Consider the following 209,098-nt stretch of genomic DNA (forward strand, 5'->3'; position numbering starts at 1 on the left):
GGAATAACATGAATCTGTTACTAAAAAGTGAAAATAGGCATATGGGAAAACACAACTTTCCCATTGCTTCTATGAGCCATGTGGCATGCCTGCTGGGTGGCTTGACAGAAATCCAGAGATGTTTCTGATGCTTAGACATATCTTTTGTGAAAAGCATGCTTAAAAAAAGTACTGCAGGACTAGTGATTTGGAGATTTTCCCCAAGTGCTCAATTTCTGATAGACATTACATGACAAACAACTTCTCTGTTAACCTTTCTGCAGATAACCCATTCAGTTGTTTTGTTCATTCCAAGAAGTATTAGCTGATTTAATATATCACCTTTCTTATTTGAACTTACTTCAAAGCCCTGTGTGTCAGCAGATCTAGCAGTTGCATCGGCTGAAACATGCTTAGCGTTTACTTGAAGTACTAAATTGTGCTTCAGCCCTAATAGCATGTTAATATGAGCCCAAATTAGGCACGCTTAACCTGTAACTGCATTGAAACAAGGGCCTTTGTATCACGTGAGTAAGCTAAACATCCTGAACCTGGTACCTCACAGATTCATGGCACTGTACAAGTTAGGAACCAGCTTTTGCAGAGCTCCATCCTTCGTTAGAATATGAGTCAGTAAGATGGAAAAGCTCTCTTCTTGCCATCAATGAACAGCTGAAGATACTCCAGAAGCTCATGCCCATAAATACATCAAAGAAACTAAAGATGCTCTGCCAGTGTGATTGCAGAGCCCCAAATCGCAGCATCGTCCAAGCAGGTTAGAGATGACACAGCACAAGTTCAGAGTGGTACAAGATTGTCAGCAGCCTAAGGGCCTATAAAGACTTAGCAGGATTTAAAGGAGAGAAAAACAATGGGGAGATTTGTCCTCTTCCTTTGCTAAAAGCAAGAAGCTTGAGCATCAAAAGAAGCTAATCTCTGTGGAGGTCAAAGGATCCCAAAGCTTCCTTGCCAGCAGATAGAGTAAAGCCAGCAACAGAAGACAGAGTGAGGGGAAAGGAGGAGATCATCCTGATTTAGAGAGGTGATTGCTTCCTTTTTGACCAATTTCTGTATGCCTGCTGGCTTCTCCTTTCCCCAGAGTGAAATTCAGGCAGAAAAAGAGAGAGACTCAGTGCTTTCCTCTCTTCTTCCTCAATATTAAAAAGGAGTAAGCCCTGACAGCATTTTCTTCTCTTCATCTAAGAATCCAGCACAAACTAAATGAGCAGTAGGTTCCCTCCGTACGCAACTCGGCAGGTCCTGTGTGGGGAGGGTGCTAATGAGGAGGGGAGCACACCGCAGCGTTCTGCACAACCCGCACGTGCGGTGGCCTCCTAGGGAATGCTAATTGTCATGCAGCCAGCCAGTCTCCTCTACCCACCCCCAACACAAAAGATGATGCAATGCCACTGCCACTGCCACACAAGGTCAGCATCCATGTGACATACTACCAAAAAGAGCTTGTTGCTGCTTTTCACAATCAGCTGCAATGGAGCATAGGACATTAGCCCTTCATCTACTGAGAAGCATTATTGTATAAAGCTAGCAGATATTTCTGCCTCTCGCAGAATGAAAATCATGGGAAACGTAACGTCCCCTGGGCGTTCAGAATAGAAATGTAGTTTCCAGATAACGTGACCGGTGCTAGAGCTTAATAACTGAACAAATATCCTTCTATCTTTAGGTTTCTAAGTCATATCCAGCCTGGAATGAGAGCAGCTGTAAATTATTACCATGTATGATTGTGCCATGGGCTATCCCTTATGAACAGTTAGTCTCAAAGCATTTCTGTTTGTCAACATTACCCAGGATAATAGTCACTGGTGACTTTCCCAAGCTGAAAAAGGAAAAGAGCTCATAGGGTTTAGAATCACGTATATTTTTACAACACAAAAGATACAGTTAGATCCTTCCTTCCAAACAACAAGCCTAATGCTCTCTTCAGAGATAAATCCACTAATGCAAGGGTTTCATTCTCTGTCAGTTTTGTACAGCAACTGTCATCCTCTCCCAGTTATGTGGAAAATGAATAAAGCCCAAACAGTCTTTCATGCTCTATTCAGTGGTATTTTGGAATTTCCTTCTCCCTTCCAGTGCCAGATCCAAGTCACAAACTGCACAGTGATAAAAGGTCACTGACTACCTGCCCCAGTCTGCACTACCGACCACACGTTGTTCATATGATGAATAATGTAATGAAGAGTACTCTGCTTTAGCACATCTGACCTCGCCAAGCAGAGGCAGCCTTCAGAAGCACACAGCACGTCCACAGAGTGATGTGGAATGCCCATGAAAAGACATGTTCTCCAAGAATACGAGGGGAAGTTTGTAAAAGTTCACAGAGCATGTAGCATTGCCAATTTCTACAGTGGCTTCTGGATGGAGCTGTCAGCAGCCTTTCATCACCATAGGTGTCCTTCGGTTCAGGTTCTCTGTACACAGCTACACCCCTACTTTCAGGCAGGCCATTATTTTGAAACCACAGACTCTTGCAGCTTAAAGAGTCTTTGCTTCTTTGAATAATATTTTTTTCTTTTGCTGTGCTGCCATCCAAAAACAAATTTTTCCACACACAAAAGCTTGATCTCTAGGGACAACATGAATTCAGTGTTCCAAATAGTAAGCTCCCTAAATTAAAGACTTTGTTTTTAGCTTTAAAAATAACTGCAAAGTTCATCTTTCTAAGCTCTGCATTCAACGTTGGGAAGCATACTGAAAGAGGATCAATGCCTTCTTTTTCCTACTCATACAAGTCTTACTACAAATACCTAACCAGACAGAATTTCTATAAGGTGACGTACTGGTGTAGGTTGGCATCAAAAAGTTGACTCAAGCACAGTTTTTCAGGAGGATAAAAATTCAGTCACTTAGAAAGCTGGATGTTTTTTCCACTTAGTACCACAAAAATGCTGGTCTGTCCTGCATTAGCTTTGAGATATTAGAGGCAGAATCTTCAGTAAAATGTGCTTTGGTAGCAAATACAAGGCAAAAATTGGTCTCCTCAAATTTGACTTTGAATGATGAGGTTCTCACTAGATTAGAGATCCGTATCAACCGGACCCTTTTCTATATCCAGTCAACCCAGGACATCTGCACTCAAACTTCAAGATTGACAAAGATGCCAGCAATGTCAAAGTCTCTGATGCATACCTCTAATTCTGAGTAACTGAACTCTCATGTTCTTATTCTATTAGACTAACCAGAGTATTAGTTCATTTTAAGTACCACGATGCTTTGTTTAAGATAACAGGCGGTAGAGTCTCATTCAAATTACTGTTCTGGTTTGAATACCTGTTAAAACTATTCAATTTGTTTTACAAACTCATCACAGTGGATCTTCTTACAAACTTTTAAATTATTTTAATGGTTTCTGTACAGTTATGTCAGCTTATGAAGTGTTAATCAGTAGCCATTATCCATTTTATGTATTTGTGACACAGCCTAATAAAGCAAATGTGGAGTCCAATGCCATTTCATCCTTTAACATTTATTGGCATGTTTGCATTGATTTTGTTAAAAATTCTCAATTAAAGCAACATAATGTGACATTTCCAATATGATTCAAAAGCAACATTTTCACATTTCCAATATGGTGAAGAACTTCTATGAAAGGCCTTGATGAAAGATTAAGACCAACTCCAAAGTGACACTGGAGATCAGCTCTCAAACAGATAAATCAAGACATGTTTTACTAGCTGCTGTGTGATATGAAGTATTTGATGTACTTTATAAATACGTTGCAGCTGGATGTTCCATTTCCCAGGAAGACTGAAATTACATTTTTGTAACTCTCTGTAAGTTTTGTGCCTTTGCTGATGGGTAGAAGTATAAGCTGTGCTCTTTCTTCAGTGTAAGCAGTGTATAGAAAAAGGCTATTTAAGTGTCTGCGGATGGCTGTTTAATACTTCAGATGTGCTGTCAAGCCTAGACCGTGAAGATGATTACCCATAACACTTTGAATAATGATTGATCTTAAAAGTTTTCCTTTTGCTATGTTACGATGCAGTGGATGCACCACTTCTTGCTCCAGTTATTTTGAGATGGCTGCTATTTCATTGGCTTCAGTGTGGCAGCGGGAACATGACTTTTTATAGACTACCTTAATGCTAGCAAACATGGCTTAGGGAGCAAAACAGAAAAGTTGTTGAACTTCAATGCTTTTACATTTGACAATAAAAAAGGTGATCTGAAAAACTTTTACAAAGCTAGCATTCTACTCTGAGAGCAGACCTGATTTCCCAGTGTTTTCCATCACTTTCACACTGGCATAGATCTGATTTCAAATTAGTTACAGAGATTTGTAAGTGATGGAATGCTCTGGGGAAATCAGGACCAGTGCTTTTAGCAATGATAAGCTAAATTTAAGAGAAGATTAAATTATTTTGCAGCGAGGTAAGAAAACCAGTGAGGAAAAAAAAAATCCATGGATGGGAAAAAAAAAAGGGAGAAAATACTGTCTATCACAAAGGCACAAGTAAATTTAGTTAAAAAATCAACTGTTTCATGGCGTGTGGGAGTCTTCTCCAGATTCCAAAGAACTGCCAATTCCTATTTCCTCCCTTCAGTGCTGTACATACTCAATATACCAAATAACTATTGGTCTGATTTTGCAACATGTGTTGTCTCTGGCCAGTGGCATCAGAGATGATGCCGGAAATATTCTGAGAGATCCTTTGCTCAAGAATTTACTTCCTTAAATATCTGAGCCTGATTCTTCACAGCTGTGCCAAGTGGCTTAAAACTCCCTAAGGTTGCAGTGAGCACTTTCCTTACACTTACACCACTAGTGTTGTGGGGTTCCCGTGGCCCCAGAAACTTGCTGTGCCCAGCCACCATTTCCTCCGCCCTCACCCCAGTTTTATAATCCAACCTGGAGGACGCCCTGGGCTTTGAATCGCAATGCAGCCACCATGACAACCTCTGGTTTTTACCTGCTTTCTGAAATCACCAGGGAAAGTACGAACTACGAGACAGTGGGGAGTAAGGATCTTGGCTTCCCGTTCGTAACAGCAAATGGAGGAATTTTGCTTCAGCCCACGGTTTGGGTGATTTTCCTCTGCTTATTTCCAGCCCATTTTGAACCCCTTAAGGCTGCTAAAACGGGACCCCTACTTTCTTTCAACTCCTGAAGCCCCTTGAGTAACCTGACTGCCAGCAAAATATTTTACTTTTATTGACTTCTTTGTACTGTACTTGAGAGCTTTGAAGCAGAAAGGTGCTGTTTCAACTGTCTCTGAGAACAGCCTTGGTAAAATTAGCTGACTGACTTACACTGTAAAATAATGTTACCTTCAGGGCCATCACATACGCTGAGAAAACTTGAGGGACCAGCTCTCCTGATAAAATAGATTCCTATTTCAAAGCAAAATATTGATATTCAAATAGCTACATTGAGAAGGCACCACACACATTAGAGATGTGCTCTTTTTTTCTGGCCACCTTTCAGAATGAGAAAGTAAGTGTGTGTTATAACAGCTGACAATTCAAAGCTTGAACATTGGAAAGCAAAGCCTTGTTTACAGAGCTCTTCCTGGATGTCTTAATAAAAATACTTGAAGCTTTCACTTTATATGCACCACGTGGATTCGAGTACAGCGATAAGGCAGAGTGCATTGAAAGCTGAGAACGCAATAGAAACTGAAATCTGCTAATCTTATATTTTAGTAGAAAATAAAAAGTCACACGTAAACAGGCTCTTAGTTTTCAAGGACTGAAGTAGAGACAGACGCGAAAGTATTGAAACTTTGCACGGCTCTGAACTTTTATCTCTGTAATTTACATAAAGAAGTACATAAAGCATTTAACTAAAATCTACAAAGTTTAAGCAAACATAAGAATCAGAAGAGTAAAAGCAGGACGGTCCATGAAACAGCACTCTACAGACATTCATCCACATGATACAGGTTGCAATCGGTGACCTTCATTAACATCATTGTTGATAAGAATCCTTTAACATATTTTTCTTCTTAAGTAGTATTTTTACACATTTAAAAGCCTATCAGATCAGTCTGGTGTCAGATCTATTATAACATCAGAATTCTAATATGAATAAATTATCCAGATATGCCTTTACTGAATACTCTCTTAAAAAGAAAAAAAAAAAGCAATAAACAACTAGATGCAAACCCAGCCAAGGTGACAACAAATGACTTGAAAATCAAGGTTGAAAAATTTAAATACAGTTAGTACAGAGAAAGCCAATGTGTAAAAATACATGTAAAAGTTCTCTTATTTAGACTAATCTTGATCTTAATTCACCTTGTTTGCTTTCTTATCTTAAAGGTCAGTGTTGTTTTTTTCCAGTGCTAGGATGCATTCATTGGGTAAAATATGCGAAACCTGAATATATAAATATTTTTTTGACTACAGGGTTTCAGGGCTTTCGATTACCTTATTATCTGCAGTGGTTGGAACTTGCTTTTTTTTTTTTTTCCAAAATAATTATGATCAACTTGTTTGCCTTACATCTGTAGGGAAATCCTACATACTCAGTAAAGAATTTATGCTGCAGCATCAGCAGATACTTAAAATTTCAAGGCAAATGTACAGTGCATCACTCAACCAACTTTGTCAACTGTGGACAAATTTGATTCGTGTGTTGTAATAAGTAGCATGTAATTTATGACTGCATAGACTGGAAATCCGTTCCTTTGTGAGCTTACAAATGCTAGTTGCAATTGAAAATATCTATTTTTGTGAGTTACAGTGGTACATAAAGTTAACATTGGCAAACTTCATATTTACTTTTATTTATATTCTAACATAGGCACCAAGAAATTAGTTTGGAGGTTTTAGGGTGATTCACTGCTGGGTAATTATTCATAATTCATAATACTGCCAAATAACAGAATAGTACTTGGGCATGAGATAGATACACTAGCAGTTCTCTCATGGACAGCTTATACTTTCTCTAGCTGTCCCACTCTGGTGTTATCAGTATGGGAAATATCTACCGTTAGTGAAATTTAAAGACTCAGTTTGCTTTCATAGAGGTTTATGCACATACCAGAGCTTCATCAGAGCACCGTACACCTAAGTGCAGCATCCTTTCTGCATGACTCCCAGAACAAAGCATGCATTTCCATGACAAAGGTGAATCCAGCATCAGAAACACTAGGAAACATAGTCCACTCCAAACACATTCACTAAATCTTATTTAAATATAGCAAAAGAAGCAAAACTGTTCTTTCTAAAGCTGTAGACAGCGTGGATTCTCTGGAAAACTTGTTATACCTATTTGACCTGTTTGGTGCTAGGATAACAGCACTGTCCAACTACAACCCAAATGTTTGCTCCTAAGGAACTCTGATAATACAATGTACCACAAGTCTGCTAGCCTGTAATCTAAAAAATTAAATCACCCCCACATCTGTCAGTTAACTAGTCTCCCAATGAAACAAATGCCAGCAACACATTGCTAGATAGTTTTATTCTTCAGCAAAACAAAAAGGGTGGTTCTATTGAATAGACTCTCTGTTCTCATATTAGCAAGTACCAACAAATGCTCTATTACCTGCTAACATACATTTCATTCAAATGCACTTGAATATTTACTCGTATCATCATTCTTTTAAACACAAGCAATATTATTTATCTCAATTCAACTTTGGATGCAATATAAAGCAGATTTTCCAGTTGTGAAGAAAACTGGAATTGAGTGCATGCTACATGTGGTCTAACCAGCATTTACCCACAAAAACAATTCTTCATTTTAGAAATTTTCTTCTAAACAGAGCTAATCCAATGAGCAACAAAGATGCAAATACATGTAATGTGAAAAAATATTACTCCAATTACAGCAGTAAAACACATACCAGTCTTAAAACACTTTGAGAAATAAAACATCGTATTTCTGAGCGGCAAACACAGAGGTATGTTAAGTGAATAATAAAAACACACTTGTGCGTACTAATTGGATAATGACATATCTTGCTTTGACTGTCAGTTACCACTGTGCCTTTAAAAGTTCCTTTTGTTAAGCATGTAATTTCACTGTTAAAAATGAATAAAAACCTATGCAACTGCCTCAAGACAGCCTTAGATATGGTACAGATCTAACTTCAATGTTACTTGGAAAATAATCCCCATTGTAAGTCTTTGCACTTTACATTCCCATTTATATCTGCCTAGGGTATGTTCTGGTTTGGATTTTTTAAAACTTTTCTGAAGCCTTGGGAAAGTTTCTAAGGAGAACAGTACATCTAGTATTAATTCATCCCTTATTTCAGTTAAAAAGAGTGGGGTTTGCAGAGCCTGGATTACAAATCCTTTCACTGTAAGAAAGCCCTGTGCAAAGCTGCTTCTGATTTGCCACCAGGACACGGTCTGTCCTCTAGTCCTCCCTGCACCTGAAATCCACAAGTAATGGCACAGGTTTGACCTGCTATCACATCTCACGCTGCATCTCCCCAAGCACTCTGACGAGTGGCTTTAGTATTAGTACTGCCACCCAGGCAGGGAGACTGGTCAAAATTAAACTAAATCCTGAAGCAATCTCTCACCTCGGTGTTGGTGAGACTGATCAAGTCTGCATCTTACAAGTAAACAGACCCCAAATCAGCGTTTTTGTACGCCCGTGTCTGCATGCAATTTTTTTTATCACCACTCAGAGCTCAAGACTATCAAAGCTATCAACAATTTAAAAGCATACACTGGTGGAGAGGAGGGGAGGGAGGTAATTTCAGGTACTCAGACTGAAGTTTACCCTCCACTCCCTGCGAGCTGAGGCAAAGAAAAAGAGTCACTGCAGGCAGGACGTGCTCCCAGACTTTTCTGCCAGCCTCTTGCCTTTGCTGACACAACCTATCTGGGGAGCATCCTCCACCCATACTGAGACCTTTAGCATCGAGTCACAAAGCACAGATGTGGCAATAAGGTACGCCCCAAAACACCAACAAGCACCAGCGCCGGATCAAACCTCCAAAGGATCGCCCGGCTAGTTAGAAAAAAACACCAAACCCTGAGGCAACATTTCCAAGAGCACCTTGCAGTGCACATGGAAACCCTCGCTCCTTGCCCCTCACGTCCTCCTCCAGCCCCTGCTCAGCTCCAAAGTGACTGAGCCCACACCGTCCTCCCCGGGGGCTGGGAGCCTGTTTCCCCACCGGCGCTTGGAAAATCCCCAGCCAAGTTCGCCCACCACGCTCTCCGCAGCCCCGCTGCACGCCTTTAACCTTACCCCAAAGAGAGGGCAGGCAGCCTACCTCCCCGTGCTCGGCAGTCCGGTTGCGTGCAGGGCGCAGAGTGATGGAGAGCGGGGAACTCTTCAGTGATAATCAGCGCTGAGAGGCTGCTCCTGTGAATAGTGTACATCCTGTAGCAGCAGGCTCTGTTTCTAGCAGCTGGCAGCAGCCTTCGCAGGAGCAGTGATGAGCACAGCTTGAGATCTTCCACAATTAACCAAATATTGTATAGCAGCAACAAATCAACAACTAAAACCCGGCTCGCAAATAAAAGCAAAGTACAATTTCAGATGGGAGCTGAAAGCTTAAGTCACCGAATGCTACATTTCTTCTTCAAGATTATTCCAGCAAGCTCCTTCTGCTATTTTTACTGTACCATAATGCACTAGGTCTGGCTTTTACCCTATTGAAAGAACATGAATATATTATTATCCACACAAAAGAGCAGGTTATTGTTTATGAATTACCAGCCTTCCCAGCAACAAAGGCTATTTTCATAAGAAAACTCAATTTCATTTTAGCTCCAATTTGATTACCAGCTGAAGAAAAGCAGCCCTGCGCCTAAACCTCAAAGGATTTTTATTCATACCATTGAATGGGCTTTATTGCTTCCTTTTCAAAACTGATGTAGAAAGCTTTTAGAGTAAAACATTGACAAAAAATTATTGCGCTGCTATTTTGTGCAATAACAGAGCTGAAGAGGGGCAATGATTTCTCAGTCATCCTTCACTGTACTTCAGAACAGTAAAGGCTGGAATTAATGACAGACCATAGAGAGGAGCTAAGCCAAGGTCTCACAATGCATGTCAAATCTAAATGATCACTATACATTGAAAAGACCCAAAAAAGCCTGCAGCTGATTGATTCATGGCTTTCACAAGAAAGACAGGCTTGAAGAGTTTATTGCACCACAATTTACTCTGAATTATCATAAAAATGAATGTAGAGGCTGAATGTCACCCCGGCACACTCCAAAAACACACATCCAGGGACAAAGTTCACCCAGGAATTATAGCAGTGCTGTTCATGCTACTATAGTTAAGGGTCTGTCACTTTTCTCCTATTATAGGGGGTTTTAGCTCAGCTGTAAAGCTGTGCTCCAGAATAAAACTTGGCACAAAGGTCTCATTTTGAGGGAATATAATTTTTTTTTAAACAAATGTAAAAGGGGAAAAAAAAATCCCCTTCCTGGCTGTTTTTAAGTTAAACATTTCTAAAAGCTGCTTGCTAATTTCTGAGGCTTTTTAACAACTGTATAACTCAAGATTGGGTTTAGGATTTGAGTATATTTTTTCTTTAAGAAATAAAAATTAAGCTGTCAGACCATGAAGGGCACAAACTGGTTTTGCTGTATCGGACAAAAAGATTTTTAAATTATTGATTTTTTAAAAATGGTTTATAGAACATGTACGATAGAAAAGTGGAATTGAACTGTTAGTACATGGACTTTGCCAAAGACACCTGGATGCTGCATTATGAAAGCAGCCTCTGTACCGCAATGATTTGAATTGGCTCAGTCACTAAATTGAGAAGTCTTCAAAAAAAATCACATACAGCAGATCAGAATGACTCAAATACAGCACACTTAAGACTACTGAGACAATTCGGAGACAATTTCTCTCTCTTTACACAGCTACAGTAAAAATTCAATTAGTTCATGTTCATCTTTCAGTGGTTTGACATCAACTTTTGAAAAGCAAAAGAGGAAAATAAACCACAGTTGCTACCGTAAGTCCCATTTGGGGTCCTTTAACACAAAAACTTTGAAACCTGAATTAGTTTTACAAATAAACCAACAATTCTCAGCTCATGCTGTATTCCTACCTTTTAATTCATTGTGCATTTCTTAACATTACCTGGCCTGAGCAGGCATTCACATTTAAGGTATTCCTCTCAATCTCATATAGATTTCAGGGGGAAAAAGGCTGTATTTTGGTGCTGGTCACTCATAACTATAGTGAAGCCCAAACCTGGAATTGCAGAATAATCTGAACTTTCTTTTCTGGTTCTCTTGCTGGATGGACACAGCTCACATCGAAGATCTGAAAGAGTTCAGCTCTTGCTAAAGGCAGATGCTACTCCTTGGGTTCATATCTAGGTCCAAATCCATCAAAGGTCAAAGGGTTTGGTTCTTGATGCTCACTTCAGTGAGTCAGAGTTTCTGTACTGGGATGATCAGACTGCAAAAGTCCTTTGTGAAATGCAACTAAGAAAAAAAAGGAAAGAATCTGTTCTTGTAAATTTTGGTAAGGAGTGCTTTCACTGGAAAATATCTAGAGAGCTTATAAAAGCAAAAGCAGTCTGAAAACCCCTGCTTCAGCATCAGAGAGAGAAAAAACCAGTGTGTACATCAAAAGAACTGTATTTTGAGTATAAAAAAGTTGCAGTTTGGTTTTGTCAGATCTATTTCTCAGAGTCAGGTAGCTACCTACAAAATTCAGTGTACCCACAGACCATTGTCAACTCACAGAAGCTGAATACAAAGATGTATTTTAAAATTCCAGTATATGGCTATACTTGCTACACAGTCTCATCCTACTCACACCTTCAAGTTTTCTCATTATTTCATTTTAGTTTTTACTGTGTTTGAAACATCTCTGAAGAGTTGGTGGCAATGGCTATGCATTCCCTTAAGACACAACCAAATGCTGGCAAACCGATGTGGGAAACACAGGGAAAATTTGTGTCTGGACCAAGAAAAAAAAAAAGAAGAAGAAAGAAAGAAAGACAGACAGACAGACATGAACAATTACTCAAATAGTATTCAAATTCAAAAAGTTCTAATTCCATAGTGTTTCAATACCCATAAAAAATTGAGAAAGTTGTATGCTTGTGTAGGTATGCCTGAGTAGAGAAAAGGCAGCTACAACCATTTAACATTCTGAAAAATAGTAGTATGTAGGGAAGTCTGCTGTAACTAGTGAAAAGTATTTGTTCAGATACAGCAATTCCAGCTCATGTTCACGAGGCTTATTGGTACATCAAGGCATTAAGAGCATCTGTACAACACCACTACCCAGGGACACAATTTTTACAACAAATTCGTATATTCTTGGCACCATTTCTGTGTGAAAAACTACTGAAAATCAGAAAAGTACTTAGCACCAAAAGAGATCTCATACCATTGCATAAAGTATTTAAATGTGTGTATGTGTGCACATGCAGACTATTAAAGCGGTCTCCATATATATCCACGCACAAAATCTAGCTGGTTTTGCAGTACGCTCGTAATTTGTTTGTGTGTATCTATTATATGCAGTCACGCACACGTGCACATTTTTGTTTACAGCAGATGCTTTCTGAAAATATCTTTTGTCTCTAATCCCACATTTTTTAAACATAGAAGATCTGACAGACTGGGGAAATCTTACAAATAGAGAGTATTTTAATATGTTACCATACTAGGCTGAGTTGACGCAGTGTTTGGACCCTGCTGGTAATGGCTGCGCCCTGCCCCTTCTCCCACTTGTTAACATTTACTATCGTAGTTCGGGACAGGTAGTATTCGGGGCAGGTGTGAGAAGCGCCTTCACACAAGGCACCGTGCAAACCAGCAGCAAACAGCCTGCTGCTGCACATTGTAAAGCTGCAGAGATGTGGCAAGGTTTGACACAGCGCTAAACCGGCGGACAGCTTACTTGTGCGAAAGAGCGAGTGGAGGTGGAAACCCATGATGGATTTCAGTCCTTCAACATGCACAAGAACCTGACATTGTAAAGCAGGGAGATGTCCCTGAGTGCAATAATCATGGATGTGCATTAAGTGCTCTGTCAGGACAATACTAAGTAGGGAAATAGCCCCAGGACTTGTCCACATTGTTTCATTAGAGCATTGCACAGGGAAAGCCAGAGAAGCTACCAAGCCATCAGATGTGGCTTCAAACAAGAGATGTTTAAAGCAAATGGACTTGCTTCTACCATGTCTTCCTCATTAATCTTTCCATAAGATCGATAAAGGGTCATCCCTCATCCTTCATCCTTTGACAAAATATGATCGGCATGCCCTTAAGAACACAAGAAAGCAATACCAACAGAGAGTTTCTAGCAGACACTGCCCTGCCCTAGGCCACTTCCTCCTCCCATTTCATTTTTCCACAAGCCTTTGTCACAGACCCTTCCAGTGTTTCCCTCTTCATCAGGTCTAACTTCAGTAGCACCCTTAAACCATCTCCCGTCACACCCTCCCCTCCAAGCAAAGGCTGTGTTTGACTCTCCCTGCAGGTCCTGACCTTCCTTTTCCCTTCACCAGCTCTCACTTAAGAGGCCGTGATGACAGTGGAGTGACCTAACACAGGAGAAAGGGGGAATAAGCATCTCTGGGTGTGAAAGCTGCCCTTACCTCAAAAAAAAAAAAGCTAAAGTGCCTGACCTGTCAGATCTTGACTGGTAAAATCACTGTTTGGCCAATACGGAAAAACTGTGTCCTTTTTCAAAAGGAGGTTAATTAATGTATTGACTGTTTATTACTACCATCTTTTTTGTGTGTGTGTGTGTGCACTCCCTAAGAAAGGCCTTAGACTTACCCCCAACCTGAATCAAACATCCTCTCTTATTTTTTTCTTCCTCCCACAGCTGAGCCTTCCAGCAACCTTTCAGCCAGCATGGCTGCTCCCTTGCTCATCAGTTTGGGAATCTCAGACAGAGACCGGAGACCTCTACCCAGTCTAAGTTCATGAAGAAGAGAGAAGAAGCAGTAGAAGTTGGTACAGACTGGCTAAAAGCACTAGCATTGTGCACGTGAAGGGGTAAATAAGTATTCATCAGCACTTTTTTTTTTTTTTTTTTTTTTTGACATGGGAACAGGAGGAGACAAGGCTATATCATTAGTCAGTGTTACTGGCCGCGGTCTCCCAGGACCTTAATCACATTCACCTTTTTGTAAGTATTCCCAGACACTCTGATTTTCAGGTGGAAATTGGATCACAGTTTGTTATAGGCAGAAAGTAACCAGCTTCAAATTAGAGTGGAACAGGGAAGCGTACATAACCCATTATGTGTTTTCATTAACATAGAGATGGTCAGATCATGTGAACCTAAAACCTCGTTTAAGTCTTTATAAGGATACAGGCAATTGTCTGCTCCTTGGTAGAAGTCCTCTCTCCCTAACCAGAAAAGTATTTACTTTAGAAAAGTAAATACTATTTATTAGATGTGCTGTTTAAAATCAGAAAGCAAAACTCTTTCTGAGAGTTAGCTGGCAGAAAAACCCACGCAAAGTAATGTAAAAAGAATGTAAAGAAAGACTAGCTGTCAGTGGGAGGAGTATTCGAAGACAGCAAGGAAAAAAAGGAAGCTCGGTTCAAAGGAAGGTTGTGATAAATGACTGCCTGAAGTAGATTCAAATGGAAGACAACGACTTAGAGACACCAAAAGAGACTAATACAGAGGACAACATACCTAAGCTGAACAGTAGCTAGGTAATTAAGAATAGTTTCAAAAAGCAGCAGCTGTTTTGGGTCAGTCCTTCATTTCTGACAGAAAAGGATGCCCAAATAAAATAATCCTCCATAACTAGTCTTATTTGTGACACAAGGCAGTAGCTACATCTTGCTTATCTGGTTCTTCCCCTCACTGTGTATTAACACACTGAGAGCAGGTATGTTTTTGAAAAAAAATGTGCTCGTGATGGTACTGGCCCACTCTTTTATCTTTCTTTGTAGTATCTCAGAAAGAACAGATCCAGGAATACCTTTTCTACTGATATTTCAAAATAAAAGACAGTTCTTGAAACGTCATGGATATTGTTTGAGACAGGATGCGGGGAGATCTAGTGCAGTGTCACTGGAAGGAATAACTTCGTTTGCAGTGGAGAGGTCTTTTTCTGAAAATGAACAAGGAGAATTAAAAAGAAATGGAAAAGGGAACTGATAGCAAAGGTTGAGGAAAACACAAAGGGTCTATTGGACAGCACTTCTATTCTTCTCTGTATGGTGCATTAAGTGCATTATAGTAAAAATGAAGGAGATTTCTTTCCTTCTCTTTAAAGTCCAACATTATTGAACTTGAAACCTGTAACTGTGAGCAAAGCTGTGGTTTTTCTTTAATACAATTCTGCTATTGATTTCTTCATGCACTTCATTGGAATGATTCTGACAGTTTAAAAAAAATACATTACCTTGATGAAAGATACAATTTTTCTCATGGAGAAAGGCACTTGAGTAGGTATGTGTGATGTACCAGGCATGTGAATCTTAAATGATGCTCTGAAGTAAAAAAAAAAAAAAAAGAAAAGATAAGAAATTTTAAAGAAAGGTGATCCAATTCTCCTTAGTGATTTAGACTCTGCACAAACAAATCCCACACTGTATCAGAGAGGTTCATCTTTTGCAAGCACAATCACCTCTTTGTCCTTTCTACCACTTTTCACTATCCTAAATCCCCTTCTGTTCTATAGACCTCTCTTCTATTGCTTTTCTCTCTCTCCCTTCACTTGGCATTTGTTCATTGCAACATTGCATTAGCTTCCTCTTTATGTAACTCATATAGTTTTATCTTTGCCAATGGAGAAAGGTGTATTTTTAACATGTCTTAATATCCTAGCACAGAAAAGACCAGCTGCTCTTTTACCACCCCATAACCATTATGGAAAACAGTCTTCTATTTCCCATTTGCACATATGCTCCCTTTAGGTACCCTACACCTTTAGCACACATTAACAAGGCTCCTTTTCTTGCAGACAGGAACTACGTGAAACCCACAGACTTGAAGGGCAAAAATAATCATCTAGTCCAACCTTGTGCATTATGCACACTGTAAGATTTTCCCGGTATGTGTTATTTCAAGCGCAAAAGCCTTTCTTGAACTGAACATATGCCTGAATTCATCTTGAGTTGAAGTTTGTGCATTGCTGCCCTTGATAAATTATACCAAAGGTTAATTTTCTATATTGTTAGAGCTTCATTCATTGCGCCCTTATTTTTAGTCTGAATTTGTCTTTCAGCCATTGTGGAGAGACTCTGTTGAAGCCTTCACAGCAAGAATGTGCCCTGCTTTTGATCTTATTCTGGGGACAAATTCATCTGAACTAGCAGTGCTGCCATCACTCTTTTTTTTTTTTTCTTTCCATACTATGCACATCCCCAGCATACTTGAATCAATGACTTGTCGTCCCAGCGTGCTGCCAGATGGCCAGATGTAGGTCTCAAGTAGTCTGGCAGAAGCGTGGTGTGATATCAGCAAGACCCAACTTTGAGAAGACATAACTGCAATTTTCACTTTTGCAAAGTTACCTCCGTGAAGACGGCACAGGAAAGGATTCCCCAAGCAACCTTGGCGAGCCCATGAATCCTCTTCTGTGGAGCAATATAAGAACTCTTACATGTCCAAATTCCAGAAACACTAAACTGACTGTGATGTTCCTAAGAAGAACAAAGTTTTAATATTTTCCTAAGAATATTAAATGAAGTTAACAATTTCCATATCTATTCTCAGGAAAAGCAGCTGTTTGGATGAACAGCACTCTGCTGGGGGCCTGGAGCAAAAGTTTTCATTTCCATTCTGAGATATTCACATACTCTGTGTCAATACTTTTTGTAATTATATTACTAGTAAAAATGTCTTTGACCTGTCCAACTCTGCATAGACAGCATAATATGGTACCTGTAGTACCTAGAGTCTATGCAATGGTCACAGGCAGAGAAACTGGAACATGGCAGCTGCAGAACAGACCAGCTAGACAACTACATAGCTTTGAAGTTGCAACTTCCCTTCCTGCAATGCAGAAAGTTTTAATTAACAAAAAGGCCTTCCCATTTTTTTCTGCTGCACATAAAAGTTTTATATTTTAGGGTATGTGACAAAAGCTCCCATGAAGGAGAACAGAGAGCAATAGCAGGCAGGGATCCCAAGTTAAGCAACTCCCAGGGTTGTGCCAGCAGAGCCACCAGCCCTGGTGTCCAGGCATGGGGTCCACCACAATGAATCATCAGGAGGAGCTCTCCACATCACCTTTCCGAATAAGGGAAGTTGCTTCCCAGGGTTGGGACACATTATGAGATGCAGGGAAAGAGCAGTTTGGGATTATCCAGGGATTACTATGGGATGCTTAGGGTAGGAACCAAAGGTAGAGAAGGGAGGCATCTAAGTGATTTGGGGAGGAACAACATGGGAAAACAGAGGGATAAACAGGTAAAAAGAGCTGGATGCCTGTGTCATGGTTTAACCCCAGCCGGGAACTAAGCCCCACACAGCCACTCGTTCACTCCCCCCTGGCGGGATGGGGGCAAGAATCACAGGGGTGAAAGTGAGAAAACTCGTGGGTTGAGATAAAGACAGTTCAATAGGTAAAGCAAAAGCCATGTGTACAAGCAAAGCAAGACAAGGAATTCATTCCCCACTTCCCATGGGCAGGCAGGGGTTCAGCCATCTCCAGGAAAGCAGGTCTCCATCACACATAACCGTTACTTGGGAAGACAATGCCATCACTCTGAACGTCCCCCACTTCCTTCTTCTTCCCCCAGCTGTATATGCTGAGCATGACATCATAAGGTATGGAATATCCCTTTGGTCAGTTGGGGTCAGCTGTCCGAGCCGTGTCCCCTCCCAGCTCCTTGTGCACCCCCAGCCCCCTCGCTGGTGGGGTGGTGTGAGGAGTAGAAAAGGCCTTGGCTCTGTGTAAGCACTGCTCAGTGGTAACTAAAACATCTCTGTTTTGTCAGCACTGGTTTCAGCACAAATCCAAACCATGGCCCCATATGAGCTACTGTGAAAAAATTTAACTCTATCCCAGCCAAAACCAGCAGACATGTGAATAGGGAGCTGGTTGATACACTTGTCTGCACTTTGCCTGATCAGTGCAGTCTGTTCTATTCCCTAATTGAATTCCTTTCTCCTTTCCTGGGTGCACGCGTGTGTTATGGGATCTGAGTGTGGCAACCAGAGCGGGACCTCAGGTCACAGGGGCCCATGTGTTCGTGGTGGCAGCAGCTGCAGCAAGTGTGGGTGTGCTGGTGAGTGTGTGAGTACTAGCAAAGATACCTGCAAGTAGGTGAAGTGGTCTGGGAGCCAGGCGTGTGTGTCTGTCTGTTTGTCTGTCTCTAAGGATGAGACCATGGAGGAGCGGGTTATTGGTGGGACCAGGGTAGTCCCACCAGGTGCCAGAGAGACAGTGGGGTTTGGGGCTCTCTAGGAGCAAGACCCATGTGTGTGTTTGTCTCCAAGGGTGAGACCATGGCTGGTGGCTGTTGGGGGAACCAGAGGAGTCCCAGCCAGCTTGGGTGTGTGTGTGGGATGAGTGAGATGGTCTGTGCCAGCAACTACTGAGGGGCTGCAGCCTCGGGGGGGTCATATGTCCAGGTGCCAGGAACTGGGGATACTGGGGTCCAGGGGCCAGCTATGGGGCAGATGGAGTGTCTGAGCCCAGCTCCTGGAGGGATCCATCTTGTACATATGTATAGGTATACTCTCACTAGTGACCCCCATCCCACTCAGCTGGAGAGGGGAGTGGGATGAGGCTCTTGGTGCTGCCCGTGTTCATGCAAGTGCTCTCTGTGTCTGTCTGTGATCTGTGTGGCCAGCCATGTATATATAGATGTGGTGTATGTGTGTGCTTGCGTGTGTGTGCCTACTGGGAGTACATTTCCAGCCTCACTACTGGCTGGACCTGGGAGCATGGAGCTGCAGCATCCTTACCTCTCTCTGTTGGATCTGACATGATATATTTTCCTCTAAGAGTATAGAGTATAAAACCATTCTGGATTTTTCCCTCATACAAATGTAAATTACGTATCAGGGTAGCACTGTCCCCCAAATTCAGATGTCTCAGAAGGGAAGGGAAAATTGAAGATACAGACTTTGTCAGCAGGTTAGACCAGAGTGTGGCAATCACAGAGGGAACTACTCAGACTGTAGTGGTCAAAGTTCAGCAGACTTTTAGTCCGTTATTCTGCTATCTCATCCATTTCTGTGTAAATAGTTAGGAGCAAGAAAAAAAAAAGAAGCAAGATCTTCATGGAACGTGCATGTCCTGGTTTTCAGCTGGGATAGAGTTAATTTTCACAAGAAGCTGGGAGGGGACACAGCCAGGACAGCTGCCCCAAACTAGCCAAAGGGGTATTCCATACCATGACATCATGCCCAGTATGTGAGGGAGGAGCTGGCTGGGGAGGAGGGGTCACTCCTGGGGGATGGGATGGGCATCGGGTTCCAGGCAGTGAGCAAATTGCATTGTGTATCACCTGCTTTGTATATTCTTTTGTAAGTATTACTGTTGTAATTTTCCTCTTCCTTTGCTGTCCCAGTAAACTGTCCATATCCCAACCTACAAGTTTTGCCTTTTTCTTCCAATTCTCCTCCCCATCCCACCTGGGGAGAGAGGAGTGAGCAAGTGGCCACGTGATCATAGAATCATAGAATTTTTAAGATTGGAAAAAACCTCTAGGATCATCAAGTCCAACCATCAGCCCAACACCCCCATGTCTACTAGACCATGTCCCGAAGTGCCATGTCTACACGCTTTTTGAGCACCACCAGGGATGGTGACTCTATCACCTCTCTGGGGAGCCTGTTTCAATGCCTGACCACCTTTTCAGTGAAGAAGTTTTTCCTAATATCCAACCTAAACCACCCCTGGAGCAATTTGAGACCGTTTCCTCTTGTCCTATCACTTGTTGCTTGGGAGAAGAGACTGACCCCTACCTCACCACAACCCCCTTTGAGGTAGTTGTAGAGAGCGAGAAGGTCTCCCCTCAGCCTCCTCTTCTCCAGGCTAAACAACCCCAGTTCCCTCAGCCACTCCTCGCAAGACTTGTGCTCTAGACCCTTCCCCAGCTTCATTGCCTTCTCTGGACACGCTCCAGCACCTCAATGTCCTTCTTGTAGTGAGGGGCCCAAAACTGAACACAGCACTCGAAGTGTGGCCTCACTAGTGCTGAGTACAGGGGGACAATCATGTCCCTGATCCTGCTGGCCACACTATTCCTGACACAAGCCAGGATGCTGTTGGCTTTCTTGGCCACTTGGGCACACTGCTGGCTCATATTCAGCTGGCTGTCTACCAGCACCCCCAGGTCCTTTTCCTCCAGGCAGCTTTCCAGCCACTCTTCCCCAAGCCTGTAGCGTTGCCTGGGGTTGTTGTGACCCAAGTGCAGGACTCGGCACTTGGCCTTGTTAAACCTCATACAGTTGGCCTCGGCCCATCAATCCAGCTGGTCCAGATCCCTCTGCAGAGCCTTCCTGCCCTCAAGCAGATCGACACTCCCTCCCAACTTAGTGTCATCCGCAAACTTACTGAGGGCACACTCGATCCCCTTGTCCAGATCATTAATAAAGATATTAAACAAGACCGGCCCCAAGACTAAGCCCTGGGGAACACCGCTTGTGACCAGTCACCAACTGGATTTAACTCTGTTCACCACAATTCTCTGGGCTCAGACTTCCAGTCAATCTTTTACCCAGCAAAGAATGTACCCATCTAAGCCATGAGCCACCAGCTTCTCTAGGAGAATGCTCTGGGAGACCATGTCAAAGACTTTACTGAAGTCCAGGTAGATAACATCCACAGCCTTTCCTTCATCCACTAGGTGGGTCACCAGGTCATAGAAGGAGATCAGGTTGGTCAGGCAGGACCTGCCTGTCATGAACCCATGTTAGCTGGGCCTGATCCCCTGGCTGTCTTGCACACACTTGGTGAGCACACCCAAGATGAACTGTTCCATAACCTTCCCTGGCACCAAGGTCAGGCTGACAGGCCTGTAGTTCCCTGGATCCTCTTTTGGGCCCTTATTGTAGATTGACATCACATTGGCAAGCCTCCAGTCATCTGGGACCTCCCCCGTTAACCATGACTGTGATGCTCAGCTGCCAGCTGGGGCTGAACCATGACAGTGCAGCACAGTATGTGGGTGACTTCCAAAGCAAGAAACCAAGGACTGTGCACACAAGATATCCCTCTCAAAGGCTCTTCTTTTAGGTTGTAAGTTCCATGAGACTTCCTGACTCACCTGTATATCTTGTTCAAGAATCAACAGTGTGAATGGAAATATCACAATCATTTCAAAATGGCTCAACCTACCTCATCTTTCTTTCAGTCAGCCAAGCTGAAGCTACAATCAGATGCCCAATGTACCATTACATATTTTTCTGCCACATACACTCACTTCATAAGTCCATGCAGGCAAAAAAAAAAAAACCAACCCAACCATAGGTCTCCCAAATTAACTTTATGTGCTTTTGTCCAATTATGAAAATCAGAGCTCCCCAAAATGCCTAGTGTAATGCAACATGCTGGAGCTTTGTGTGCTGGCTGACTCCCAAAAATGTTATTTTTTTATTGCAGAGAGGCCTGTAGAATGACCCTTTCTGGCCTACACAGACACTCACACCAACACCAATGGCTGAAACAGCTCTTGGCCTGGTTCCATGCCTTGACTCTGCTTGCAGGAAAACATCATGCCAGAAGTGCTTCTGCTTTACTAAGTTGCCAGGCAAGGAACACAGAGCCGCAGACAGAACAGACCAAGCTGTGAAATACAAACTGCCTTCAGCGTACAACTCACAAGTCTGGGAGGTCCTGGCTCTATCTACATGAAATGGAAGATACTCTGTGCAGAAAGGTAACATGGAAGAACATGAAGGATGGAAAAGCGCAAGACAACAGGAAGAGGTGCTTCAGTCTTGGCTACACATGAATACAGAATCACTGGCAACAAACATGTAACCAGAATAAGACCACTAGCTAGTTACAACCTGATTTTGAATTGCCAGGTTCTTCCAAGTGGATTTACTTAAACTCTGTGCAAGAGGAAGAAATTGCTTAATTCTGCATAGAAACCCTATATTAAAGCTCTTGCTAAGAAATAAGAGGTGCAGCTTAAAGGCTTTCCTCATCCTTGAAGGAGTTCAGTCTCCTTGGAAGCACACTCCAGTGGAAGTTCCCATTGAAAAGTTCAGGAAAGCTCACTGTGCTTCAAGAAACACAAATCAAAACCCCAGAATTTTTCCCTTCTCTGCCATTCTCATTACACCAATAAACACAAACCCACTACCTGAAGCATTCCAAATACTAGATTTTTATGCACATGCTCTTAAAATCAAGAATAATTTTTATTTTTTCCAACTTAAGTCACAAAACTTTTAAATTCTGAGTATGAGTACCATTGTGGCTGAAGAAGTATGTTTTTGCTCTTTCTGTGATGAACCACTTTGGAAAAACAAACTCAGAACTGTCTTACTGTGCCCTTTAAAACTATTCTGATAAATCGGTCTTGCAACATAATGCTTACAAAAATCTTGACAGAGATACAGCATGCTGAGATTACCCAGTGTTACTGTAGTGTTATTTCAGTGATGGTCTTTAGTCCTAAGGAGACAAAAGGAAGATAAAACTCCAAAACTGATCAGGGCAAAAGCCCGTTCAGAATAATATCCTGTTTCTGATGTTACCCAGTAGCTGAAAAGATTTGTCCCCAGTATATATACTCCCAGTCTCATTGAGGAGCACAGGAATTTCCCAAGGCAAGGGTCACAGTTAAATAACTACTTTCAATAACCCAGCAAGAGACCTACCCTTGAACCTCTCTACATCTTTTAAAATAAATTTGTATTTTTTATTTTACTGCAACCTGTGACAATGTGTTTCATGATTTAATTATACACCATCTTTGTTTTCAGGACATGATATTGATTTAGCTCTGTGCTCCATAGCCCTTCTTTTGTGAAAAATAGTGAATAATAATTGCCTTGTCATGTTTCTGGATCATCTGTAATTTTAAAGTCTTCCATTCCACGATGCAGATGTCTATCTCTAAACACATTATACGTGAAACCTAGAAGACTAGTTGGACTTTGACATCAAATCTAAGCTTACTAAAATCAAAGAGGATGAATCTATCTTTTACTATCCTGAAAAAAAAATTGTCTGAATTTGGCTACTGGTACTATTTCAACACTCCATTAATTTTCATAATTTTGTTGAATTGCATGCAACCAATGAATCCCCTTAGGTTTTCGAGAGCACTGGAAATTAACACAGGATGTGATACTTACAAGCTACTATGCATGCATTGTATTTACCACATGACTACCATACTTTATGTACAAATTTATGCAGTCAGTACAGAAACATGAACTTTCTTTCATACCCATAGTACGAGAAAGTACTATAGAAAAAAACCAAACACACACACACATAAATGTAACCTACTCTGCATTACAGAAACCTCATTGTTAGCTTACAATGTAAGATATCCTTGATGGAAATTCAAATTAAAGATTAAATTTCCCTTGTCATCCATTTGGAAATATATAAAATACCCTGTTAGACCAAGAGCTGATGAGCACTACTGTGGCTGATTAAATAAGAGGAATGCATAAGCTTCGTGTCATCTTTACTCAGTCTAAGCATTCCTACAGTCGGCAACAATTCATAAATAGGCTTCACCGCAGAATGGAGGCATGAGAGGCATGGGTGTTTGGTGGGAGAGAAGATCATTGCAGGCATCTTGCTGCTTCACAAGGATGCCCAGCACAGGGTACCCGGCCCCTGAAGGGCCAGCCAGAATGCCTTGTTTGGAACTGCAGTTCCCTTCGGAGGACACGGGCTGAGCTGGGAGCCTCCACACAGAGAACTAAAGGGCTCCAAAACAGCCCCTCGACGCAGAGGGTTCCTTGCTGTGGGTTTTCACACAAGGCCGAGTTATCCCAATGTGCATTGCAGAGGCTTGTTCCTTGAACATTGGGTCCTTCAAGGGCACGTACAGTAGCTGATAGACCTTCAGCAATATTAGGCACCAGCTAATCACTTACCTGCTCAAACTGGGGAACTTCACAAGGAACTTGGGATTCAAGCTCGGAGGCACCAGAAAATACTCTGGGTTGAGCGGGCAACTAGGAAGAGGTAGCTTGGGATGCAACATTAGACTTCAATGCCTTAAATCTGCCTGCATTTTAGTTTATATGTCCCTACGTGCTCTATTGAATCCTGCCCTTAGTTACATGGGTACTTCAAAAAATACTGTTTATTGTTTGAGTGTATTTGCTCCACAGAAGCAAAAGATCATCACCGCCAATCTATAAGGAGTAAGGAGACATTCTGCTGGGTGCAGAAACCCAAACTGATTAAACTTATTCATGAAAACAGATCTGTAATAGAAAGATTAAGATTGATATGAATTGAGAGTGAATGGGCATGCCTGGGTGTGGAAGCACCAGAAGGAAAAGCAGAAGTAGGGCTGTAAGAATGGCAGGTGTTGACAGCACCCAGGTAAGCAGATCAGCACCTGGACACACAGCTTCCCAGGACACCCAGATGGAAAAAGCACCCAGACTTAAACAAAGGACAGTCTGGATTATGAGATGATGACAGAAAGATAATGGACAGGGCTGGAGACACACAAAGATAAGGAGCTAAAAGGGAATAAAACCTAATGACTTGCACAAGTGGGTCAGGATGTCTCAAAAGACCACAACCACTGTCAGGTCCTAAAAGGCACATTTTGGTGACCTCAACTTGTTGATCATGTGCTGAAGAAACCAGGAGATACAGGGAGGGGGAGGTAACTGGCACCCCTCATCATCTGCACTAGCCAGACCCTTTGGACATGCAGCTCACTACTTGTGAATAAGGAAGCATGAGTAGAATTAGACTTTTTTTAATATATTAAAAAAAAAAAAAAAAGTCTCATGTTGAGCTGTCTGCAATATCTCCTGGACTCTGGAGACACCAGCACAACCTTTGGGTTGGACTCCAGCTCCTCTCTCCCATGGAGGCTCTGAAAGTACTGAAGGTCCTTTAATCTCCTTGCCTCTGTATTTCAGCCCACATCCTTCCTAGGTAAATGTTGAAATGAGGGAAGAAACTATTCACAAAGCCAGCCTGTCTCATGAGAAGCAGATACCTCACGGAGGCACAAATCACAGAAATTATTCTTGACTGACAAATGTGCAGCTATCAAGTCTCCCGTTTTGGAGATCGATTGCTGGGAATCTGGTAGTTATTCAGAGTATTCACAGTAGATCTGCCAGCTGCTGTTAATGAATTTAGGGGGACCGTATGCTTTATACTTGGGAGGATACAAAATTATTCTTGGTCATCAAGGTTTGACTCCCTGCGAGGTTAAACTCGGTCACTGTCACTCTAATGGAAACGAAGCACTGGGATCGTTGGTAGCGACTGCCATTGGTCTCTAGCTGTTTACAAGCATTACATTCACAATTTGTCCTCCGCAATTCCCCATGAGCAAGTTAAGTGCATTTGTGCACCTAGGCTCTATTTCAGCTGAGAAGTGCTACATGCACAGGCTAATGGGAAAATAGTCCCCGAGCCTTCAAGTATATTACCTGTGGTAAATTAATCATTTAATATAGGTATACATTTATGTAATATTTGCCTAAGAGTTGCTCTGAAATTCTCTTTGAATAATACACAATTAGATTTAAATGTTTTCCTCAGTTTTCCTTTCATAAGCATATTTTCCAAATTTTCTCCAATAATTCATTCCATAGCTGCATTTCATCTGGTTTGTAAAATTTTACTAACTCACAAAGATATAATTTGCATAGAAATGAAATACAGACAAAAATGCTGAAGAAAAGAGAAGGAGATTTAAACTAAGTATAGCGTCACAAACAATTTCTTTCATAGGTGCTTTCAAGTGCAGTTGGAAACAGTCATTTAAAAGAATACTATCAAAGAACATGCTGTACCAAGAAACGGTATATTATAAACCCAATTCAAACAGCCACATCTAAATTCCACATTCATATGGATTGAATGATTGACTGATTATTACTGGCATTTATTTCACAGAAAGAGGGCAGCTTAATAAAAGTGTATTATTCAGTCAATGGTGTGCTATGATGGATAAAGAGGTGAAAATCACAAACATTTAAATCCAACAAAAGGAAGAAGCCAAGGAAAGTAGTGAAAAAGAGGGAAGAGAATTCATTGCTAAGTGATCATCTTTTAGGCTAGCCTATTGACAGTCTACTCTAGCAACCGGTCTCAGAAAACAGAATCACAGCTTGACTTTACAGTCCAAACTAGGAAGAAAAGCTACAATTAATTTCTAGTCAATAATAATGTATCATACCAGTCCTTGACCAATCAAAGGGTAGAAGTATCTTTTTTTTTTTTTCCTAAAAACTGTACTTCAAGGCTTAAAAAGAAGCATGTGGAAAATTGCACTTGGGACAGAATTTACAAATGACTCTTGGGAAGAAGGAGCAACTCCTCATTCTTTTTATTTCTGCCTATTGTATATCTGCTCCCATTGGTCTTTATTTTACCGGTAAGAGAGGTCTTTGTTGATTAAACGCTGCATGGGCTTCCTAAAAGCAAATGAAGTTAGAACAAATGTTGGTCTTGCATTTCAGGGAGCTGCTGTGGGGTCCCTCCTTTCCCATGAGCTCATTTGCAATCCAGGTGCTGAAATTCAAGTCCCTACAAAGACCCGTCACCCCTCTTCTGCTTCTACCTGTCCTCCTGCCTGTGTCCCTGGGAGGCCCAGAACTGAAGCACACCAGACAATGAGGGGACAAGATTGGCAAATAACTCCCCTCTCAGCCACTCTGTACAACTCTGTCTCTTATACACGCAAACAATACTATTTCACACCAACCAAAACCATATTCTGCAATGGCATTTCAGGGGTTTCTTCCTAGGGGCGTGCTATTCTGAAATATTTGCACATTTTGGATCTCTCCTAGTCTAAAAAAAAAAAAAAAAAAAAAAAAAAAAGATTTACCAGAAGTCAGCCACAGGAATAGAAAGGAGAAAGCAGCTTGCTGACTTTAAACTACATGCTAGCAAAAGCTTAGCATGAGGAAATACAAGATTTGCCCACAAGTATGCAGTGCTCCATCACACATCGAGGAAGAAACCTAGATCAATTGCTGAGAAACATCTTTGTGTAGAGTTCATTACACACTGATTTAGTTCAACCTGCCCTTAAAACACAAAGGAAACAACTTCCATCTAGAACAAAAATACATTGAATATTTATTTTGAACTGAATTAATTTTTATTTTCAACCTAGGGTTTCCAGATATAAAGAAATCTTCTTTCACACACAAGGCAGTTTCTGAACAGCAACCACTGATCTCTTCCCAGACCTCAAATTATACCCAAACCATGCTGACAGATCAGAATAATTGAATAACCTGCAAAATGCAGTTCACATAAGTCCAGGAGTTTGCACAGTTCTCAGAATTTGTCTTAAGGAAGGATGGAGAAGATTTACTCTACTTTCTGCTTGCTACTGCAGTGCTTTCTTACACAACGTTCACACAAAGGAAGTTTAGAGAGCCGGTTACCTGAACAATGCTTTATAAATCCTTCCTAAAAATGGCATCTTCTTGGTATAACATTCAGTTTCCACTCAGGAGGCTTGTTTTAATGTCCAAACAAAAAGACATGCTAGAATTACATAAGTGACAAAAAAACAGTATTCACTTTTATATTTCCAGTTTCCTCAGTCCTTAGTTTTGAAAAATATACCACCATAATAAATGCTTGTATTAAAAACAAACAAACAAACAAACAAACACCAACCACCTTACAGGACATTTCTCATGGTGAAAAAATGGAGCTGGGAGAGGTGAGGATGGCAGAAACTGATACAATTGACAAACTCCATTGTTCAGGTTTGGGGTCTTAACACTAACAGCCCCCACTAGCAAAGAAGTCCTGAAATGCATCGCCTGCTATATGAATCTTTGAAACAGTCCATTCTTTCAACGTTTTCTGGATACAGGACAAGTATTTGGAGTTAAAAATTTCCATTATGCTTTTTTTTTCTTTGCACTAAAAGAAACGGTTGGACCAGGTGATCTTTCAAGGTCCCTTCCAAGCTGGGCTATTCTACGATTCTATTAAGTGGTCATTGTATACTGATTTCTTTTGCTTAATGGGTGTTGATTTGGAAATCGTTGCCCTCTGCAAGTATCCTTTTGGGTGAAAATGAAAATTTGGTACCCATGTGTCCTCACTGAAATAGCAGTTGTATGTCTCATCCACCTATTCTCTCTGCAGAGGAGTAGTGTTCAAACTAGGTGTATTCTTCTGATTACGCTATCAGTCATGTCCATGATAATCTTTTCCATTTTCTTTTCATGACAGCAAGTGGCCCAAAGAACAGAAAAAGAATGAAGACCAAATGCCAGGGGAGTTCTTACTAACCATAGCTAATATGTACGTAAACAAGGACACATTATTTCAGTCTCTTGCATGTTTTCTGTAAAGAATCTGATGCTTTTATTATACTGATAACACACCTCACTCCTATATCTTATGGTCATATTGTGAAGCTGGATACCCCCAAAATACCAGTGAAAAATATTGATCATAATCTCTGCTCTTCATTCAGGAAGAAAGTAAGCTCTTGGATGAACTTGAAACAAGACCAGAGAAAGTGAGATCTGAGCAGAAGCTGGCCCATGCAACCTTATCAGGAGAATGATGCGGCAACTGCTCTAGATAGAGCATTGATTGACAAAGCTGCATCTCGGAAAAAAAGCAGGGCGCTCATAAGGAAAGGGATAACGAGAATACAAAGTATTTCAAACACTGAAGTCCTGGTAGACAGATCCTTTCAAAGCAGGCTTAGATAGCCTTCACACAGTAAGTTGCCTGGACGTACTCCATAACTGAGCAAAGAGACTGACATTCAATTCATATGTTCATTGGATATAAACACAGTTACATCAAAGAAATACCTTGCTTCATCATCAGTTTTGCTCCTAACAGAAGAAATTTGCTGAAGTCTGAAAACAGGGCTGGGCAAGGACTCTGCACAGGGTCCAAAAGAAATTTTATTACATACTGCATTTTCCTATCTACCTTCATTGCCCCTTGTAGCTCACCACATTTATTCATACAACAGACTCCTTTTGCAAGTAAAGCTACAGTAACTGTCCTATTGTTGCAAGACTGAAAGAAATCATAAGCCAGTTTGTTTCCACAGACCCAGAAGTACAGCAGCTTCTTGGTCAATTAGATCCATAGAGATCTTGAGAGACAAGGCACAGTCAAGCACTCACTGAATGGATTTTTGCTTAATAGAATGGTTTTAAACCATGTGTAGCTTAAAATTATTCGGAGTTTCTAAAAGTAGCATGCAATGTTCACGTTCTTCTCACGTGTTTCTTCCTTTATAACATAACACTTCGGCTTCACCCTATTCAATAGTATGTGAGCAAAAACAAAGAAATGAAGAAATCTGGCAGCTTCTGAATGATAAGTCCCTATCAATGAACATAGATCTTCAGATAACATCATAAGAAATTTAATTTTATTTTCTCACAATGACCCACTGCAAGAGTCATTTAACATCACATTTAATATAATGTCAAAACTACTCAGCTCTAGAAATTAAAAGCCACATTAGAAATAGGTACTGCAGGAATCATCAGCCAGCAATATTTTAGAAAAAAGTAGGAAATATTAGATGTACCTGAAGCTTTCACATGCCAGCTGCCAACACAGACTCCTTCAGGAAACAGGTAGTGACAAACCTGTGATACCGAATCTGGGGAACACCCACAAGAACAACTCTTAGCAGCAAGGGAAAAACTAGTCACTCTCAACTTCTGACCTAACACTACAGGACGGAGTGGAAGAAGGTAGTTTCTGCTCGTGGGCAACATTACTGGCCACTACCATCATCCTGTGCAGAGATAAGCAAGCAGCACACTGCTAGCAGGGAAAGCAAGAGCACTTTTCTTTGAGCTAGTTTTCTTTGTTGGGCTTTTGGAACAAATGGGCAGGAAAGAGGGTGAAATAACTCCCTCTCAATTTGCATTGCAACACACCCCATGGAAGTGAGAAATGTTATTGAAAAAAAATGTAGGGAGAAATGGGAGCATATGCACATGGAAAGCAAGAATAGTTCTGGAGATTATGGATCTGGGAAAGGGATCAAAAGGAGATCTTTTGGACCCACTGAACAAGGAAATGTGTGGGAGAATGAGAAGATGAGAACAGGAGAGCCTGGAGAGGGATGGTGGAAAGACTAATACAAGGAGAGATTAAAGATGTCACAGAAGAGAGTAGACAGAAGAGCACATGCTGCCCCTGCCCAAAGCTGAGGAATCTCACCATATCTTTGCTGTCAGCATGCACCTAAAACCCTACTGCAATCCCCAAGCCCTGACCCGGTTCATTTAGAGAGCTATAGTCTGCTACTGTTGCATAATACTTGATTCGTTCAATGAAAGAAGTTTGCATGGCAGATGTAATTCTTCCTGCTGATGATCTCTTAGTGTCACATGGCACATTTCTGGAAGGCTTTTTTGGGGTAGCTAGTTTTGGCTTTTTTTTAAGAGTCCCAGAAATCCCCGTCTCTCAGATATATGCATATAGAATTAAAGTATGTGATTAGCTGTAAAGTTGCACACGTTATACTATGGGGGTGTTGAATTTGCCTGCAGCACCTTTGTAACGCTTTGCAAGTAAGCGCTATGGTCCTTCCTTCCTTCCATCATCATGATCTAAGTACCGTAGGACCCAGGCGTATGTTGTACCTGCTCCATTGTACTCCATTTTGCATTTCCACGTACAGCATCCTGATATCTTCACCATATCACACTCTCATGCCAGCCAGCTACTTCTGGACTGCCTGCTGCCCTACTACAAGTTCAAAGCATATGTTTCATCTATAAGAAGCATCTAAGCAGCTAATCCTTTAGGATCATCTTGTTTAAGACATTGAGACATTTAATAAAGACAAACAAAGCTTTCTAGAAGAGGAAGAACAACAGATCGAGAGTAGGCACAGTTTTAACACAATTATTTTAGCTAAAGTGGAGACTGTGTGCTTGTGCATACAGAGGCAAGGCCTGTTGCTTATGGTCTAGGAATGGTTGAGGAGTATTCAGCAGACTTCTGCATCTTGTCTTCTTCTGAGTTGTCCCAGTTCTTCTACTGAGGTTTTGACAACATTGCAAGTAATGAATGTTGGACTTAGCAGGTCTTTAAGATCTGTTCCTCTCTGAATAAAGACAGATCCTGAGAAATGGTGAGCAGCCTTCTCTGCCCACCCAAACCATCAGGAATAAATGGAGCAAAATCTGTTTCCAGACATGAGACCAATGCGTCCTGCTAATGACAAAGCAAGAAGCAACAGCTAGAGCTTCCTGAGAGAACAGTTATTTCAGTACAGTAAATGGTCCAATTTTAAACATGAGAACCCCTGCATAACTAAGGGTCTCTTCACTCTCCACCCCTCCCCCTTTCCAGACAGCCAAGTTTGGCATGTTCCACACTGGGGGTTTCTCTCTGCCATCCATTCTATAACACTCCACACCTGGGCTGCCCCTTAATTGATAATGTAATTATCAGCATAGTCATATTACTTCACACTAAGCATTTTCAACCATTTATCACAATGTTGATCTTTATTTTAAATATAAATCAGGCAATCATTTATGTCTTTTATGTTCTTTGTATTTATTCAAGAATATTTAACTGTAGACAAAAGGTGACTTATTCATTATTCATCCTGAACAAGGCAAGTATGGCAATTTGAAAAGCCTGACATTTGAGCTTTTTGCCAACACTAGCAAAATTATATCCTTCCCATTGTAAATCAATGAAGTAGAATCATTGTGCACAAAAGAATTAAATTGCCTTGTCACTTTAATAAGGCCACCTTATATACAACCTTCAACCAATGCCATTGTGCAGAAAAAGGGTGCATCCTTTGCCTCAGCTGCCTCAGATCTCAGTAGGCTTTCCAATTAAATGAACATCCTCTTAGTCTTTCACTCCACTCCACTCTTTCTCTTTTTTTGAGAGGCGATGTCAGAATGTCATAGGCATAACTTGCTATCAGTGGCATGCACACATCAATGCGAATTAACTTCCTCCAACTCGTGCTTTCTTTTGGCAGCCTTTTTAACTTGTTTGTCAATTCCAAAATGATGGAACTCCAAGAAAGGGGATTTTTTTTAATTGTTTACTGGGCTTGGATAAAAGCTGCAAATAGCTGTCTGCAAAACAAGAAAACTATACAAATGTGAGAATCCTTTGCCGGCAATGTAGATAATGTGAAATGGCAAAGAAACAACGTGTCCAATCAAGCAGAACACAAGTGGCGTACGCCAGAAAGAGAGCAACTTTGTGTGTTCTCACTTCACAGGCTGGGACCCTATTATTACAATCAGACCTGATTTTTCCCATCTAACATCCCTTGGATGCATTTTACCCTGGGAGTAGAAACCTTTAACCAGCTATTTCCAGGCTTTTAAATGACTATCCAGAACAGCTATTTGATAATTCAACAGCAGACGGCTGTCTGTAATAGTCATACGCCTGCCCCTTCCTTGCAGTCGTAGCCTGCAGAGGTTGAAAGAGCAACTTCAGCCTGGATCTTGCTCCAAATCAGAGAAATGAAAACAATGAAACAAAGCTGTGCATGCCAGCAGCCGAAACGGAGCAACATGAGCAAATCTTGATATTTCAAAACATATTCAAAAGTCTGCAGCTTTGCAATTGTTTTGGAGTCTCAATATTTTGTCCTGTTTTGATAGTTAACTGAAAGGTGTGTGGTAAAGAAAAAAACCATGTAAGTATAGAAACAGCGACAATATTCTTGATGTTTTTAACATTTCGAGTTTAGTCAGAAAATGTTAATAACAAATGACCTGAAGGGTATTTTAAGGAGACCAAGCAATTTTCTGTAATGTGGTTACCATAGTGATTGGCCCTCTAAAAAGACCGGGGGGGGGGGGGTGGGAAATGTACATCCGTAATCAACCAGCTACTGCAATAACAAATGGTCTGATAAAGCACACTTTGAGTTTAATTCCAAGCCGGAAAGATACAGGCTTTTGAAATATAAAAGAAACTATTTATGGGTGGAAAATAGGTCCTCTAGTAACTATTAGAGAACATTTGTGATGACTCAGAAGGGATTTTCCTTGAAAAATACATTAGTGCACAATAGATAATTTTTTTTCTTAGAAACTCCTTCATCTTCTGTACTGCACTGAGTCATTCAGAAAAAGAGCTCAGCAAGCACCTGGGGATGGCAAATAGGAACCTCTGCCTCCCCCGCTCACTGTCTCTTGCCTTTCCTGGAGCATAACTGGAAAATAAGCAGTTAAAAGAAGTGCTATGGTTTTAAACATTTCCGCAACTAGACTGACAAACTGACCCCTTAATGTTTCAGCCTACTGCCTAGGTAAGTTTGGTGATCACCACAGAGTATTTAAGGACAGGAACTTCAAATCATCCATTACAGAACATATAATTTGACATGTAAACCCAAAATTAGTTTTAAAACTTCAACTACCTTCCTAATTCTCTTCATAGCTGCTTAACTGTGGGCAAACACCAGGGACATCCCATTTTCCATGATAAAGTTTCCTGGAAGCCTGACATGACAAGCCTGCCCTTACTCAGAGAAGCCCTTACCATGGCAAGATGCTGCAGCCTGAAACCATGTAATGCCCAGATATCCCTCCCTTCATAACCTTCAAGGCTTGGGACGTCTCTAACAAACACACAGCAGTGACAAATATTAAGTAACTTTTTGCTTTGTTTTAAAGCATCTTTAACCAAATTATAAAAGCAAGAGAGTGACACTATTCTAATTGTTAGCAATGCAGCACAGAAAATAAACACAGCATAGCAGCTCACCCTCATGGACAGGCGTTGGGCCAGTTCTCAGCTGGGACCATTCTATGATTCTATGTCCCACAGCGAAACAATAGAGTGAAGGCTTACCTTGGTAAGTCAATTCAGCTCTTCCCTGCGTTCAGTTGTAGGCATTTCTTGGGCTAGTCTTTGGTCTGGATCTCCTCCTGACACCATTGGATGATCCATTCTAGTTTCCTAAAAGAAAAATTCTGCTTCCTGTGCTGGGGACCATACACCTGCAAGTTAGAGTTGGGTCTTGCAGTATCTCACCCGTCAGCTTCTAGCAGCACCTTTTCAGCACCTTCCCAGGAATCGAGGTGAGACTGACCAGCCTACATTTCCCTGGGTCCTCCTTCTTGCCCTTCTTGAAGATAGGAGTGACATTTGCTTTCCTCCAGTCCTCAGGCACCTGTCCCAGTCAGCATGATCATTCAAAGGTAATCAAGAGTGGCCTTGCAATGACATCTGCTGGCTCCCTCAGCACTCATGGGTGCATACCATCAGGCCCCATGGACTTGTATGTCCAGTTTGCCTGATCTTCTTTCATCAAAGGTAAATCTTTCTTGCTCCAGACTTTCCCACTAGTCTCTGGGTCCGCAGATTTCTGAAGGATGATCTTACTATTAAAAACTGAGGTGAAGTATACATTCAGTACCAGTGGGATGGACCGTTCCTGATCTTGGAGGAGACAATCCTTCAATATCAACCAACTCTCTTGAACCTCTTTTATCTCCAGGGCCATCTCCCATGAGATTATTCTAAGCAGATCCCTGAAAAGGCCAAATTCTGCTCTCCTGAAATCTGGGGTTGACTAGTTTTTTGACCTGCTCCCTCTTCTAAGGATGCTGAAGTGCAATTCTTCCAGTTTTCCGACAAAGCTTCAACTTCTCCTTCTTCCTGATCAGGCAGTGTATAGCAGACACCCACTGCAACATCATCCACACTGGTTTGCCCACTAACCCTGACTCATTAAACTCTGAGCTGGCTCACCACCCTTTCCTAGGCAGAGCTCCATCAGTCCCACTGTTCTCTCTCATAAATTGTAACTCCCTCTCCTTGTCTTCCTAGCCTGTCCCCTCTAAAGAGCTTCTATCCATCCATTGCGGCACTCCAGGATCTCTGATCCCCACATGATAGTAGCCCTGCAAGCGCATGCAAACTTCTGAACCCTTCTTGTTTGTTCTCGTGCTGCATGCATGAGCGTGCAGACACTTCAGAGAAGCACCCAAGTGTGCTGATGGCCCAGAAAAGATGAGAGCTTTCCTCACCATGCTGTCCTGTAGACACTTCCTTATTTATGTGCATACACTTAGGACGAGGCTCTTTCAGTCCTGTTTTGTTGTTTACAAGGCCTCTTGTCCATATCACCCTGCACCCTTTTCTTGCCAACCCAGTTCACTTCTTCACCTGAATGTGTTCATCACTTCCCTCTCCTGTCATTTCTACTTTAAAGCTCTTCACATCAGGTTAGCTAGCCTGTTGGCTGAGATGCTTTTGACCTCCTTGATCAAGTGGATCCTCTCTCTTCATAGCAGTCCTTGATCCTCAAAGAGGTCCCATTGTCATAAAACCCAAATCTCTGTTGCAGGTACCAGATGAAGAACTGGAAGATTCAGAAATTGCTAGATCTGAGCTGGTTCCTGCTTTTAAGAAAACAGGGACCATGAAGGTCCAACAAGGCCCTAATCTTTCCTACAGACATGTTATTAGAAAAGCTCCTCCTTTGGTGGATTCTCTCTATATTAGGGAAAATAAATACGTGCTCTTTCTTTCCATACTACTGCTGATTCCACCCTTACCATCTTCAAGTGATCTGTTTATGTTTATGTGTCTAGATAACAAATGACATCATCCAGATGTGATGTGACTCTACAGATAAGCATTCTGGACAGACAGATAATAGACAACATTTAGTTTAATAACATAAGAAATTGAAAAACCCTCTCTGATTTCTAGTGATAATAAGTAAATATTTGTGACTTTGGACAGATTAAGAAAAGTCTCTCTATTGGGGTATCATCACCTCTTTAAGGAACATGAGTTTCCTAAATAAATAAAACAAAGAAACCCTGGAATTCACCAGGCAGGTGAGCAGTGTGATTGAATACAAGTAAGTGTTTTAACAGCAATCACATTATTTTCTTTTCCAGCTATCATTTAACTGACTTTAAAAACAACTATTTATTTGGATAAATGTTCAAAGTCTCTATATATTATTTAAGCAGGCATTAATGACCAGTTTATAATGAGAGTGAATCATGCTGCCAATGTTGCCATATTAGTTTGATGTTGATCTGGTACTGCTCTAAGGTTGTCTAAATAATTTGATTATTTCAATATCAAAATATGTTTGGTGAAAGCATATCATTGGAATGATTGCTAAGGTCTGCCTCTATGAAATGAGTATCGATTATGGATTTATGTTCAACCACAAAACAAGTCGCAGTAATTTTTTTTAATTCACGAAGATTTTTTTTAACCAAAAAACCATGGTTTTCATTTTCCATGGGTGCTCTTCACACACAGACATAGCAAGCAACACATTCTAGGTATCTTTGGGCAGAAACTAAAAGAAGGAAGACCTTAAAAAGTAAAACTTCTGTCAGGAAGAACAAAGTTGAATTAAATCAGTGCAGGTGAGGTAACTTCTTTAGACTCCTGCTGGAGGGCCAAGAAACCCTTTCTAGAAATGCTGGACTTTAAAACATTTACATCATCTTACCTTGCAGCCATTCTGTAATGACACTATCCAACCCTCAATTCTCCCAGTTACTGTAGAAGCATTAACAGCTTGCAACATCCAAGAAGAGTTTAGTTTTAGGTCAATATCAACCATCACTTGCCATTCCACCTTCAGAGTCTCCATCACTACTGCAGGCCAGCTGGGATCAGACAGCACAGTCCTGAGGTCAGGCTCACACCCTCAGCCATTCAGAACATATTAGCTTCTACTAGCTTTGCTCTAACTGCAGCCACCTTGGAGGGAAATAGTTTGGGGAAGATTCAATTCAAGACCGAAACGGGTAAATTCAAGTGTCCATGTGTGCTGCGCCTCTAAGATCGCATTGCAGCCAGGTGAGATCTAGTCAATACAGTCCTAACTATTTGCCCTAAAGTAGTTGCCAAAGTATGGGTAACTGATTGAGGCCAAAAGTGGATCTTAGGCAGCATCAAACTGACCAAACATGGGTGTCTACTTGTGGCAGAATAGTGGAAGCGATGGTCCTGAGTCACTTGCAAACGCAACGGGCTGTGACCCAGCAAGACTGGCTAAATTGGCACATCTGCCACTCTTATGACTTCACAGCAACCGGATCAGGGATGTGTCTGGAGGTACTTGTTAGGGGATACAAAGAGTTCGAGTAAGTTGTTCACCCACAGAAATGTAGTGCCATTTGAGAGGTCTGAGGCATCTGCACAGAGCAGGTGGATAGGACATGCCCTGCAGGAGACTCATTTCCTTCTGCCTTATTCTGAACTGGAGGTCAATAGGGATGTGGGGGAAATTGAGTTAAGCCTTGTGTTAGTTATACCCCAGTGACTAGATTGTGACCTTAGATAATGAGCTGAAATGGAGAAATTTGTTGGAACATGGAGCAAGCCTTGCCTTTGAGCTCAGGACGTACAGCTTGCAGAGAACCATAATGCCACAGGAGCAAAGAAGGGATGGGTGACAGGCTAATATTAAAGATGGAAGATAGACAAATTCAAGCTTTCTAAAGCAAGAAAATTGTATTGTTTGCAATGTGGTAAGGCCAGAATCTTAGGAAGCAAAGCTTAAAGCTATCCTCCAGATTTATCATTTCAACTCATGCACGGTCAGTCTCCAAAAGCATAGAAATACCTGATGTCCTAGGTGAGGGGAGTGTAGATCCCTTTGGACCACAGACTGGGATTTCTGAACCTCACTCATGACTTTTTTTTCCCCCTTAATGTCAGCACAAATATTTATAAAGATCAGAAGAAAAAGAGCATCCTGGGTTAGACTGCAAGGATGAACAGGAATATTAGGGAGACAGAGTGAGGTCAATTCCAGCTTTATAGCAACAGAGAATCAGCAGATTTACAGACAAGGGATTGGCTTAAGGAGGGAAGTCTGGAGTCACAGATGATAAAAGTTATCACTGTTGGCAGTAAATATGACATGCAAGGCAAGGACAGTACTGAAGCCCCAGAAACAGCACAATTTACTTTTCTAGGAGGAGTTTGGTCTTTGAAATAGGCTCTTAAACCTAATCTCTCTTTAACAGCCTTGTCAGAGATGAAGAGGCATCTCACATGAAAAGTGATTTATAAATCAGAAATGTGAAAAGTCAATTTCTGCAGTGGGTCATAGAATGAAAAAGAAAAAACAAACAAACAACCCACAGGAGAAAGATACACCTTTAACTGCTACTATTTAAAGGGTATAATGTGTACAATAAATAGCAATATTGAAAAAGAGAGTATGAACAGAAAGGAAAATAAAAGCAGGACTGTTATAACATTAGTTTACAGGATTTTAATTTAGCCTGTGTCTGTCAAACAAGGACAAAAAAAAATTTCTATTTGTCTCCAATGCCCACCTCCCCAAAAAAAGATAGGTTGAGAGCCTCATGGTTTTTTTGCTAAGGTTAGTGTAATTAATTGTTAATTGGGAAAACAGACAAAAAGAAATTCCTGAAATAAGTCAGTAGTTTTATTTGTTCATCTCTTTAAGGAAAATGAGGAGGCAAGAAGAACCTTCAGGAGTGTATTGGGTTTGCATGGCAAGGTTTTGGTAGCGGCAGGGCTACAGGGGTGGCTTCTGTAAGACGCTGCTAGAAGCTTCCCCCATGTCTGACAGAGCCAATGCCAGCCGGCTCCAAGACAGACCTGCCGCTGGCCAAGGCCAAGCCCATCAGTGACAGTGGTAGCACCTCTGGGGTAACAGAATTAAGAAGCATAAAAAGTTGCTGAGCAGCAGCAATTGTAGCTAGAGAGAGGAGTGAGAAGATGTGAGAGGAACAACTCTGCAGACACCCAGGTCAGTGCAGGAGGAGGGGCAGGAGGTGCTCCAGGCGCCGGAGCAGAGATCCCCCTGCAGCCCATGGTGAAGACCATGGTGAGGCAGGCTGTCCCCCTGCAGCCCATGGAGGAAGGATGAGGGGGTGTAGAGATTCCACCTGCAGCCTGTGGAGGACCCCACACTGGAGCAGGTGGAGGCACCTGAAGGAGGCTGTGGCCTGTGGGAAGCCCACGCTGGAGCAGGCTCCTGGCAGGACCTGTGGACCCGTGGAGAGAGGAGCCCAGGCTAGAGCAGGTTTGCTGACAGGACTTGTGACCCCGTGGGGGACTCACGCTGGAGCAGTCTGCTCCTGAATGTCTGCACCCCATGGAAGGGACCCACGCTGGAGCAGTTCGTGAAGGACTGCAGCCTGTGGGAAGGACTCACATTGGAGAAGTTCATGGAGGACTTCCCCCATGCTGGAGCAGGGGCAGAGTGTGAGGAGTCCTCCCCCTGAGGAGGAAGGAGCGGCAGAGACAACGTGTGATGAACTGACCGTAACCCCCATTCCCCATCCCCCTGTGCCGCTGAGGGGGAGGAGGGAGAGAAATCAGGAGTGAAGTGAAGCCCGGGAAGAAGGGAGGGGTGAGGGAGGTGTTTTTAAGATTTGGTTTTATTTCTCATTATCCTACTCTGATTTGTTTGGCAATAAATTAAATTAATTTTCCCAAGTTGGGTCTGTTTCACCCATGACAGTAATTGGTGAGTGATCTCTCCTGTCCTTATCTTGACCCACGAGCCTTTCATTATAGTTTCTCTCCCCTGTTTAATTGAGGAGGGGAGCGACACAGCAGCTTGGGGGGGGGGCACCTGGCCTCAAGCCAGGGTCAACCCACCACAAGGAGATGAGAAGAAAGAGTGCCAAAGCAGGAGGCATCGTGGGAGAAGGCACCAACAAAATTCACCATACTCCAGAACCACAAAATCCCACTTCAGAATAAGAGTGCCTGGCTGAGCATTTAAAAAGTGAACTTGGAAGAACAGGAAAGGAGACTGAAGTACCTCTACCTGTGGTACTTTTCACCTTACAAAGCCTGGAATATATTCAATATCGTAAGATCCCCATCATGATCAACAGAAAAGAGACTAAGCAGGCTTGAACAACAGCTGTTCTCCAAAAAAAGAGACACCATATGGAAATCATGTGTCTGACCTGAAGGCATTAAAGATACCATCAAGTGTGGGTTGTCCCCTCTTGACATTCCATCAAGGTAAGATTTGTGGGGAAAGATAATTTATTTTGTAACACCATCTGATGGATTTGGAAAAGAGGGAGAAGAGCTTTTATGCACATAAACCCTTCTTCAGATCTGAAGCAGCAGCAGACTTCAGGCTAAAGACAGAATGAGCACAACACCTGTGAGTTTAAATTAAATATGTTAATTAAATAGTTAGAAGCAGTTGGTACCTGTGAAGCAGAGGAAGGCTGTTAGCAAAAGTGGAAGACGAAGGCAAAGAGGGAAAAAGAGGTAAACAATATTTATGGAAGGTAGAGACCATAACAGCAGTACAGTGCATCAAAAATTACAGTGTGGAGAAGCCCCGTATTGTTGCCAATATTAGGTTTAAGTTGTGTAACAGGAAGAATAACTTCAGTCACAGCTGAGTCACAACCAAACAGCAGGACACCCAGTCTTTCCGCAGCCCTACAGCTCACACCCCCACGCAGTTCTAAGACCAACAGAAGATGTTATCACCAAGTTCACAACTTCTTGCCTCATCCAGGAATTCTCAAAAATCTTTGCTGAAATAAATATCCATCTCACTCTGTATTTTCATAAATTTAAAAACAAAAAAACAAACCACCAGATTCTCTGCACTTATGAGTACTAAAGGTCCATAAAGGAGATATGTATTATCACAGGTCCAAAATCACTAACACAATTCCCTCAGAAATCCCAGAGAACTTTATTTGATAGAGTCACTTTAAAGTGGTGACCAATACCTTATAGACAAATGCCTTTTATGAATGAATAAGGAAAACTAGAATATTTTTAGTAGATTTTCTTGGTGTTAGGAATATTTTTGGAACTATTCAGATGGCAGTCAGAATAAGATTCCAAATGTTGGTGTATAGTTTTGTGCTATGTGGAGATGCAGGATTTAATCATCAGTGGAATTCTTAATTTCTTTTTTTTTGTTCTTCCTACATCATGTTTTGACCTTCTGTAAAAAAAGAGCACTGTTAAAGGAGTAAAAGCCTCCTCACTGACCTTTACTTCTGATACTTTAGTGTGTAAATAGACCAAAGTAGGCTAGGATGGCTGTTTTCAGGCAAGACATGGGCTGAAGACTGAGTGCACCCAGCCCTCCACCAGCTACAAATAAAGGCCAAAGCTAGACAGAGAAATTGTCTCCACATCCACATGGTAGGTGATGGTAGGGCAGCAGCTATACCTTCTACCATGAACGCCTGTCATCAAGAGCTGGGAACTCTGTGCCCGCCTCCTGTGGTCTTGCAAGGACGTATTGAACTGCCCTTGCTCTACATAACTTTGAAATCTAACTCATAGCTTATATAAACATGAACAAGTTTAGCCTATTTATAATATTATAAATTGCATGAAGAGCACAAGGCAAGCCACAGCATTGCTACATTACCAGGGAGCAAGAGGTAGAAAGAGAAAGAGAAGAAATTCCCTAAGAAAGAGAAGACTAGGGGGATTCAGTTTGAGGTTCAATCACTTGAATCTAGGTGCTGACATGAGCTGGGTGCCATTACAGCCAACGGAGAGATAGGGCTGGGTTCAGTTGCTTAAACGTGGGTATCTAGTATCATTTGAGATGAGTTGGGTTTTCTGACTGGCCTCCAGCAGGGCAGAGATTTCCCGTTGGTCCTATAAGACATCTGCATGAGGCTGACAGATGTTTTAATATCCTAGGGCACCAGATTTGGCAAGGTACACTTATATTTAGGTAACTGGATTGAGTTCTACTTGATCAGCAGAGTGACGGGAGCCCAGAGCAAGGTTCAGCTCACCCCCCAAAGCAGACATCAAATGGCTGGTTGGCTCTCTAGGCTCTGCCAACTGTACTGACCTGCTAGAAGGAGAGACTGGACACCTAGCAAACACAAAGTTGCTACTTATAAACGGCTTAATCGTAGCTGAACTGCACAGTCAGGGCAGGATCCAGCTGTGTAAGCAGCTCAGGCCCAACCAAAAGGGCACAAATAATTTTTCTCGAACCCTCTCTTCAGTGGGATAAAGTTATGTTATCCTTTTTCCACGGCTGAAAGGAGTTAGTCACATCAAATTACCATCCAAGCTTATAGGACAGGATACTCAAAACAGCTTTGTTGTGGCTCACCACGCAGGTAGTTCTCATCCCCCGCCTGCATTCTGTATTCCCTGGGCAGGCAGCACAGGCATTTCTGGAGATAGACTAAAAAAAAATAAATAAAAAGAAGTTCAATATCTGTGAAAGCCCCTATAAACTTGAAATCAAGTTATATATGGTATTAATTCAATTTTGCCGAAGTCAATAGAATTACATTTTCTTTATAGAGTAAAAGCACTCACCTGCTGTACATAAATACAATGAAGAAGACCAGGACAAGCATTATCAAGCTGGCGAGCACTTTCACGTAGGCTGAAAAACAATTGCACTTTGTCATCTACAACTCCTCAACATTATTTCTTCCTCCTTTTTAAAATAATGATGGCAGCAGCCTGCGGATTACATGCAGGAGTGGCACAGACAGCACACATTTAGGGACATGATTAATATTAGGTATCAGAAGAACAGCTTGTCTCTTAGCTGAGAATTCCTTTTAAGTTTTCCTTACATGAAGACTCTGGTCTCCACCTTTGACTTGCAGCTGGGGAATTATCTTAAGCAGAAAATTATACACAGAAACAAACATGCAAAGAAATCACGCTTTCGGTTCTTACAAGATTTTTCATTTTTCCTGCAATCTGAAAGATAATTCTAGCTTTCAAAAAATCATACTTTTTAACCTTGCTCATTGAGGAAAAAAATCACGAAAAGTTTATGCTAGAAGGTAGGATGCCAAATAGAAAAGCTCCCAAATGTATAATTAGAAATAGTAATAATATTGTTATCTTAACCGCCATGATATTTTAAAAAAACCCTAATGATTTTTAAAAGGCTGGAGGCTGACTGCTGGAACACTGGCAAGGTCACAAAGGCACTTAAAAATACATTTCATTTATCACAAAGGAATTAAGTACCTGAATATCTTTGTACCTGCATTTAAATAAAAGATGAAGCATTTCAATGTTTTACGTCTACTTACACAGCCAAGACCAAGAGTCATGGGGTCCCCATCCCTGCTTTACAGACTCACTTGCATCAGGACGAGGAAGGTTTGAACCCTGCATGGCCGCCGGCCGGCAAATTCCCTAGTTGCTGGGTTATCACACAGTAAGGGAGGAAAGGACCACTGCATCCTCCCTGCGCAGCCAGCAACCTGCACTGCTCTACAAACCCACCCTGAAACCCTGTGATGTTTTATTACGGGGTCATTTGAATCAAGCGTTACAAAAATGTCGTGTATTTTTCCCTCTTTTGGCCAAAACTATTCACCCAGTTCAATTGGGATGTGAAACTCTGAGCAGCCTCAATGAAGCAGCACTTTTTGGCAAATAGATTTGTATGAAAAACAATACCCTTTTCTCTGCACAATATTTCTTTCAGCAAAGCCTCATACTGAGTCCGAGTTAAAGGTGCGCTATGCCAGAAGAAGCAATACCACACACCATCTTCTCTGCGCTCAGCATGAGCTTGCTACATCAACAGTAAATAGAAATAAATGGGGAAATGTAAAGAAGTAAATTTTACACAACATGAAATAACCCAGTTCTCAGAAAAGGATGCTGAAGCACATGCATATGTATATGTGTGTTTCACACTTGCTTCACAGAGAAAAAGGAATTAAGCGGAGAAAAAATAAAATATGGAGGCAGGATGGGGCCAGGAAGCTTATAATGCTGTAACCTGAAGATGAAAACATGACTGTGCAGTTCACTTTGTCTGCTGTTCCTTGACTATCCTAAACTGTATGTCAGAAACCTTTTTCTCCACTCTGGAATTAAAATCTGCCAAGTTCCTCACTTGCATGGCTCTTCAGGATAAAGAGTTACAGATCAGTAACTTTCCCCATTTTTTAGTTTCATTTTATCCTGTTACTTACTCCCACACAGATACTGTCTTAATTTCAGTATAATTTTTTAAAAAACCTTTCCTGTCTATGGCATTACACCTTTTTTTTTTTTTCCCCTCATTATTATTTGCCCAACCTTCTCACCCTGATCTGGTTTAACTTTCTCCTGTTTGATCAGTCCAGGTAGCCTTTTTATATGAAAACCAGATGTTTTCAATCACAAGATTTTTAAGAGAACAGTGTTTCAAGTATCACAGAATTGCATAAATACAAATCTAACTTGTATGTGCACAACCCATATAGAAAAAGGTGAAGGAAAATTGCCCATCTCACTTCTCTCTGAAGGAGCTCTTTGGCAGATTTCTCTCTCCCTCATGGCGAAAACATGCCTGCCTTACATTTTTACAGACTACTTCCATAATTTTTCAAAGTATATTTATTTCTGAGCCTTTATTCACAAAGATCTTGTTCTCTTCTCTAATATGTCTCCTCCTTGTCCTGGGGCTCTGTGAGAGGAAGCTGAAACCAACCCTCTGAAATGCAAGTACAAGTCAACTTGTGAGCATGAGGTTACGTTTTGGACAGAACTGAAACACTAGTCAGTCTTCAGCTGTCTCCAAATATGCTGATTTCTCGAAGATTAACATACATAGCCTGTCCTGACCATTTTTATAATGAACATTTCAATAAATTTTCATTGGAATCTGGGTATTATTCCTGCAAATTCTCCTCCCCCATTAACGGCATGGTTGAAGGAAGCTCTCTTGGTTCATTTAGTATCGACAATGTGATGCCAGTCACCAGAGGAGGACGCAGGGACATAAGGGCATCGATCAACTCGAAATGAGAACAGAAAGGCTGTGGCAGGCTCCCACGGGCACAGGCCCATCTCTTCCTGCCTGAGACATGAGAACCACAAGCACAGTCCACAAAAAAGACATTAACTCCAAAATTAGAAGCAAAGTCTGAGATCTGAACAATGTTACCTTATTTTTTTAAATATTCATTTGGCATAGGTTTCAGATAACTATCTTGCCCATAGAAGGAGCCATCTAAGGTTACATACACCTTTCCTGGCACATTTTGGTAATGTATTTCATAAACATTAAATTCACAAACTACAAAATAGACCAAAAAAAAAAAGGGGGAGGGGGGAAGGCAGTGAATTTAACATTAGCTTTTCATTTAATTTCACTGAAAGTAGTTGCATTATCTTCATAATCACTGAAAGTGAAATCTGTAATGCATATCTAGAATAAATTAAAGTTTGAAGCAAACAAAATGAAGGTAGAATTGACTATTCATAGCAACACAGTCTTCAAGTCATAATACACTTCAGTGGAAGACTCTTGCTGATATGAGTCTGAATAGTCCAGCAGAACACAAGACAGACTGAATACAATAGAAATTTTGAGATTCTATTTGTAACATATAATTATTCCATATTTTACTGTATTATAAGTTTAAATTATCCACATGAGAGGATTTTAGGATTTCGAGTCTGTGTAATAGAATGGAAATTTTTACTCCCATTTTGACAGGAAGGAAGATAATTAATATGTACTACAGAAGAAGATTAAAGAAAAGTACCAATTCTGTGACTGACCATTTTCAATATATTTACAAGTAGTTCAACATTTTCATCAAGAAAGCTTTTTATAATATAAAGTGGAAATGGGATTTCAAAATGATTACAACTAGGAAAAAAACCAACAAAAAACAAAGAAACCAGCACCTTCTTCTCAGCAGAAGGTGACAGCTGCACCTTTGAAGGTGTCTGTGGTCCAGAACCTGCATACCTGCCTCCTCTTAACCACTGAGAAGAAAGGGAAATCCCATTCCCCATTTCAGCAATCTGCGGTACAGCAATTCTCAAAGACAGCTGCAGCAAAACTCTGTCAATTGTTTCCATCAGCCCTGTGTCATACAGGATTTAAAAACCAATACATATATATATATTACAGAAGTACAGGCATTGTAGTGCACTACCATCTCAGAGTACTTTTATGCTGGAGAACATAATGTGATTGTGGTACAGGAGCACATACCCTGATGCTCAGCGTGAAACACACGAAGACAGTACCATGTCGTTATCTGAGCTAAGACCCATGCCAGCTACACTGCAGCCTTGGAGACCTGCCCAGCCTACCTTTAATCCAGCTGTTTTCAGTAAAGTTCCTTCAGCAACATCAGCAGTTCAAGCCCACTGGGTTCTCTGGCTAGTTTTCCATCCTTGAGGGTTTTCAAGACCCAATTGGACAAAGCCCTGAGCAACTGGGTCTGAACTCAGAGCTGACCCTGCTCTGAGCAGGAGGCTAGACTAGAGACCTCCTGAGGTCCCTTCCAGCCCAAATGGTTTTATTCATGTACCTAGCCCATATCAAAGCCCATACTGCTATAGCTAATCCTACCATCAGTGCTCAGGCAGACATGATGAGGTAGTCAAGTTCAGGCTTGTTCCTCTGTGCTACCGTCACATCACTAATTCCAATATAGGCCTATAAGCTCTGAAATTCAGTAACTATGGTAAGCCTGAGCAAAGGCCCACTTAACATCTCTTTAAAAAAAAAAAAAAAAAGAAAGCACCTGGCAACCCGATCTAAGTGCGAAATGTATTTGGGATGGTTTTAAAGGCAAATCTATGCAAGAAAGTTAAGTAAAAGAAGACGAAGTTAGGGATTAGAAGACCAGCCTGCTTGACATCAGTCTTTCTTGTGGCCAGTGGGGAAATTTTCTGAAGGTACAACAGGATTCATATCCTTAAACCTCCTTGAATAGAAACAGGACCCCTGGCCTGGAAGGACTTTTTTATTCTTTTTAATAGGAGTTCAGTTTTTCTGCCCCTCACTGCTTGGAATAAAACTTCCCAGTAGTTTCCAGCACCATTGTTATGCTGCAGCTACCCTTGATTGATGCTAAGCGTAGGAAGCGATTAGGGTCCCCTTTGGGGGAAAACAACAGCTATGGGGACAGAAGCCATCACACAAAACCAGAGACCTGCCAAATGCTGAGGAACAGCGAAAGAATTTTCCACTGAAAATTGACTATGAACATGCAGAAGGCTGGATCTGGCAAGATATGGTGTCTGCAAGCCTGTGAAGTATCTGGAGGCTGTGCTGGTTTTGGCTGGAATCGAGTTAATTTTCTTCATTGTAGCTTGTATGGTGCTATGTTGGATTTGTGCTGAAACCAGCGCTGATAACACAGGGATGTTTTTGTTGCTGCTGAGCAGTGCTTACACAGAGCCAAGGCCTTTTCTGCTCCTCACACCACCCCACCAGCGAGGAGGCTGGGGATGCACAAGGAGTTGGGAGGGGACACGGCTGGGACAGCTGACCCCAACTGACCAGAGGGATATTCCACACCATATGATGTCATGCTCAGCATATAAGGGGCTGGAGGAAGAAGAATGAAGGGAGGGGACATTCAGAGTGATGGCATTTGTCTTCCCAAGTAACAGTTACGTGTGATGGAGCCCTGCTTTCCTGGAGATGGCTGAATCCCTGCCTGCTCATGGGGAATGAATTCCTTGTCTTGCTTTGCTTGTGTGTGCGGCTTTTGCTTTACCTATTAAGCTGCCTTTACCTCAACCCACGAGTTTTCTCACCTTCACTCCTGTGATTCTTGCCCCAATCGCACCAGGCGGGGAAGGGGGAATGAGCAAGCGGGTGGGTGGTGCTGAGCTGCCTGCCAGGGTTAACCCATGAGAAGGCAGATAGAGGGAAATGAAGAAAATGCCAGAGCAACAGGAAGAGGTCCTGAAAGGATTATTTGGAAGGATTTTAGGCACAATCCTGTTTAAAACTTTCTTCTCCTTGATCGCTGCTGTGTTTAGTGAGTATGTAACTAGCACGGGATCCAAAGAGCCCACAGGATCCCACGTCTCACAGTAACTACGTAAGTACCATATAGATGTACACATCTGCCAACGCACCGGACCCAGGATTCACCTAGATATACCAAAATGAACATCTGCCCTGCTCTCCCCTGAACTATATCCCCCTCCTCACATTGCTGCCCTGAATCCTACCATGAACTGCAGAGCTGAAACACCCATCCCGGCATCAAGACCCGGGATGCTCAGCCTGGTACGGACAAATAGTAAAAAAGTCCTTCCCCCCTGAGTTGTCCCACATAGTTTACTGGGGGGGGGGGGGGGGGGGGATAAATACAGAAGAGGATGGCAGAGCAAAAACCTACGCCCCAAGAGGCGGGGGGGGCGGGGGGGCCGCTGCCCGCACTGCCCTGCCCGGCCAGGCTCGGCGGCGGCGGTCCCGGAGGCGGCTGCCAGCAGGAGGAGCCCCGCCACCGCTGATGGCGGCCCTGCGGCTCCCCGGCACGTCCTCCGTCAGAAGAAGGGAAGGGGGGAGAAAGAAAAACCAGCACGTCAAAGTCCCACAGCACACCGCAGGCTTTACTCTCCTTTCAAGGAGGGGTAAAAAAAATCCATAGGAAACCGCAGTAAAAAGCAGAGCGCACAGTTTCCTCAGCCAAGCGTGTTAAAGATGCTCTGTTGTAACACGGCAAGCGGGATTTTACCAGATTTGGGGGAAGAAGATGGATGGGAAGGAGCCTCCCTGGAGTTTGGAGTTTCTTAATGCCTTCTGCATTTAATTTGAAGGCACTGGTATGGATTTCCCAGAAGCAATGCTGCTCTGCCACTCCTGACTGATGCTTTGATTGCTCTGAGTATCTACTTCCCTCACCTCAAGTACAGAAAACCCTGCTAACGGCAGCTTGTTCTCCAGTCCTTGGGGACTCACGTTAAAGTTCCTAAGACGTTTATTTTACTTTTACTCTGTAAGCTGTCCTTAATTTACAGGGCTTCTTCTCTTCCCGCCACTGCTCCCATGCGTTCTGTAGTGAAATGAAGTAATTCCTACACTGGTTAGGGAACATCCACGCTTGGAGTCGCCTCTTAACTGCGAGCGTTCGCAGAGCCATAGGTAAATTGCTCTTTAGAGGAAGCAGGTATCCAAGAACAAATTCAGGTCTGTTTAGAGAGTTCATCCAGGCTCAGTGCTCTCAGGTGTCAGTACAAAACCCATGTTTCACTCTCTGCTTCGGACACAAATGACAGAATGTTGGGATAAATATAAATGAGAGAAGAGGGGCTAGCAGACCTCCAGCTCCCCCAGTCTGTACTCCTACATCATGGCTGTGCACAGCTTTTATTAGGATTGTGCTTGTTTCAGACATAATATAATATTTATGACAAGCTTTTCTGGATATAGTTTTCTTTTTCTACAAATTTGCCTATACTGAAAAATGCCTTAGATAGGATTATTCATCAAACCACACAATCTCCTCAAAATACAAAGTCTCGTATCATGAACAAACACAAATTAGAGTTTGGTGAGGTGTTCTGTAAGCCTTATTTGTTCATCACATTTCAAAATCTAATAAATTGCACCAGAATTCAGAAGCACTAAGCTTTTGACAGAACTCTTTCTTAAATTTATATTTTTCTGACAAGTACAGGACTGAACTGTACCATTGCACTTCTGTGTCTTGTTTACTGCTTTACCACAGTTTAAAGTAGCAGCATGACTCATTTACAATATGTACAATTTTGCGGTGAAGCGCTACAATATTGACTGTTTACATTTCAGAATTATCTCTCATCAAATGTGCTTTTTTCCAGCCCTGAAGACAGGTTGTGTCTTCCCCTGTGGCCTCACATAATGGAAGTACATCATTTAATCTTCATACTCTAAGTATGTAAATCCAGAGTAAATATTTTCATCTAAAGCAGTTTGCTTTCTATACCGCAACTTATGAAATAACAATTTGCCCCATCTATCATTATTTCAAAGGTGAATGTTCTGAAACAGCTTACTTTGAGCCATCTTCCAAAGCCTGGCAGGAAATAAATTTCATGGGGTTGTTGGGCATTGCGTTCCAGGTACGCTTTACGACATTCCCCTCAGCCTTACTACCCCAGTTTTGGCAGAGGAGAGGCAAATACTTTCCTGTCCAACACTCTCAGCTACAGCAAACTGCTAGGTTCAGCGTACCAACGTGTGACCCTTAAGTATTCCCCTTCTGCAGTTTTCACCTGTACAGGTAGCATTTCCAGAGACCAATCCCTCATAAAACAGGGGCTGAGGAAGAGATCTGTCATCCAGGAGGGGTTTTTTTGTTTGTTTCATATAACTTTTCATTTCTGTCTCAGCTTAATATAGACAGTCATGTTGGTTTCATATCCATTTAGTCAAATTAATTTAAAATATTTTTCTTTAAACAACCTGAGGAATGGCGCTTGCAGAGCCATTGAACTGAAAAAAAGAGATTGCCCAGGACCACATCAGCCAGCACAAAACCCATGAGCTCTGTGCAGTCAAGAACTAGTAATCAAAGGGAGAAAGGGTTTGAGAACCTCAACAGACCCTGAGCCACGAGCAGGAGGGACAAAGTGCCACAAAGACAAGAGGATGCATGTCTGTGACGAGTTCACAGGGTTGGGTTTTGGTGAGCAAGCTCAGTTTTGCTCTAGTCACCTTTGCTCAAGTTGCAGAGAATTATCTGCAAGTCAGTGGGTTTCCCTTAATTGATACTCCTCAACTTTCTCATATATATTTTCTTCCTCAAATATCCATGGCACTACTTCACACTGAAGAGGAGGACAAAAGTCCAGCAACGCCATTCTAAAATTGTTGGGTAGATGTTCTAAAAATAGAGCTTGGCAACTAAACAAGCAAAGTGTTACTGGCTTTATAAAGGGGTTTTTAGCAAAACTGTGAGCACCCACGTGATGTTATGGCTGCCCATCAGCACAACCTTCAGCAGCTGGCAGGCTTCAGCCGTGCTGGGCAGCAGCCGCAGCCACACAGGCACCCATGTCCCGACTGCCTCATAAAATTGCAATGACTGATACAGCCCAGCTCCGTCAGCTTATTTTCACTTGTTTCGAGAGCGTCAAGCAATTACATGTTTCATTACAAGTCTGTGCACACCATTTTTACTTCAGTTTCCTGAGGTACCTACAAAAACTCCAAAATCATTCGGCCAGCTCCTTTGCTTCCCATGCCCCCTCCCAATCTGAACAATTTTTGAACCTCCCGGTGGACTTCAACCACATTTGACAAAGGGACAGAATTCTCGAATTTCCTGTAAACCAATGCTCATTAGACCCAAAAAGCTCTGTAAATGATTCTTCTTAAATCAAGACACAAACAGATTCTAGCTCATTAAGGCCGATCACGGAGCACTTCCAAATGCTGCAAGACACAGTCAAGGCGAGAGGCAGAACAGCCTCACATCAGCACATTTTTGCCTAGGAATCAAGTAATAGTTCACCAAGTAGTTTAATATATTACAACGTGCACGGCCGCTGCCTGCAAAACGCATGAATGCACAGAGTAAAGTACTTCACAGCTTTCTAACCTCACTGGGAAATCTTCTCCGTGGACAGCTCGGAGATCTCGCCTGAACACCGACGGTGAGTTTACGGTCAATGACACTGCGTGACTTAGAGGGGAAGGCCAAGCCCTTGGCTGGAAGGAAGCTGTGAAGAAGCACGCTAAAAGAAAAGGCTTCTTCCTGGCACACATCTGCTGTCTTTCTGTTGGCAATGCTATGAAGAGGAGTTTCTGGAAAACCATGGGTTCAGCTGGAAACGAAGGGGGAAAAGGCAAAGGGGATTCTAACGCAGTTGCAAAAACCAAAGCGTTCAGTGCAGCTCGGGTCAGCAGCTTCCAGCTTAGGGGCAGCAGCTTTTCCAGCTGCTCAGGACATGCCTCCTGGCATCCTTCCCCTGAGGTGTGGGCCAATGCTCAGTGAGGTCACATAGTAGTCGGCATCGCGTCACAGTTGCCAGCAGATGGATGCGGGAGGCATAAGGTAGAAGAGAAACCGAGTAGAAAACAGCAGAATGAGGAGATCGTGCTCTGTGGACAAAGAGCCACCCCAAAATGTCCACCTCTGTTAGGACAATGCCTGTGGGTTGCACAGTGTTTTCAGTCCTGTTTATCCGTTTTCTTCAAATAAAACCTGTCGTTCTAACCTCTTCCAGTAGTCAAGGTTTTGAGCAACACCAAGCTACAACTCATTTGTTGCTTCCCACTCAAGTTTTCACACTCTTGTTCTCCACAGTGTGCATAGCACACAGGACGTGCTGCCTTGCTGAAGGATCACATCAGTACACTTCCCCTATCAGGATAATGAGAAAAGGGTGTTTTCACTGTGTTTTTCTCACCTCATCACTCAACCCCATGTCATAGCTCCCGGTTTCCTGTCGTGCCTGCACTGACAGTGAGTTTTGACAGTGCACCTTTGCACGAGGCCACCTAATTTATGTGCATGCAAACCAGCTGATGGCCATCCTTTTGATTTGGAGTGCGGCACAAGGGATTACTGTTGCTACAGGGTGGTCGAACTGGCCTCTGCCAGGAAGAATCCTCCTGGCGCACATCACAAAGGGCTGCGGAGATGAATCCAGCCTTACAGACATGTATAATGATTTAGGTAGAAATTACTTTTCCTCCTGCCATACACCAGTGCTTCTCACTTTACACAAATGCATCTGAGCTCTTTATGTGCAGCTTTGTAGAAGGCATAACTGTTCATGTTAACCATTCCGTGGTGCATGCTGATAAAATCTGACACTCTTGACGAGCAGGAAGCCCTTCAGAATAGCCAGAGTGTGCTTTTTCTTTTAATCGAAAGCTTCCCTACTAATGTGAAATGCATTGAAATGTTAATTCAATTTGCTTCCTAATAAAGCCCAGTTAATCTGAATTGTTTTAAAGGCACTTCTAAAAGAATTCTAATAAACCATAAACTGACAGAAGCAAAACTACCTGGAATACAAATTTTTATATTGTGAGTTTTCATTGTCTTCAGAATAACAGGTATATACCAAGAAGATAAACTATTTCAAGGGACTAGACTGAATTTCCACTACAAATTGTGTGCTTCCTCGGTCCTTTCAGAACAGCTTTTCCTATTTTACAACCTGAAGCAGGCAAATTATGCAGTGTTGATTTGTGCAGCTATCCATAGCAGATATCAAGTATGCTGTACTCGTAAATGTGATCATATTTAAATGTGTTTTACAGCCCAAAATCTAGGCCTGGGAATATTTCTATGCAACAAGCCCTCAGAACGGAAGTTCTCCATTCAACCAGAAACCAAGTCTGTTAAATGAGAATAATTCAAGATTCTGAATCCATTTCCTGATTACTTTCCCAAAACAATAACATGTAAATCTGGTCCTTATAGTCACCTGTCTTTTTCTTCTTTTCCATGACTAGGAAAAATTACTCTTGGCAACTCAAGATGTGTTGTCTATGTGTGCACACCCAACCACTCAAAACTGAAGAATGTTCTTCCCTTGTAACATCTGTAGACAAAACTCACCTCTAACTCTCCCTCTGATTCAGCAGATGAGATGCAAGATGAGACACGTTCTTTGGGTCCCCGTTGTCTGTGAATTGCCATCTCTGAGAAGCAAGATTCCTGCACAGAGTTTGATGGAGTAAAGGAGAGTGAGACATGGCAGCCCATGTCAGAGAATTCTACGTTTGGACAATACCCATTTGGTTTTCTTTCTTACAAGAGCACATCCTACCCTGTAATCCAAGTGCCAGCATTCACTGCAGCAGTAGGATGATGCGCAGCAGGCACATCTCCTCCATGACTACCTCACCTTCCAGGTGCCCTTGTACAATAGGTATGAGGCTCTGCAAGTAGAAGCAAACAATGATGAGGATGATGGTCCATATTGGTTGGAGGTGTCATCAAGGTTAAGTTGGCCTACGCCCTGTGTCAAAACCACCTCTATTAAGAAATAAAGACAGATTATTGTTATAGGAGACTCTCTTCTGATGGGAACAGAAGGCCCAATAACCTGACCAGACCCACATCTTAGGGAAATCTGCTGCCTTCCTGGGGCCTGGGTTAAAGATATTATGAGAAAACTTCCTACCCTGGTATGGTCCTCAGATTATTATCCATTACTGCTTTTTCATATAGGCAGCAATGAAGTTGCAAAAAGAAGTCCAAGGGCAATCAAAAAAAGACTTCAGGGCTTTGGGATGACTGGTTAAGGGATCAGTAGCACAAATAGTGTTTTCCTCTGTACTTCCAGTTGCAGGGAATGATGTTGGAAGAAACAGGAAGACCCAACTTATCAACACCTGGCTCTGTGACTGGTGTAACTGGCAGAATTTTGGGGGTTTTTGATCGTAGGTTGGTCTACATGACACCAGGCCTACTGACAACATGGGGTACACCTTTCCCAAAGGGAGAAAAGGATCTTTGCACAAGAGTTAGCAGGAGTCATTGAAAGAGCTTTAAACTAGATTTGAATGGGGAAAGGGATAAAACCAGGCTTGCTAGTGATAAGCCATGGAACAGCATGCCAGTGTTTGAGGGACAGTCTGCTAGAGAGGTCCTTCGCTCTGCTCCATGATGAGCTGAGTGCACTGGAGTACATTTGAAATGTTTCTATACTAATGCACACAGCACCTTAGCCATCTCAGTGGGGATACTGGATGGAGATGATGTAATTGCAGCCACAGAAACATGGTGGGATGACTCACAACTGGAGTGGTGCAATGGATGGCTATAAACCCTTCAGAAGGGATAGGCAAGGAAGGAGAGGCAGTGGGGTGGCCCTGTATGTTAGGGAGTGGTTTGACTGTCTAGAGCCTGACAATGGTGATGAAAGGGTCAGGTGTTTATGAGCAAGAATCAGGGGAAGGCCAACAAGGCAGATATCATGGTTGGAATCTGTTATAGACCACCCAACCAGGATGAAGAAGCAGATGAAATATTCTATAAGCTGCTAGTAGAAAGTCTCATGATCACTAGCCTTTGTTCTCATGGGGGACTTCAATTTACCAGTTGTCTGCTGGAAATACAGAACAGCAGAGAGGAAGCAGTCTAAGGGGTTCCTGGAGTGTGTGGAAAATAACTTCCTGACACAGCTGGTGAGTGAGCCAACTAGGGAAGGCAACCGCTGGACCTGTTGCTTGTGAGTAGAGAAGGACTTGTGGGTGATGTGACGGTGTGAGGCCATCTTGGGCATAGTGATCATGGAATGAGAGTTTTTGATTCTTGGAGAAGTAAGAAGAGGGGTCAGCAGAACTGCTACCTTGGACTTCCAGAGGGCAGACTTCAGCCTGTTTAGGAGACTGGTGTACAGAGTCCCTTGGGAGGCAGTCCTGAAGGGCAAAGGAGTCCAGGAAGGCTAGACACTCTTCAAGAAGGAAATCTTAAAGTTGCAGAAGCAAGCTGTCCCCAGGTACTGAAAGACGAGCCTGTGGGAAGAAGGTTGGCCTGGCTGAACAGAGAGTTTTGGCTGGAACTCAGGAAAAAAAGGAGAGTTTATGTCCTTTGGAAGAAGAGGCAGGCAACTCAGGGGGACTACAAAGATGTCATTAGGCTACACAGGAAGAAAATTAGAAGGGCCAAAGCCCAGCTAGGACTTAATTTGGTTACTGCTGTTAAAGGCAATAAAAAATGTTTCTATACATACATTAAAAAAACAAAAGGAGGGCTAAGGAGAATCTCCATCCTTTATTGGGTGTGGGGGGGGAGGGGAGGGAGAAGGAAAAGGCTGAGGTACTTAATACCTTCTTTGCCTCAGTCTTTAGCAGTAAGACCAGTTGTTCTCCACATACCCAGCCCCCTGAGGTGGAAGACAGGGACAGGGAGCAGAATGAAGCCCCCATAATCTGAGGGGAAATGATTAGCAACCTGTTACACCACTTTAGACACACACAAGTCTATGGGGCCAGATGGTATCCACCCAGGGGTGCTGGGGAGCTGGCGGAAGTGTTTACCAAGCCTCTTTCCATCATTTATCACCAGTCCTGGCTAACCAGGGAGGTCCCAGTTGACTGGAGTTTAGCAAATGTGACACCCACCTACAAGAAGGGCCGGAAGGAGGATCTGGGGAACAACAGGCCTGTCAGTCTGACCTCAGTGCCGGGGAAGGTCATGGAACAGATCATATTGAGTGCCATCACGTGGCACGTACATGACAACCAGCTGATCAGGACCAGTCAGAATGGGCTTATGACAGGCAGGTCCTGCTTGACTAACCTGATCTCCTTCTATGACAAGGTGACCCGCTCAGTGGATGAAGGAAAGGCTGTGGATGTTGTCTACTTCAGTAAAGTCTTTGACACAGCTTCCCACAGCATTCTCCTGGAGAAGCTGGCTGCTCATGGCTTGGATGGGCGTGTGCTTTGCTGGGTAAAAACCTGGCCGGGTGGCCGGGCCCAGGGAGTTGTGGTGAATGGAATTAAATCCAATTGGTGGCTGGTGACAAGTGGTGGTCAGTGTAGGGCTGGGCAGGGACAGGCCACTTTCCTGAACCTGTATTTCAAATACTTAGCTTCAAGTCCAAGGTAGTCGCCATGCTCCCCCTCTGCCACTAAGAAAGAGTGCATTGCTCTCTCCCCTTCGCAGCACAGGTAAACCAGTCCTGTATCTTAAATTCCCGGCAGAAAACTCACTTGGCAAAGTAGATAGCAATGAGAGAGTGTGGCGGATGGATCATGCGTTGCACCGGCCCAGTGTTTTCTCAGCTGTCACAATGGAGACTTCTTGTGGGAACTGGTAAGACTAGTCCTGTAGCAGTGGATGTTTCTCAGTTCCTCTGAAATTCTGCTTGCCTTAGAGTGAGGTCTGAGGTTAAACGAGCTAGTGATCACAGCCAAACTCCTTGCTTAGTTTCGCTTCTCAATAAACCTGATCCCATGTTACCTCCACATTGCACTGGGCTGAAAGAGCCCTTGTGATGCTGAATGTACGGACGCTATAAGTCACGCATGCCGCAGGGAAATGCTAAAAACCCCATACAAATCCCATACACATGGCTGGGTCAAATGCTTCACAAACACTTTCAACTGTGACGGTCCACTTTTGTTCTGTGGGACAAAAGGTTAATAGACCGTATTTCCTGGAGCTTGAAAAGCAGCTCCAAAATATACAAAAAGCTAAGTCCAGTTGGTTATAAAAGCATACAAAAGTACAAATATTAACAAATTCAGGGAAGCTGTGAATAGTTTCTGACAAAGCAGAAGCTAACACAGTCCCCTGCTGGAAAAATACTGCAAAAACATGCTATTTCTGTATTGCTCATCTATGTCTACAGCACACACAGAGCTGTCATAGGCTGCTTGACAGGCAAGAGATGTCTAACGAAACCTGAGCAATACACCGGTCAAAAAAAAAAATTGTTTAGGGAATCTCACCAGGCCTACACATAACATCAGATTGGACATTAGGAAAAGATTCTTCATCAAGAGGGTGGTCAGTCACTGGAAGGGGCTCCCCAGGGCAGCGGTCATGGCACCAAGCCTGTCAGAGTTCAAGGAGCATCTGGATGACACTCTTACTCATATGGTTTAGTTTCAGGTAGTCCTGCGAAAAGCAGGGAGTTGGACTTGATGATCCTTATGGGTCCTTCCAACGTGAGATACTCTATGATAACCTGGGTGTCACACATGGCAACACCGCCTTCCTGGGACTGGTGTGTATCAGTAGGTAAAAGCTTTCTCCTTCTATCAGCCTCCATTGCCTTTTGGATGTCAGGCTAAAACCATCCTCATGATGATGTTCTTAGGGTAAAAGCACAGCATTGAGCTCTGCCACGCATAGAGGAGATCCTGCACACGTTCAACAGAGGAAGGGAACAATATCAGTGAGAACGTTCAGGAACTAATGGGAGCATCCAAGCAAATTTTTTGACTGCTAAGATTGCACTATGCAAATAGCAACAGATGTAACTGTTCACAGGAACTCAGTGACCTGTAGCTCTCACTTCCTTCTAACAAGAACAACTAGATTTGGGCCTGAATCGTTGCTTGAGGGCAGCCACTCAAATTAATAAAAAGCTCAGGTTAATTTAGTTCCAAATCCAGGCACAGCTCCCCTTCCAAGGTGATATTTGATTCACATGAAATAAAGAGAAAGCTCAACTGCAGAGCACACAAGGTGAAATATGGCAACCCTACGCCTCTTTTCCAGATCATGAAGCATACCTTGCAGAGCAAATTAATCTCAAATTTCATCTCAGCATTTCTCCAACATGCAAATTCTGCATTTCTGGGATCCTTCAACATCAGCACTGTGGGACTTGTGGTGTACATACAGATACATACACACTTCACCCACTGCTCCCCTGGCTATTTTAGGCCTCTCACTCCCATAATCAATAGTTGCTACGTGCTCCCTCCCGCCCTGTTATCCGTTACCTTATCGTAGCAAGCAAAAGTGCCCGCTGCAATTAGCTTCTACTAGGTGTAGCAGCTCCAACAGTGTATAAATTAGATAGCCCTTGGACAAGCAGCAGTAGTTCAGAGGCATAACCCTACATGGGAAATGTGGTGGCCACAAGCATGCGTAGTGAAAAGCATCTCAAGATCTATTTAGACCATTTCCTCAGAAATTCATCCAACTATAAGGAGAAATAACAATTTGTGCTGTGCTGGTAGCAGGATACAAATCCTATCTTTTATCTGCTGCTTCTACCAACCCAGCCTGTAACATCAGCAGCACTACCTGAAGGCAGAGTGGCCAACGTGGCCAATTCATTTCCCACTCCTTCCCAGTTGAAATGTAGCGCTCTCCTGACACCATCCACATCTCAGAACCATCAATCCTCCTCTTTGCGCCCCCCAGATGCTGAAGACATTGATTGCCAATGTGTTTTCCTCTAGTTGTCAAAGCACACCACACCCTTGGAAAACATTGCCAGTGCTTGTGGGTGGGCAAGTGACAACTACTTGGCAGTAATTATACAACAGAAAGTAGCTGGTGGAGTATTAACAGTAAAAATGGTTTTCATAAGCAATAATGAAATAAACATGGGTTTCACCTGCTGGACACAACCTGTACTGTGATCTGAAGAAATTCTGAAGGTGATTGAACAAACTCAGATGGTCAGTTAAGGAAAGAGCAAGAAATTAGAAACGAGTCATCTGACAAGATGAAGGAGAAAACGCTTTTTTTGTTCCCATCGAACTAACAGCTCCACTCACATCTGCCATGGTGGGCATCTACCTTCCTAACCTTTCTCACTCCTGCCTTGTGTCCCAACATTGCAGGTGGAGCTGCCAATCTCAGGCAAACAGCATTATTTAAGGTAATGCTTAATGCTTTAATGGTTATTTAAAGTTTCAGCGTATTATATACAGGACCCAGGGAGCTTTCCTGAACCCAAACCTACTCGCTCCTGAGTGTTAATAAATGCACTGGGTTTATGTGCCCAGGCGCTAGCAGCAGGGATTGTAGGGTGGCCAAGAAGGTGGCGCCTGAGCAAAAGCATATTTAAGAGTGCAACAGTGAGAAAAATCCCTGAGAAACACCACCATGAAGATCTGGGTCAGAGGAGGGGGATGAGGTGCTCCAGCAGGCTCCCCTGCAGCCTATGGAGGAGATGACATGGCAGCAGGTTGCTCCCCTGCAACCTGTAGAGGACCCCACCAGAGCAGATACCCACACGTGGAGGGTCCCGTGGAAGAGCAGGTGCCCTGAAGGAAGCTGCAGCCCATGGAAAGCCCACACTGGAGCAGGCTTATGGCAGGAACTACGGCCTATGGGGGACCCACGGTGGAGCAAGTTTATTCTGCAGGACAGCAGCCCATGGAGAGGACCCAAACCAGAGCAGGAAAAAGAGGAGGAAGGAGCAACAGTGAGGAATTGTTATGGACAGACCACAACCCCCTGTTCCACATCCCCCTGCGCTGCTTGGGGCGGGGTGAGGTAGGGGATTCAGGAATGACGGAGTGAAATTAAGCCTGGAGAAGGATGTGAGGAGAAGGTGGTTTTGGTTTTGTCTTTGGTCCTCACTCTGCAACTCTTTTTAATAGGCAAGAAATTGTTTTTCCCCAAGTCATCTGTTTTGCTTGTGACAAAAATAATTTCCCTGTTTTTATCCCATCCCATGAGCTTTTCCATCTTATTCTCTCCCCTCCTCATGTTGAGGAGGAGTAAGAGAGCAGCCAGCCAAGGTCAAGCTGCCACAACAAAACACACCCAGAAAGAAAATCCCCAAAACACTTCTGAATATCTAAAGTAAATGAGGATTTCAAGTTGCGGGGAAAACCTGTCTTTACAATGATGAGCCAAGAGAAAATTTGCAAAATATGAATTACTTCTGACTAAAAGTTATGTCCTCTGTTCTTTTTAAGTATACAAAACCATATGTATTATTTCAGATATCTAAGCTCAGTTATTAATCCCATCAAATGCCTCGTCCAAAGACTGAAGCCATCTTTTCAAACAAATGACTCGCGACACTTTCCATTACCCATCCCATCGTCCTGCATAAAGCAATACCGATAAAATGTTCCTATCATAAAAACCACACTCCCCATTTCATGTGGCACCAGCCAAGTAAAGTCTATGATACTCACTTATGACAAATTTAACACCTATTCAGATAAGTCATGCATGTAGGCAAGTATTTATTTATGCAGTGATTTGATTTTCTAAAGTTTCTTGCTTTCTGCCATTATCTTCTGTCTTTGATCTCCTGCATCTCTTGCGTTACCCTAGCAGGTCAGGTTGCCAAAGTGAAAGTTCCTCAGTGCCAGACAGTTAAGATCCTCCTCCTCGCCCCTCTAAACAACCCTGGCTTTGTTCTATTTTCCAGGCATCAATTTTCTATTATAAAAGACTACGAAAAGGCCCTTTCAATACAGTATACCAACTATTAAATAGGTTCCTTATACGAAAGGAACAGAAAAAAAAATTAAAGCAATTTTCCTTCTTCATCTCCTAGCCCACGTATTAGATGAAATGTAACACTTCATAGGGTAGGGGGAAAATCATGGTTTAATTACAGCAATGTAGCATAAACACTTTAGTAGTCGATACCAGGATATTATTGTGACATCTAAACTAAACTTGAGTTCTCCACAGATGCTGTAAACAGACACTCTAAATTCCCTAAATGATTGGCATTAAGAAGGTTTATACAAAGGTGGTCAGTTGTTTAATCTTTAAGATGTCATGACATGGTGAGACAAACACGCGTACATCAGTAAGTACAGAGAAATGTTATGCTACATTTTGGACAGTTCAGAACTGAAAGTGCTTCACATCTATAGGATAAGAAATGGCTTCATCTCCTCATCCCTAAACGATGAGAGCAAAGAAATAACCCTTTAATAGGTTAAATAAACAGTGCCCCATTTATCCATGCTTATATAAAGTTTCGAACAATTCAGAAGGTCCGTGGTGAAATTTACAATCTATATACAGTATAACAAATTGTCAAAGAAAAAAGTTCAGCTATTCCTTGGTTCCCAAAAGCCTGAAGCTCGCTCTCTGCACTAGAGACAAAAGCTACCTACAATATTAGGTGGGTTGTGTTTTTTGTTTGGTTTGGTTTTTTTAAATTCATCATCCCAGTCCACCTTGAATAAAAATCAGTCCCTAAGTCCTGGTCATATTTAACAACTGCTTAATCCCAGTGTTTAAGGCATGTTCATTAGATGTCAGTATAGGGGTAACTGTCAGAAATTATAATAACCACAGGTACTAAGCATCAGCAAATTTACAAAGCAATGCCACTCTTCACAATATAATGTAAAACAAATTGTTATGATGGAAGTTGTTCCTGAGTTAAAATTTGCTAAATACAGCTAAGATTCATGTTTTCCTTTTATACTTCTTCCTCTGGAGTGTCCTTTCACATATGGTTAATTGAAAATTAAAATTCAGTCTGAAAATAGCCTGAATGTCAGAAAGTAAAAAATGTTAGCATAAGTCTAATTATGTTGGTATTCCCAAATCTAATTTTAGCCAAGATGTTATGAATTTGCAGGGTTTAGTATCACTTAGCTTTTAGCAAGAGTATCTTCTAAATATGAAGATAATTATAAATGTCAGTCCACATTTTTGTGCAACTGTTAAATTTTGGGATCAAAAATTATCACAAATTTAAAGTTCTGGGAATATATGTAACTCTGATATTGTAGACTTTTTCAGGTTTTTTAATCCAGTCTGCTCCTCTAGAATTAAAGGAAGACATTTTTAAATTGTAGGAACACAAACTAAATACCTACAAATATACTCAACTTTTTTAAAATCTGACAACTAATTGTCTATTCAGATTCTTAAGTATCCATTCCCACAGAATTGTTCCTCAAGTATGTAATCACTGACATTCTTTCCTATTTAAAAATCTGTTCTTGGCTGAGAAAAGTGGATAGCTTTAAAAATAGATTTTTCATTAGATGCAAAATGTGCATGGTAATTCCTACCACCCTAATCATCCTGGCTCCAACTCATTAAAGTTCATATAAACATTTGCTCAAGTCCGAGCATTAAATTTAACAGGAGTTAAAGGACACTAGAAAATCAGGACGACAAAAGGTGTGACTTGGGTCTGTGCTATACCTGCACTTCTGACTGTCAACTGAAGAAAAACCCCTCAGAAAATTGCACTGTCTGGAGCTGGATCCAAAGTTTGCTGAAATCAATGAAACACAATGAGCTTTAATGGGATTAGTATTTTAAGTGCTCCAACTGAAGCTCACAGTTTGCAATGACATAGCATCTCCTATTTTAAATACAGGAGAGGATTGCAGCAATTGCACCTATCAGACTAGGGAATAAATCTTCGTTTATGTAATTTCAAATCTGTCAGCAGTGCAAATTATGAATTACAGTATGATTAAAAAAAATTTTCATTTCCAGATTTGTTTCCATTTAAATCCTAGTAGGACAGAAATCAGCAACATGCTGAGAAAACAGGGTGGAAAAGGAATGACTCTGCTTCCATGGTCTGGGAATTCCAAACAGACAGTCTGACACAGTGGTATAAAAACAAAGCTCCAAATGAAGTTTGGCCTAGCCCATGTGTCTTATGCACAAAGGTTAGCTAAAATGTAATTGTTGTGACCATAAAATATAAATAGCAACAATTTATTCACAAAATTCTGGATTAGATTATTTTTTTTTTGCTTTAACTGTATGATCTATTAAATTATCAGCCAGCTGTATGTTTAAGCACAACAATAGAAAATGTAGTACATAAACACCTAAAAATCACAGTCATAAAAAGCAGGCAAGTACATCAGTCTTTTGGTGGCTAAAGCACAACAGATTAGTCTGCCAAACAAGTGTACGTGACTGTAAATCATGGGCATTCGTTTTGTTAAAAACCGTTTCTACTGTCAATAAACAATTTTCTGTATTTTAATACTGTTCTTAAAGAATTGTAAACTGTTTAAAAATGTATGCACAGACATAAATAACAGTAAAGGATTTAAATACAGTGGTCAATAGGAAAAATAGGTTTTTAACTCTGCATGTGTGATGAGTGGGTAATTTGGAAGAAATCCATAATTATCCATAAAGAACTCTGACCTTTCTTAGGTAAGACAGTACTGCCGTCATTTCTAACACTTGTGACCATCATAATAACAAGAGGAAAAAATAACATATCAGCCCTGATACATCAATCACATATGCATTCAAAATTACAGATATTTACAAGAAAAATATATATTTAATTAAAAAGCCACTGAAAAACATGGACTTTTAGTCAGGTGCTGCACTTTCTGCAAAATGAGGTAATTTAGATGCAAACAAATTAAGTTTAGTAAAGTTCAGGATCCACGGTCTCCACACTTAAAGTACAGATTGCTTCAGTAAATGGCTTGACTGTTTCTATATGTTCAGAGCAAGAAATCACTAGATCCAGTTAAATCCTGTTTTGTAGTGCTCCTGATGCAACACTGACTAATGTCAGAAGGCTTCCCAGCTCAGTTTTACAACTGGTCTTTCAATAGAAAGAAAAAGGGGGGAGAAAAAAAAAAGAAAAAAATTAGTTATAAGTTGGTTTCATCCCAAGATGGATCATTCATGTTCTTTAGAACTTTTCTAACAAGCTTCTCCAAGTCCTTGCGAGCTCTTTGTTCTTCTTCTAATGATTTCTTCATCTTTTTGTTATCCTGTTTAATAGAGACAGAAACATTACTAGTTTGGTTTTGGTTTGGTTTGGTTTTTTTAACGGATCTCTTCTGACCACACATACACTATCAATTACAAATTCTGAAGGCTCTCCTCAGTAAGGCTGCTATTAGCTGTTCAAAAGCACAGACTTCTATTAAAATTTCACAAGTTACCCACAGTTAACTTCACACGATGCAACACAAACCACCAAATGGAAATGGAACTATTTCCTATTTATACTTAGGGGTTCTTTTATAATGCAAGTGCTAGTAACAGATGGCCAGTAATCTTGAATTTTCCTGCTCAAATCTGATCAATGAGGAGTAGAATATATTTGTTGTTAATGGAAAAGGGAAATGGAGCAGTAAGTAGAATAAATATGCCCTCTAAGAGCCTCCTGTGATTATAACTAGTTTCACAATCTCAGAAAAGCTTCTTAAAACTTAATGCAAATTAACTTGCTTCGTTAGGAAAGTAAATAGTTGAAAGGAGTATCTTGAAAACCATTATGTTCTCTGCAAAGTGTTTTGTGACTAAGTTTTAAACCACACAGATTACTACCAACAGTCTAAGAGGAGTCTGAATTTCAAGGACCACCACCGCTCTGCATGCATATTAACAAGTGAGTCAGTTCTCAATATTTAGCGTCATCAGGTAATACTGAAATACCATGAAAAACAGGACCATAAGGATGTCACTGACCAAACCACAGTGATGCTTACATTGCTTAATCCTGTACGGGCCAAAGTGATGCTGACAACAGTGGGGAAGCAACCGGAAGATAAGGCAACATTATATTAAGGCCCCAAGACAACAGGTTTACAGGTGTTTAACAAACACAGGTCTGCAATCCAGGGGTCCCACTGGACTCCCATCGGCTGTCATTTACAGACATTTCTAGAAACAGGGCAGGATCAACAGCTGCTACCTCCTTAACTCCATTCCTTCTTCAAGTGTGTTGAGAAACTCAGGCCAGGTTGGACGGGGCTTTGGGCAAGCTGGTCTAGTGGAGGGTGTCCCTGCCCATGGCAGGGGGGTTGGAACTAGATGGTCTTTGAGGTCCCTTGCTACCCAAACCATTCTGTGATTCCATGAAATTTCATTATTTTCTTGTAAGTACAGACTTAATTTCTTTTCCTTTACACTTATTTATTTACTGCCAATTGAGGACTGTACAATTCAAGTGTAGCGCCTGTGGAGCAACGGCTATGAATAACCTATGGAAGCTGCTACAGCTCCGAGGGATCCCAATTTGCCTGGTACCACTCACCAACAGGCAGCCTGCTGTCTACACCAACCAGCGCACTATGTACTCCTAGAGAGCCGTTGTCACTTGGGACCAGCTCAGAGATTGTTTCTGCCCCTTCTCCAGTTGGCAACATCACAGCAGCAGACCAATAAATAAATGTTTCTAACCCGAGATTCCTGATATACAAGAAAAGGAACTCAGGCTTTAGTAGGTCTTGGCCTTGGAAGATGCAAGATTCTGAAAAGATCATCTCTTTGGAAAGCATCAGAAGAGAGCTGTTCCTTGAAGCTCAGGAGAAGGTGACCTTTTGTTTAGGGTCACGGGAACATTAGTGGGTTATTATTGGTGCTTGTATTAAGTGAATTGTATTTTTAAAAGTAACACTGTCAAATTTGCATCAAGTCTGGGATACACATGCTTTATATGTTGAAAACAGCAAAAAATTAAGTATTAAGATGCCAACTGTCCTATTTCAAGGAACATGCACCACATCCTTAAAAATACTGGGCATGCTTACAGATGGGCAAAGAATTTGAATTCATGTTTACAGCCCAAAACCTACAGTAATTTGAATACAAACCTATTTTACATTAACACAGGAGATTTTAACTGACTTTGAGTCATAGATCTGTTAAGGTCAGTTAGCAAATTCACACATTGGAAAGTGAGGATAATTCAATGCTTTTTTCGTCTACGTATTAAGCAATGACTACAGACAGCAGCATTAACATGGTTTAAACAGGCTGTGTCCTGACAAGAAAAAGACATTTTTAAACAACTAATTTTGGATACTTAAAACATTGGCTGCTACTTCCATACCAGCAACTCAGGTGAGATCTTGCACAATTCCCCCACGTGACAAAGCAGCACCCCAAGCTAAGCTGAAGCTCTCGTTAAAAAAGGCCACATGACAGACGCCAAAAAGGACTCTCGTCTCTGGAAATGAGAGGCTTTAAGAACTAACCTGTAAGAGGCATTCAGGCTACTGAAAGACTGTTTTAATAAAGGCCTAAATAGATCCAGACTAATTTGTACTACTAAAATAATACATTCCAAGAGCAAATACTATTTCACAGTCTCTATAAGGTTATTTTGCTGGCAATACAGAACTGAATTTGCTTAACGCTTTCACCATTTCAGAAATCGTAACATACAAAAATAAATGAAACATAGCTTAGTAAGTCACCTCAGAGACAGGATATTTAATGCTCTTCTCAAATGTGAGTGCTCCAAGGACAGATGACAAGCAAAATAGATGGTGCTTTTTGTCAAATTGGTATGTTCTACTTTTAAAAGTGAATCTCAGGCTTTTAACTCTAGTCCAAAATTTAAGTTCATTCCTGTTAAAGTGCATCAACTTCCAAGCTGTATTGATTTTTATAATAAGCCTTCCATCTTTCCATTCTCCATGTTGCTATAAATGTAGTAAGTTACCAACCTGTCTTAACTCCTGTACTTCATCCTTTAATGCATATACTGTGTCAACAAGGCTTCTAAAATGAAAAAAGATCAGCTGTTACAACGGTTTTCAGAAATATATGTCTAAATCTATATTAGACAAACTGTTAAATGAAATGCATTGAAAAAACCAAACCCCACGGCTAACAGCTGATTTCAAACTTGTGTTAAAAAAATTGTCTCTTATCGTGAGTTATATTCAGTAAGGGAAGGACCTGTTACCAGCTTCTGTGACAGGATACCTTTCAAGCACGTATGGACCTATACTGGTTTCTATATCACAGCTTTCTGTAACTGTATTTCATTTCCAACATACACCTTACCAGAAAACCAGAATGATGGCACAGACTAACTAGAAAGATGATACCAATTCAATACTGAAATCCTACAGCACTTGGAGAAACTATTTATAAATGAAACCTATCGGTTCTCGGCATGGAAGGAAGCAGTTGCATGGCATATGCAAAGAGACCAGACTACAAGCATTTAAATGAAGGTCAACAGCACTTAAAGGACTGGCAGCATACTCCAAACAGCTCTGTTCCCTACTACAAATATACCATAGACATGACTATAATGGGAGACAAGAGGAGGAAGAAGAGCGCAAAGTTTACTGTTTTAATCCATCATTCATTAAATGTTCTCTTACTTCTCTTCTATAACAGTCTGACCATTACTTTTAGTTTCTTCTACAATAATTTTTTCTTCTTCTGGAAGCAGGACTTGAGGAGCTGATTCTTTACGGGAACCTGTTGTAAAAAATAAATTACATAATGAGCAACTCACACATATTGCTGGGGCATTTTAAAGATTATTATTTCAGTCATTGCATGATACACCTGCATGACCAAGGCATATCACTTTCCATTTCCCCCTTCCCTCCACACACACAAGCTACTGACACATTTTTCACATTTGAAACCACAGCCTTACAACAGAAAAAATTGTCTGACATTCCTATCCTGCTGCTGATGTAAATCTTGCGTCATCAATGGGGATGCTACACTGTTCAACAAACAGTGCACTGACCAACAATCAGTAAAAGCTATACAAATTCACCATAGCTAACTCAGAAAAAAAATAAGACATGTTTAAGTAACAGCGATTTAAGCCTCAAGGACAGATTCTGATCTCACGCTGATACAAATCCAAGAAATAATTCCAATCTAAACCAATTACTCTATCAGTAAGGAGTAGAATAGTGGTACCAAATGATAGAGTGATGGAAGAAAAAAAGAGTTAAAACCCCTTTCCCCTGAAACACTATAAACACCACAATTTTGTGTGTGCGCGCACACATATACATACACTTACAAATAGCCTCTTAGTCCTATAATAAATTCCTACCAAATGAAATACATACTTTATATTTAATGTTTTTAAAAGCACTTAATAGTTTGACAAGAAAAACTTAAAAACATTGCAACATCTTCAAAACATTTTCCACAATCATTACAGTTTATAACATCAAGATAATACACATAGATTCTAAAAAAGTAGCTCTGAAAAGAAAAATCTACAGCTCAGATGTGCATCCATTCATACATAAAGTATGTATTCTAGAAATGTTATTTAATTAGGCTGCAACAAATTACAAGCTTTTTCTTTTTAAAGAACGGATGTAAATAAATGGCTGTCTGTTTGTTCAGAATTCAAACACAGTAGATAAGGCATTAAAGTTCTTGCATATTTTAACCAAGATATCAATTTTAACAAAAAAGTTACATTTTCCTACCAATTCATTGTAATGAACTTTCATTAACCAGGTACGTCTTAATTCTAGTACGGTTTGAACTGATAACCAAGTACTACAGGGCGCATGCCTGTCAGGAGAAATTAGTTAGCTCTTGCTGAACAGCTGCTTTGTGGCACAGTGCTTTTCTTTTATGGTTCATGATAAAACGCGTCCATTTAACACACAAAAACATGAAAGAAATCAAACTCATCAAAAAATACTAACTTCCCAGACGGCTGCAGTTTTGAGTTCTGAACAATGAGCCTGTAGGGATCATAGTTTAGCAGCAGTACGTGTTATTTAAACTATTTTAGTAAACAAACATCCTTTAATGAAGAAAATAGTCTCCTTAAGCTGACAGGAAAGATCTAATGTATCAGTACGCGATGGTCAAAATTTTATGGAATAAAAATAACTGCAGATTTGAGAACAGAATCTCATCCTTGAAAGCTGTAAGTTCTTCATCTTACAGAGTGAAGAAATCTTTAAGGGTTAATACCCATCCACTCCCACTTATTTTCCAGGGAAGGAACAACCTATAAACCAAGCACATCCAAACTCTGTATGGAGCTCAAGGGCATTTCCCTGTTTGCGCTGTCAATCTCTAATTGTAAAAAGTCGTCATCTTGTTCATTTCAGTTAATTGGTTACTGCTCTGCTTCATTAGCCCAGGAGGTAACACAGAACATTGAGCTAAATGTTATTTTAGGAATTAGTTGGCGGCAGCTGCTACCAGCTCACTACATTTTGGGTCTCTGTACCAATGTGGAGCACCTCAGCTCAGTGCATGCGAGGGAGACATGGACTAAAGGGAGAGAACTCCGACGTGTTTCTCGTCCCTTCAAGCAAATGGAGCTGCACATTATCTCTGTATACAGCTGCATATAATTGTCTTTGCCTGGTCAGAGTAACACAGGTCCTTGCAAAGCAGAAATAGCATGGAGCAGACAGCTTTAAGAAAAATAAAATGTCCCAGCTGTACAGTTATATACACACACGCATGTAAAACAGATGTCTACATCAGCATATCTTGATGTACGTACAGCACAGCACAGTAAACAATGCTACTGAGACACAGAATGAAGTTTCATTAAAAACAAAATGTTCACCAACATTACACACACAAGGAGACCACACAGTACACATACACACACACACAATGCCAAACTGTTGCTGTGAACACTGACCTTCCTGTGCCACAAAACATTAACTACCACGGAATTTGGGACATCACAAGTTTCACTCTTGCCTTCATTGCTCTAATACCCTCCATCATGCAACTATTATATTTGTATCTCAGAACCCTCACTGCTCTTGTGGTTTGTACTTATGCAAAAACAAAACAAAAACCCACAAAAAGCTAAACCAAAACAAAAAACCCCACCATCCCAAACCCCAACATTTTCTCCTTTACCTTGGTGTGCTTTTTGTGAGTTTTGGTGAGTTTGTCTGCTTGTTGCAGATGTTTTATTTCCTAAACCCCACAAGCACTTGCTAAGTATCAAAGGTACAAACACACAGCAATCCATCCTGCTCAAAGGACCCTGACATCAAATAAGCACTGCATAAGGAACATCAGACTTGATGTGTCAAGTTCTAAAGGCAAAACAAAGCTACTTCACTGTCTTGCTCTTCTGCACCACCTCTGCCAGAATTTTTTTTTTTTTTTTTTTTTTTAAGGACACACTTTCTGGCAATTATACATCTAGAAGGAACTTCAGGCAGAGTCACCTCATTACTGGCACTCAGCAATATTCCCTAAATCGCACCTTGTGCCTCCACCAAGTTCTTTATGTCTGTTCTCTATGTGACCATTTCTCTCCAGAAAATTTTACAAGCTACAGCTTTAGGACATGAAGAGAAGGTTGTGTTATAGCAGAGTGAGCATTTCACACAGAGTTGTACTAAAAGGACAGTATAGGACATTCCTGCAACTTAGATATTCCTAAGCACCTCTGAGACATATTCCACATTTTCATGAATTAGGGCAGAAGAACCAAAAGTTACTTCAGTCTGCCATGCCTCAATCCTAAGCATGCAAGTTTCATGCTGAATTTTATTACGAGACACTACTCAGTATTGTTCCAAGTCAAACAGGCCAAAATACAATGTTTAAATTGACCCCCAGCAACTCCGGCCCTAAATCACCTTGAGAAAATACAACCAAAAAGATGGAAGCCACACCCCCACATACACCACCTCTCCCTCTTTACAAAACAGGGTTAATTTTCTTTTTCTTTTGGAGGGGTATTAGGAGAAGTAAGGTGGATGGAGAAGAAAGGATGTTTGGCAAACCCAGACAATTACTTCAAGATTAGTAAGCAAATGTTAAGGCTGAGTAAGTTGCCATAACTTTTCCATGGGGGAACTCCTAAATCCAGGATGCTGGAAGAATGACCCAGTGTTTAGAAGTTTGTTTGTTGTATATTTACGGCCAAACAACTGGCCACTGTGATCAAGATTCAACTACATTTCCATCAATTAAATTCCATCAAGAAAAAAAGGTATCTATTTCTCACTCTAGGGCTGGGAGATACTAACATTGAATAAAGAATTACAATGCTTTTTGCCAATACCATACCCTAAATTACAGGTTACGCAAATTTAGCCTCCAGAGTAAAGCAAATAACAGTATGGCCCACCTGGCATTCAGACCAGGGCTAGAGACCTCAACAATACCCTCTACGTAACGTGGTGCAATGCCCGAGATACGAGAACAGGCCTGCGGAGAACAGCCCCCTGCTTTTAGTTTTCAGTGTCTGATCCCCTCTCCAGCCTCATCAATCAGCCAAACCAGAAAGCAGCTCTGAGCATTTCTGGAAAAAAAAGGTAAGCTGAAACCTGTTTGGATATTATGTGGCTGAAAGATGTCATGACAGAAGTTCACTTTATACCTGGCTGAAACCAGCTGAACATCACTCCTAGCCCTGGAGAAGGGCCTTAACACCAAAACGGGAAGAAACTAGAGCGTGGATTGAATGCAACAGAGGTTCTCAGTGATGTCAGTTTGTTAAACATAACTGCACAACCCCAACCTTTTATTCATTCTCCTCCAAAGAGAGTGTGACATGTTAAAAAAGACTTGATATGGTACCATGCCGGTTCCTGACAGAGGCCAGGCTTCAGAAGGAGCTGTACTGGTAATCAGTCTGATCCTTCGCTCTGAATCATTTAACAGACATATGTGAAAAGAGTCCAGAAGTTTTGCACAGATCTTAACACATCAGGCAGGAGGGAACGAAGAGAAGGAAGGGGATGAAATTTAGATACCTTTTCACTTTAACCAGATATTAAGTCTCTGCCTATGTTCAAAGACCTTGTCTGTCCAGGAACCGTTTAAGCGAACAGTAAAATGGAGGTGGATATTCACATCACCTACTTAAAGTGGCTAACCTTACGGCCTCAATTGAAAGCCAGCTCTCCCCAGTCAATCAAGAAGAGGGTTCCTTCCTCCAGCTAGCCATTTGGAGGCGAAGGCTCAACCTAGGTACTCTACAAAGAGTCGAGTGCCTTCTTCCAGCGACTATAAGGATCCCAATTAAAGCTATGGAAGTTAAACCTGTGGTGATGGTGGTTAATTTTAAAAAATGCACAGCATAATTTGAGGCTATAAGCAATGATTCTGTTGCACAGCTTTTAAGTATTGGTATTTTCTTCATTTCTGCATACCTTTATTGCGATTAGGAAAGGTAGAGAAGGGAACAAGGCACAATAAAGGTCAATAATCAGAAACAGTACTTGTAAATATACAATTCTGGTTTTCACCAACTTTACTAGGCTCTCTCTCCATAAGCTAAGAAGCTCTTTGAAATCATTTGGTTGAGTTTCAAAGACTGACTCGCCACTGAAAAACAAGTATGTGCGTATGCAACTGTTTAGATCTACCACTAGCCGTCAGTATGCACAGATGTGTACATTTCCTGGAAAAGCAAATGTTAGACAAAAAACAGGAATTACATGTCATTTAAAACATTCAGTGTTTCATTGCATTAATTAAATATAAGATGTTAAAGTGGATGAGCAGACACGCCAAATTCACCTTCTCTTTCTCAATGAATTTTTGATGAAGTCTTAACATGAAGAATCCTAAAAGAGGTCCTCCCAGATTCTGCATGTGTTGAGATTAAAGCATTGAAAAAAATAATAATTAAAAAAATCCTTCATGCTACAGATCTGCCAAAGTCAAAAGGGAGCCCTTTAGTATCTTCTACAGATAACAAATCAGAATCCAAACATCAGGCCAAACTTCAGTTCACTGTATTAAAGACATTCTTTTTTGCAAATTCTTGGGAGTAACAAAAAAAGTTTTGGCTTTTTTTTTAAAAAAACTAACAGTGATACACAAATAGGAAAAAAAAAAAACCACAACCCACGACTCAGATGGACAGATCTATGCAGTATACAATAGAATGTTTTGACGACTACAATGAAAATAATTAAAGCAGACCGGAACACATACAACTCCATGTGTCATATAAGAACAGAATGAAGAATCTGACAGACAGATACACTATCAGAAATTGGATGTTTCTAAGACAAAATTTGGAAAGAGCTATCCTGCTAAACTTCCTATATTTCACTAACCAACACAAAAACATCCAACCAGAGGGCTCTAGGGCTAAAACTAGAGCTGATGCAGTCATAGCAAAAAACATGTGATGACCCTTTTGATAAAGTAGGTGATTATTTTGTTTGTTCTGATGAAAACATTTTGTATGTATATCAGGTTATCATTTTATTTAAATTCACAAAAATATGAGCATCTTTTAAGTAGAAACACTTAAGATAACTTTTTTTAAAGAGAAAAATGTTGTAATATTAAATCTTGAAATACTTAAGGTTATAGAAACAAGTATGATATTCATAAACAGGATCCACAGAAGTGGGCTTTAGATTGTTCCAATAATTCAGCCCATGCTTTTACTGAGAATACACTAATTCAAAAAATGAAAAAGAAAATAAAATCAATTAAGGGGAGAGGGAGGCAACAGAAAATCACTCTGTAGATGGCAACATCTCTGAATAGTTATTTAAAAAAAAAAATAAAAGAGGATACAGAAGGATACATACTTCACATCACATTGAATTTCCTGCAGTTGTCAACTACATTTAACAAAGAGTACACACTTCTGTCAAAAAAGCTCTTTCACTTCAGCATTTGATTCCTCCGGGAAGAAGGGAGGGAGAGAAAGGAGGCATGGGGAGAAGAGGAAGTTAAGTGTTAAGTTACAAGTTATGCTGTCCTTTCCCCCTGTGTAATAATTAAATATTAAAGTCACAGTCTAGCAAATGCAAAATTTATTTCAACTGTACATAACAGATGTCCTTTTTATATAAAACAAAACACTGAATTGATATATGCAACCACAAACAATATGCATACTGTACAGTACAATGCAACATTCAGATATACATCCATTTTGTATTTTCAAAAGGCAGTAACCTACTAAAGATGGCTTCTCCCATTCACAAATGAAGTGCACAATATATATTTTTTTTTTTTTCTATGTTTTACGTCACTATATATACACATTACCGTGTTTTGGCAAGATTATGCAAAACACCCAATTCATATTGGTTGGTTTCAATTTATGGCAAATACTAATTTATGGAAACACTGCGTAAGCCATGTGAAGAGGGGCTGACAATGGCTTGGACCTACCTTCTAATTCAGATTCTCCATCCTTCCAGTGTATTTGTAACTGTACACATATATTTTACAGAATTGCATAAACATAAGGTACTATTATTACCATGACTAAAGTTCCACAAAAATAGAAACACTGAACCTTTGGACTGAATACCACCATTTCCACATTTGGTTTTTTTTTGGTTTTTTGTTTTTTTTTTTTTTTAAAAAGCATGTTGCATTAATACTCCTGATCATTTCACGATAGCTTATGGCCTGTAACACTGAAGACACAGAATGATTTTAAATGCAAGGTGATGTTAATATGAGAGATCCTAATTATGATAATAGTCAATGACTTAAATGCTACAATAATTAATGGTGGTAAACTGTCAAAGCTTTGGTGCATAGGAAGTCAATAAAATCTTCGGATCTGGATAACAAAACATTCTGTGTGATAAGGAAAGTTCAAGTGCAACAACTGTATTTCAAACTCATATTTACACTATGTAACATGAAACAGACAGAAAGGAATTATCGTTTATCCAGTGCAGAAAACATTATTCAACTAGAACACCACAGCTTAAGAAACAGGAAAAAAAAAACAATCCATACTTTCCATATACGTTAAAAAAACAAAAACTGACTGAAAGGAAGAGGGGAGTGAAGTGGGTTACAAATGTGCTGTGGAATGGTATGGAGCACACGTACTTAACTTGTTTCTCTAAGCAACACTCCTCCACTTTGAAAAAAGTTCAACATACGCAAGGTTCCAGTCATTACGTTAATATAGGACTAGTAGTAAAACGTACCCCTGAAACCCCTCCTCGGTAAGCACTGCTGCTTTTGTTAGTCACATTTTTGAATGCCAACAACAGTCAGAAAGGATAAAGTAGGTGAACAAAGACGACTGATTGCAAATCTGCAGATGTGAACTGCTTTGAAATAGCTTCTCCATGCTGACCACCTTCTGGAATCATGCACGTCTAGCAATTACTAACTTTCTGATCATGTAACCTGCAGAAAGGCATTGATTATCTTTCAAACAGTCTGATCAAGTTTGCCAGGCGGCAGTTAGTACATCATGAATATTCTGAACTTGTTCATAGAGTAATATCTGAGCACTGGATAACATGCTTAGTTGAAAAGGGGTAAGGGAATTGCATCTGGGGGCCCTGGTGAAAATAAGAACTGTTTCTGTCCTTTTATCACATGCTTTTCCCTAATGCTAACAGAGACTTAGTAAACATGTCATTTTTGTTCTGATGACAATTACATTATCCACAAGACAGACCACACGCACTTCACCCCAGCAGTGCCCCAGGTGCAGGTTCGAGACCTTCAGCTGTGCACAGTGCGTCACAGTTCTCTGAAAAGCCCACACGACTGTAAATGAAGAGCTGCTGCTGAAAACAAACCTGCTCGTGAGAGAAGTTACAAGACACAATAAAATCCGTCACGGACATGCTCCAAACAGTACAACCCAAAAGCCAAGCATTCTATTATTCAGAACTTCAAACAAGGCAATGTGATCGCAGTTGTACCTAGAGTTTCAGATGCTGAACACTCCAGCCTCCATCAGGGGAACCATTTTCATCTCATCTTTTCAAGAGGAATGGTCAATTGAGAGTTGACAGCTGTGTATTTTAACAGGCAAGTAAACATCTAGACCCTGCTTTCTGCCACGCTACTGCATACAGTAAAGTGACAGTATAACCATAGGTAACATGAGATTATCAAAACACTGCATGTAATGAGCATGGACTGCTGGGTTTTCATGACAACTGCCAGACTCGGGGTGGGGAGAGCAGTGCAGTCCTCTGAATAAACGTCTAAGCAATGAGGAAAAGACAGCAGTATAAAACCAGAAATTTTTATGGATTAGAAAATGCTCTTCCAAATAAATGGGCCAGATAAGTGAATATCTGAACGATTTTACAGCTCTTGTACTGCTTATTTTTAAGCTGCATTTTTCTTACTCTACCAGCTTTGTATTTTGTTAGGAATATGTAGAAAATCCAACAGCTACTGCTAAGGTATTTCCATATTGCTGGCACTTGGCTCACAAACCAGTATGGTTTCAGTACAAAATACAAAAAGTGCTGTATCCAAAATAAAAAAAAAAAAGAAAAGAAGAAAGGACCTGTTGCTAGACTGACCAAGTCAAAAGAAAAAAAAAAAAAAGACCATTCAGAGCTACAAATTAACATCTGTCAGTTAAAAAAAACCCTCAAGAAATATCATCCTTAACAGGATATACACTTTTTAGAATGACTTATTTGTACGTGTATTGAATTGGCAATAGAGCCTTCCACCAGGTATAACTGAAGTTTCAGAAGCTCCCTCAGAAGTTGTTAAAATATCACATTAAAGAGACAAGGAACAGCAAGAAAACATCTAAGAAAAGCAGGCTGTGATACAACAAGCATTTGTTAAGAAAAAGCTCAGAAGTGCATTAGTTCTGGTGAGAGATATATGAGCAACAGCTCTTACGAGATGTAGACCCCATTCTGTAACTATGGGCTGTCCATATACTGTCATAGTCAGAGTCTTCTGAGAGGTCTGAAGGCTCCAAACGAGAAAGACTACTGCGACGACCCAAGGAGTCTAGACTTGATTGGTCATCATCAGCCAAGACGTGATTATGCATCAGGTCAGTGCCTTGCCATGCTAAGGATGTATAGGTGAAATGAAATGGTGGATGTGGATAGGCAGAGGTGGGATGAGGAGGAGAACGTAAGGAATAGCCACAACCAAACACATGAAATAAAAGCAAAAAGGTGATGGGAAGAGAAGGAAAAGAGAAAATATTGTTAAAAAGGCACCAAAGTTTTTTTCTTTTTCTTTTTAAATTTGTTTGGGGTTTAGGTATAAGTTACACTCAGCATGTAAGAACGTTTGAACTGTTACAATACAATTTTTGAAGTGGTTTTTAAGCTTCTAGGCAGCCTCAGTTGACAATTTTGAGTAACCAAAATCTTGTTTGAAAGTAGATTTTTTGGAAGAGGAAGTTAAGTTCTTTTCAGGTATGGAGTCAGTTCTGGTCTGGGGGGATTTGACTGGGGACAGAGCAATAAACACAGTAAGCCAGCATGATCCAGCACTGATGTGAAAAGCAACAGCTCCTTCCCCACCAAACATCGGTACCTCCACATCCTTTCCCTCCCTTGCAACAACACAGTCATTTCTATGGCTGCTTGGAGAACCAGGTCAGGGAACAGTTTCAGATGAAAACTAACCCTACAAAAGATTATTTTTCAAGCAGGTAATTTCCCCACCAGCTCACAACACAGCCACAGAAGTGCTTGTGTCACCACTGAAAGAGGAAAATGCAGGGGAAAAAGCAAAGATTCTCATGCAGAGCAGGGCTGCTGACTTTCTGAATCAGCTGCAACATCTTGCACCCACTCAAGGGGACTGTCAAACTACAGCTTTTCTGTGCCTGTACCCCTTGTTATTTGTTTAACCATGTAGAGAATTAACTCACAGGAGAACAGGGCCAGCAACAGAGTCTGGTCCATTCCAACTCCTTACACACCTCTATCTGAATCTATCTTCCCAACTAAATACTTTAAGATGTCTAGGGTAGTTGGTCAAACATAGCTAAGGACATTTTTTTTTTTTTTTTTGGAAGGTCTGGCAATATGCAAGGATTGAAACCATGTAAGTGGCCATGCTATGAGCCACCATACACATGATCTTGCAAGAGATTTTAAGCCTTCATTTGGAGCAGAAATGCAAAATAAACTCAGTATATAAGAAACAAGAGAAAGTGAAACTCTCTTCTTCTATTTGATGTCTCCCCAAATTAAACCCTACATCTTCCCCACCCAAACAACTGAAAAAAGTTGCTTTGCTGCCTCTAATGCCACACCGCCAGTTTCCACTGGAGCCACTGACGTTGCCAAAAGCAGCACCCCTCGGGCTTTGGATTAAGGTGCAGGTAGGAAAATTGCCAAATGAGTGCTGAGAGGGACAGGCAGAATATTAATACGGAGGTAAGAAAGAAATACATAAAAAAAGGGCGTACTTCACAGATGACAGGGAACTCTTTCATTCTGTTCTTCTACACTGACTACTATTCCCACAGAGGCAATTCCACCATGTTTGGTTTTTTTCCCTATTTCCAAATTCAGTCTACAAATGGATCTTCTGAAACCTGGTCTTTGACAACAACACTATTCTTTCCAAACAAAGCAGCCATATGCTTAATCAATTAAAAAATTAAAATATTTCTTGCTGCAATTAAGAGCAAATAAAAGCTGCTGACTTCTGATGTATGCAATGACACCCACAGCACTATGTATATTTCTTAAATATACATAGAAAGGAAAAAAACAGGCAAAAAAGCAACAAAAAATCATATCCATTTTATATCTGCACACACACACACTACTGTGCAAGTGCAAATGTTTCCCCAACCATTTCTTGTCACATTACCCTTGGAAATAATCAAAAGATCACAGTCGACACGTTTAAGCAGCAACCATCTCATTTAATTTTGTTTGGAACAACAGTATATCTTCAGAATTTTGAACACATTCATTTCCTTTTATCCAATTAAACACACTACTGTAATGACTGTAGGGCTATAGATTAGTATTAATAAAAAATTGTGTAATAGTAGCTAATTTTATCACCTTGGAGACCTACAGTTCCTTCAAGACAGAAAAATTAAAATGAAGGTTTTTGCTGTTATTGCAAAAGTTTCCACAGTCTAAAGACAAAGGCCATATTCCCATCTTATAGCACATATGAATACAAAAGTAGCTGGATTTTTTTCAGGGTGGTAATAGTAAGTGAACACATATTAGGAAAAGCTAAGTTTGCAACTGCATTTTGAGACTTCTCAACTATCAGCATAAAGTGCTTTTGCTTGGAAGCAAAACAGGCACAGAGCGCTGTGGGTAGTAGTAACAGTGATTAATACTGCAAATTTAAACAGCTTTAATGGATGAGGACTAAGTTATAACATCCACTCTTCTAGCTCCTGACAACAGCAAAACCAGCCAAGTACTTCAGGATCATTATACTGTGTTCCAAGGATCCCTGAATTCAATTGGTATTGAACAGTGCAAAAACTGTGCAAATCAGAACAAACGCAACAGCATTTTCTCCTTCCTTGTGTAAATGGAACACATGCTGGTGGACTCCCCTGCTCTGCGCAACGTTTTACTTACAATACAGAGGAACTCCACATGGCAACCTTGATTTGGATTAAATGAAGTAGGACCCCAGAGGCACGTTACAGGTTTTCAATAAGCTAGGTATTGATCTGAGAAACTAAAAATGGCTTTAAGCAACACACAGATCTGAGAACAATTTCTTCAGAAATTATGAGATGGGATAAAAATTTGTAATTAATACTAAAAACAACTAGTGGTAATAAAAGAAAAGAATTCTTTATAGGTCTAGGTTACTTTTCCATAGTGGAAGTCTTTGTTGAACATAGAAGAAGAAAAAATACACTCCTCCAAAATTGTGACTACTTTTTAATTTCTCCTCACTACTTACCAGCTTCTTGAAATTTATCAAAAAGCATATTGATCAACTGTCATATTCAGTTCAGACACCTCTCATTCACTGGTGATGGTTTTGTGCAATTTTAATCCATGAAAACTTTTGGGTTTCCGTTTTGGGTTTTTTGGGGTTTTTTGGTTTTTTTTAATACTCAAAGAATTATAGTCTCTAACCATGGTCCTTGGCATCCAATACTTAAACACTCAGCACTGATATTAACCCAGAAATAGGTTGTTATCATTTCTTCCAGGTCCAGCTTGCTATTTGCAAAGCCTGAGAACGTATAGCTCTTTTTTTTTTTTTTTTTTTTTTTTTGCAAGCTATCTAATTTGTGTTTCAGTTAGCCATTTCAGTACTTTCTAACTTACTTGAATTTAGTGTTTGACGTGTTTTGGCACTTGTGCAATATGCTTCAATGACTTTAAGAATTTGAGCATCTTCTTCTAAAGCAGCTGTACCTAGAATCAATGGGAAAAACAGAATTTTAAACATGGTTATGTTTCATAAAGCCTTTGTAAATTACTACATTTTAGTTGAGTCCAAAGTTCAGCCTAATCAACCCTTTAAAATGATCTTAACCATCCCATTTTAAAAATTAAACTTTGGTGAGCAAAATTTAATAGTTTAAAAAGACAAAATACTATCTTGAAATGCTTGGCAAAAAAAAAACCCCGAACTGGTCAGAGTAACTACCCACACATTCAAAAAATTTTCTGAGCATGTGAACTTGCACAGAACATGTTCTGAACTGTGATCACTCTGGCTCTAAACCAAACAGCCATTAAACTGAAAAACACTGTATACTCTGGTTATTATATACATGTTATTTCACTATTTAATCAAAGAAATCAAGGAAAATAATATTAATTCACAGAAAAGAGATCTTGAAAACTTTTGGATTTTGTATATATATCAGATTTACCCCTTTCAACAGCACACTACTGAAAATTGAACTCAGAATTAACAGCATAATAAATAAGTTAGTACAATTTCAGTCCAGTGTGCAGCAGCAGAGATGTTACTATCACATAAGTATATCTGTGAAAAGTGGAGTAATTAAACTTCTCAGACTTTAAAGTAGAAACAGCACTACAGAAAAAAATCCAACTATTCAAGCTTAAAATGGCAAAATTTTCCTAAAGGTAGAGCTCCACAGCAAACCTTCTCCTTGGGGAATTCAGTAAAAAATGCCGTCACACTGTTCACTTGCAACGGAGTGAAATTCCAATCAAACTGAAATCTAGAGGGACCTCTACCATGAGTTTAGATGGAACCAGGAGTCTATGTGTAGGGCAAGATGTTGTTTTAGAAGCATTTTTCCTGTTTTCCTCCTTGAAGAAAAAATTAGGCTTGAAGATTTTCTGCTGTGTGAATCTGAACTGCCTTCAGCATCAGAATGTAGCTGTATTCTCTGTCAGCCAATGCAACTTGTTAGTTTTTTGTGATTTGTTATCACCAGAACAAAGCCAATTGTCCAAACATTTGTCAGGATCAGCTGACAAGCTAACTGTTGAAGAAATTATCTTGGCCTGATATAGTTTCTGCACAGTTTAAGAGACACAGGTACTCCAAAGTACAGGTTCTTTCTCTTTCAAGGCAGGAAAAATAATTGGATTTTGTTGTGGTTAGAATGTAGCACCATATAACTGTAGCAGGACAAATATTTCACTTCTGAAATTAGTATTGTGAAGGCACTCAGTTGAAATACCTTATTTTGGTTTGTATGTTATAATGCTAATTTGACACAGCAGTTCTTAAAACATAGCCCATAAATCCCTGGGATTCCAGGGAAGATAAGTAATAAAACCCAAACCTATCTTTCAATAAGCTTTTAAGTTTGACAGAAGCTCCTCACTGGAAAACTTTTACAGCTCCACAAGCTGGAAAAGGTTGAAGGAGCACTAACATATAACAGAAGCTTCTAATTACTGACACAAGGGGGGGTGGGGTGGGGAGAAAAGAGATGAATAACAGAAATATTTACTGATTCTTGAAGTAACACTGACTTAAACCCACCAAAAATCCCCTTATTGGAAACTCTCAGACTTCAGCAGTCTAAAGCTCTGCAATTTATTCAGACACAGACACTAGCAAATGACCTTATTTCCAGGAGATCTAGATCTTAGATAGAGTGATCATGGAAGTGACTAGTCTTCAAACCAGCAGCAACACCCAGCTTTCCAACACCCAGCTCAGCAGAAGTTCCTACCAGGATCAGTTTAAGAACATAGCTATTAAGTATTCTGCAAGAGTGGGACAGCATCTTCAAATTGTTTATGAAATTAAAATACAGGTTTACCTTACTGAACTTTACATGGCTCTACAGTCAACCTCACTTCCCTCTGTAGCAAACAGATAGAAATAGGCACTTCACAAGCATACATCCACTGCAGTCAATTGTAAAACTCTAGAAAGCAACTAATCCCATTGTGACATAAGCACTTAAGATGACTAAAACAAACCATCCTCTAGCGATACCTACCCCCTCTCCCCTGACAGGAGAGAGGGAACCAGATGACTTGCTTAGGGAACCAGATGACTTGCTTACCCTGTACATTTAATTTTCACAGAATTTAAACTGATGTTAATTCCAGCCTTTGTATTATGCAGACATTTGTTTAAGTCTCTCTTACTTTTTCTCAGTGCAAACTCTTCATCTGACGGTTTCCGTTCTGGCTTGCGTTTGGGAAGCAGCTTTTTCATGGTTTTAGGGCTTTTACTGAGATCCTGTGTGGAGAAAATAAGAAGAGTAGAGCTTCTCTACAGTATTTCAAAAGTTTAACTTTTAAGATGCATACAGGAGTTACTAACTAAAATTCAGTTTACTAATATTTTTTGGCACATCTGATTTACCTGAACTGGATGATTCCTCTCTGCCCTTCCTCCAACTATACACAAAGTCATGTATTTCATCTGTTCTAGTAACAGAAATATACACAAAAGCTGCTGCAAAAGCATGCAGGCTGTTTGGGAGACAGAGCGAAGGGAAGAGGCAGGCATACATTAACACAGGTTTGGTTCTTCCCCCTAACTTTTGAAGGGACAACCCATTTCACTTGTATACTTAGAAGCACGTAAAAAAGGACCTAACAAGGAAGCTTGGCAGATAGTACACTCTTTAAAGCCAGAATTCGTGAATGTTTAGGTCTGTTCTTACAAAGCTTTACAGCAAAAAAAAAAATAAAAAATACAGCAACAAATAGCATTTCTGCTCAAAACTTAGTCATGCTAATTTATAGGAACAATGCTAGGTTACAGGAACAAAAAGGAACATACTGGTCTACCCCCTTACCTTAAGGATACAAGACATCCTCTATAAAATACAGAACAAGAAAGTAAAAACGTGAATGAGCAGGACAGACCAAAGAAAATGAAGATAGGTTTTGAACATCATTGTATGCTAAAAACTGTAAAGATGATTGAAATTTTACCACACTGGAGAATTCAGTGCCCTACACATGAAAACATGAAAGGAATTTAACTTAAATTACAAAGTGAGCATATAGTACAGCCAAACAGAAAAATCTCTTGTAGCAGCTAAGCCTAAATACTAACCTTCCAATTGCAGATCACCTATCGCTTTTTCCCTGTTGTTTAGGGGATTTACAAAAGAACAGAAAAGAAAAAAGTCACACACAGAGAGCTACGACAAAAAAACCCAACAGCCAGGGCACACCAGGCCACAGTGTTTAGGCTACAGTTTCTAAGAAATTGCAGATTTACATGTCTGCAAAATAAAATTGTTCTGTCAACATCTCATGCTTGCAGAATAAGACATTCTTAGGCACAACTGCATGATTCCTTCTGGGCCCTGTTGCTTCATACTGAACTATTATCATGAGAACGCATGACAAAGATACTGAAACAGGAGATACGACCAAGCCACAGAGCATCCAATATTCTCCTTCTCACCTACATGCAGACTTCCAACACACATCTAATTTTCCTACTATTTACAAAATCACGCAAAATGTAGTGGCAGGACCAAATTAATCTACCATCACCATCTTTTTGTGGTTAAAACCACCACATTTTATTTCTCTTGGAACAGATTCCTGTTTCATACCAGGTGCTAATTAAAATATACAACAGCATCTTAAAATCTAAGCTTTTTTTTTTTTTGCTAGTAGTAACATTAACCATCAGATTCTTTTGAGTACAAAAACATTACCTATATTTTGACAGTTACCATTCTTTTTTTCCCCTGTAAATATGCTATTGTTATCTAGTAACAGTGGTAAGTACTGAGGAACCAAGAGTCAATTATGCCACCAAAGCTGTTCAGAATGATTTGATACAGCATTCTGAAGCACCACAGGATCACTTATCCTAGATATTTTGCAGTGTGCTTAACACATAACTTATTTTGCAATAAGCCTGAATGATCAACATAACAAAGGAATTGCTAGTTTAAAAAAAAAATATTAAAAAGTCTTATTTATTAACTGGATAAGGAGTGGAAATAAGCAGAAGCACTTGGGGAGGCAGGGGAAGCTTCTCCTAACAAGCCTTATTATTTCCTCAGCTGCAAGACTAAATCCCTGTATGAAACACTGGCTGCTAAATCATCTTTATACAAAAACATTCACAAAACTGTAAAATGGTAGTCTGTAAAAAAAAGTTAAACTTCCCATTATAGGCCTGCTACTCAGTCATATTTCTTGGCTGTTGTATCTCACCTCTTTATAACAAAGAGCTGCTGAAGGCCGTAATGGAGGCGCGGGCCGCAAGCAGCTCAGACTCCAAGGCTTGGGGGTTTTCGGAGGTTCCAGAGGTCCCCAGTTTATTGTGGTATGTGGAGTCCCATGATGCGACGGATGAGGGAGAGTGTGGTATGCAGGAGTCAGTGGTATTGGCTTGCTGTCTGAATGCTTGCTGGAGGGTGTTACGGGATGGGAAGGAAGCTGTCAAAGACACAAAGGTGATGGGAAGGGAAAGAAAACATATTATCATAATAAAGACATAATATCAAAGATTGGTGACAATCTCATTCACTTTCTAGAGTTTCTGTTTATTACAGCTGTCCTTTGAAAATTTTGACACTAAATTATTATTGGGGGGGGGGGGGGGGGGGGGGGGGAAGGATCTTAAAGAAATTTGTCTACCGTAGACAGCACGCACTAAAGAAAGAACAAGTATGAGCAGCCCTACTCCCACTTCTCTCAACCACTACGGACAGAGCTAAATTTAGATCCATTCATATCCAACAAACCCAAAAGAAGGTACTTAAGGAAGTTGTTTCTCCACAGCCTGTCCAATACATCACCAATTAAAACCTACTGTTCTAAGGATACTTAAAAGATGGTGATATATTACTTGGTCAAAATAGAAGAAGTAACAATAATGAATTTTCTTTTACTCTGCTAAACTATTACACCAAAATGTAAGCATTTTATTCTTTATTGACACAATTAAAAACAGAATGACCTTTTGACCCATTAAACTACAGTCATAATGTTCAGTTCTTGGTACTAATGGCTAAAAAATGCTTTACATAGTGGTTTATTGGCCATATAACCTAATTCTGCATACACTGCTCATTCACTTCAATCCAGAAGCTATTTCTTACTGTGTGAGATGGCACAGAGTGAGGTTTAACAGTGGGATTCCCAACAGTTGTGACTTTGGTTTGCTTCTGCAGGTGATCCACCCATTCATGCAAATCTTGCTGGTTGTTACAAGACACTAGTATCCTTTCAATCATATTTCCTAGTTGACAGAAAACAGAAGATGTAGGATACCACAGAAAAACTACTTAGTCAATCTGACATGATTGTATCTGACATGACACTCATTTCCTAAAACATTATATCCCTTAAGTACTAAGCAAAATATTTAACCTGTATTTTCAGTACAACAGCATCTCACTTTTCCAGGTTGTAATAGACATTTCCTCCATGTATTTGTTCTTGTGCCAAGCACAGGAGTTCTACTTTTTTCCCCACCTCTAATAATTAAACACAATGACCAGAAACAGATGTAGGAGTCAGGCTCATGTAGTAGCCTTACACTACTCCATCTTCCCAAGGAAAGCCAGCGTATGGCCTAAAATATCATTCTTGAGTCTGTAAGCTACAATATAGAAAAAATTATAAAATACAGTTCACTGATCTTCTTCTCTCAGAAAAAGGTATAAAGTTGGTCTGAATCTAATATCAAAGCTCAGGCAAAAGTCACTTGGGAAAGCAATCTTAACTAAAGATTACTTTAATTTCTGCAGTTAACTCCATTTTAACCCATCATATTCCTCATCTGAGGTCAGCCTCATAGCTACTCAGAAGAACATGCACCATCAACAGCTTCTTCCCTCTGCCTCATAGCACTGACGTGTAATGCCACCTGCCACTTGAGAGGGTCAAAATTACTTTACATTTACTGAAATGCTTAGAGGCAGAATTGATCCAGGAAATGAATGAAGATGTGAAGCTCCATCACGTGGACCCTGCTCCCACTGCCCTTTCAATCCCCCAAGGAAGTAAGGTACATGCTGAAACGAATGACTTAACAGACAGAAGTTACCCAAAGTAAGCACAATGGCAGCCACTGTTAGCAGAGACACAAAAGATTTCTCAGCAAAGAGGTGGACCATTGCTAGAAGAAAGTTCTTGCTTAAAGCTCTTCCAGAATCTCTGGAAATCATTTTCTCCCAGTGAGTAGCACACTTTGAACTGCTTCATTATAAGGGACCTTCTCCAAGGCTACTGTCTCCATTCATTAAAATACAGAAATTTGGGGATGAATCCCACACAGAGACAGCTTGTTAACTGCTAAAGACAAGCAGCAAAAAACAGCTTTCAAGTGAGGTTATGAGTAGCTGCCTTACAAAATTTGTATGATCACAAGATGACTGAGTCTGGAAGGGACCTCTGTAGGTCATCCAGCCCCTCCTCAAGCACAGACACCTAGAGCTGGTTGCCCAGGACTGTGGCCAGAGAGTTTTTGAGTATCTCCAAGGTTGGAGATCTCTCCAGGCAACCTGTGCCAGTGCTTGGTCACTTTCACAATGGAAAAGCTTTTCCCTCTGTTCAGACAGAACGTTTGATGTTCTAAATAGGATATCCTGGAGTAAGCAGTAAATAAAAATATTTAAGGTCAATACCTGATATTTCAAATGCATTTTTATGGTTTTCACTGTCTTCTAGCTTTGTGATAGTCATTCCTGTCATTGGCAGTTTTCCCTAAAAAAAAAAAAAACCAAACAAAAACCAAAACCCAATATAGTAACACTGAAGTTAAATCCAAAACACACAAACACATTACCGAGGAAAGAACACCATAGAATCACAGAATGGTTTGGGTTGGAAGGGACCTCAAAGATCATCTAGTTCCAACCCCCCTGCTGTTGGCGGGGACACCCTCCACTAGACCAGGTTGCCCAAAGCCCCATCCAACCTGGCCTTGAACACTTCCAGGGAGGGGGCATCCACAGCTTCTCTGGGCAACCTGTGCCAGTGCCTCATCACCCTCACAGTGAAGAATTTCTTCCTAACATCTAATTTCAATCTACCCTCCTTTAGCTTAAACCCATTACCCCTTGTCCTGTCACTACATGCCCCTGTAAACAGTCCCTCCCCAGCTTTCTTGTAGGCCCTTCAGGTACTAGAAGCTTAAAGCTCTGAACAAAGACATACACAGTAAGTTTGCAAACATACACACACTGATGGGTTTTAAACATTTAAAACATCCATGCAAACACCTGATAATGGCAGTTTTTAACATGCCCAACTTCTGCAAATGACACCTGTGACTACGATGAGCCTATCCGATACCTATGCAGGCTATGAAATCCATACAAATGTAATAGTGGTCATTCATCATAGCCTCAAGTTCTTGGAACCAAGACCTTCAGGTTCATCTGTGTTACGTGATTAGAGGCACTAGTGACTCATCTTTAAGCACATTTGTTTGCAAACTGATTACCTCTCAAAATAAGGTTTGTGGTACAAGTAGATTTAGAAAGGAAAATTTCACTAAACAAATGCATCAAGTATTTAATAAAGATTTATGTCTCAACCCCACTAATAAATTCACTCAGAAATATCTGGGGAAAGAAAAACAAAAGCAGTAAAAACACCTTTAAGTTTGTAAAGTTCAGAACATCATATTAATTTTGCAGAAGATAACTCTCATTTTAAAACCAGTCAAGCTGGGGAAAAACAAGGTCAGTTTAGGGTAACTTTCTGACCCTTTAGAAACCACAGAAGAATAAATAAGACTGAATATTGTCAGAGTGAAAGAGTTTACCAAAATCCAACTTTTATAATAAAGTTCTTTAAGACAGATCCTGTATTCTCCTGCACAGAAAATACTATTCAGCACATGCTGGCAAAAGTGCAAATACCATCTACTGTGGAATTTGGCTCCAATGGAGGGGAGGAAAAAAAACCCCCCCAAACTTTTTTTGTTTCTTTTTTCTTTCCTAATGACTGCAGAATGGACAAAGGTTTCTTAGAAGCTTGGAAACTAAAAATCACTTGATATTCTGTATGCACAGAGCACGCCTCAAACCCCAAGATGCCAAAGAGGAAAGGAAGAGTTTTATTGCAACAGCTTCCCCACTGAAGGAAACATGGTGATGTCATGCACTACTATGCAGCCTAAAACCGTTTTTTCTGTTTGCTGGTTCACAAATAACACAGCCTACAGCCACAGTGAAAAAGAGGGGCAAGAACTGCTGACACAGGTGAAAAGGGAATATGGGGACACACCAAGCAAAAGACTGGTGACAGAGGACAAGGATCACCTGAGCCGCATGGAGAGAAAAAGTACAAAGTCAGCAAATAACAGAGAAAAAAATGGAACGGAACTCATGAATCATTTATATTCCCTTTCTTCCAACAAAATTGTGAAGCCATCGTGCAAAATATGGCTGTGGCCCTTGTGACTTCAGTTTACCACTGCTAAAAGTTTTCCCAATTAGCTCATGCGGCAGGTATCAGCGCTATCAACCAGAACATCTGAAGCTGCTGATAACTGGAACATTCAGAAAATACAGAAAGGATGTAGTTTGAGATGCTGCCTCCAGTGGCATCATTTCCCTGGGAATGACTGAGGGCTGGACAGCAAACATTAAGAAAGGGCTGTGGCCGTACTGAGCAGAACCTGAAGACAAATGCACAGAAAAATTGCTCTTATTTACTGAACAATGCTGTGCACCTGGGGGACAAAGTCAGAGACAGGAAAAAGAACTAAGTGATGAGTAGGAGAGCAAAATTAAGCCTGACAGATTCTCATTGTTTAATTTCGTATTGTTTGTCAACACACTAAATTTCCAGTCAGTTGCCTCTGAAAACAGTACACAACAATCTCCCTTCGTTGAGAATTAGGGATGTGCCACTTGAGGTACAGCGCTCATCTGCCTTTTCTAATACCTTTTTTCCATCTATGCTGTGATAAAGCACTAGCCAAAAATTCTGAAGGGCAGCACAATGCTAAGAGAAACTTGATTGTGCATTTGAACCACCTAATGCAACACAGTCTCAGACAAATCCAGCTACTACCATGGCAGGTAAGATACGAATCCAAACATGAATTTTGGAATTCAATTGCTCTTAAAGTCACACAGTCTGTGACTGGATGTAGCTGATCCTGTCGAAACCCCAAATGACTACCCTTCAACATTCCTCCACAACAGACAAAGCACTGCTCAAGAGAAAGGAACAAACCGCTTGAGAGCCTGATTTACAGAAGTACCTAGAGCAGGACAAATCTCTGACTCCTCCTAGAATTTCTGGTGTTTTACCGTGTTGTCTAGAAACTACATAACAATAGTTGAAAAACATTTGTGAAGATTTCAGAAACTCACTGACTGTGCATTTGCTTTAAGTTCACCTCTAAGGGGTCTTTGAAACTCCACACCCCGAATGCAGGTGCTTCTGTGAAACGTGACCTAGAGCTACAAGGGAGCCAACCCAATCGGCAGTCATCCTTCTGCACTCATCCCCCTGCACTCATCCAGAGCTGCTATTGCTGCAGTGGGGAAACAGGCAAGAAGTATTCAGCTGGGAGACTTGCTAGAGAGCACAAAGCCATGTCTACCAGCAGTGAGTAGTGGATTTGTGAAGTGAAACACCTGGTGCTAAGGACCTGAACACCACATTGTATGCATTTCAGGTGGTGTTACACCAGGCTAGCTCTAGGCTGTGACCATGGATTGAATGCCAGTCCATGTACTTCATCTGCTCCAGTACTTGTAGCAGGTCGAGTGCACTTTCGGAGCACACATTCCAGTTCAGCTTCATCCAGAGGGAGTCCAGTCTGCAAGCCCTGAGACTACTTCTGCACTGTGACTCAAAGATCAGTAAAAAGAGAAAACTGGAAACATTTATTTCAAAAGCACTCTGCTGATTCAAAGATAAAACACTAATGTAGACATGTCTAAAGAAACAGATGGTAGCACAGCCTAACTCACACCAATGCAAGCTTTAAGAGTGCTGTGTAATTTTGGTAAGGCTCAAGCAGCAGGCAGAGGAGCACTAACAAACCTGCCTGCAGAACAGCATTGTCTTCCTATGTAGATTTGAAAGGCTATCAATACTTCCTCTCGTTAGCTACTACTAACAAGGTGCAAAAACCTTGCTGATAGTCACAGCTACAAAAAAAAAAAAAAAAAAAAATCACACCCAGGCTTCTAGCCCAGAATTTTATGAAACAGATGACCAGTTCTTATTGCAGAAATTACCCCTTTATCTTTATAATGCAGAAGTTTAATAATCCTTCCAAATTTTCTATGAAATACCATTTAGAAGAAAGCTACCCCCCAAAATATTTACACACATAAGTACATGTCTTACTGTACCTGATAGATAAACCCACTCATTCTCGGGCTGGCAGACAACATTAGCAAAATGTTAGGGAAGAGAAGAAGGTATCTTTCATTCTTTTCCTTATCAAAAAAAAAAAAAAAAGAAAAAGTGAACACAACATCACAAGCCTCCTGCCCCCGCTTTTTTTGTTTTATATTGCTAAAAATTGCCATCAATGTTACAGCTCCGCAGTTACTCCACAAATATTTGCTCCTGCCAAAATTAACTCTCCACAGAATTAAAAAAAAAAAGTCAGAATGATATTCTATTTGAAAAGTGCTAGTAACACATGCTTATTCCTCTTCCTGGAGAGTACAGCCTAATATTTTAAAACAGGAATTTTACAGTCTGGTTGAAATACTCATCTTGTTTAATATGATAACAACTGTTTTGCTGATTTCAGCAAAACCAAAATTACATAGTGGATATATTTCTTAATTTAGATGGATGCTGTTACAGTAACATCAAGACCGTAGTCTCTCAAATTGGAGAGATCCGATTTTTGCATGATGTTGGCTTATGCCCCAAAGTAGAAGAAGATGATAAAAGAAAAGTAATAATGCTTATATTAGCAACAAAAATACTCATTACTTTGTTCTGATTTTAATTTGTTGGTTTCACTTATGCAGTTGTCCTTTGTTTTTTGTTTTGAGAGTATTTTTATGGAAGGAGGAGAAGGTTTACTCATAATCTACTGCTATAGACAAACAATGAAAGAGAGACGCATTAAGATATAATGTTTTAATTTTAATGACAAAACAAATCCATTGACAAAAGCCACCATCTCAGTTTCAAGCATCTCTGCCAAAACAATCCAAGTTTTATCAAGTTTAATGTTTCTATCAGTTTTTCAGTAAACTTTTACAAGTGTCAGTATCATTTAAAAAAAAACCACACACACCCCCCAAACTAAAACCAAAGCCAATTGTTTTTGCACAAATGAAGCTGTTCTATATCTAGTCAAAAAGCTGCAATGATCTGCAGAAACTTCTAAAAGTCCATTCCATTTGACATTTTAGCTCATGATGAGAGGGGGGGTAGGGTGGTGGTTTGTGGTGTTTTTAAGACGACAAGAAGAGACATCACTGCAGAAGATGCACTATCAGCTCTACTGAATCTTATTTATTTTAAACACCTAACAAAATATCTGAGAGAAAAATACTGGGTGACAAATTTTGAAATACTCAGTTACATAGACACTTTTCTCGTTCTTCATATTTATGGACAACTTTGTTCTAAGGGAGGAAACCGACTGAATGAGGTTGCATTTCAAAAGCCTCCACCAAGTTCAAAGCTTCATGGATTATACAGGGGAACAACTTAAAGAAAAAATATGCCATTGATCTGTGTAACATTTCCTTTCTGTTAGCACTTGCTTTTAAGATTATTTTAACACTATTTCTGGTAGGACAACCTTTTCTTTGTTTGTTTAAAAAAAAAAAAAATAAAATAACCCAGACTTGCAGTGTCGCCTTTGACTTTCTGGTCTCTCTTCTTATTTTATTTCTCCAAAACCACTTGGTTCTCAAGCTTGTATTTCAAAATTTACTGTGTGAGCAAAGTGCCCAAAACAGCAAGGAAAAAGTGTGCCTCAGACACCTTAGAATACAAACTTGAAAGTTTTTGTTATTTAAAACACATTGTAATAACTGCTATGCAAAATGATCCTTTAACATAACTACACATGGAAAATCCTGTTTATGCACTTTGAAAATAGTCCTGCAAAATCATCTCACAATGTTTATAACTGCTACACTCAGTTACGTTTTAGTAAATTTTACTGATGAGACCATCCACCTTCAAGGAAATTGATTTCATATTTTGTAATAAAAGCCTTGTATCAGCAGATAAAGGTTTTAGTCTAGATTAGTATCTCTGAAGCACTCTTGTTTATTTCTGCTGCATAATGATTATAATTAATTTTATTCAAAATGGAAAGAAAGACTGACAGTAAAGATGAGAAGAACGTTACCTCACTTCCAGCACACTGAATCATGACCTGGGACATGTAAATCACATTGCCAAGTGTTTTAATATCCTCTCCCTCCCAACAACGGATAGCTTCGGTCAGTATTTGTAGTTCAAGTTCTTTCCGTTTCCGTACTTCTTGACATTGTGCCTAATAAAGATAGGGAAAAACACCATCTCTATCAACTCTATCAATTTGGAGCAGGTAGAAATATCAGTACAGTTGTATTTACTGTTGCGCTTATAGTACACAGAAGACAGCGCCTAACTTGAAGGGTTTTCATTTAGATGACTATTACCAATATTTCTTACAAAACTAGTTTTTCTAACTTCAATATTATTACTTTTCCTTTTAATACACTGACTTCAATTACCATTTCAAATTCAGAGTCACAGCTCTGTTTCTCAAATTTCTCCTTCCTTTACATTTTCAATTTTTGTACTTCCAACCAAAAATGACAAGGCTCAGCAAAAAACACAGCTGTCATGAATACACATGACTATACAACAAAGCATCTTACTTTAGTAAAAAGAGCCACACCAATTCTGCAAACCCTGAGTGTGTATAACCTTGTGCTCCTACTTTTATTCAACATCTCCAACCTGCTCTACTATCTATATTCCCATTAATTTGTATTCTTCTCGACGAGATTGTTTCCTCTCGTTTGTAAAGCACCCAACAGAATGGGATCCCCAAACCTCTTCTGAACACAGATAGCACTAAATTTCTGCTTTAAAAAAGAAAAAATAGAAAGTACCGGGTTACCACCAGCACACACTCCTAACAGGAAACAGAAAACATTGTTTATTCTGACTGAGACTGCATTGAATACATGCTTATTGCAGTTGACTTTTTTTTATTTTTAAGAGACAATAACAGACATCATCTGTTCAAATTAGGCTTCCTACTCCAATTATTACTAGAAGTTTTGTATTTTCTGATATTCTTTAGCACTGTCCCCTTTATCCTCTCTCCCTCAACTTCACCACTATTCCCCTAGAAGGAACATACTTAAGAAAGACCTCAGAAGATATACTCAATTGTTGTAAAGAAGTCCTTCTTCAGGATACTAGTTATGCTAGCACTAGTAGGAAGGGAGATGAAGCATGAGTGAGAGGGCAGACCAAGAGGTGCAGAATGCTTGCGTGGCCCTTACTTCAAGTCTATTTGCTGTAACTCCGCAGTAAATTACCATCCTTAGCTCTGCCTGCAAACAGCATCAATTTCCAGACTTTCAAAAATTTATTGTACAAACATTTACAAAAAGAGATATACTTTTTAAAGCAGTAGAGGGGGATGAAATTAGAAAATATTCTACTTAAAATATATCATGTCTTTTTTATCACTCTTACAGAAAGATTTTTGAAGGCAGTCATGGATTTCTGAATATCTGGACGATCCGGATGATAATCCTAAAAATAATGGAGAAAACATATAATAAAAACTTTAGTTCTAGTAAAATTAATAAAATTCTTTTAGAGGCTTAACTAAACCCAAACAAACAGTTCCGTAAAATAGAAGTTGTAGACCTATCTGCTCTCTTTTCACAGCCTTATTCTTATATCAAACACTGGTGGCTTATAGTAAAAATGAAGAATCACTTACAACATTCCTACTATGCTTAAAATAGAGCCAAGGAAGTTCTACAGGACCTAGTGGACATGAGATTTTGAAATCCTAATAGGAAAGTGTTTATTCTAAACAGTTTTATTTGGCATGTTAGCTTTGTCACAAATGAGATTCCTTACAGACTAGTATGTTCCTTTGTCACTGACTGACAAACCAAATTGTGTGACAAGACCCATACGCTTTCTATTTCTCTCCCTCCTTCACAGTCCAAAAATCTAACCTATAAAATGCAAAAGCAGAAACCAGTAGCTCCTCAAACACCTTCCCATATCAGAAAGATCATTTTTGGACAGTGTTCAGTAGAAGTCAAAGGGACTATTTTGGTGACATGTTCAACACACTGAGGGGTCCTAAGATGAGAAGCAGCACTCCTTCTACAAGAAAAAGTAGCCTCAAGTAGTATGCAGGAGACACATTCAATGTCAAGTCAACCAAAGACCCTGCAAGACTGTTCTAAGAGTGAAAATTAGCTTCTCTGGCTAGTTCTGCTTCAAGTGTTTAGCTTTTACAGGAAGTTTTACTGCACTAAGTTTTAAACCATTGCAGCCCATATTTTAGAAGGCTGACGGAAGAGCAAATAAATGTAATTTTGGGTCCCATCATGTTTGACATGTACCTTTAAAATAATTGTTGTCAAATCATCATTAAGCTGGAACATAAATGCTGATAAGATATACCTCCATGTGCCTTTCAAGTTCTTTGAGTAAGGTGGGGTATTTATCCAGACGCATAAAAGGTTTGCTGAGGCCTGTGGTCAGTACAAGGATCCCAGGGCTGTTGGCACCTTTCATCTCCATGAATTCTCCTAGTTCCTCACTGTGTACACAAGATATTTAAGAAAATTAAGATCAAATTACTAAGACAATTAAAATTACACTGGTGTCTTCACTTCGTTCTTTCATCTGCAATGAATTCTGCCAATAAAACAAGAGGCCAAATAAATCAAAAAGTAATTCAAGTACAACTTAAGTGCTGCAATCAGTTTCTGCATTAAATAAAACACAGATGACATTTGCAGATTTGGGGTCCATCCACGGAACAGCAGACATAGGCTCAAAGCCATCAAGCTAGACAACTGATGCTCAAAGACAGCTCCTAAATGCTAGCCCATCTGAGCGAGGATTACAGAATAAAGCCATTGGCACCCTATGTTATTACTCAGCTCTTCATTCTAGTAAAATGGCATCTGACCTTAGAGGTGGTTTACACAGGTAATACACAAGCATAAATGAATCAATGGCTTCATATTTAATCAAGTACCAATATTTTTAAGGTGTCAGGCACTAATGGGAAGACACAAAATGTTTCAGAACCCTTTTTCCTCTTGCACTTACGTGTTTAATAACCTCATCTCACACATCCAAGGTGTTATTGCAAAATGATCAACTAGCCAACAGCCATACAAATGGTAGCTCATAGTAGAAAAAATTACCGTGTGATCTAGTCTCAAACAAGTAGGGTTTCACTGAGGGTGTACTTACGCAACACACTTGTTTTGACAGCAAAGCTGCTATAAGAAATCCATGCTCTCCAAATATCATGAACTGCTGATTCCCCCATCCAGATGGTTTTTCATACTTCAATCATTTCCAAGAACTGGCCCAGCCCCTCAACTTTTTACATTAATTCAGTTAAAAAAGCAGTGTGTCCTGGGAATTTCAGCTCACTTTGCTATCAAGGAAACTTAAAATAGCTACATCTTCTGCTTCCTTATAAAGCAGAGGTTTCAGAGGACTATGGTAGAGGACAAGCTTTTCTATAGTTAAATGGCCAGGAACAAAATTAGCCCTCTCTGTGGGGAAAGAAAGGTACAGCAGCACCTGGGCTCATTTCGAAGCTTCAGAAAACACAAGTTGCAGAAGAACATGGAATTCTGAAGACAACATCTAAATAAAGGAAATTCAGAAAGCCACTTATTAAAAAGAGAACATCATCTTCCATTCAAGCTGTGTCATTCTGGACATGTCCAGATGGGGTTGCTCACATTTTGAGCCCTTGTTATAGTAAATTAACCAGTTCTCAAAAAAAAAACCCAAAAAAACCCCACAAACAAAAAAACAAAAAAAAAACCCACAAGAGAAAACACTATTCTTACGTGGCAGTTGTATAAATTCTAGTCTAAAATATCCTCAAAGTCCTTACTTTCTACTGATTAACAGCAGTATGCCCCCAGTAAGTCAGAATCATTACTTAAATATTTTTTCCCTTCCTGGGTTATTGGTATAGTCTCATTTTTTCAAAGGAAGCCTTAGCTAGCTACCAGATTCAGTATCTTTAGAAAGTGTTAAATAGTGTTAAAACATCAAACAACAATAAAAGATGAACACTTGTATATTAAGCCCACATTAACAAGAACGGATGGGCAAGGATCTCCAAACCTAAGGCACAGTGTTTCCACGCAGAAGTGGAAGCAAATCTTGATCTGCTCAATTTCCCTAGGAGAAACACCCACTGATAGGACACTGACATAATATACATGCTCAATTATATCTGAGTCACGCTATATAAAAGCATTACTTTCATTAAGACAAAACAGACCTCCCTGTCTACACCCCCCAGCCCCAAGACACACACACACTCCTTCCCATTTCAGAGCAAGTGACACTTGGCTTATTAATGTCATTTGTCCAAAGAGATGAAGAGAGCAGAACAAGAACATGAACCAAGGCCTTCCCATCCCATCTAAGTGCTTTACCCATCATCCCACCCAGATCTCTCTCCCCTGGCTGCTACAGCTTCCCCAAGTTCACAGAAGAGATGGTACTTTTTCATACAGTTTACTCCAATGTTTACTTGTCTTCACATTAGTTAATTGGTATTTACATACACTATATTGCTTAAATACATCCAGCACTGTTTCCGAATCACCAGGTCCAACCTAACCTTACACCACCTCTTTTAGAGCACTTCACCCCCATTCTAACCAGGCCCAGGCACCCCTGGGTGCCCATCCCTGCACCATTGCTGCTGTGCTCAACTGCAGAAAGTGGGAGAGGGGATTTCCCAGCACCTGCTTTGCATTTTAAAGATGCAAAGGGAACAGCTGGGCACCCTTGAGAATGCCCACAGCTCCACCAGGCAGACCTTGCTATATCCCTCTCAAGCAACATGTATCAGCAACTCCAGGCCTCCTAAAATCAGCTTGAGACATTATCAGGTTTTAGCCAAAATTAAAAATTTCCTCAGCTAAAGGGAAGCAGCTGGTTCCAGCAAGGTGGTGGGGTGGACAAACAAGGGTATAGCACCCAGTTTACACAAAGCACTTTACCAACGCTCACCTGTGAAAGCCTATCTGTCAAGGCACTCAGTGATTTTAAATTTCAATTCATTGTTTATATGACACTGATCATGTGTATGCTACTGCTTATTTTTGTTTCAACCACCAATTCTCTTTGTATGCACTCCCACCCATGTTAGCATCAAAGTGAGAGTACCTCTGGTACTTGCTACTACCTTCAAAGTAAACATTTAAACTCATTCTTTGCATTTTGTTTGCTTCAGCCAGATGCATGGCCCCTGCTGCCTAACTTTATCAACTATTCCCTTCACACATTTTATCTGCTCTTCTTCCCCATTTCAGGCAGCACAATCCATATGTACACCTACGCAGATTCTCTTTTCTCCCTACATACCAGTACACTCTCCAGTACGCACCAGTTGCAAATACCACAGGGCGTTTAATTTAACATTGTTCTGAACAGCGCTGATTTTAGCCTTTAGATTGCAAAGACACAAAAATCCTCATTCCTAATTACTTCAGCCATCTGCATGCTGCTGGGTGCAGACAAATGCATTGTATAAATGGTATTTGCTGAGCTATCCATTAACACAATGCTTCCCCCCCCTTTTCTTTTTTCTTTTTTATTTCATGCCTCTACTGTAGGGGGAACATTGGTTACCATTTCACCCACATTCACATTTCTAATTTTCATTATCACTGTTCCATTTCTTCCTGACTTTGGCATTACGAAACAGATGTGTCAGAAAAAGGGAAAAAATCCACTGCAGCCTGAATTAAAATCGACTAATTGGAAACCTGAAATAAAAACCTGGTATTATCTTGTTGTCACTGTCTACTCTGCTATTGCTTTAACTAAACACACCGTGGTTACACAATGTTGCAGCCGTTTCCAAGCCATTCACTGCTCTTCACACAAGATTGTTTATCACCTCCTTTTTACTTAATCACTGTATAGGGACCTACAGAGCAAGTTTGAACCTCAGCTCACTTGAAATGTACCCAAAGTCCTGAAAAACACGCTTAGCAATGGCATCATCAGGAAGCCTTTCACACCGAGCAATGTTAATAGGTGTAATTAAAACCGAATGACGTAATTTTCCTCCCAATATTCCCAAGAGGACAATGTTTTCTTTCATACACCTCCGTGCTTCCCACTGACAAGTTTTGACATGCCAGCTTGCTCAAACTCTAGTGTGAACACACAAACACTCTTTTAATACAATAGTACCCCAAATTTTGTCTGAGCAGTTCCATCATGCAGACCTCCTTGGCAGTCTACTCACACTAAACCAACCACTGCAGCTTCGTGGACATAAAATATCTGGCAAAATGGACGTCACTTTAGCTTAAAGAGAGCGTCCTTCATTTATTCACAAAGGACAAATACAATGCAGAACATAATGGAAAGGTTTACTTTCAACAGAAGATGGGTGGGTTAAAATACTGTTTGAATATGACAACAGTTCATAATTTTTTTTTTTAAATTACTAGCAGCTTAAAAGTCAGTGCTGTTAGCCTAAGAGCACAGCTGCTTTGCCAGAAACAATGGCTCTTTCATGTCACAATTACAATTGATGCCTGCAAGTACCACACTCTCCTAGGCAGTATACACTGAATAAAACTCTGGCCCAAAGCTAAGCAGTACATTTTAAAAAAGGTATCATTCCTGAACAGGAAAAACTTTTGAACAGTGAAATCATCAACTTAGTCACAACTGCCTAAGTAGCTTTTCAGAAAGAGGCAGCTGAGATCTGAATTCACTACTTGGTGTCATTTTATAGACTAAAATGCAGAGAAGCATACAAAAGTGCTGTGCTTTGTTTATCCTGAACTCTCAAGCTGAAGAGTTCTCCCCTCTCCAGACTAGAGTTAGTTCACAGCTTGAGATATTTTAAAGGTCACCACGAAAAGTGTCTTTAAGCACTATGAATATATTTAAATCTTTTCTTTTAGTGCAGCTGCCTCCAAAGCTGCAAATCAGACTAGGGAGAGGGAAGAAAACAAGTTTAGATGTGCCTAGAGTAACAGAAGGCAAAAAGAAGAAAAAAAAAAGCCATTTAAACTCGAGGAAAGCACACCCAGGAAACTAAACCATACAAACTTAAAATCACAACTTACACTTCTGAAGTGGGTCTCTGTTTGTAATAGAAGGAGCACGAGCTATCACTGCTGAGGGGTCTGAGGACTGCACACAGGCACCGCATTTTGAGAGCGTTGTGGCACAACTTGGCTCAGCAACCCCTCAACCGCAGCTTTTAATTTCCTAGTGCTGAACTTCCCAGTCCAGCTCCTCTCCCGGGGACTGTTGCTTGCCGTATGACATCAGCCTGCACACTTGCAGGCTCAGGGATGCACCAAAGTGGGGGAGGCACAAAGAGTTTTCTGACTCAAGCTGATCTGTATTCCATGCTCCAATTACTCAGAGTAATTGTGATGTTTCAGCTCCACAAATTTCATCCAGACTGCTAGGTCTGTGATGCAAGTGTAGAGTATGCTTGGGACATGTTATCTAAGAGAACAGAAGAATCTAGCAAAATTAGTATTTGAACAAAGATTTGTGAATAGCTTTCTTCCAGCTGAGAACTGGTTTGACACTTGCCACTTTGCAAAATTAAAAAAAAGCAGGCGTATATTACTAATTTTTGGCTGTCTTTTCATCAATTTAGATTTTCTTTTAGAAACATTTTTCCCCATTTTGTTTTAAAATAAACAAGGTGTTGTTTAAACAAAGTAAAAAAAGCTGAAGAACCTCTCCCCCCAATAATTACATACTTAATGCTGATTACTTTGGGTCTGTACTCTCCATATTTCTTCAGAAGAGCTTTATGTCCACGGATCAGTGGAGCCTGTTAAAACTTTTTTTTTCATTATGTTGTCCACCCTTCAGTGAGTTCTATACTTAAATATCTTTCTTCTTGCCATTTTGGATGCAGTCCACACAGTCCCAGTCTTAGCTTCTGCCTCCTCTTTTTCTTTGCTGGAGGGTTTTTTTTTTTCCCCTTGCATTAAACTTTGTGGCTTATGATCTTCCCCAGGTAGGTAACATCTCATGTTCCTGGGACTCCTTACTCCACTGCAATTATCCATTTCTGTACTTTGTATCCAAATGTTTGGGTTTGGTTTTTTTTAATTTATTTGAGGGAAATTCATTCTTTCATGCCTTAGGTTGCTCATCCTGTTTCTTCTCTTACTGGAAGGCAAACACATGTCTATGATCAAAAGCACACACAGCAATCAATGATACTTTGACTAAACACTAAGCCCTGGAGGCAGTTCTGCTCTCACCAGCTACCAAAATTCTCTCCAAAAGTAACACCTACACTTGGACTTGAACTGGGTTTCTCAAGAAAAACTAAGGGATATTAGAAACTGAAACCTCATACAATGCAGCCAAAGAGTTATGACTGTTACGGAATAAAGTAAATAAAATAGGGATTGCATACAGTGGCGCTATAGCCACAACGAGAGAAGGGAACAAGCTAAGAAGCAGTGGTGGAAACGTGCAAAACGCTAATCTCCGCAAGAGCCACTACTCTGCTGTACCTGATGAGCTCCACCTCTTCAGCTCTAACCAGTGCCTTAAGACACAACAATGGACCTAAGGAAAAATGACTGAATTCTTAAAAATTCTGGATTTGTGTGTTGGTTTTGCGTGGCAAGGTTTTGGTAGCGGGGGGGGGCTACAGGGGTGGCTTCTGTGAGAAGCTGCTAGAAGCTTCCCCTGTGTCTGACAGAGCCAATGCCAGCCGGCTCCAAGACGGACCCGCCACTGGCCAAGGCCGAGCCAATCAGCGCCTCTGTGATAACATATTTAAGAAAGAGAAAAACAGTTAGAGAGCGCTTTTGCAGCCAGAGAGAGGAGTGAGAAGATGTAAGAACATCTACAGACACCAAGGTCAGTGAAGAAGGAGGGGGAGGAGGTGCTCCAGGCACCGGAGCAAGATTCCCCTGCAGCCCGTGGTGAAGACCATGGTGAAGCAGGCTGTCCCCCTGCAGCCCATGGAGGGAGGATGAGGGGGTGTAGAGATTCCACCTGCAGCCCGTGGAGGACCCCACGCCGGAGCAGGTGGAGACACCTGAAGGAGGCTGTGACCCCGTGGGAAGCCTGCGCTGGAGCAAGCTCCTGGCAGGACCTGTGGCCCCGTGGAGAGAGGAGCCCACGCCAGAGCAGGTTTGCTGACAGGACTTGTGACCCCGTGGGGGACCCACGCTGGAGCAGTTTGCTCCTGAAGGTCTGCACCCCGTGAAGGACTGTCTCCCGTGAGAGGGACCCCACGCTGGAGCGGGGGAACAATGAGTCCTCCCCCTGAGGATGAAGAAGCGGCAGAAACAACGTGTGATGAACTGACCGTAACCCCCACTCCCCGTCCCCCTGTGCCGCTGGGGGGGGCGGAGGTTGAAGCCGGGAGTGAAGTTGAGCCCGGGAAGATGGGAGGGGTGGGGGGAGGTGTTTTTAAGATTTGATTTTATTTCTCATTCCTCTACTCTGTTTTGCTTAGTAATAAATAAGATGAATTCCCTCTCTAAGTTCGGTCTGTTTTGCTCGTGATGATAATTAGAGAATGATCTCTCCCTGTCCTTATCTCGACCCGTAAGTTTTTTTTTTTTTCATTGTACCTTTTCTCCCCTGTCTAATGAAAGAGGGGAGTGATAGAGCTGCTCTGGTGGGCACCTGGCCCTCAGCCAGGGTCAACCCACCACAATTTGTTACACAGAAAGAATTTTAATTTTGGAAAGAATATGCAATGGCTCTGAAACAACTCCTGAGAGAAAAAGTACCTACCAAATTTCAAGATTGTAGGAAATTGGAAAAATTGAGTACCAATTCTTATCACCTGGATAAAACTTACAGTGCCACAACTGGAATCAAGACGACAATCTGTTCCCAAACTTAACAGAAAGATTTTGTTGTTGTTATTATTATTGTGATTATCAGAGGCAAATACAACCTCAGAAATATGCAGCTCTGGAACCTGAATTCCTGTATGGGCTATATTAGGTTTATTCCCATTTCTGCATATTCACATAGGCTCAGGTCTCCAATGATATTCATTTCAATAGTTTGACTATTAATAATTAACTTAAAGAAATGAAAGATATTTGCAGCTTTGAAGATCTGAACATGAAAAATCTCTTATCCATTAATATAATTAACCCCCTTCACCCCGACTGTGTACTTATATAAACGTGCTCTCTCTCTTATTTTGTACTAATTGAATATATGCCCCCATGTTGCTGCTACATATGACCAAGAAGCAAATGACAAAGAAGAGAAGGAGGAAACACAGGCTAGCATTCATACTGAATGGCATTTAAGAAAGAAAGGAAAAAAAAAAAAAGAAGAAAAACAAAAGATAGTCACATTCCAATTGAATGTCCCTTTTAAATCTCCAGCCCCATCCCAAGTACTGCTATTTAGAATCGACTTCACAAAAATGCTATTCAAAAAAAGAACCCTTTGACTAGAAGTCCAAAATAATTCTGAGTAAGTTAATTATGGTCAGGTTTTATCTGTGCATATGCATACATACACACATAGTCTTTAGCAGATGTCAATGACATTTGACATATTACAACACTACTCCAGGAGCACATTTGATACTTCAGAAAATGACATATAAAAACCTCATACATGTAATATTCCAAACCAGATGATTGCTTACAGTTTTGATGTTACAGTGATCCAGTCGGTTAAAGAAACAATACAGTTAATGCTTCAAAATGATAGCCAATTTCCTTTAAGTTGTTTTTAGTCAGCGACAGTAAAAACACAACAATAAAACCAGTATCTTTTATAAAATTAAAAACCAAAATAGAGGTAAAGTTTCTGAAGTGTCACCTAGAGCAATTATCTAGGAAATTTTTTTGTTTCTTTTTTGTTGGTATGGTTCCCAACAAAAGCAAGTGAACTTACTAAACTGCAACTAATGCTGTGATGTTAAGAGTCTGACTTAAAATGATCTGCTAGGTTTCTTGTAGAAAGGCTTTCAGAAGCACAGTTAATGCATGTATGTTCAGTTTATGAAGTGCGCAGAATTCATGGCGAGAAATAATCTGCTGTAGACAGTAAGAATTTATGTTCCAAATCAAACCGTTCCAGACTGTTCTTTTTCCCTCTAAAATGCTACTGAATAGCACAGCTGTTACAAACATGACATTCAAATTCAAGAATTCAGCAAACATCTATTTCTCTGCCATATTTTTGCTGGTATTAAAGCACATGTAATGCTTTTGGACCCTCTGCTAAAACTGTAATGCAAAACCAGCCAACAAATCATCACTGTTTCTTAAAAGTCTTAAGTCTCAGTCTTTGACATCTCTGAAAAATTCCAGCTCATTATTAATCTGGTATTCACTGCAGTGTAGTTGTTTCATTATTATTACAATCATGACTACCCTCAAACCTCACAATAATTTTTTAACATTAAGGTTTACTAGGGATGCTTTTACATAATAAAAACATCTAAACTAAATAAACAAGGAGATAGTTCTGAGTATTTTCCTTTTCTTCCTGCCTTCAATCAGTCTGTTATTCTTGGCAGAAAAGTCTTTTCCCCTCCCCACCTTTAAAGCAACGCAATTAAAAGCTTTCTGGCATTCTGAGAGGAAAAGTTTCAGACCTGCTTAAAGCCACCTTCTGATTTCTTCATGGCATCTGTCTCAAGCAGAATTTTTAGTCAAGCCACTTGCTACCTACAGCAATGGTGTTGAACAAAAATGAAGGGCTTAGAATAATAAAAGAAGGGTAATTAAGAAAAAACCAGCATTCACTTCTGTTGACTCATGCCTGGCAACACAACAGCATTAAAGAAAGCCATTTATCACAACTTACCTCCCCTTGAGCTATCTCTTAAAAACAGCACAATTGCTTTGAACCTACTTCCACATACAAATTACTTCACTGCTCTATACTTGCATTGACTCCACCAGAATTTGATATCAAGCTGACTTTACAAACCAGAAGCTGAATTTTTCTTAGAACAACCTACACCCAAAGCAACACAGAAGAGAAGAAATGCTACTCTTCTCCATCTCCAGAACAAATAGTTTTCCTTCCTCACATTTTTGTCACAATTTCTCAGACATGGCTATTCCCTCTGTTTTCCAAGAGTTCTGAAAGTTATGATAATCCTTTAAAAGTATCTCCAAATCTTAAGAAATGCAGATGATCACTTAGCTATCACTCCATGTCTTCTGACTATAGATTAAATCCCAGAAAGAGCATACAGTCACGAACAAAATCTAACCCTAAGAGTATTAAAAAACCCATAGGTGTGGATCAGCTAAATATTTTACCATTTACAGAAAGTGGTACTAGAAGTAGGCCACTTGAAAGAAAACAAACAGTAAAGAGTTTCATCAGGGGGTTTTGAACATATTTTGTTTAATTTTGTCATTGCTTCTGACAAAAAAATACCCTCTGTCTGCCTAAATTGCAATGTGAATTTCCAGCTTGATTTTTCAAATTGGTGTTGGAACATGGTTGCGTGTCTTACGGACATAAATGGTAGTACATAGTATTTGGTAGCTAGAAGGGGTTTTTTATTTATACTATTATGAGTAAAACTCACAAACATGCCACATATTGTTGCTGTTAAAATGGAAGTTCTTGGAAAATGCTAACACTATAGTATATAACTCATTTACGCTCCTCTTTGTTTAGGAACAATGAAGAATATGCAATTACTTTGGTCCAGCACAACAAGACAAAGCAGGGAGGGGGAAAAAAACAGATATCCTGCTAGAATTTGTCCTATGTCTAACCTTCAAGAGAAGGTCACAGTTCTGCCACGCACCACAAGGAAACAAAGAGCCCCAAATTAACAGCTTCTGCAGCATGCGCTCATCAGAGGGATACACAGGACAAGTTTGTGAAAACAGACGTCTTGAATCAAATTCTGGCCTCAACTCTCTTCCCTCAAGGTGATACAGGGCATCTTCTATGCAAATTCAAGGTCAGTCCCAAAAGCTGAGCAATCCCTATCATGTTAACTCAGCATCCTATTTCTTACGCACAGGAAACATTAATTTGGTAAACTTGAAAAGCTCACACTCCTTTCATATCGCTCAGAAGTAAAGCTAAGGGTATACCATTATAAAGTTCAGTACACACAGGCTTTTACAGGGCTAACTTACAATTCATCAATTGTCTACTAGTAGTCATGTCAATTATGCCATAATTCCATAAACTTGTTTTGATCTCGACATCTTTTAAACGAAGATGTCAATCGGTATGCTTTCTTTTACATAAGAGTCCAGCGTGTGCTCTTTAAATGAGGAAATGCTCTCAAATAGTTGACAACACACTGCCAAAAGTGACAAGATGGTCCTGATCACATGGAAGAACTTTGTGTTGTAGGGGGTTTTGTCTTTTTTTAAAAAATATACTACTGCTTTTTTTCCTTAAACAAGCTCTACCATACCAAATCTGTGTCAAGAGAGACATCACAGGTTTACAACACAAGTGTATTTTATGCATTTTTTTTTCTATCAGACTTAAAAGACTGCAAAGTAAACGTACCTGTGTTCTGTGAGAACATTTACTGCTGATGGATGGTTGGCACAGTATGCAAGGTATAAGCTTTTCATTTGTGGCATCAAATTTAGAAAACATCCTCCGACCCTCTGCTGAGCCTCAGACAACCTAAAAACAGAGTAATAAAGACAAAATGACGGTAATACCAACCAGACACAGAAATAAATTAAAGCCTGGAAAAGCAGTATATGCTGGGTTTTTTTTGTTTGATTTTTGGTTTTTTGTTTTTTGGTTTTTTTAAATAAGATCAACAGATAAATTTCTATGGTCACTGACCAGCAACCAACACCTTTCTCTTCCTTCTTTACAGCTTCAACCCTGGAACTGTTAGGCCTGATTACACCACCACAGTATAGGCAAAATATGGTACATACCTGCAAGATGGTCATTCAGCAAAACTTTTTCAAGAATAAGTGGTAATTAGCACCTGATTTTCAGTCAACATACCTATCTGTTCAGTTTACTATCCGTTCATATATGCCATGCCAAATCTTAAAATTTCAGCATTCAGGATTCTTTCTCTCCACTCTACACCAGCAGAGATGATAGGGTTGAAATATTCATTAAAAGATCTAAGTACCATATTAAACTCTGAAAGCATAAATAGAAGCCAGTTCCAATGCAGTAACAGGCTGGTTTTACACAATTATCACTCATCTTGCTTATTAAGGACCATAAAGCACTTTTACATTGGTTTGTAACCAGGTCAAGATTGCTGCTTTACCACCATCAGTACAGAAATACTTCCTATAACTCATACTTTCTTCGTCTTTCATGCTCGAAAACACCACATTTGCTAAACAGTGAAGGAAAATTTCACAGTTCTATTCAAAGAGCTTATTTTGTCTAGCACAAAATGGTGCTTAAATAACAGCAGCCTCAATGACTTTGAAAAAAGATGACTCAGCAAAAGAAACAGCATTTAAAAGAAAAAGCTTAGGTCCACCAAGACTGTGTGAAAGTAATCCATTCTGATCACTTTTGTCAGAGGAATATGCACACATTTGTTCACACAAAGGGAGACAGAGTATGAAGAAAGATAACATGAATATACACTGTATTTTTGAAAAGGTTTTAGCAGAAGCTGTCATTTCTAATTGCAGTAAGAAAATATCTGGAGTATACGTATCTGAACATGGCTGCGTGGCACCAGCTTAGAACTGGTACAATCAATAGATAGTAAAAGTCTGACTTCTGATTTTGCATCTGTATAAGCAAGGGGGGGAGAGAGGTGGAAATTGCAACCCTCCCAGTCTTATTCTTAGGATCTCTTTAAGCTGCATACTTCAGATGCAAATAAAAGCACACTCACATACCTTAACTTGAAAATTGTTCTAAATTTTAAACACAAACTGATGGGAGGAAGTATAGACTCTAACCAGACATGCTTCCCTACTGCTACTGTCTCACCATTCTCAGAACCACTCAAAAACATCCATACTAGATTTCTTCCTATGTGAGGAAGAATAAATTGGACTAACGAATATCATAAGAGTGCTGGAAGGCATGAAACTTTATTTTCTACAGAGCAGCTCGCACTTGAAGGACTAAACCTCTTCAGCACTACGTTATATGGCCAATAGACAATTGTATAACCCACACTGAAGTTAACCAGAAAACGGGACACTATGTTTTCAGTAGTCCTAGACTACAAGCTTATCCCCGATGCCTTGTCTAAACCCATTGTACAACACATGCAAGGAGATTAAATGTTTCAATTTCTCCATATATTTCCTCTCCTTGCATAAAGATTGCATCTCATAACATAAATATGCCAAGTCTTTGCTTCAGCCTGTTTGTAAGATGAGACAAACAGTGGGTTTTGTTGTTGTTCTCATCCATTTTAACTGCTCTTAAAACCAGTGCTCCATGCTGCTCTAAAGCTAGATGAGTCCTCAGTAAGTACTCAACAGACATACTGTTAGCATAAAAGGTTTCATGCTAACATTACTTCCAACAATTCTCTCTGGAAGAGTATGGTTTTTATTTAAAAATTTTATTCTTTTTTTTTTAAAAGTCAAGATTTTCTGTAATTGTCCTGAACATGTGCATAAAGTCTCTAACATCAATATTTAACATATTCCCTCTGGAAAAGTGAGAGATGCTCCAGTGAACTCCAGTAGAAAAGAACTGCTCAGCTTCACAGGACAGCTGCTCCTCCAGGCAGGGATGTTCCCATCCTGCTCAAACACAGTCCTCTTGTCCCAGTCCTTGGGTTTGCTCATAGTAGTTAAAATTCAGAGTTCATCCCAAGATGATCCCAAGAAATATTCCCCCAAAGGTCAAAACAAGAAGTCTGTCTCCTGCTAAGCTGTACAGTCCCTCTGTACAATGTGGGAAGATCTACCCAATATGAAGTCAAAATTGACTGTACAGGTATTCAAAATGCGAGGCAGGGAAACACGCTTCCTTATGACAGCTGAATCCCCAGTTACTACATCATGCCAGATTACACTCTGATCACATCATCAGCGCTCCTTACATTAACAGCTAGGGCCTGTATTTTATTGTCTGCATCTTTCCTTCTCTTTCAAGAGAAGTTTAAATTCTGAAATCAGAGTGGCTGCTTCTGCAGGTATTTAGGGAAAAACCAGGGGCATTCCCCAGAACACCACGGGAATGCTATTCTTACAGCCTTCCAAGCAGCATTTCCTGCCTAGCAGCTGGTCTCCTTTAATAAATTTAAGCAGGAGCTAATGATACATTCTTCAAGTAATAGATGCAGCAGAAGTCTTAAACTCTGAAGACATATTCAAGGCATATAACTCAGAATTAAATAGTAAGAGGTCCCAATAAACAGTTGCTGAAAATGGTTAAATTGCCTTTTCATGCTGTAGTGCTGGGGCTGGGGGAGAGTAAATTATGTCTGTTCGCACCAAGCAGACATCTGTGTCTTCTCAGTCTGCTGTTCTTTAGCAGAATAAAAGACTGACATTATTCTCTGTTACACATTGCACATGCACTGCAACTTTATACTCCATGTTTCTTGTTGAATTAAGACAGTTAACAGACTTTATGGGGGGGGGTGGCAACTCACGCCCTTTGACTTTTCTAATCCATGCATTAATTGCAAGTGTTCTACTATTTTTAGAGGAAAAATTAGTAAGTTATCTGTACCTCCTTTAACTGCTGAAAAAAACACAATTAAAAGCCTATCGCCACATCATACAAACTTTTTAGTAATTAACGTGCTCCATAAAGAGCATAGTTACTTTACAGTTTATTCTGAAGTTGTCATCCCAATATTCTTCTCGTATTTGATACTTTAATTAAAAATGAATCACATATAAATACAGTATTTATACATATATATAAATGATAATAACTCCCGTAATAAAAAGGACAAAGACATGTTTTAATTTCATCTACAGAATCAGGGCACCGTAACAAAGTCTCTGCTGTTGTACACATGCAAGAGGGATCATCATACCAGTTCATCTAACTACCTAACAGATTACCTGCTTGTTGGAGTTACATCCGATAGCTATCAGTTCTGTTTCTCCAGACTTAAAACAGGTTCCCACCACATGAAAATTGGAGAAAAGAAAGAAAGAAAATATCTTGTTGCTCAATTACTACGCTTACTTGAAGATTCTGATCACAACCAGCAATCAGAACTGGACTAGAGCTAGACTGGCAGCCAACAGAAAAAGACTGACATTACAGAATATCTAATTATGTCCTGCATGTTCTGAAGAAACGTGCCTTAGTTTTGGTGTCAGTGGGCATTACAACGTTCTGGGAAAGACTGAAAACTGTGATGAATCCAGACAAATTTAAACACAGGCTAACAGAGGCAATTTTAAAAGAAAAGTAGCTAACAAAATGTAATCAGCATTGTATGGTTTATTTTTGGAAGGAAAAGATCAGATGTCCCTAAATTTAACTTGACTCTGTGGTTACCATAAGGGTCATGCAGCAATCTCTGTCTAAATAAATATATATATATACACACACACACACCTGCAGAACCTGCCACAAACTAGAAACTTTCAATTATCTGGGTGGCATTTTCTGCTCTTCCCTATCTTCTCCCAGAGACAGATAAACAGTAGAATTTCCCGCCCCTCTTTCAGCCTCTTGAAGGAGCTGAAACATCATTAAGTTTGCTGTGCTTGCAGGTCAGTATAGAGAATGTCTTGAACTTCAAAAGCTGACAGCAGAGAAGATCCAGAACAAGTGAAGATCTGCAAAAGTTACTATGGGCTAATTGTGATTAATGACTCCAAGGGATGTAGTTTGTGAAGAAACACAAGATTAGGTGTTATCTCCTAAGGCTTCAGAGTCAACAGGATTGCTGAAATAAGGTGGGACACTTCACAATTTTCTGAGCTACTGTTTTCACAAATGGAGGCAGTACTCAACTTATTCACAAGCCATCAGTCTAATTTTTAATGCTCTCTTCACAACCATACCTTTCACTATTTGTGTAACCTCTCAGACAGCAGTTAATTTGCATGTTTGTTTCAGGCAATCTGAAGACACTGTGTTCAAATTCACTTAACATTGATAGCCTTATTTCTTTTCATACAATAACCAAAAGCAAGCAAGAGACTGGGATAAACCTTTAACAGACCCAATTTGTATCTGCACTCCAAAACCACAGCATAAAATATCTGCTTGCATTCAAACAGAACAAGATAAAGAAAAACAACACAGTTACTGTGACTGCAAGAGTGGGGACATGAGAGAAAGAGAAGGCAAAATCCAGCTACAGCTACTATGGGGCAAGGAGAGAAGTCCATGATACTACCTAAAAGACAGTCAATGCCTTCAGTTTGCTACAGAGGAGATGGTGTCACTGGCTAGCCTGCGCGTCATGTCCCTCCCCTTACTGAGAAGTACAGCCATAGACTGACAGCTTCTATTCCCAGGTGAATGGAAGAACGGGGTTTTTTTCAGCAGGAGACATCGGCTCGATCTCCTGCTACAAAAACACCCAAAGAGCAATACTTCAAAGAGGACAAACCTTTACCAATACACCAGAAGAGCTTCGAGGCTGGGGGCAGGGTAGCACACAACTAAAACCAAACCACACCCAAAAACCTACTTCCCCCAAAATACAAGAGTGCCCACTACAGCATTATGTGTTCTGAAAAAAACCATGCAACCCAATGTTTAACAACATGAGGATTAAATAAGCCAAAACAGTGCAGGCAAGAAGAAAAGCACCAGAAAGTTTCTGTCACTGAAGTACACGCCAGGATTTGTTAAAAGAAAACTCAAATGACAAACTGATTTGAGAAGAGTGTGGAATTCAAAAAAACCATTCAACACTCATACCCCAGAACAGGAATTTGTCAAGCAACGTAGGCTGGCAGCACTACAACTGGCAGGACATCAGCATTTGGTCATTCTGACAAACATCAGAAAAACACCACCACACTGGATACTGCAATATGAAGTGCCTGAATGATGGAGCTATAAGGTCTCTGCCAAAAATAAAATAAAATGATAAATCTATTTTCAGCCCAGGAGCTACTCTGAGTTTACAGAACAGGTTCACCAGCCAAAAAACCATGGCAAAATGACAAAAAACAAGGCAGCAGGGCAAGCATTCTTCTATATGATGGAAATTATAATGGATTAGGTTCAAAACAAGAGGAAGCTGGACACTCAAGTCAATATGTTATGATGAAAATTAAATTGAAAATACAACTGGGCACGACCAGCACATTTATGAAATAAATAATACAAAACATTTGCAGTAACCCTTCAGTAACCCTGGGGCATCACTTCCTCTGCTCACCTACTAGCATCCATTACATTGCTAATTTATTATACAGCAAGATTTCACTTAGCAGGAAGAATTAAAAAAAGACATTATGAGAAGTTGCTTTAATAGAGTTTACATTGAGGAAAGAGTTCTAAATAAGCTTTCTGAGCTTGAAGCTACATTATGATATTGCATTAACCTACATACCAAGTTAAAACAAAGCTTGCATTAATATTTGTTTAAATGCATATGCTCTTCTACTCTTTTTTTTTTTTTTTAAAGACCACCTTATAGAAAAGTTTTAAAAGATGACAGTCTGTTCACGCAAGATACATAATTTCCCTAACTTCTGATTCACAGAAACAAAATCATGGTAACAAAATAATGATACAACAAAGCACAGTGACAAGAAAAGAAAGGAAACATTTAAGTATGTGGACAAACTGTCATTCTCGGGGATTTGGACACTTAACTAATCAAGTCTAACTTGTCAGAAAGAATATTCTTCTTTCTCAAACACAGTATGGAAGAAAGGCCATTTCAAGAATGTTTCCATTCCACTGCTCAACAGTCATCTGAACTACACGGTCCTCCTTTCCATTCTCTGCAGCCTAAGTTGTCCAGAGGCAGAAGAGAAGGAGAAAAGCCAGGTGGTAGGACATGGGATCCAAAGTCAGCAACACACCCAGACACACATTACTGCCTAGTGGGGACGCAGCTTATACTTTGTCATGACAAAGCTTCCTCTTCATGTGGAGCAGCTCAGAGGAAAAGAGGAGGGAGAGGTCAAAACAAGACACACCGAGCTGATCTAAGGATCACTGCTGCCAAAAGAGGTATTTTCTCCTTCATCCAAGACATTCATTCCTTCTCACAGCTAAGTACTCCCAGCAGACTGAAACTTGTCTAAGCCCTCAGTAGCAATTCAAATGACTGACTTGGCAGAAAACAAGCAAATTTGGATTAGCAAGTTGCCTTAGCTCACCATGTGGTGAGACAAAACCAGAACACAGGCAAGGAAAAGGACACAACCAAGGTTAGGAACAGGAACTCCACTTTCAGTGGAGTTTCAACACTAGAAAATTGTTAGGACAATGCAAATGTGATATGGTCACCTTCTTTCTAACACCCGCCAAGTGCTGAGGTACAAGCTGAAAAATATCCAGCTATCACTTCACACCTACGGAAGGAGGAAAGGTATCTTCATTCCCTTTTTTCTGTGCTTCATGCTTCCTATACAGTACAGTACAGGCATAGAGGGTGAGTTTTTTCTTCAGACTGCTCTTTCTGCCTATCCTGCACGCCTCTCCCAGCACATTTCAGCCTCGAGGAGAAGGACTTGGGGGCGTCGATTAATGAGAAGCTCAACATGAGCCAGCAGTGTGCGCTTGCAGCCCAGAAAGCCAACCGTGTCCTGGGCTATATCAAAAGAGGTGTGACCAGCAGGTCGAGGGAGGTGATCCTGCCCCTCTACTCCGCTCTGGTGAGACCCCACCCGGAGTACTGCGTCCAGCTCTGGGGGCCCCAGTAGAGGAGGGACATGGAGCTGTTGGAGAGAGTCCAGAGGAGGGCCACGAAGCTGATCAGAGGGCTGGAGCACCACTCCTATGAGGACAGGCTGAGAGAGTTGGGATTGTTCAAGCCTGGAGAAGAGAAGGCTCCAGGGAGATCTAATTGCAGCTTACCAGTTTCTGAAGGGGCCTACAGGAAAGCTGGAGAGGGACTGTTTATCAGGGAGTGTAGTGACAGGACAAGGGGTAATGGGTTTAAGCTGAAGGAGGGTCGATTTAGATTAGATGTTAGAAAGAAATTCTGTACTGTGAGGGTGGTGAGGCACTGGCACAGGTTGCCCAGAAAAGCTGTGGAGGCCCCATCCCTGGCAGTGTTCAAGGCCAGGTTGGATGGGGCTTTGGGCAATGTGATCTAGTGGAGGGTGTCCCTGCCTGTAGCAGCGGGTTGGAACTAGATGATAGTTCAGGTCCCTTCCAACTGAAACCATTCTATGATTCTATGATTTTTGACGACCACCATTGTCCAGGTCAGAAGAATACTAAGCACCAGCATTCTCATACAGCATCCTTCACCCAACCTACCCACTCCTCCACTATTCCATCACAATATGAGCTCCCTTCATTCTCTCTGTTACTTTGAGAAAAGACTTAAAATTCATGCCTCCAAAACAAAATACACTTCTCCACTGCTATGCAATTGCATCATGGAAACTCATAAAATTGTTTCCAAACTACATCAAAATTCCTACCTCTGCAATTGCATCCTAGGGCCAGTATCTATCTGCACAAGTAATCAATGCATTATTCAAACGTCTACTATTGTACTGCTGTAGCAGCTATCCTTAAAGTGAGAGGAACAAAATTTTATCTCAAACAACATACATGTCAAGTAAAATAATAAAAAAATATTTGCTTGTTAGAATTTTACAGTATCTGGTATGCATAGTACTTACTTGGTGCATTCTTCTAGAGACTGTACAAGCATTTGCTGGAAAGAACTTATTTCTTCCAGGTTCCCCATTAAGTATGAAGTATTTGCTGAGTTTAACCTGGAGCCAAGGTAAATAAAAGGTGTTTAGGTTTGCAGTTATTGACTAATTGTGCTTTAATAAAGCCTACAACCTTAAAAGAAAATGCTTACTAGTTCTTAGATGAAGGGCCAGACTGTCTTAGTCAGCAAACAAACTGAATAAAAGCAAGCCCTGCCTCAAGGTTCTCCCAGTCCACATAAAATATACATTAACATTGAAATTGAAGTTTGGACCACATAAACCCTCCCCAATACACAAGAAACCTCAAGCTTAATTTTAAAACACCAAAACAAACTCACATACTTTTCACTGGCTTGTAATGGTCGCAGGTAGTTTGAAAGTATTGTTTGCAGCTCCTTAGCATATTCATTTTCTGTTTCTAGTATGTTTTGTAGCACCTACAATAAATGACAGTTGCTAATTGGTATTTTTTTAAGAGATACTTAAAAGTAAAAAATCAATACCATTTTCAAAACATACTAAAATTTACTTAGCACTGGGAAAATTTAAATGAATGTTCCTACATTAAAAAATTAAATACCAGCAAGAAAGCATTACATACTATGTATTTATGAAATTCACAGGGGAGGAAACAACATCGCACACACATGATGAGTCATGCTTTAGCCACATACAAAAAGTGGTAAGCTAACAGGAATTTTACTGCATTTAAACTTTTACTGTAAAAGTTGAAAGGTATACAGTGTTCTTCCAAAGTTAGGAGTTAGAAGTCACTATTCCTCCTGTGTACTCCAAAACAGTCAAAGATTGTCAGAGGTTGGTGAAGCACATTAAAAGTTGCAAGAGAAACAAACAATTAGAGTCATTTTCTCAGTCTCAATTACAACACACAGCAGCTGATCTTGCTAGCATAGCGTTTACTTATTCAGATGCACTCTTCTATCTAGAAGGTCTTGATATTTATAAATCTGTTAATATTCAGTAATTGTCAACTTTACTTAGCAATATGATTAGCGTTATTGCATTATTTTTAAATGGAGCTGCCTAGCCTTCAGCCAAGAGTGCAACAATATACACTACCATGAGAAAATTACAACAGACTCTGATGTAAAGCCAAGAATTTCTAAAATACAGCACACACTTGTTTTTTGGCCAAATATAAATCAAACAACTGGAATAACCCCAAATATGTACAAGAAAGCATTTTACTGGGCCATCTCCAGGTAGTCTGCTTTAGGATATCCTACCATATATTCACATCAAGTTCTACTGTGCTTCTAGCATGCAAATGATTTTTTGCCTCCAAAAGGTTAATGATTTAGCAAGAGAATCACGAGAACTAAATGTAGTTCAATGAACATAGCTGAGCTTTGAAAACTTTTTGCTATTCACTGGTCATAAGCCACACCACAAACCTTCTCATTTTGCTACATGCCATATTTGTCAAGCCTACAGTAATATCTCATTTCAGCATTTATAGTAACGACTGTAATTGAGTGCATTATTCACTGTTGTAGTCAATACTCTTTCTTAGGAAATAAAAAAGCCATTCATTTCTAAATGCAAACCTGATGAAATAACTTTAAATAGTTCAGTATGTCAATGAAGAATTCACTGTTCCTTTCATTGGTGTCATTGATTCTGCTTATTCCTTGAATGCTTCTATTCATTTGGAGACAGACACACACACACAGACCACTTCTGAGTTCATTCTTTTGTTGGAAATCTGAATCCTGAACTGATGATTAAAATGTCTCCACTCTCTACTAAACACTATGACAGAAGAATGTCACAGGGAAAGTTACAGCTACTAACTAGGAAACTACAGCATGAAGTACAACATGGGCACACAAATTTTAACAAAGCTATTTTTTGGACCAGGGAGGGAAAAAAGAAAGAAATTTCCATTGATCATAGCACTAATTAAACTCCACATTCACATATAAAACAAAGTCAGTCAACTGTTAAAATGGAAGTGTAAAAGTACTCTAGGATCCATGAGGTTCAAAACTAAATGCAAGACCAATCTTTTCCAATATGGCTCTTCCTACAAAAATGTTCCAACCCAAAGTCATTACAGAGCCATTAGTAAGGAAAAGGAGTCTGAAAGCCAAGGACAAAAACACAGTGTCCTAAAGAAGCACTGAACAGCATTAAAATATATTCAAAGATGAAAATCAACAAACTTGGTAGAGATCTTGAAAGGCTGCACCACTTCTCCACTTTCTCAAAGAGTATTTCCATTCTTTGCTATAAACAGCTGTTTGAAAAGCTTGAAATAAAACTAGTTTCATGTTATACACAACTCCCATTATTTTCCTCTGCTGGTTTGGATTTTTATTTGAGGATTTTTTTTGCAATACAGAGAATAAGGGATTGGAAGAAAAAGACTTAAAGGAGGGAGAAAAAAAAAAGAACAGGAAAGCTTAAAAACATTTATCAGATTGCTGATACTAAATTGGAAAAAGGAAAATAAATGCAATTGTAAATACGCTACAAGACATATGCAGAGTACTAGACACACTTATGCTGCTTTACGTTACTCCAGCAGTTCACTGTGCTAACACATCTTTTAAAAAGAATAATTCTGCTTGCATAGCTCTAAAACATCAGTTCTGTGAATTCTCACATCCTCCCAGCTTGACTTACCTACCTCGCGGAGAAGCTACAAGGATTAAACACTCAGACTGTGCTTTGAAGCGATAAGTAGTCAGTATTGCAACTCAGTATTTTGGCACCAGAGCACACTTACATTCCTCACGTCCACATCTCACCCGCACGCTCTAATAATCACCTTTCTTCCCTTTCCTGCTTTCTGCACGTTCTGGCTGCTGCAAGACCCCATGAGACCTCAAAGACCTTGTTTCCACAACTCCACCACAACATTTGCACAGATAAGACCGGGTACCCAAAGAGCAGCATTGAAGTGGCAGCTTTTGCAATCCGTTAACACTGATGAATGGCAGGCACAGACAACTGAGCTCATACAGCACAAGCTCTCTCAATAACACGGCATGGAAAATTCAAGCATGGTTAAGAATTCTGTCACACAAAACCCCAGTCATTCTTCCCAAGGCAAAAACTATCACCCAAACCTGGATTTTAAATGACCTACATGAAGCTGATCGCCTTCCAAATCAGAGGGAGAAAAACCAGATGTTATAGCTATGCTTGGGCATGATCCTGTAGCACATTCCTGCTTTATAGGAGGAGTAAGGCACTCAACAGAAATATGTACTTCAGCAAAATGGTGATCAACGTCTCATTTTCCTGGATGATGAGAATCTGAGAGATGAACCCCTTAAAACAGGCCCTTGAGAGGGGCAATGTAAAGCACCACACAAGTATATCATATGTCAAGGGTCCTCAAAAAACTTTTATGAACTTCAGTAAACACAAACACTTGACCCAACTTCAGAAGTGTGGCCTCAAAAGGAGTGCTTATTTTCCATCACTTCTCAAACACTTAAATGAAAAATGAGGTCATCCAAATACTCATACTAAGGAGAAAGTTGCCCATTTCTTCACCTGCTTTTAGAAGAGCTCCTTAATCTCAAGGCAATTGTTCTGTAAGCAGAGATAACCCAATTTTATTTTGGACAGAAAGTTTTAAATTCTCAAGGGATTAACAAGTAAAAATAAAAGAGTAACACCTGCTCTGTCTTCAGGGAATAACCGGCAATGATATGCCTGCTTCTTCAGTAACAGGTTACTAAATTACTTCTACATGAAAAATGCTTCATGCTTGATCACAAGTCTGGTTCATACTACACACTGCCATAGACTTGTACCATTTTATGGAGGACAAGACCTTGTAGCAGTAGTCGTTCTCTACTAACCTGCATTCCCGAGCCAGGCACAATGTAAGCATAAACCAAATGTGCTCTGTCTTCTCAGCAACACCTAGTGCAAGGTGGAGCCAATAAAGCACACAGAGACTAGAAGGTATGTCATTTGTGTTATGAACTTCAGATGGAGCTCTGTGAATCCATAAAAATAAAGAACACCTTTACAAGGGGGTGAAAAACAGAGGAAAGCAGTGAAAGCAATCTCCTCTTTATATTAAGGATCTTTCCCTTAGCATATCCCAACCCTTCTCCCAGAAAGGGAGATTAGCAGAGCCTCTCCTACCACTTTCTGAACTTCCTCTGAACTGCCCTTTCATTTTGTCCTCTGTCCAACAAATGTACCTAGAGGTCCTGCCTGCACCTGTACAAATCCTTCCCTAGGAAGACCAGCAATAAATAATCATGAGGTTTACAGGATCTCAGCACATAGCTGTATAGGAGATAGCCCCAACATAAAAATAGCAAGCAGTCCCACAGTACCAGCTCCAAATCATGCTTGGTTGTCAAGAGAGCCTTTAACATAGATTATAATGTTGACTCTAACTTGGGCTAGATCCTTTTAGCTACCAGTTGCCAAAGGTTTATTTGGAGATGTTCTGTTTCTACCTTAGTAGGGGCTCAATTTTGCTATCAATGAAGACTGACGATAAGAATTCTAGTGCAGGGAAGTCCCATGTCTGCAGCTTACATATTAAGACAGAACAAAAACTCAGCTCAGGTTAAACTGCTTTCACTTCAATGAATGGGTCTGCTGTTTGCCTCATCTACATGTAAAAATCATTAATATTTAATAATTATTTTTAATAATTATTTTATAGTTATATTGTCAGAAGCACTTAGTATTTTTCAAAGAAATCTAGATGCTAGCTGGTCTAATTTAGGTTTTAAGGACAGCAGTAAAGTCTTACTTCTGTGAAACAAAGTGCATGCTACAGCACAGCCTCTCATTCTTTAAACAAAAAGAATAAAATGGTGAGCTTAAAAAAATAAAGAGAGGGGTTTTGTCACACTGTGGAAAAATGTTAAAACAAGACAATTATCCAATTCACTGCAGACAGATTTAAGAACAGCACTCCAGACCCACTGCTCTAATTTACTATATATATTATTATGAACTGCTAATTTCTGCACCCCACCCCAATATAGCATCAAGAGTTAATAAATAACTAGCAGTCAAAACAGTGGAAATCTTATTACGACAGTTTAGTGTACCAAGAAAGTTGCACCTGAACAAGATAAAAATCAACCTAATTCCCAGACTAGGTATGATGATCACCAGTTTAATTAAAAAAAAAAAAAAAGTTAAACTACTTTAAAAGCCAGCTATGGCTATCTGCTTCCCAAAGTATATACTAGCTTGACTCTCCATTATTATGATAATAGGTTATGCAGGGAACGATTATAAAAGGCACAGAAGCCAATGTTGATATTTTAAAATTGTACGGCCTTATATAACTTGGCTGCTTTAACTATGGTTTTATGCAAATTCAAACATTTACTTCCTTTTATTTTCAGTGAAGTACACTATTACCCCCCAAAAATGGTCTGTATTGCTCCTACAAAGTAAAATATGCCACCACAAGATTCAATTCATTTTGGACGCAGTCAAACTGGAGTTTTAGTTAAGCCCAAATTAAACAGCTGCAACTCTGGCTCTTCATCAGATTAAGATCTGATAGGGAAATAATAATATAAGATTATACACGAGCCATATATTTACCACTGACTTTTAGAAAGAAAAACAAAACACTCACAAAAACCCAACCCAACAAATAACCAAAAAACCTCACCAAAACTAACCCAAATCTAAAGGACTGGTGTTCAAGACAGCTGCCAATTTATTTTGATTAAAAATTCAATATAGGTAGGGGTTAAACTTAAGTAAGAGCAATCTTCTGCCTAGTGAAGGAACTAAATCCTCTCTTTGCCGCGTTCACTTCAGTTTACTTGTATTGAAAGATGTAGGTTTTAACATCAAAACAACAATAGAGAAGACATATTTGCTACTACACGCTACAGCAACTTTGAAAAAAATTACTATAAAGAGATATAGTGAAAAAAAAGAAAGTGACAATTATCCTATATTTTGTTGCTGGATGTAGCACGGTAAGATCATTACTTCCTGCAGTTTGAAGGAAGGTGTGCCTGCACAGGTACCTTCCACTGTGACTAGCAGGTATGGGATACAATAGGCAAAGAACTGCAGCCTTCCCTTTACCATGGATTTATGGCTAAAGAGGCACCAGGCAAGCCAGGGGGAGGAGCAGGAGGCTGTTTCATTCTTTTCAATTATTGGAATATATGCAAAACTGCTCTGTTCTTCCAGGTGGCTGGTGTTATTAATGCCACAACCACAAAAGATGAAAGTGTAAAACAATGTTTTATGATCCCTGCTAAAAACTGACAAATAAAGTGTAAATACAAATGACAGCTGCCTCAAAGAAAAGGGAAAGAAACCTTGTGGTTTGGGGTTTACACCAGCAGGGAGCAGTGGTCAACAAAAACAGGAAGATGCTCTTCACTTCCCAAGGTATCTACTGTTAGTAAATAAAGGATTCTCAAAATGGTTACAACACCAGGTTTAAAAAGAGTCTGATATATTTCTTACATGGATCTACTACAAAGGTCTGAATACTACGTTAAGAATTCCTGAGGATATGTTAAAGGCTTACTCTGGCTATACCACTTCTGCTGTGAAATCTATTCATCAGTGTAAGGTAGAAGTTCCCGTAGTTAATAATTGAGTTGATTTACAAGCACAAATACAAAGAAAGAAAATTCATTCAAAATCTTCAATCTCTTATTCAAAAAAAAAGGACAAAAATATTCTTAATCATTTTAACATAGCAGAATTTCATTGTTTCATAGAGACTGGAGAAGACTGTAGATTTGGGGGTGGGGGAGAAAGGGAAATTAACAACTAGCAAAGCAAATAAAATGAGCATAATATATTACAGAAATGCCTATTATTCACTTACTTTAGACTATAATTTTGCATCATGCTTAAGAATCCATATGTGTCATATTCTATTAAATTAACAATGATCTTGTTTATATGAGAATTCACTAACACACCTATCTAGTTTTGACACTAAGGCTCTGACAAGATTGCCAAATTTTTTGTGCTGGTAAGAGCATTTTCTTAAGTGACATTCTACTGTATATAACAGCTCACATGGAGGAAAAAGGATCACTCACCACATTGTAATAGCTTTTGTTAATTGCAGACGTATCAAAGCCTTTAGGTGGACTCTTCAATGTACCTGATTTGGGGGAGACCGGTTTTTCTGAAATATAAGATATTTGTGTGTCAATGGGGTGCAATTTCATAGCTCAACACTAGAGGTCAAACAAACTGCTTTAAAATATTTATCATGAGATACAGTCAAAATAGTGCTTCACTGAGAAACGTACACACATTTGCTTGAAATTATCGACAAATAATCAAAATGGTTTATATGTTGACAATGAATTAAACTCTAGCCTCAATGAAGGCAAGTATAAAAACACCCATTCTTTTCCCTGGAACCAGAAAGTCAGTTAATAAAATTAGCTTTTCCAAAATTATTTAAAAAGAACCCAGACCATTATCACAGACTGCAATTAAAAAAACAAACCCAAAACCCACCATACAACAGGCATTTCCAAACACTACACGCACTTTTAAACAAAAGTATTACTAAGTTTTAATGTCAATTTAATGAACTTGGTAAAAGCAAGTGACCAATCAAAGGCTGAAAATACCAGAGGTGGGACATAACACTCAACGTGGCTGAAATAGTGATCAAAACACTATACAAGTAGCGGAGTGACTTACCAGATGCCTATCCCAGAAAAATCACCTTTTAAAACAACTTATCTGTTTCTGTTAATGAAGTAAAAAATAAAAATGCTTATGCAATTGAGAATAGAGTCCATCATAACAACAAATGCAATCCTTCCTACAATGCCATAGTCAGTCTACCCCTCAGTAATACATACTGTCACTGGAAGGACAACATAAGCCTGCAAGATCAAAACAACAGTCCTGAGAGTTACCTGCATGCTGACTCCCAGAATGGAGAGGCACAGAAAACACACTCCTGAAGCCTCCCTTCCCACCTCTACCACCCCCTTTAAGTCAATCACAGAGGAACAAAGATGAGGGGAGAGACAATCACAAGCATCATGCTGCATGCTGGAGAATCAGCAAGTATGATTTACAGCATCTCTTTCTGACCTCTCACACTTGACTTTGCATACCACTGAGAATGCTTGTGAGACTGTATTTATCAGGACATTATGGTGTTGGTTTGGGTTTTTTTATATAAGCAGGGTTGTCTAACATGCAAATTTCAAATAAACATTTGAGGAATTTGTATCCACACAAGAAAATGGCAGACAGTAAAAAAAACAAACCCAAAACACCCTCCCCCCAAAACCCCAAACAAATTAAAAAAAAAAACCAAAAACCACCCACAACCAAAAAAACCCCCAAACCACCCACATCATCAAAACATACCTACTTAAAGTTTTATCTTTATTTTAAAAAAAGTTCCTGTTTCAAATACATTTTAATAAAGATAGATGAATAATTTAACTCTAGTTCACCTGATACCTCAGGCCACTATGAATAAATTATGCAAGTCTCAAGTACAGACCTGCTTGTCCAGGAGAAGCCTAGTCAGCCCAGCTAAGGGCTGGCTACAGGAAATTCCCATAGACAGTAAAGCTGACCAGAGAAAACACCACCATAAGCGGACGAGAGCCTGTGTGGTACTAGCCTCTGCTGGACTCTATCTTGGCTAATTTAGTGCTTCTTCAGGCTACCCAGTTGCAGCCTCACAGATGCTGCAGGCTCAGGTGAGCTGACTACAGATGCAGAGCACTCTTTCATCTCCAGTGCCAGGAGCAGCGGGCAGGCCAGCCGGACCCAAGGCTTTAGCCAGCAGCCCATAAGGAGCAGCTCAGACCCCAAAAGCACGCATGCAGTATCTTCAAGGGGATTTTCTCTGTATTGCACTGGAACTCTCCTGAAAGAAGCTATTCTAAAAATAAAACACGGTCTTAAAACTGCCAAACACAGGCAAAACATTTCTCCTTACCATGTTCAGAGATGACAGCAAAATCCTTTCAGTTAATATCACCCACCCACACCCCCAAGTCAGCTATAAGCTGACAGACAGCACAAAACCTGTTAGCCCCAGCAGTTACTCAGCTGGGAAAACTGATGCCCTCAGCCACCAGCCCTGCAGTACATACGTGCTCTGCTGTACAGCCAAGTAATTCCAAGTGACAGGGCTCCTCCCGTCCCCTTAAAACAAAACCATAAACCCAAGCAGATTTGTCATTAAACACTCAATGTGAAAGAAGCACCTAAAGTCATGCTGTATGTACAGCTACTCATATATTTACATAGAATGCTATTCATGAGACAATTGCAACTTGTTTCTTCGTACTGAACGATGAAAATGATGTAGTTTAGGCAAACTTGGTAATTAGCTTTCATTCTCTGTGGAAGCTCTTGACTTACATATTTCACACAATTTATAGCAACTTTCAGGTTCACTAAATACCTAAAGGTTTATTAATCATGTCCCAAAAAGCATGAAAGGAAAAAACAGAGTTATTTAAGGAAAAAGGTAAATAACTTGTCACTCAATTTTATCACAATACAGATGTCTGACCCTTGTTCATCTGGAGAAAGTTGGCTGGTCATAAAAATCTGGCTCTTCTACCAGCTACTTTGTTATCCCAAAGGGTGTAAAAAAAATACATCTCTTCCCCTACTTACTTCTTCTCCTAAGCTGAAATATGTAGTCATTTATATTACCAGCTGTTCAGCTGATTCAGTTATCTATCAGAGAGACACCATCACATTCAGACTTAAAAACAGGACACAAAAAAGAATCACACATTGAAATAATTTTGCCTGAACAGCCATAATCAACATTCAGCTTTTAAAATGCAAAGGCCATTTCTATTGCAGAAACACAGAATTAGACTCAGCAAATCAGTCCAGCTGTCTGTCATGTTTGGTATACTGCCTCCAAGCACTGCCTTGCTTCATAAGGAGGAATAAGAAACTGTCTTGTTGCAATTAGCTTATTGCACAATGCATTACACAGAAGAAAATCCTGATCTTGCACATACAAAATCACTTTCTTAGCATAAACAAAGATGTGTTATCTACTATCATAGAATCATAGAATGGTTTGGGTTGGAAGGGACATCAAAGATCATCTAGTTCCAACCCCCCTGCCATGGGCAGGGACACCCTCCACTAGACCACGTTGCCCAAAGCCCCATCCAACCTGGCCTTGAACACTTCCAGGGAGGGGGCATCCACAGCTTCTCTGGGCAACCTGTGCCAGTACCTCACCACCCTCACAGTACAGAATTTCTTTCTAACATCTAATCTAAATTGACCCTCCTTCAGCTTAAACCCATTACCCCTTGTCCTGTCACTACACTCCCTGATAAACAGTCCCTCTCCAGCTTTCCTGTAGGCCCCTTCAGGTACTGGTAAGCCACAATTAGATCTCCCTGGAGCCTTCTCTTCTCCAGGCTGAACAACCCCAACTCTCTCAGCCTGTCCTCATAGGAGAGGTGCTCCAGCCCTCTGATCAGCTTCATGGCCCTCCTCTGGACTCTCTCCAACAGCTCCATGTCTCTCCTGTACTGGGGCCCCCAGAGCTGGATGCAGTACTCCAGGTGGGGTCTCACAAGAGCGGAGTAGAGGGGCAGGATCACCTCCCTCGACCTGCTGGTCACACCTCTTTTGATGCAGCCCAGGACACGGTTGGCTTTCTGGGCTGCAAGCGCACACTGCTGGCTCATGTTGAGCTTCTCATCAATCAATACCCCCAAGTCCTTCTCCTCGGGGCTGCTCTCAATCCATTCTCCACCCAGCCTACAGTCGTGCTTGGGATTGCACCGACCCATGTGCAGGACCTTGCACTTGGCCTTGTTGAACTTCATGCGGTTCGCACTGTCCCACCTCTCCAGCCTGCCAAGGTCCCTCTGGATGGCATCCCTTCCCTCCAGCATGTCGACCACACCACACAGCTCTCATGAGAGAACATTATCTTTCATGAGAGAACACTACAGTACTTTTGCAAACATATAGTATAATTCATTGAGTATTTCAAGCAGATGTCACCCTCGCTCAGCATACTGGGAACATATAAAGGTCTTACAGGTCCACAGATCTATAGAGTCCATAGGTTTTGGAAAATATTAGCAAAACCACAGCACCTCGCCCACTCTAGCATATAAGCTCTGTTTATCAAAGCACTGGAAGAGAGCGACCTGAGCCAGACACCAAGTTTTTCCATGTGGAAAATTCTTCCCTTCTCCCTACTTTTCCCCCCAGTCCCGATGTAAGTCTGTTACGTTAATGCTGAAAACACAATAAAACCATGCACAGTATATGATCAAATCCAAAGCAAACAAGTATCTGCTCAAGTACTGGAAGAGACCATACCCAGCTGATGACTGAAACCAAGAGGTAAGTTACCACTATCAGTTTATTTCCTGATCAAAGCATTACATTCAACTGCACCCAGCTACACTTGATAATGAAGTGTCTTGTGGCTAGTGATTGATCAGACAGAATTCACTTAACAGATCATCTTTGGGTGGAGAGGGAGGTTGGCACAGGTTTCTTAACACTATTCTTCCAGCAAATAATTATTCTCATCAGAACCAAAACAACTTAGAGCAGCTGCTTCTGTAACCTTTCCCTAAGGAGTACGTAAGATGTCACTAACCATCATAAAATGAAGTTATCTTATCCTTTACAAACATCTACCTAAGTGACTGTAAAAGGACAATTTACCCAATTGTTCCCAATCCTTTGTTTCATTCCATTTTCATTAATATGCAAGTATTTCTTTTACTCACCTTCAAATTACTTGTCATTCTCACATTCCCTCCTATCTCTTGTCTGTCATGTTTCCAGTTAACGTCATATTCATTTTCATGCAACAGGCTACTTCATGCTACTCCACAAAGCACTCCTCCATGACATACTTTACTAAAGCATTTCAGCTGTACTGCTGCAAGATCACCACCATGTTTCTATTACTAGGCTACGGTGTGTGTAATCTAGATGCAAAGATCTGATGCGTACTACTTCATCCTACAGTACAGGAGAAAAGATGTGCCAGTTGGGAGACCAAAAGCTATGTGGTCCCTATTAGTGAAGTGCTACAAGCAAGCTCTGTCTCTCAAAACTAACGGGTTCAAGCCCAACACCAGGAACGTAGATCTAAACTTGTTCCCAGTTCTCAAGCTGGTTCAGGCATCGCTGTAACTCCACTCTGCAACAACGGCACTACCGACACTTCTTCCCTAGTAATACTCACTTGTCCCAAACTGTATTCTATTTATGACTGTAGAGTAATACTTGACAGGAGAACAAAAGACCCCTCCAAGTGCACATGGCTGGGGAGAACAAAACTAGCTTTCTTGGTGGTTTTTGGGTTTGGGGGGGGTCCACCAAAGCTAAAAGTGTACCTGTCCTTCCCTCATGCACCACAGGATGGGAATAGGAGATACTCTACTCTTCCACTATACACTGGCCTTTTCCCGCACTGTGATTTTTTTATTTTTTTTTAAATGTCTAACCAGAAGAACTGTTAACACTGTAATTTGCACTGGGCCTGATACTAACAGAACTGTCAAGAAAGCAGAACACAAGAGAGGCTGGGACAGTAATGACATGTTAATTTCTGTGAAGAATTAGAATAAAGTTTGTGACATATCAAATATCATTTTTCAAAGCTATATTCCCTTCTACATAATCTCATACCATTTAAATGGATTACACTTTGATAAAACCCAGCAAATGACTATATGATTTTTTATAAAGTATCTGATTAACATTTGACAGTAGCCAAGCAAGCGCATCCCATTCTGGCTAACCCCTCTTCTCTTCACCACAAGGGAACTCTCAGAACTAAGTCTCCAAATCTCCCTGTTGTGCGAGACAGAAGCAAGCAGCAGTGTAAGAGACAAGGCTCCACCTACACCTTCACCTCTCCCTGCTCTGTTTAATATAATTAAAAAAAACAACTTAATAAGGCCACATTGTCAAGCATCTAACAAGTTTACACAGTATAAATCTCTTACTCTCTGTCACGTGAAAAGAAACTACTCCACTTTTTTTCTTCCTTTTATTTATAAGTTTGATCATAAATACTACAATTTCAAAGAAACCCAGTGGGGGGAGAATAAACAACACACATGCAAAAGCAAAATAAAAACCATCTCCTGTCTCAACCAAATTTACTTCCCCCAAATTTACAGTCGTCATCCAGCCTAGGAAAACTAAATGTGGTGCTTTGCTCAATAATTTCAGTATCTTTCCTACAACCATTCGTAGCTCGTCTCATACATGTATCAGCATTCCGTGCTAATGCTAATCATTCTGGTATAGCTAAGCAAACAAGTTACGTATATTGCACAAGCAGAGATTGTAATATAGTTGATTTTGCTTTCTTAAAAGATTTTAGAAGAAACATGGGTAAAGGTAGTTCCCATTACTAAGTAGCACATCAAATTTGAGCGTTCGTTTCCTTCATGGCAACTCTTTCATACAGCCAGTATTCTGAATTCCCTCTCAGGAAAGAGAGCTACTGCTACATTATAATCTCAGATTATCTCATTTTTTCAGATTCTCCTTCAGGCTCTTTCTTCTTTTCCTTGATATCTAACGTCAGAGCAACTGTACATGCTAGGATTACAAACATACAGTTATCTGACATTAGAGAATATTTTAATTTAGAAAATCTATTTATCTAAAATTTAATGTCTATGAATTTTGTGAGAATTAAAACAAAAACACGCATGCATAAAGAACAGCTTTCCTTTGTTCTGTTACCTAGTTTGCTGAAGTCAGGTTACAGCAGACTGAAGGGATTTATTTAATCAAACCCACCATTTCTCAGGAGCTCTCCAAATAACCATCAAAAATAACAACACTGGGTTGCATGTACAGAATTTCTAACTAGTTGAAGTATTTTCAGCCACATTTGAGATAAGAAGGGTTGAGTCATATTGTCAATGTCAGAACATTTTAGAGAGTATTGTGAAAACCAATTAAATGTCCAGGATGAACATTTTGTTCATAAAGAGACTTTAACCAAGAGCAAGTATTTCAATAATCCTATTCTGATCTTTTTTTAAATCCATTCATTGTAACGCTGATGGAAAACACATTTTGAATTTGAGCTTGCAAGACAGCAAGTTCTATTAACTCATTTTAAAATACATCAGAGAAAAAAAAAAAGCACTTGTGTTTTAACCTCATGCTTAAAGTATTAAGGCACTTAAATTTCTGAATTAGGAACATCTTAAAGTGAGGCATATATAGGTCCCAGGAAGTCAAGAAAAATGGACTGTGAAAGACTATCAACTCAAGAAGTGTCAACCAGTCTAATGAAGACTAGCAAAAAAGAACAGAAGCACAGGAGAGCAACAGAGACTGTCAAACCATACACAGAACCCAGATGAAACTTCTGAACACCCACCAGAGCTGTCCGTATAACTGCAGAGCTTTGTGTTAAATGGCACTACATTCCTGTTGCAACAAGGACAGTGGAACAAAAGAAATCCAACCTCAGGATGCAGTGGTGATGCACTTTGATATAGAAGGGAGGAGAATTATAGAAAAGCCCTCTCTCTAGCACCTTCAACAACATCCACAAAGCAGAAATCAGTTGAGAATAAAAACATTCATAACAAATTTCATGGAAACAACCAAGAAAAGAAAAAAGGAAAAAAAAAAAAGAGCAACAAAATGAGAATAATGAACTTCAAGTAAGAAGAATTCAGTAAACTTAAAAATACAGGTAAAAAAAGGATTCTCACTAGTGACAATGTAAGAGGAAAAGGCTCACAAGAATGACAAAATTCCTTTAAAAGTTAGGGGCATCTTAAATGAAGAACAGGAGAAGTAGATGCAAATTGACAGGATTAAATATCACAAATACTACGGTGACCTCAAACACACAAAAAGAAGCAAAAGTAACTAGAAAATGTCAAGTCACCAGTTGAAATACAACTAACATGGACATAAGGGTAGCGGCAACAAAACATTCGATAGCATGCATACATCAAGGGGGAAAGCTGATCTGCAACTCAATAGGGAAGAAGAGTTAACAGACATCAAGAAGCTCTTAATATGTCATGCTTCCTTCTACCACCCCCATCCTCATTATAAAAAGGTCAACTTCAGACAATTCAAACACATACCTACAAAGGCATAAAAGCAGGTTAAAACTAGTGTTTTGATAAATTAAACAGTACCTGCTGTGCTGATTTGGCAGTAAGACTAAACTAGCTATATCCATGTTTGAAACCACAGAGGACAAGTGAAGTTCCATAAAGTACTGGAAAAGGCCAAACATAGTAATTGTCTTTAAAAAGGAAGAGGAAAATAGAGAAAGCTAGAGAGCTATGGGTCAGTCTTTTTAACTTTGTAATAGTCAGTAAATGCACAGAAAACAAAGCAATGAACTCAACTTCCTGAGAAAGAAAAAAGCACGGGCATATATTCCCTTCCATAGGAGGAACTGAGCATATGAGAGAGTTCTTCAAGAATGTAAGAAGTCTTACAGAAGCTAGGACCAAGCCCTTGTAGCCCAGGGAACATACCTGTACAATGGAGGGAAGAGAGCTTAGCAGAAAACTTTCCTCATTGTGAGAAGTGAAATTTAAACCAGGGACTGGAAGCAGTTCATCTCAGCCCCCAGGAATCAGACAGGGTTGCAAGGACTGGCAAGAATCAAACTGCACTTGGTACTAACTTCAGTCCCATAGCTTGTTGGCTTTCCTACTTAGGAGAGTTACTTCACCCAGATGAAGTATTCTTAAAAAAAAAAAAAAAAAAATCATCCTAGAACAACCTTAATTTCAGTTGCTGGCAAGTTTTGGTTCTCATATGTTCACTGTTAAAAGTTATTTCCATTATTCTGGAGCCTAACTGCTGACTCAGGTTCCAGTCTTGGGAGTCAGAAGACATCAAAACTGATGTAATCCAAACAAGACCTCTGCAGCAATGTTTTAAACGAATAAGGTTTGGACAAGACAGTCATCGTGGCTCAAAGACTGCTACAACACTACAGACAAGAAAAAACAGGCTTTGGGAATTGTTTTTCAGGATAAGCCACATCTGAGAGATCTCTGAAAAACATTAAAGCTAAGTCTTAGATCGTGACTTACATCATGACTATGCCCAAGAGGATCTAGTTGAAAATGACAACAAAGTTACAGATCCAAGACTTTAGCATTCTGCAAAAATGGACTGCAGATAGCAAATCAAGGAAGAAAATAAGAGGATGCAACTGGACGAGAAAGAGTAAGTTTAGAAATGGAGTTTTACCCTCACAACTTCAGTTTGCAATCATGTATCTGTATGGCTGCCTAAAAAAAAAAGTCATGCCAATGATTTTAGCATGGCCCAAAATACAGGTGTTTTGATTGCAGCTGTGACAAAGGAAAGAGTGGTAAAGCCTCTCAGAACGTCCCTGGGTAGTTTTATCCTACCAGGTTTACCCCCAGTCTCTGAAAGCAAGCAGAAAGAGAGAGACAGGAAAAAAAAGTCCTGGTGGATTAAAAAGCAATGTTAGTTCCGAGATTCAGTCATGAAGATGACATTTACAGAAGGAACTTTCATGGTATGAAGTTCAAAATAAAACTTTAATGAAAGAGTGAAGTCTGTATAAATAAAAGTGGAAGGCACATGAACAATAAACAAAAGGAAAAGTCACAAATACATGATCTTTGAAAAACTGTCTCCAGCTTCCGGTAGATTTCAGTAGAATTGGGGATTTTTTCCTGCATTTATTTGCTTTTAAGTAATGGGACATGTTTAGAGATGTTTTTGGTGTAGTTTTTGTTGGTTTGGGGGGATGGTGTTTTTGTTTGGGTTTTGTTGTTTTTAAATACATTTGCAGGAAATCCTTCAATATTTAAACCCAAAGCACCAATTCAACTTATGTCAGCATCAGAGTCAAAATCCAGCATTCTAGGAATTCAGATCAAGGAAATCAGAGCAGCTCAACTGCAACAGACAGACAGACAAGCAAACAGAATGGGGAACTTTAGAATTAACAGTAAGCATGCAGAAAAGTCCTCGAGCACTCTATATAGCAAACTGGGGTACGGGAGTATGAGTTCCTGAGCATTAATGATTCCTGTGAATGAAGTTCAGTAAATACAGTCAAGCTTAAACAATTACAGTTTTTAATTAATCAATCAACCATCAACCTCTATTCAAAGCCAGAATTTGTGCAAATATGCTCTCCTTCAAAACTCACCATTTGATTTTATTTCTCGTACGTAGTTACTTGGAAACCACCCTGTTTTGCCATTTAGCGTTCCTTCCCACCAGCCTCCTTCTTCCACTCTTGTAACATGAATAATATCTCCTTTCGAAAAAGAAAGTTCATCTTCATTTGTCTGTTGAAAATTAAATTTTGCTCTCACCACCAACTGATGGTTGCTGTTATCTGTCATGTCCTAGTAAGTGAGAACACAAAGAAAAAAGATCATGATAGAGATTTAAACAATTACTCCATGAATGAAACAGAAGTATCCATAAAATGGAAGCAGCCTCTCCTCCACATACAGCACTCCCCATATGTTTTTCTCTAAGCATTTGTAAGGGATGATTTGCTATTCCCAATATTTCTGTCATTTTTAATCTATGGATTTGTATCAGTCCAGGGAGTACACTGTCTTATTACACAGCCCCTTCAAATCAGAAGAATGCGACAGAGCTAAAATGAGAATAATTCTTACTCCCCCCCCCCCAAAATCAAGTATTTTCTATATACTGTATAAATTAAAATTCCTTTTGGCAACTACAAAGAAACAACAGATTTACATTAGAGAGGTTTTTTCTCTAAAAAACTTTCCAGGCTGGAAGGAGGGTAGAACTGAGCTGAGTTTAATTTAATGCTGGATATAAATAGTTTGCAGCTTAAAACTTTTTTTTTTCTTTCCTGTAAAACATCAGGTTGGAAGGTTCCATACCTGAATGTGCAAGTCTCCATGGCCTGCCAATAGAGGAGGACAGTGTTCTTCCACAAAACCTATGACACAGTTATGCAATTTACCTTGAAAAAGTACTCACGAATCATTTGCCTCAAGGTGAGCACAGCTGCAAGTCTGCAGCACGTCTGACTTGCAGCTGTATATATATATGTGTGTGTGTATATATATATACACACACACACGCACTTATCCCCTATCACAGACGTGAAGGCAGATTTTTCGCTCTATTGTAACAACTAAATGTTAATAGCTCCTTCTTAGAAGTCCTTCAAATTAACGATGTTGAAATCTGGCATTTTGTTCTTGGATGTCAGTTTGGATGTCTGCATCATTTAAGCATTTCATGAGAGTTACAACAAACTTTTATGCTAAAAAAAGCTAAATAATTGGACAGCTTTAAATAATCCAGATACAATCCAATGCACTGGTACTGAGAGAACAGAACTATAAATTATGTCTGTCTCTATCATAAGTAAGGATCAATACCTGTATTACTAAAGAAGTAACTTAGTGAGAAAGTGACTGTGTAAGCAATCCCAGTCAGCTATCCAGATAGCAGAATTTCACCTACATGATGTCTATATAATCAAGATGATGAAAAGATGTACTACGTAATGTGACTGGGATCATATAACGTGTGAGCTTAATTCATATCCACAGCAATTATGTTATTGTATCACAACTCAATTTAACAATCAGACTTTTAGTGGCTAAGAAACTGTAGGAAAATGAGGGCAAACACAACTTTGAAAACATGCAGAAAGCCCCAAGATACTGTCAGTCCCCATGTTGGACAATTAGATCGGCATATTTTCAAACAAGTGCCTCTCCCTTAGTCCTCTGCTTGTGCATCATGTGCTTTCATCTGCTAGGACTGCTCAACAAGAGAAAAAGTTTTGCCTTAGTAAACGGTAGAAAGCCACAAAATCAGCAGCAATGTTACACAGCAACATCAACTATAATCCCCTTACTCTACTAGGATGGCTCTCCAGTAGAGGCAACAGAGTACAAATTTGGTGAGAACAGTTCCAAATTGATCATCCTCAGCAGCAAAACCAAACTAAGAATTTCCCAGGTTTGGCCACTAGCTCGCTTTCCCTCCTCCTTGCACTTCTCTGCCCCTTTGCAACTTTCTGCAGAGCTCCTCAGATAACCAAAGTGATAGAAAGACTTAAAAAACAGATTGCTTCAGTAATCCGGCTAACAGCTAGTCCCACAAACAGTTGCATCAGCAAAACTGAGTGGGTGGTGAACAGCAGAGTGGGAGCTGGAATTAGTGGCCTAGGGCAAGAACTTGCCAGGGCTCTGCTACCAGAGAAAACACACCAAACCACACCTAAGAAAGCTTAAGCAGAGCACCATGTTTAAAGTTTCACGTAACAATCATAGTTCAAAACAACCTCCTTCAAGCATGGAAAAACCAGTTTACAGTAGGGATCTCAACCCTCCTAGCAAATCTTTTAGTCACTAAAAGCACCTTTCATCAGGATGGAGTAGTGTATTAAAACTAATTGTGATTTCAGCTGTACTGTAAAACAACTACACATACCACTCAGTTACCTGAAGGCTAGTTGAAGGATTCACCTTGAAACATAACAGAAAACAGGAATAACTACCAATACTGCCACCATTAAAAGTACCACCTTTGCTGAGGTTTGAGTATCCTTCAATCATCATCCCTAAACTCAGACATGGAAAAAAAAAAAATGAGATTTTTGCCTTTGGAAAAGCAAGTCCTCATGCTGAAAAGAAATAAATCCAGGAAGATACTGTGTATGCAGACAACATGGAGTGGTAACTGAGGAAAGAATAATTAGAAGTTCACAGAAAGCTGCATGTATTTTGGAACATCGTAAGAAAAGCTACAAAAATAGACTATCACAGGCTTGAAATACAGAGGTGAAAGAGAGGAGACAGTTACTTTGCTACACTATTGCTTACTCATAAATCTTGTCAAAAGAAAAAAAAAAAAATCACACCGCAGCATGTTTCATTTTGTCTAGAACTTACCAAACTCCGATACTGTCCCTGAAAGAGTTTTGAAGTTCTACTATGTGAAGACTGGGATCCCAGAGAATCGAAAGATTTTATCCGATGAGATGAGGGACGTGTGCATACAGAGTCACTGCCCAGCCCTATGTCTGTAGAAGGGGGAAAAAAAGAAGTAAATATTAGAATTTGAGAAATCTGCATATAACTTCTGCTTACTTCAGTAAAACTCACATGCTTAAACCAGATTTGATGTATCTGTAGTTGCTCAATAATTCAAGATTAAAAAAAAAATATATTAAAGTGATCTGAAATCCTCAGACACCATGAGTTTCTTCCCCGCACAGACAAGAAAACAATTTGAGCTGTTTAGGAGGAGGAGGGTTAGGCTTGTATTTCTCCATTCCTACTCACTACCAGTCTATTTAAAGGTAATTAACCAGCATCATTTTAGCTAGTGGCAAAGAATTTCAAATGCATAAAACTTGCTTGAAGCAAAGCCAGCCACATCTGTTTCTTAGCTCTTCCCCCCCCCCCCCCCATCTCCTTCTCAATTAAAACATTCCTTCCACTGTCTTTTTTCCTACATTCCTTTGTCTCATCCATTTTCTGCCAACTAAGCTATTTCTTCTTTTTTAGAGGGAGGGGGAGGGATAGGAGGAATAGAAAGGAAGAAAGCTGCTTGCTCAAAAAAAACCAGCCACCTCCTCCAAACCTCTCCCCTCATTCGTCTCTACTCTGAAAAGCACACCCGGTTGAGATGTTCCTGGGAAGGGAAGGGCAGGGCAGCATTAGGTGCTGTCTGGGTGCCGCTGGGGTCTCTGAGGGCTGGGAGGCACCGAGGGGGTGGCAGGGCAGGGCTCATCCCACCACCGCAACCAGGAGCCGGGCAGCTGGGGCACAGGGGCAGCCCCAGCCCTGGACATCGGGCACAGCCCTGGCCGGAGCTGGGGTGCTGGCCCATATATGTGTGGGGTGTCCTTGTGCAGATTAGCAGGCCACAGCCAGACAGTGGCCAAGCCACACCAAAAGCAGCTTCTAAGGAGCCTCATCCCAGTGTTACTGTGGGACAGGGGCTGCTCCCGGCTGCACCAGCTCCCCCAGCCCTCGCAGGCAGGGGGATGCTCCCAGGGCCCTTGCACGGGTGATGTGCTACAGCAGACAAACATCACTCCTTCACACAAGTCATTCCTTTTCCTCATGTTTTCCCACATAGAAGGGAATCATTCAGTGAGCATCTGAGCTTCAAGGAGCCCCAAAAACAATGCAGTATTTTCTGTCCAAAATTTAAGATGGTTCCACTAGACTACACAAGCATCCCAACTGCTCTTCTGGTTTTTATGCCTCTCTTACTCTCTTTCCTAGTAGTTTGCTTTGCCTCCAACACTCTACCTCCATTAGAGGTAGAGGCAGACAACTACAGTCTCTCAGATACTTCCAAACTAAAGCAGACGGCAATTACGCAATCCTAGTTATTTTTGGTCAAAGGGAAACACACATACAGGTGCAGTTCCATGAGAAGACTGGTGAACAAAGTGTATCTGCTGTTCCACATCAAACCTGAAGGGAGAATTCAATTCATTTTAACTGGAAAGCCTTTCTACTTCAGCACAGCATCTAACAGCAGCAGACATGCAGCAGGACAGGGTTTTAGATGGATAATGAGCACAGAAGAAAAGTGTTGACAAAGGATGCTCCAAGTCCACAGTGCCGAAGCAGAGAACACCTTCCTCAGGTGCATCTTTTTAAATGAATCTTTGCTATCCTTCAAGAATCATTATCCTTCAAAAAACCCTATAAATTTACACTCCCTAATCAAGTAGTGCAATATTAGAATTATTCATGTTAAGTTGCATATCGTTACACATTGAAGTCATAAGATACTTCACACTTTGTGAGCCTGCTTTCCTAAAAGCATTTGAAGGCCATTGTATAAACATTGGTGATTATAATGCATCACAGAAAGAACATACATCTTTGTTTTCACAAACTGTCAGGAAATGGGATTAGGTCATGGGCTTTGTTTCTAAATCATAACTTTATGGCTAATTCTAATGCTCCCAAAAGCTTTAAAGTTACCATAACCATCAGTAACTAATAGAACTGAAGGGTTATAAGTAATCTGAAGCATCTCCATGTCCAGTTTGCTATGTTTCCTATCTGCAGTCAAGTAGAATAGATACACCACCAAATCCAGCATTATACCTTGACACAGTTCACCCAGGAAAACAGGATCATGTTTAATTGTGGCAGTGTGTTCCAGCCTCTGGGCAATCCTAAAACACACCACCTAGAAACTGTTTAAGTGCAGCCTGATTCCTGAAATTTTCTAGTTCACACCAGCAGAGCTAATATACCAACACAAGAGCACCTTTTGAGGCTTGAATTAGAAACTGCACGTGTCTGAGCTGAAAAGAAGGAAAATTATTACAAACAGACCACATGCAAATTAGAAGTGTTTTTACCAATAATATATGAATACTTTCAAATGAATTTGAACATTTGATAGACTAAAAAGGCTTGCAGACCCCATATACCCATTACAGTTTCCATTAAAATACCAAATAAATGTGTTCAATGAGTTTCTCAACAGGATTACTGTCAGAAAATAATTCAACTCTGCTGCTAAAAACTGAAGAATCTTGAGTGGCAACAGAATGCACGTGTTTGACAAATATTAGTTTGGTTGATTTCACAGAAGCTTCATGCTTCTATCCATCCACCAAAAGGTTTCCCGGGTTTGTAACACCATTTCTTCTTCTCCACCATTATCTCTGCTTCCCTATACCAGTTCCTCTGCTTTTATCTGTCTACAAACAGCAACCGGTACCTTGATCCTAAATAATTTGATGGAGTGTATATCCATAGCAGCCTTTCATCAGTCTTCATGCTCATTACTCACACTTCTTCCCCTGCAGAAAGACCATCTCAGAAGGATGTGCGTATACCTGAAATTCCTGTAGACCCAGATAGGGATCTGAAAGCCAACTTCCAGCACTAGAGTAGGGAAAGAGAGTCTAAAATGCCTTCTACACAGTCACCCAAAGAAAACTGTTTGGAAGAACAGTTGGCCAGGCAGATTTATGGAGCTCTGCTTGCTCCTAAGAAATAGACAACACCACAGTTCGCATGTGGTTCTGATATTTGATTTCCATACCACCACCACTCCAGGAAAGGGATCAGCCTGGGTCCTTTCTAAGGCCAGCTGCAATTGTGGGGTTTTGATGTGGGTATTAATCTATTGATGTCTGGACCAAACAGCCACACTTTTTCTCACCTTTAGAGAGCTATGGTCAGTGTACAACAGCTTTAAAGATGTACTGAAATGGTTTACATTTGCACTTGTAGTTAAGAGGAATGGCAGTATCTTCAAGTGGCGTAAGTAGCTTCAAAGTTGTCAACAGTACTACTTCATGCCCATTTGTTAGAACTAAGAATATGATTGTAAAACTCACTCCTGAAGGTGTTTTCTGATGCAAGAAGAAAAAAAAGCAACCAAAAAATATCTGTGTTGTAGTGGACCACAGGAGTAATATGAAAGTGGTAAGACACTTATCATATTGCTAGTAAGCAAAATTACACCGATCCACCACTGACTTCTCTATCAGCTTCCTCCCCCCCCCCCCGACATAAAAACTGACAAGCACGGTCCATTTTTAAATAATATCTCTCTCTCGCCAGACTCAAACCTGATGGTCATTATTGGAATTTGCTGCTGACAATATAAGTCCCCAGCATGGAGCAGCAAAAAGGGCCACCAATGTTAACTTTTCTTGATTGTCCCAGGGTCCAGCTGACACCATTCAGTACAACCTCACCCTACAACAAAGCATGGACACCTCTCACCTGTGTGCTAATTTCTAGAGCGCTTTTTTCCCCTCAAGGAACTTGAGTTAGGTGGTTTGTGACTTCTAGCTTCCATGGAAATGAAACACGTAGATTAAGGAATCAGAGATGTTGGCTATGCTTTTGTTACTGTCAAGAAAAGATGGTGCTGGGGAATGGGGGGGGGGGGGGGGGCAGGGAGACAACAAAAAACATTGACAACAGTGTTTAAACACAGGAGTAAGAGTGGGGCAAAAGTAAACTTTTAGTATTTCAAACTGAAAAAAGAAAATAAAAAAGTAAAAAAAAAAAAAGATGAGGCATTTTTCTAAGAATTCTTGCCAACTAAAAGGCTCAGCCTTAGCTCCAGTGCAAAGCTTCCTTCTGCAAAGGAATAGACAAGACACACCAGAGATGTCACTGCAAAAATCGTAACTGCAACAAAGCATGTTCACTTTATTGTGACTATAGCAACAGGTATAAATACACATTGATGTGAGCTGAAGGTAAGGTGAGCAAGCACCAGGACACGGTAGAGCCTACTTACCTGCAGTCACCTTATTTAAAGCCACGAGAGAGCTGAGAACTTTGCTGAAATTCTGTCCCTGATACAGGTCATTTGCATCAAAAGTCTGAAAACAGAAGAACATACAATAAGTTGTAGAAACAAACCTTTAAAATAAGCATTTCTATGCTATCACGCAACCATGACTGTAGAAGCTATTGCCTGAGCAAGGTGTCAGTCTTTCAGTGGCTGTCATGGACCTGTAAAAGTATGGGGGGTGTTTCCCTCTTTTTTTAAAAAACAAACAAAAAAAACCCCAAACACCCTCATTTTAAAATAGAAAGAAAATATAGAAACAGCTGCATTTGAGAAAAAATTAAGAACATATAAACTAAAAATACCAAGTGTCATTTAAATTACAGGAAAGTTGAATAAAACATAATTATCAGATAAGAGCAGCTTTCCTCTGACAGTTTGGTCAAAAAAGTTACTGAGTATCACTATTCCTGGCATACTCTTCTTCTGCAGCAGCTCACAGGCACTGTACCCAATTGTTCATAAAATATTTTCAGAATGACTACAAACACTTCAGAGAGTATTACAACAATGTACATGCTATCTCTTTATTCTACAAGACACAGAGGAAAGCAGCATTCCTGAAAATTAATTAATTTTATGAAGAGTGAAGTTGCTGGATAGGTTAGATGGAGAATAAGGTTTAGGAAGGGGAGGGATGAAAGCTGGGGGTTATTTTATTTTTATTTTTTAACTGTGGGAAAGAGATCCAAACCTCAAACTATCTTGCAGAAAACACTCTAGTAACTTTCAAGCACTGGGTGATGACATTAAACATCTGGATTTTCAGGGGGGAAGAGGAGATTTAAAGAAAAAAAAAAAAGAGACCATAATATTTGCCTGAGGTAATGGAAACTCATCCAAAGTCTCATGAAAATAGCTCTCCAACAGATTCTGCATAGGTTGAAAGGAGTCACAGTATTCCCTTGTGCAAGACCAGAAAGAGGACAATAAAAGATAGCTATTACAGTTGTTCCAACTGATTTAAGAAACAGAAAGAGATTCAGTTTCCCGCAGCATAGTGGCTTTTATCTAAAAAGTCAACAAAAACGTGTTTATTTTCCTGATAACAGACCCATCCCACAGGCACTATCAGAAAGTCTGTACCACAGAAAGCAGCCTTCAGAGGCAGGAGCGGAAAAACCCATATTCCCAAAGGAAAGTGAGAAAGGGACAGAGAAACACTGGTTGAATCAAAGAGAAGTGAAAATTTTCATGAAAGCTACTTAAAGTAACCACAGAAGGGACTGCCAGACCAGTTATGACTGGTTATGTGATATACTGACAAAGGTAGAGCAGATTTGGGAAACATTTAACAACAGTATCGTCCAGTAAGAAGAAATGTCCCAAAGCATTCGAGGTACTTGCATATGTTAACATGCACATTCTTTACCCTCAGAATGAGGATCATCTCTGGTCCCAATGAGCAGCAGCTCTACCTCGGCTGTATGGGTGCTGACATCTCTCAAGCTCAGGTAGCGTGTATGGCTCTCTACAACTCCCTGAAAGGAGGTTGTAGCCAGGTGGGGGTTGGTCTCTTTCCCAAGTAACAAGTGACAGGACAAGAGAAAACGGCCTCAAGTTGTGCCAGGGGAGGTTTAAATTGGATATTTGGAAAAATGTCTTCACCAAAAGGGTTGTCAATCATTGGAACAGGCTGCCCAGGGAAGTGGTTGAGTCACCATCCCTGGAAGGATTTAAAAGATGCGTAGTTTTGGTGCTTTGGGACATGGTTTAGTGGTGGGCTTGGCAGTGCTAGGTTAACAGTTGGACTTGATGATCTTAAAGGTCTTTTCCAACCTAAATGATTCTATGATTCTATAGAAAACAGATGCTGAATCAAGCAGTCAAACACATACTCCAAGCAGTTATTACTCACATAAAATAAATCAAGTAACTATTTCATCAAGTTTCACTGGGCTATAGATAATTTAAAGACTACTCTTATTTGTTTGAAGCTGTAAGGAGATAGACCAGGGAACTGCCTAGGTGTGAATTTTGTAGGGGTTTTCCTGAAATATGAGGAAGTATTTAAAAAACTATGTGCACAATAAAAGATGTTCATCAAATAAGAAATTATCTGATTTCACACACAGAGACTAAAGATATGTTAAGTTTTATTAATAGCATAATTTATAATAGAGATGAGAAAAGATACCAATAAGGTGACACCAGAACGCATAAAAGCAAAACCAGACTGGAGATAGCTTAATCACTGCTCCAATTGGGGGAAAAATAAAATAAAATAAAATTAAGCTGTTATGGAACAAGAAAGCATCAGGAATGTAAAATTCCTGTTGTTAGCTATATGCTTACTGTGGTAGCTTTTAAACAAGCAAACTAAAAATATGAACAGACTCATGAAACAATGGCCCTGATCTTAAAAAAGGAAATACATGCTTGTGCGGACACCAGAACTGGATCAAAGTACTACAGAGGAGAGAGAGAGAGAGAGAGAACTATTAAATAACGTTTAAGAAAAATGTTATAAGCTACAGCTTAAACTTACAAAAACTTCAAAAAAAAACCCAACCAAAAACCCCCACTAAATCAATTTTAAGCTCACCTTCATTCTGGATTCTGATAGAGCCAAGAGCTCTCCAAAGTCAGGCTAACTGGAGAACAACAGGATGCGAGGAAGGCTTGTTTCCTGCTACGCTGAGACTATAGGGGATACCGAGAGTGATTTGATTGGATCATCCCAAACACGTATACTACCATAAAAAGAGGCCTGTATCCAGGACACACATCCAGTCTGCTACTTCAGAGGAAACAACACAATGGGAGGATATGAGAAACATTTGCTTCCTTGCGATTTTACAAAAGCAATGCTGAGGATGGCTTCCTGTCAGTATATTCATCAGTAGCATTTGATAAAGCAGGAGGGGGACATGACACCCTCCAGACAGATTTTCTCCTAACTTAACGAATGCTTAAGAATAAAATAACCTAGAGAGATAAAAAGTGAGGGGAAAAAAAGCTTAGATGCTCTAAAGTTTTGAGGCTAATTTGTTACAAACTCAACTACTTGATTATAAAACCTTGTTTCAAAAAAAAAAAATTACAAAAAACACCCACAAATCCACCAAATCCCCACCAAACTCTCACATCCTTCTTCTTAGTGGAGGTTTGCTCATTTCACAATATATAAACTCTCTCTGACATGAGAGTAAAAAGCACCAAGTAACATCTCTGAGTAAAAGCACCAAGATGCTTTAAGAGGAGCTTCCATGGGACTGCCAGAGAAAAAGAGTCTGCCTCAGGTTTTGAGAGAAGTCTGACTTGCATGTGGACCACCATCTTCATTCTGGCATTTACAGACAGATCAGCTGTGAGAACTGACACTTTAAAACATTGTATTTTGATGTGAGGAAAAGTCATTCAGTAACTTCCCTAGTTAATGTCACCGGATGATAAACATCCCCTCCATATAACACCCCCAATTCTGTGATTGCAAGAATCAAGGTTGAATTCTGAGATCTAAGTATCGAGCAAAGTTATTTTTATACTGCAAACTATTACCACATAACAAGGTCTGCATGCTAAATTATCTTCTATAATACTAGCATAACCCACTTCTCAAATCATGTTATAAGCATAATGTGAATTCAAACTTGCATATGCTTACAACAGCTCTTAAAAATCCAAACACTGAGGAAGATACTACCTTGGAAATATTGAGATTTGTCTTTCAAACACTATGTGACAGATGTTAAACAAGGCTTTATGGAAAAGTATTTCCAAAACATCCTTGCTTTCTAGGCAAACTCTGCAGAGACTCCATTTGTGATGAAGATTATCCTCTTGTTCATCCATCCTTACCTTCCACCAAGACAGTCAGATAAAACATTAGTCAGGACACAAGTATAAAAAACTGTCATAAATCACATCAGATGAGGACCTAGCCAAGCCAAATCTTTTGAACAAACTTTAAATAAAATACCTTTGTTTTTAAATTCCATAGAATTGACCACCTGCAGATATGTCTTGTATTAGCATTAATATAAAGCACAGCTACTAAACGAAGACAGACCAGGACCATATTAGGAGCCTGGCACTGGGAACACTTTGCAATTTATAAATAGTTAGCTGGGAATCAATGAATGTCAAGCTTAGCAAGTTCATCCCCGTATGCCTTATCTGCCTGTTTTCCTGTTCTTTCAACATCTTTCTCACATTCTTCTGTTCTCCCCTGGATTTCACCATCTGACACAGTGATATCCCAGGCAGACACTGTATTCTAGAAGCAGACCAGACCAAACTGCCTAATAACAAGGGGTCTCACGTGAGCTATAACACTACATACACACTCAAGAGGACATTGGCCCTTTCGGTCACCAAAGCCTGCTTGTTGCCTACCCTGACCCACAGATTCTGACTTCCCTTTCTACACCCCCTAACAATTCCCAATATACAAGCCTGGCTTTCCACAACTATGCCTGCATTTTTTGCCCCTAGGATTTCAATTGGCTGCAAACTTTACTGGTAACAACTTTATGACTTCTTCCAGGGCATTAATGAAATGTTAAATAACATGGTCGAGTGCCCATATATCTGCTATTGCAAGGTGTACATTGGATGGTTATTCCGCATTTGTAATTGTATTAGTCTATTAATTAGCCAGGTTTTTTTAATTCATTCATATGAGCTGTATTGATTTTTCCATCACTGACATTTCTTAAAACACCAAATGAAATGCCTTAGAGATCCATTTCATCCACATACTGGTTATTCAACTACCAAATCCATCCTCTCATTTTAAAACAAGACTGACCTTTGCATGCATCTGTTTAAACTCCATCACATTCCAAGTGATGGTAATGGTGATGGTAATACACTCAGTTACTTTAAGTCCTAAACCACTAACCCTGAGTGGATGGAGACTTCTGTTCCAACAGTGTTTATGATCTAATAGCAATAAGGAAATAAAACTAACATAGCAATGCTTGCCCCTCATATCCCTGCAACAACCAGTACCTATTGGAACTAGAAAAACATTAACTGAGGAATTAGTGAAAGGAAATTAGAAAATAAGGTTGAGAGTATACCAGGTGAGAGCAGACTCTGGCATACAGTAAGCCTGCAGCAGCATTCTTTTCTTCCAATCAGCTAGTTTCAAGGCCTTGGGTATCCTTTACACTATTTTATCCCCCCCGCTCCCCCCCTTCTAGTCCATTAGGTCAGAAGGCAGTTATGGAAGAAATATTTTTAGATTAAGGTATTTCTCCTGATAAGGCAAGGTCTACAACTGGAGATGGGGCGGGGGAGGGGGAATCTGGAGTGGTTCAGCCAAGCTTCCAGACACACACTTTTTCCTCAAATGTGTCTTCTACCAATCTTAACTTGCTTGTACCCTTAAGCCACCAGAGCATGAGTAAGGCTGTATCTAATGGTCATAGTAAGAAAAGTTCATATACTGGTTAAGAGTAAAATAGAAAGGTTTTTCTTAGTATTTCCTTGCTAGACTAGTGCCTTGAATATACACAGGTACAGTATTCCCAGTGAATATTAACATTTTAAGCATCTGACAAAAATAGATGACAGCTTTCTTTACAGCACTGCACCATAAACTGCAGCAGCTGAGGAGCTGACTTACGAGCAGCCCCGACATCTGTGCAGCACAGATAGGGCTGCTGCTGCTAACCTCACCAGCCAGCCCCAAAATAAACTGTACCCCCTAGGCTGTGCATACTAAACTGGCAGGACACTTTCCAGCTCAGCTTGGGGGCCTTGGGTCCCTAGCGCAAAAGATTACGAGAACATTGGCTTGCTCACCCGGAGGAAATGAAAGGAAGTGAGCAGGGTGGCTTGGCAAAGTGCAGCACGACCATGTACAACGTGTCACTCCACCTGTTCCTAGTGCACAGGCTGTGGCATTTTTGGCCACAAGAGCAAGAATAAACAAGCGGTACAAAAAAAAGCAACTCATGGTTAGAAACGAGTGACCTTCTTGAAAAGCACTAAGAATATCCAGCGTATTTCTACCCCTAGAGCAGCTGGCAAGGGGAAGCCACAGAGACCATCCATGATCAGGTCCACATTCCTGTGATGACACCTAATACATTCAAGCTGGAAAAAAGATCCCATAGGTAAGCCTACATGCAAAGCACATTTTTTTTCATTTATTCTCACATTAGGTCAGCGGTAAGTGGTTCTGAGTCTCATTCAGCTACTGTGCAGCAGCTGTTCCCTGTGCCGTGCATTATCATCTGAAAGCTGCGGCAGTAAAAAAGAGAGATAAGAAAAGCAGGGTACTATGACAACTCAGAGGAGAAGGGAAGGGGGGAGAAGAGATGATTACAAATGTTCTGGAAATCTCTATGAAGCATACTGCTACCCAAATGTAGTAATGCACAGCAAAGGGAGAGCTAAAAACATTAAGTTCTATTTCAAAAATTAAGAGTAAGTCAAGAAGAAAAGTTTGAAAATAACTGGGAGAATAGACCTGCAGTGCAGGATTTCTGTGAGTTCACAAGAGAAATTAAAACTCAGTGGTAAAGAATAAATAAAACTTAAGAGGAGATTTGGAATAAATTTTACCTGTTTTACAAAAGTAAAAACTTAATTGTACAAAATACACCACATCACTTAGAAAGCTTTAATTCTTACAACTAGTAATACTTTTAAGACCTAACACGTTATCGACAAAAGCAGGCACAACCAACAATAAAATGTATATGGAAGTCTGTAGTGTTTGTGTGCACATGCATGTATCTAAATACACATTTACAACACAAATCTGAAGAGGACAAAGGTTAAAAAAAAAAACCCAACTTGTTTTAGTCCCTGAAGATGTACTAAAGCTTTCCGGCTCCAATATTATTTTTGCCCAAACCAACTGCCTCAAAGCACTAATGATTCTGCAGAGCATTAATTTCAATTACTACTTAACGTTTTACCTAAGCCACTGCTTCAAAGTCAACATCTAAACATTGCAAAACTAAACATATACGACTTATTTTTCAGCAAAAATGGCATTAAGAAAAAAAGCGAAGAAAACCAACCCTACACAAAGGAATACTAAGGTTCTTTCTGTTTTTAGAATGTGACACAGCAAGTTAGTATCCTCAGATGAATTCTTTAATAAACGAGTCAAAGAATTTGATACTTTTAACCATAAACTTCTAGTAGTAGGAAACCAAGATGTAATTTAAAACATAGAAAGGTTAGCACTGTCTACATTTGTATAAGCACGTAAGAAAATGTAAGCCTGTTCCAAATTTCTACCTGCACAGCAAAACAAGAACTACATCTATTGCATCTTCATCCAAGATCACCTTCAAATTGCTTTGTAGGTTTTTAATCTTACAGATGATACCACACAGTGATAATTCTCAGCTTGCACTGCAAGAGAGACATTCAGTGGCATATAGTATTAATACATGATTGAGTACTAAGGCTTAAGGAAGCTCACACTCCTGGAAGTACAGGCAAAAATAAAAGTTGTTGTAACAAAATTATTGAAGATAAAATTTGATCAAGACACTGACGTTAACATGCCTTGGTACTTGTCAAAATGAGGTTACACCTACTTGCTTAGCCAAAACAAAGCAATTGCACAAGCACCTTCTAGTGCCGATGAAGAGAGGCACCTCAGCAGGGAACCTTAGCCAGAAACATACCCTGAGAGAGATTCAGCCCAGTAAAACTCACCTCATTTTCTGCTATGCATAGACAAGAACTATATAAACTACTCTCCTAAAATAAATCAGGAAACACAGCTGTGGAAATCCAGGCCAAAACACATGGGGAATACTGTAAGTAAAGGAAAAAAAAAAAAACCCTCACAAAATACATGCTTGTAAATAAATACAGACAGTTCCATGAAGCAGAGTAAGCACTCAGCGACAAAAATGGTAAAACATAATTTTTGGCTAATAAGTGCACAAGATGTCACAGACTGCCAGTACATCTGATAAACAAGGACACAGTTAAATAGTCATATGTTCTGGGGAAAACCACAAGAGAAAGGTGAAGGATATCTTACTAAACTTTACTTTTACTATAACTAGCTTTTCTTTCTAAAAAGAAGAACTGAAAACTCCGCCTTCTCCCAACAGTTCTTAAGAATAAATGAACCAAAGGCATTTGAATGAGGAGTAAAAATCACTTCACTTGGCTTGAAGTACAATGTCCACCTGCTTAGATGAAAGCCTGTTGTACAGAACAGCAATGATATACTCAGATGACCAAGACTAGGTGCTCAGTTAACTACAAGTTACATTAATTTCCTAAATTTACTGATGAGTTCTACTTAACTTTCTGTGCTCTAAGCCAGCCGTGTACTCTAGCACTGCTCTAGAGCTCAAAGCTCAAGTGTCTGCACTGACAGAACTGCCTCACAAGAAATCAGCAAGAAGTTTCTCAAGAGTGTCACAAAGTAATTTTCTTCCTGAAAGCGATTGTGTCGTCTAACCCTGTAATGAAAAAAACATGTATGTTTCTGCGGTGTTTATCAGCATAGATTGCAACGTGTCAGTAACTTTTTGCTAAAAAGAAGGCTCCTGCTTTCATAGCCTTCCTTTTGGACACCACAGATGACAAACTTTTTCAGCACTACAGGGTGCAAGTGGACTAGAAGCTAAAATTGCTGTGGGGATTGGATACAGTGCTGCAGCTAACAAAAAGGCTGGCCAAATTTTAGAAACAAAAGCAAACAGCAGGAAAACCCACAGAACTAACAGGAGACTTTCCCAAAAGAAACAGGCTGCAGAGAAGGAAAGCAGCTTCTAGGTCCTGGGTTTTACCCCAAGAACAATGCTAACATCTACTGCAGGACTGTGCCTCTGATTCTGAGGCTAGACACTTAATGAAAGCGGTTTCTTCTTGTGTGAATAGTTCATTAAAGATCAATGTAGGAGGAGAAAGCCTGTGAAGTTCGTTTTCAGGCCTTTCTATGCGACAGATGCTGATAATTAGTTTGTCAATAACTTGCAACTACCAAAAAAAAAAAAAAAAAGAAATGGCAGATTTTGGTCTTCCAAATTAAAACGATGTCTGTAACAGCATCAACTGCTCACGTTCCGCAAGACTACAATCCCCATTAGATGTGAACAACTGCAAGTCATGGGAGCGGCTGGTCACTTGAGTGGCCGTACTTTTTTCTTTTTTCTTTTTTTTCTTTTTTCTTTTTTTTTTTTTTTTTAAAATCACAGTAGATTTTAGTTTTTTGAATCTACTCCTTCATCCCACAGCTTCTGCTACTTCAGACCCCATTGGGTACCCGTCCTTCCACCAACCCCATTCAGTACTGCTGTGAAAGAGCAGCATGGAAACACAAACCTTCTCGAGTTCCAGTTTAGAAGATGTCTATCATGCCCTGAAGTACTAGGTAAAATTCACAGGCAGATATCCACCTTCTCCTCCATAATTTATGGATAAATGTCATACTTGCAAGCAAAGTTAATGTAATGGAATCTGTAAACACTTTCCCATCTTAAAGTATAAACATACATTATGGCTCCATCATTTTCATAAATCTACAATTTCTTCCTGCTTTTCTTTTTTCCCCAATAATAACTTAGAAAGAAGTTATGAAAAAGTCTTAATGAAAGAGCAACACAAAAATGGCTCTGCACAAACACCAGACCAACACTTTATGCTAACTGAAATTATCAAGAGCACTGAAAATGAAAACTGACCTCAAGCAGATCACAGTCATAGCAAAAATCAAAATTACAGGACAGCAACAGTCACAGTCGCTTAAGACTACCGAAACAGGCTGCCCAACTGGCCTGGCCAGGGTCTGAAAGGAGATCTTGAACATAAACATTCAGAACCGAATCAGGTCCCAGCTGACTAGAGATTAGCAACCATGTTGCCCACCTACAAGAAAAGCTGGAAGGAGGATCTGGGGAACTGCAGGTCTGTCAGTCTGACCTTGATGCCAGGGAAGGTTACGGAGCAGATCATGTCAAGTGCCATCATGCAGCATGTACACGACAACCAGCTGATCAGGACCAGTCAGAATGGGCTTATGACAGGCAGGTCCTGCTTGACTAACCTGATCTCCTTCTATGACAAGGTGACCCACTTAGTGGATGAGGGAAAGGCTGTGGATGTTGTCTACCTAGACTTCAGTAAAGCCTTTGACACAGCTTCCCACAGCATTCTCCTGGAGAAGCTGGCTGCTCATGGCCTGGATGGGCGTGTGCTTTGCTGGGTAAAAACCTGGCCGGGTGGTCGGGCCCAAGGAGTTGTGGTGAATGGAGTTAAATCCAATTGGTGGCTGGTGACAAGTGGTGCTCCCCAGGGCTCATTATTGGAGCAAGTTCTCTTTAATATCTTTATCAATTATCTGGATGAGAGGATCGAGTGCACTCCCAGTAAGTTTGCAGATGATACCAAGTTGTGCAGGAACATTGATCTGCTTGAGGGCAGGAAAGCTCTACAGAGGGGTCTGGACAGGCTGGATCTATGGGCTGAGGCCAACTGTATGAGGTTCAACAGGGCTCAGTGCCAGGTCCTGTACTTGGGTCACAACAACCTCACGCAATGCCACAGACTTGGGGAAGAGTGGCTGAGAAAGTTGCCTGGCAGAAAAGGACCTGGGGGTATTGGTCGACAGCCAGCTGAATATGAGCCAGCAGTGTGCCCAGGTGGCCAAGAAGGCCAACAGCGTCCTGGCTTGTGTCAGGAATAGTGTGGCCAGCAGGACTAGGGGAGTGATTGTCCTCCTGTACTTGGCACTGGTGAGGCCACACCTCAAATACTGTGTTCACTTTTGGGCCCCTCACTACAAGAAGGACATTGAGGTGCTGGAGCGTGTCCAGAGAAGGGCAATGAAGCTGGGGAAGGGTCTGGAGCACAAGTCTTGTGAGGAGTGGCTGAGGGAACTGGGGTTGTTTAGCCTAGAGAAGAGGGGGCTGAGGGGAGACCTTCTCGCTCTCTACAACTGCCTGACAGGAGGCTGTAGCCACGTGGGGGTTGGTCTCTTTCCCAAGTAAGAAGTGATAGGACAAGAGAAAACGGCCTCAAGTTGTGCCAGGGGAGGTTTAAATTGGATGTTAGGAAAAATGTCTTCACCAAAAGGGTTGTCAATCATTGGAACAGGCTGCCCAGGGAAGTGGTTGAGTCTCCATCCCCAGAGGTATTTGAATGACATATAGATGTGGTGCTTAGAGACATGGTTTAGTGGTGGGCTTGGCAGTGTTAGGTTAACAGTTGGACTTGATGATCTTAAAGGTCTTTTTCCAACCAAAACAATTCTGTGATTCTATGATCTCTGCACAAGGTTTTAAACTGCTGTTTGCCAATGACTGAACCCAGTAGTGACACACTGAATTCTTTAAGGCTCAAAATAAACCAGTTCCTAAGGAAGAGGGAGTTGATATGTTCAGGAAACTTGCAACTAGATTTCAAGCATTGTTCTGAAATAAAGAATTGCACATCAGCTAAACTGTGAACATCTCCATACTCTTACCTAAAAACACAGGAAGGATGGTTTGCCATAACTGATTTCAGATGCCTTCTGTCTAGATACATGTTCTGCTAACGTATCACAACTAATTTCTGAAATATCAGCCTAGTTTCAAAAGCCATGCTGTATGGAGTGAGAAGAAGTCTATATAATGAAGAAAAAAAGCTTAATTTATATCATAAAAAATTTGAAGGGAAAAAAAAAAGTAGGAAAACCAACTTCTCTGGGTCCAAAATAGGTAGTGTTACCTGCAATCCAACTCTCCATTTGCAAAACAGGGAAAATAGTAGCTAAATACCTGTTTAAGTCGCTACCATCAAAGTATCACAGACGCATAGTAAAATTGTTGAGACAGATTTTTTCTTTTAAAACAGCAGCATTCATAGACACAGACACACCCAGATCATGTCAGAGAGTTAAGAGCTGGGGGCAGGGGAAAGAAGTCATCCTACTGCAAAAGATTTTGTACTACATGAGGTTATCATCTGCCCTCTTAAAATAGCCTGCTGGCTGTTTTACTACACTACCACATGCTCTAACCACAACTTAAATGCTATCACATGCTCACGTTTCATCTGGAACAAATGCATACAGCCAAGTGGTCAGATGATGCATAGATTCAGCATCAATGGAGAACGAACTACAGACAAAGCATGAGCCACAAGAACAGCCCCGCTGACCTCAAACACACTATTTCACCTACTGCTCATCACAGTGCTTCGGAGTCTCATTTTGTTGCGTGCACACACCCTTTTTTAAATAAACATTTTAACAGAAGAAACAGGAAAACGCTTGTAGTGTTAAATATGTATTAGTAGCCAGAGGAGAAAGACTGAAGAGGAATTGGTATTTTGAGATTTCTAGCATGGGTCAGAATTTGACTGAGCATGATTAGATGCATGGAAAACCATGGCAGAGGGAAAAAGAAAGATAATTTAGAAATGCAAGAAAGAAAAAAGGAGTGTTACACCCTTCTGGTAAGAAGGGATTTATGAGAAATCTCATTTGCTTCCCAAATATACTGTGGAAAGTGCCAAAAATTAAGAATAAAGGCTTACTGAATTTCCATATAGCCTGTTGAAGTTTTCATTTAGAATCAACTGGAAAAAAGTAATTTCAAAATAGTTAGCAGAAATTAACAAACCCCCAAACCCAAGATTTCAAGTTTCAGTTAGATCAAGAGTGAATTCATTTCAATACTTCTGTTTTAAAAATTCACTGAAGAGCACAAAATTGCATATAGAGCCCCTGAGCTCCTCCCAAGTGAATCCTTTTCGATTCATAGCTTACCATTTTGATTTCAGTCAGTATAAATACTGTTAAAAAGGAGCCTAGGGCTGGATCTCTCTCTCTCTCCCAGGCACGTGCAATAACATGATCCAGGATCCTCCACCATTTATAAAACCCATTTTGGAAAAGCAGGCACAGGACTTTACCCAGGAAGCAAGGACCAGCCTCACAACCACCTCCTTTGGTGACCGCTCCTGTTGCGGGGCTGGCAGAGCTGCCTAAGCAGCAGCAGGGCAGCCAGAGGGCCCAGCATCTTCGGGCGAGGAAGATGGAAAACTGAAGCCAACTCAATGCAACAGCCTGTAACTTGAGGGCATTCAGCAGCTGCCAGGCCAGCAGCCGAGTCATCAGGGCAAGACACGTGGCACAGGTCTAGGTAAACCACTCCTGCTCAGGATTTGCAAGCCCACAGAGGAGCGAAAGCTTTCAGGAGGGAGATCTCCCACACTCCTTTCTCCCACACCACCTCACACTCCTTTCACTCAAGTGGTCATTAAACTCTCACAGTAATCCAGTTCTAGCAGCTGAACTGGTAGAAAATTAATCCAGCAAGAAGTGGGAAGTTTGCTGCAAGTTTCACAGGCTAAACCAGTTCAATACCGGACAAGATTAGGACCTGCACCAATGCGTGGGAGAGAAACATCTTGTCTGTCAAGGGAAGAAACACTCACTTGAGGTGCTGAAAAACATCACAGTTGATCAGATATTTTCGGGGGGGGGGGGGGGGGGGGGGAGAAAAAAAAACCCCACACAGCTTCGCTACAATCCACCCCCACTCTAATCATCCAGCATCATGCTGATGTTCAGTAGTAAGTTTCTGTAAGAAATTAAAACTTACTGTTTATGAGAATATCTATAAAAATTTCCACATTCCAAATATTAATAAAAGATGGCCTCTAGCAGGTTACAAGCAACAACAAAAGTAAAATCAATACAAGTTTTGCTTATTCATAGTAATGCCTGGGGACACAACCTGAAAGAAATAAAAATAACTTTTCCAAGAAACTAGCTATTGCAAGAATTTTATAGTTCTGATTCATCAGTCGATAGGCTACACGATGGGCTTGGGTAGCCAAGCTGGCAAGGGCAGCTAGAGGTGTTACTACGAGCAACCAGGCCCAACAGTCTATCTCAAATCCTCCTTTTCTCCCAAATATTCTCATCTCCACAATCCAGGATTCTTCTAGCCTCATGCCATCACCTTCCCCATTGCAGATGCCCTAACTTCAATGCCCTCTCGTAAACACAACTGCTCACATTCCAGCCTTCAAAAAAACAGAGTCCTAAATCCAGCCTCTCTCTTGCAACACATACTATCTCACCAGCACTGCCTGGGCCCTGATCTGGCATCCTGATCCAGAAGGCAGGTCCTGGGTTTCCACAGCAGACACTGAAGAGAGCAAGCTTCAGCCACCATCTGATCAATGGTACCCATAGGGAGATATCCTGTTCCTATCATCTCTGTGCAGCCAACCAATGCCAAGGAGTCCATGCCTGTGGTAGGTGATGCCCTGTAAGGTCAGGATTGTGTCTGCCCACAAGCACCAGAGCTTGGGACCTTCTGATGAAGACTCAGATATGCTATTGTGCGCTTTTACGAGTTATAACAGTTCAGTGACTGGCAAAGACTGTTTCAGTGTAAGCTCTTTTGCTAATGTAATTGATGCTCATGCAGCAGAACCCAGGAGCTAAAGCTGCTCATCTTGACAACAAGAACTTCTAACAGAGGGTCATACACTACTCCAAGAAGCATCTAGGGATGCCATTTGTGGAATCAGGACAAGCAATTAAGAAAAATTGATGACAGCTTATCCAGCCCCAAAACCTGCATCTAAGAGTTGCCAATAAGGAAGAATATAGAAAGACAAATATTACGTAGTAATACTTAACCAAGATGTTCTTCCAACAGTTTGTGTCTCAGGCACTATCTGCATTTAAAGCCTTAAATGGATTTTTAGACTGCTCTAGTCACTTCTGCAATCCACGTAATTTCAACTTCTACAAAAACCTCACAGAAATTATTTGCACTGCTCAGAGTGAAGAATGACTTCCTTTCCTTTGTTATGACCTTGCCAATTGCTTGCTTTTTTCTGAGTAACTCTTGGCTCCTGTGCAAGCAGAAACAGAAAACAACCTTCCTACCTTCTCCATGCCACCCACCACTGAGACCCTATCGACTTCAGATACTCATCTCTTCTGCCAAAAGAAAAGTCAACACATTTATCTGCAGCTCGCATTGACTCCATTCCTTCCTTTTCGCGTAACAATTTCTGTTAAGTCCTGAAATGGCAGACTATCCCATTTCCTTTAAATATAGCATTTCTCCTGGGCATTGCTAAAAATATAATTCATCTCAATGCTACAACTCACAGAATAGTCAGAAAAGAGTGACCAAGCACAATATCTTTGTGATTTACCAGGACTACATGATACCTGCCAGTTCAAAGAACTCTGATACTAAATTGAAATTTTAACTATAGCGTGCAACATAGTACTTGACACAGCCTCAGTAGTGGAGGAATGGAATGCAGCAAACATGAAAAAAGCCTTTAAAGATCAAGGAAAGAAAGAAGGGAACAGATCCAGAGAAATACACATCAGTAAAGCAAATGCCTAAGCCTGATAAATTGATAAAAGCTATAATAACAAAATTGGTGAGGCTTGCATAAATATGGAAATAGAAAAGAATTAATATTGCTTTGGTAGAAGGAAGTAATCTTTACAAAATGCATCTACGCTCCTCAAAGCAATTAGCTATAAACATAGGGTAGTCCAGTTAACATCATATCTGAATATCCTTTGAAAAGACATCTCATCAAGGGTAGTATTTTAAATAGAGGTAATGTAAGCTAGGAGAACTCCTCTTGAAGATTCAGAGGTGCTCAACAAGTAAGAAACAGTTGTATACAAACGATTGGGTTTCACTATGAAGAGAGTATCAAAAGCATCCCATAGGGACCTGCCTTAGAACCCACACTACTCAACACAATGTGCACGCAATTTCACAAAAGGCATGAAGAGTGAATTTTCTTTGTTGAGGACACAAAATTATTCAAGGTAGTCACAACTTAAACTCACAGCAAACAGCTACCATATGATCTGGTAGACGATCAAATGTTAAAGTGGCAGGTGAAATCCCATCCTAGCAAATGCAAAAACTACCCTCAGTCAAAATAATAAACCCAAACCTTGTCATTATACTTGTATAAAAAAAGAGTTCTAAATTAGCTATTCCCAAGTAAAAGATGATGGTCAGCTAACCAACTTCAGATCAAGGATCAGTCAAGTCATGAAGCCCAAGAGAAACAATACAGGAAAATTAGAAAAGACAGAGGCAACAAACAGATGGCTTTTATTATTTCTGCAGTATCTCTGTAACTTAAACACAACTCTGGTCCATCACAATACTATTAAACAAGAAAGGGTATAGAGATGTATGCTGTTTAAACCCACTGAATTAATTCAATGGTTTTCATACAAGGAAAGAGTAAACAAACTAAAGTGTCCATCTTGGAAAGACAATATGGGATGTAGCAAAGTATACTAGTGCCGTATGAAGTCATGTATAGCACAAAGAAGATCCGTAACATAAGAACAAAATCACTCATTGCCACCAGCTGCAGCAGCTGAATAAACAAAAGGAAGTTTTTATAAAATGCATAATTTAATCCTAGAACTTACTGCCATAGGATGTTGTGAAGGTAAAAAAAAAAAAGATCAAAATAGCTTTGGAAAGCTAATTGGAAAAAACACACATAGAATGAGGTCCATCGAGCTAATAAACACACAATAATACAGATACCATCCCTGACTCCTGAAGAAGCTCCTCAGCTATAGACTATCATAAACTGAGAAGATTTAACAGAAGGTGTCATACTGTATTTTCACCATTTTTTACATCTTTTCTTCCAGTCATCTATTACAGATCCTTATCTCACAGGATAACAAGGTAAACAGACCTTTGATCTGAACTTGCATAATCATCCTTAGGTCATTAAAGGCCATAAAACTATTTCTACTTTTTTTTTTTTTTTTAATCTCCAAAGCCAAGTTAGGCAAAAAAGGTTTGTTATGCTAACTTAGTCACTACAGAAAACCCCTTGGTAAAACACTGCTTGAGCAACAATAATAAGCCTTTATTCCCCAAATTCTCAAAACCACGCATCAGATTTTGTTTTACAACTAATACAGGATTTAAAAGCTCAGTTAAGCAATTGAATAGCCATATTGGAAAATGGAGAAATATTATCATGCGTGAAATTTGAGAAAACATTTTATCCATGTCAGTGCAACTGCACCCTGTTACCCAAAGGGGCAATGCTGACTCAACACCTCCCATAGATGTACCCCACACACCTCCCCAGTGTGGGATCTGGCCACAGGGTAATCAAGGGGTGAGTCAGTTCAGCTACAGAAAGCTTTCCATAAGATCAGCTCATTGAAACAACTCACTCTGTAACTGCACAGTCTGTAGATGTGACACCAGGGAAGTGGCGGAACTGTGACTAAGACCGTGGATTATCGAGAGTTCCCTTCACAAAGGTAGCCCGCAGCTACAGCCTTCTGCTGTAGGAAGGGAAATGTGTGACAAGCCATATTCACCATTAATAGATGCAAACACAGTAATGCTAATATCACTAAGTGCACCACTTGAACATTGACAAGAACTTTGCATCACTTCAAAATTAAACAGTAATTATGTCTAGATTTAAATGACAGCAAGGAGACAAGCAAGAAGGATCAGCTCCATATATCGCTATACCAATACATTAAAGTTATGGCACAGAACAGCAATAACATTGTTACAAAAATTTTGTGTGGTATATTAACACATGGGGTTTTCTCCCACACACACTTAATCTTTGCTATGTAAGTACCACAAAAATCAGCCTCAGTCTAGAAGAACAAGTTATGGATTATTGTACTGACCCATCTTTACAGTTGATACTCTGAAGTTGAGATATTAATGGGACTTCTGCTGGAAGCTCACGATTTTCTCCTACTCAACGTTAAGTACACTGAGTTAAGGATGAGGCTTCAAGTGTAACTGAAGCCCCTACAGGGAAGCACTTAAACCTGAAACTGTCATTTACAGAACACTTTAAGAAGAAAGGATACCAACCTAATCACATGGTGCAACAGCATCCTCAGAAACACAATTCATCACAGACGTCACTGCAAAAGCATAAATGGCTGCAACACTCTGGCATTTAGCATGAGTCTCAGAACAAGTCAAAGAGACCATATAGACCCTTTTCAGATTGTGATCTCCATTACAACACCCCAAAAAACCCACATGTGTGACGTGGTTCAGCCCCAGCCGGTAGCTAAGTGCCGCTCGCTCACCCCTCCCCCGGCGGGATGGGGAGGAGAACAGAAAAACAACGGCAAAGCCTCGAGGGTTGGGATAAGGGCAGTTTACTGGGACAGCAAGGGAGAGGGAAACAATCAGCAACAGTGCTGATAACAGATAGTAACAATGGTGATAACAGAGAACGATTTACTGATCCAACGACCGACCCAACGAACACTCAACCCGTCCTGAGCCACGCCGAGCCCGCCCCTGCCCGACTAGCCCCCTTTTATGGTGAGCATGACGTCACATGGTATGGAATAGCCCCCGGCCAGCCTGGCTCACCTGTCCTGGCTCCTTGGGAAATTAACTCTATCCTTGCCAGAACCAGGACATTATGAAACTCCTGCTGAGGTCACTGATGCGACTGACACCAGTCTTAAGACCTCGATCTTTTAGCCGTAAGATCAGAGTAGATATCCTGTTATTACCAGAGTCATACTGCACTGGAAACATAACTTCTACAAGAGATGAAGTCTGCAAAATATACTGCTGTATTAACATAGAAAATGCCAATGAGGCATAAAGTTCCCAACTGAACTAGAAACAGAAAAATAAGAGGTCATGCGTTAGAAGCAGTAACTAGGGCGGTGATGGTAAAGACCCAGCCTCAGAGGAGTTCAGTACACACAAAAAACCCACCAAGGTGCTCTGCACACGGAAAAAACAGGCATCACGTCAAGCAGTGCCTGAGGTGATGACCTCTCATTTCCCTTGCTTCTTAAAGAAAAGAAGAAGAATGGATACTTACACCTAACCTAGCTGCAAAAGAGGGAAGCGCTTTCCTGTGCGTCCATCCACACCCGAAAGATACAGCCTATGACCTAAAGGTAAGAGGTTACCAGATATCGTGCTCTATCACACATCTAAAAACCCAGTGCAAATAGCGTCTTAAACCGATCAAATAAAAGCAAAGGCTTCTCTCTTGCACGTGAATGAAAACAGTGAAAGTGCTCCAAAGTCACCAAGCTCTCACGAGAGCTGCTTGTGCACTGTGGGGTTGCTCTTGGAGCAGGGGGCAACTGCCACAGTTTTTAACCCGGATTAGGACTGCAACAACACAGAACAACGTGATGCAGAAAGCAATTAAAGCAAGACTTTGTTCTTAGCAAATACAATAGCTAAAAAGATGCAGCTACCTCTTCAGAAGCACAAGAGCTTCCATGTGCAATACCACATTTTTTCCCTGTATCTGGAACAGTGATGATAACGCTCATTTTCTGTATTGTGTTTTATACTTCTCTGGCTAATCCAAATCTCTCCTGGAAGGTCTACGAAGGTATATCTTCCTCCTTCCCAATCAACAAGTGTTTGAAAAGTCTGACTGCTTTCCAAAGTCCTGCTGTTTCCTCTCATATGAAAAACAAGCAATAGCACATGCTGCAAGTAGGAAGAAATGAAATTAAAAGAAAATACAATGGAGTAAAATGTGCCATTCTAGAAGCAGATTGAAAAGTTAAGCAAATCTTTCCTTAAGCATCCATTCCAACAGGATGCTCCAGAAGCATTTAGAAAACAAAGATGTGCTTCCAACAAAGCAGAATTGCTTAAAAATCTCCAGCAACATCCTCTCAAAAAGCTGGAGAGGGACTGTTTATCAGGGAGTGTAGTGACAGGACAAGGGGTAATAGGTTTAAGCTAAAGGAGGGTAGATTGAAATTAGATGTTAGGAAGAAATTCTTCACTGTGAGGGTGGTGAGGCACTGGCACAGGTTGCCCAGAGAAGCTGTGGATGCCCCCTCCCTGGAAGTGTTCAGGGCCAGGTTGGATGAGGCTTTGGGCAACCTGGTCTAGTGGAGGGTGTCCCTGCCCACGGCAGGGGGGTTGGAACTAGATGATCTTTGAGGTGCCTTCCAACCCAAACCATTCTATGATTCTAAGTAACAACAGCAGCTCTGAAAGCAAACATATATAAAGCTACTGACCCACAAAGCTACTACTAAAAAGCACTTCTCGTTTAAGAACAGATTGAAGATGTCTATTTTGTACAATCTGTCTGTCAAGCCAAATTTGTTTTACACAAGCCTTTGCAAGGCTTCTAAATAGCGCACCTTATTCTGTACAAATATTGGCATGGTGACCAATACCACACACCAGATAAAGCAATACACATATAGTAGATACTCCTTGTATTTAGTGCCCTGCAACATAATTGGTTTTAGGGTACTCAGACAATAAATCCAGCTATGAAGATTGCTCTTAAAGCATGCAGCAAGCAGGAGCTTCCACAATACCATTTACCAGCTATAAAAGCACTTCCTTCCAGACAGACATTCACACCATAATCTCTAACACCATCTTTTAAAATGGAGTTACTACAGTTTGCTTCAAATAAAGCCATGATGTAATGTCTGGACCATACCAAAGCAATGCAAGTTCTGCTTCATGACAATTCGCCCCCCTAAACTCCACGATCCTACTGCTTTCTGAACAATTTAACCTACACAGTCCTACATAAAGCCATTGCAGCTTCCGACACAAGACTTCCTTCCCAGTGTGACCTTGCTGCCCCAACTATTGGCCAAGGTATTCTGTCCAAATCTTTCAAGCCAAGAGAACAGATGAGCAGCTGTGCTCTCTGCAAGCTGCTCGAGCAAGTTGTTCTCTGGCTGTCAAACAAGCCACAGCTCACTGCCTCAAAAGGCAGGCTGCGTCTGCTTGCATAAGTTCCCTTAGAGAGACTATTTTAAAAAGGCAGGAAAACAAAGGAGGAGAGAGTTTCATGTTGTGAGGGGAATTTCATGTCCTTCATTAACTCGCAGGAAGAGCACCTGAGGCTTCCTCTTTAGGACTACAAAGCCTCCATATTCCACAGAAGCAAAAAGAAATGTACAAAGATGAAAAAGTTTTCTTAATATTAAAACAGGATTACTTCAAACAATCTCAATGTACCTCACTTCAAGCATCACCACAGTTACCTGAGGGTAGACACTGCCACTGAAAATATAATTATCTCATTTGGGTACTTTATCTACTGAAACTATTAGTATTCAGTAGGCAGTGAGGACACTCCTTGATGAGACTTGCCTTTCCTACTACCAAGAACAGACTCAAACTTCAGAGCAATTACAGGTAGCAATTAGGTGGAATTCAATCCAGCTTCAGGACTTTCAGTAGCAAAGCAAAACCAAGACCCTATTTGAAAGGCTGAGCACTGCAGTACAACATCACCCTAACAGTTCAAGTCTCTTCAAGAAACACTAGTAGATGTCTGACAGGCTTTGTTGCAAATCAGCAGTCTGCAGGAACAGGACCTGGTAGCCCTGTCAATGCTAACACTTTCCATTATCAGATCCTTTCTTTTCTCTTAAGCTTTCCTGAACTTCAAACATTTGAACTAGTATTTTTCTTGCAGTGTATGTGTTGTCCCAAAAGTGGGATCGCTTACCCGGTGTGCAGTACGCCAATATGTGGACAACATATGTGTCTCATGCTTCGCTTTATCATTATCAGTATTTGGTACAGAACTTCCCTATCCTGTCATTACCAGAAATGACACCAAGAAAACATGTTGGCCAGAATTCAACTTCGGGAAATCCAAACCCTGAAACAATTCAGCTCAACAATTTTGCTTTGGAGCAGAATTTTTAAAGGCTCTCTACCCTATCAAAATTCCTTTCCAAAATACAAGAAATTGTCCCCTAGAAAAAAAAAAAACCACCCAATTTTGACCAGCTCAAGACCCTTTGGCTTTGTTTTGTTCATTTCTTCTTTAAACTAGTCTAAACACATGCTTAGGGCAGACTGAGCACATCAGAGATTCACAGAGGAGTCCACTTGCAAAGCATGGAGCAGAACGCTTCCTGGTGGTCTCAACACAGTTTGGACGCTAATACCAAAAGAGGGATCCTCCAAGAGAAAGCAACTGCCCAATTCAAATGCCGTGAAACAAAAGCTAGATCCAGAACTGAGAAGCTGGAGGTGAAAGAATGACATCTTAGCCAAGACTAAGATTCACCTAGTTTTAGGAAACTGTTTTTCAGACGTCTGGGTCCATGCTTTTGTATCCCTAGAGCTACATGCATCCCATCCACCATAGGTCATCCTACAGAGAGACTTCTGTTGTTGACTGTAAAAGGAAGCCTCCATAACTAACTTTAGCTGCGGCCCAGGAGACAGAGCTGAAGGGAAGGGAAGGGAAGGAAAGGATAGTGTTACAGAGAACTGCAGCCTTTGGAAGTCCCACTCCTCCCTAACCACGCTCTCAGCTACAAAGTTGCACCCTCTTGCTCCCACCAGTTTTTGAGTCTATCATCCCCTTCACTGTAACGAATTGATTCTGCTGAAGACTAAAGCAATCCATTTAGTTCTCTGCTGTTTCAAGAGCCTGACCAGCACCAGAGCTGGTCTACAGTAAGTAGCAGGAACAGAGAGAAAAACACCTTTCTCTAAGCAGAGATGACACTGACTTACTTGTCTCTGAGACCTGGGAAATCAGGGCTAGACAGCTGATACTAGGCTAGGAATGACAGGAGGGAGGAAACAATGACACAAATCACTTGTGAAAACCTGCGGAAAGGCAGATCAGGACCTAAAACCCAAATGGGAAAACAAAGCCAACAAGAAAGGAAGAACAGGAGAGGAGAAACATAAACAGTTGTCACAAGCTTGGTGTAGAAACCAAGTCATGTCATCCCTCTGCTACCAACAAATACTTACGAAATGCAGCAGCTGAGAACGTGCCCATCTCTTCTCAGCTCAGCACAAAGAAGAAACCCAAGCTCACCATCACCAGCAGATACACTGATAGTTCAGGTGCAGAGGCTGAGCAGAGAGACAGCAGTTCTGCTCCCACATGTCAGCATGCTGCCACAGGGAGCTCCCCCACCTTCCTTTTTTAAAATCTAGGATCACCTAAGGATGATCTGCATATTCACCATTCAATAATCAACTCTTAGCATTTCCCTCAAGATCTCTGTCCCCATTCACTAGTTAGGACAAGGCTAGTCAAAGGATCAATGAAGAAGCCTTAAAAAAAGGATTTGCCTGTAGGGGCATTTTCCCAGGCCCCAAATCTCTCCCATCCAGGACGTAATCCTACCCACCACATTCAGGCGAATCATTTCACTTTCCTGGATTAAAACCAACTTTAGAAAAATGTGTCCTCGTTTGCAATTTAGTTCCCAAATTAATTGAGTTTGCAAGACAAGGAGGCTGGTGCAGTGGTGGGCAGTGCTAAACTAGCACTGCCACTGAGCCAGAAGCTCACAAAACCTACTCCTTTAGATGCCCATGTCGTTTACTGCAGAAGCCAGAAGGTATGGTATGAAGCCAGCAAACTGTGTGTCTCACAGTGAAACAAGCTGACAGCTATAGCAGAGAAATTAATTTCCTCTATCTGCCACAACATTGCTACATCACTACAAAAAAGTAATCTCATTTCTTTTGAGTTGATCGATTGCTTGTCTCCTTGGCTGCTCAGAAATCAAGGCTTTGAGTTAAACAAGAATTTAAATGAATTTGAGGCAGCACTGCAACTATCCTGCCACTGTGTGCCAGCCCCAGCTCCCTCCTGACCCCCACAGTGAGCCAATTCAGTGGGAAAGAGACCAGGTTAGCAGGGCTACTTCTACCAGCCCATCTCCCTGCACCACCTCACCTCCGAGTCTGCCAAGCACCTGTGCTAGAAGAGGAAGGAAAAGGAGCATGCAAGCAATAGCGTGAGTCGCTGCAATGGGTTTAAGCTACCCTAGGACCACAACCTAGAACCTAGCTTCAGTCTGCTCTGCGGCATTTTTAGTACTCATGGCTGCAACTGAGGTCCAAGGGAGCTGTGTCCAGCTACGGACACTTTAGCCTGCAGCTCAAGCACTGTGAAATCAGGATAATACCACTCCTTCATAAACAGTCTTAAAATCAAATAACAAATAAAGTGTATAAGTGTCTTACACTACTGCGGAAAGCACCACAAAATATCCATGCAGAAACTAATAATTCTGCCTCCAAACTAAGACTTAAATCGTATCCAAGAAAAGTCTGAGACCATCCAACAAACAAAGGAAGAGTACCGAACAGCCTTCCAGATGAAACCAGGCAAGACTAACAGAAAACTGAGCAATTACCTATTATTACAATGAAATTACAGAGGGGGCAATAAAGCTTTTTAGTTTTGCCATGATTTTTCTTTGGTCAAAGACTTAGTGGCATCCACAATAAAAAAGAATTTGAGGAGAGCATGGTACACAAAAGTCAGTCTATGGTTGTTCTGGTCCTGAAATGCTTTTACGCTACAAAGACAAGTACCCCACTTACCTACTTAGCAGCTAAACTAATAGAAACATCGATTTATTTACACCTATGCAAAACAAGCCCAAATTGCACACTTTTGAGTATGTCAGTCAGGAAAAACAGCCCACAGCATTTTAAGTTAGAATATTCTCTCATTTCTATCTCAAAGAGTACTTCCTTGACATCTAAGATTTTTGGACTGTTCTAAAGGCACATCTACATTTTCTTCTGCATTTGCTGACAACAGCTATAAATAAAATTACAGTCATTCACTTAATTCTGAATTATATACTGACATTTGAAAATTAGATACTTCTAGCAAGCAATATTAACAAAAAATTAGGAGATAAGCCATCTTAATAAGCAAGTACAGGCAGGAAAGAAATCAACAAACTGACAGGCATCTTCGAAACTGCAGAGCCCTCCAAGCCAACTAATTAACTTAGGCCATAAATAATACCTAGATGTGGTCAATTTAACTATGAGCAGTTTACAATATCAAAGTCAGCTAATTACAACAACTTCCTATCATAACAATGAAGAATTGCTCTTTCAGTTTCACTGCCAAGTACAGAAAATACTTTAGCTGTATTTATACACGAAAGTTATCTTTTGCAAAATGTTCTTGTGACACCGGGGTGAAGAACTAGCCTAAGGCAAAGGGTGTGAAAATGCGTTTTCTTGTAATTTACTTTATGCTGCTCACAAGCCTGCAGGGTGGATGGATTTAAATGGCCTATTTGAATGATTTGATTAGTATATATTAACATCCTGTTCTATATTTGTAGTTCAAGCACTTTCCTAAACATTGAGTATCAATACTGAGGAAGAAAAAGTGGGAGATTACCCTGTCTCCACACATTTAAATGCTTTAACGTACTTGAGAACAAAGAATTTGATCAAGTGACAGGAAATGAAGAACTATGTCATCATTTCTGCACTGAGGCTGCTTTTAGACAAAACACGGTAATCAGTTAAAGTGTACATTTTGAAGGCACTCTATGTAGCTAATAAACATACAGAACATGCAAGAAAAAAATGTTTCAACATGTTTTGCATGGAAAACCAATTAATTTAACAAATAGGAAGAAGTATTTGTGCCTGGTGATTTAAAACAAACTGCTTCTAGGCACCTGCTGCTAACAGATTTTAGAATTAGGAACTGTCTTTTTCTGAAACCTCATTTTTATTCATTAATTAAGTGAACAAGTGTGGGGGCGTGGGGTGTGATAAATTCCACCCCTTCTCTCAGTCTCTTTGCTTTGTACTGACTGAATGAACTCACAACATTTGAAGAATAGACTGATCCAGCTGAAAAGTAAGTAAAGGTCTATTTATTTTAGGTGGGGCTGCTGCTGCCAAAAGAGGAGGTCCCAGTCCCCTCCCTTCTGTGCTGTGTCCTTTGTGCCATAGTCACTCAACTGACCCACTCTGATCCAGTTCAGGGGGGCAGTTACACTAGAAGAAAAAAAAAAATGTAACCCACCAGAGACTGGCAGGGAAGCAGTGAACAGTTGACTGGGAGTCTGGCAGTTCATCTAAAAATAGAGCCAGGGGTGTTTCTGCTCATATTTCATTAGAAATAAATATGAAACACAGCATAAACTCATCCAGATGAAGTAAAAATAATACTCAGGCAGTACATGCTTGCTGCCAGAGTTGTAAGGAAAGTCGACACAGAATTGGTGGATGTCTGGCTAAAGGTGTTTCCATTGCAGCTCACACTAATCTCAACCAGGGTGCTGCCCCTGCAACACTGCTCCCTGACTAACCAAATCAGCCTCCCCCCTTTACACGGACATGCTTGAGCAATTGTCCATCAATGTGATTCTCAAAAATAATTTGTTTGAAACTCAGAGCAGGATTTCTAACTCCATCCAGACATCTGCTGAGATACATGGAGCAGCTCTTAACAGGTGTCCCTAATGCCCCCCTTCACCAAGCCTGGCACTCAGACCCTGCGCTGAGGCAACCTGGCTCACCATCCCATTGGCAGTGGGCTTGGGGAAGCACAATTTTCTATTATTGTTGGGTTGGGTTGTTTTGATGGGGGTTTTTTTGGGGGGGTAAGGGAAAGGAGGGTTGGATTTTTTACAGATTTACTCAGCCAGGTGGCTCCTGAAGGCAGCTGGCACATGTGAGAACCAGCACAAGATGAAATGGCCACAGCAGGGAGATCGGGGAAAACAAAGGCCGGGAGCAGACCTCCTTTTGGCAGCAGCAACCAGCTAAATTGGCTTTGTCACAAGTCAATTCACCACCAGTTACCCTTACACTGAACCACCAATAATCCCACCATCAAATATTTTTGTGCTATTTCAACTGAATTTCATTTTCCTGCTTCAGAGGAAGCTGCCTAGCACACAGCTACACATGAAGCGCTCAGCACCCCTGGAAGCTCTGCTCTGCCATGCTCAGTCGCTGCCAGGCAGGTGGGCAAAGGGAAAGTATTAAAGTATTTTAATCAGCACTCAAACTCTGCCCTAGGACACCCAGAGTCGTGGTACTTAAATTTTTTCAGAGGAAAACTTGATGGAGAAGACAAAAAAAAGAAAAAAAAATGTTAGTGCTTTCAGCACAGAGACCAGAGTCCTATTTAGACAAATCTCAGCACACTTAAGTCACCCTAAAAACTGAGGACTATTTAATTTGTTCCAATACCATTAAAGAAAAATGCTCCTCATACACCCCCCTTCCATTCATCTGCTGAGTGACCTGCATGAAGGAATCAAACCAGTTAAGGCCCCTTTTTTGGGGAGACAGGAAAAAAGGGAGGGATAATTTAATTAAAGCTAGGGCAATGGTTTGTTTTTCAGCAGTGCCAGCCTAAGAGGACAAGAGCTACTGCTTTTGCTGGCACTTCCAGCTAATAATCCCCTAAAATCATCGTGCAAAACAGCCTAGGGTAAAGCAAGAGTGGACATCACAGGATGAAAACTTGATCAGGCAGGAATTTCACAAGATATTTAACAAGTATATATCTGGGAAAAAAAACTATTAAGCATGTCATCACCACGTTCTCACTAACCACCGCTAGTCTTCTCTCTGATAACCACTGTAATGCCTTCCTCCTCAAGGAAAACAAGTCAGGGGTAGTGGGTAGAAAATAAAACAGAGGGGAGCAGGGAAATAAAAATTAAATATATATATATTAAAATCACTCTGCACTACCAGGAGAGGATCCACAAAGGTGGCCTTCACAAACAAGAAGTTCACTGGCTAGTAATGGCACATATCTGTTGTCAGGTTTTTATCCCCTCCTCTATTTTTTCCTTTATTATTTCACCTCCTAAGGCAGTTGCACTACTACACTCTACCTTTCATAGGGCTGGTGAAGCAAGTAGCATTGAGGATTTTGAGCAAGGGCTTGGCTCAGTTTTTAATGTTTTGTTTCTAAATCGAACTCAAAGGCAACTGCTACTTAATAGTTTCTAAATATTCTACTACATTCAAAGTAGTGCAGCCAACTGGATGATGAAATAGAGCAATGCTCTATGCTGTGCAAAATACACAACAGTCAAAAAAATGGAAGAAGTCTTTTGACTTCAGCTGAAGTTTAGATGGGAGAAGGATCAATCAGGATTTCATCTGCTAAATAAGAGGCTCTAGCCCCAACCCTCCAGCAAGAACAGGGTACTCTGAGAACCTCTGCCCCCCCCGTCCACTGGCCCCAAAGGCGAAGAGGGCAGCTGCAGTGCTGCCCAGACAGGCAGCCACCCCAGGACAGCCCAGAAGGGATACACACCCCTCTTGCCGAGCCACGGGTGCTCAAGCTCATGTGTTTGCGCTTGACCCACAAGATGGCACTGACACTTTGCTCCCTCTTTTTTTCCTCTCTCCCTGCCTCCCTCTGACACCAGGCTCACCACTGGCCCTGGACCGATTCAGAGAAGGACTGCCACCTACTGAAACTTCCCACACAGCGACGTTCCCTCTTCACCTGCCCTCAAGTTACTTAAGAGCTAGATCCTACTGGCTTCATTAAACAGGTAGGCAATGTACTGAGGCACCACGGCTGAAGACAGTTTATTTTCAGTAACAAGAGTCTGAAGTTTTCAGCCCTACAATTTTCTCTGTTACCTAGAATTTTTCAGTATTTCCTGAAAAACCTAAGACCTGGAAAAATCTAGCAGCGTCAAAAAAACATGATGGTTCCCACGCAGGCAGACTCCAGCTTTCAGCAATACTGACAGGACCGGCCCAGCATCTGATAAGACATCTAAACACAGTTAGCTACAGCAAAATAGAGGGTTCAAGCTGAAACATGTCAGAGCCAGAGCTATCTGGATATTCAGCTGAATACAGTAAGATAAGATTAACTTCCCTCAAGGAAAACTCACCATATTCTAATATGCCTTTTCCTTTCAGTTAGAGGAAGTGAGCAAGGCCCTTTTCTCCTCTCATCAACACTATGTTGCAAAATCAAGCCTGTGAAACCTCACAGCAGAGTGCATATCACCTTTCCCACACATGCAAGCAGAAGTCAGGAACAGTTGCAAAGCTGGAAGCATTTAAGAATTCAGAGCAAGTCATAGAAGACCTAGATTTGATGTTGCATCATTTTCACATAACTGAGGTGATTTATGTTGACTCTTAAGTCCCAAGTAAAACCAAAAGAAGATTCTGCTGAGATCACAGTAAACAAAAACAGTAGCCTGTTTTGCAGAGCTGGACTCTCTTCTGTGAAGTCCTCATCTTGGGTAATCTTCAAAGCAACCATTCTGCTAGAATTCCTCCCTTGCTAAAGGGATGCAACATTGTCAGTTGTCACAAGAGGAGAGTTTTCCAAGTTCCTGCAGAGACAGAGCACTGATGTCTCTTCCACTGCAGGATGCACATCAGCCGTGTGAGGACCTTATCAGTCCAAAAGCGTATGTTAAAAACATGCAATGCTATGTCATTAGATCTGCAGGTACTCAAGTTTTCTTCACAGACAATACCACCACCTACGACACAGTCTGTATAGAGGTAGTTCTTTTCCTCTTCCTCTGTCACACACAGCGTTGGGAAATTCAGCTGACACCTAATAACAAGGTAACTGTGTTCAGTATACACAAGTGTAGCTGTAGAGTGCAAGCTTTATCTCCATTTCTATTTTCAGTACGTTTGCCAGCTAAAAAATTTCTTACAAGTCTTCAAAACTATTCAAGGGGGGGGGGGGGGGAGAGGGGGCTAGGGAGTCCAAGTTCAACTTCAGAAGTCATTCTTAAAAACCACAACAGCAACCAACAAGACCATAGCCATCCCCGTGAAGGAAAAAGGCAGGCAGGCCCTGACACATGCACAGACCTGCTTTCTGAAATGCATTTCACTGCTCAGCACTCACCTCACAGCAGGTGCAATGCTGCCCCAACGCCATCTCCAGTCCCCTCTCTCACCACCCAACCTACCGTACCTGCTGCCGCTCCTTTGTGAGGAAGGATGGAGTGGCTCACCTGCTCTCCTCCCAGGAGCTATCTTCACACCTCGCATCCCCACTACTCCTGCACAGCTTGCTTCTTGCTCAGGGCTGATCAAAAGTCCCTCCTCCCACAGCTCTCACCCTTCAGAAAGCCAGCAGATGAGCCCTTCCTCACTGTGCTTCACACCAAAGAGCTGGAGGGCAGGAGAGGGCTAAAGAAATTAGAGAGCAAGAACTCCTCTGACAAATCAAGAGAACAGTGTAAGTCAGCAAACAGCCTCTGCATTCTTTCCCTTTTCTCTCCCTCAGGGACTCCGAAGCTCTGACCCAAACCCTCCTCCCCTCCAGCCTTCTCTACCCACCCTTTTCTCCCCATTTTCCTAGTTTCCATGCTTTCCCTCACATGATTAACCCCTCTTCTATCAAAGAAGCACTGAAACCCTTTTGTGAAAACAGTTTTCTATATTTGAGCATAAGAGTACAATGCTGAAATCTTCTGTGCATTCTAGATTAATAGTGCAATACATTTTAATTGCTAGATGAAGGTTCATTTTATTCTTACAATCCAAATGAATGCCACAAATGAAGCAGTTACACAGAGGCCTCTCCCAAACCACACAGCAACTCAATCACAAAATTACTCTGAACAGATCTATACCAGATAACATTTACAGCAAAGTGCGGTGTGTCACTGCAACTTGTCTTGTACATACTGACCTCGGAAACATGATTTGGATCTATTTTGACTCGCCCTCATGCACAGTCCACGCAGTGAAGACCAATAGATCTGCACCTGTGGCAGATTGACTGTGCCAGACAGACTCTGTACATGCACACTCACATTTTTGCGTTCAAAGTATCACACCAGCGTGCAATATAAAAGAATTGGCAGGAATGAAAATATTTATGGTCCAATTCAAAATTTATTATTTTTTACTTGGGAAATATTGAATACAACCATTAAGTAGCCAGAAAATACTAGCACATTCCCCAACCATGTTTGCTACAGTACTACTTACAAAGGCACACACTTTTAATCTACTTTTTGTTATTTTCTAGCTTTTTTTTTTTTTTTAAATCTTCTTAAAAATTTTCAACATCAGGTGCTTTTGAACACTTACTCCAGTAAGGAGAAGCATTCTTCCTATTTAATGAAAGCCACTGGAATGAAGCGATAACACAATACCATGCTACTGCTGATGCAAGAAGCTTGGCAGAACCACAAGAAATAAATTCTCATGGGAAGAGAAGGAAGGTTTCAGTGAGCAGGGAACAGTGTGAGGATCTGAATTGCTACCACACACATTCATGTTTTAGACTGTGTTTTACTGGAAAGAACTCTAACAGCTTTTGATACTACCATTCCTCCCTGTCCAACACCATATATTCCTGCCTCTCTGTGTCACCTCCTCAGCTACCATGACACCATGCATGAGTGGTATACGAGATGAAGAATTGGTTTGACCTTAAAAAAAAAAAAAGACTACTTTTCCACCACTCTATTTGTAAGACACTCTTAAAATAGTATTCAAAGCCTTCTCCTCAATGGAAATACAAAGAATTGGTAAACACAGGAAACCTGGTCACAGTCCTAGAGTACTTGTGTATCATAAGAATCCTTCACATCATAAAAATAAGCCATTCTATAAAAGTAACGTAAATAGTCAAGTAACAGCATCTTCCTGTCTTAGAAAGGTTCCCAGATGTGCTAGCATGGCCTTCTAATCATGCAAGTCAGGCTGTACTTATCTATTATATGTGATGAGCAAAACAGACCAAAAAGAAAAGACCTGAGGACAAACTGCATGAAACACTGATTTTAAGAATTGTCATATTAACACATAAGAGAAAGGACAGAAGTTGGGGGGGGGGGGGGGGGCAGTAGTCATGTCTTGGAGGTCAATATGTACAAGGCGAGTTGCAGTGACACACCGCTCTTTGCTGTAAATATTATCTAGTATAGATCTGTTCTGAGCAGTTCTACAAATAATTAGAAAACTGGGGCGGGGGGGGAATACAGTAGATATATCTTTAATGAAAGACCTAACTTCTTTGTACGATTTTTCCCTTTTGAAAAATCTACCAGTAAGATCTCAGACTCCAAATAAAACTTTCCAATGTGTCATCTGTAAGCAAAGAATGGTAATTTTAAAACACCAAAATTCTGGAAAACATTTATAACAAAGAATCACGAAGATGTTCGGCCACAGCATTCAGCAGTGCACCTTCTGGATTAGAAAGGCATTCCATTGGAATAAAACCAAGATCAAATCTAAAGAAAATACTGTTCTTGATAAAAAGAGACAATAGTCTGAATAAGGGCTGAAAGGAGTAGGTGGGTGATTGAATTTCTATATCATCATCAGATTGGCCTAAAGCTCTTCAGTACTAGAATCCTAGCCATTCCCAATTCACTAACAGAAGTGAGCTAAGTCCATCCATCTATGCTAGCAGCTTAACTCTACACCTTCCTTACACAAATACGTCTTTGAGAGCCAACTTGCAAAATACCTTTCCAAGGCCACAATGGTGGTAGGACTGTAGCCAGAATGATCTAAAGAAGTATGCAAGGCTCAGGGAAGAGGAGCGTCACCTAATAGATGAACTGCTATGGTTGGGGTGGGTGTGAGGGAAGCAGACAGACATGCAAGCTCGCTCCCAAAAGATTAGCTGGTCTAACAGAATGGCAGTGGCACCCATTGCAAACTTTTCCCCGAGGCTAGAGCTGTATTACAGACATTTGTATGTCTTGATATAATTGATAGCTCTTCAGATTTAATATCCCAAATTTGCATGTGGTGTTCTGAACCTTAACGGCAAAACCTTCTTATGAAAGAGATTTAATAATAAACAAACAAGGGATCTTCTTAGACTGCATGAGACTGCCAGGTTTACTTTATTTCTTCCTTGGTTAGTTTACTGTAGAAATAAAATCCTTGTTTCGGCATTGCTGCCTCTGTAATAAAGTGACCATCCTGAATCACAGAGGCAAGCAGGTCTCTTGCCAGGAACCGAAAAGGTTCTCAGATCTGTGGTTTGTCTATCTTTTCCCATTTGCCAGTTGCTATTGTTCTGATCAGTATAAGTCAGAAATACAAAACGTTTTTGAGCTCAAGAAACCTGTTAACATTAGATACTTGCAGACAAGCAGGCATTAATCTTTTATTTGATGAAAGCCAGCAGAAAAATGCTGCAAGACACTACTCATGGAATTTGATCACATAGAGCTTGGTATTGTCCACAGGATATATTAACTGTTCTGCCCTTTAAACAACACACTAACACAATTTTCTATTAACCTATTTTTGCTTATTATTCTACATTTAATTGCTCCCCAAACAAACTTCTCTGCTGTTGACCTATACAGCAATTTCGCCAGAGCCTCTTTTTGGCCCTGCAAGCTGTCAAGCAGCTCTGGTCAAAGAATGAGGGAAGACTGCATCATATTCAGGAAACTGAAACTCCTTTGAAAGAACAAAATTGGAGTAACATGACACAGGTACAAGACAATCATGACAGCAAAACTCATAAGGGCTCAGATAGGAACAAGTGGTCCGTGACCATCACCTTTTCATTTTCTTCTCTTTTGCCAGACTTCCGTAGAAGATACTATATACCTACAATGAATTCCACATCAACTATACATATCCACTCATATTCTTTGAGAACAGAGTCCATCACGTACAACAACTGCCTAGGACCCTCTTTCGAAAAGCAGGTCATTCTTCTCAGAAGGAAGTACAGTTAAATGTTTTCCCACCCAAAGATAAAACTGTGAAGGAAAACAGCGTTTAAACCAAAGATGGTAAAAGCAGCATACAGCGAATATCCTCTGCCCAAGGACAAAGTGCACAGTAAGTTGTGAACTGACAATGTAGGCAGCTATTCTACAGTCCCTTCTATCCACACAGACATTCATCATAGGCAGTGAAGCTTCAAAGTAGAATAAACTACTCGACATTACAATTATCCTAAGCAAACACTAACAGCTTCCAGAATAGAAAAACAATATGGAGTTGCAAATTCAGTTCCTGGTTGAAGTCTTAGGAACATTTTGTCATTAATCGTTCTCAGCTCTTTGTATCCGCACACAAAAAACCTGTATTAAAAAAAAAATAATCAAACCAATACTCGCAGAACATTCTCCTGGTTATTTCTTCAAATTTGCTCTGCTTTACCAACCCAGATTTCATCTCACAAAGGATTGTTGCAAGCTCCAGATTAAGTACTCTTTTTGCTCTGGAACACTTAAACATCAAAAAATAATAGGGAGTGTGGGAAGGGAGCCACTGGTTTCTTCTGAGGAATAGCAATCCTTCTCATTAGAAATTTAAATATCCTTTCTGAATATCCTATTATCTTTCTAACAGACCAGACTTACTGGAAAGTAAGAGCAAGAAGATAAGAACAACTTTCAAACACCAGAACACTTCCAACCAACAAAGTTTCTCATCTCCACCCCTTATTTTTAGGATAGGAAGACAACACCAATCATGTCCTCTAATAAAAGGACACCACAGAGGAAAGCATCTCAGAGAAGCCATCTACTGCTGTGCAATTTTCCATTAACCATAGCAGTTTATCAAGTCCTCAAACATGCCATAACAAAGTCTCCAAAGCTGGAACCATACAGAGCTCCAGCAAGGCAAGGAGCTCTGACACAGTTTTGTTAAAATACAATTCTGCTATTTCTAAGATAAGTTCAGATCCAGGAGCAAAAAGTGCTTGTGCAATGCTGAACCTAGGCTAACCAAATCAGTACTGTGTTTCTAACCACACTCACAAAACTACACACTGAGGAACCACCCGATCCAACCACATATAACACAGATTCAGTGTCAGGCTCAAGTGCACCGCTTGTAGAGCCATGCAAAACTCCACACCGGGAAGTACTTATTAGGAAAAGCATTATATTAGTGCACAGAACAAGGTCACATCTCCCCACACCACTCTAGAGCTTCCTCTGATACCTGTATTATCCAAATGCTTCTGCTATTTAAGGTATCATACACATCCACCACTTTGTCAAATATTTATACTCACCATTAACTCTTGATTAGCTAATCTGCCCTCTCTGAAAATATCCCCTTCACCGCTTCCAAAGACACTCTTCACACACTTTGCTCGGTACAATCTCTAAACCTGATCGCAACTGAGGAAGCATTACGTAGACGCTGCACAGAGGAGCTATGGCATCTCCCCAGCTCCCACAGTGAAGAAGGCAGAGATCCACAAGGTCTGACTCACGCTTTCTTAAAGGAGACGGGAGAAGGAGCCCAGGATTAGCGGATGGCCGAGAGGCCCCTGCCAGCTACTTGCTGGTTGAATCTGGGTCACCATTCCTCTCATCTTTGGCCACAGCTAGGGGGTTGGAAAAAATAATGAGAAAACAACAGGGAATGGCCAACGTACAAGCTGTAAATACACACACAAGAGGCTCCGTAAGCCCAAACATTTGTGCCCCTTCCTGCCAGCCTCTCAACTCTTCTGGTAGTTTGGAAGTGATTCCTGTTCCAACATGCTGAGCTGGAAGCTCCTGCAGCCAGTTACCTCCACGTAAGAAAGGAGTTTCCGGCAATCTTGCTGAGAAGCCCCTGAGGCCAGGTTAACAATTTGACTATGCCCAAAAATATTCAGGCTCTGAGAGTAAGACCATTTTCATCATTTTTCTTCACTTTCTCGTCACTCCGAGGAAAAGAGATGACACAAGCTCTCCGCAACCACAAAAGGGAGACCAAACTGCAATGCCGTGACTATTCCCAGCCTGTCACAATTGCAAAAACTTCAGTGAGAGACCTGATGCAGGAAATGAGGAAAGGGGAGGGAGGGATATTAATGGTATTTTTTTCCCTTTTGCTTTAACATTTGCAATACTCAATTTATTTCTGAATTGAGATTTGAAGTGCCTTCCTCACCAATCCTCTCTAGGTCATGCATGCCTACTACTTGAATTTTAGATCAGCTCTCACACAAATGTTCAAAACATGAAAAACTTAATGCAGTCCTAAAAAAGACAAATGGAGAGCTGGCTGCTTAAAGGCAAAAAAAGAATGCTTGACAGAATGCAAAGTTCACTCCAGAACCTGGTTCCTGAGTATTTTAGAACTTAATTTGTTTTTTGTCTCCCAGCAAATCATAGAAAATTCTCTATTTATTTGGAGGAGGGTGGAAGAAGAAAGGCAGGTAAGAATGCAAGGTCTTATTTCACAAGGAACAGCACTAAAAGCTTTCTTAATTTCCATCTATCCCAGTGACAGAACCTAAGATTAAATGCAAGTCCTGTAAGTATCATTAATTTCACTAATGCTACTTCACTGTTTAGAGGCCTCAGGAAAGCAATCTGACTCTTTCTAATAATATTCTGCTACTCCCTGGCAAAATTACGGGCAGGACCAGAGGTACGGTAAGAACCTGAGCGCTAATTAAGGCAACACTTCACTAATTTAAGTTCAGAAGCACTAGAAACCATTTTTTCCACCCAAAAAACGCCTCTAAGAACTGAGATTACAATACTTCTCGCTTTCCAATGCAAAGAAGTTGCAACCTGTTTTTAAATCGCATCGGTTCCTTCCCACGCATGCACATCAAGTAAACTTGACAGCAGCATGTACTTGCTATAGCTAAATATACCGGTAATATATGACTACCTAATTTGCAACCCTGCAAACACATGTTTGGAAAAGATGGCAGTTTGCTGGGCTTTTATGTAACGTTAATTTAAACGGAAGAAACGGCACCTACCATTTTTCTTAATTAGCATTTCATTTCACTGTTACCAACTTAATTTCCGTAAGCCAACTCCAGCGCTTCAGAAACAGTTTCACAAATAAATCAGACACAATTTATACCTTTATTACCGACGATCCACTTGAACAGAAAAGCAAAGGTTTTACCCGCACCGGAGCCAAACCCCTCCCTCACCCCCGGCGCACGGAGCCCCGGCAGCATTTGCCCGCTTGACACTGACAGAGGGCCGGGCCGCAGCCTCCCTCAGCGCTCGGTAAAGGCGAGCCGAGGCCCTTACATGCCCCTTCCCCCTTCCTTCCACGCGGTACGGCACATTCTGCACTCACGCCGCCGGCAAGCCAAGCCAAGCCAAGCCATCCCGCGGCGATGGACGGGAGGCCCGGCCGGGGCGCAGCCGCCACCGAGACCCATCGGTCAGCGGAGAGGCCGCGGAGGTTTCCCCGTCGCCCCCCCCCCCCCAACCCGGACCCGCAGCCAGGGGAGGGGCGCCCGCCACCATCTTGTCAGCCGCCCGCCACCGGCCGCCCCCGCGTCCCCGGGCACAAAGGGAGGGCACCGCCGCCTGCCGTGGCGCCGGGCGGGTAGAGGGAGGCAGAGAAATCCCCCCACCCTCGGGGATCGAGCCGGGCACCCCCAGCCCGGGCAACCCTCCCGGCCCCGCTGGGCGCTGCCTGCCGCCGCCCCCTCGACTCACCTCCAGGCGGAGGGAGGCACCGCAGCCCCGCAGGAATTCGCGGATGTTGCTCAGGCACTCGCCCTCCGTCCGCGGCTCCGGGTACACCTGCAAGAGAAGAGGCGGACGGCTCAGCGCGGGGAGCGGCGGGGAGCGGCACAGCGCAGCACGGCAGCCCCCGCCCCGCCGCTCCCCTCCCCTCACCTCCCGCTCCCTCTGCAAACGGCGGCGGCGCCGATCGCTCCCAGTGAAGGGGTTGAACCGGGAAGTAAACACGGAGCACAGGAAATGGCGTGCGAGGGCAGGGGGCGGCGGGCAGGAGCGCGGGTTGGGGTGCCCCGGCCAGGCGCAGCCCCGGGCGGCTCTGCCCCGCCGCGGGGAGGGGAGGAAAGGGGAGGGAAAGCCCGGCCCGGCCCGCCCCCGCCCCGCCCCGGCTGCAGCCGCAGGCCCGGCCGGCGAGAAGGCGGGGAGCCCCGATGGCAGTGCTCCCAGGCCTCGCCGCTGAGGAGTCTTTAATTATTTTATTATTTTTTTTAAATAATAGTACAGAATCCCCGCGCCGTTAAGGCTTCGGGCTGCAGGGTGATGCGGTGCGGTGCCCCGGGCTGAGGGGCTGGAGGAGGGGCAGCCAGGACACAGCCCCTCCTCGGGATGGTCCGTGTCGTTTGTGGGGCTGCCAGCGCCCCCGTTGTTCTGACTTCGGTTCACCCTTAAGTATTGGGTTTCTAACGAGGAAGTATATCAGAAATGCCCCATAGACCTCAGCGGAAAAATATCAGTACCCAGAGTTAATAATCTACCAATTCCAGGGGCCGATGTTAACGACCTTGTTTATTTGCAGTGAGTTAAACAGCTGCAGTCACTTCCCACCCCAGAAGAAAAGCACCTTCATGAAGAGGAAAACCCTGACTGAATTTAAGAGAGGAGAGCTTTTGGAAAGGGGAACATGAGGTTCATTCCAAACATTGCATCAAGCTGAAACCAAGGTAGTGCCTTCCCATATGTTCATATGATGTCAAAGGTATTTCTGACCCTGGGATACCGCAAAAATGAACAGATACAACAGCACGACAGGCTGAACCTGGTACAAAGAAATTTAAAACACAGGTCACTATCACTTTCTAAGCACAAAATTCAGTTTTAAAATAAAGCCACTATGTTGTAATACAAGGAATTTGGTAGCTATATGAGTTGAAGAATTTTCCTGTCCTCAAGCAAGCATATTCCCCAACCAAACTCCTCAAATTGTCTGGTATTATGATAAACCACTGTGGGTTAAGAATAACCCTTTTACTCCACACCCCCCCCCCCCCCAAAAAAAAAAACAAACCCAAACCATAAAGGGAATGCCAAAGAAGTCCTACGTGAGTACAAGAGTCCAAAAGATGATCTCAGTAAATTCAGAAAGCATACAAATGGTGGGAGAACCCTCCTGGAAACATGAAGAGCATCGTTAGTATTTCCATGGAAGTTGATGCTTCTAGTATGCCCCCTTCTCCATATTCCTAATACTTATACAATAATTTCATAGTTGCAGTTTATAATTTTGTTTTCTTAAATTATTTGCGTAATTACTGTTTTCAATCTCCCTTTATACTCAACTCTTTTTTGCACCCACAATTTCCTTGGTTGTTTGTACTTCATCAAGGCCTCTTTTCATTCTGAGAAACCTTAAAATTACTTCTACTCCCCAAACAAGAATAACCTCAAGAAATCACAGCAAATCTAGATTTCTCTTAAGAGAAGCAAATGTCTCATAACATAATCCACATTAATACTCCTTATTCCCAAAGCCCCCACATGTTAAGTGCAGAACTCAGTCATTGTAAGAAACCCAGATATAGATACTACTACCTCATAAAACACTGCACAATACCTGGAAACAGGCCCCAAAAAAAAGGGTAAGGAGGGACATCTGGTTAGAAGAGGGTAAAAACTTCCAGTTAAAGATTAAAGAACAAGAAAAGAAAACCCAAACCCTGCAAATTGTCCTCTTTCAGGTCTGGAAGTTTAAAATACATGCCAAAGACACGTCTGCGAGACCTCAGCCCTACCAGCACTCTAATGCGTGTTTCCAGTTAAAAAAATCATCTTGCCTCAAAAGGGTAAAATAAGTTATGGTAAATCTTTAGAAATGCCATTTCTTCTCTCACAAAGCTAGGGCACAGACTTCAGGGGCAATGCGAGAAGCAGGCTATGTTCTCTCAGCTCTGTGGCCACAGTGGCATTTTTATCTAGCAGGAGATGGAAGCATACGTAAAGATTTTAAAAATATCTTAGCATTTGTATCCTGCTGGAAATTTAAAGTGTTAATGATCCCATAAAAAGAAGAAAACCTGTTAAGTTATTTACCTGGGAAATCTTAATGTGATTCTGGCAACCTTCCCCTACAGATGGCTGAGAAACACATGAGGGACCTGAGTAACAAACTCAGCCCCCCTGGCAGAATCTCAAAGTGCAATTATGTCGGCCAAGCCCATGTTAAAGTCACACTTATGGTATATGACATCCTTTACATACAGTTATAGGAAGCTCAGGAGGGTAACCTCTCTCTCATAGATCACATTTGTAGCCTTACAGACTATTCAAAATGTAACAGAACATAAATGCAAGCAGATCACAGGCAGGTAAATTCTAGTCTGCCTGAAGGATGGCAGATACATTCAGAGAGAAAGGATAACCAAAATAAAATTAAAGTAGGGTCATATTCCAAAATTACTTGGCTTAATGAAAAGAAGATTGCATGTACATAAAGCCAATGAAATAAAGAGGTTACATCTTTTCCTCTCCAATATTTGCTTCATCCTCTCGCTTTCACAGACCAACACCGTTAGTTCATTAATAGGGGCTGTCTTCTTCTTCTATGTCTGTACATCTCCTAGTACAAAGAGGCCTCAGTGTCCAACTGGAACCTCTATGTGCTGTAGTAATACAAATAAAAAAGGTTCATAATAATTAGAAAAGACAAGGATTCCAGAGAGACCTAACAGATTCTTAATTAGGGACCGGGGCTCCACGATGGAATCCAAAGAGACAAGTGGAAGGTAATACACAGAGCAGCAACAGTTTAAACCTTCTTTGTGGTTCAGGTACAGGTTCTGATTAAGATTTAATCTCTCGGGGAGTAGTTCTGGAAATCATGGATGGTTCAATGAGGACACTTACGTGATGCACTGCAGCTATCAAGGAGCGGAGCACGTTTTCTACCATCCAGAAAAGATGGAGAACAATGTAGGATACAAATAGATGGTACCTGGCTAAATGTTACATCCCTTTTGATCAGTTAAAATCTATGATTTCAATCAACAACAACAACGAATGCATAAAAAAGGGCAATGCTGAGACAGGCAGTATCAAGAAAAGGTACAACAGGGGTGGTCTTAGAAAAAATGAAAAAGGCTACCATTAGTGCATTTGGACAGGGAAAGTGTATGAAGAAAATAAGCAAGGAATCTGTAAAATAATGGGTTTAAAAGAAAAAAAAAAACCACAATCTTTTGATTGCAATGAGTAAACACAAGAAATTAATAAAAGGGAGGAGACATCTTCAGCTATATGTATGGGAAACCAGCTGTTTGCTTGCATTTATCTGCTGAACAAGTTGACAAAATGGGTCAAAGGAGGAGGGGTGTATTAAGTCTTTAAATATAAACCGGAATCTACCAGGAGGGCAATAGGAAGAGATTGAATGACAGCAGGTTTACTACATAAAAGTTAAAAAAAAATCAATCATTTATCTAGCATGACATATAATATGTACAACATGATTTACTATGTAAGAAGACTATCTCAGTTACTACAAAGCAGTAACTAATAGAGAACAGGTAGCTGCAAACTAGTGGGCATGTCCAGCAGACACTTAAAAATATCCTGTTCAGTACAGCTGCCGAAGACTCATCCCTCAAGTAGGGATACTAGGGGGAAACCTCATAAAGAATGAGCATCACAGAACAATGTAATCACTAAGGGAGGTGGTGTAGGGACAGTGTGGATGAGGGTGCTATCCTCTGTCACAACGTGCTGGATCATTTTCCCACACCCTGTTCATCCTGCCTGGAGCCTTCTACACGGTATCTGCCTTGCAGCAGGCAACAGTTTTCTCTCCAGGTTTCAGAACACCTTGTGCACACTGAGCATTACCGCAATCTAATCAGTAAAAATACTATAAATTAACAACGCAGGAAAGTTAATGAAAGGGTTCTATTGATCCTATTCAGTCCCACAGCAGCCGTGTTTTGTGTCTAGCCCCTTTGAGTGGCTAAGGCACAACAACATCAAGGTCAACTGACCTTCCAATGGAGGCAAACACCTCCTGCACAAGCGCTGCAGGCTAGGGTTTGTCACCAGGGTTTGTGTTCAGGGATAAAATGAGATTAAAAAAAAATAATGAGGAGGAAGCCAAGCCATTCTCACACTAACCTGGGCTGCGAAGCTGCAGGTGATTCACTGTCCAGTGACTCCTGCAGGTTCCTTCCCTCCCACCGCTCCCAGCTGTGTTACCTCCTGTCTGCTCCTGCACCCGTGCCCAGCAGGGCCCATCCCTTGGGGCATTCGAGTTTCCTGCTCCATCCTCCGTCCCAGAGCACTCACCCTCACAAATTGCACCCAGCAGGGAAGGAAAAGAAAGAGTGGCGTCACGACAGCATTCCCTATAGCTACATGGGAGGACATCATCTGCTTCTTGGGGAAGAATCCATTGCTAGGGACGGATGGCAGGTGCGGAGCTCTGTCCGTAATGAGTGAGCAGAACTGGGCTCAGAGGACTGCAGATGGAGCCCCATGCTCCTCCCAGGACAGCAGGAGTCACAGATGCACTTTAAAAGTCACATCTTCCACATCTGTAAGTGAGGAGCACCCTGCAGTTGAGCCCAACCGCTTCATGGATCACACGTCTTGCTGGTGGCATTAGATGACATTAGGAGAATGCTACGTTTAAACTAAAAACACGGATCAAGATTCTCAGCAAGGCACAGCTTTGTTTTAAAATTAGGTGTCTTGGTGGAGCACCAGATCTTACCACAATACTGTTTCTGCAGTTCTGTAGCTCTTTAGTACTTATTTTTCCCAACCTATAAAACCTGCTGCCCACAAACTCTTCAATAATAAGCCATGCAGCAGTTACTGTGTGCTAGACATCCGTATTTTGGCATGAGAAAACCCGTGCTTTTACAGCAGCAGGCAGTCAGCACACATACTATGAGCTAGATCTAGTAAAAGACTGAAGCTTTTACGAGCCATGCACTAAGGTACTCAAATTTTAAATCTCCAGGGTTCACCCAAGAATTCACACAAGGTCTGCATACAGCACAGAGGAAAGGAGGTGCCTTAAAATACACACTAAACTTCTTATATGCTGAGAAGGATACCTGGCCTTGAAGTTAACCAAGAGCTAAGACACAGCAGAAGGCAAAAGCAAGAGTGTACCTATGTTCTTGACCCCCCCCCGGGATTTTAACACAGGGAGCCTTCTGCTTAGTGTCCCAAACTCCAGCCATCTCCTGCACTTACAAGTGTACTTTGAGTGTCCTTTGGAAGAACTCAACAGCGCACCCTCTCTGAGAAGTGATAGGTGCCCACTTTTTATGAAATAATTTAGCATGGAGATTCCAAACCTCTTGCCCTTGGACACCACTATTAGTGACAGCCACAGCAGCAGCTCTTCGATCCCACTGCTTTGCTCCACAGCCTTCAGCATGGCTGACCCCACACCTGAGACTCTTCTGCTGCACACCCTATATCACCACACCAGTCCCTGTACCCCACCCTTCCATCTGTCCCACCTCAGACCACATGACACCACCTTCCAAACCAGCAACTCCAACCCCACATTTAGCCCTACTCTTCTACCACTAAACCTTATCCCACCACCCTTCCTTTACTGTCCAATGGGACATACTGACTCATCAGCCACAGCTCCATGCTCCCTCAACTTCCACCCTGCTATGGCACCTGAAATCAGGAGCACCATGGTTGACTGAAGACTCCTTCAGGTCTTGGAGTTCTTCCCCTGCACATGTTCAGAAATGCTCATCTGCTTGACCAGCCTTCATTAATAGTGACCGACATTCAAACACAGTGACCTTCTGCTTTAGCTGCTTCAGCCCCTTATTGGAAATAGCCCTCAAAAACTAAGTTCAGCTAAGTTTGCAAGGGAAATTTACAGTTTGGTTAAAATGCCAGCTGGGTCTGTGGCAGCCTTGATAAATTGGTTCTTTGAGTCTTACACATCAACTAGAGCCACGTTTTTTCTTTAATCTGCCCTGTGAAAATGATACTGTAAAACTGATACAGCTGTTTCAGCTCATCCTTTCAGATGCGCACCTGTATTAAACAATGTTCAGGAAAACAGTATGTTCTTTGCAGTGGAAGTGCTGTACTTTTGTTACTTCCCTTGGACCTTGATCAAATTCCCATCAAAGTCTATAAACTGACTCCCATGGAGTGGGTACGTGACCTAGCGGTCGTCGGGACATTCCAGACGGTACCTAGTACGTGACCTAGTACGTCAGGACATTCCAGACGGTACTTTTGTTTTCTCAAGTTTCCATTATATTTTTGTATTTCACACAAAAAAACTACATTAAGACAGCATTAAGAAACTGAGAATGCCAAGCACGTAAAACTTAGCAAATACAAGACTGACAGCTGCCTTTGCAACTGCAATAATGAACCACTTGCAGGCCCACCTTGTGAACTGAACTTGGCCGGAGTCCTACTGCAACACACACACGGGAGCGTGCATGAAGAATTTTACATATACACATAAGAGGATCTAGTTACAGCTGGAGGAGTAATCTTCTTTCCAGCATCTCCTAAATGCTGAGAACTAATATTCCTAATTCTTGTGGTTTTGCTTATTTTCTTGCTATTTTAAAGAAAAGGAGGAAATCAGCTAGCATGCAAACCGTCACCAACCCCGTGCAGTATTATCAGCCTCACGCTGCGGAGCTCCAGGGATGCCAGCACTAAGGTTCCCACAGGAAGACCAGCTCTGAAGTCAGCGAGTGGAAAAAGCTTGGTGAAGTGCTGCTCCAGGTGTAGCAGCATTTGGGCAGCGCTTGGCGAGAACCTACCTAAAGCCGTGTTTTGGGAGCTCCGTTCGCTGGCGTTCCCCTGCAAAGGGAGGCTGGCGGGTAGGGATTTTGCACCCCTTCTCACGTAAACCCTGCAGCGCTTCCTGCGCAGCATCACTGTTTTGATGCAGCACGAGCTTGGGCTTCAGGAGTCCAATCACTCAGGGTTTGTTTACACTGGGAGAGCTCTGCTGCTAGATATGTTGGCATCGCTCCTCGGTGTGGATGTAACATATGCCAGAGAGGGAATTCCTCTGCCAGTCTAACGGTACCGCTTCCCCCACCGACATTAACGAAGCCAACAAAAACACTTCTCTGTCAGCACAGCTGCACCGGAGGCTTGGGGGGTGCATGTGTACGATTTTTCTGCTTTTTCACCCTCTCTGTGCATGAAAATATTCTGTAGGACTATCAAAGCTCTACGGTGGAGACCCCCTCCCAGGCAAGCTGCCAACATCGTCCGGCGGCACTCGCTGCAGATCAGGTAAATGCAGACCTAAACGAAATGCTCTCAGACCCAAGCAGCGTTTCACGGTCCAAGAGGAGACCGGGTGCCAAAGGTCTGTCCGTGGTGAGGAGCGGTGTGACGGGAACTTCTTGCAGATGAGGCCGGCCACCCCTCTGCAGTGCCGGTGGTGAGTGATGGCAGCAACCAGGTCATACTGAGAGATGTGGAGAGAAGGTGCTTTGTTCCATGCAGTGAAGTCAGGGAGAGCGCAGGAGTGTCACGCTGGCTGAGGATCAGGGAGTGAAGCACAGCCAGCCAAGGTGCAAGACTGACGCCACTTCCACGCTGCCAGCTCACAGTATTTTTGCAAGCCCTGTCATGGTTGAAATGTTTTAAGGTTCCAGCTCTTCAAATCACAGCCACTGGGTAACAACTAATTAAAATTGTTAAGAAAGAGGTATATTGAATTCCCCTCAGTGGTTCAAAGCCAGATTTTAAGTACATATATGTGTATATATGTATATTTATATATATATAAATACACTTACACACATATATAATTTGTAAACTTCGATTTTCAAGCCAGACTTCCAGTATTTCTAAGGCTTGAATTACAATCTTAAACATTTTCAGCTGAACGATGCAGTGCCCTCAGCCACCAGCACGCAGCAGTAACCAGGGGGAGTGTGCTGCTGGCATCCCCACAGCTCTTCCTTTTCCCCACACAGGCACAACGTTTGGAGGATGGTCCGGGTAGCAGCAGGGCACCTGAGAGCTAAGGAATTGCTTTTCTTTTGTCCACATTATGCACAGACATAGAAAGAACATACCAAGAAACTGTGGAAAGGACATTAACGAGAGCAAGACCAGCAAAACTACGTTAACTTTTTGTATTTTCTCACAAAAACAATTTAATCGCCAACAGTTTCCTTCATTTCCCCCCTCTTCTCAGGATCTGGCATGTCCTTATTTAATTCAGTGTAGACCCTTATGCATTAACAGGGTCTGCTTTTCAGGGAAAAAGACAGCAAACGCAGATACAAGCCCTCTGCTTCCTCAGCGCACACAGGCAGACGGTGTTTCTCTGGATAACATCCCAGTCACCAGAATTACAGAGCCAGTGCATAGATGGGAAAAGCACGGGCATTCTCCTTCCATGCATCCGTGCATCCCTGCACTCACAAGGCAACAGGAGTGAAGTGGCAAATGACAACATGGCCAACTCCGTAACAGGACTGAACAATCCCGTAAGAAGCTCACAGTGACACTTCGGAGAACAGCACGTATTGAGGAAAAAGGCACCCTAACAACTTCGCTTGGGATAACTTTCGCCTGGCGCTAGGCTCGACCTTGCAGTGCTTCCACGCTGGAGCAAAAGCATCCGCACGCACGCCTGCGCTCCCCAAGCACGCAGCCACAGCAGGCACAGCTGCCCAGAACCGATTATTCTTGCCAGAAGCACAATAATCTCCTTGGGAGGCTCTACGTAAGGACTATTGCCGGGGGGAGAGAACATACGCACATTAAAATGCAGATTTTTGCTTCCTGCCTCCCAGGTCTAGTCTTACGATGACCTTCTGCTGCTGCTGTTCTAATACCAGCGTCTGCACTACCTTCCTGATGGACTCCAGTCAGCAAAGGCAGGACAGTCCTTTGGTTCAGCCCAACAGACCTCGATAACCTCAGCAGGGCTGCAGGGGCAGAGCCATCCTGCCAGAAGAATTTCCCAAATTCAGACTGCTAAGGGGCAACCAGCACCTGGCAACTGCTACCTTAGGAGTAACCTCTGCACCACTGGTGGGATGCTCCCCACCATTCCTGAGCTCTGCCTGGGCTCCACAGTCAGCTCACAGCCAGCAATGCAATCTCTGCAGAGGTTATCGGGCTATAAAAATCACTGCTTGTTACTACCTCTGGCTCCCCAACACCCTCCTTTTCTTCTCCCTTTGCAAATGCTTGAAACACCACATTTGGGGCACACCTTGTCACAACATGACACTAGTAGCTGGTCCTCATACATCCATGTGAAATCAGAGACAAATGCAGATAAATCTCCCCTTGGCGGAGCCGTAGGGGCACAGACCTGTGGCAAGGACAAGGCTGGCGAGACAGCTGCCACGTGTGGCAGCCTGAACCCTCCTTTTGGGGACTTTGGCTCTTCTTCAGTGCTTGCACTCACACACAGCAACTCATTTGCCTTGTGAGTCACAGAGTGCTAATTTCTTCCTAAACTACAATTCGGAACGCCTCGGTTAGCCAAAGACCTCCATCATTAAAAAGAGAATTATACTAATACACCAGGTATTTATAAAAAGATCCTAATCTTTGCTCCCATCAGTCCAGATACTATCCCAAATAATAACCAAATTAATGTCGACACTGGTGCCCAATCCTCCAGACAGAGAACGAAGTTTTCCTCCAGCCATGCACCAAGTCCCAGCCAGCAAGAACGAGCCGGATTTATTTTCCCAGGGCCAGCCTCGTGCCGCTCCTCTCGCGCCTCAGGAGATGTGGGAGCAGCGAGAGGAAGCGGCTGTGTTTTGGATCGGCCTCCCACGCGCAGCAGAGCATCTTCTGGCTTGTTTAATCCTACACTCGGTGCAACGGCTGGGGACAGTCTGTTCGACAGAGGGGGGGCCAAGGCGTGCGAGACCCATCACACTTCCCCCTCCCCTGGCTTCAAAGCGCTGAACCAGCTGCTCTCATCCCCTCCAGGAGCCCCTAACAGGAGAGGGGGGGACCGCGAAGTGCCAAATGGCCGCTGCATCGCATCCCCCGATTCGTCTTCCCTATTTTCCCTGAACGGAACAAAGCTGCCCTCAAAATGATGCTTTCTGTCGAACAGCTGACCAAAAATGAAAGTACAAACAAAACTTAATGGAGCGCGAAGCCTCATATGACAAGGAAAATTCCCGCTCCAGTTCTGATCTCTGTTTACAACGTCAAAAGTGGGTCAAACCGGTCTGTGATGGAGGAATCTGTTCGGAAAATGATCTCGGCGAGGAAAAGCATCTCCGCGGCAGACAACTGCGCTGCAATGCTTCCACCGGGATCCTCTCCTCTGCCATCAAAGTAACTCAAATTTACAATGCAGGGTCGAAACCCTGTAAAATGAAACCACGTCTTTTCATTCAAACGCCGAGAATTCAGCAATCCCCTACCCTTTAGGGCTGATCCACTGACCAGTGTGTTTCAGTACAGATCTCTGTGCTTTAAAAAACTAAGACATGGCTGGGTTTGGTCAGGGTCGGGGGAAGCTGTTGTGTTTTTTGTTGGGTTTGGGGTTTTTGTGGTGTTTGGTGGTTTTTTTTTAATAACTGCTCTCCTTTTTGTTCCTTTCCCATGTTCAGGGTAAGGTTATTGAGCCCTACCATCACGCTGCCTAACCCAACTATTTTCTTTTACCCTGTCATGTTCTCTCTCCAAATGCAAAGGAACCACAATGACATTAAATGGGAGCCCAACAATCAGAGAAACAGTCTGAAAAAACATTACTTTCCAAAGCACCTTCATTCAGAGTTCTTAGAATCCGGTGAATTTAATATCTGTCCTTTGCTGCTGTTCAAGATAGAAGATGACTGTAATGTAAACAAATTTTGCTAAAATTTCCTGACAAGAAGCTCCGTATGTTATTCTGTGCAAGGATGGTATACAAATCACAGCAATGTAAAGGAAGAACATACTAACCAGCCTTGAAACCCACTAATTTATCGACTTAAGAAAAATCTGTTCTTTGACCTTCAAGTGCTTGATTCCTTTTATGGTCACACAACATTTATTTATTAGAAATCTTCTACTAATTATTCTCAGGATACCCAGAGGCTTTAAAAAGCACAAAATGCCAAAAAAATGTATTATTACATTTCTGCACATACTGAATCCTGTTTCTAAACAGTTTTCGAAAGAAAGAAATGCATTTATAGCCTTTTCTAGAAAATATCTTAAAAAACAACTGATAAACATTCCTTCTTATTTATAATTTTTTTTTTTTTAATGTTCTCTTTGGGCTTAGTTACTACTTTGTATTTACAGAAAAATGAGCTCTGCAAGTCTTCAAAGTGTCTGCTGATGTCAGATATTTATAGAAAGTTATGATCTCAAATGATTTTAAGAACTGAAACAGTCCACATCTGTGGGACAAGCCTTGTATCTTTTAGACTTCAAAATTGTCTAGTTTGAACTGGAGGCTTTCAGGACATATAAGGAATAAAAGGGCTCATATTTCAAATGCACTCAGTATAAAAGCATGTGAGGTAAATGAACAGTAGTAGCAAAAAAGAAATTGATAAAAAATAACAGAATACAGGGAAGGATGTAAATTTTGAATGTTTTTATTAGTAAAAAAATGAAACAGAAAAACAAGGTATTATCAAAACAGCTCAGACTTATAATGGTAGCTGAGAGCATGAAAGAAGTAGGTGGTATATAGCCTGAGTTCATAGAAAAAAAATACTCAAAAAGTTGGATGAGAAAATGAGTTCATGAGTCTCAGACACACCTATGAATTAGAAAGTGCCATGTGAAAGGCCCACAAAAATAAGTACAGTTCCCCTCACAAAAGAGCCCCTAAAAAAAAAAAAAGAAAAAAAATTCAAAAAGGGTTATTTCTTCCCAGACTTTAACTAAGCCAAAGCCGGAGGAGACACACTAGGTTGGCACGGACCTCCTGCAGCCGCCTGCCCCAGCACCCTGCTGGATGCGGGGCGAGCTCAGGGAGGTGGGAGGCTGCGAAGCACCTGCTTCTCTCCCGCCCCGGCTGCCGTCCCACCCGCCGCAAACCCCGCGCCTCCCCACCACGGGGTCCCTGATAAGCCCCCCAACAGCTCCTTGCAGGCCAGGCTGGGAGCGGAGTAGGCTGTGGGGAGCTGTGCCCCTCCGCAAACGCTCCTCTGGGTGTGGGTGCCGTGAAGGGACCCCCTGCCCGAACACCAGAGGTATTCGCTCTTCTGACATGAAAAGAAAAAGGAGCCTCTCGTTCACAGAGACCGAGCCGCTCCTAGTTATAGCATACACAGAAAAGCATGTTAAGTTGGGAAATGCTGTTCTAACACTTATTTCTGTCATGCTTTTTTATTTATTTCGTTGTTCAGTAGAGGCCGTTTCCCAAATTGAGTTGAGGACCCCATTTTACTAGACTTGACAGCTGCACAAGGGGAAAGACCTTTTCTGCCCTGAAGCTCAGGACCCAAAGCCCAAGATTTTGGAGAGGTACTCAGAGAGGGTGCCTGGAGCGGTGCGGTGGAACGGGCTGCCAAGACCCTCCTCGGGCTTGGTGCCACCAGGCAAGAGAGCCTGGGGGCAAGGAGGCACAGGCAGAGCCTGCCCCAGCGGGTGGGCAGCGGGGGGGGGGGGTGTCCCCATGATGAAGGGGTCCCTGCCCTCAGCCCCACATCACACACCTCACCCCGGACAGTGGAGCAGGACATTTACCAGCTCCGGAGCTGCAGCTTACGGCCCAGCGTACTGGACAGCAGCTTGTACCTCGTGTACCACGGCCATAAAGCCACAGCATCTTGGCGGCGAGCACACGTCCTCTTTGGCTCCGTCACACAAACAGCCACTTCTGGGAACGTGGCGGTGGGGAAAGCTGGCGGCAGCGGCTGTGGCTTCAGCTGTCCCAGCTAGCTCCACTGGCCACTGTGGGGGACCCTGAGTTACCCACACTTGCACTGCTGCCGACATGCCGGCCCCGCTCTCATCGCTTCCATCGTCCGGTGATGGCACCGTGGGCTCCTGCGGGGTTTCCGTATCCCCACGCTGCCTCCTAATTTGATTGTGATTTTAGGAGGGCAGGAATGACCTACTACACCCAGTAGAGCGGGACTCCAGGCCGGGGCCAGGACCTCCGTGCTAAAGTACAACATAGACCAGTAACAATCCCAGTTGGTGGCAAACTAAAGAACTGAAAGGAGACAGCCCAGTCCAGTGCCCCACCGAGCTCAAAGCACTGGTTTTCAACTTTGTGGGTCAGCGGACTACTTGAAAAAGAGCCACAAAAGGTAACAAAAGCCCATTGTCAGCAGGCTCCAATGTGTGGAGTGGTCTGCCAGCTGCAAAAGGTGCAAAATATGGTGTTATTTTCAAGCAAGGAGTTTTCCCATCAGCCTGGCAGATGACCTTCATCAATCTTCTCTTCACCACCTCGTACTGGCTCGTAAGGAAAGTTTTGCCAATACGCGGGTCACTACGTGTGCTACATTGCTGAGCGCCAGGTGTGATAACGGCACCGACCCAAGTCTTGAGGCACAGTATCAAAAATAAACCCCCTTCCCTCCAGTTGAGCTACGACAGGAATTACGTACGCACACATAACACATAAAAGTTACCTGACAGAGTGCATTTTCTTCAAACGCAACGCAGAATAGAGCTGTAACGTGTTTTTTCAACCCGAAAAGCATGAGATTTTTTTTTTCCACAGGCTACCGAGCAGTAAAAGACCCAAATAACGCTAAAACAGCCTTCAAGAAAACTAAACATCAAAGATGAAGATGTCCTTCAGAGGCTGGAAGGGATGAGCTGAACCACCTCCCAAGTGAGGTGAGGCACCGACTGTTCCAGCAGTTGCGTAGACAAGTTTGCGGCCGGCTCGTAGCACGCCACAAAAGGTCCATAACGCGCCCCCCCCCCCCCAAAAAAAATGCTTCTCCCCTGCACATCCAGGACTTCGATTTGGAGAGCGGAGCAATTTTTTATGTAAAACACTTCCAAAATCGTGGCCCTGAAGGGGAAAGCCCTCTTCAGTCAGGCTGCCCGCTGCCGCTCCCCGCTCTCGCCCCGGCCCCCCCGGGCGCACGCCCGACCGGGGCTGAACCGCCCCCCGCCCCACCGCGCCCTTCACACACACACACACCCGCCCCCGGGACCGGGGGGATCCCCCCTCCCTCCCGCGCGGGCGGAGGCGGCGCGGGGGGCCCGGCGGCGGGCGAGGCCGGGTCCGGGGGCGGCGGGCCCGGCTGCACAAAGGGCGGCGGGGGGCGGCTGGGGCGGGGAGAGGAGGGGAGGGGGAACTGGGTACTTACTTTGTCTATGGTGCCCGGGAGCAGGCGGTCGAGCAGGCGGCAGAGCACCACCCCGTCCTTCAGGGAGGACTGGAGGAAGCCCTCGGGGTCGGAGATGGTCTTTTTGGGCGACTCCAGCACGCCCAGGGCGATCAGCCACGTAACGGTCTGCTCCGCCGAATTCATGGCGGCGGTGGCGGCGGCGGGGCTGGGGTCGCGGCACCCCGCGCCTCGCGTGGGTTTTGTGTCTCCCCGGGCGGGGGCTTCAGGCGGAGGCCGGCGCCGCCCCCATGTGAATGCAGATGACGACGCCCCGGCCCCGCCGCCGCCGCCGCTACAGACACATGCAGCTGCAGTGCCGCCTCCTCCCCGCCCCCCCCCCCGCCACCGCCGCCGCCGCCGCCGCCGCCGCCCCATGACATCACTGGCAGCGGCGGCAGGCGGCCCCGCCGCGCGGGGGCAGCGCGCCCGCGGAGACCCGCTCTCCGCTCCGCACCGCTCCGCACCCCTTGGCCCCGCACCGCTCCGCGGGGACCCGCACCCAGAGGGGCGGGCGGTGGCTGCCCCCTAGCGGACGGACGGCGCCTCCGCGGGCGCGCAGCGGGACAACCGCGGCGGGAGGCAGCGCCGCAGGGAAGGAGCAGCCGGTCACCGGCGGCGGTGGCGTCCTGAGCGGGGGAGGAATAGTTACCGGATCCCCCGGCTCCTCATTTGCATTCTCGGACAGCGCCGTCGCGCAGGGAACAAGCCCCCACGGGCCTGTGGTGCTCGGCTGAGGGCGACTGATTTCATACCGTCTCCCGCTGGGCGCACGGGCAGCGGGTTCTTGGCCCGACTGGTCCCGTTGACGCGATCTTTACGTTTCCTTGCCGAGGGAGCCTCGGGCCAGCGGCCGGATCGCTGGCTCGCCTCGGTGTGCTCCGTCCTCACCGCCACGCCTGCAGCTCGCCATGTGCCTCCCCGGCAGCTCCCACCCGCACGGCCTGCGGCCCGCCGTGGGCAGCCCAGCCCGCGTCAGAAGGGCCGGGAAGGCTAACCTGAAATAAGAGCAGCGAAAGCATCCCTGTGGTTTTTATTCCGGCAAAGCCCCATTCCTCGAGACTTTGCTGGACAGAACCCTATGTGCAATCATTATTTTTTTGCTGAGACCTGGCATGGGCTCCCCAGGGCCCATCTGTCGCCATCAGCCTCCCTGATGCGGCACACACGCTGGAGAGGTGATGCCACCGTGGCCTGTGCTCTCCTCCCTTCCCCTCGAACCCCACCTGACCCCCTCGAGGGGCAAAGCCACCTTCAAGGCAGTGTTAGAGGAGTCATTGCCAGCCGAGAGCTCATGGAGCTCATGTCTCTGTCCTGCTTCCAGCCTGGCTCACCACGTCTGCCACCACCGCAGCCCCAGAGCAGCATCTCTGGTGTGGTGTTCTCCTGGTCCAGATTCCCCTCCCAGTCTGCAAGCCAGCCCACGTGCTTCTCAGAAGGTCACAGATTCACAGAAGGGCAGGGGTTGGAAGGGACCTCTGGAGATCATGTAGTCCAACCCCCCTGCTAGAGCAGGATCACCCAGACCAGGTTGCACAGGATGGCGTCCAGGCGGGTTTTGAATATCTCCAGAGAAGGAGATATTCAAGCCTCTCTGGGCAGCCTGTTCCAGTGCTCGGTCAGCGATGCCTTTGGATTTGAGACCAGATAATCTAATTCCAATGTTCAATCACCTTCTAATCCATAACAGAAGCAGATTTTCTTAAACTCTGACGCCTGAGGTGTGATACCTCATCCCAAATTTGTTAGCATCAATCATTTGAACTTTGTCTTTCCTTTTGCCCCTTCCATATATATTTTGAGCAACGGCTTCCTACCCGACAGCTGGTGAGCTATGAAGAACACAGACATGGCTATTTTTTGCCATTGGAAAGGTGTGTGGATAGCCTACCTGGAGACCTTTGAAAGAAGCTTGCCACAGGTGGGGGAACCATTTCCAAATCTTTAGAGGAAAAAAAAAAAATGAAAGTGCCCAAAAGATTTAGGAGCATGCCAGTCTCTCCCTGGCTCCCTTCCTTCTCAGACCTTCCCTTACAAGGTATTTACTGCAGACCACCCAAAGGCTCTGCACTGCTCTCTTGTTTTATCCCTTCCTCCTGCGTGCCCCAGTCCTGAGTGTTGATACCGCAGACTTGTAGGACAGACAGCTGTTTGGCATCTGCACCATCCAGCGAGTGGAACCCGTGCCATGGTGGGAGTTTTGAAGTCACACAAACAATGAAACATATAATTATTGCTAATCTGCACTCCTTCTTTGTTTCACAATTAAAGCTGTTCTGATTCTCTTCTGTCCTGACTTTGGTCCCACTTTTGTTTCTAAATCATAAACTGATGATATCTTTATTTAAGCAGCCACTATGATAATGTTTAAGCAATCTAAACCCTTTCTGAAGGCACAAAGAGGCATGATTTTAACCAGCTTTTTCTGCAAACATTTTAAATATATACAAAGTTGAAAATGTCATTTTGGTACTGACTCTCAAAGGATAGGCATGGAGTATGTACGTAGGTTCAGGTAACTTGCAGGTCTTACATCTTTTTAAACAAGCAAAGAGATTTTTATATTTTGATTTGTTTTTCAGTTTAATAATATATCTGGACCTTTTTTTCTGAACAACGGCAAAAGAAATATTCTATGAAATACGTCAGCCAGCTTTGGCAGAAATCTAGTAGATTTAACAGGGTATCATTTTCCATAAATAAAGATTAAGCAGTTGACAATTTAGTTGTCCTTTCCTAAGCTTTTGTCATCTTCTTAGGAGAAGTTACTGAGGAAACCAGGTAGGCATGAGGTAGAAGGTAAATTTCTGCCACGGATTAGAAAGTGGTTGAAAGACAAAGCAGCAGGAATAAATTGCCACTTTTCAATTTGACCAAAAAGTCACCAGTAAAGATATCTCCTCTATTCTGCACTGTAAATTAAATCACCAAAAGGCAATTGTACTTCTGTGGGTTTTATTTATCTTTTAGCCTGAGCAACAGGTTTTAGAGGAGAGAGAGCAAGAGAGGAAGGAACTAGGAGGCAGTGGAAGCTGCTGCTTCATTTGGGACTCTCATTTGCCATTTTTCGTTTTCAGCTGTTACTCCCTCGCCTGCCTGCCCCTGGAGCAGCGATGAGATGCTTTGGCCGGATACCCGACTCTCTGCTTTCCCAGTGCCAAACCAAGGTCAGGATTTCAATGGGGAGGAGACTAATTAAATATTGGTCCGGCTTGAACAGAAATCGCTTTGACAGTCTGTAATTAGCTATACAGGGGTCACGCTGGATCAATCACTGTGCTGGGATTCCTGTCCTACTTGTAATTATCTCTGTAGTTTTAGCCTAGGGAGGTTTACATCCCTCTGAGTAAAAACCTCACCCCAGCAAAGCAACGCTTCTGTATTAAACTCACAGATACATTTCCATGTCTAATTAAACCTACCTTTCAAAAGTATCTTGAGACTTACAGGGGAGCTAGTCTTTTGCAGTTACTGAAACCAGCTATCACAAGTGCAGTATCACCAGCTCTCCTTGCTGTTGATTGACTACCTGTCAGCCGAAGGTGTCAGTTAAAATCTATATGCCAGAGATGGTGTTGGTGAACTCGGGAAGACAGGTCCATGAGCCGCATGGTACCGGCACAGGTGACAACAGAGAGAAAAAAACCCACAACAGAGAACCAATTATTTCATTATCTTCCAAGTTGCAAAGTATTTTAATGGGCAGATGCAAAATTTCTGGTCCTGAGAAGCCTATCAATCAAGCATAAATAAATGAGTACTGTACAGAGTGCAGCTAAAGCGCTGATGCAGAAACACAAATACGGGGCTCTCGGAGCGGGTGCTTGACAAAGGGCCGCAGCAGCGCGATGCTCAGGGCTGCAGGGCAGCGCGATGGGTGGCCAGGCAGACTTGGGCCTCTCAGATGGGGTTCACGGTATGCGGTGTGCTGAATGCAGAAACGTCCAAGTCAGTCCCAAAAAGAAAGAAAAAAAAAAAAAACAAAGGAAAAGGTGCTTCTAAACCTCTTTCTTTCATGTGAGCTACAGGCACCTGAGGGAAAGCAGGGATGCTGAGCACGGTTAGGGCTTTTAGCCGGGAGAGAGATGCCCCAGAGCTCAACTCCCTCATTTATTTCCACTGGACTATGATTTCATATCTCTCAGGCTTCTAGCCCACTTGCTCTACTACTTCCTAAGTAAGTGCCTTTAGGGTCTATTCAAAAGCAGAAATACTGTCACCATGTCTTTATTTTAAATCAGTGCAGCCTATTGACACCATGTTCTGATTAAGGTCAGAGTCCGGGCTGCTGCCAGATCCTTAGCGATCTTAGCCTCAGCAATCGAAATTTTTGTTAACATTTGCTTCATTTGATGGGGCAACCGAGACAATTCTGTGTGTTACAAGTTTTCTCACAGTCATTGGTGCTTTTGTAGCTTTTACCCTAGCTATGATCTTTAGATGGAAATATCCGCAGAGTCCTCTGGCAAGTCTCGCGATAGCCCAAAATGTAGCTCTGCTTCCGTGCTCCCGAGAGCATCAATTCAACAGCTACGCTGCCTTTGTCTCCTAAGTGCAGTTCAGGATAATGGCATTGATCCGCCACATTCTTTATACTTTCAGAAACCAATAATAAGCATCTCTGCTTTAGGCAGAGACGAATATAAAGTGATGGTCCTTGCCATGAAGGGCTTAGTCTAAATCATGGATGATAGAAGATGACGGATAGACCTGAGAAAAGAAGAAATGAAGAAGGATAACGGGCAGCAGTGCAGTCACACGTCAGCTCTCTCCCTGGAAAAAAAATAAATCTATTTTAATTGTCATTTTGAAAGTTTTATTCACACTTAATGAGGACTGAGAAAGAAATGAAGGACAAGAATTGAATGGCCAGGAATCAAAATGGCTAAAATGACTGAAAATGTTTTGAATTTAAACAAAAAAAAAGGAGCTGAGATTTTTAGATTTTTTTTGACACACACACATACTGAATGAATAATATTTGCCAAATTTTGCCTTGTATTTTATCAGGATGATATGGAGCAAGTCCTTGTCCAACATTGCAGGCTGGGCAGAAGCAAATCAGTGGTTCCCCTGGGGAAGGGCTTGGGGGAGGGGAGTTGGCAGCGAGCTGCACCATTTCGGGCCAGCCACAGAGAAAGCTGTGTCCTGCAAACTGAAATATCAGCTGCAGATCCCCAGCTGGTGGAAGCTGTCACAGCTCCCTTGAAGTTGATGAAGCTGTGACAGTTTTTCAGCAGCAAGCTCTAAAACTTTTGCTCTGATTACAGCAGACCGACATGACCATCCATAAAAAGGGCAATTCGGATTCTGGGATGTATCTGATGAAGAATTTTGGGCAGAGTAAAGGTAAGAAAGAGTGTAACAGAGTCATTAGTAAAACCTCATTTGGAGTGTAGCACAGAGACTTGGACACTTGTGCTCCAGAAAAATTAAATCACACTGAAACAGAGTCATTAGAAGACTGACAGTGATCTCATGGCAGCTTGGCTTGTTTGCCCTGGCGAAACAAAGCCTGAGAAAGGGGACAGGAGGGCTGGGTAAATTGGTGCGTAAATATCACAGATAGACAAGCAAGAAACTATTTAAGCTTACAGACAGTGCTAGCACAAGAAAGAACAAATGGATATAAACAGAATAAGTTTATGCTGGGAATCAGAAGAAAAGATATTTGATTCTTCTAGCCATAAAAATCTTTAATACTGATAAGAAATAGTGGGGCAAATAACCCAAGTCATTTTAGAGAGGAGTATAATGAGTGGGTTAAAGTGATTATATGACTTGACTGCAGTAGTCTCGTCCAAAAAGCAGATCCATTTGATAGGACAAGGGGTAATGGGTTTAAGCTGAAGGAGGGTCGATTTAGATTAGATGTTAGAAAGAAATTCTTCACTGTGAGGGTGGTGAGGCACTGGCACAGGTTGCCCAGAGAAGCTGTGGATGCCCCCTCCCTGGCAGTGTTCAAGGCCAGGTTGGATGGAGCTTTGGGCAACCTGGTCTAGTGGAGGGTGTCCCTGCCTATGGCAGGGGGGTTGGAACTAGATGATCTTTGAGGTCCCTTCCAACTCAAAACATTCTGTGATTCTATGATTAAAACAGGTAGTAAAAATGAAAAATACAAACAATAAGACAAATACAAATAATTGTTTTAACCAACTTAAATTGGGAAGACGTGAAGTCAACCAAGATCCTTCTCGTTCTGAAAATTTAGAAGCTAGCTCTTTCAACTGCTGGACCTTCTTTTCTATCAGTAGTGAATTGTCAGAAAGATTGAAACAACACATCCCTTTAAATTCTTCACACCCATGATTGTGTCTCAATAATAAATAGTCTACAGCCACTCGATTTTCTAGTGTAGCCTCTCTAATTTGAGTCATTTGAGTCCCAAGAGCTGTTAGAGCCTGTGAAGTGTAGTTTATATCCTTTACCAAGGCACGAGCAATTCTCTTTAATGTGTGGTAATTCATAGCTGCTCCGACTCCTGGTGTTAATGTAGCAACAGCTACCATCTCACTATCACAATACAAGGTAACTTGGAATTCACAATCTTCAGGCAATTGGTGGACAATTCTTTTTAATCTTTTTTTCAGGCTTTAGATCTTCCTTATTTAATGATAAAGGAGCTAATCTTCCTACAGAACAAGGGCCTCCAGTTATATTAGCCAGTACCTAAGTATAAGCAAGCCGTCCACAAAGTAAAAACCACCCTAGAGGAAATTTGGCATGGGCCCAAGCATAACTCAGATTCTGGGGTTTATTACAGGTTAAAGGGGGCTGGAGGTGTGTTAAGTTTTCACATTTTGAGGTACAATTTACAAAAGTCTTCTTACAGGTAGAATTGGGGTGTTATATTCTGACTGGCACTGCCGTTAATAGTCCATATTTGAGGAAATTGTTTATAATAGGTTCCAGTCCAACATGGGCTTCCAATTTCATAGGATACTTTTTTCATCTTACCGGTTTAGCTCCTGGCTTCAATTCTATTTTTACCAGTTTGGCCAATTTAGCTCTTCCAGGTTTCTTGGTTGCCCATACAAAAGGGGTTACAGCATCCTCTATTTCAGAAAGAGAGTTGATTGGTACTTCTTTTTCTCCATTTTCTGTTCTCTTCAGTAATTCCTGTAATACATATATTTGCGCTTCCCAGACATTATTTTGTGGAATATGAACTCTAATTTTGTTTTTATCAAAGGTTATTTGCGCCCCTAGTTTATTAACAAATCCTTTCCCGTTAGAGGTACAGGGCATTCTGGCATATATAAAAATTCATGTACAAATATTTTATTACCAATTTTGCATTTAATTGGTTGCAATCCAAGTCCTCATTGACAACCCTGATTAGTTCCTCTGGTATTGGGGCCGTGGCTGGGACAGGAGTCCAATTAGAGTGTCCTTTTGGACACTCATTTTTCCATTGTCCCTTCTCTTTACAACGGGCACATTGATCTTTTTGTAGCGGAATTCTAGTTCTTCAGTCCCTTCCTATTCCCCGACCTCTTCCTCATCCCCTTTGAAAACCTTGGCCTCGGGAGGAGGCCTGAGCTTGCATGAAAGCAGCTGCCAATATTGCTGCCTTTTGCTTGCTTTCTTTCAATTTCTCCTTTTCGCTTTCCATCTTTTCTACCTCTTCCCTGTTATTATATACCTTGTATGCAATTTCAGTCATCTGGGATATTGTCATCCCAGACATTCTGTCTACTTTTTGTAATTTCCTTCTTGTATCAGGTGCCAATTGTCCTACAAACAGGGTGGTAAAAGTCATTTTACTGGCCTCATCTTCAGGGTCCAAATCTGTCAATTTTCTGGCCACCTCACACCTCACATAAAAGGCAGATGGATCTTCTGTTTTACCTTGTACTACTTGATACAATTTAGCGAGATACTTTGGTCTAGATATTCCATTTTTTATCCCATACAAAATTAGCTGTTGGTATTGCTTAATCATTAATCAACCTGTACCTGAATTCAGGTTCCAGTCTGGCTCCAGAGTTGACATAAACCAATCAGGGCCATCCCTAGCATTCTGCCTTTCATTTTCTTCCCTTGCCTTTTGTATAACCATTCTTTTTTCTTCAGGTGTAAATAAGTTATCGCTACCTCTTTCACTGCCTCCCTCTCCATTACTGACACTTTCTTTGTCTGGAGCCACTAACATCTGAATATCATCGTCCTCCTCCTCTTCCAGCTTCAGGCACCTTTTTCCCATACTGCAAGCAGAACAATACCTTGATGCCTTCTTCTTATATTTCATCATCATCATTACATTTGAATCAGAAACTAACAAATTACATTGTTTTTGTGTTTCATGATCATTTCTCAATGAGAAAAATAAATCAACATACGGTACTTCATCCCATTTATCCAACCTTCTACAAAATAACATCAATTGCAAAATTGTATTATAATTCAATGATCCCTGTTCTGGCTATTTTTCCTCATCGTCCAATTTGTACTTTGGCCACCATTGAGTACAATATTCTGCCAGTTTTCTTTTTGGTAGGGGATCCCCTCCCCACTTGCCCCAGTGTTTTAAAATACAACCTACTGGGGAACAAGGAGTTATTACTGACTCCTGGGTGCCCACATATTTTCCCAAGAAGAACGTTCTAAACCAAGATTTCCCATACTCCAGTCGTCACTGTCAAATGTATATGACTACCTATTGAACCTCCCACATGCATGCATATAATAATGAAGTAATCAATATCTCTTACAGCAAGCGTTGCACCGTTGTATCGCTTACCCGCTCCGGCTGGGGAGGGTACCCACGGAGTCCCCGATCAAAGGGTCGGTGCGCACTGGAGTCCGGAGAGCAGCGTCTCCCCAGCAGCCAGCAAGTCAATCCAGGCAAGGCGTCACGGCGGTCCTGTCACAGCAGTCCCATCTGGGTCGCCAGAAACTGTCATCCCAAAAGCGGACCCATTACCTGGTGTGCAATAAGCCAATTCTCACACACACAGGAGAGACATTGCCTTTTTATTCAGGCCTAGGTGCTCGGTGGATTTCCACAAATCAAGCACATACAATGCCGGTTTCCTCCTTATATTTATACACAAATGTTACAAGGTAGTACACTCCCAGTTACAACGACTGGCTAGTAATTTACATGTAGTTATAATACTTGCTGTGTCATTTTCTTCAATCACTGCGCCTGCATGGAGGAAGGGTCTTCACCTGCTCGAGGGTCTTCTTGACCTGTGGGTGTGGTTTTTAGTATTATAGTGAAGACAGTTCAGTTAAGGATGCTTGGACTTCAGTCTTCACTGCCCAATTGGCTGTGTGGCTGTGTAAACATCTTGATTAGATGTTCATTCAAGGTCTTAGTGTTCCAGGACAATTAGTTTACAGATGTTCCTTCAAACAATTCCCTTTGATCTTTTCCTTAGCAACCACTTAGCAACTATCTACAACATTCTTAACTATGGAGCCATTGTATATAAAACTTGATTAACTACAGAGCCATGGTTAACTTTAAATTCAATGACAGATATCAGTAGCAGGGACTGGACTTCTCCCAGGCTCCGCTCCTCAGCAGACTTCGCGTTATGCCTACCAGGATCAAAGTGGGCCCAGCATTCATCATGATGGATAAGGTTTAGTGAGAGAAGTCAAATAAGCAGAACCACAGGCAAAGCTGTTCTCTCACTCAGAGTGAATGCTAATGACACTCGTTCATTGCCGCATGGAAAATTCACTTAGTAAACTAGGTTAATGGAAGAAAATCCTCTGAGATACAGGCCTGTTGGGTTGGAAGCTACACATAGTCACCCTTGGACATATTTTGTAGAGTCCTTTTCTATTCATATTTTTCAGTCCTATAAAAGTTTGCTTTTTAAACGTGCAGCTGTTACCAGAGTGACGTAGTGTCCTGTTACTGTTGTGAATAGCCTGTCCTCCACTTTACTCCAAACTCCTTGGCAGTAGACAAGACTTTTCTGAAGTACGGGAGGATGGAAGGGCAGCATGTGGGATGAAAGAGGGGAGGAGGACACAGAGACGCTGGAGGCTCTTGGTCAATGCATTGAGCAGGAGCAACAAAATGTACAACTCACCCATCAGCATATTTATGATAACGTTTCCACACTTTGCTCCGGTAAAGAGGAAGAGGACTGAACAGGTAATTTGATGGGATTGTGTAGTGTTTGGTGAGGTTTGCAAGAGGATTCTTAGTCACTCTTGTACGAGTGGTCAACATACTGCCTACATTTGACAAAACTGTAAAACTGGATCATTCCCCATTCACACGGGAAATGGCTGTCTCCCCGCCGGGTCACCCTTATGATGGTTTGGGTGCGGGGGTTGCACCGGCTGGTACTGACAGCAGGGCACATGCCCAGGGGAGGGTTTTGGGAACTCACTCCCTTTGGCAGCTGGCCAGAGCCCAGCCTGGCACCCAGCAAGGTTCCGCGTAACCTCTGTCGGCTCCATCAGGCTTTCGAGTGCTCTCCGGACTATTTTTGCAGTAGTCCATGAGTCGATGGAGCTTTTATTTTTAGTTCTACAGTGGGATTTGTTGACTAGGTCTGTTTCCTGTGCAGTAGATATTGAAGTGCCAAGGCAATAGAAGCCTTTTAAAGATCTGTCAATAAACATTACAGTCAATAAATGTTACAGTCAATAAATGTCACCATCTGCCTTACAGTTAGCATCTGCACCCTTCCAGCCCTCATGATCCCATATTTATATAATATCCATTTAGGTTGTAGACCTTTGTATTGTCGCCGGTTCACTTCAGATTTATTTCTGACACTCTCAGTCAGCAGTAAGATGTTCTCCTAGTGCTCCTTTTGAAAGAAACCAGATATTAAAGAAACTCTTCCAGCACAAGCCCTGCTGAAGGCTTACCTAGCTGTACCTCTGTAGACTAAAGGGTTTGCGCTGGTGCTGGGTACCAAGAGGAAGCTGCTCCCTGCCCCGTCAGACAGGGCACACACAGACAGCAGCAGCCGAAATGCTGTGCTTCGATGCAGAATCTCCGGGCACCTCTGGCTGCTCTTTTTTGCTGATCAAAACTGCAACCGCCCAACGGAGACAGATTATGGTGATGGTTTTTCAGTTCAACCCCTCTGCCTTTTTTTGTCTTTAAGTTCCCAGTGTTTAAGAACCCCAATCTTGCATATTTTTCCTCGGCTTTTATAGTCTGGTTTGCAGCTATTATCACTTTCAGTGCTTTTCATTTTGACCAGATAAAACTACGAAGTAGTGTCTGATAAATTAGTAGTCACTTGACAAGCAGCTCACCAAACAAGGTCTTCCAGAGGCCTTGAAGCCTAAAGACCTACAACTTTATAAAAGCCAAGGTGCACACACAGAGTCACACCCCAGTTCATTAGAAAAAGAGAAATAAGAGAGTCACTGACATGCTGGATTTCCTAGAATTCCCAAACTTAGGTGACATCATCATTTAGCAAACAAACTGTCTATAAGGTCTGCCCTCGTAGGCCATATTTTCCTATGCCATATTCTCCTGTCATATTTCAGGTGTAATCCCACTGAAGCTATTACCCCATATAAAAATGCCCTTTGTGAGGAGAGCGCCAGGCTTTCATTACTCAGTGGCCTTGTGTTAAACCTCCTGTTTCCAACAAAGTAATGGGATATTCCTGCTTTTAAACACAGGAACTGGATTGTAAAACATTGTAAGAACCCTGGGCTGAAGATTGTCTGAAATTCTTGTCTCCTTTTTCTTTGTCCATGTTTGCTATGTTCCCAATTGAGAGTTTCTGTATTCATTTAAAATATATTTTGAAAGACAGCTCCGCAGTCATTGCTTCTGCATCAGCTGGTTTCCAGAACGTGTATTCCAGCTCCTTGTCAGACATAGCTACAGAAAGGAAAGACATTATATAGGTGCTGTGGTTTAACCTGGCCGGCAGCTAAAACAACCACACAGCCGTTTGCTCTCCACACCCCTCCTCCAGTGGGATGGGGGGAGAGAATTGGGAAAACAAAGTAAAACTTGTGGGTTGAGATAAAGACTTTAATAGGACAGAAAAGGAAGCAAATAATAACAATAATGATAAAAGAATATACAAAACAAGTGATGCACAGCACAATTGCTTACCACCTGCAGGCTACCGATGCCCGGCTAGTTCCTAAGTTGCAGTCTAAACCCCAGGCCAGCTTCTCCCAAGATATATGCTGAGCATGTCATCACATGGTATGGAATATCCCTTTGGTCAGTTGGGGTCAGCTGTCCCGGCTGTGTCCCCTCCCAACTCCTTGTGCACCCCCAGCCTCCTCGCTGGTGGGGTGGTGTGAGGAGCAGAAAAGGCCTTGGCTCTGTGTAAACATTGCCTGGCAACAACCAAACCATCAGTGTGTTATCAACATTATTCTCATCCTAAATCCAAAGCACAGCACTATACCAGCTGCTAGAAGAAAATTAACTCTATCCCTGCTGAAGCCAGGACAATAGGTAAGATAAAATCTCTCTTTAAATTAAGCAAAATAAGTTTTTCAATGCTTACCTTGGATTTTCTAGGGCACCTTCAAAGCACTGCAGATCTCTATGTATTTTCAGCATGCTATATGTGATGATATTTATAAGCCTGTCTTTCTTACATTAATCAGTAATTGATAGAATGGATTGACTCTCTACCTTGTTACTTTTTAATCTGAAGAGTGTTCAGTCCCAGCTCTATTAATAATCTCTATCTGATCAGTGAAACAGACCATTATAAAAACTGTGTAAGAAAGCTTCCTTCTTTACTAATTGGACTAGACTTGGAAACCAGAGGCTTTCCTGGGAGCATTGCCTATTTTCCTCATAATTATTTGCATATTCAGTTGAAGAGCAAAACAAGTCTATAATTGTTCAGTTCAGAAATGAAAAGCTTCATATTATGTATGTCGGTCAGAAAAAAAACCATGTGCAATCACTACATCAACGCCAAATAGTACTAAATCAGTACTACCTGCGCTAATTTAGGATTAGGAAGTGTATTAAACAATAACTTAAGAAGCAAAGGATGTTAAGGGAAGGAAACTGGCTAGAGACATTGTTTAATGTATCCTTGTTAGTACAAGGAAGAATTTTTCCACTGCTCAACATGTAAATTATATTCACTGTCTAATCGCACCAATTGAGGCAATCTGAGGTAGTTTAACATTCAGAGATGTTTTGTAACCAATTTATATTTGATGCGTAACTCGCAACAGTATTGACATCAGCTTTAAATTTAATAATATGGGTTGGGCCAGACCTAAATGTGAGCCTCCCGCTTTGATGTCTGACATAACTAATGTACGCAGAGATCTTCAAATGCTGCTTGGCTGTGCTGTTGTGGATTGAATGTCACAGTTTAATGCCACTGGGAAGAAACAGCACCACCAAAATAGCTTGATCTAGCTATTTAATCCTCCAAATGTATACTAGGAAGTGAGACAAAGCCCTAAAAAAAAAAAAAAAAAAAAAGAAAGAAAAAGGTGGGGTGGTTAATAAGAAAAATTGGCTGAAATTGAGTGTAGCCCTTGAGATTCAAACCCACATTGTTTTCCCATCATTTTGCCCCATCCAAACTCACAGGATTGTCCAGATCAGTAATGATTAGTTTAACAACATTACATTCCAGTATATACATTTGTCTACTGGTCAAGCAGTTCTTGAAAGTAGAATTATTTAATTAGTTGACATACAAGTCAAACACCAAAGTTCACGCTCAAGCAAATTCTCACAAAGTAACTAGGAGTTTTACATGACAAAGGAGCAACGAAAAAATTCGAAGCCCACTTCTGGCTCTTTTTCTGTCCTAAATTTCCGTACAAAACAAAGGAAAAGTACTATTTTAAACGTAAAGTATGAAATCTCATCTTTTATTCAGAAGTCATCATTGTAGCAGACGAATTTCATCTGTGGCAACTTCTGCCTGCAACTTCTGTGGATGAGAATAAACCTTTAGCTGAATTATATTTTAAAAGTAACACTCTGTTTTCTTGGGTGCAGTTTCCCAGGCTGAGGAGTTGATGGTAGAAATCTGTATAGAATTACAGATTGAGGACACAGCCTTTCACTGGGACTACTCCGTCTCCGATTTCAAGCTCAGACAACTCAACTGATACGGCACAGATGAGGTTGAGCCACCAGAAAGCAGATCTTTCACAAATGGGTTCCCCTGTGCCAATTTCAACTTCTTGTTCTTCACATTAAAGCTGTTCAGAAGTTAACTTCAAGCTTGAGTTGTTTTCTAAACCAGCTAGGAGAAAAATGCCATCAGCCACTGTCACGCCTGTACGACTGCACTCTTTTTGCTCAAACCAACATAAAAATAAGCCTTTTGAACATATTCCATATAGACATAAAGTATTTCAGGAGAAAAGACAGACATTGCTGTTTCCTGTCATTCATGACATTGTGAAATGACAAACAAAAAGTCAGAGACACCGTCCACTGCTGCTCTTCCCTTACAAGTGGAACTGGACTGTTGACCAGCTCCAGTAAGGGAGCAGCCATCCCAGTCTGCACTTAGCATCTGTCCAGGAAGATGCTTCCCTGTTGCTACCGCAGACAGACCGTACACCACCATACTGCACCGTCCTGCACTTGCGCTGTCCTGCCGTGTAGAGGCTGGATCCAGAGACTCGGCTGGGTACAGAAGGAGTGCAAAATGATGAGAGAAACACAGGTACAGGAAGACTGTATGTTTTCCAGGCTCCTTACCTCACTCTGTTGAATATCAGTTTCATTTATCCCAAATTAAAAGTTGATGGAGAGAACTCCAAGGGGAACTTCATAGGGATTCTCCTCCCTCACTCTCTCCTCTTGTTGTTAATGCATGAAGAAATAATTCACATCCAGGGAAAATTGTTTGGAATCTGTCTGGATTTTGAATATTGACGTCAATAAAGGTCAGTCTTTACACAGATGTTGCAAGAAATCATTAATTTAACAAATGCAACATTGTGTTTGGACCAGAGTTAAAAATTTTGCATACATAAAAAGTAATGAAAATAATAAAGTAATGAATTCTGCAATTACTTGAGATCTTTATCTATGCTCTTTCAACTAGTATCTGAGTTTCTCCAACGGCTTAAGCCTTTGAACACTCTAACTGGTGAGAATTATGAATCAAGTAGTCCCACACCATATATACTTATTTAAGCATTACATGAAAACAGTCCGTAATGCATTTGGCTTAAGCATTGCTTAAGTAGCTACAGAGTGACCCCACAATTTTTATTCAGTCCTGATAAATACACTGAGATCTTTGCCTAAACAACTGTAAGAGCAGATCTTCTATAGTAGGAATGAAACCTAATTAAATATGGGGTGACAAAGTTGGATAGACTTACTCACACGGAAAAGGACTTTACTCCTCAAAAAGACACAGCAGGACTATTCAAGGAGCAGCTACTATTCCATATAATAAAAAGACCAAATTTGAGCCCAAGACATTTTTATTTAAGACTCTATTTGTACCTTTTAATTTGCAAAGCACATGACAGATTATTTACTTTATTTTGAAGTACATTTTGGGGTGTATTTATTACATGGTATAGGTCTATCTGAAATATATATAATTTACAGCAAAATAACCTAATGAAGTGAGAAAGAAAAATGATGGCACAGCATGCCTGCGGGACTGCAAAGCTGGATATAATTTAGCTTCCTCTTCCGAAGGGAAACCTCAGAAAAACTAAGCAAACAAACTTTGAAATAATTCAACTTTTTGTAGTCCAATGTTGTTCTTTATTAGGTTTGTAAACACTAGAATCTCATATAAGCAAATTTAGCTTCAACAAAGGCATTTAATTGCTTACTGTAAATTACAGCTGTATATATTTTGATCACCATTTCAAGCCAAGAAAAATCTTGTTTCAAGTCAAAAGACCTAAAAATAAGATGACTGTCAAGAAATATCCACTTTTAGACCATGAACTTTGACACTGCCTTTAGTCATAAGTCTAAGAGAAAATTAAAAACCCCCTACATGCTACAACTGTATTTCCTGCAACATATGTTCATGATTGAAGTATTTCACTAGCACAGGATGTGCTCAGATGAAACGGAAACTGCCCCTCCGTAACAGCCAGCTGAACTCCCAAAATAAGTATAGATGAGTTTGCCGACCACAGCGCCATTAAGCCTTAGCTTTCTACTCAGGCGGAGAGGTATTAATACACCGACAGCGGGAATGCTGCAAATAATCTGAATATTCAGTTAATAATATTGAAACATATTCTAAAAGAAAAATGAGGTCTGCAGACAGCTATTCCTTTAAAGGCTTTAGACGGTACAAGCCTGCAAATGGATCCACATGGTCATTAGTTACCATGATCCATTTAAAGACCGAGGCAGCGTGCAGCACTGGTAGCACAAAGGAGTGAGAAAGACTATTTGAGAGAGGTGTTCAAACAGGCGCTGAATTCTAAATAAAAGTTACATGCATGGGGGCTGAGCAAAAATATTACTTGTTCTTATAGAAAAAAAAAAAAAGAATAAAACTTTTAAATCCATACAGAAATTTTATCTGAGCTACATTAACCTCCTGCTGCCTTGTGTACTCAGTGTCACAATGTAGCCAGATGGCCAAGCAAAGTGAGTTTTCCTCTTGTCAGGCCGTTCTTCCCATTTGTGGGGCTACATCTGGAGTGGCGCATCCCGTCCCGCTCTCTCTGCACTAGAGACTTGCTGACAATCTGGAGCCGGTCCTTGTCCAGGGGCTGAATGAAGGACACAACGCAAAGGGGGAGGCTGAGAAAGCTGGGCTTGCTCAGCCTGGGAAAGAGCTGGCTCCATGTAGCTCAAGTAGAGGAGACCAGACCAGACGTTTAGAGTAGGCTGGACTAGAGACCTCCAGAGGTCCCTTCTGACCCAAGTTATTCCATGTTTCTGCTCCGGGATCACGTGAGGTGAAATGATCCAGGTCCGCTTTGCAGTGATAGCAGATGTTTCACCGCTGGAAGCTGGGCACAGAGGGAGAGTACCACCACCAAGAGCTGCCTTCTAGGGCAGCCTAGTCAAATTCTCTGCCAGATGGTAGCACTGGCCGTCTAGCTAATTCGAAGCTAAATTTTTCTGAGGGGCAAGATATATAGCCCTGCTGCCCAAAGTTGTTTCCCTGGAAGGAACGACACCTGCACAAAATCATTCAGTCTGACATCCTGAAACCAGAGGCAAACGCGAGGGATACCCACCTGCTTTTCAGCTGGACAGCATTTTTATACTGGATAGCTGAAAACAGAAATCAGTATTAAAAAAAAATACCGAAATAAAGTATTTAAATTCCAATGCCTTTGCAAAAATTCTTGATGTACTGACTTTAGAAATCTTGTGTCTCTACCAGTATGAAGAAAATAATCCAGCTAAAATATAAAAGCAAGTTTTGATCATTCACTATCCAGAAGTTATTCACTGTGAACATTCTAAGTACCTGAGGCAAAAATGAAAGAACGTTAATAAGAACACATACATGTGCTAATGAAGCTCCTGATAATAGCAATGGGGAAAGTGAGAATGCAAGGCAGGAACAACAGCACAGTACACAAAATATATGACCTATGCGAAAGGATGGAACAAATGTTCAAATACATAGAAGGGCTATTGCAAACCAGATGGAAATAATGTGTTTTCCATGTCTGCGGTGCATGAAATGAGAAAGAACAGGTTTAAACTGCAGCAAGGCAAATTCAGACTGGACACTGGGAAATGTCTTTAGAGTTTTTCTGGGGAGGTGCTGTAACCTTAGCATCGCTAGCAACCTTTAAGAAAACATGAGACAAGTATCTGTCAGAAGTGATGTATCTACACATGTTCCTGCCTGGCGACAGGAAGATGCACAGATAAACTCTGATGTTCTTTCAAGCCCAATGATTTCATATAGAAGCTTCTATATATCAAACATAAGAATAACAAAATACCACTAAGTCTAAATTACAGTCTAAAATACAATCTGAACTAGAATTACAGCTATAAATGAAAGATCAGCAAGTTTTAGAGAAAAATAGCTAATCTTTCCTTGTGATGGTATTTGCTAATGGAAATTTATAGTAATCACCTTGAGATTAAAAAAACCTATATAGGAATAAGCTCAAGGCATTTTATTACTTATTACTGAAAAAGCAGATGAGACAGCAGCCAGTTATCAAACAGAGCCTCCATGACTATGACTTAAGGTGTGACCTGTGTAACAGAGAATAATCATCACTCTCACTTCTGGTCTTAAAATGCAGGCATAAACCAGGATTGCTCTTTGGTCACCCATGACCGGCAAGACTGAAACAATCACAGTGATTGCTTATGATTTTCCAGTATGAGAGGCTGAATTTACAAGAATGGCTCTGATTTACTCTTCAAGAATTTTCAGGGAAACAAAACAAAACAGAAGAATCCCAATTTGTTAGATACAGAAAACAGCAGCCCAAAATAACACCTCTGCATGTTAGCACGAGGCTCTGTGATTTCTTTAGCAGCATGATATTAGGCAACCAGCATCTTTTCTTCTTTCTCTTCCTCTCAGCTATTTCAAAAGGTGACCTCATCCACATATCACAAAAGCAGAAAAGCATCATATGCTGAGCTCACCGATGTTCTTAGCTCTGTCTCTTAATCATTACTTTTATCTTACCGGTAAGATGAGCTCGATGAATGGGAGTTAACTTCATTATAAATCTTCTCCAGAAGTGGCTTCTGCTTCCTGTCACGTTCCTGGCAGTGAAAGGCTCTGCCCAACTTTAACTGCAGAGTTCAGACTGATCTGTACATACAAATTTTATTCAGGCAGTATGATTTTTATCAGTCCACACAGACTGATTTTACACATACATGTGTCTAATAGTAGCTCAAAACAACGTAGCCACTGCATTATTTTCTTAATTCTGTTGTAGTGTAATTGTCCTTCTGAATTTTAGCACAAAGGCATCTGTGCAAGCAGTTAAATATTTGAAGGCTAACCTGGAGTAAATAAATAGTAAGAAATAATAAGAAAAAAGTTTATATAAAGTTCTTACAAAATATCCAACCATAACTAACAATTAAATAAACCTGTTAATTGTTAATTGTAATTGTTAAAATATGGTTAATAACAAGAATAATCTTTCTCAAGACTTACAGTCAGTGGTATGTGAACAAATATCATTTAAAAATTATCAGGTAAGAAACAAGCCCATTTCACGTTGACTTTTCCCTAGCCTTTAGCTATATATATGGGAGTATACTGCACACATAAAGGCTATAGTGCAAGCAGAAATTACTCCATGCCTTTATCTGCATTGGCACAATCAGGAACAATTTGGGAAAATATAAAAGCCATAGAGTTGTAGCAAACTCACTGAAAGAAGCAAATATGAACGATGTCTTCCCTAAGAATATCCTGTCTTACGTATAGCTACTAATTACTTTTATTCAG

General features: G+C 41.3%; 1 protein-coding gene and 1 long non-coding RNA gene across 7 annotated transcripts in view; both read right to left on the reverse strand.

Moving 5' to 3' along the window:
- Positions 1–9,536, reverse strand: part of LOC142599459 (uncharacterized) — a 425,989-nt gene extending 416,453 nt beyond the window's left edge. Inside the window, exon 1 of the long non-coding RNA XR_012833022.1 lies at positions 9,183–9,536. This is a non-coding gene — a long non-coding RNA (uncharacterized LOC142599459). The remainder of the gene's footprint in view (positions 1–9,182) is intronic.
- Positions 9,537–60,815: 51,279 nt separating this feature from the next.
- On the reverse strand, positions 60,816–190,070 carry ARHGEF7 (Rho guanine nucleotide exchange factor 7). Of its 6 annotated transcripts, XM_075740040.1 has the most exons (22): positions 189,735–190,070; positions 175,216–175,302; positions 138,051–138,135; positions 133,700–133,830; positions 130,951–131,152; positions 120,845–120,933; positions 114,141–114,235; positions 113,760–113,855; positions 105,565–105,687; positions 94,480–94,618; positions 93,526–93,585; positions 92,177–92,323; positions 90,198–90,284; positions 86,499–86,577; positions 84,969–85,108; positions 84,079–84,303; positions 82,033–82,126; positions 79,768–79,857; positions 76,373–76,549; positions 67,165–67,264; positions 66,496–66,550; positions 60,816–63,807 (listed from the first exon to the last, which is right to left on the reverse strand). In XM_075740040.1, exons 1-22 carry the CDS (start codon positions 189,897–189,899, stop codon positions 63,685–63,687), a joined length of 2,589 nt encoding a protein of 862 aa, XP_075596155.1. In that variant the 5' UTR covers positions 189,900–190,070; the 3' UTR covers positions 60,816–63,684. The 6 variants fall into 6 exon arrangements, with proteins under 6 accessions (XP_075596155.1, XP_075596118.1, XP_075596145.1 ...); XM_075740003.1 differs by lacking the exon at positions 76,373–76,549; XM_075740030.1 differs by lacking the exons at positions 76,373–76,549; positions 189,735–190,070 and adding an exon at positions 175,399–175,550.
- Between the last annotated feature and the right edge of the window lie 19,028 nt (positions 190,071–209,098).

Source organism: Balearica regulorum, chromosome 1 (genome assembly GCF_011004875.1).
Source record: "Balearica regulorum gibbericeps isolate bBalReg1 chromosome 1, bBalReg1.pri, whole genome shotgun sequence".
NCBI lineage: Eukaryota > Metazoa > Chordata > Aves > Gruiformes > Gruidae > Balearica > Balearica regulorum.

Excerpts from the sequence above, each read along its gene's own strand:
- ARHGEF7 (XM_075740040.1), bottom strand. The coding sequence starts at position 189,899 with ATGAATTCGGCGGAGCAGACCGTTACGTGGCTGATCGCCCTGGGCGTG. Across the intron at positions 82,127-84,078 it reads CAGCTCTTTGTTATAAAGAG|GATCTCAGTAAAAGCCCTAA; the intron begins GTGAGATACAAC and ends TTCTCCACACAG. Across the intron at positions 63,808-66,495 it reads AAGTACAGGAGTTAAGACAG|GATAACAAAAAGATGAAGAA; the intron begins GTTGGTAACTTA and ends TCTATTAAACAG.